This window comes from Periplaneta americana, chromosome 11 (assembly GCF_040183065.1).
Source record: "Periplaneta americana isolate PAMFEO1 chromosome 11, P.americana_PAMFEO1_priV1, whole genome shotgun sequence".
Taxonomy (NCBI): domain Eukaryota; kingdom Metazoa; phylum Arthropoda; class Insecta; order Blattodea; family Blattidae; genus Periplaneta; species Periplaneta americana.
The window spans coordinates 89,701,300-89,989,657 of record NC_091127.1 but is presented as its reverse complement, the minus strand read 5'-3'; the positions used below and the strand labels follow the sequence as shown (position 1 = coordinate 89,989,657).

Here is a 288,358-nt window from a genome sequence, read left to right as displayed (position 1 = left end):
ATCGCCTTGAAGAGGAACAGTCCAGTCTTTTGTTCGTATTCTCTATTCCCCATGAGGTCAAGACATGCAAGCGAACTCCTATTCCGACTTTGCATCGAGGGGGGTAGATATTTTCTCCGGAAATGCTCTGTTTTTTCGCATTGGCCTAAAATGTGTTCCCAAGAATCTTCTTCCATACATAATGGACAGATGCTGTCTCCTTCATTGACAATTTTATTACCTTTCCATGCCCCCGTCGGCCTGAGTAGCGTAGTCGGTATAGCGCTGACTTTCTGTGCTCGAGGTTACGGGTTCAAAATCAGGTTCATTTTTTTGTGTTGTTCCATCAGTATTTATTAATGTTGCATCCATAACCTCACAAACATTAGTGATCCCAGCAGCAGCATAAAAATTCTGTGCTACAGTAAATAACATTTTGGTGATCAAAAACTTGCCTCGAATTTAATTCTTTTAACATCAACTACCCTGTGGGCACTTTTGCACACTGATATCTTAGAAATTCCATGCTTATCTGCTAACGCACGGAACTGACAGCTAGTATGCAACCAATGCAAAACAATAATTCTCGCTTTGAGGTTAGGGCATCACTTTTCCCTTTTTATCCTCAAAGCTGTTGGATGTTATGTCCCATATATTGTAGGAGAGATTCCAGCGAAACGGGACTCGAAACAACTTCACAATACCGCGTAAGTAGTGTCGTTATTGAATTATTTATTTTTGGTGCAGGGAACTTCGGTAATTTGCTAGGAGACGTCGTTGCATATAGACCACTTTTACACTAAACCTAAAATTTGTTTTTGCAAGATATACTAAAAACCTAAACTAACCTAGTGTAAAAGTGGTTTATATGCAACGACGTCTCCTAGCAAATTACAGGAACTTCTCTTTCTTTTAAATGCGAGTATTTATTAAATAAAGTCTTCGTATATAAATACTTACGCGATATTCCGAATTATAGCGCGGGACTCATTCGAAACTTTTCATTAAATTCATACAATGATATGAACGTGTTAATAATTCTTGGCCGAAAATTTTTACGTATACGTCTTTGTTTGATTAGGCCTAAATTCAATATCTTCGTCTGAGTCATTAGAACTACTTAATAACATCAAAACTGCTTTAGTTTAATTCTTAATATTACCCAGTTACTCAAAAAGTAATTTAATAAATATATATTTATTGTATTTATTCATAATTTGTTGCAATATCAAACTTTACACATCTCAGAAGTATTGTAGAAAATGTGCTAATTTTACAAGTAAAGTTTACACGTTTGTAAAATTACCCTTTATTGTGAAACAGAATGCTTGTAAAGTGAGCAAAATTTAATTTGTAAAGATTTGATTTCCTTTGTAAAGTTCAACATTACAAACAAAGATTATGAGACAAGTTTACAATTTACAAGCAAAGTTTACAATTTACAAAGATTGTAAACATTGTGAAACAGGCCCCTGATTTATTATCTTTGCTACAAGAATTTATGTAGTCACCCCTCCCCAATTAAGCATGAAGTCTGATTGTAAATGAAGTGAGGATTTTTCCAAACATTGGAGCTCGATCTCTTGCCTCTCGATATCAATTAAACGCATCTTCACATTACGCCATACATTTCTTCTATCATTTGCTCCTTTTTCCCACACCCAACCCTCCCTATATGATGAAGCTCATTCTACAGTTTAAAAACCCTTCCTTTTCTGTAACAAATCGCCCGTAAAAGCGAGTGGTCCCCAAACATAATTCTTAGCTAGCACTTTACCACCCTGACTTTCATGTGCATTGCTTCGTTTTGAAGCCCAAACTCCTTTAACACCCCGCAATTAACTGTGCTTTTTCCAATGCCAAATATTCGTTTTAGGAAATATATTACTAATATTATGGATACATGATATATATATATATATATATATATATATATATATATATATATATATATATATATATATATACACGAGGAAGTTCTTGTAATCCATCAATTATCAGAACTCTGTTCCCTTTGACGATCCTTCAACTGATTCAGATAAGGCTTTATGTAGTATTAATTAGTGCTTTCCTAATAGATAAGAAATTAAACGTTATTCAGCATAATTGAATTGACTTCTGCAAAAAGGACATATGTTACAGTTTTGTAAAAAAAATGTTTATTGTGAAAATTGGAATTCCTTTGGTAGGCTCATCGATTGCTTCAAAAAGAGTATTTGTTCCATGTTTCGTTTCATTATCATTGGGCAAATAAAGATGTGGTTATCTGCAAAAACGGAACTTGTGCTGTACAACTGTCCTCCTTGTTGATAATGAACAGAATGTTGGCTGCCGAATGAAGTGTTAAGATAAAATATCTGATTATATGCGGTCTAATATTATGTAGCTATTTAACAATATGAATACAAAAGATGAACAGGGTCCATATTTGAGAGGCCTTATAACTAGGAGAAATGTTGTTCGTCGTAGAAATGCTGCAGCAACTACATTACAGACGAGTTATCTCCTAATGTAAAAAGACTCATTCTTTTAGTGACGCATATTCAGGGCAGAATCGTAACCATACGGTGGTGCGCTTTCCAATTAATCTGGTTGATAATGGACGACTGAAGAAAATCAGTCATATCTTTTCTATCAGAGGGCACTCATTTTTGCCCTGCGATAGGAATTTTAGGATTGTTACGAGGCTTATAAGAGCAGACAGAATATACACTTCAGAGCAGTGTGCAGAACTAATCATTCGTTCAAGTGCCAAGAGGAGACTTTATGTAAAATTGGTTACTTCGGCTGACATATTGTGTTTCAAGACCTGGTGGCCAACAAGTTCTAAGAAAACAAACATTTCCAAGGAGTAGGTACACAAACCACGAGTTGAGAGGATGACATTCCAGATTTCCAAATTTAGGCAGTTCGAATATTAAGATGCCAATGAAAGCCAAGTAGTTGCAAAAGAATTTGTTAATGGACTAGTACAACATACTTTCTCATTTGGTCTTTGTTCATCTCTACCGTACCTCCCACACTAAAACAACCCATAAATCAAAAGAAGCTTCAAGCTATAGCTAAACTAAAACGTTATATTCCAGGGAATTCATTTTATGACGATATTTCCCAGTGGCCTTCCACACTCGTTGAGGGCTATGCATCTGATATTGGTAAATGACCCGCTTTAAATTGTGTAGTGACAAAATTTCGACTTTGGTGGCAGGACTAATGTTAAACATATATATTATATTATATTATATTATATTATATTATATTATATTATATTATATTATATTATATTATATTATATTATATTATATTATATTACTCACGACAAAAATTACATGACAATTTTTCATCTTTTTTAAGATAATCCATATTCTACATTGTAATATTTCTTTTTCTTGCACAAAATGCAAAATCTTGTAAGATGTAAGCAATAAAATAAAAATATTCTTCATTTAGTTATTACAAAAAAATGTTTGGTCTGCAAAAAGGACATATGTTACAAAGTATTTTAATTTATTCCAGGTTACGAAATAGTGATTGTTATAAAGTGATATTGTATTTCAGTTATACCTTATTTTATTTCAAGGAGTGCAGTTCGGTGGCTTATTTGAACACCGAACTGCACTCCTTGAAATAAAATAAGGTTCACATTTATGGTTAATTAACTTAGTTATAATTACAGTGTCAAATTTTCATTATGTTTCCTGTTATTCAGTTTTTTGTTTATCTTAAAACTATAGGTTTGTAACATGTGTCCTTTTTGCAGAAATCAATTGAATTATGTTAACGTTATATAACTAATTTTTTTAATAGTGATCACTTCTCTGGGTGACAGCATTATTTTGCCTCTGGACCGAAGGTATGAAAGTTCAACTAAGTCGAGAACGATGGAATTTAGTGGAAAAATTCCTAAACACGGCTTCCGTTGACTATGGAAATAGTATTTGATTTCAAGCAGTAGATTTTCTTCATGTAAATAACTTCTTTGTTCAGATTTCTATATTCAGACTCACTGTTACACCATTCTCAACTTTTGGTAACAGATGTGACCACAATAATAATTGTGGTGTTCTATGGAAGGTAAAAGTGACATGTCGGTTAAAACGTTCACTGGTCCTCTACTTTCTATTGTGTAAAGATTACCGTCGATGAAGAAGTACGAGGTGCAGAAATTGAACTTGGGTATAAATTAAGCAAAATCAGTCCATAATTTCGTCACTATAAACCACAAATCGAAATTAATATTAAATTATAAAGTGTACTTACTTCTTTCCTTTAACTTAATATAAGAAGCAAATGGGGACTTTCGCGTAAACCTACGTGTAATCATTGTTCATAACGAAACCGCGGAAAATGAAAATACAAATAACATGCCAACCGTATCTCTTAAAGTCCTAAACTGCAACAGACATACTCGTACAACGGCAAGGTCTCGTTATCTTACAATACCTGTTGCATTATAGCTTTCAATATATGGCATGTTCTTTTTTACGTAATTTTGTGTTTATTTTGGTAGCAGATAAATACATACGTCATAGTTACTAACTTGAACACACCGTTAGTTGAACTGCTAAAGCTTCGGTTTTCCAGGGCTGACTAATCCGCAGCTAACACAAGACGTGTAATCTGTGCTTGTGTTAAAGCATATTTCTCAGCTCTTTCAGGCTATGATATCGAAACCGTCACTTAAGCTAAAAGTTGAATTAATGATTTACATTAATTAATTAATTACAAATCGGATTTTCACTCAGCGGTAGTTAAAGGATATATATATATATATATATATATATATATATATAATGAACCGTAACTAATGTATTTAATTTCAGGGGATTATTCTTCTTGAGATATTTCAAACAAAACGTTTAATACAATTTTGCTCGTTTTTGCTTCCTTTTCTAGATAAAAATTGTTTTATATGAAACATTTCATAGTATATTTTGAGAAACCTATTCATATAATTCCCAATATGCTCAGTCAATTTAAGAGAGGAGCGTATTATAATAATAAAAATGTTTGAATGAATTTTATTTTTGTCCTTTAAATGTGTAGAAATTTGATCCCAATAAATGTAACATTTTAACAGTCCTTTTCAGAACGAAAAATTACATTTGTTCAGATCAAATTTCTGCACATTTAAAGGAGAAAATTAAAATTCTTTCATTCAATTATCATAATACTCTTCTCTCTTAAATTGACTGAGCATATTGGGAATTAAATCAATGGTTTTCAATGTCTATGAAATGTTTAATATATAGACCTATCTCGAGAAAGAAGCAAAAAGAAGAAAAATTATATTACATATTTTTGTTGAAATATAGCCTATCTCAAAGAATAACTCTCTGAAATTATTCACATTACTTACGGTTCACAATGTATGTATGTGTGTGTGCGTGCGTGCGTGCGTGTATGTATGTATGTAAGTATGTATATACATACATAGGGTAATTCAAAACTTATGTTACATAAGAATATGGTATATAGAAGGTACTAACACAAACATTTTTATTAAGAAATATTTGTCCTATCTTGCACCTTACGACGCTACACTTGTTTCAGTGTTGTGACTAGTAGGCAATCATTCTAGCAAAGGGCCAGTAGCTTGACGCTCTGATACTTGAGCTTTCAATGTAAACAACAGACAATGACGCTTGAAAACTTATCCATTATAGAAGTTCTTCGAACTGATGTCCCTCTTCTTGTAAACAATACTGCCATCGCCGAAGCATTGACTGCCGCATCCACTCAAATATTCCAGGAGGAGTACATATGGTGTTTCAGACGCGAACAATCCGTGGAAGAAAATCATCGACATGGTCTACAGGTGTGTCGTACAATAGTGTCTTTAGGTGCTCCCACAAGAAGAAGTCAAGCGCATGAAGATCTGGGGATCTTGCTGGTCATGGGACGGGACCTTGATAACCAATCCATCTGTCACTACATGTTACCATAAACTATTGCCTCGCCACAAGACTGAAGTATGCAGGATCGCCATCATGCTGAAACCGTGTCCTTGCGCGTAGTGCAAGCGGTACCTCTTCCAACAAAACGGGCAGGGTGTTTTTAAAAAAGTCTCTGTAATTTGTTCCCGTTAAGCGATTTGGCATGACATGTGGACCGAGTAGTGTGTCATTAATGATGCCACACCAAATATTAAAACCAAATCGCACCTGATGAGCTCGGACTGCAATGGCACTTCGGTTTATCTGATGAGAAATGTGCTCGTTATGTGTGTTAAAAATACCATCCCTTGTGAAAGTTGATTCATCAGTGAATAGCACACAGCTTGCGAATTGAGGTATCACTACATTTTGATGAAAAAACCACTCGGAAAACTCGCGTCTTCGTGGGTAATCATCTGGGTTAAGAGGCCGCACACGTTGCGAATGAAACAGGTAGGGTATGGTTGCCTAATTCCGTTACATATTTAATAAAGTCTACATTTATGCCAAAAGTGTAATAAAAATTTTCAAATAACACCTAAATGACGTTATTTGGACCTTTAGCTACAGTTTTTACAACATTCAGTGTCAACAGTTTCACAAGTTTGGTAAATAATATATGATTCTTCATTGTTATACAGTGGCTCCAAAATCCGTGACAGGGATCCAGATTCCGTGATAGTGGTTTCCTAATTCCATGAGTGATATCCTAATTCCGTGATACTAAAATAATCCTAATTAACTGCTCAGAAAACAAACGTGCATTTGGAAAAACACATTAAAGTCATGGTATATTTTTAATATGGATTAAGCAAGAAATTACAACATAGAAGAAGTGACAAATTTCATAGAAAATACTTGTGTAACTACAGGAATATCATATTACATATTAATATATTATAAACAAAATGAATTGAAACTTAAATTCAATACAAAATTAAATTTGAATAAATTTAATTATCACACAATTGAATCGCACTTTTTAGAAAGGAACTAAGTCAAAATTTTCTATTTTTCAGGAGAGCAAAATAACTTACCTTCATGAATAAATGCCAGTGTACCAGTCCCGTAATATAAACATCAACTCGATGTTAGAGATACAGGGAAAGGTTTGTTTAAATTCTTACCTTTGTTTATCTTTGCGTCTTGGAAGTATTAATCATTTCATCACAAGAAATAAAGATGACAAATTTTGACTTAGTTCCTTTCTAAAAAGCGCGATTCAATTATTTCTCATTATTTATTTTCCTAACAACAGCAGTAATTAAGTTAGATATATATATATATATATATATATATATATATATATATATATATATATATATGCCCTATTATTTTATTATAATTATAATTGATGTTTTCTATAACTTATTTCTATTATTTCCACGAACTATTTTCTTTCATAGACATTAATTTTCACAATTTAGCGTTGGCATCACTGGTCGAGTGAGCCAGGAAGGAGAAATATGAAAATAAATCCGAAAATGGGAAAGCTCCTGTAGCATTGTTATTGTTTCATAATGTTTAAATAATCATACATATTGATTCAGCTGACTATAATCTACAGCAGGCATGTCAGAAATCAGACACTGAAAGTGCAGTGTATGTGCGCGGAACGCCGGTCTGTGCAGATTGCGTCATTCACGTGTTGCTCTTACTAGTTCTTAGCGGAAGGGGTGCACAAGAATCTATTCTGCGCTTCTAGTGTTAAATTAAATTGACATTTGGACATTATAAACATACTTAGCAGAAGGAAAAAACGCAATTATTGTCAGTGTCTATATTTGACAATAATTGTAACACAAGAAACAATAGACTTACTCAGTTACAATTCACAATGCAGTCGCTTGTAAAGAATAATTTATTTACATGATTTGTATACAGAATTTGAAGACAATAAAAAAATTTCCAGTAATTTCGAAACAACAAAAAACGAACACAATATTTCATTTTACGTAGTAGGTACTGATTATTTCAAAGTAATACTCTTTCATTGTTCCTCAAGCATTATTGGGACCATTGGTGCACGAATGTTAAAGAAAATATTTTACTCCCAATTACATGCAATAGGACATTGAGAGGCTTTTACACTAGAATCATTTCCTTGCTGTATATTAATATAAATTCACATTATTATTAATAAATTGGATAAATTAAGCTTGAATTTAAATTTATATATAGTTTATTTGGAAAACGTTGAGAGCAAGTATTAGCAAGTTGGGAGCGTTACTGAATTGAGTTAAAAGAGTACTTCACAAGCTGTGAAGCGAGGACATTTTCTTTATGGTAGGTTTAAAGATTTATTAACGTAAGTATATTAAGATAATATAGTAATGTGAAATGGAAAATTCGCCATTATGTATTATTTTTCCAGAAAAATTTCCCTTACAAATAGTTGCTTTCTTCCTTCCCTTACAACCTCAAGATCCTCACATGTATTCCTCAATATTCTCATCACTTATTAGCTTATCAAATAAAAGTTTTAAGTCTTCTAACCATTCATGGCTGTGTTAGTACAGACTCCAAAACAACATCATTGTCATGTTTGTCTTGCCGTAAGAGTACTAATTAAGAAATAAGAGCTGGCGAATATCATATTTTGAGAACTTTACTAATATGATTTAAATTCTCACATCACTATTAGGTCCACATGATATGATGAAAGCCTTTCATTTCAAAATAATTACTGTTGGCTGAGGAAAACATCATAACAGTTATGTTATATGATTCGTGATTTCTCTTCTTCGTTATATCTGTGGACTCCTCACTTTATTTTCCATAACGCATTCACAATTACAGCTCAACGAGCACCCGTACTGATCTGTGTTACTGAAACAAAAGCTGATCTGCTACTATAGGTACTGTACAGCCCTGTCGCGTTCCCCTCCAAGCCGATTCGGTCCCTCCAGATAGGGGAATAGGAACTGCACATTGCACAGAGACCAGTGCACAATGTGCGCGACTGCACAATGTGCAGGGTTTTGGCATGCCTGATCTACAGCAATATACCATTTTTATAGAAGTAATATCAAGTAGGTATTACAAACAGGAGAACGTTGAACAATAAATGAGACAAATAATATGATACGGTAATGTAGATGAGAAAGTAGAAAAAGTTAGTGAATACTAGTCGAGATAAAAAGGTTTTTTAAGATAAACAAAAAATTAGGGTGAATAGTAATGTAAGATGACTATGTTAGTAGAGATGGATGAGTAGATTGTAGCTGAGAATGTTTGTATATAAGAGTAAGGCAGACAGTATTGCATAGTATCCGCGAATGGGATTGAGGGAAGATAGAAAAAGGTGAAGAGTTGAAAATAACTGTACATTTGAAAGTGTGGAGGAAGAAGTAAACAGAAATTGGGTTTAACTTTTTGTAATGGGAAGACATAGGGAGATATAGATAATAGGAGAAATATATTAGGATATGTGATTGAAAGTATGTAGTGGTGGACCGTATGCAGAAATGTGAGGGAAATCATTACCTGGAAGGCGTATGATGATAATAATTATGGAAATATGAAATATCATTTTATAATGCTATATTAATTCTTATCTCAAATATAAAATGTTTCTTCAGGAGCGGTCACAAGAGAAAGAAAAACTTACTGGTCAACCACCTTTCACTGAACAAAAGCTTCTGCAGTCGACTGCTTCTATTCAACAGGCGGATAGTCCATAGAATTGAAAAGAAGACATCTCCTGGCATCTGTTAGTTATTTCAAAAACTTAAAAGTCAGAGACCACAACTCCATGCCAGTCAATTGAAATTTTATCACGGGATTAGGGGTATCACGGAATTAGGCATCTTTACCCTACAACAGTTGCTCGTGAAGAATCTGCCACACCAACCTTTGACTCAACACGACGTGCAATTACACGTGTGCTGATGGAACGTTCATCACTCACTAAATTAAGAATGTCTTCCTCCACATCAGGTGTCACAGAACGAGGTCGGCCTGTTTCGGACACGTTTGGACGCAATGAGTCCGTTTCATGTAGGCTCTGGTCAAGTCGTTTTTTTACTTCGTTATTTAACGACGCTGTATCAAATACGAAGTTATTTAGCGTCAATGGGATTGGTGATAGCGAGATGATATTTGGCGAGATGAGGCCGAGGATTAGCCATAGATTACCTGACATTGGCCTTACAGTTGGGGAAAACCTCGGGGAAAACCCAACCAGGTAATCACCCTAAGCGGGAATCGAACCGAGCGCAAGTCCGGATCTGCAGGCAAGAGCCTTAGCCGACTGAGGTACGCCGCCGTGGCCTTTCAAGTCATTGGAACATGGTGTGTGCGGAATGTCTGCGTTCAGGACCCCGCTCTGCGTTCATTCACGCAGCTATTCTTCGCTATTGAGTCGCAGCACTTTACACCAACAAATGCATGTCGGTTAGTTCACTCAGACTGTAAGGCTCCATTTTTAGATGTTGACTCTGATGACTCAGCTTTCAATGAATCTAATAACAGGTAATGGCAAACAGTCACAACATTGAAAAAAGTGTAGCGCCATACCGGTGCAAAATAGAACAAATATTTCTTAATAAAAATGTTTGTTTTAGTACCTTCTATCGACCATATTCTCTTGTAATATAAATTTTGAATCACCCTGTTTATATACATATAAAGACAAGAGTTATTAAAAGTATCAAGTGAAATAAAATAGAATACTGTTGTATTCGACTTCAATAGTCAATAGAGTAAAACCAGATCATTCATGCTGTTTCTCACGAATTTCACTCATATATTCCTACAATTCAGTCATATTATTTAACTGTTCGTTCATTAAGTTAGCTATTCGTTCATTGTTCCTTCTTTCATTCACTTGTTCTGTTATAATTCATTTATTCGCTGCTCATGTACTTACAGTACATATTCACATTCTGCGTTCATTCACATCACATATTCGTTCATTGTCAATAAATTCATTCAATGTAAGATATCAAATTGTCATTATAATTATCACATCAGCTACATCCTTATCAGCCACATGTTTTCATTTCTCATGGATGTGTTTTAAACTGTCCTCACCAGTATTTCATTGCATTGGGCTACTCTTGACTTTAAGATTATGAATTTACGAGTATACTGATAAAATAATTTGAGATACCGTCTAGGTTTCATTCTTATCACTTGTTCATGCCACTTTAATAAAACTTGTAATCGTCTCTTTCATTTCATACATTATATATCCCGCTTTGATATCTCCGCTCCTTATGTATTCAATTCTACGAATACCAATTAATTTCTCGATGTAATCACTGTTTATGTAACTATGCATAGGTTGCTATTTCCTCAAAGTTAACGAATTTTATAATAATTTATTAATTTGTTTAGTCTCTAAAAACAAATAATACTTCTTAAAGTTGAATTTCATTACATGTAAATTCGTCTTCGTTTTTAATATCGTATTACTTACACAGCAACGGATGCACACCTGAAAACAGGTTTCACTTAGTATGCCGCCGTTGGAACAGGGACATGGGCAACTAACAGCCTGTTTAGCAGTGATTTAGCGTGTTGCCTTTCGACAATAAAATTTCGTGAGTTATATATTACATTACACATTTAATTATTGGCTTACCTTAAAATAACAGCTGGAACTGTCGACAATCCTCTCTAATGCACTTTTCACATTGTTTTATGTTTTAGGCACACGCTGTATTTCGTCTCTATCGATAGAATTTAATTCTAGACCCATGGTCCGTTTCATTCAATTTATGATCGACTGTTGTCTTATAATAAGGCTTTAGTTTTAACAATTTCGTCGTTTTACACACTGATGTCATGGAAACAACTCCCTGTTAAGCTAATTTTCTTAACAATTTTGTGGAAAACTGTTCTATCCTATAGTCTATGAGCCTATGTCATCGATTTTTCTAGCCACCGGCGTAGCTGTCAGCTAAGGCGCTTGCCTACCAATCCGGAGTTGCGCTCGGGCGCGGGTTCGAGTCCCGCTTGGGCTGATTACCTGGTTGGGTTTTTTCCGAGGTTTTCCTCAACCGTAAGGCAAATGTCAGGCAATCTATGGCGAATCCTCGGCCTCATCTCGCCAAATATCATCTCACTATCACCAATCTCATCGACGCTAAATAACCTCGTAGTTGATACAGCGTCGTTAAATAACCAAGTTAAAAAAATCGAGTTTTCTTCAGTTAAAAGACGAATTATGTGCATTCGGTTTTATTTAAAAATAATCCGGTTTGTCACTTTTTCACTAAATATTGGTTGTCGAATCAGATTTTTGTTGATTGTCTGGACATTTACAGAAATATAGCACGACACATCTTGTACGATTTTTTTTCTCATTATATAGTATCACAAAAATGAAAATTCGTTTTTCTAATGTGTGCTACATTGGCACAATTTCCACACACTAAACTGAACTGTACTGAAAGAAAGTCAGCTATATATTAATAATCTAACCTTAATGTCTCTTCAGCCTATGTTGTCTGAGTCCGTACTACGCAACACAAATTCTTTCCGCGCTCGATCCAGGGGAAATTTACAAACTTTTTCGTGACTGTCGCATTCGATATATGAGAGGCTCACAACCAGAGTGAACCAAGTCCACCAGTGGTCAGTTTGTGAATTAATATAATCTTGGATGAAGAAAACTTAGATTTATTCATTGCCATAACAAACCAAGTCCATAACTCATTTGTTACTCCACAGAAGGCAGCATTTCCTATGGAAGATGAAGGTTGCTAAGCGTGAGCCAGGAACTTTAAGACTCAATTTCTCAAACTTATTCCAGAAGGACTTGGTCCACTCTGGTTGTGAACTCCTCATATAACAGTAAAAGGCTAATGGCGTTTACCTGAGCAAAATCTGTTCCTGTAAATGTTACGGAAGAATATTTAATTTTTAATCTGCTTTTCTATTCACATGTATTTGCATTTTATGAAGAGAAAGTATATCTGAAATGCTAATTTGTTAGCAGTGTTATGTATGGAAATAATGTTTTGCCAGTGTACCATCTTTTACGTTGTTACACGTCCCTTTAGCTGTTGCAGTAGTGGGATACATGTTAACAGCGGATGCGATCAATGCAAACTGATAGTTGAAAAAGAGATCTTCATCAACATTGCATTTTATTTATCTATTGTTTTTTAGGAAATGGTAATAAATTATTGTTATCACTTTGTGAGGGTATACAGTAATCTGTTTCATAAGAGACTGTGAAGGAAGATGTCAGTACTTCTTCATTAAAAATACTACTAATTAGTTATTAAGTAAAATATTTTACTCCTTTCGATTTAATCGAGTCTGCCTTATATACAATTCACAAAACTTACTTATCTTATCTGATTGCATAGTAAATAATTTGATTTATGTTAGTATTTTAAATGACAGTTTAAGAAAATAAACAGCAATGCGATTCACAACATCCAAAAGAACTCAATTTTTTTAATTCTTTCATTTTTGAGGTCATTAAAAATAATTTTCTCCGAGTATTATTCATTTTATAGCATTTTTTTATTTTCATTTTATTTTCAGCAAATAATGTGATGAGATTAGATTTTAAGTAGATAGTTAAGAATAGGGTGGGCAGGAGGAGGAAGCAAACAAGATAAGAGTGAATAATTTAAAAAAATAGATACGTTAATTTTTATTTCATCAATTGAAAATGGCCCATCATAAAATTTTATTTATTTCATTTATTTAATCTGATGCTCTAGACACTTGGAATGTGTGCCATTAATCTTCTGGCTTCTCAGTAAAGTTGTCCATCCGATCTTGTCCAGTACGTCTGAAGTGCACCACACTTTCTAAGATGTCCCAGATCATAATGTAGAAACATTAATGTATTACATAATGTGTGGTAATATTAGGCCAATGTTGTACATACATTTATCCAATGCAATTTGTATTCAAAAGGAAATAATTATTGAAACCACCAATGAAGTTATATTATCCCACTGCAAACAGTAACACGCTGTTGTGTAAAATCATTCTCAAACAGGATTTTTTTTACATAATTTCAATCATCACACATGATATAAATGCCAGAGACTAAAAACAAGAACCGTCGGCTTACCAGCAGAACATATTAAGTCAAATACACTCGGGGACAAAAAAAACCGGACACTTCTATATTTGCTTGTATTTTGTTGCCAATTATTTCAAAATGAAACAAAACCCATTTAAACAAAATAATGTTTCATTTAGCACCTTATACGACAACATTTGAAAAAAAAAATCTCTGATGAGAAAATTTACAAAAAATTACAAAGGGCGTATAACTATGGCATCGTTTGGTCTAACTGTTTTTTCATTTTATGGAGCCTTAAACATTAAAAACTCTTTTTAGTAACGGGTATTACTCCCTCTGGCTTGAATAACTGCATCCATACGTCTTGGCATGCTCTCAATTTGGTTAGCAATGTCTTCTTGAGGAATAAGTTCCCATTCTTCGCCAAGTGCTCGCCTCAACTCTTGTAACGATTCTAGTCTCGGTCGTCTATTCTTAACCCGCCGTCCCAGCATGTCTCACACGTGTTCAATTGGGTTCATGTCTGGACTCCTTGCTGGCCATGGAAGAACATGGAATCCCACTTCTTGGAGATAATCTCCGATCGCATGGGCAATATGCGGCCGTGCATTATCATGCATTAAAACAAAATTATCGCCTACAAATTTGCCAAATGGCACAACATGATCAGCCAAACATTCATTTATATACCTATCAGCTGTTAGTCTTCCATTTTCAACAATAACCAACTCTGTACGAGCATCCGTACACACTCCTGCCCAAACCATCACTCCACCACCTCCATACGGCACATTTTCGGAAATGCAACAGTATGAAAATCGTTCTCCCCTCCTTCTCCAAACTCTTTCACGTCCATCAGGTGAGCACAGATTGAAACGGGACTCATCGGTGAACAGAACACAGCTCCACTGTCCATTTCTCCAATCCCTGTGATCATTTGCAAAACGCAGTCATTCAACTCGATGCATCCTGAGAAGTCTGGGACCAGTTGCAGGTCTACTTGATATCAGTCCACTTGCTTTCAACCTCCTTCTAACTGTTTTGGCCGAAATTGGGCGTCTATGCATGTTAACAAATTGCTGGGCTACACTAGTAGCTGGCAGGTTGCGCTCCCTAAGAACTCTCAACACCATATACCTGTCTTCATTTGGATTTGTAGCTCTTGGACGACCCGAACCTGGTCTTCTGGTATATTCTAGGGTCTCTCTATACCGTTTTATGGCATCATGGGTTGTGCTTCTAGCCATATTCATAACATTTGCAATGTAACGTACACTGCGTCCATCATCGTAAAGGGCTACAGCTCGAGCCACATCTTCAGGTCGCATCTTGTTTTAAGACAAATGTTACAACCCCACTTAAACTCAGAAAATGTAAAAATAAAGAAATAACGAATGATAACGATAATGAAGCACAAAATGGTTGAGACAAAATTGTTATAGCTGAGACTCCGAAAGCAAAATTGGAATATTTGGTTGTAATGGCTTGTTTATAAAACAAAAAACAATCAACAATGTATACACGTCTCCATAACAACAAATGGCTACCATAATATTGTATGAGAAGATAATGTTTTGCAAAATACCAGCAAATATTAAAGTGTCCGGTTTTTTTTGTCCCTGAGTGTATATTACCTCTGAGAAGAAGGCGTTTTGAAAGCTCTTGACAAAACTCAATCCTCAAAAATATTATTTTTAGTAAGTTGTTTCTATTTACTTGTATTTAATTTTCAAATTTAAGTTTATACACATACATACGTACATTATATACGTTTTTTCTCAGAAGTTTGCTTTAGTTTAAAAATCATACCTTATTCTGTGCTGAAGTATAAAAGCAATGGTCATCTGTGAATTAGTATTAATTGAAAAATAATTTTAATACTGGGGAAACAGAAAAAAGAGTAATTTTGATTTATTTTAAAAACTATCTGCTCTTTTGTGTTCATTATCAGTCCATACACGGTTCCCGACCTTTAATTTATTCACTGTTAAGGCTATGTATTTAAACTTTTAGGACATTTTTATGTAAATTTAAGGACATTTTATTAGTCACTTTTCAGTTATTTTATGTCAAAAATATCCGCTCAACAACAATTACGTTTCACGGTATTTAACTTACTTGTTAGTAGTAGGCTACTGAGTAAATCTTCTAATATAAGTTGCCCATAAATCAGCCATACCCAAGCATTGTGTAACTTAGCATGTATGAATGTTATTTCAATGTCATCCCAAAAAAACTATGACAACATCTGGGGATTATGACATTCTGAGGATAGAAAGTACCTTGATAGTAAATATTAGAAAAGAAAAGGTTTATGCGCTTGAAGTAGTGGTGTAAAAAATTATCAAATCAGTAATCACACTGTTTTAAAATAATATATCCTTCTAATTTTTTTATAACAGAACGCCAGAAGAGAGTACTGAATTAATAGGAAATAGGTATATTATTCTTTTAAACCCAGTGTCTATGTACTGTTGAACATTTGAATATATACAGCGACCAATCATCAGATTCTGTAATTATTTCTACTTCACGATTTTAGCTGTAGTGATAAGTCTTATAACGATATGAGAAATGTTTTGTGTATGTGCGTAAGTGTAGGCCTATAAAGGGACCTAAAGAATCTCCATTCTCATGTAAACAGTACAGGCAGGTGCAGCGTACAATCACCAGGATTGTAGGTAGAGGAGAGAAAGGTGAGTGACTCTACGGGTTCCTTTTAAGGCCTCCCTACACTGACGCGAAATATTCGCAGCGATAATGAATGTTTCGCTTCGCAAAGTTGTCACTGTCTCAGTGTACATTTCGGTATATGAGTGTGCCCACGCCGACGCGAATGTTTCGCCGGACGTCTGCGAACCTGCAGCGTTGAAATTTAGATTCCCCACCTGCGCGATTTTTTTGCTGCCGCCGCGAATTTTATGACGACGTTCTGTGAGAAATTGTAAGGAAACATCCAGTATTAAACAATTTATTCTAGGGGATTACAAGTAAGTAAGGAAAAAGGGCAATATGAGATGCAATCCAATTGGAATGTAATGAAAGTGTTAAGTTATTCACATCTTTAACATATCTTAAGAGAAAAATTCTAGCCTACATACGGCCTGTCTACAAGGAATAATTCCATATTCGCATCTTTGTTGATTTTTATCAGTCCTTCAGAATATCATAGCATTTCTTAGTACAGAAATGTATTTCTAGAGAACCTACCTATATGAACTTTGCGTCATTTAACATCTTACTAAGGTTTAATAGTTCAAAGTTAATAATTTTCTTAGTTTAGGAAAGGTTTCATTCTTAAAAGCAAATATATAAGCCTATATTTAATAGCAATTTTTTGTCAAAACTAATCTCATTCATATTTTATTCCTATGAAATACTCTAAGAACTTTTATATTAGCTAGTATAGAAGAGTTGTTTCAACAAACATAAACAGGCCCAGGGGCGGCTCGTCCATAAGAGCTGCGGAGCTGCAGCACTCCCTGCTTTGACAGGAAAATAAAAATAATATTTATTTTAATGTTTAGAAGAATGGTTACAGCTTTTATTGGTAAATTGCTTTATATTTAATCAGGCCGGGAATATGTAGCCTACTATTATCTTATGCATAATCTTTTTGCGCGTCGACTGTATTGGAATTGACACTGCATTCAAAGTCGTCCTGAGATCTGCAGGGTGGTCAGCTCATAGAGTGTGTCATGAGCCAGGCCACAAGGGATCTTTCCTCTCCTCCTACACCGCTATTGTAATGCTGCGTCAAATGGATTCTCTATTCCCTTGAAACTTAATGACAAAATTTTTATTTTCTTTTCACATACTTATTGTTGTAGAATCTTATCGAGTTAATATAACGAAATTAATATTCTTTTTTGCCTTATTATTACGTATATATCCAGTCTCCAGCAGAACCTAATATTTGCCTTAACTCAGAATGATTGCACGAGTAGAATCCTTTTGATATAGCACATAAAATACGAAAGAGACTTCTTTCCCAGTTTTAGAAAATTGTTGACCATCAGTATATCTGAGTGTTGCTTTGGTGTGACGTCTTAATACCGTAACTTAACCAGTGCAAATTTGCAAGCATAAGTGTGTGTGAATTACAGAATATTAATTTTATTTTTCTCAAATTTCCCTTGCGAAGAATATTGATGTAATGAAGTGAAATTAAAGGGTCGTCCTTTACCAGACTTAAATCTTACTTAAGCTTCATCCAGCCGAAATAGTGCATATATGTAAGGAAGTATAACAATGAAATTTACGCTAAGCAATTGTGGTTACGTGGATGTGAACAAAAAAAATCTGTATTTTGTTTTCCTTGCCTCCTCTTCGGTGGTGATGCTGTACGGACTAGGTGTGGTGTGACAGATTTAGGACATTTGCCCCTAAAAAGCAAAATGCACGAATTTTCGCAATCTCACCTGAAAAATGTTGTTTCATTGGCTATGTTACGCAACTCAAACTGCTGTGCAATTAAGTGAAACGAACAGAACAAACATTTTCAAACATAATGAAGAAGTGAGAAAAAATCGTGAAATTACAGTATTTTTTAAAAAATATTGATTGTATCAAATTTTGTGGCCAATAAGAACTTCCCCTTAGGGGACATGATGAAAAAACGATTCGAAGAACCCTGATGTGTTTCTTGGGTTGCTACAGTTCGTGAGTAATCTAAACGAGCCTCTCAAAAATCTTTTGGAACATGCCACTGTTTAAGGTTATTCTAAGACAATTCAGAATGAACTGGTAGATTGTACGTTGAGTGTCTGCCGATCTGAAATTCAGACAAATCGATGGTGTTAGATTTTCTTAGGGATTAGCAAATGGGCCCACAGACATCTCCCAACTAAGTCAGGAAGTTTTGGTTTTTCGATATGCAGTGCATTTATTTTTGTCCTACACTTATTAGTAATGGTATCAAGAAGTGAAATTTGTATGTACCAAAATCTACTGCAGCTCTCCCAATCCACAAGTTCACGAGCCGCCACTGAATAGGCCTATTAAGGCCCGATGCAGACCAGCGTCATAAAGACGAGCGTCCAATTATTTGGTTAACGCTGCGTCCCTGTGTCCACCCGTCCACACGTAGCGTCATAATGACGCATTATTCTACGTCGATTTCGCTGTCCATACGGCCCGATGCAGACTAGCGCAGTATCTCCTAACATTAGTACTCGCGTCTGGTGTCACTACAGCTCAATCAATAATAATCAATGTTTTGGGCTTAGGCTAATATTTTATTTTATTATGTGATATTTGTCTACATAATGTTAAAATAACCGACTTGCAATTAATTTTTAAATATAATATTATAGGATTTTTGTTTAGTCAACTTTCCGAAGACAAGTCTGAACCTCACAATGATACCAAGAAGGCACCACTTATCAGGCAAATAGGCCAGGAGATAATGGAGTAGGGTGGCCAGTTCCTTTCCCCTTCCATTGCATACATCGCCGAAAAAAATTAGAAAAAATCTACACCCAGCAGATAATGCTTCACACTTACACTTACATATGAACAGGATTATTTTATTAATTATTAATTAATTAATATCACTACTTGTGAGACAAACCCCTCCCAGATTTTAGACTTGGCATCATCTCTTGTCTTCCTTCTCTTGAAGGACGCATTATAACAAAATCAAAGAAAAGTTAGGAAAGACGAGACGAAGTAGAGTCTCTTCTGTTTTCGAGATTTTGTTACGCACTTAACACATGTATATTGTATACTATTTTTTCACGATCATATATTTAGAACTCCAAATACTGTATGAATTTTATGATACTTTCTGCATTGGGAACATTATAGGCCCTACATTCACGTGAGTATTAGTTTGCTCAAAAGTTTAATAAAAGTCAGTATGGTTTTCTTTTGTATCTAATGATGAAAAAACATTAAAAATATGTTACTGAGGGGGTTTAGACGTATTATATTACAATTTTGGCGCATCGGGCCCCTTCCATCCTGTATATCTCAGCCTATTGACCTAACACTTAACGCTGCTGGAACCAGTTCCGCGTCTCTAAGTATCAGAATATTACAGACCGCTCCGATGAAGTTAACTTAGAAATACAGCCGTCAATTCTCCATCTGTGTATTACATCTACAATACTGTACTAACAGCTTCTTTTCTCTATGGAAAGAAGTCACGCTAAGTATTTTATCGCTCCCAACAACCCATCACCTTCCACGGGATTTCAACTCGTGAATCTCCGATGCAGTGCCATATACACTGTAAGTGAAATAGCCATGCAGATTTCCAGAGCGAATAGCTCATGTTGTATATAACAAAAAACTATAACATCATATTGGTGGGAAGTTCATGTTTTTTTTTTTTTCAGAATTTTTTTTTTTCAAATGTTTTACAATCTCTTATTCGGTAACTATTGTGAGTAGGATCGTGAATTTTGTCCATATCGATAGGAAATCTAATAAATAATAACGTATTCCTCTGGCATATTTCTGCATGCACGGTTTTCGAGTAAATTTAATTTATTTTAAAAACTCTAAATTCAAGCCATTGCACAATTCGAGCTAATGGCAGCGTCTTGGCAGAGAGTACCTACCTAGAAACATCGGGTTCGTTGACCTTTTACATCTGTATCACGGGTAGAGTGTGTTAGCGACGATGTTGCCGAAATACTGAAACTTCAAACTTAATTTTCTAATTAACCGTACATTTAACCACAATTATGTAAAACGATATTAAATATAGGTTTTCTATTCATTTACGTGTACCCTATCGTCCCTTTCAATCTACAAGGTTATTTCACTTCCATCCTGTATACTTGCAGTAATCACTGGACCATAATCTTTGATAAGTTGTAATTTTAAACTTCAAAATTTAAAGTATACCATGATTCGAATAGACGAGAAATAGGTCTATGACTGCACAATAATAATGGTGGTGGTAGTAGTAGTTATAGTGGTGATGATGATGATGATGATGATGATGGTGATGGTGATGATGATGATGATGATGATGATGACGATGATGATGATTAAATAACCCTTTAAAATATTTCGTCTTAAATTTATATTTAATTCTCTGTTTATATACCATTTCCGGGTAACGGATAACAAGCAATGTGATTTAATGAAACAAAAAACAAGAAAGTTACTAAAGAAGCAGGCGGCCTTGTAGGAGAAACCACAGTTGAAGGCAAGAAAATAGGGAATTAAAAACAAATTGTGCAAAATCCGTGCGGTCAAATAGATTACGAAGTATTTTAATACCTGATTAATTATAACGCAAATTAATTTCTATGTGCGTTACTATAATTCTCTAATACTGTATATATCATCACAATTTATATATTATAAGGAGTATTATAGCTCTGCAAAAAAAGACACCTGAACACGTGTAATCGTGAATAATTTTATAAACATTAATTATTTATTGTTAATTAAATTCCCTTTAATATACTATTAACAAATTATCACTGAACAACAAATTTTTACTTTTTGTCTTGCTCCGAAATAAAAATAGGCGAACATTACTAATATGTGTGCCCTAAATCTGAATTTGAAATCCAAATTTCCCCATCACGTACCATTTTCCGGGGAAAATTAATTGCATTTTTTTTATGAAAAAACGTATTTGTTTTTAATTTTTCACTGCTACTGATAAAATTACAACACATTAGGAATTCAAAATTCCTCATAATACTTGAAAAATGTGTACTGGTACAAAAATGATGTTACATGCAGTAGTTTAAAACAGAACAACAATAAAAATATTTCATGCATATGAGAAAAATCCCGAAATTTGAACTTACATTTAAAATAATTTTCTGGATAGCTTCTGTTTATAGCCAGACCCGGGATTGTATTTTACAAGGAGCCAACTGTAGTCTGCGATGATCTTCCTTTATATCGCCTTTCCATTTGAGATATTTCTTGAAGAAATCTTTCCTCATGCTTGTCGCTTACAACTTCAAAGTTAGGAGGAAAGAAGCCTAAATGAGAATATAAAAAGTGTATTTTGAGAGACGTATTACACTCCATTTTGTCATATGCACTTAATATGGTATCCACAACAAGTTCTATGTAGTTCTCTGCCCTAGAATTTTCCGAGGTTTCCCCCACCGAAAAGGCAAATGCCGGGTAATATTTTGGCGAATCCTCGGACCTCATCTCATCTCACCACATCTCGCCAAAATGTAAAAAAAATTGTACAAAATTGTAAAAATTGTAGAAAATTACTAAATTGTAAAACTATAAAAATTTGTAAAAATTGTAATTGTAATATTGTAAAATGTTGACATGTTGCACATCTTAAAGCTTCATTGCTCATGTAAGATCTATGGAATAAAATAAATAAATGAATGAATGAATGGATGAATGAATGAATGAATGAATGAATGAATGAATGAATGAATGAATGAATGAATGAAGGAAATTTGAGTAAACGTCTTTAAAAGCGCGCCATGCCATTCTTTCTGCAACGGAAAGTTTTTCCTCAAACAAAGGGTCAGCCATAACTTTATGAATTTGTGGACTGACGAAAATGCCCTCTTTTAATTTTCCTTCACTCAAACTGGTAAACTTTTCCTTTAAATACTGAAAACCACACCCTTGTTTGTTAATTGCACAGACCTCACTTTGAACTGTTATGAAATTTACTTAATAGAAGGGATCAATATCTGTTTAGTTATTAGAAGCACAAAAGAACATGCCAACAACCATAAGAAATCGGAAATAAGACATAAACTCATAAAATGCATTAGCTTTTGTTTTGGTTTATACCCCCTACCCGCGCCAGATGTTTCCTGGGGGAGGCTTATCTAAAAATGAAATAATAGCATATCTTAAAAACCTTAAGTGATACGAAGAAAAGAAATGCATTTTCGGATTCAGCGCATATCAAACCATAAGGGACACATTGTTTGAAGTCGGAGCAAAGTTCTTGTTGTTCAGTGATTTGTCGTTTAATAACCTTATATTTTTAAATGTGAACTTCTTACTCGTACCACGCTATCATTTTGTAAAATTTTACTCATCGTCTCCTTCGTGGAATGCTTCGTCTTGTTGACCTTGCATATAAGGATTCTTAGTCAACTTCGTCGTGCCTGGAATTTTTTTAATTGTGAAAGCCGTTTGAATTTTAGTATGATGTAAGACTTCATTTACTCTAGAGGTGATAGTGTCTGGCAACGTGAGCTTTTGGTTTCCTTGAATGAGAAGAAGTCAATCCAGCGATGACATCACTACGCATACTTGACGCAGAGATTGAATATTTATGTGACAGGCCATGAAAAACTGCGACCATCTCCTTTTACTACCAGTGTTGTATGTTGTACGACCAGCTTGTAAAAATCTTAAATCGTCAAGTGCAACTAAACAGGCTTCAAAGGAGATACCTGCTATGTTTATGACTTTAAAAGAAGATGTCGTTAAATATATAATTGCTCAAGTTCGATTCTCAAATAAAAATACAAATTTTGTCATCTTTAGCCGAATAAATGAAACATTTAATCCTACATATAATAAAAATCCAGCCGAAGCACATTTACTGGTTTTACATCAATTTTTATTGGGTTATTTTACGACGCTTTATCAACATCTCAGGTTATTTAGCGTCTGAATGATATGAAGGTGATAAATGCCGGCGAAATGAATCCGGGGTCCAGCACCGATGGTTATCCAGCATTTGCACCTATTGGGTTGAGGGAAAACCCCGGAAAAAAACCTCAACCAGGTAACTCGCCCCGACCGGGATTCGAAACCAGGCCCCCTGGTTTCGCGGCCAGACGCACTGAACGTTACTCCACAAGTGTGGACTTTTACATGAAACAACGCACTACAAACGCGATATCTTTTACGAGACATGGGTTCTAATCCCACGAATTGAAATGGCATTTGTTAAAAAGAGAAGAAAGATATAGTAAAATTTTCTCGAATAGCTTTCGTTCTTTCTCTTGTTTAAACGACTATCTGCAATGGGCATAAAATAAGTACGTAAGGATTTCTGTTTTTGGTAAAATAAGTAATTTAGCAGAACTCTTCCCCTAAATACGAATTCCATATAGTGAAAAGCTATTTAAGAAGACTAAGTGTATGGTATTCTTTGGAAAATCAGTCTAAAATAACACAGGCTTAGTCGGTAAAATGACATAGTGAATGTTTTGATTAAACAACTGTGACAGCACCAATTGTATAGGGTGACCAGATTCACATCGATAAAAAAGAGGACACAAAGCTTCAAAAAAGGAGGACATTGTTCGAAAAAATAGGACAGAAAATATGTACTTAGATTTAGGCTTAGGCTTATATTATACTTTAAATTACGTCAATATCTATTTTATTACAAAATATTTACAGTAAAGCTTTAGGCTTATATCATAATTAAAAGTATGTTAATATCTATTTTATTACAAAATAATTATGAAAATACTTAATAATAATGATTTTACAGTTAGCTACATATGAAAGTCAAGGGAACTATAATTATAATTAAAGAGTAATTTGCAATTCATTTTATATTTCAGATGTGTCTAGTAATGTCATAAAATAATGTTATAAATTTCAATCAAAGCACAACTATCTGCAAATGTTTATTTGCTACATAAATATAAGGTATATAAACGTTTTCGCCTTGTGGGGCATCATCAGATATATTAAAATTATGTGATCTGAACTTAGATTAAATTAAATTTATAAAAGCAAATACGAGCAGTGTGTAATACATGGTGATAAAATTTCATGAGTTATATGTATACTAATTGTAACAAGAAATAAGATAAAATGATGAATTTCAATGTAGTGTAAATTCAAATATGATTAAAATTGGAATTGTGTGTACATATAACTCATGTTACATTATAATACATATTTATCAAATAATATTATGCAAATTATGATCATGTTAAAATCAAATGAATAAATGGATAAATCTTGGGTTAAAAGTTATTCAATGTTTAGAAATGACACGTCTTGGAGAACTGTGCATCATACCGAAGTTTGCAGTAACCGATGTTGTAGGTTGATTGTAATGTGCGTATAAATTATCATTCATATACTGTAAACAAAGAAGTATGATTTATTTATACAAATTATTATTTAGTGATCAAATGGGATAGAAGTCAATTTTGGTTTTGGAGATATGAAAAAGTGTTAAGATTACTTACGAATACTTTGCTTGGTTATAATCTAAATGTTGTCTAGTTTCGATGCAAATAGTGGTTATCCTTGATCCTTTAGATCTGAATAATCTATCTTTTCTAATGCATATCGTTGATGAATTACTGTGTTTAATTAAGGAAACTGTGTGTATATGGAAGAATTCTGTAAAAACAAGAAATGTTGCCATTAGTATTTCGATCAATTTGAACTATTTTAAGAGAAAAGTAATGTGAGAATGAATAATTAATTCTATAAAAGCGAATATGGGGATATTAATTTGTATAATATTATATTAATAACGGTTTTCAAATTACTTACGTACAGTTTCCCTGGAAAAGGATGAGACGATTGAATATTCCTAAGTCTCAGATGTAAGACACTGCGCATGATCGGAGACCAGAGCACCGATACACAAGATAACGAATATTGAGTTACTTAAATGCAGGCTATTTGGTTTGTTAATACCATAGTTCCGAAATTCACTTCAAATACTGCAAAAAATATGATAATATTACGTAAATAAAATATAAATATATACGTAAATCGTGTAGTAAAATCGACAATGGACCTTCATGACTAGATCGACACTCCGCACAGAAAGGAAAACTTTCGTGTCGTTTTAATAGCTCAGACGCTAAGACTTCTGCCTGTTGTGTAGAAGAGAGCGAGTTCGATTCTTAGTCTACGTCAACGATTTTTTTTTGTCTAAATAATGTTGAAATAGTTAAGTAACGTTAAAATAGAGTTTTACAAAGTCCTGAAATTAAAACTGATCACAGACAATACAAAATTACAAGTTATAATATTATAAACGTTAATCTAGTGAATGCATTTATATACTCACACATATACAATGTAAATGCATATATATTAATAACTAACAATTAAAATGAAATTAAAAAATATTCCTAAGCCACACAGACAAACTTTTACAAAGGTTTATAGTCCTTAGGCTATGTCATTTGCTGAGTAATTATTACAATATGTTATTAGTAGCTTTCCCATATGTGTAAGAAATGCACTCGCACAAAACACTTTTTGTTAAAAGTGTGGCTTTGGATTATTTCACTCTCACCCCTTCAGTTGATTTTAACTATTTTACCTACGTGTTTCCAATAGTGTGCATTAAATTTTATTCATGTTATGATTGAATGAAAAAGCAATGTTGCAGTTATTGACTAATTACATATATTAATACTAATTATTAAATGCAAATGTTAAGTAACCAATTGCAGTATCTTTTGCAAAATCTTTAATGTTTAAGTTGTCAATAATATTTCTGTACCATATACTATAAGACGTTAAAAGAATTTGCAATAGATTTGGAATCCTCTACTTTATAATCACTTGTTTTAATGAAAAAATATTTTCTTTCTTAGAATATCTATAAGTTTAACTTTAATAATATTCCGAATAGCTTTAATTACATTATCTGAATTTTGTACTTTTCTATTCAAATGTATTCTATTTCCCTCTTTCATTATTTTTGATAAATTACACTATACTTCTTGTAGTATTTAAGAACATGAGGATCATTACATTGCAACTCATTACATATATGTAGATTCTTCTTTTCAATACATGAGATTTTTAAGTCCCTGCGTTATCTACATTTTTTTACTTTTGAATTTTTTTACAACATTGAGTGGAGAACATCCACTGAAGTGATTCTGAAATTAAGTGAAAGATTCAATACATTTACCCTTAATACCAGTAGTACCAGTATCATATACGTTTTTCCAAGATACATATTGTAGACATAAATGTAAATAATCACTAGATACTTGAAATTGCTCAGTGACATTGGAAACACTTGGGATTTGTTTATCATGTTCAGAAAAGCCATTGATTATAGATTCTGTCGAATAGAAATTCAGTCTAATTCTGTGTACAAAACTTTTATCAATGGCTGTGTTACTTCAGCTTGTATGCTGGTAGGAAAATTACGCTACGACTAAGGTTGTCAGTTTCAAGGAGTGAATTTAATTTACTTTTACGGAAAAGTTCCGAGAGATAATCTATGTTTATGTCACTACAGAGTAGCCACCTATGCCCACCGACGCCCTCGAAATCGAGACGAATTGTGGAATCAAGTTGTTAACACCTGGGAAGATCTCGCCGGGGATCAGAACCTATTCCACAATCTCATGACATCCATGCCGGATTGACTTAGAGCTGTAATAGAAGCTGATGGCATGTGGACAAGATTTTGAGTTAACAGGTCTCTTCTTGTTTCTTATGATTATTGTTTGAGGAAGAATACTTTTAACTTCCAAGTAAGATTTTTTTTTTGACGAGGTTCAGCCCACTTGTAAGACCCAGAATTTGGGCATAAATTATTCCACATTTTTCGACAAATTAGACAGTCGAGGAACTGTGAAGAAATTAATTACACCTCAATAAAAAAAAGTTTTACCCGGGATCGAACACGAGACGTTTCGGTTATATAGTAGAACCGACACGCTACTATATGAGCTACCGAGACAAGATAGTGACAGCACCAGTCCAGAATGTAGATCCCATAGCAGGCGTTTGCCATTCGGTACAGAGAAGCAATGATATTTTGTGACTCGAGCTATGTTGTGAAATCGTGGCCTTAAATCGCTATCTTCTTCGTGATTCTTATTCTGGTCCTTGTCCTTGTTGTGGTCCTTGTAACAATTCTTGTTGTTTATGTCATGGTATTTATTGTTACGTCGATATCGAGTGAACCGCGCTGTAGAACTTTAACTTCCGACGACCAAGAGTCGTCTCATTCCTTTTAAGGGTAACTGGACGTATATGTCTCGGTGTATGTGGGAGTGTTGATGGTTTGAAGCAGACTGAAGTTGAGTGATCGTATGTGTTCTGCTGTGTAATGGCGGAGTAATATTGAAGGGAACTATTTGAAAAACAGCGTGTCATGATGTAAATGGATCTACTTTAAATTGTGTAAAGCGGGTTTCTAAAGTTTAGTAAATTTTCATTAATTATATTTTTATCTTTATTGTGGTAGTATGAAATGAAAAATTCTTCAGCTGCATTTATGAAATTATTATTATTGTATATTTTTAAAAATACTTAATGTATCCTGACGTTGACCTAGTTCGTGACCAGTATTGATTAAGTGTGCCGCGTATTTTGATTTTTCTCTATTGTTCTTAAAGTCATAAACATGTTCCTTACATCTATGATATGAATAATTCTATACCGTTCTTAGATCTAAGAATAATAAAGCAAAAATATAAATTAAGTTATGACATCTACAGAAAACCAACACATACAACACATAGTATACCTGCAGATTCAATACATCCCCAAAATAAAAAAACAAAGCATGTTCAACTATCTAACAAATAGATTAACACAAGTACATTTATCCAAAAACAAATACAAAAAAGAAATGCAAAAAATTTTAGACATTGCAAATGAAAATGAATACAGTAAAACCCTTATACGAAAAGTAATTCGGAAAAAAAGAAAATATTACACAAAGACAGACAGCCACAACCTTAGTAAGATCCAACAATAAAAAACCAAAACATTGGTCAATACTTACTTACAACAAATATATATCTAATAAATTAAAAAACTTCTTCAATAAAGAAAATATAAATATAGCATTTAAAACAAATAATAAATTAAATAACAATATCCCTAATACAATAAACACCAGTGATAAATTAAATAGTAAAGGTATATATATGCTTAAATGTTACACATGCGAAAAGAAGTACATAGGCCAGACCAAACGTAACATAAAAACGAGATATAAGGAACATGTTTATGACTTTAAGAACAATAGAGAAAAATCAAAATACGCGGCACACTTAATCAATACTGGACACGAACTAGGTCAACGTCAGGATACATTAAGTATTTTAAAAATATACAATAATAATAATTTCATAAATGCAGCTGGAGAATTTTTCATTTCATATTACCACAATAAAGATAAAAATATAATTAATGAAAATTTACTAAACTTTAGAAACCCGCTTTACACAATTTAAAGTAGATCCATTTACATCATGACACGCTGTTTTTCAAATAGTTCCCTTCAATATTACTCCTCCATTACACAGCAGAACACATACGATCACTCAACTTCAGTCTGCTTCAAACCGGACACTCCCACATACACCGAGACATATACGTACGTAAGTAATTTGAAAACCGTTATTAATATAATATTATACAAATTAATATCCTCATATTCGCTTTTATAGAATTAATTGTTCATTCTCACATTACTTTTCTCTTAAAATAGTTCAAATTGATCGAAATACTAATGGCAACATTTCTTGTTTTTACAGAATTCTTCCATATACACACAGTTTCCTTAATTAAACACAGTAATTCATCAATGATATGCATTAGAAAAGATAGATTATTCAGATCTAAAGGATCAAGGATAACCGCTATTTGCATCGAAACTAGACAACATTTAGATTATAACCAAGCAAAGTATTCGTAAGTAATCTTAACACTTTTTCATATCTCCAAAACCAAAATTGACTTCTATCCCATTTGATCACTAAATAATAATTTGTATAAATAAATCATACTTCTTTGTTTACAGTATATGAATGATAATTTATACGCACATTACAATCAACCTACAACATCGGTTACTGCAAACTTCGGTATGATGCACAGTTCTCCAAGACGTGTCATTTCTAAACATTGAATAACTTTTAACCCAAGATTTATCCATTTATTCATTTGATTTTAACATGATCATAATTTGCATAATATTATTTGATAAATATGTATTATAATGTAACATGAGTTATATGTACACACAATTCCAATTTTAATTATATTTGAATTTACACTACATTGAAATTCATCATTTTATCTTATTTCTTGTTACAATTAGTATACATATAACTCATGAAATTTTATCACCATGTATTACACACTGCTCGTATTTGCTTTTATAAATTTAATTTAATCTAAGTTCAGATCACATAATTTTAATATATCTGATGATGCCCCACAAGGCGAAAACGTTTATATACCTTATATTTATGTAGCAAATAAACATTTTCAGATAGTTGTGTCTTTGATTGAAATTTATAACATTATTTTATAATTAAAGAGGACAAAAAATATCTTTTTAGATTTACATTCGCACCTCGATTTCTCGATTTACTAGCTACCTATGAACAACGACCACAACAAGAATGAGCAAAGAGAGTTATTATGATCATTGGCAAAGAGTATATTCCGTCGATGCTGCTGCCACCTGCAGGCAAGTGCTTGAAAAAGGCATCAAATCAAATAATTTCAAAATATCAAGCATACAAGTTACGAAAATCCGCCCGCACCCCGGACAAAGACCTAAAAAGGAGAACATACATGTGCGGACAAAAGAGGACATCTGGTCATCCTACATTTGTACTATACTATTTAGAAAGGTGAATTGTCAACCATGATCTACATTAATGGCATCAATCAGTCGGTTTTCTTCTTACTGCTAAGAATCGAAAACTAACAGGTAAGCACTCAAGTTTTTTTTTCCTTCCTTGAATATTTATTCGATTGCATTGCTAGAAGTTAATATTTCGTGTAAAATTGTTATTGATCTTGTATTGCACTCTATTAACTTTGTTTAAGGGGTTACATCTTACAGCAGTAATTTTTTTGGAAATATTCAACATTTTTTTCCTCTATTACTGTATCTTGTACAATAATGAAAATTGGTACGTGTAAAATGCTAGCCTTTTGCTATATGAAAAAAATATTTTTACGTTTAAAAAAATATATATTTCTATTTTCTTTCAAAATTCAAAGTTTACTGTGCAGTGATGAAGTGTTTCCATCATAACTCATAAACTTGTTAACTTTTTCATGTTCTCTCTCTTTTATTATATTGCTGAAACTCATGTTTACAATATCATGCTCTTTCAACTACATTCCTTAATAAACAATATTTTTTATTTTGTGTTAGATATAGACCATTTTTTTAAATGAATTTGTTTTTTATCAGACAATCTATAAAAGGTAGAGAAGTAATTTTGCATCATATTGTAGATACGACATGCATAAATACGCACAAAAAATTTCATCACAGAATGCTGGATACTTTTTGAGTTATGAGGGAAACACTTCATCACTGCACAGTGGATTTTGAATTTTGAAAAAAATATAAGCTTATAAAAATAGTTTCTTTTAATCGTAAAAATATGTTTATCATATAGCAGAAGGACAGTGTTTTCACATACATTACTAATTTTCATTATTGTACAAGATAGAGTAATGGAGGGAAAAATGTTGAATATTTCCAAAATTTTACTCATTTAAGGTGTACCTAACCCCTTAAGGAAAATTAAAGCTTTACTAGACCACGCAGTGTTCACAGCATTTTCGAATGAATCATCACACCGATGGCACTGCGGACTGAAGTGACATATATGTTCGGTTAAAATGACACAGATGCCACTAGCAACAATCAACCCTGTTCCTTCCACTTCATACCGTGATAAACTCCAGAGGAATGAAAAGTCAAGACAACTACTATGCTTATTAGTAGTACATACATAAAAGAACTTAAGCAGAAATACCAAGAGAAACATGCAAAAGAAAAACGTATTGCAGCAAAAAAAAAATTGTAGAAGAGGCATTCCATGAAGAAGACATTTTTGATGGCCTAAGTGATGCTGCTGAAGACTCTCCTTGTTTGTACTGCAATGAACTATATTCACAATCAAGACCTGGTGAACGTTGGTTAAAGTGTCAACAGTGCGAGTTACGGGCACACACAGAATGTGCTGGACTGAGCAAAAGAGCAAAAATTTGTTTTGTGATGTTTATGTTTAATACTATTTTTATAGGATACGCCTATTAAACTCATAACATTTACCTGAAATCTTCATTTCTGAACCTTTCCTATGTCATTTTATCCTGACATGTGTCTAAAATGACATATTATATACATTTTAAAATTTGTCTAAATATAATGATTTATATAAACGTAAAACATTAACATGAGGACAGGAGATAAATACCTACATGAGACAAATGTTTCACACACAGTAATTTAATAATCATCATTCAGGCCTTGATTATAGAGCAAAACAAAATGGTATGTCATTTTAGGCTGATTTTAGGCTAAGTTGTGGATAGCAAAGTTTTAGATTCGTGTTAATAGGAAAATAACTCTAGATAATCTTGTAGTACAGAGTGAATCTATGTGATGATCCCAAGTCGATTTGGAATTGTGTATTAAACCAAGCGATTTAACATGAGTCTGAAGTTGAACGATCGTGGTTTACCTATTTTAAATAAAAAAGTATCTTCTGCTTTTAGTTAAATTGAGTCTAAAACCGGTCGCTTTAAACCAAGAAATAGGATTGTTTAATGATTCGGTCCTAGAATTGAGCAAATGCAAATCATTGTTAGAACAATGTAATGAGGTTTCATCACGAAAGAAAACACATTCGTTGTACAAATAATTTTATAGTTGATATTATAATTAGAATAACGTTTTATTTGAAATATTAATTTTGGGAATTAATGAAAAGATGAATTTTATCTGTAGGTTTAAAGGTATAACTTAATTTGGTGTAGAAGACCAATATTTTTATTAAATTATTAAAACTTCGTGATAATTATTTTTTCAACATTATTGGGAAGATTATTCATTGTTTCGGAACCATTTTGTGAGATTCTATGAAATGCGACCTATTAAGGTTATTCGTTGAGCTCAATGCATGGATTTCCTGATTCTTTAGTGTTCTCGTTAGATGTTATAGCATAATGCCACCCTCTCTTTATAAAAAGTTGAAACATTGTTTCACATGAGGGCGTTAGTCTGAGATCAGCTCTCGCTGACATAATGTGCGTGGGCTCAGAACAACCGCGGAATTAATTCTATCATTTTATGAACAGTGCAGTGTAGGCAAATAGACGGGCCCCCTCAAGATTTAAGTTATTGCTTAATAGCATGATTAACAGGCCCATCATTGTTACCCCACAAGTTCCTCGCTGCAGCTTTGCATCGTCGCTCACAACTGGTAACTCTTGCTAAGCTTGAGCCTGTCCTACTTCACTAGTTTCTTCTACGTATTTTATAACTAAAAGGAAATTTATCGACACTGCATCAAGGTTGGTAGGTTATTTTACGACGCTGTATCAACATCTCACGTTATTTAGCGTCTGAATGAGATGAAAGTGGTGATGTCGGTGAAATGAGTCCAGGGTCCAGCACCGAAATTTACCCAGCATTTGCTCAAATTGGGTTAAGGGAAAACCCTCAACCAGGTAACTTGCCCCGAACGGGATTCGAACCCGGGCCACCTGGTTTCGCGGCCAGACGCGCTAACCGTTACTCCACGGTGTGGACGACACTGCATCAATGCGCAGCTATCCAGCGTCGATGAAATTGATATTTGGGGAGATGAGGATTCGCCATGGGATTACCTGATATTCAATTAGGGAATATTTCGGAAAAACTCAACCAGATAATCAGCATAAGGGGTCAGGTATAGTTTACAGCAGTACAATTTTGGAAATATTCAACATTTTTTCCTCCATTACCGTATCTTGTACAATAATGAAAATTAATATGTGTAAAACACTGTCCTTCTTCTATATGAAAAAAATGTTTTCACGATTTAAAAAAATTATTTATATTTTTTCATAATTCAAATTCACTGTGCAGTGATGAAGCTTTTCCCTCGTAACTCAACATTCTGTGATGAAATTTTTTGTATATATTTATACATGTCATATCTACAATATGATGCAAAATCGCTTCTCTACCTTTGATAGATTGTCTGAGAAAAAAGTATGAATTCATTTTTAAAAATGGTCAAATATCAGTATTTTCTTCTAACACAATATATATATATATATATATATATATATATATATATATTATTTATTAAGGAATGTAGTTGAAAGAACATGATATTGTAAACATGAGTTTCAGCAATAAAATAAAATAAAGTGAACATGAAAAAGTTAAAAAATTTATCATTTATGAGGGAAAAGCTTTATCACTGCACAGTGAACTGTCACCATTTTGAAATTTTCAAAAAAATATATAAATATTTTTTTTTAAACAGTAAAAGTAGTTTTTCGTATAGCAGAAGTGCAGTTTTTGCACATGCGAATTTTCATTATTATACAAAATACAGTAACGGAAGAAAAAATGTTGAATATTTACAAAATTTTACTGCTGTAAGCTGTGCCTAACCCCATAAGAAGGACTTGAGTCCTCTCCCCTTCACTACAAAGAGTCAGGAATACACCTGGCTATCGCCGAGCTATTCCTGTGGCTAAATGCAGTGTAATAGCTATTAATTCTGTTCACTCTGATGTTATTTGTAGCCAATGAATTTGTTTCTAATGTTCTTCTCATAAGACAGTGAACCTACTACAATAAACGAAGATAGGAAGAATTGATTAATGGATGAATGTCCAGCTGGATGAAATTATGATTTTTTTACTGTCTGGATATGAAATGATTAGTGAATGCATGACTCATAAATGACTGAAGCGTGCGGTCGAACAACGGAACAAGCGCCAAATTGAGCAAAACTGGAATTTTCAGTGGAACATCGACATTGAGGCCTTTTCTGTCGTGACTCATGGTCTGTTTCTTCGAAAATCCGCAGGCGACTCGCTTCATCTTGTGCAGTGGATAAAGTATGAGCTGAAGTATTTTAAAATTGTCTCTCCTGCTCAATTTGCTCAGTGGCGGTTGTCCCGTTGTTCGGCCCTCACGCTTCGATTGATGAATGCACGCTTGGTAAATGATTGAATTAATGTATGTGGATGGTAAATAAATGAAATGATAGATGGTTAGGTGGATATTTGTATGGTTAAATAAACAGTTCAATCGCTTAAATTATTGGTAGATATCTAGATGGATTTTTTTCGATTCAGTAGAAAAGTACGTAGGTAGATTTGTGCATAGAATGATTGGTTCGTAGTTGAATGGGTGAATAACTAGATGAAAGAATAAGATGGGCTTTAGATGTATTACAGAGTGAATCAATGAATGAATGAGTAGATGGGTTATATATAGTCTATTAATTAATGAATTAATTCATGAGTAGATGGGTTATATGTATTAATTAGTGAATTAATGAATGCATGAATGAGTGGATTGGTTATATATATTAATTAGTGAATTAATGAATGGATGAATGAGTAGATGGGTTATATACAGAATGTTTAAAAAATACGGGGCATAATTTCAGGTATGTATTTTCCACATGTAGACAATCAAAATAGTTCATTACAACATGTGTCCGGAAATGCTTTATTTCCGAGTTATGGCCTTCACAACATTGAAATTCACCGGAACATTTTTCTTTCCGCAGGTCGTTGCCGTCAAAGGTGACATTAAGAGGGCACTCTGACAGTTCATTCCGAGGCGAAGGTTACATTCAGTGTTGTGTAGGCTTTAGACTGTGCGACATGTATTCAAATCAAGAGCTGGCAGAGATACACTTCATGTAGCCTACGGTAAGGCGGACGGCAATGCTGCGCTGGCTCGTCGTTTGTACCAGGAGAGGTACCCACAGCGACAATGTCCAGATCGTACGTCCCCATTACCGTCTATGCGAGTATGGAAAATTTAACTCTCCTGGTTTGGGAAGGGGGCGACCAAGATCTACAACTCCAGAAGTACAGGAGGAGATTCTGGAGGCTGTGAACATGACTCCTTCTATCAGCACACGAAGGGTAGCGTTGCAAGTCAATGTTCCTCATACGACTGTGTGGAGACTGTTGAGTATCAATTGTATCCTTATCATTTGCAACGTGTACAGGCCCTGTCACCAGCAGATTACCCTGCACGAGTTAGGTTCTGTCAGTGGCTCTTGCAGCAGTGTGGTGTAAATCCGAACTTTCCTGCCTTAGTATTATTTACAGATGAAGCACAGTTCACACGAGATGGCATAACAAGTTTCCACAATCAGCATGTATGGGCGTATGAAAACCCACGTGCAACTGTTCCATCTCATCACCAGGTGCGGTTCTCCCTCAACATGTGGGCCGGTATTTTTGGAGATCGATTAGTTGGACCCCATGTACTTGTAAACAGACTTACGGGGCAGGCGTACACAAACTTCCTGGAAAACACCAGAGGCCTACCTCATGTTTTAGAAGACACTCCACTGATCAATCGTCAACACATTCACTTCTTGCATGATGGCGCTCCTGCACACTTCAGTCGTACGGCTCGCCGGTACTTGGATCGAAGGTTTCGTGATCCATGGATAGGTAGAGGTGGCCCAATTGCTTGGCCTCCACGCCCACCTGATCGGAACCCTCTTGATTTCTACTTGTGGGGCCATTTAAAATCATTGGTTTATTCGTCTCCGGTGCCTGGTTTGGAATCCCTTCGGAATCGAATTGTGGCATGTTCTGAGGACATACGCAATACTCCTGGAGTTTGGGATCGTGTTCGCAGGTCAATGGAACATCGATGTGAGGTCTGTATTCAAGCAGGAGGTGGACATTTTGAACATCTTCTGTAATGACAACGACCTGCGGAAAGAAAAACGTTGCGGTGAATTTCAATGTTGTGAAGGCCATAACTCGGAAATGAAGCATTTCCGGACACATGTTGTAATGAACTATTTTGATTGTCTACATGTGGGAAATACATACCTGAAATTATGCCCCGTATTTTGAAACACCCTGTATATTAATTAGTGAATGAATGAATGAATGAATGAATGAATGAGTAGATGGGTTATATATTAATTAGTGAATTAATGAATGTTTGGATGAGTAGATGGGATATATATATATATATTAATTAGTGAATTAATGAATGGATGAATGAGTAGATGGGTTATATATATTAATTAATGAATTAATGAATGGATGAATGAGTAGATGGGTTATACATATTAATTAATGAATTAATGAATGGATGGAAGAGTAGATGGGTTATGTATATTAGTGAATTAATGAATGGATGAATGAATAGGTGGGTTATAGTCCTACATATTAATTCGTGAATTAATGAATGGATGAATGAGTAGGTGGGTTATACATATTAATTAGTTAATTAATGAATGGATGAATGACTAGATGGGTTATATACATATTAATTATTGAATTAATGAATGGATGAATGAGTAGATGGATTATATACATATATTAATTAGTGAATTAATGAATGGATGAATAATTAGATTGGTTATACACATTAATTAGTGAATTAATGAATAGATTAATGAGTATAAGGGTTATGGATATTAATTAGTGGAGTTATGAATGGATGAATGAGTAGATGGGTTATAGGCCTACATATTAATTAGTGAATTAGTGAATGTATGAATGAGTAGATGAGTTATACATATTACTTAGTGAATTAATGAATGGATGAATGATTACATGGGTTATAGTCCTACATATTAATTCGTGATTTAATGAATGGATGAATGAGTAGATAGGTTATAGTCCTACATATTAATTCGTGAATGAATGAATGAATGAATGAATGAATGAATGAATGAATGAATGAATGAATGAATGAATGAATGAGTAGATTGGTTATACATATTAAATCGTGAATTAATGAATGGATGAATAAGAAAATAGGTTATACATATTAATTAGTGAATGAATGAATGAATGAATAGTTGGTTTATATATAGTCTATTAATTAGTGAATTAATGAATGGATGAATAAGTAGATGGGTTTTAGATATAGTATTATTCAGTGATTAAATGAATTGATGAATATGACAATGAGTTGTCTATGCATTAATGAGCGAATAAATGAATGGATTAATGATTATATGGATTTTATACGTATTAATGAGTGAATGGTACGATGGGTAGTAGGTGTTTGAGTTAATGAATCAGTAAATGCATTGTATGTGTACTAGTGAGTGAATAAATGAGTGGATAAATGAGTAGATGGGTTATGGATGTATTAGTGAGTGAATAAATAAGTGGATAGAAAAATAGTTGAGTTATAGACGTATTAATAGTAAATCAATGAATGCATAAATAAGTAGATACTTTGTAGATGTGTAAATGAATGAATAGATGAGTTACATACTGTATGCATGAATGGCTGAATAAGTGAATGGATGAATGAGTATAGGGTTGTAAATGTATGAATGAGTGAATAAATAAGTGGATAAATGGTTAGATAGGTAGGTCTTAATGAGTGAATAAGTAAATTGATAAATGAATAGATTTTTTAGATATTGTGACAGAGCTGGGATACGACCTCACGACCGGCAGAAGGATTACAAGGTCGGTCGTCGTTCGGCGCGGAACTGCGCGCGCATCTGCTCCCTGGGGCATGGGCTGTGGCGTAGAGAGGAGAGAGAGCGACCGCGGCAGAGAGGGGAGAAATCCAGAGAATTCCAGAGTGCCATCTCTGGATATCCGTGGAAATTTCTAGCATCGTATATTCTCGTAGCTATGGTTTGGTTATAAATTACGACACGCGAGTGAACTGGAGCAGTCGTTGTTGTAATCGTTGGACAGCAAGCCAGCCAGTCTTGTGTAGCAGTAAAGCCAGCTTCGAGACCGGAGTTCGACTTGAGTGTGTCCGCAGCTGTGTGAGCATCCGAAGCCCTGAGTTCGAGTGCAGTTGGGGGACCTGAGTTCGAAGTTCAGTGGACTGTCTCTGAAGGTCTGGGGTTCGAGATACTGTGAACTCGAGTGACTGAGCTAGAAGAATTACCCAAGGCAAACGAACTGTGAAATGAGAACTGACAGTTCTGATTTGTAAATAGTGCTCTGTGAACATTAGTTAACATTAACAGTTCATTGTTGTTCTAAATAATCCAAGTAAATAGTCATTGTCGTCTGTGGAGTGCAATAACGAATACTGTGTTACTGTGTGGAGTGGAAATCCCATTGTTGACGGGAGTAGAATTAAATTGTGTGTGTGTGTGTGTCTAATGCTCTGGATTTAACAATGAAGTCATCATCCTTCTTTCTTCCCAATATTTAGAGTTAAATTGTAGAAAGTGACTATTATTGGTGTGAGAATAAAATTACTTTACTGTTTTGTAATAAAAGTTACAATATATAAAGAAATGGTTGATAGAGTAGATGGGTAGCAGAAATATGAATGAGTGGGTAAATGAATTTATGAATGATTAGATGGGTTGTAGATGTATGAATGAATGAATGAGTAGTAGATGTATTGTAGATGTATTAATGAATGAGCAAAGAAATGGATAAATGAGTAGATGGGTTGTAGATGTATGAGTAAGAAATAAATGAATGGATAAATGGGTAGATGTATGAATGAGTGAATAAATTAATGGATGAAGGAGTAGATGGGTTTCGGAAAGGATAGTGAATGGATGAAGAAATATACGGAATTGGTTAAAGTGGCTTGTTGAATGGATGGATTAATACAGATCAGAAATGGGTTCTGTATCAGCTGCATGGATATATAGAAAGTGTAAACGATATAAACGTCCCGCGCCGTGGCGTCGCGGTCCAAGGTATCCCGCCTAGGACTCGCGTTACGGAATGCGCGCTGGTTCGAGTCCTTATGGGGGAAGACATTTTCTCATGAAATTTCGGCCAGTGTATGGGATCGGTGATGCACTTGGGGAGCTACGATAGGTAGCAAAATCCGGTTGCGAATACCAGCTACAACGGCTGCGGGGATCATCGTGCTAATCACACGATACCTCCATTCTGGTTAGATGATCGTCCACCTCTGCTTCGGCATGTGGGCGTGAGGCCAGCAGCCGGCTGGTCGGTCTAGGCCTTTCGTGGGCTGTAGCGCCAAGGATTATTTAAACGATATAAACTATCAAAGTTACACAGACTGTAAGTACATCTCGGTCTACTAAACGTGATGTGTAGTGAAATTTTGTTTTTCTTCTATTTTTGTTTTTAATTCATAAAATATAATATTTTTAGGATTAATATTAGTCTAATATTAGCTGTTCGAGTAAATGTGAACGTCATTTCCAATGACTTTCCGTCCAATACACCCTAACACCACCACAATAGAGAGACAACAGAGTACACTGATTTGTAAACAAGAATATCACCACAGTTGTAATGTACCTACGTGGCGGACTAAAGTAAATAATGACGTCTACCATCATTTCCAAAAACATTAGTCTCACAGGTAACATTTTTTTCTAGGGAAACCACAAAAGTTATAGAAAAATTGTATTAGACTTTTTTGTTCAGTAATATATGCTCTATCACCAGTATTTTTAGCAGTTTATATCGTCTACACCCTGTATATATAGATTGATGTAGGAATAAATTAATAAATTCATAGAAGAGTATATTATGAATAAATAGATAGGTTCATAGGTGGATGAATGGACATATGAACGAATGAATAATTGGATTTTACTTATATGTGGATATACTGATATCAAATCCGGTTTTTTATTTAAAATGACAATATTTATATTGAGTAAATACAAATTTACATTTTGTAAATATATACAAAAATACATATACATACAAAATACAGTTAATTAACAATACAAAATAGAATACAATAGTCCACACTTGTGGAGTAACGGTTAGAGCGTCTAGCCGCGAAACCAGGTGGCCCGGGTTCGATTCCCGGTCGGGGCAAGTTACCTGGTTGAGGTTTTTTCTGGGGTTTTCCCTCAACCCAATATGAGCAAATGCTAGGTAACTTTCGGTGTTGGACCCCGGACTCATTTCACCGGCATTATCACCTTCATCTCATTCAGACGCTAAATAACCTAAGATGTTGATAAAGCGTCGTAAAATAACCTACTAAAATAAAAGAATACAATAATATTACTTAAGTATAAAACTTATATATGATATCAAATGGTTGAATGGACGGATGGATTTGTGGTACCGGCAATAATTTTATTCAATAGCAAAGACGTACCGTAAGTAATTTTATTCTCACTAAATCTGCTACACAATCCTTCGCCTCACTAAATTTGTGATCAGCCGTAGCTGTGTCGACTATCTGACGGTTTCCCTAGTATAGTGATGTCAACTGATGCCCATAGGAGCAAGCGCGCGCTTTGTGGCTCAGGAGAGCCTGAGCGCTTTACAGCGGAAAGGAAAGAGACAGACGAAAGAGGTAGTATATGCCGCTTGGTCGAGCTATATACAGAGATGGCCAGCACTGATTCAATGGATAAAGGGACGAGAACTTATTAAAACTGTATCCATGTTAATTTTTAGATTTGTCTGAGAAGTATAAGTGCATTATAAGAATGTAAGTTTTAATTTTAATGCTCATTTTTCACAAGTTTGCTTTTTTATTCAAAAGGAATATTTTCTCAACTTTTTTACAGAAAAGTGAAAGTTTCAGATATGTTTGTTTAGTAGCCTTACAGGTACTAAAACAATGTTTTCGTAAATCTAATATATCGTAAATACATATTAGCCTACTGAAGATAGTGTATTAAAATGTTTCAAAATATTCACATGGAAAATGTTTGCAAGGAAATGAATTAACAAAGCAAATACTGTTACATCACAAACAAAAAATATGTGCCTATGTGTTGGTAAAACGTCAGCTCTATAGCTTCAGCAGATTTCGAGATAATTTAATATTCAGATAACAGAAAGTTGCGCACCAATATCACCTAATAGCATAATGCGATAAGAGTTTTATTATGTAATATTAGTTACAGTTAAAACATATACCTAGACAACTTTGCTTTGTACTATAATATTGTTTTGATTAATTTTATAAGGCTAAAGTTACCGTCAATATCAATTTCAACTTATCGTGTCATATTCAGGGTCTTTGTTTGGGATAACACTTTCTTTATGAATGATGTGTTTAATTCACTAAGTACAGTATAGTTGTAGTTATTATGGAATTTGTGTGAATATTCCTTCTTTACTCTTTATTATGTTATTAACGTTTAAAACACAACTGCAATATTAGGCTAAGAAATAGGTGTTAGTACTTTTGTTTTACAGACAATTTAGAAAATAACAAACAGAAAGAAGCCATATAAAATAACGACATAAAATTTCACGTTCCGTTTGAAGTTTGTTCAACACTGTTTTCTTAATCCAACAGGCTGCTTATTCCTCCTAGCATACCTAGCGCTTAATGCCCTCGCACGACGTCAAGGTCAGAAAAATGTGCTTGCTTTGACATCACTGCCCTAGTAGATTCGTTACAAAGTTAGAAACTGTGATTGTTTTTCTTCTGACATATTTTTACGATTGCTCATATAACTGTATTGTAAGATCATGTCTGTAAGCAACGTTCAATATGCTAATAAAACATAACAATTTTCACTTTCTTTCGCTGAGATTCGACCTGATTTGTAACTAAGTTTGTCGATATTGTTGTGAGTAATGACTTATTAGACACTCGCTGAAGCGTTATCTTGAACTATATGTTATTCTGTCTCTAGTTCTTACGCAACATAGCAGATTTACAAATGGTATGTAGGAGGAACATATGCATAAAATTGCAGTACCGTTGATAACTGTTTTATTGTCCCCGATTCGCAGCAACGCGACTAGGAAAACATCAATTTGCAAGGAAATTGCGTGCTTCGCGGAAACCATCTGCTGACATACAAGCACCAATTATTTTAAAATCTTATGGGAAACTTCACATTTTGGACGTCAGCGATATTGCTGTAGCTAATGATGTTAGTGAATAAGTTACGTAAAGAGGAAATTACGAAGAAAACTGTACAATTAAAATTAAGTTACTTAACGTAACTTGATCTTACTCAGCTTTAGTTCAATCAGCACAAAAAAGATAACGGAAATTGGATTTCGGACAATTCCTATGAGATTATGCGGGAACAAAGCAATTATGAGGCAAGTTTTCTCCAAGTACAAGGGCTCCCCTTTTTATTGTGAATTTATAATAAATTGTTTCATTGTATACATGTTATTACCTCAAAGATATTGAATGGCCCTGTAGATGAAAAATAATACTAATGAAGAATATGCGAGTAGGCCTATATTGCAATCTAATCTTACCTAATTTAACTTAGTCTAATGTAACGGGACCAGCTTAAATAGATTACGGTTTCTCGGACATAGGAATCAATTTTCGATATCAGGAAAATCATGTGAGATATAATTATATCTACTGAAAAAATTGACTTTGATGTAGAATTTTTTAAGAACTTAAATTTCCTGCGTTATCCTAATTCCATTACAAAGTGAGTCAGAACGCAAATATAAATGGAAAAAATTATAACTCCCCTCCTACATAAAATATTTTTTTATAAAACTTTGTACAGAAGTTACAGGTAGTACATATTTTTTGTACAAACTCTGGTCAAGTTTGTGTGCGCATTTAAACAAAATTAATAACTTTTCTCCTATATAACAGATTTTTATGAAACACAGCAGTTACAGGCAGCACATATTTTTGTGTGTAATAACTTTTCTCCTAACAGAATTTTATGGAACTTTGAAAGTTACATGTAGCATACACATGTAATTAGACTTTGTAAACAAAATATATATGCTACCTGTAACTCCTGTACAAAGCTTCATAGGAATTTGTTGTACAGGAGAAAGGTTAATAATTTTTTCAAGTAAATATGCGTTTTGAACCCGCCCCAATAGGGCTATGATGCGTGATCCTGGAAAAATATATTCTCAAAAAGGGCAAATATGGGCAACATCTGAAATGTGCTCATGGAAGTAGAATATATTTCTCATCATTGTGATAAAATATTTATCATCCTAGCTTGTCACAGTAATTTTGTGAGTTAATTTAATTAAATAAATTTATTCAAAATTCCTTAACTCACATAAACTTACATAGTGACAAACAAATCGCTTTCTTTAAATACTTTTTTAATATTATCGGTGAGATCTGAGATATTTATGTACAGCTGTTAAAAAAAAAGTGGCCGCACTCGTGAACAGCGAATATTTTCTAAGTCCACTTCGGGTCACGACGATGCTGCACGATGCATGTGCTTGTAAAAGAAGTTTCGGAACTATGAAAGTATTTCACATCTGCGTCCCGTAGACCAGCGGTAGAGTGTTTGCTTAATGATTCTAAGGTGGTGGGTTCGGGCCTTCAAGTTTTCATTTTATTTTTAATCGTTCTATAGCAATGTAAAGAATATTCAAATTATCATTTACATTCTGTTATCGTTCTTTATCGATATCAAGTTATTTATATTTCGTTATCGTTCTTTTAGCGATATAAATAATATTCAAGTTATAATTTTTTATATTCTGTTATCGTTCTTAGAGATATAAATAATATTCAAGTCATCATTTGTATTCTGTTATCGTTCTCTAACGATATGAATAATATTCACGTTTTTTTATATTCTGTTATAATCCTTTGTTGATATAAATAATATTCAAATTACCATTTATATTCTGTTTTCGTTCTTTAGCGTTATAAATAATATTCATGTTTTATATATATATATATATATATATATATATATATATATATATATATATATATTCTGTTATTGTTCTTTCGCGATATAAACAAACTGAATTTTATGTAAGTAATTATTATGATACAAATAACCATTTTTCTTAGTAAAATAGGTTATTTTATTTAAATAATTAAATATATATTAGTTAATATATTCATTAAACAAACCAATATTTATCATTTATATACTGTTATCTTTCTTTAGTGATATTGTATAAATAATATTAAAAGTTATTTATATTGTCATCGTTCTTTAGCGACATAAATAATATTCAAATTATAATTTATATTCAGTTTATCGTTCTTTAGGGATATAAAGAACATAAATTGAATATTAGGTTTGGAAAAATACAGTTGCATAATACTGGTTTTAGTTTTTCTTTTTATATTATTACATTATACTATCTTGAACCACAATAAAATGAAAAGGAGTGACGAGGAATTGAACCTGAGACGTTGACATTTAAATTCCGATGTTCTTCCGCTGAGCCATAAGGGCCCAAGTGTGGAAACATTTGCGGAAAAAATGGCCCAATCCCTCGCCAAGATTTTCTGATGATTTATAGAAGCTAGTCCAGGATGCGGGGGGCAAAATCTAATTGGGCTTTCCTGGTCTCTTATCGGGTCAGATATCGTGATAAACTAATATTTAACCCTTGCGGTGAATTTTGGTTGAAGTCCGGAGGGCCAAATTAGTCCAATTCACTCTCCTCATCTCCACGATTGGGCCCCCTGGGATCTAATAAGATGCGAAAGAGACAGTGGTGTGCGGAAAGCAACGGCAAGTTACCACATTTAGGCCTATCCTTCCCAAGAAAAACTGAAAATATGAGCAAAAGAAGTTTTTAATGGAAAAAGGAGCATCTTCTGCGGACATCTGGAAAAAGAACTAAGAAAGAGACTAGTGAAGTGCTTTGTGTATGGGGAAGAAACATGGACATTACAACGAAATGAAGAGAAACGAATAGAAGCATGTGAAATGTGGATGTGGAGAAAAACGGAGCGTGTGAAGTGGACAGACAGAATAAGAAATGAAGTTGTGTTAGAAAAAGTGGGTGAAGAAAGAATGATGTTGAAAATGATTAGAAAGAGAGAAAAGAATTGGTTGGGTCTCTGGTTGAGAAGAATAATAGACGACATTAGGATATGTGGATCATATGCGGCGACAAAGAGGAAGACAGAAAATAGGAAAGATTGGAGAATTCTGGGTTTGCTATGAAAGACCTACCCATAGGCAGAACACTTATGTATGTATGTTCAGAATGCCTGGAATGTTATGTCTAAGAACAGTCGCTATTTGCAAAGACTAGTCGATTCCATGCCCACTCGATTGCAAGATGTGATCGAGATGTGGGGAAGATAGACTCAATTAAATTGAATCGTGGCTTTTTGTTTGTTTGTTTGTTTTTTTTTTTTTTGAACGCTTAATTGTTTGAATGTTCTAAGGCAGACGCCAGTAAGTTTGTTTTGTTTATGCCACGAAAGATATTTTTGTTGAGAATAAAATCTTTTTTCTTTCCATTTGCAGCCACAATGTCATAATGATAAAGTCATGGCGTAATACATTAATGAACCTTGTGTTAATTACTAAAATAATCGTAAAATGGAAAGGAGGAATTATGTATATTTTGTCTTTCTCTCTTAAAAACAAAACAAAAAAGCACGAGGTGGTATTCGAACGCATCACCTCACGAATAAGAGGCCGAAACGTTACCAACACGCTATCGAGTGACACAGAGAATACTTTAATTATAACTATAGATATCAGGCAACGTGGTCCAACAACATGTAACATCGCCTGTCTCCGAATTGTAGCGAAGATACCCGAAGGGAACTTTGCTTCAAGAGAGCGGCCACTTTTTCTTTTGACAACTGTACGTACCTAAATAAACATAATCCATCTTCAGTCACAAAAATATTATTTTAATACAAGAAAACCATCCGATAAATGTCACCACCTAAAACAGACTGGCAGTTGCAAAGCGGGCTATCTCTGTTAAGAGAAATTTTTAGAAGCATGCTGCCAATTGAAAATAAACATAAGATCTTTACAGCATACAGGGGTGTGAAAAGCAACTATTGAAGGATATGATGGCAGAGAAAAATAAAATTTTTGATGTAGTACAGTGGAGCGTCTCGTTTAGGCACAGTGAAAACGTAAACAAAGTGCAGGTAACGTATGGAGGGAGAACGAGCCGTACGATAAAGTCGAGGGATGCACAAGGTTTTACTTACAACATTTATGGCGGAGCATTAATTGAAATTATATTTTCCAAAATGACACAAAACAAAAGAATACAAATTGAGGAGTTGAATCGAAAACGGGCGTAACCCAGAAATTGAAGTTTTGAGAAAAAGGCCTTTGAAATATTTGAGTAGCTGTATAAATAACAGATTTTTAGTTAGAGTAAATAACGGACATTCACGCTGTTATTCAATATTTTATTAATTGAAAAACATTTTAATTGATATAAATGTGTATACAGTCAGGAAGAAATAGTCGTTATAAAATATCGTTGCAATTGCCTTTATTCCATTCAATGGTCTTTCTTCCATTCAATTACCCTATGCATGAAAAAACGACAGAACAAATTTCCTTCTGCGATTTCTTGTTGAGGATTAAATAAAGAGGATTACACAAGGAATATGAACACAGAATTTATACTGTTTTAAGGACAACATTGTGTTTCATCATATTTTAAAATTCGTGGGAAATGATTACAAGTAAAATGCTCTCTTTTTTGTAAACATAACCATATTTTCAGAACAATATTAAAGATTCCACTTGTGTAAAAAAAGAAAAGATGAGGAAATTAAGAAAAGATGTACTAGATACAACAAAAGTCAAGTAAATTGATGAAACTTAGCAAAGACTAATTCAAAGTAACGTAAGTCTTCTGTTTTTCTGACAGGAATATGTACAGACTCCTAACATCATTTTCCTTCCTCGATTTCATAGGGTTTGGTGGGACTGCTGGAACATCTAAATCTGTTAAATGCTGCGTCCTCTTGACAAAAGAATATGGACAGTAACAACCGAGAAAACTCTCTGAAGCAGACACATTAAGGGGTTAGGTACTGCTTACAGCAGTAAAATTTTTGGAAATGTTCAACATTTTTTCCTCCATTACTTTATCTTGTACAATAATGAAAACTGGTATTGTAAAACACTGTCCTTCTGTTATATGAAAATAATATTTTACGCTTTAAAAAATTATATATATATATATATATTATTTTTTCAAAATTAATAATGGTGATAGTTCACTGTGCAGTGATGAAGCGTTTCCCTCATAACTCACAAACTTATTAACTTCTTCATGTTCTCCCTGGTTTACTTTATTCCTGAAACACATGTTTACAATATCATGCTCTTTCAACTATATTCCTTAATAAATAATTTTTTTTTTTTTATTTTGTGTTAGAAGAAATACTGATATTTGACCATTTTTGTTAATGAATTTATTTTTATCAGACAATCTATCGAATATACGGAAGTGATCTTGCACCATATTGTCGATGTGACATGCATAAATACACACAAAAAGTTTAATCAAAGAATGTTGGATAGTTTTTTAGTCATGTGGGAAACGCTTCATCACTGCACAGTGAACTGAATTTTGAAAAAAATGTAAATAATTGTTTTAAATAGTACAAATATACCTATATTCTTTCATATAGCAGAAGGACAGTGTTTTACACGTACTAACTTACATTATTGTACTAGATACAGTAATGGAGGAATAAAAAGTTGAATATTTCCAAAATTTTACTGCTGCAAGCTGTACCTAACCCCTTAAAACAATAATAAATTGAGTTCTCCCTTAAGTCCCAAGTATGTACATAGAAATTAGAAAACACAACCTTCCAACCACCACTTGATAACTGACATTAAACCACAGTCACGAAGCTTGAGTTGATGAGGGTGCTAGGAACAATAGACTGTGCAGGTACTATTTCGCATTGTCTGCAATGAGGCGATAGTAGCGATCCAAGTGGTTAGCAACTATCTATGGATGCATATTTACTACGTATTAAGCTTCGTGACTGTATATACTAGACTGTGATTAAACAGTGAAAACAGCTCAACACTTATACTGCGCCACAGACCACTACAAAAGAGATATCAAATATAAACTTTGCAAGGTGACCAAATACACACTAGAGAATCTAATAATGCATTGAAAGGAAAAAGGGCAAAACATGGATTACGCCCGTATTCGATTCAACTCCTCAATTGCATAATATTATCATATACACATTTTAACAAACAAGCAATTGTAACGTTGAAATAATTCAATATGACAAATCAAAATTTTCCACTTATATGATGTTGCTTTCAAGCAGCATTTTTTACGGTCATGAATTTCATTCTCTGTATCACTAACATAATGTCACCGTCTTCTGTGGCCGAATTAACAAAACTACAGTATATTGGTCTGAAGTGACAACACTATTTCCTAAACATAATTAGCCCTTCTCAAAGTTCAATTTATTCAGGTGCAATAGCAAAATTTGATTTGTTATATTGTATTATTTCAACGTTACAATTACTTAGAATATATTCATATATGAGGCCTCGCCGTCCTCATTGAATAATCAAGACTATATGTAGTCAACTTGTAGCTACCTATTATTAAAGTTACAATTACTTGTTTTTTTAAATGTGTATACTGTATGATAACGTTATGCAATTTGTGTTCTCTTGTTTTCTGTCCTTTTGGAAAATATAATTTCAATTAATACTCAGCCATAAATGTTGTAACTAAACCTTGTACATCCTTCGTGTTTATCGTACGGCTCTTCCTCCCCCCCCCACACGTTACCTGCACTTTGTTTACGTTTTCACTGTGCCTAAACGAGACGCTCTACTCTATAATTCTTAATTTTTTCCATCAGAGTTTGAAATTGACCCACTGTGCATTGTTTTATTATATTCGCATCATTCATCGCCTCTGAGTAGTTGAAGAGAGATATTAAATAAAGAACTTACGTTATGAGAATCCGAGAATCCAAGAATAAAATGTCATGTATTTTAGTAAATTAATTGATTTATAATTGTAGTTCAACTAATCCTACTAAGCAATTCGTACAAAACGAGTGAATAATCCGTGGGATACAAGTTCGTTGAACTTTCCTTCGGGTACTTAGTGTCGGAAATAAACCCAATAGGAACTTGATGACATCCATATTGCGGCGTAGTCTCCACCTATGACAACGCAGAACTCCGCCTTGACGAAAGACAAGCATCCATACCAATGTGGAGTTTGAACCCTCGACTATCATTTGCACACAACGCCAAATAACCTATTAGTACCTCAGTCAGTGCGTATAATGACAATGACATACTTCTGCAACTCAGGGGTTCACGAGTTCCACTTGTATTCCGAGACTGCGCTCGGGCGTGGGTTCGAGTCCTGCTTACACTGATTATCTTGTTTGGTTTTTAAAGTAGAATACATCTTTTCCCCACACCGAGTAGGAGCACCCATTCCGGGATCTTTGCTGAAACAAAATATGACATAATTTCAAATGTTTACTGTAACAAGACAATGACCCACTGCCGATTACTAATGTTGTTAGAATTTATGCGGCGAACTATTGTAACTTATGTGACCACGCCCAATATGGCACATCCCCTTGCTATGGACACGAGGGCGTTAAAAATTGCGTATTAAGTTAGCCATGCTGTTCGGACTCTCTAAAAAATATGAAAGTAGGACAAGCGCCATTTACTAAAACCTTAGAAAACAATGGTTAAAATGAAGTTACCGCCATAATTCAATGGAAACATATAGCAAGTAATATAAAGTATACATATTCAAACTAAATGATATGTCAATCTTCATTAAACTATGGTAAGGTAAAGTACCCAAATAAGAGACAGGTTCCTAATAAGAGATATATTGTTAATTTCTCCGGTATAATTTGCCATCTCTCGACAACTGTGGTAAATCAATGTTTGTGCTTCTAAGACATCGTGTTCTTTGTCTAACCTCAGTTGAAAGTAAGCAACGAAGCTGAGAGCAAGAAAAGTAATTTTTTACATTTTGAACTTTTTGATGGTTTTTGTTGAGGAAGTGAACAGCAGTTAATGTACAACAAATTTATTATTAATTTTATAAAATTGCTGGGAAAATTTTGCATATAATAAGATAGATTTCTAATAAGAAAGATAATAATTTATGACCTTGGGTAGCTATTTCGTTTTTATTTCTTCCGTTCCCTAATAAGAGATATCTAGGAGTCCTATTAAGAGATAATATTTCTTATTTAGAACCCTTATTTGGTTTTATTATGATGCTCACCTTTGAGAGTTTACGAAAGGCGTTAATGCTTCTAGTCGTGTCAATTTGTATACCATAAACTACGTAAGAACCAATGAAAGATTGATTGAATCATTAATTAAAATTAATTACGAATTAGGTCAATTATTAATTATCCATTGTTCTCAATTCATTACAAAAATTACTAATTTAAATGATTAAGCTATCATTATTCATGACTAAAATTAATTATTCATTGAGATTGAAATAATATCAATAGCTAAAATCAATTAAAATTGGCTAGTCTGACAATATTATTTTACTTTACTTAAACATCAAAACACAAGTGCGTAATTCGTGAGATTTTCTCTACATATTTCAAATAAAATTTTTGTGTAATTATTAAAACTATTAAATTTAATTGTGATTCCTGGTTTCGAAAATTTCGTTGGACCTGTGTAAATATCGCCACTGCAGCCAGTGTCGCATTTGTGGCGCTTGTCCTTGAGTAAAAAGCCAGTCAGAGAGCACTTGTTGCCAGTGTATCTGACAAAGGTTACACCCAACACCTCACGAAAGCAATCTGCCAATCAGAGTTGTCAGTCTTATTGGCCACTGACTGCGTCAAAGGCAAGACACTCGCACTTTGCATGTCTGGGATGTGTCCTTGAGGACTCTGTCTAGTCAGTGGCATCTGTTACCACTTCGGCTGAGAGTGGTACCATCTCCTAAACAGATGTGACGTCAACAATTTGACAATCACAGTTGTCAGCTTTCATGCCCACAGACTGTGGCAAAGATAAGTTATTCGCTCTCAACGTTCTCATTACTTATTTCACGTGCCAGAAACGGTGACTTTAGTTATATCACAGTTACAGAAGCAGCAACAACCACCTCAAGAGCCGCAAGCTTCAACCAGTGTAAAGTCGCATGTAAAGTATCCAGGGAGGAAAGGAGCTATCATAATATCAACTCTTTATCAGAAACAAATGAGAAAGAGTTTAGATAAGGAAAAACAAAGAAAAGACGGAGCTCGCAAGAAGTTCGAAAAACAACAAAAACCACAGAAAAAATCAGTCCAAGAAGCACTGCTTGAGTTCGTCCAGTGATGAAGAATCCGATGTGAAAATGCAATTAATTAACTCTAGTGACTCGGAATATGGAGAAAATTATGATGATGGAGAGTGCTTGTTTTGCACTCGATTTTTTTAGAGGACACCAGGGCCCATGGGGGAGAACTCAGTGTTCTAAATGTCGTCGTTGGACACACGAAGACTGCGGCACTGATGAAGAACTTTTTATTTGTCCAACTTGCTCAATACAGCGAAATAAGAATTGTATCAATTAAAAGGGTCGCAAAATAAGTGCAATCAACTTAAATTTAAAATATGGAGATCGAAGTTTAATATTCTATAATTTTCCTTTCTCTAGCAAAATATTAACGTTACCAATAGTAGCCTAAGTAAGATTAGTACATTCATGTCCAATTTGCCCGACTTTGTGTTATTTTCGTAAACCATATTAATTTCACTTGGAAAAATTTCAAGTAAACAACAAAATTGCTGTTGAGAGGAGTCAAAACACTTTTTCACTGACCTCTTCAATTTTAAAATATTCCTGAAATTATTAAAATATCCACATGATTTAACAATGTTATATGTTGCTTCAATTTTCACCCAATTATAATAATTTTTGTCCATGTTAAAAAATAAAGTTAAATAACACACGTATCTCTTATTTGGAACCTCTTTCCAAAACATCATTATTTCCCAGATTTACTTCTTTTTATAATTTAAAATAACAATAAAAACTGACTAAAATTTGTATGTCAATTCTAAGAATAGACGAAATTCTGTGTGTATTCCACTCATTAAAAATTAAAATGTCTATTCTCATCCTCACTTATAAGCAGTTAAAAAAGTGTCTCTTATTTGGGTACCGTACTTTACCTTAGTCACTTAACTTTAACCCTTACTTTTAATAGATGGCACTTGGCCCACTATGCCTCTGAACCCTTCATATATCGGCATAGAGAGCAGCTACAGACATGCGCGAACACTTGTTTGATTTGTAATCGTAAGTTCTATACTATTAAGGTAATAATAGACACACTTCTGAGACAACCATAGTGAACAATTTGTTGTGAGCTGGACTAATTTCGGAATTTCGCTTCATATGTACAGAAAATATATACCATGCCCTTCTACAGTATAATTACTTCTCTTATCATAGACCCATACTCTCCACTTGTAAACCGAAAAAAAAAATACAAGATTCAAACCAACGCAACTGTAATTTCATTCTGAAACTGGGTGACGTATTCTACGTGTCGATGTATCCTTGGTACAGCGCAGAATGTTTTCCTAGGTCCGCCTAACAGCTGAAATCAAGTAATTCCATGGCGAATCCTCGGGCTACTCTTACCAAATAGCATCTCGCTATCATCTACCAACGTTAGGTAACCGCGGAATTGATACATCGTCGTTATATAATCTGTTATTGTTGTTGTTTAGTTAGCTATTCGAAAACAGGTCTGAACCTCACAAGTGATACTAATAAGGCACCACTTATGAAGCAACTAAGCCAGAAGGTATTAGGGTAGGGAGGCCAGTTCCTTTCCTCCTAAATAACTATTAAAATTAAATTTTCATATTTTCAAAATTAGTAATGTGAAAAGCATACAGTTGCCTTAACGACTATAACTTGGTGCATACTCAAATCTTAAGATGTAATTTCTTATTTTTCTCTCAGACATTTTTGCAACGATATCAGTGAATGTTGTTAGAGTACAGTCGTTCCATCTCTTCTGTGGCGTTTCAGAAATTTTGTTTTCGGAATTTCCCCAATCCTCTTCTCTCCATCCTTGAAATGTGTACATTCTATTCTTTAAATTCCTCCTCATGAGTATGATATGATATGATATGATATGATATGATATGATATGATATGATATGATATGATATGATATGATATATTTATTTTATTGGGTTATTTTACGACGCTGTATCAACATCTAGATTATTTAGCGTCTGAATGATATGAAGGTGATAATGCCGGTGAAATGAGTCCGGGGTCCAGCACCGAAAGTTACCCAGTATTTGCTCGTATTGGGTTGAGGGAAAACCCCGGAAAAACCTCAACCAGGTAACTTGCCCCGACCGGGATTCAAACCCAGGCCACCTGGTTTCGGGCCAGACGCGCTGACCGTTACTCCACAGGTGTGGACTATATGATATGATATGATATGATATGATATGATATGATATGATATGATATGATATGATATGATATGATATGATATGATATATTTATTCATCCATCATATAACTGTAAGACAGACCAGTTACAATTTTATATTACCCCAGATCTGCCTTTCTTTACAATTTTCTTAACCTACGCCAAGTCTTACAACTCTTAAAAGAAACACACACACACACACACACACACACACACACACACACACACACACTACAAGATAAATTTAATACTTCATTAATTTTAACTTTCTCTTTCCATTTCAGCTTCACTATCATTAAAAACTTGCCTAATTTATTTAACAGTCATATATTAGTTGTATTACACATTTTCTTATACGCTACATATCTATTCATGCTTAAAAATGTTTTATCGAACCACTTTTTCCTTGTATTGTCTGTTTCTTGACATTGTAATCATATACGGAACGCGTCTTCTCCCTTGCCGCAAAGGGGGCAGATATCCTTCTCTATGGCACACCTGCTGTTTTTCAATTTCCGTATTCCTAGTCTCCACCAAGCTAAGCCTGTCATCACTTCCCTATTATTTATTTTTACATATTCTTCTTGTTCCCATGACCTTTTAATGTCCTTATATTTACTTAATGTTCTTAATTTCTTGACATTTTTATATAATTCTTGTCTCGTAAATTACATCTCTCTTTCACGATTTTACAAATTACATTTAAATTCATTACTCCAATTTCATCCCATAACCATCTTAGGTCTAATCTACTCACCTTGTTCTTTATATCCTCTAGCCAATTGGATTTCAAATTCGTATCCCGAAGAAATTGCGAACACTTCTTTTCAATGGCACTATCCTCCTTCTCCATAATATGATCTAAGAATTTTATTTTCCTTACTAGTATTGTTCCCATAATACTATCTACCCCCATTTCGATTCTCATGAGTATATGTACCTTAATATGACACATTGTTCTGTTGCTAGATTATACGAACTGGTTGGGATCGAAACAGGGTCGCCTGAATGGAAGACAGCGTGCTGGCACTTGAGCAACAGATGCTTCTGGCCGGCACCACGCTCCGACTGTCTTTTGACAGGAGGTAAGGGGCCGTTTTAAAGTTTTGTCAACGAGAAAAATCCTGCCACCAACCGAGATTGAAGTCAGAATTTTCCTGTCCGTAGCCAGTTGCTGTACCAACTTCTTTTAGTATAAAATATATTCTGTTTTCTTTGATGACTGGTCTTTCATCCCTCGCATAACTATCCCAGCACTTGTAGAATTTGCGATGGAATCAAAAAATGTTACCGTGTGTAAACTATACTTTAAGCAAAATATGAAATTGGTTAATATTGAACTTCTAGTAATGACACATGTCGCATTTCGGAAGTTCGAGAACCTCGAGCGAACTTAACAGTATGCTACGTAGGAACTAAATGGAAAGCCAAGTCGTGCGTTGGTTTTCAGAAGCTCTGACAATCTGGCAATAAAGATAAAAAGACTGCGTCTTTAAGAGTGATTTATTTGAGAAGTACAGTTGTGTTTACAGGGCTCAAAACAGATTCAGGAAGCTGGTGTGGCAAGTCATTTTACAACCTTGACGTGAATTGTCTTCCGTTTATGTTGCGTCGTTGTTTCATCCAGAATTGTTTTAATTGTGAAAGTTTTCTCACGCGCCGTAGCTGCGTGGTCTAAGGCGTCATGTCTTGAAGCAGCAACATAGAATGAGCTCTGATTCAAATCTTCATGGGTGAAGAAATTTTCTCATGAAATATCGGCCAGTGTATGGAGCTGGTGTCCACCCAGCATCGCAGTCAATTTGCGGAGGTACACTGAGTAGCGAAATCCGGTTTCATAAGCCAGCTACAACGGCTGAAAGAACCATCGTGTTGTCCATACATTACTCTAATATTGATTTAATTATCGTACATATAATTATGCGCTGCATATGGATAATTACAGAAGGACAAAGAAGACAAGAAAGAAACTAAATGGATTTTTAAGAATAATATCAGGACACCGAAAAATGAAACATAAAACTTAAAGAAAATGAATACATGCATGATGAACCAAAATATTTTATTTAAATAATAAACTAGACTAATACAGAAGAAAGTGGATATCCTACATCGAAAGATACTGCCAGACTACCTCACAAAATAAATAGGCCTAATTGTAAACCAATAAGTTGAGGAAGCATAGGGCACTTTGCATTTATGTTTATTGACCTGACTCCCAACACTTCTTCTAAAAAATATTGGTAAGTTTTTAATTAGTTTTCGTTAAAACTCATAATTAATATGTATATGTTAAGATAGGTTTAATAAATAATCATATATCTAATTATTATTAACAATTAAGACTAAACTTAAATTAAAATAGATCGGTAAATAGGCCTATACATAATTACAGTCCACACCTGTGGAGTAACGGTTAGCTCCCAGCACTGCGACGTGTTGAGGTCTATTGCGCTAACCCTCGATATGGAATGAGTTGCGTGCCACAGATCCCCTACGCGCACCAACCTAACCACATGACTCCCTTAACGACCGGTCCCTTCAGCCTACAGAATCCATATACCATTCCTGCTTCGGCAACTTTCCCCAAGGCCCCCCTGTCGGTCCGAGACGAAGCTCCTCCCCCGAGTAGGTCCGCCTCGAGTGCCATTGCAGGAGCCATCCAACGTCTACATTCTAACTAACTACATCCACGGAGGGCGGTCGAGATAGCCAGCAGCTTCGGGAGGCCGCCTGTAGAGTGATCTGAAAAACCAAAAAGGATGATGAGGGAGGAAAGATGAGTGGGGTTCCAATCGTCTGATAAAGTTACCTGATATTCATCCGTAGGAGTGAGGGGAAAACCCCGAAAAAACCACACCCAGGCAACTCGTCCTAACCGGGAATCGAACCTAGGACCGCTAGGTTCGGAGTTAGATTCGCTAATTCCTCAGCCATAGCGTTGGACTGTTAGGGTTATAAATATAATATTACAATATTTATACAAGCTACTACAAAATATTAGTTAACTGTCCAATTTTGTAAACATAATAATAATGTATACCTCTGATTGAGGTTCTGGCTGATATGTATATCTATTATCAAGCAGTACATCTCACTTGACATGTGTCAGAGGAAGAACAATTGTTTGTATGCATCTGAAGTCTGATTAGTGGAATATGTAACTAATCGACGATGTATACATTGGAGGAGAAAAGGAACTGGCCACCCTACCCCATTATCACTGGCCTATTTGCCTCATGAGTGATGCTTTATTGGTGTTACTTATGAGGTTCAAACTTGTCTTCGGACAGTTGATTAAACGAACAATAATACTTAATGTGATAAACTAAATGACTATTTTTTTTAGATACGAGGCATCACTTCTTAGCCACCGATATCAAATATGTAAAGAAAAGTAAGGAAAGATTCACAATTAAAACCATGGCAGTCCCCTGACTAATGTACAGAAGCGAATGTTGTGTCACAAACAAAAAAGACAAATTAATAACTCGGTTTTTCGAAAGGCAAGATGAAGCTGTAGTCGGGTGGTCCGGCGATAGTAAGATATTTTTTCTCCTATATAAGTTATAGTATAGTTTCAGTTTAGATATTTCTATATTTCTTTGAGATGTTTGTTTAACCTACGCCACGGGGGATCAGTGAAGCGCGTAATAGGCTCTTTATTCACTCAGTCTGACAGGCGCCTAACGCATTTAAAACCAGTAGACGCGAGGTAGGTTACTGAACTTTAGTATAGCATAAAGGGGTTTTTCCTGTCTAGGAACGCGCTGGTAGCGTTGTTTGAATCTCGCAAACAATAGTAGCGTCTGGTGAGCGCGTCACCTTAGTGAGTATTTAAAAGGACGTGAGCCGAGCGTGTGCCCCCCCAGACGATTACCGGCCTGTGAGCCGAGCGTGTATTTTCCCCAGAATATTACCGGCCAGTGAGCCGATCGTGTGTTTGGTCAGAAGACTGCCGGCCAGTGGCGTGTTTACTCACTTATATAGTCTACGGCCTGTGAGCCGATCGCGTGAGTATTATTAATATTTCCGGCACTTGTTCCGATCGTGTATATATTATCATTCTCCGTTTTCCAGCCGATCGAAGTGATAAAGTATAGATTTCGCACTTTTTAGCTTTGTGATTTACTCAAAAAGTGACAGCAGCGATTTTAGACTGGCGTTAGACGAGAAGCCGAAATCACACGGAAGACAACAGCCAGTATTCCGTCGCTTGGACTCAAGCAAGGGAAGTGAGCCGAATAAATACACTTAGTGGAACTCTACTCCTTGGTTTCTTTTCGTGAGAACGACGAACATCACATTACATCCTACGCCCACAAAACCACAAGGTCCCTGAGAAGAGATCTCCTCTACCGGGGGACAAGAACTTCCAGCATCCACCGACGTATGACTCAGCTAGCCGACTCCTCCTCTGCCGGCGGCGCGACAGACAGGAAGATAAACAACAACAACAACGTGTGCCACCAGGTAAAACCCGTCGCAAATGGCGCCCAACGTGGGGCACGAAAATAAAAACAACAACGCGTGGCTACGAGAATAAAAACAACAACGCGTGGCTACGAGAATAAAAACAACAACGCGTGGCTACGAGAATCAACAATACCACCGAGACGGCGAGGCGGCGTGACGAGAACAACAGTAGCAGCAGCAACGTGATTATCGTTAGTACGAGACGACAGCAGAGAGGCTGACGCAGCATCCCCGCCGAGACAACGAGAGCGGCGAATCTTCACGGCCACGCGGGACGAGCAGGGTCGACGCTACATCGAGGAGGAAGACAACGTGGATGGTAATATTTTGGAGGGTTATACATGTATGAATTTTCTTTTTGTGTGTAGATAGAATAAAGTTTATTTACGCGTAATTTTCTGTAGGGTTGTACGTATATTTATATCTGTGTGTATAATATTTTGGAGGGGATTATTATTGTATGATCTGTATATAGGTTATGGCATATCCAGATGTTATTAAGGAATAGGAGAATTGAGACCGAAGGGACGGAGAGTGAGAGGAAAATAATAAGTAGAGAGAATAGAGGGATGGAGAACGTAGGAGACAGCGAAATGGAGGGAAGATTAGAATTGGAGAGCAGTACGGGGGACGACGAGATCATAGGAAATAGCGAAGAAACCCAGCAATGTAGCGAGAAGGAAAAGGGAGAAGAAGGGATGATGCTAGGACCGCTAGGAATTTTAATGAAACATATTACGGAACAAATGAAAAAAATGGATGAAAGATTGGGTGAAAGTACTGAACAAGCGAAGCAAATGTCAGAACAATTTAAGCAAAATTTTGAACAAATGAAACGAGATAACTCAGAACAAATGAAAAAAATGGATGAAAGATTAGGTCAGAGTACAGAACAAATGAAAAAAATGGATGAAAGATTAGGTGAAAGTACTGAGCAAGCGAAGAAAATGTCAGAACAATTTAAGCAAAATTTTGAACAAATGAAGCAGGATAATTCAGAGCAATTGAAACAGAGTTTGAGACAAATGGATGAAAGATTAGGTCAGAGTACGGAACAAATGAAAAGAATGGATGAGAGGTTAGGTCAAAGTACTGAGCAAGCGAAGCAAATTTCAGAACAAATAAAGCAAATAGATGAGAGGCTAGGCCAAAAGACCGAACAGCTGATGAGGCAGATGGACAGCAAACTGTCAGAAATGGAGAATAGGATGGGAGAAAATTCCAGAGAGATTAGGGAACAGGTAAACCAGCTGATAGAGAGTCGAATAGAAAACTTGGAGGGGAAGATAGCAGACAATAATACGGAAATAGAAAGTCAACTAGGCGTCGTAGTAGATAAGATGGCAGAGAACATGAGAGAACTAGAGGAGAAGGTGAGGAACAGCACAATTGCTGAGAACGAAAAGACGAGGTCGGCCATAGAAGGAACGGTAGATGAGAGGTTACAAGGGGTGGATCGAGAGATGGAGGCGATTAGGCGAGTAGTGAGAGACCAGGGAAAGGAAGAGAGAGAACGCCTAGAGAGTTTAGAATCAAGATGGAATTCGATGCAAGATAGGATCCATGGAGTCACTGTCGATAATTCAATTAGCGAACCGAGTGTGAGCGGAACGCCTAGCGGGAGCAGTAGTATGGGGTTAGGAAATATAGTAGGAGGTAGCAACATAAGTAATCATGTGGTTGGAGAGAACCAAGACCCCCGAAATCAGGAACAATGTAATTTAAATATTGTAAACGAGAGGTCATCTTTAGGTCGCCCACAGTATCCCACGCATATCATTAATGAAATTGGTTATCCCGTATTTGATGAGGTGGAATTCTCAAACCCTCACAGCTATATCCGCGAATTGGAAACGTATTTTCACGTGAAAGGGGTACCAGAGGAACTAAAAATGACCGTCGTGAGAAAAAGTCTGAGAGGACGGCCACTTAATTGGGTTCTCGTAGCGTTAGATGCACAGGTTAGTTATGGAGAATTCAAAACAAAGTTCTCTGACCGGTATTGGGGGCAGAGGCAACAGCAGAAAATCAGAAAAGAAATCAATGATAGTAGGTTTGATGCTAAGAAAGGCATATCGATGATTGATTACTTTATGGAGCTTGTCAAAAAGGGAAAGAGTCTAAATCCACCAATGCCAGATTCTGAATTGATACAAACTATCATATCCCATTACCCGGAAAATATTAGGTATAATTTAATTATCGCGGGACCACGAGATTTTGGGGAGACGATTGACCTCCTGACCGCGCTAGACAGTTCTGACATGACACACAATGGAGGCGAAAGTTATGACGCAACTAATTGTGTAGAGAAGAGAACGCAGGGTTATTCCAGCCACTCGAAGGCGGAGAGAGGGGCACATGGCACCCTCTCACCACCTCGAGGAAACATGAATGTAAATAGTTGGGCAGTTGACAGACAACCAGGCTATGGGTATAATAATAATAATAATAATAATAATAATAATAATAATAATAATAATAATAATAATAATAATAGTCGGGGTCAAAGTGGTACTGTCAGTCCAAACCGAAATAGGAGGGATATTCAACCTGTCAGAAATATGTACAACCGCAATAATCCTGGTGTTGACCGCGGTAGTGGAAGTAATGTAAATAGAATGAGGACTAATGGGGGCGGACCAGTCCGCAGAATCAATCACATAAGATGGTATACGGATAGAGAGGCAGATATGCACCCTAGGGACAGCAACCCACCCCACTGGTTAAGAAATAGGAGATACAGGCAAGGATTCTGGCAGCCTAATTTTGGTAGGGGCTGGAATAACAGGAGAGACTGGAGGAGGCAGGAACAAGAAAGAGACCGCAGAAATGCATTGATGGTGGCGGCGCAGCAGGGAAACAATAGAATGCCAGCCACGTGTAGCAACGAGTGTGACAGGCCGGCAAGCCCGGGTAGAGATCCTACGGCAAGGAGGAACGAAATGAGAGATGAGTGTGGAAATGGGTCCGCTTCGGGAAACATAGGACACGTACCGTTTAGCACGGGGGGGGGGGGGCGCATTGACAGAAGGAGATGAGAGATCAAAAGGAGAGAGAGAGCTGCAGGAGGAATTATTCTTTGTAGAACATATCCGAATTTGCAAGAATGCAGTAATCGAGATCAATCCGTGGGAAAATGAGGACCGTAAGAAGGGAACGTGTAATGTAGACTGCGGGAATTGTGATTTGTGCATTGTAGAATTAGCCCGGGTGCAGCCATTACGTAAGAGTCACTTGTACGAAAGTGACGTTGTTAACGCGGTAGGGTCGCGACACTGCGTTGAAGGAATAGCCGCCGCGAACAATAGGATTGACGAGGGTACGTTCGAGGCAGTAAATAGGAAAGTCAGTGAAGCGTACGGGATTAGTGAGAAAGAGAGAAGACAATTAATGGACGTGGTAGTGAAAAATTTAGATGTATTTTCAGATACGCCGGGGCTGTGTAATGTGTACACTCATAAAATTAATGTAGAGGGGTTAGAGATATTTCGGCATAAGTGTAGGCCCATTCCGCTTTCGATACGAGAGCAGGCAGACGAGGTCATCAACAACATGTTGAGGGACGGAATAATTGAAGTATCAGATTCTCCGTATGTAAACGCCTTGTGTTGGGTAAGGAAGCAGAATGGTAGCCTGCGGGTCACGATCGATGCCCGACATGTAAATTCCTTTTCAGTCCGAGACAACTTTCGCACGGAACCCATAGATACACTTTTAAGTAGGATGAGTGATTGTTCCGTGTTCACGAGCTTAGATTTAACGAGCTCATTTTGGCAGATCCCTTTAGACGAGGAATCTAGGAAATATACCGCGTTTTTGCACAACGGACGCGTATATCAATACACGCGCTGCCCTTTTGGCATTGCAAGTTCAGGATCGGCGTTATTAAGAGCACTCGATAGGATTTTCATGGATTCCACAAAAGAGTTTTTAGCGCAGTATGTGGACGACTTTTTGATATATGGGAACAATATACAGAGACACATTCGAGACATTGATTTTGTATTAAGTAAACTCAGGGAAGCTGGCATGACAGTGAAATTAGGGAAGACTGCGTTTTTCAAAATTGAGACCGAATTCCTGGGTTATGTGATTTCAACGGAAGGAGTTAGGCCGAACCGAGAGAGAGTGGAGAGCATTATGAAGATCCCACCTCCTAAGAACAGGAAGCAGGTTCGGAGATATCTGGGTATCCTCCAATACCAAAATAGGTTCCTGGTCAATTTCGCGCGACACGTGCATCCACTGAGGGAACTCCTGAAGAAAGATACACCATTTAGATGGGGAGCAGCGGAACAAGAGGCTTTCGATCGGTCGAAACTATTGTTCGCTGACTCGATTCTGCTGGAAAGGCCTAACGACCGCCTACCTTACCAGATATACACTGATGCATCTTCGTATGGTTATGGCGCAGTACTGTGTCAAACTAGCGAAGACAACGAGCGACACGTGATTGCCACGGCCTCGAGAGGTTTGTCGCGGACGGAAAGTAACGCATCAATTACGGAGTTGGAAATTTCTGCAGTGTACTTCGCACTACAGAAGTTTCGGCAGTACATTTTCAATCGTCAGATTGTAGTGTACACGGATCACGTGAGTTTAGGCTTCCTAAACCGGTGCAAACTGACCAACTCTAGGATATCTAGGTACGTTCATGAAATTCTCGCCTATGATGTAACTATAAAGCATATTCCGGGATCAGCGAATATCTTCGGAGATTGTCTGTCCCGTTTGAATTCAAAATCGGGGTTGCCGGAAACTATTACCGCCCCTAAATATGAGATCGCGGTCATGAAAATTCATTCCACCGGGAATAGTTCACTCGCGGGTAGATTTCGTAGGATTGTACATTTGCAAGATGAGGACCCCGCGATAAGAAATATGAAGAACACGGCTAAAGAGATCTCACAGGCTCAAGGTGAGTCAATTGGTATGCGCTCTGGAGTGTTGTATAAGCTACACGGGAGAGACGTCCAGAAATGGAAGGTGTACATTCCTACTAGCATGGAAGAAGAACTAATTCGTGATTTTCACGTATCTATGAATCACTCAGGGAGCGAGAGAGTTTCGCTAACCCTGGCTGAATCGGTGTATATCAAACAGCTGGCAAGGAAAGTTAGGAAAGTTGTCTCTTGTTGTGTAATTTGTCAGAAGGCAAAACCTATGAATGTAAAGTTCGACACTGTACCACAAGTTATGGTCAGGAGAAGCAAAAACGAGCTTGTAGCTGTAGATGAAAATGGCCCTATGCCGATGTCTGCATTCGGACATAAATATATTTTTGTAACATATGATGTGTTCACTAAATTTGTAAAAATCTACCCTGTGCGATCGTTATCAAGTAAAATTTGTGCAGATAAGATACTTAATGATTATGTACCGAAGTATGGTCCAGTGAATGCATTGTTGTGTGATAACGTTTCTGTACATAAATCGAGGTTGTTTACTGACAGACTAAGAAGCGCAGGTATCAAAATGTATAACTGCTCCGCCTATTTTCCCAGCGGAAACCCATGCGAGAGAGCCCTCAGGGACATATCATTGTATTTTAGAATCTTATGTCATAGGAACCACAAAGACTGGTTTAAACAATGTACTGTAATTGAGAAGGTGATGAACCATTCGGTGAACCCTACTACCGGGATCGCTCCCATAAAACTAATGTTAGGGATAGACCCGGATCCAATAATCGGAAAGCTCCCGGAGGCTATACAGGAGGGTGATTCGATGAACGAGGAACAACTGTGTAGATTGGCTTTGGATAGGATAGAGAAAAAGGCAGAAAAGAGAAGGTCAAAAGTAAAGAGGTATAGACACCGGTGGGAACCGAAGGTTGGAGATCAAGTGTTGTTAAGAGACATAAAGTTGTCGTCGGCTTTAAGAGGCCGGTACTCGAGGATGGAGCTATTGTATAAGGGACCATTCTCTATAGCAAATAAATTTGGAGATCATACCTACGAGTTGAAGGACCTAAACAAAAACAAGGTTCTAGGTAGATACCATAAACAGCTGCTAAGACCATTCAGGCAAGACAATGTAAATATAGATACGTAAGTTGGAATGGTGAGCTAGACTCTATTGTGTAAAGGCAGGATACCAATGTACAGTGCGGCGCAGTGTAACTGCGTACGCAAGGCGGTTGCGTGATTGAATAATGTGTGAAACTGTAAATAAGAATCTTATGAATTTTGTAAATAATGTATGTAAATAGTGTGAGGGATGATTAGCAAGTATGCTTGAATGATGACTGTGTGCACAGAGAGATTGTTTAAAAACATATGTCATGTTTATTTTAGAATTTGTATAGCTGAGCAAGATGGCGTGTATCCTGGCTGATCGCGATAGGGATAACGGTAGAATGGCATTGTCGAAGGCGAGATTTCCCAGCAATGAAAATTCGTTAGGGGAATTTCCATTGTTGAGAAAGGGGCATTTGAAGCTGTAGTCGGGTGGTCCGGCGATAGTAAGATATTTTTTCTCCTATATAAGTTATAGTATAGTTTCAGTTTAGATATTTCTATATTTCTTTGAGATGTTTGTTTAACCTACGCCACGGGGGATCAGTGAAGCGCGTAATAGGCTCTTTATTCACTCAGTCTGACAGGCGCCTAACGCATTTAAAACCAGTAGACGCGAGGTAGGTTACTGAACTTTAGTATAGCATAAAGGGGTTTTTCCTGTCTAGGAACGCGCTGGTAGCGTTGTTTGAATCTCGCAAACAATAGTAGCGTCTGGTGAGCGCGTCACCTTAGTGAGTATTTAAAAGGACGTGAGCCGAGCGTGTGCCCCCCCAGACGATTACCGGCCTGTGAGCCGAGCGTGTATTTTCCCCAGAATATTACCGGCCAGTGAGCCGATCGTGTGTTTGGTCAGAAGACTGCCGGCCAGTGGCGTGTTTACTCACTTATATAGTCTACGGCCTGTGAGCCGATCGCGTGAGTATTATTAATATTTCCGGCACTTGTTCCGATCGTGTATATATTATCATTCTCCGTTTTCCAGCCGATCGAAGTGATAAAGTATAGATTTCGCACTTTTTAGCTTTGTGATTTACTCAAAAAGTGACAGCAGCGATTTTAGACTGGCGTTAGACGAGAAGCCGAAATCACACGGAAGACAACAGCCAGTATTCCGTCGCTTGGACTCAAGCAAGGGAAGTGAGCCGAATAAATACACTTAGTGGAACTCTACTCCTTGGTTTCTTTTCGTGAGAACGACGAACATCACATTACATCCTACGCCCACAAAACCACAAGGTCCCTGAGAAGAGATCTCCTCTACCGGGGGACAAGATCTTCCAGCATCCACCGACGTATGACTCAGCTAGCCGACTCCTCCTCTGCCGGCGGCGCGACAGACAGGAAGATAAACAACAACAACAACGTGTGCCACCAGGTAAAACCCGTCGCAAAGATCATTTTAAAAATGGAGACGTTAGAAAGAAAAAGGGAACAAAACCATCGAACTTCCAAATAAATTAATAGAGGATCAATGGAATTGATATGAAAATAAAATTAAATAGGCTAGTCTCTCTTTTTTTTTTTTTTTTAATACGATTTTGCGTGTCATCCTTGCGCAGGGGCCATGCTAATCTTCTCTGTATCGTTCCAATTTTAGTATATGTACCGCCGAAGCGAGTACCCTGTCTGAATAGGCCTACACGCAAAGACTAGAAAACACGGGATATTCAACATAAACTGATTCTAAGGTCTAGAAACGTAAAGAATATATTGGTGATATATTTAATACTTTTATTTCGTTATTTTAAAATAATATTGAATATTTTATTCTTCTTCCTCATGTCTTTATTTCTCTTATAGTCACACAATATTACTCAAGCTTCATATATTAGAAATTTCTTGTTGCTGAAGTTTTCCCGATACTTATATTGAAATTAACAGCAGTAGTTTCTAGTTTTGGACATCTGACCGACATCTACGGCTGAGTCCACACCTGTGGAATACCGGTCAGCGCGTCTGGCCGCGAAACCAGGTGGCCCGGGTTCGAATCCCGGTCGGGGCAAGTTACCTGGTTGAGGCTTTTTCCGGCTTTTTCCCTCAACCCAATACGAGTAACTTTCGGTGCTGGACCCTGGACTCATGTCACCGGCATTATCACCTTCATTTCATTCAGACGCTAAATAACCGAGATGTTAATACAGCGTCGTAAAATAACCCGATAAAATAAAATCTACGGCTGACCACTAGGATCCAGAATACAAAAGCACAATTTCATTAATATAACATTACAAAGAAGAATATGATGTGTCTTGAAGCTTAGGTTATTTCCTATTGATAAATATCGCCGTTGTTCCTGCAATAACTCCTATGCGACATGTTTATCGATTTTCAGATTTTTGCCCTATTAAATAACTTAAATAGTGATACAGCAAATAATATAGTAATTATATTTCTTTGTTTCTAAAATACAAGAATTCACAGTCTCCTATGAACGACTGCAATAGGATGAATAAATGTGAATAATTTCGAGGGAAGAATTGTTCCGGGGCCGGGTATCGAACCCGGGACCTTTGGTTAAACGTACCAACGCTCTACCGACTGAGCTACCAACCTACCAGACACTGATCCAATTTTTCCCTCTATATCCACAGACCTCAAAGTGGGCTGAAAACCGTCAAACAGCCAACACTGAGTGTCTGGTAGAGTTCCCGGGTAGCTCAGTTGGAAGAGCGTTAGTACGTTTAAGCAAAGGTCTCGGGTTCCATACCCGGCCCGGAACAATTTTTCCCTCGAAATTATTCAGATCAACTTTACAGGGAGTTATACCTGAAAGCTTGATTTGGATGAATAAATGTTTTTTTTTTCTTCCTACTGAAAAATTTTATATTTTGCACACAGGAGTTATTGCAGGACCAACGACGATATGATTTACCCGGTAACGTCGTCAGTAAGTCAATTGAATTGCCAGACCACTTATCCTCCGTGCTTTCGATGTAGGAATTACGTGTAGAGAGATTCGTTGCGTTGACTGTAGATGTCCGTACCATAGCGAATATATTGTAGCTCGCGTACGACGTGTTGCATGCGGTGGCTGTCTTTGACATGACGGTGTAGTAGCAGCAGTAGTAGTAGTAGTTTTTATTCAGAAGGATTGTTATCGTGGGACCCTGCAGTGCCGTGAAGCTAGTTGAGTGCTGGTCAGTGAAGCATTTACATCAAGTTGTGCACCGCTGCAGATTTCGGACTCCGATTTGTTACAGTTATTACTCTTCTGTAATAAAGGTAGGAATATCGTACAAGTATAAGAAAACGTTGGAATGTTATCCTATTAATTGAATGAAGAATATAGAGTAATGTTATGTCACAACGCATAAGTTTTAATGAATTAATATTAACAAACATGCCATTATGTATAGGAACAGTAAGCAAAAGTACGTGATCATAAGTAGTTTCAAAATTGATTTTGAATGAAATAGGAAATGTTAACATGGAATTCAATTGCACTTCTTGTTCTGAAATAATTTGAAATCATTTTCTTTCCACATTAAGAAGGGAAGTAAATACATTCATATTACATTTGAGGAAAGTAGAATTACAACAGGTTGATCTTTATTTTCAATTAAGAGAGATTGACTATGACGTTTATAAACTATTTCTATGAAAGACATTAATGTACCGGTAGTGTTTTATTATGAAGTTCAGTAACTTAAATTTGCCGCTCTCTTGAAATCATATCAAGTAAATTTCCAAATAACAATAGTTATTTTATTTACTTTTAATGTATTGTTTGTTGTCTTGTTACAAAAGCAATTGGAACATCGTTGATGTTTAGTTGAATAGAACCATTCACATTTATCACCACTTCAAAATGAATGGTTGGATATTAAAGCAGTGAAGTACTTTATATTCGTGAGTTGTTACTGAAATAGACAGTGTTTTCTTTGAAGCAGAGAAAGAAAGTGTTTAGTCGACTATTTCTTTTTTGTTACAGTTAATGAAAGATCGGTATTTGTTTTTGTCGCTCTCGTGAGACTGCGAAAATAATTTTAAAATGAGCTTGTTTATTTTGACATTGTTTGTTCAGGTTATGTGAAATACTGGAATATATTGTATGTTTAGTTCGTTATTATGGGATTATTCATTACCACGGCACTTAAAATTTAAATGATTATTCCAAGGAAAGATATTTACATATGAATAACATACAGCAAGGACAAAAAAGTTTACAAAGTGTAATTTCAACTAGTCATTGGCTTATGAAATATAAATATACCTAATACCTACATGAATTTCCAAATTTTAAATTACATAATTTTATACTTTCTGGATATTGTATAAAATTTATTCTGGAAAGTTAAAAATTGCACATACAGTACAGCCCACGCCTGTGGAGTAACGGTCAGCGCGTCTGGCCGCGAAATCAGATCTTTGAATCCCGCTCGGAGCAAGTTACCTGGTTGAGGTTTTTCCGGGGTTTTCCCTCAACCCAATAAAAGCAAATGCTGGTTAACTTTCGGTGACGGATCCCGGACTCATTTCACCGGCATTATCACTTTTTCATTCAGACTCTAAATAACCTGAGATGTTGATACAGCGTCGTAAAATAACCCAATAAAATAAATAAATAAATAAACATACAGTACATTTCGTATCATGATTACATTAAATTTGTTGCCGTATCAGATTTTAATTTCAGGGTTGTTAATGTAATATTTCAGTAGTAACTTGTGACTGATAAGAGATAGGTATGTGTGAAATGCAATATTTCTCATTATATTTAATACATTTTAGACAATTAAATCGTTCGCGAATACGTTGTGATAATAATGTCAATTTGTTACTTTAAATAATTCAAGTAAATCACCAGCTTGGGCGAGACTCTGATAAAATGATTTTGCAACTACTCAGAACCTAAAAGGAAAAAAGTTTTTCTATTTAATTTGTTCTACCTCCATGTCCCCCAAGTGCCTTCATGGCATGTGACGGGGATACCTTTATTAATTTGTTAATTGCTATTTTAAACATATATCAGATTCGACAGTTTTATTAACAGGGATTGGTCACGCAGAGAAATACATGAGTACTGCGAGTGTATGAAATGACCATCTCCAGTGTAGACTTTATGGTAAGAACTTAGAAACATTTCGGTAAGTATATTATTATGATAGTTTGGCTCGCAAGAGCTGCTTTATTTTCGTAATATATTGCAACCAGAATATTCTAGCAGTCATCCAATGGAATATCATACCATCTTGTTAAGGACACGGGGAGTTTGGTGTAAATTGTCTGACGGAGCGCTAGTAGGTTTACATATGAAATGGCCGCATTGCATAAGAAGCTGACAACTGAAATAGGACTAGGGGAAAGAATCTGTTAAAGTGTGACATTTTAACTGTACCCACTATTAACCCTATTTTATTAAGTAACTGATCTTTCCAACATAAATTTAAAACTAATTTTACATACCGAACCTCGTGTATTGGATATGGCGTCAGTCTCTCGCCTATGTGTAGTGATTTCTTTGGTAGACCTAATTGTGTAGATCCACTCCACTATCAATTTCCAATTTTTCTGAAAACCCCTAATTTTTACTCCCTTTTTCAAAAGAATTTAAAAAAATAGCGAGATGACCTAACCTATTCTAACCTAACCTAAATTTCGACTTAGGCATCAGTGCACCAAACTATTAAGGTAAGAGAGATTAATATGTTTGTCAGATTGTTACCCCAAGTCGAAATTTAGGTTAGATTAGGTTATCTCGCTACCTTTTTTTCTAAGTTCTTTTGAAAAAGGCAGTAAAAATTGAGAGTTCTCAGAAAAAAATTAGAAAATAGATTATGGAGACCCACTCTATAATTACCATTTCTCAAACTGCTGGACAGATTTTCTCATATTCAGTATCTATTATCAAATTTAACCTATATTAATGCATGTAAACGTATTAATTTAAAACAACAAATTAATGTGTGTATTGTAAATAAAAACATGTAATATCAATTCAGTCGAATTAATAAATAATTAATTACCTCTTGTAAATTATACCTCCAGTATAATGGTTCTTAAAGTATAAAATTTTGGGCTACAGTTGTAACCAAAATTCTTTGCAAAATTAATGTAGCTTTGTTCGCTTCTGAAATAGAACAAGAAATTAACTTTACTGCCTTATACAGGGACATCACTTTATTTTACTAACATTTTTAACATTAACCTGGCTATACTCGGAAACACTTTTACCCCCCTTCCATTACAGGAGTTTGGAGTTGCTAGTGCAATATGTAAACAAATCATTTTACTAGCTATAGGAGGAGAGAAAAGTAGTGTATCCATTTATGTTACAGGGAAATATAGTATTACGATTTTCAGTTTGGTCATTACTTTACAGTATTTTATCAAAAAACAGTAGAATAGTAACAATTTTTTTTTCACAAACTCAAGTCTTCAGGCGGTTATATACATTATGTAATGTCTCCTTTATTCAGCATATTACTAACCCAATTTATTCCTGAGAATTTTGTGGGCACTTCCTTAAGAAACCCCAATTTCTACAGCTAACTTCTTGACCGACTTGTTACGACCTCGCTGCATCCTTTCTCTAGCATCTTCTACAGCATCTTCTGTCACCTTTGTTGGCCATCTTACACTTTTCTTCCTTTCTGTACACTCTGTTGCTCTAAATTTATTTACCAGATTAATGACATTTCTACGAAAATAGTCCGTAATGATATAATCAGGAAATTCTGAAAAAAAAAAAAAAAACAAGAAAAACTGTTGTTCACATTCGGTTACATTGTAATTCCAATTTACATCATCGTCCTTCATACCTACAAATAGTAAAACAAAATTCTTGTTTAAATAATGCTGTTAAGTACCGTGCCATATTATAGGGTACCGTACTTTCGGTAACTCTAATCTTCACTTGTGCTCAGTCCACACAGATAAATTCAGTTATGCTACACACCATACTTGTGTGAAAATAAACTTCAATAATATAAGCTTTTTCTTCTATAGAAAATGCAACATATTTCTGAAACACACTATACTCTGTACTGTTTATTTCACTGCTAGCAACAGCGGCCGTAAGTTTGTGTGACTGACATTAGCAAGGACATTAGTGAAAGGGATGGGAGTCAAGTACATTTAGAAACGCAGGTACAATAAAAATTGAAGTAAAAATAAGATGATGTCCCTGTACAAATTAATTAATATCTTAAGAATTATACTTCCTATTTAAAACTTCTTTAGAGAAATTTTAGGAAACAGAGATATCTACTGGACATAATTTTCAAAAACTACCGTAACTGATCCATTGCAGAAATTGAGCGACGAAAAAAGGAAGTAAATGAACAATGAAATGAAGAGGAACTGAGGAGTGTTTTAAAGATCGGGCAGAAATAGTGCATTTTTTCCCCTTTCCCATTCTATCTCTCCTTCCTCCATGTAAATAATATAAAAGTCCTGCCAGATCCCAAGTTTAGAGACAAATTGACTAGAAAAGTGGGCTCTAAAATACTTCTTTTTTCGTTTTATTCCTGATCTTTGTAGGTATGGAACAGTCATATACTAAAGTACAAATAATAGGATATTTATTACTATGCCAACATATTTCTTATAATGATAGCAGAAGGAATTATGCATTTCTTGAAATTCATTGAAGTATCGAGTAAGCAAAACGATATCGGACCTGGATGATTAGAACAGATTGGGACGGGATGTAGTTCGGATTATCGAACATATGCAATTACTGTACTTGAACTAAAAAAAACTTCTACAGTAGTATAAAATATACAGGATGTAAGGGGTATAAGTGCCGTCCTTTCCACAGTTGTCGGGAACGGTCTACAGGATCAAAAAATGTCCATACTTGATAGTTTTCCCAGAAAAACTTTTTTTTCTTATTTTAGTTGCGTTATACTGCTTATATCGTTAGTAAAATTAGGAAAACAAATCAGTAGGTATATATAGCAAAAGGTTAATAGGTCTATAGTTTAAATTTGTGTATTCTATTACGTTTTCGTGAAATTAAATAAAAATGCATGCTTAAATTTGTTAATATTCTGACGTGAGAGACGTGGCAACGTGTTCAGCAGGCAGTACTCTGCACAGACGTAAGTACGAGTCAAGCTCCCTGTGCATAGCTCTACTGCAGAGCGGATGACAGTTCAGTACAAGGTATTCAATAAAAAACTTACAATGTTATTTACAGTTTAGGAATATCATAGCCTATGTTATTAATTTATGGAGAAAGTAATCGTAATTAAAGTGAGACAAAAAGTATGTACCGTCAACGTTTTTGTCAAAGAAGGTTCCTAATCGGCAAATTTTGTAGCAGTTTCTCAACGATTTTTAGAAATTAAGAGCCTCTTACTCCGATTTGAAAGTCATACAACCACAAATTTATTTTAAAATGATACTGCTTTACGGAAGCAGGAGAGATTAAAATTTTGCATTAGACAAAAAGTTCTTGTGATTTTGTGCAGAAAACCATTATTGTTTATTTTTAGACGTAGGCTTACAATAAAAATGCAGCAATATTGTTACATAAAATGAAATTTACCATAATGTTCTATTAATGAGATTGAATGTTTGTATTTGCTGCTCGTTTTATGTAAACAACAGTTTTATCATGATACGCTCCTGCATTAGAACAGAGCATCTATTTTGTACCCGTATAGTTGTATCCCCTTGAGTTGTACTGTGTACTTACAGTATAAACCCCCTCCTCCCCATCCAGCAACGTTGCAAAACGTCTAATATTGTAAACTTTAATAACTAGTTAAATATTGCAATTAGAAAAAATTGTAAGGACATTTTTTCTTTCTTATGACATGAATAATCATAGTTAAAATAATGGCACTTATACCCCTTAGACCCTGTATAAAAAGGTGATAGAAATCAACCTCTCCTTTCATTTCCTTCTTTCCTCCCTTCCTCTTCATCCATTTCTCCTTCTTTCTTATGCTCTTTCTTTCTTTCTCACTCTGCTTAACCTCTCCTTTATCCGACATAAACACCACTGCAGATAGGGGAGGTAGATTCATCTGATCGTACGTTAGACATTTCACAAATGGAGGCCCCTCCTGGCTATGGGATCTACATGACGAAAGGCCACCGCTGAGATATCACAGAGTAATCGCAAGGGAATGGACAGACACCCAATCCCGTGAACAGAAATTTTTTTTACATTGCCCATATTGGGAATCGAATCTCGGACCGTTGGTTGGAAAGTGAATGCACATAGCGATAACACCGCACAGAAATCACTCTGTGAAGTTTATTATTCTATCAAGTAGTTAAAATATACAGAAGAGCACGAAAAAAATAACAATACTGTACTTAACTAAAAAAAAAAAAAATACAAAGGCTACAGCCCTAATTACGTACAGTACCTTTAAAACAATTTAACGAAACTAATAGTTTGCACTTTCCGATTCTGTATGAACATTTCGTAGTGTGTTCGGATTATCGAGATTGTCCTGTACTGTAATTCTCTCAATAGTAATTATATTTGTTTGAAGCATATCATTTCGTACTTTTTGTCAGTCATTCTCGGTATATTCTTTCTCTGATGACAAAAAACATTCGTACATTTTTAAAAGCGATAGAACAGTTACATTTTGCTGTTCTTGAATTCATTAATCCATGAAACACGTAGTCCTGTTTGATATTCACCGAAAAGGAATTAACAATGACAACTGTGTATATTTGTTTCCCTTTTACTAAAATGGTCTGTAACTTAGTGCATTTGTCTAAGTCACTCTAAGCTTTGAACAGATACAAATGTTTTACGGACCAGTGTCAGATTTATTGCCCATTAGGGATCTACTACTATTTCATATCTCGTAATATTTTAACATGTGCAATTGACAACATTTTCATGTAGATATGAGAACAATGATATATAGCTCCTAGTCGAGATCTTCAGCGTACACATTATGAAAAGTCTAGAGAACAGGGAGATAATCGTATATTGCAGACCTGCAGAACTGTAGCTCCTCAGAGCGACTGCCTTTTACCCCTCCTACCCCATCCACCTTTTCTACCAGTGAGGTCATGGCGTTCTAGTTGCGCTCAGCTATATCAACATTCATCCTAGCGGCGGTAGGTACACAATACGCGTACTGCAGTTCGAAGGGAACTGAAACATGGCAAAACCTAAATCCATGAAGAAATACTACTTCCAAAGGAAATGGGAATATTATTGTTTTGTTAAAAAATCCGAAAGAATTGTTTGTTTACTGTGTCTCATCCAATTTATTTCTACTCGTCATTTCAATATTAAACGACATTTAAACGAAGTCCATATTAAGAATTATGGAATAGATAAACTTTCGGGTAAGTTCATTATTACGAACTGTATATTGATTACTTACTTACGGCTTTTAAGGAACTCGAAGGTTCTTTGCAGCCCTCACATAAACTCGCCATCGGCCCCTATCCTGAGCAGAGTAATCCAATGTCTACATCATATCCCACCTTCCTTAAATCCATTTTTATATTATCCTCCTCTTGGCTTCCCCAAAGGTCTTTTTCCCTCCGACCTCCTAGCTAACACTCTATATGCATTTCTGGTTTCGCCCATATGTGCTACATACCCTGTCCATCTCAAAAGTCTGGATTTAATGTACCTAATTATTATGTCAGATGAAGACTACAATGCGTGCAGTTTTGCGTTTTTCTCCATTCCCCTGTAACTTCATCCCTCTTAACCCCATATATTTTCCTAAGCACCTAATTCTCAAACACTCTTAATCTCTGTTCCTCTCTCAAAGTGAGAGTCCAAGCTTCACAACCATACAGAACAACCGGTAATATAACTATTTTACAAATTCTAACTTTCAGATTTTTGAGAGGAGACTGGATGACAGAAGCTTCTCAGCCGAATAATAACAGGCATTTACCATATTTATACTACGTTCAATTTGCTCCCAAGTATCGTTTATATTTGTTATTGTTATAATAATAATAATAATAATAATAATAATAGTAATAGTAATAGTAATAATAATTTATTTAACCTGGCAGAGTTAAGGTCATACGGCCTCTCTAACATTCAACCAGAAGTAAAAACTGCGTTACAAAAACGCTAGAAATTTACGAAGTACACTACAATTTTACACACAAAACTGAATAACATAATAATAATAATAATAATAATAATAATAATAATAATAATAATAAAATGTAAACAACAAGAAAGAAGAAATCAGACATAATAATAACATAGAGAAAGAAAAAGAAGCATAATAAAATGTGAACAGCAGGTCAAAAATAAATGAGGCATACAAAGTATAAGAAAATAAGACAATTATTGATAATAATAATAATAATAATAATAATAATAATAATAATAATATTAATAATAATAATGATAATATTAATAATAATAAGAATAGTAATAATAATAACAACAATAATAATAATAATAATAACAGGCCTAATAGTAATAATAATACTAATAGTAGTAATAAAATAGTGCAGTACAAAGCATACAATTAATACAATATTTTTAAGTACACACAGTAAGGAAAATTATGATTATATATAGCTCAACTTATCACATTATAGATATACCAATATCGGAAAATATGAAAACAAAAATATAAAATAAGTTAAATATCACTAGAACATAAAAAAATGTGAATACGTAGAAACATGCAATACAACACTTGTCATAATAGTAAGTTAGTTTGGCAACTCGTCATAAGATAATTTTCTAACTTGGATTTGAAAGATTTCAATGTTCGGCAGCCCTTCACTTCAGGCGGCAGAGAGTTCCAGTGACGAGAGGTAGAAACGGTGAAAGATGAGGAATACAGAGATGATGTGTGAAGTGGAATTTCTAGCGTGTTATCGCGTTGTGATCGAGTATTAATATTATGATAGCGAGAGAGAGTATGAAAACGAGCGAATAAATAATAGGGGGATGAAGTGTGCATAATTCGATATAGGAAAGAAAGTGAGTGCAGATTTCTCCTCTCATGTAACCTAAGCCATGGTAACTTCTCGAAAGAAGGTGAGATATGATCATTGTATCGAACATTACAAATGAAGCGGACGGACGCGTTATGAACACGCTGTAGTTTCTGAGCGGAATCAATCCTGAGATCACTGAACAAAACGTCGCAATAATCGAAGTGAGGTAGAATGAGTGTCTGTACCAGTGTCTGTTTTAATTTAGATGGATAATGATACAATCTTTTTAGTGAATGGAGAATATAGAATGCCTTCTTACATGTATATTTAATATGCGTATCCCAACTGAGATTAGATTCGAAATGCACTCCGAGATTTTTTATGGTAGAGCTAAATAGGATGATTGTTTTATTCAGTTTCACAGGTGGAATATTCAGGTCGTTGACTTCAGGAATTAATCTACGGTTCGCGAACAGAATAGCCCTGTGATTTACATGCGTTTAGGTTAAGCCCAAATTGTTGAGACCAGGAAGAGATGGAATCAAGATCTACATTAAGACTATCAATGCTATCATTTAGTGCGTCAGGACGGGCTGAAATATACAATTGAACGTCGTCTGCATATATTTGATATCTGCAGTGCTTAAATGATTTACAAATTCCATTTATATAAATAGAGATAGCAAGGGGCCTAATACTGATCCCTGAGGAACTCCTGTATCTACAGTACGCCTGGATGAGAAACGATTACTAGATATGACACGCTTCTGGCAGCCAGTAAGGTAGGAGTACATCCAGGTGATAGCACTATCAGAAAGGTGTAGCGTTTGTAGTTTAGTCAATAGTAGATCGAAGTCAACAGAATCAAAGGCTTTGCTATAGTCCAATAAAACTAGTACAGTAGCCTGTCGTTTATCCATGGCTGCGCGTATGTCCTCAGTAACATTCAACAAAGCAGTAGAAGTGCTATGGCCATTTCTGAATCCTGATTGTAAAGGGTCTAAAAGATTAAATTCTATTAGCTAGTCTGACAACTGCTTATGAATGATGCGTTCCAGGGCTTTGGATAAAACGTTAAGAATGGAGATTGGCCTATAGTCTTTTGCAGAAGTAGGTGAATTTACTTTAGGAAGTGGGCGTACCAAAGCTGTTTTCCAGAGTTGCGGATAAACAGACGTGATAACTGAAGAATTGAAAATATGGGTTATTACAGGAAGCACGACATCAAATAACTTATTGATAAAGACTATGCTTATGTTATCAGAGCCTTGTGCTTTAGATTTAATGCTTTTAAGAGCCCTTCTTACTTCAGAATCAGTAATGTGCGAGAAGAAAAATTTTTCGCGAGAAGGAGGAGGATTAGTTAGGAAAAACATTTGCTCAAAGATATTTGAATTTTTCCACCTTTTCAAAGGATAAATTTCCAATTTTATATTTCCGTTTCGTACAATATTCTGGTCACGAGACATCATCATATATTTTATCTTTTCGGGTTTACTTCCAAACCTATCTCTTGCATATTGATTATTTATTTATACAGTGTTAAATTAAGGACATCACTCGTTGTGTTCCTTTTGTATTGAAATGAATAGTGACATATATATTAATTTTAAAGGTTCATTACTTAAATGCTACAAATTTATGTTTTCGTAAGTGATCATAAGAGGAAAGTTTTGGATAATCTAAGCAGGATAGGTGCAAAGAAATTAAAAGAAACTACTGACAGAAAACCTAGCATAATCGTAAAGCTTGAAACGACATTACACATTATAAATACAATGGCTTTATTACAATCTTTATTTTTTTAATTACAGTGCCGCCACTGATATACTTCAAACATGCAAAGAATATCAACATCTCTACGTAGAAGTCAATCATCCCCAATTGAAGTGGAGTGAGCCTGACGTCGTATTTCCCCTAGTTACGGGTTCTGCTGGCCTGGTATATTGACTTAAAAATGAAATTAACTTTTTCTGGATTAAGCAGAAGTGGTAAAACATTTGATGTTCAGTCAGAATATCATAGTTATCATTTAAAATATAGCAGACTTCCGTTTAAAGTTCAGTTCGTATCATATACGAATTACCCTTTCTCACCTCAAAGGTAGTATAATTATACAGGTAGAATACCCCTGGATTTATAGCAACTTACACGATGACTACGGTGTAACTGGTTAAAATATGGAATACTTTTGAATTTACTAAGATATCTGTTATATAAGTAGTTAGGCCTACGTAAAATTCGGTATAGGGTTACATAAAATAACTGTTTTATATTAGAAACATAGTAAAATGCATAATGCGAAAGTACGTGCAACTTGTAACACCGCTGTTTCTTGTATCATTTCTGCGAGTTGTAAAGGAATTCTAATTTTCTTTACAAGAAACTGATCCATCAGGTATCTTATTCAAAATCTTCACAAAATCTAGCCTGAAGTAGACTATACACTTCACGTCTGAGTGTTTCTGTAAGACGTCTATCCTTGTTAGAAATTTTCGGGTTGCAAAATTTCTCTCCATTCAAAATTCAGCATAATAATTTTAAAATGCTCATTAAATGTTATTTATCATTTCAAATTACTACCTACGAGCAATTAAAGACAGACAATTAGTTTACATTTTTCGAATGCTTCAATAACACTGGCACCGAATTATACTGTACGGTATGAATTTGACATTTTAAACTGCTTCCCAATCCTACAATCTTTTGTTCCATTCTATTGAGAGGAAAGAGCATTAGAAGCAAAACCGCAGATTTGTGAAAAAAGCTAAACAAAAACACCCTTCATAAAGAATATCCCACTTCAATGTACCTGAACATTTGTGTGCGTTTACTATTAGAATATGTGTTATATAAGCAACATAGTAATGAAACGTAAGAATTTCTATGTTTGTTGTTTCTAGCATTTTATTACAGCATTCATGGGCTAAATTAATACTTTAGATTTGAGAATTATAACTTACAATTAAAATAGACTAAAATACTAATTAAATTCCACCGCATTTCCGCAGATAATATAGACTCTTGTCTCCTATAATCGTGAGTTCTAATCCCGTCTGGAGTGTGGATGTTTGTCTGTTTCTTAAGGGGTTAGATAAAGCACACAGCAGTAAAATTGTGTAAATATTCAGATACAGTAATGGAGGAAAAAATGTTGAATATCTCCAAAACTTTTACTGCTGTAAGCTGTACCTAAGCCCTTAAATACATTATCCGACGTCCTTCCGACTCCACAGTTGTCTCACCACATGTCTATCAGGAAAACAAAGGTCAGAATCCTTGGAGATTAAAATACTAGTTTCCCATTTTACTAGTTAGCACAATTTTCTCTGTGCTCTATATTAGTCGCTTGTTGTACTAATAAGATTTTAAATCATTTCGCAAGACTAACTTGGAAGTGACGGCATAAACACAGTATAATTATTTATGGAGAATGACTCGACTTTCTTGCCCAGATAAGAAGTCTAGAATAACACGTAACTGTAAAATAATATATTACTAAGTACATACTCTTAAGAACTTGTAGATATAAATATGATTGATAGGCTGACAGGTTTTCCTTTTCTCTGCTTGGCTTCGCTTTTAACTTGAAAGTCATTTTGAGAGTTGATTTCAGATAAGTTGACATTTATATTAAATTATAGTTGTGTAGTTTGTCTACAACTTATAAATCTATATTCATACAGAATTTTCTGTCTTATTGCATTACAAAGTTATATTTCCACAAATATTTTCGAATTATTTAAAAAGTAATCTTCAGGTGGAGACAATTGAACATATGTAGGTGAATACAGTGAGAGAACACGTATACAAATTATAAAATTGAAAATGTATAAAAAGCATTATAAAATTATATGTGAGTACTATAGTACTTTTAAGTCATTTTAGCATGCAATGAATAACATTTAATAAAACTTTTAATATGTTAAAATTAGTCTTATAATGATAACCACAGTTTAATTGAGTCTATACATATTATATAACCAATTTAGGACAAGTTGTATGCACATATTTGAAATTTAAAATATTTAAAGTTTAAAAACAGCAGTGAATACCCGCTAGTGATACTTCTCGTGTTCAGATAAGAACTGTCATTGAAGAGATACAAGCGTAGGCATGATATGTTTGTTTGGTTTTCAATCACTTGTAGCGATGAGTTGTAATAGACATGGTATTTAAGCTCCACATTCTTCATCTCCATTTTTTCCTTGCTCTAACAGTTTTTCCATAAATTTAACATGTATTTTACGGTCTGTTGTCTAAGATCGTTCTATGAAACGCCCGTCAGTTCAGACTATACACGCGTCTTTTGATCAATGTACTCCAGCAAAAAGACAGTCAAGGTCATTAACCTTGCGGGAAGCTCACTTTATGTAATGGAAGGATTCACGATGCTGAATTAGCCGATTTCATTTAATGTAGAAACAAGAAAACAGTCTGTAATCGAGGCATTGGCTATGATTTATACATGTCAGGATTCCAAATAGACTATTTTGTTGCCGTATGCCAGAGACTTTATCTCTTCGTCCGCGGGCTGAGGACCGTGGACCGCAACTTGACGTAATGTGACACAGCGTTTCTAAAAAGAATTGTGCACTAGTTAAGAAAGAGATTATTTTATTTCGTATGTTCCTTTTATTTCAATAACAATTTGTAAATTTACATTTATTTTAATTCTTTCTTCATTGCTTAGAAGTGAAAGCCATATCGTATATAAAACCTTTTCTTACTTTGATAATTTAGATAACCTTACTTTAAATTATTTTGTTTTATTGCACTCTACCATACTTAATGAGACTAAATATACAGGCTGTGTTCGAAATTGGAACGTATTCCAGTACAAAATACATCATGAATATAATGGCATGTGTTAATGTAACAAAGTGATTGTGTGTATATTGTATATACGTTAAATTATTTGGTTACCTGTAAAGGCTGGTTCACAATAAACCGGGAACGGAAACGAGAACGTAAATATTGTTAAAATTAATGTGAGCATCCACATTGTGACGACAGGTAACCCTCACAAGCTTGGACCTTCTCGTAACTAGCCAGACGTTCCTAGAGAAAACAAATCGCCTGGAAATCTTAACTAACCTAAAAAGCATGGTATTTTTCATGTCTAAAAGCAACTACGGAGATTGAGAAATTATTTACGTAATGTGAATCCGAATATTATACCCAATTATCTCTACAAATATTTGCACGTATACCCCTAACACCTTGTATATTTCAAATTCCTTGAAAACTGTAATTTACATGTAGGCTAATTTTATTGTGCTTCTCATTGTGCACGGTGTTCAAATCACAGAATTGAAATTAATTGAAAGTGCTAAAGATAAGATAAACAAGAATAAACCACGTAAGGGGAAGTAAGAGAACTGGAGTAAAATTGAACCGTTGAAACGAACAGTTCGAAGAAGTACAGTGAGGTGCTCGTAACACAACAACGAATACAGATACGTTCAAGATAAACTGTCAGAGAATCGTCGACCACCTGAGAAAGAGGGAAAATTCTGTAAGTTTAAATTATCGTTACAATTAATGTGAAGTAAGGCGATCTATTTGTTGAATGCAATTCTCTTCGTAGAGATAAAACTTTCGGCTCTGGATTCTGGACTTACTTCGCTGGCATTATCACCTATATCTCACTAAGACGCTAGATAACTGCAGCAATTGATAAAACGTCCGTAAAAATAAACGACAAACAAACTATTTCCTACGAAACACACGGCAGATTGAACAGAATTCCTAATAGATTGCAGCAAGTTTCATTATAGCATGAAAGTGCAATTATAAATATTGATAATGACATTACTTTTCAGAATTAATGTGTAATTAATAAAGCTAGGATTGTCATACCTTAAAAATGTACAAAGCATGCACTTACGATCTATATATTTAAAAAAATATGCTATAAAATATGAAAAATATGCCATAACAAATTTAAATATTTTCCTTGTAGTTCACTTCGGAATAAACTATACCTAGAATAACGACCAGAAGAGAAAAAAGTGAAATTTAAGGAATTTCAAGGCATATAAATTTTATCAAAAACAGAAAATGCTAACTTACTTTCAAGAGCTTTCATTGTATGTAGTCTATATGAGACCCGAGTTGCAATGTACAAGTGAATACTTTTTGCAAATTTTCAAATCAAAATGATTGTCTGCTGTCAGCTAACAAAGTTTTGTATATAGAAACACTCATAAAATGGGAGCAAATTTAAAACGAACAATATCACTTGACTCTAATTCTGCCGCTGCCTCTCACACACCCTCCTCTTTTTGAAATTTGGCAACGAAGTGGTTTTTTCTACTTCCACATCCAGTTGCTTCAAGTGAAATACCTAGCCCTCTCTTTCTCTACTTGCGTGAAAACAATAGACAAATATTTGTCGTGACTCGTAACCATTTAGGCTCTAATCTATTTTGCACATTCCACAGAATAGGGGTGAAAGAAAACATTAAAATTTTACCAGAGGAAAATGAAAAAATATAATTCTAAGAAATTTAAAGAACAACGAAAACAAACATTGGATTTAGAGAAATGCATAAAAAGCTTAAAAATGTAAAAATTTACTGAATATGACCAGACCAATAGATCATTAAAATATGCTCTATCGGGATAAAACTGTAAAATACTCGTATGCACAAATATGCTCTAACAAAGTACTTTAATTTAATTAATTTTTCATAAAACGGATTACTGTATACTTTAGCAACTCATTGACCTGATAAAAAAATGCTAAATCATGAAAATCATAGCCCTAATAATTAAGGTACGTACATTTTAACAAGAAATTCTGTCACAGGAATAGCTCTCGCAATTGGTGCGTTTGTCTATTGAGCCTGTGCTGCGCTAGAGCATGGGTTCGATTCCCGCTTGATTATCTGATTGGGTATTTTCCAAGGTTTTCCCAACTGTAAAGCGAGTACCAAGTAATTATAGGACGAATCCTCGACCTCGTGTCGCTAAATAAATCTTGGCACCAATTTCATTGATGCTAAAATGATATAGCGTCATTAAATAACTAAAAATGAAAGGTAATTATTTTAGTTCGTACTAGCCTGCACTGAAATTATAATATTAAACTTAAATACTTTCGACCGCTGAACATAAACTTTACTTTATGTCACCGTTCTTGAGGCGAAAACAGACATAATGTGCTTGTTTACTTATAAACTTTAAAACGTGTAGTAACTGTTGCACAATATTCAGTATGCAAATTCTTCATACTGAATCTTGTTTTACGTTGAGGTCAGCAATCCTATTTCCTTAACTGACAAAGGTCTGTAAGAAAAAACCGATTACAACAATATTTATCACTGATTAACTTTATAACTTCTTTACTGTGTTAACATTAGATAATTACCTGGCTGCCTAGTTTCGAAGTGATATTCTTCATTGTCCGAAGCCTAGTGAAGGTCCCGCGTTACCTTCTGGTTTCTGTTGTGGTGGGGTGTGTTCATGATTGTGTCGAAAACGATGTGTGTGGATGTGTGTTTTGAAGTTCACTTGTGTTGTCAGGATGTGCTGTGGGTATGCTTCTGTAGGTTTGTAAATTTCATATTATTCTAGAGTGTTAAGTTTCTGTTTTTTTTTTTTTTGGCTGTATGTGTACTCTTTTCATGTCAGTATATATATATATATGTATATATATATGTATATATATATATATATATTGCTGTAGTTGTGATTGGAGTTTGTGATGTGTTCTACGTAGGTTGAATTATTGTGTGGTTTGGTTATGTCTGTGATATGTTCCTTGTAACGTGTTTGAAATGATCTTACACTCTATCCAATGTAGAAGTCGTTGCAACTATTGCACGATAGTTTGTATACACCTGTTAAGTTTTATTTATTTGTACAACCCCAAACATAATTAGAAAGACTAAACGCAAACAATAAAACGCAACACAAAACACAAGAACAAAACAAATAAATCACACTAACATACGAAAACAAGAACACATACAAGATTACATCATCTTTCAAGAAACTAAAATACAACATTGCATACAGAACACACTACAAAAACATCTTAACACACAGACAAGACATACAAATAAATACAACTTAAGAGGTGTATACAAACTATGATGCAGTACGAGCAGTTACAACGACTTCTATTTTGGACAGAGTGGAAGATCATTTCAAGCACGTTACAAGGAACATATCCAGACATAACCAAACCACACAATAATTGAACCTAAGCAGGAAACCTCACAAACTCTAATCACAACTACAGCAACATAGACACTGACATGAAAATACTACACATCCAGCCAAAAAATCGGAAACTTAACACTATAAAACAAAATTAAATTTACAAACATACAAAACACACTCACAGCACATCCTGAACACTCAACTGAATTTCAAAACACACACCCTTTTTGATACAATCATGAACACACCCCACCACAAAAGGAAACCAGAAGATAGGCGGGACCTTCACTAGACTTCGGACAATGAAAAATACTACTTCGAATCTAGTCAGCCAGGTAATTATTTTATGTTAACAAGTTAAAAAAGTATAAAGTTAATTAGTGATTATATAATATTAAAAATATATATCCAAAAATGAAGAATATTTATCAATTGTCATACTCTTATATACTAAGTAGTCTGAAAAAGGATTTGGATCATGAATTCCATTTCTAGATTTACGTCCGAGAACGCTGAGGAAAATTTTATGGACTTACTTTATGTCTCTTATATAATAATAATAATAATAATAATAAATTATGAAGAATTACATTAAGTATTAACCTCTCCTTGCTTTACATTTATCTGCTTCTTGGGCATTCTGTGGGTCTGCCATATCTATTGTGTTGAAGGACCAACTTTCTGAAACCTTGGTGCTCTATTCTTAAAAGATGTAATCTCCATTTTTGTAATCGTACTGGTCTTACTTATTATGGAAGTAATTTTACCTTTTCTTATACGTTATGTTCAGTGCATCATTTTTCTGATCCAGGATATCTTTATCCTATGAAACTTGTAATTTCGAATTTCATACATCTTGGAAGTAATTGGCCTTTTGTATAGTACGTTTGTTTGCGTGGTTTTATTATTATTATTATTATTATTATTATTATTATTATTATTATTATTATTATTATTAGTTTCGAATACTTTGGCCCATTCTTACTTTATAGCTGTGAATGTGAATCAATATAAATAATTGCGAGGGACACACACACACACACAGAGGAAATGAACCCCTACTATCTTACAGGGAAATTCCTAACCGACCGTTTCGTGTATTTAATACTAGGCGCATGCGGTGGGAATCCTGTGTCATGAGGTTTGTATGACACTGGAGGTAATCAAATGACAATGACAACGAAAGACATCCATTCTCTAGAATGCATTTGAATCAGTGACCGTGGTTCTCGTGCAGCGTTGAGACATACTCGGTCTGCATGCATACAAGACTAGCAATTTATAGTTCATCACTAAATATAAAATAAAATACAATAAATAATTTTCAGTCTCCAATCAATTCACTGCAAATCATTTCAGCTATTTGTCCTGTTTGCGCTAAGAATACATAAAAATGAATAAAATCAAACGGAATATGGTAATGCAATTGTCTGGGAAAAGTTTCACTTTTCAGCTGATAGTGAAATAAGAACGCATTATTTACCTTTTGCGATATGGAAACATGCGCAGTCCCCCGTCACGCAGTGGTTCAGGTTTAAGTCCATGTCAGAACTCGAATTTTTCATCGATACAGTTGAGGAATTCATTCGTTCATAATATCTGCCCAAGAGCAGGACTTTCACTGCAAACCCGCATTCTCAAACCTTTCCTATCTTCTGCCTTTCTCTTAGTCTCCGCATATGATCCATATATTTTAATATTGTCTATCATCTGATATCTTCTTCTGCCCCGAACTTTCCTCCTATTCACCATTCCTTCCAGTTCATCCTTCAGTAAGCAGTTTCTTCACAGCCAGTGACCAAACCAATTCCTTTTTCTCTTCATGATGAGCAGTTGGGGAATGATTTATTATTTAAATTTAAATATACAGAATATAATTACAACAATAGAAATAAAATACAATCAATATTATACGAGGACGGCGTGGTACGATCATTCACTCCTCCTCTTTATCTTTCTCATATTGGATGCTTTCGCCAGGTGGACGGCACATTGGAAGGATTGGGTGTGCGCAGTAGAAGAATTTTAGAAATGAATAGTGTGAATTTGTAAAACAAATATAATTAACAATAATAAGTAACAATGTACATAAATGGAAAATGAAATAACAATAAATATGAAATAGGTGAATGAAAATAGGACGAACTAATCTGAAATGATATCCCCAGGATATGTAAATCATGTAAGTATCACAAGGCTGAGGCCAACACACTTATTAGTGATAAAACAATCTAATATGGCCGTCTCTCGACAATCAGTGACTAACCTATTAACCATATGTTCATGAACCACTCTCTAAATATATATATTAACTGAGTATGAATCTGAACACCACACCCAGCCAGCACATTAACTTAATACATGATCCATTCGACCATAGATACCACTCAATCTGACTAAGCAAACTAAAAATACATGTAGACTCAATAACAGAGAAACTGTACCAAGCATAAGGCATCACATGACTGATCACTATACATTACCCATTGCACATATTGCTCACATAAACTGTGCAAATTGCATTAACACAAATCTCTGCACTTTACAAAATGAATACTCAACGGAGAGAGAGAGGGATGGAGACAGATACACGTAATAAGTAACGGACGATAATTCCAATCTCAAAGATCATTTAAATAGCAACAAAACTCGACGCACATGATAACAAAAATAGCGGCGAAGGAAACCAACAATCAAAATGGAGCAGGGAAAACACTAAAACAAAATGTGAGACCGTAATCGCTGCTCTATCACTCTAACCGTCTCGGAACGTGAACTCACATTTGAAATCAATCTCATAACATAATTCCCAATACAATTTACCTCAAACACATATATCTCACAAATATGTTACTCCATGCAAATACTAAAACTTGCCCCCAAGACGTATCACTAGCAAGCGATGTTTCAAACAACGATCCACTACAATCCCAAACACACACGACGCAATTTAATTACTCCACTGATCTATCTCAAGCACATACAAAGCCCGAGTCACGTTGTCTATATCTGCCGCGTACAAAAATCCTAAGTCTTGATAAATATTTCTGCCGTGTACGAGAGCCTGAATCTGAGCCAAGTGTAACTGCCGCGTACCGGAACCCGAGTGACGTTCCGTGTATCTCCCGCGTACGAGAGCCTAAGTCTTGTTAAGTTATCTGCCGCGTACCGGAACCCGAGTGACGTTCCGTGTATGTCCGTTATAACAGGTAAACTCTCTCCCCCTCTATCCTCGTGAGACGTAATTGAACCGGCCAATAGGATTATTTGGAAAGGACAAATGAAAGGATTGATATCGCTATCTATACTGTGACGTCTGAGAGCGCTCTGACGGATGAAGTGACGTACTAGATGAACGGCCATGGTAGTGGGCACGGCTCAATATAAAAAGAGGATATATTAATATTAACAAAATTTGAGGACAGAATGAGCAACGCTCGTGTTCGGTTGCAGTTCAGATATATTATTAATATAAGAGATATACCAAATAAAATAAAATAAAATAGAAACTAGAATTAAAATTACAGTTATAGTGAAACTATATAGCATAATAATATATTAATAAAAGAGGAATATAGAAAATAAAATAGAACTAAAATTAAAATTACAGCTACAATGAAATTATATAATATAATATTAACATAGAGAAGAATATATAATGGAATGGAATTTCGGGAGGGCGCACTGCGATCTTTCAAGATCTATTACTCTAACCCTCAAGCTAGACGCATTCCCAAGCCCACACCGGCTGACTACACTAAGGTTCGTTATGTACCCAGATTTCGAACAGGCAACCCCTTTCGACGCCAGACCATTTCCCGCCATGCGTTTCCAGCCGGCGCACAGTATGCAATTTTCCCAGTCTAAGTGAACAAAAATCAAATTTCGACTTGTTTAGTTAGGCATACCTTCACCTTTTACCTTTTTAGTTAGGCATTGGTGAATATGAATTCATGTTCTTTTAACACTTGAAGAATGTTGTGAGAAATAGCGTTACTGTTTTATCAGCGGCAAGCTATATTTAGAAGGGTATGAACAATGAGTTCTTCCTAACACTTCTCGCTCCTGTTCAGTCGTAGACAAAGAGGCTTACTATGTGGATGAAAAAGAGCCAATTGTTAGTGATTTATTGGAATCTATCCAGATAGGTAGGTTCTTACTAATGTAACTTCAATTACAAGTTTGTAAACTATCATTCTTCTTACAGAAGGGCTTAAATATTACAATTGAAAAAAAAAAATATATATATATATATTATTTTAAAGTTTTCCAAATATAATGTGAGTTTTAATATAGCCAGTCACGTCCGGTTACAACAATTATTTTACCATTTAATACAGCATCATTTAGAGTGTTGAATCTCTGTTTTACAGTTTGCGCGTTCTTGCGCATTTATCAGTAATTAATTTTTTTCAATGGTGGGGCGTACGGTAACAGTTCCATATTTGGCTTAACAGCAGAAAATAATCATGGAATAGGGAAGTTTTTAATCACTTGTGAGCATTTTAAGCCTGCAAAATTATTCACATGACATCAAACATCAGGTTAAAAATACATTGGACACATTTTTATCTAACCTTAACAAACGCACAATGAATCAGAACACAAATCACTAGCTGGACAAAATTAATAACTTCTCTGCATTCCAACGGATTGTTATGAAATTTTATACATACCTTACAGGTGGCACACATATTTTGTGTACAAACTCTGATTACGTTTGTACAAGAAAAATTACCTCTTTATTGGTAACATTTAAACAAAATTAATAACTTCTCTCCTATCTAAGAGATTTTTAGAAAATTTTATACAGAAGTTACAGGTGGAATATTTTATTTTTTGTATACGAAGTCTGATTGTGTTTCAAAAGAGGAACTGCCTCTTTATAGTGGTGGATTTAGACAAAATTAATAACTTCTTTCCTATATAATATATTTTTATGAAACTTTGCACAACAATTAGGCCTACAGGTAGCATACAGATGTAATCAGAATTTGTACATAAAATTTTATGCTACCTGTAACTTCTGTACAAAGTTTTATAAAAATCTTTTATGTAGTAGAGAAGCTAATTTTGGGTAAATTCACTCCCTGTAAAGGGGTACTTTCTCTTATGGAACCGTAAATATAGTTCATACACAAAAAATATATTCTTTCTGTAACGTCCGTACACTGTTTCATGACAATCTGTTAGATAGGAGAGAAGTTATTATTTTAGTCTAAAACCACCCCCTATAAAGGGGTAATTCCTCGTACACAAATGTAGTCAGAGTTTGTACACAAAAAATATGTGCTAATTATAAGGTCTGTACAAAGTTTCATAACAACGCATTGGAATGCAGAGAAGTTATTAATTTTGTCCAGCTAGGTTTGCGTTATTGCACACTGTGCGGCGTGCGGCGGGAAATGGTATGGAATGGAGAGATGTTGACGGAATGATGTAGATGCCTAATTTAGGGAAACGGGCGAAGAACCCCAAGAAAACCACAATTGCGATCTTGTCCACCACAAGTGTCACTAAGGATTTTTCGATTAAAAAAAGCCCTTGGCAGACCGGGACTCTAACCCTGCGTGGTAGGCTGAAGGTTGACCACTCAGCCACTGCAGAGGTAGACACAACTCCTGCGTCTGTATTTGTGGGTCTTTATCCTTTTCTGCCTATTTTATTTGCAGTTCTCGAAGATTTTTGTTTTTATGTATAGACTATACAAGCAAACTCGTGATCTGGTACTTCTTTGGAGACGGATGTCAATGAATCAACACAATGTCGCGTATCGACAGAAAATAACAGAAAAATTACATTAATAGCGAATGAACTATCATCCTTAACTTTCACTGTATCATTATTTTAGAAATTGTCGAAGACACATTGATAAAATAAAGTAACACAGCCATTTGTAACTGTGTATTATGCTATGAACTAACCACAGGCATAATAAAGGCCTTTATAGTTAAAGTCGTGACGAAGTTAAAGGGCTATAATCTAGATGAAGATGTGACAGGGCGTTCGAGTGTTTTACCACACACATTTTCAATCCAGCCTATAGGAAAGCGAGCGAAGGATTTTTAGCATACCTTTTGGTCAATATTGGACATGTGACGTTTGCACACACCATGGTGGTCAAGGGTATGATTCCGAACACAACAAGAACGGTCGATGCTGCACGGAGCTTTTCCCTAGTGGAATCTTCTTTGCAAGGATCGTAAATACCGTCAGAAAGACATAAAGCGGACTTCGCTCGGTAATCTGCTCATATGTCTAAAATTTTATGATGCCCTAAACAAAAGTCTGCTGAGAATAACATCTTTTGAGCAGAAAATTTTTGGTGAAGAGAAATTGGAATTTTAGGTACAAGAGCTCGTTGCTGATCGAGAAATTGACAATACTCTGTATTCAGGAATGGCGACTTGAGATATCTCTGTGACGAAATATTTCAAAGATATCTACTATACTTATGTCGGATAAAGGCGAATTTACTTATTCCTTACATTCAGGGTACGGTATTCTACATAACGTACAGTTGGCAATTTTAGCTTCTTAATCATTTTTATACTTCGACAGCAATTATTTACAAATTATTCCGAAACTTCTTGGTACACACATTAAAGATTTCAACTTCACAAATACGAGTAGGTTATTAATTTTACCCTATACCTTTAACAGTGACATAAAATAATTATGATAAATTTATAGGCCTTTAAATGTACAGTAGTGCAAAAAAAACGGGACCGACCCTTGTAGCTGATTTCAGAGTCTTGTTCAGTAACAGCACGATAGACTCGTAACTGAGACTTTCGTGGTTTGAATCCTGCCTGGGAAGGAAACTTTTTTTTTGTTCCTTATTCAAATTTATTCCCAATACTTTTCGATTGTAGCGATATTTTACTACTCAATTAATTTACTATTCCAAGAACATGAATTTTACCAGCTTATTTTCTAATGGCTTTCGAAATGGCTACGTCAGCAGTCGAAACTACAACATTTCAATAGATTACTCGCTATCTTGTGAATGCGGGCGTCGCATGCGCAGTGGCTCATTTCGGGGACTTTGATTATTCCGTCGGTCCGGTTTTTTTTGCCACTACTGTACACATATTTCGCTTATTTTGTAATATTTAATGTTATGTGAAATTATTATTATTATTATTATTATTATTATTATTATTATTATTATCATTATTATTATTATTATCATCATCATCATCATCATCATCATCACTACATATTTCCTAAATCATTTGAATAGAGCAAAATGTGGATAAATAGATAACATAATACACAGTATTTTCAAATGAAAGTCAAAATAATATTTAATAAATACCCAAGTATATTGCTGAAAAATGTATTATTTAAGAAATATTTGAGGCGTTCCGAGCTAAAGTGGATCAAGTCACAAAATTTTCATAAATTGAGTTTATTTCATTTTCTGATTATCTGAAGTTGGATCTTTTCCGAGCAGTAATGGATTAAGTCTTAATTCGAAGCATTCGCCGGTAGGTGACACCAGTCACTTTTGGATCAGATTATTTGTTCACGATATTCTGAGCCATAGTGGATCAAGTCACCAAAACGTTGCATCAATTAATATCACAATTATTTATATTTTATAAATCTAGAATTTGAGAATGGAGCAATAAAATTTTTGCTATTGAAATTAGATTATCCACTAGAGCAAGTTAACTTTAAGTCCTATTATCTTAAAACTACGTCTCATGGTCTTGTTCCACTTCAGCTCTGAACGCCTCATTTGTAGGTTAACAACATATAAATGAGTTGCCTGTGTAAGTATCAACGCATCTTTTATGCTAATCCGAAAAATTGTGTAAATAATAACTTGGTATCCATTAACATGTATATTTTTTTCTTCAAAATTTACAGTGGAAAAATATTTTTGCAGTTTCACAGCAAAACAAGTAATCTTTCATATTTGAAACTTGTTAATATTGATATACTTATGTCATTCAAAATTTTTACTTTACAAATCATTTCTATACAATAGTAGATAAATTGTATGCATGTGTTTTGATTTTCAAACCTCGTATTTGTAAATACATTCCTATAAGCAATTAATAATTAAGATTTATACTCAAACTTCAGCCATAAAGTACGATGAACGACCACATAAATGAAATAGCCTACTACATGAATACACACACAGGGTTTCATGCCATGTGAGGTCTGCGGATTGAAAGCCTAATGCAAATTTTAAGACAGTTTGTAAATACTTGACGGAGATCGCTTTACTGAAAGGTAAAATTATTTCCATATTGAAACATATAAAATAACTACCCACCCAAGGTTGTCATGACCTTGTTGCACATTTGATAACATAATAAAATAGTTTCTCAGTAGTGGTTATAGGTCTAGTACAAAATTTCCCATTTTAATTACATATGAGAAATAAAATATAATAATAATAATAATAATAATAATAATAATAATGGATTTATTTAACCTGGTACAGTTAAGGCCGTAAGGCCTTCTCTTACACTCAACCAGGATTAAAACTTGCTTACATAGTTGAACATTCAACTGGATCAGAATTAAGTAATTACATACAGACACGATTTAGGTACATAATGAGATCAAAAGAAGTAGTTACAAAACAATTTACCTCATAAAATAAAAATAAACATAGTGGAATACATATTAATGTTGTTAGAATCAAATACGACTCACACGAAAACAGAAGCCGATAATTCAATAAAAAATGTACACAGTAAAATTAAAAATAAACACGTTGGAATACAGATTAGCATTAGATTACAAGTAAGTAGGATTCACGTAATTAAACCAGGAACAGACAATTGAATAAAATGTACACAATAAAAAAAAAGGCTAATAATAAAAAAATAACACAGTGGGATACATATTGGTGTTAAGTCATAAATAAACACGATTAACATGATTACACAATAAAAAAATATTTCCTGAAATTTATATTGCCCATAAATTGAAACTTCAACTAAAAAAAAAAAAAAAAAAACATAATGTCATTGAATGGCAGCGTGTGACGTTGTGTTTTCCAATGACATGGAGACTGTGAAATGTCTTCACGTCTTTAATATACTTGCTTGATATCACGCGGTCCTAACGGTGCTGCAATTATTACTGTTACTTTGTATTACGAACGGCGTTGGAATGCAATATTCATAATTTATCTATAGTCCCGTAACACTTGATCATACTACCTAGGTTATTTTTGTCGCTTGTTTAATTAACATTCTGGATACTGAATAAGTCGATTACCATAGGTAACTTTGTTCGGCACAACATTAACAAATTATTTTCAGCATGTGCCATCCGCTCTAACCACTGTAAATTTTTTCATTTCGAATCCGTTAAATTGATTAAAAACTAAGGTGTTCTTACGACTTTAAGATGGAATGTTTTTACTTGTGTCGTGACTAGGCTGAGGTGCATTAAAAACATTATTAAATAATCTCCGTGACTCGCTACGGGAAGGATGTATCATCTTTAAGTAAATTGTCGCTTAGAGTTCTGCTTTAAAATTCTTTGAAATAATGTACAGTATCATTTACACAAAAGAACTCTAAAATTTTCAAAGTAATGAAATTATAAGAGAAAAAAATCGTCTGTTTGAATTAATCAATTTGTGTAAGTGTCCTTCAAACGGATTCTGTAGTTTGGGGGAGGATGAGTGCGTAATAAACTGCTCACAAAATCCTCATTTACCTAATAAATTACGCAAGCGGAAGTTTATTGAAGACGCTAACAATCATTATTCTATTTTTACTCCTTTTGTAACATTTAATAATTCATGTATAATTTATAGGCTATAAGTATTTTAGAGCATTTGAAATTTCAAATAAAAAATCTCTACTTGAGGTAGGCGTATATTTTCTGATTGATTGTAGTTTTAAAAATATATTTTCTAGAAGTAAGGTTGACATTATTACTGCATTAAAACAATACTGAAAGTGTCCACCGTTGTGTAGTAACGGTTAGCATAACTGACCGTGGAACGAGCTGGCTCGGGTTCAAATTCTGATTGGTACAAGTTATTTGGTTGAGATTTTTTACGAGCAAATGCTGGGTAACTTTCGGCATTGGACCCTAGACTCATTTCGCTGGTATTATCACATTCATCTCGTTCAGACGCTATATTATTATAACTATAGCAGTTGATAAAACGTTGTAAATTAACTAATTAAAAACGGCAGGACATCGTAAAATAACCAATTAAAAAAATATTGGGCATAAGTCATAAATAGTCATTTTTCAGTAGAACAAAAGCAAAATTTGAAATGGAGTCCAATATCATTGTGATGGGCTGGAAATCTGACGTTCTACAACATTATGGAAGAGGATAGACATATGCCTTTTATACTATCAGAAGAAGTATATTTTTGTATTCCTATGGAAGTCGTAACTCAAACCACAAATTTCTGCCTTACGCCTTTTTATCTCGCGCCATAGAATTACGCCCTTTTATCTCACACCATAGAATTTTCTCCTTGATGTTGAGCATTTTTGCCTTACATCTAATCATTTTTCTGTTTTTTTTTGTCTCTCTACTTCCTCTTTCTCTTCCTTTTTTCCTTATCTTCTTCTTAAAAATCTTCACATTTCGTATGGCAGTCAGTTGGATCGATGAACTGTATGTCCTTTATAGTAGGAACGTCCAATTAATACCCTGGCGGAAAGCTCTGTGTTGGATATCATTCTTATTTTGCACGCATCAATAGTTGTAATGTCAAGCTGTGTTGTCACATTTCCGTTGCAAACATTTTTCCTGATTAATATTATTTTTATACCGACACCAATTTATTGATTTCTACTATCACCAACTACTATGAATAAATTTTAACCTATAGAATTACTTTTAATTAAAATTTAAATTTAAATTATATATTTTTTGTTGTCATCAATCAACTCCAGATATAACAATAGTGGTTTCTACTTCACGTGAAATAAATATGAGAACGACGATTAAAATTGCTACGCATCACTAGTAGACATGTTACCGCTTCTTATTAGAGCGACATCTGAGAAGATCTAATCAGTACACTCTTATCATTCTTATCTCTTCAAAAGAAAGCGCCCTCTTTGACACTGTCTGGATGTTGTTGTTGTTGTTGTTTAGTCAACTGTCCAATGACAGGTTTGAACCTCATAATTAATACCAACAAGGCATTGCTCATGAGGGAACTAAGCCACGAGATAATGGGGTAGGGGCCTGGGGATTGGACTAAGTCAGTTGTGTTAAAAGATGCCCATAGGCGCAAGCGCGCGCTTTAGAGCTCAGGAAAGCTGAGCGCATTACAGCGAAAAGGAAAGAAACAGACGATAGAGGTAGTATATTTCGCTTGGTCGAGCTGTATACAGGGATGGCCAGCACTGATTCAATGGATAAAGGGAAGAGAACTTATTAAAACTCTATCCATGTTAATTTTTAGATTTGTCTGAGAAGTATAACTGCCTTATAAGAATGTACGTTTTAATTTTAATCTCATTTTTCACAAGTTTGCTCTTTTATTCAAAAGAAACATTTTCTCAGCCTTTTGATAGAAAAGTGAAATTTTTAGATATGTGTATTTATTAGTCTTACAGAACTGAAACAATGTTTTCGTAAATCTAATATATTGTAAATACGTATTACTGAAGATAGTGTATTGAAAATTTTCAAAATATTCGCATGGAAAATGTTTGTAAGGAAATTAATTAATAAGGCAATTACTGTTATATCATAAATAAAATACATGTGCCCATATGTTGTAAAAAAGTGATCACTGCAGCTTTACCAGATTTCGAGAAAATAATTTAATGTTCTGCTGATAGGAAATTGTGCACCAATATCACCTTAAAGGCAAAATGCGATAAGAGTTTTGTTGTGTAATATTAGTTACAGTTAAAACCTAGATAACTTTGCTTTGTACCATAATATTTTTTCGATTAGTTTACGGATTATTTTTATAAGGCTAAAGATACCATCAATATCAATTGCAACTTATCATGTCACACTCAGTCTCTTTCTTTGGGATACCACTTTCTTTATGAATGATGTTTCATTCACTTAGTACAGTATAGTTATACTACTATGTAATTTATGTGAATATTCCTTCTTAACGCTTTATTATGTAATTAACGTTTAAAGCACAACAGCAATATCAAGAAATTGGTGTTAGTACTGTTGTTTTACAGATAATGTAGATAATATCAAACATAAAGAAGCCATATAAAAATAACGACATAAAATTTCACGTTCCGTTTGAAGTTTGCACACCACTGTTTTCTTAATCCTACAGGCTGCTTATTCATATACAGTACATAATCCTTCTTCATTCCATACCTAGCGCTTGATACTCGCGCACGACGTCAAGGTCAGAAAAATGCGCTTGCTTTGACATCATTGGAATAGTGAACGTTCGGACTATACACTACATCCTGATAGTCCACACTGTTGCATAGTTCCATACAGTAATTTCCTGGTCCGAATCAAAACAAAATATATTAATGAGCATACGAATTCTGATTAAGCAACATTGAGATTATACAGGGCCTATATATTGCAAGTTGCTGCTTCTTAACCATTTAACTTCACACAACTTTTCGTTCTTCTCTCTAAAGGATCAATGATGAATTGTAATACACTTTCCGAATAGTATTAGACTCTTGCCAAAAAAAAATTATTGCAGTCTTTACGTACCATGCAGTCAATTTTAAACGAGGCACTCGTAAAAATGTATCTCGTGTGACAAGTTATACAAATGTTTAATTTTATTATATCTCTGCTGGTCAGTGGCCGTTAAATTTCAAGTAGCTTATCTTGATCATGGTCGCCAGCCTATTAAAAATCATTACAACCTAGTCCGAAGAGGTGGCCTGGGTTAGCCATCGTGAATCTAACGTCCAGTTCTAAAGGGCAAGGTTCCATCCCCAGACGAGACCTTCAATCCCAGGTGATGAAGCCCAAAGCCTTTAGTCGTTAGAACTTACTATCTATACTACCTATAAGATTTCACTTCAGCCTGTTTTAAATAACTGCAAATTATTGATAAAAGGCGGGGGAGGTGGAGAATGCTAATGGAATGAAAAATGTAAACGGGATTTTCTGAGAAAGCCTTATCAAACGTCGCCTTTGTACACTACATATTTAATAACGAATTGAACTCTGCTTAGCTGGATCAAAAAATCATGCTAGCGCTAAGCCACAGACGCATCTATATAGAGAGGTAACAGATAATGATACAGGCTTCACCATAGCCTGTGTTAAAAATGAAAACTGCTTTGAAAGTAGGACACACAAGATCACAACACCGTTCTAAAAGAGGATAGAATCTCGTCGCTCTTTCATAATAATAAAGTGAAGCGTTCCAACTTTTTTTTCCCCCTGCGCTAATGCTTGATGTGATGGCAGACATTTTTTTTTTTTTTACTTTAAAGAAAAAACTTGGCTGTGGTCTTCTCTTAAATACTTGCCAAATTGTTCCCTTTGATTACGGCCGACATCATAAGCTAGTAAAGTACTTCTAAGCTTCATACTTCAAATGAAATCATGAAAATCTGAAGCTACAAATTTTAAAGAAAATTTGTTTTCTAAGCAGTCTTTATCATAAAAAGTTATATGACTTTGTTCAGTTTTGAATTGAATATAAGAATTGTATTGGAATATTCACAGCATTTCTTTTTATGTTAGGCCAGTCAGATATTATCAGTAACATTAATTCTCTAGTCACGAATCTAAATACTGATCTTGCCCATAGACTACAGCGTGTTCATAATATCTGCGTTCGTTTAGTTTGTAACATTAGAAAATTCGATCATGTAACACCGTCACTAGAATTGTTGACTGTTGGCTTTAATTTAATTTGTATTATTTTCATCATTGTTTGTATTTCTTTTTTGTATTTATATGTGCTATCTGGTAGCATGGACGAGAAAGCCTTATGACCTTAATCCTGTCAGATTAAATAAATAAATTAATTAATTAGTTTGCAGTTTTTGTGTAATTGTGCTGTCGGCGGAACCAACCATACGTGGATTTCATTTTTGTGGTCGCTTGAAGTTCTTATCGACTACAGACAGCAAACTTGCTGTTTGCCAAGAAAGCGTCTGTCGTTTCCAAGGATACGGTGTCGGCGGCGAGTGGTCGGCGTGTCGCACTGTATGAGTTGCGACAGTGATAATTCTGTGGTTGCTCTGTGAGTGATATCGACCATTCACGACCACAGACGTCGATAATGATATCAGTTCGTGGTTCGTGTGAGTTACAGTCATCTGTTTCCATACTAATTCCTGACCATGCACAAGTGGAGCACAGTTTTGTGGTTGTGGTGTGGTTGTGTTGTGGTCCGTGTGAGTTGAGCCTAAGTAGGCCTACGTGATATGAAATCATTACTTTCTTCAAGAGTATAGAAAAATGCAGAACTATCTTTTCATCGAAAATAACTGAAATGGCATTCAAGAGAGTCATGATTCTTTTCCTTGCAGTAGCATCTGCAACGTTGTCATCATAATCATTATACTTGCATTATTGCCATCGTTATCCTTAAATAATCATTATTATTGGTGTCATTATCTATTATCTTTGTCTTCGCATCACCTCCCTCGTAGTGCTATCGACTTTCGATCAGTTTCGTCATTAATGAACATACGAATACACAACACGCAGTTAGGTACTTCACTATTTCACTTCTTTATGCTCTGTCAGAAGTGTCAAACTCACTTGAGCCTCTGGAAGTTTCCTGTATTAGTGTACCTCATGCGGCCCACACACGACTACAGCCTTTGGCATTGCTAAACCTGAAATAGCGAGAGAGCATTGATCTTTCATCCAGACGGTCCGGATTCGATCCTCGACTAAGTCGTGACTAAATTTGTGGTGGATAAAACAGACGTTGCAAAAGAGACGGGTTTACTCTAGACACCGGCAAATCAGACAAGACTCACGCCCGTAACTGCCTGCCGTCAGGCTTGGGTTCTGGTGAAGCTACAAAGCAAGTTAACTTTTAAGACTGGCCCATTCAGCCCGAGTTTTATAAGTCTAGTCCAGACGGGACCCAAGAAAGCCTGCCTGTTTGCTCTTATTATAAGGTAGAGTGACTTGCATTTATGGAAGCCAGTCTGCGCTGGTTAAGATGAAACAGTACTAGCTTGAAATCAAAGTTGGTTGGTCATTTAGTCACTTCAAAAAAATCTTTATATTCTGGTCTAACACGGCAGAAATTTCTTGATTAAAGATAATTATATAGTTTTACAATTTATTGCACTACAGAATTTCATAAAAAATAAGATAAATATTAGATACATTTCATTTTTCTGCAAAGTCCATGTGGCTCAAGAAATAACGGCAGATAATTCTTGATCAAAGAAACACAGTTTTACAATTTATCGCACTACAGAATTCATAAAATAATAAGACAATACTACACATTTCATATTCCTGCAAAGTGTATCTACTCAACAAAATAGTAACATTTCGTAACTTGTGACTAGTTGGGAGGAGAGGAGAGGAGAGGAGAGGAGAGGAGAGGAGAGGAGAGGAGAGGAGAGGAGAGGAGAGGAGAGGAGAGGAGAGGAGAGGAGAGGAGAGGAGAGGAGAGGAGAGGAGAGGGGATATTGATAACAATTACTATTATTAATACAACTATTATAGGAACACCCATTTTAACTTTTTTCCTTATCAATTAAAAGCCTCATGAAGACCTATAAAATGTAAAAAGTTTTTCGTCCTTCAGAATATTGATTTGCTATTTAACTTCTGAGGGACAGATTTATTTTTCATAAGACAAATTAAGTTTTTCAGTCATTTGTCTATATCTATGCTTCCTATGAGATTTAAATGACTTGGTTAATATTTATCATGCATCTGAAAGCAGCACAGTCTGGGGCAGGTCGGTAAAACACAACAGTCCTTTCGGGTCACTAATAGGACTGTTTGACGTCACGTGCAACGACTCTGCCTGTCTGCTTGTGAGGGAAGTTTGAAGACAGGCGAGCGGTATCCACTAGTGATGGGCGAAGTTGTTCTTTTCCCGGAACAGTTCCGACTGTTCCGGTTCCGAAAAAATACTATGTTCCAAATAACAGTTCCGAAATAACAGTCACCAGTGGTGATGAGTCGGAGTCGTTGAGTCGTTCAAACGAACGGTACAGTACCTTCCCTCTTCACCATGCTGCTCACACTGGAGCACTCATAGGCATGACATAGTACACATTCTTATCTATAGATGGCACTGCAATGCACATTCGAATCGATTTTGGAAAATTGCTGTGCATGCGGACAGAACTCAAAAGCTTAACGTTAGTAATTACACAGCTGTTGACTACAAGGACAGAATACAACACTTTGTTTTCGTACATAAAGTTATAAAGACATGGTAGCCGACTAAAAAAAAAAATAACATAACATTTAAAACATATGGTATGTAATTTCTGTTCTATTACATAATAAAAAAAAAACATTAATTTTTATTTTTACTTTTCTTAATGCACAGTTATAATAATAATAATAATAATAATAATAATAATAATAATAATATATTACAATTTCATAAATAAAAAAGATATATATTGGCAGTACTGAAACCTGGAAACCCCGCAGTGGGTTAGTAAAATGTTGGAATCGCATCTTTACCAAAGTGTAATTTAAACTTCGCATTAAACCTCGCTCTCCAAATCAGTACTTATATGGGTAGTTTCCAACAAATAATGCTACAACATTTTTGTCGTTCTTTGATAACAGAGAAGATAGCACAAAAACTTGTGCTTGTCAGACTTAACCTCAACAAACGACATACAGACATTGTAACTAAACCACTCATTACCATTTACGACTTTAACCTTTGTATAAAATCAGCCGATCAATGAATTAATAATAGTATGCGTACTTTATGACTTTGTAGAATGTTTATAAAACAGAATTAGTCAACTAATGGTGAAATAAACCATAAAGCGGGAATGAATATTACAGATTATTAAATACTTACTATAACATTACAGATGATTGGCCAGTCTTACAAATGTTGATATTAAAGTTCGCGCCACCGCAAGGATTTCAATTTCCATGCGCCCCCCTCCAACCACGTGAGAGTTTCAAGTACCAACTTCATCCAACGAAGTTCCAAGTATAACATAAAGAACAACGAGAACAGTGTAACTGCAGCTGTCGTTGGTTCATCGGAACAAGCTCCGACGTTCCGACTGTTATCTCGGAGTCGGAACATACCTTGTGCAACGCGGTACTGCGAGCCCGCAACAGCTGGGCAAGTGAGCAGCTCGGAGTCGGAACACTGTTATTTCGGAACAGGAGGTTCCGACCTACTGTTCATTTTTGCAACAGTTCCGAGACCGGAACAGTTCCAAAATAACTGTTGTGTTATTTTTTACCCATCTCTAGTATCCACTCACGAAGTAAAACGGATATGAGCAGACTTGAAAGAGGGTTTGCCGGTCTGTGGTTTACTCGGGGTAGGCCCGTTTAACTCTTTCATCCCATAAATTCTCTCCACCTGCTCACTATTATGTCTGCAATTTGCAATTCTACTTAAAATGGGCTGGGTGAATTTTTGGGTTAGTATTTCGAGGTTTTTACCAATGCTGATACAGTATAGTAAGAAACTAAGGCTCCGGGCCCAGAGGCTTGTCAGATACTCGTCTAGAGAGAGAAGCTGGCTCTGTCAAGGATGAAGCAGATAGTTAACCTGTCAGCGTCCAATTCACAAATACAACCAGGGCCACGTAAAAGACTGGAACAATCGTCTCGTATAGTGCGCACAATGGGCCAATGTACGCCAAAATTCGTGAATCCTCTCCGGATTACGCTCTCAAAAAATTAATCGGCCAAGTCTGACACTTTTTAATTGCTGAGTTGTTGCTGATTGGACTCGTAGCTGAAAATGCAGTAATACTTGTAGCTATTGTCAGCGCATTTCGAACTGGTCACGTACGAATAACTCACGAGTCACTGAACTGAAAACTGTGAACTGAAGCACTGGTAATCCCGCTGTCCCAGTAGACTTCAGTTGAGAATTGGATAAGCACACGTGCAAAATGCAGCCTTTTACTTGACCTTGAGCCGCCCTCGAAATGCACTGACAGTAGTTGAATTGGGACAAATTCTCAATAAAAACAAATTGAATGATGAAAAGAAAGTTTATTCAAGATAATGCACTTTTTCAATGTAATGAAGATAAATTTATGACACTAGAGTTTTTCAGTGAGAGAATATAAATGATATTAAGTAATTCAGGCACTTTTGCAAGACATTTGACAGCGTGCGCTTTGCGAGATTAGAATCATATTCTGGAAATATAACCTTCATTGTGGAAAGATTGATTTGTGGACTGTTCTGATGGATTTCATGCGCGACAACAGTTGTTGTTAATAATATTATAAAAGTAACTTGGAATTTGTACGTCACACTTTATCTCTAGTTTTTTTTCCTAAACAAGGTTAGATTTTTTTTGAATTGCAACTTCTGTGTATTTCTCTTAAACTTCAATCTTTCTACAGATCACTTAGTTCCATTTCTGTGTAATGTGAACGCTTTTAACAAAAAACAAAAATACGCGAAAAAAAAAAGCTTATCTTAAATTTGGTGCGCCTTGACATGTTCAGTGTCTCTCAATTTTGTTTCTAATCTTATCTGTTATATCACAATGTTCTGAAGTATAATTTTCACATATTTTTAAATGTTCACAGATACAAAAGTACGTCAGATTACAGTCTTTCAAATGATTTTGCCACAAATCAAATATTTCTTTTTTTAAACTAGCACAATGCATGTGTGATATCAATTTATGTCTTCACTGTAGTATGATATTTAGTAGTTTAATATCTACTAGGGACAGTTTTAAAGCCGCAGTAATAGTCTGCTATTCTGCCAAACGATGGTTTCCAAAGGCAATGGATATATGTACAACGTGCGCAGACACCTTACACTAGACAGCATACACAGCGACACTGATGTAACCAGTTTTTTTTTATTTGAAAATTTTGTTTCCTTAAAACTGCACAATGATAACTAACATATACACAACTTTCATTTGTTGAAAGTAGTTTAGTAGTAGGTGTGTTTTCGAGCATGTAGTAAACGCATCGACACAGGTGTACAGTGACAGTAGCGACATCACAGCGACTTCGACATATCGTCTAGTGGTGGAGTGTGATTTGAAGATTTGTGATTTTGTCGTTATGTCAGGTTTGCCGCTCGTTTCGGCTGTGACTGTAGTTCGAAAATCACAGCTTGAGTGATCGCTATCTCTGACCGATATGTGACTCATAGCGATGGTGACTGATGTACGTATCGTATATGTGACAGCTCTAGACAACTGCAAGTCGGAAGATTCATACTAACTTGAAGAACATAACTGCAACCTAATTAATTGTTATTCCACTCGAAAGATTACCGCCGCACAGTGGTCCTTTTACACTATCTGGTCGCGCAAACTTTGATTCTATATTAAAATGATGTAAAACATTAAAATAGCAATTTGTACTTATGTTAAGCATTTTCCTTATCTATATAGACATGATTCGAATTCAATTTAGGCTTTGTATTAACTATCAATCACAGATATAGGTATTACATAGGCTACAACACTGTAGGACTTCAGGTCTTCATCACTGCATGTATGAAATATACAGGGTGATTCACGAAGATTGTGCAATACTCTAGGTTGTGATTTCTGGCATCATTGTGATGAAAAAAGTACATATAACCATGTCATATTTTTTAAATTGAGTTACGTCCTCTTGAATGTTAAACATAAACGTAGCTATTATGAAGGTTTGAGTATTTAAATGATTTACAACAATGGTGCTGGGTGTATTATAAATTAAAGTTCATTCACGTTATTACTCACCTGAAAAATCTCTATTGAAGCCAGTTTTCAAAGACTCCACCTTCTGCAGCAATACATGTAGCCGCTTGGGTGTGAACTGCGCGCGCCTCATTCACTAACTTCCGTTGTTCGGATGCAAGGTAGATACGTTGTACCGGTGTTCAGTTACCTCTAACAGTGACTCTGATGTCATGAGATTTTGTGTCGCTGCTATCAGCTTTACTGTAACATACAGCTCCAGACGTCCGAGAGAGAGAGAGAGAGAGAGAGAGAGAGAGAGAGAGAGAGCGAGCGAGAGAGAGAGAGAGAGAGAGAGAGAGAAGTTCACAAGAATGCGTGTTACAGAAGAAAGAAACGTGATTTTATCCGAAACTATTAAAAATCGGACACATGTATGTATGACCTTTTTTCATCAGAATAATGAGAGAAATCACATCCTAAAGTACTGCAGTCTTCGTAAATCACTCTGTACAAGGAAAATACATGGAAGAAATCGGTTACATTATAATTTTTATTTTTATTGTACTGTTAAATTCACACATGACATTAATATTTCAGTAAAAACACTATATTATGGTTTCCTTTATGTTAATCGAGTATATACATTCATTACAATCGGTACATTTTCTTTCCATACAGAAAGTAGTGGGTGCGTCAAATTTTTAACACGGTTATCATAAAATACACAATACATTTTAAAACTAGATACACATGTGTGCATTCCTATATATTCTCTATATTTATATCTTCACAGTAATGATTTTAGCTTCACAGTCGCACTCAGGCGCGTGCCATTACTGACAGTTTTGTGCTACTTATCGCGGCTTGCATAAACATTGAAGAGATAAAATAATGTGGTCCTTCCAAAGAGGGAGATATTGTAATCAAACATTCATTTTATGGGTGTACCACACATTTATCACTTAAGTGAGTTCTATTACGACATAGTTTTTTTTATTATAAATTGTGAGGAAAATTTTACAAGTAGGCCTATAAAGTAATGGCGAAGATGATAATTATGACGTACACTAACAATGAACAGTTGTCACTAATTTTTTCTGTAATGTAATGCAGTATTAAAAGTGTTTTCAATAATATATAGTTCTCAGTGCTGCTGTAAGCTTCAGATTAAGTTCCTGACGCGGGCGCGAGGTCTTGGCAAGAAAAGAACCTTATTGAATATAGATCCACTTCTCGTTCGCGTTTTCTTTCTAGGACTGCTTATTACACGATCTGACGACGCCAAAAGCATATTCAGCATTAGATGACAAGCCACTTAAGGAAGCTTTTTCTATATTTTGTTCATATAAAATCAATTTCTCTCTAGCCACTTTTTTGTGACTGGAATTCACTCAGGATTCGGTGACAAGCAAGCGAAATTAACATGTTTCTTCTTAACAGTATCTTTAAAACGGATTATCTGTAAGTTTTCAAATCATTGTTTTCCAGTAAACGGTTAAACAGTTAAATAGTCCATCACCTCTTTCTGATTTGTCATCTGTATGGCGCCAAAAAATGAAAAAGGTCGTTCCGCGTTACCTCTTCTGAGAGTACTAAAACCTGAAAAAGAGACAAAGCTGCAGCTAGTTTTTATATAGGAGAAAGAAAAAGGTATTAGCTTTAGTCTTCTGAAAAAAAAATGACAATTCTAAATTTCCGGGTCTATAAATACACAATACTACAAGTTAAAATAACATAATTTCTCAATTTCAAGTAAATTTCACTTTAAAGTACAAAGTTGTGGGATTTTTAAAATATTACAAACATAACACATATCTTGATCGTCCATATCCACCAGTAACCGATGAAGATCGTCGAAAAAACACGTCCTTTCAAGCACAGTTATCGAACATACATTATGAGCTCGGCTTCAGGCCGGGGATGCGATAAGAAACACCATACTTATGACTTCTTTTGCAGCACAAGGACTGCACAAATAAGCTTAACTATAACAAATCTCGTATCCTTTAATATTATAGTAGGCCTAATTAAAAACTCTGTAAAACATGAAAATGTGATAATTTTTGTATTTTTCGCTGCCAGATAGCGAAAGGAGGCCACTGTGCGTCGGAAACTCTTTGATAATCGAGGCTACGTTCACACATTGTTGAATTCACTCGCTATATACTTCACGAGGATTCACAGAATCATTCGTAAACATTCACATTGTGATAGCACCAGTCAGCACTAATCAGTGTTCTTGTTAATGATAATATTTATGGTACCGGTATATCAATTCGCAGAAGAGGAATAAATATAAACATCTTTCGCCTCGTAGTAAGGAACATTCGCAATCGCGAAAAATCATCCAAACACAAAAAAAAAACCCTCTGACAAACTCGCTATTATCTGTCACAGCGATTTTTCCAGGGCTGTTACAGTTCGGAACTGTGAAAGCTGTCACACGATTGACTGGGTTTTCGTAAAGTAAAGAATCAATTTGTAGCAGTTTTTACTTCCATTCAATTTTTATACTGTTACCTACTATTCTTATGTTTTTATGGAGACGGTCGGCCTGTGTGGCGCAGTAGGTAGAGTGCTGGCCTTCTGTGCCCGAGGTTGCGGGTTCGATCCGGCCTAGGTCGATGGCATTTAAGTGTGTTTAAATGCGACAGGCTCATATCAGTAGACTTACTAGCATATAAAAACTTCTGCGAGACAAAATTCCGCCATATCGGCGATGTTGATTCAACCTCGGCAGTTGCGAGCATCGTTAAATAAAACAATTCATTTTCATGGAGGCGAAACAGGCCTCAAAAAACATTCGCGGGTTGCATGCGGGCCGTCAGTTTGACACACCTGGTCTACATGATGCAAGGCTACGTGACAAGGAGAGGGGCCAAATAAATCCTCCGTACGAGAATTGGAATCGGGTACGAAGTATATACCTAGACAAATTGTCGTAATAAAGGGACTGCATATTGTGCTACAGTTCAGTCGTACGACTTGCACTGTTCATGTCTTTAAGATAGAATATAAAGCGTAAATGAGTCTTACATAACGTGAAGTCTTTCGTGGTGCTAATTTCAAGGAAATTTAATCACACAGGCTATCTCGAACTGGGATGCGATGGAAGGATAACGTGACCCATCGCTAGTTGTTAACGCAAGAGCGAAGAGTTCCAGTGATGTTGTATGCTGCTTGAATTAATTCATACAGGCGGGTGGGTCAGCCAATCAGGGCAGTAACTAATGCTGTTGACCCTTTCGTACTAGAACAGGTACAGTCTGCTCGTATCAGATGCCCCGATCTGGAATGTGTGTGCAAGTATGTCAGAAGTGGTCTTTTATTATGTCTTCTTTTTCCTTTCCTTTCCTTTCCTTTCCTTACTCTTCATTTCTCTCCTTTCCTCTGTCTCACAGTCTCTTCTTCCCCTTTCTGTTTCTTTCTTTGTTCCTAGAGTATTTTTCGTTTCTTTCTTCCGCTTTCCTCTCTCTGGTCTTCATAACGTGCGCGTAAATAGTGAACCTGAGAAAAGTAAGTTCGTCCCTACAGTGTGTGTGTGTTTTTTTTTTTTTTTGCCATAACTAGGGTATTATTAAGGCACGGTCTTCATTGCCCGCGTTCATAAGTTACCTGCGCTTGGATAGTGTGGTGTATGCCTAGCTTGATGCGTGATAGGAGGGGAAGATACGGACGTTCCCTCCGTTGTACAGGTTCAGTGCGGTGAAGGACAAAGTTGCACCTTCTTTACATGACAGCGTTGTTGTAAATAAATGCATTGTAACACATCCTTAGAACTTTAATAACATAATATCATTCATAAAATGCAATACTGTAAAACAGTTTGATTTGTGATTCACCTATTGGTGCGTCCACAGTTCCATTACAATAAAGAACAATACATTTCCGTAAAGTATCGAAAGAAAAACCTCTTCGCCTACCATTTAGAAACATTTTGAACTGAGAAATGTGCGTTCCACATCGCAAGACACGAGTGGTGCGAAACGAAAATATGAGCTGTATACGTATCATCTGAGGGCTCGCCATTAACCGACAAAATATCTCTTATTTCACACATTGCTGAAAATCCACAGTTCTTTTTCAACACGGTCCCAAATTTTGGCTTAATCGGTTCCAAACTTGGATGTGGTTTTGCTTCACACAGACTTTGGTACAAATGTTCTACGAGTCGGAGGCCACTGAACATTTCGAGGGTTGACGATTCTAGTTGTTTTATTGTTGTGAGAACATCTTTGTAAACATCTTTTATGTACAACAGAGACCCATATTTTATTATTTGCGACAGATTTCCTAATGCTGTTGATGACATAATCATAGCACGGGGATAAATATCTTTTGCGTAGGGTTGACTCGCATGGAACGTTTCGCCCAGTATATTTCTGCAGAAATTATTTGAAAGTAGCATTTTGTAGCTTGTGTAACGGAATATTGCAACTTACCACCATATTGCAGAGGTCGTTACAAAACTCTCTCTGAGTAGGCTTATATGAATTTGAACTCGATGTTGTATCATGTCTGCCAAACAGCGTTATACTTTTTCCGACCGACTGCTGTACGTATTGAGAATGCGTCGAGACGCCGTACCCATCGCGAGTGATGTGGACGTGATGTCAGACACTCAGTATAGCCCTTGTGCAGATAACTTTTATCGCGGCAGCAGGCAATGAAAAGACAACGAGGTCAGCTAACTAAAAGTTATTATATCGTGTTTATCATGTTTTTATCCTGAACCACGCGTTTTTAGCCTCGTTTGTACATTAGGCCTTAATCTAAAATTAAAAACAAAAAAAAAAAATCAATTTCTGATTATATAACTAAATTAAAGTAGACGCTTATACAGACTCTTATTATGCCACATTTCGATTATTGTGACGCTTTATTCAGTGATCTCAGGGTGAATTTATCCCAGAAACTGCTACGTGTTCATAATGTGTGTGTTCATTTCATTTGTAATGTACGCTACTACGATCACATTTCGCCTTCTTTAGATACATTATTGTGGTTCAGGTTAAATAAGAGGAGAAAATTACATTCCCTTTCTCTCTTATACCGAATTTTGCACATCTCTGCTCCCTCTTACTTATTTGTCCGATTCTACAATCTTTCTCGCCAACATAACTTAAATACTCGGTCACAATATGATAACACGGTAGAAATACCACTCCACACATAATCTCTTTATTCTTCAGCTTTCATTGTTGTTACTTCTCGTCACTGGAATTCTCTGCCGCCTCAAGTCAAGGACTGCCGAACTTCAATTTCTTTTAAACATAAATTAGAAAAATATCTTATGATGAGTTGCCAGACCTAATGCGTTGCAAATATTTAATGCAATGTATTCCACTGTATTTATTTTTATTTTTTTTTTTTATTTTTATTGTGTAATCATATAAATCAAGTTTATTTATCACTTATTAGCAATATGTACCCCACTGTGTTGTATTTTATTATTTTTATTAGTCTTATTTTTTTATTGTGTACATTTTATTCAATTGTCGGTTTTTGGTTTAATTATGTGAATCCTACTTAATTGTAATCTAATACTAATATGTATTCCAATGTGTTTATTTTTACTTTTACTGTGTACATTTTTTTATTGAATTATCGGCTTCTGTTTTTGTGTGATTCATATTTGATTCTAACAACATTAATATGTATTCCACTTTGTTTATTTTTATTTTATGAGGTAAATTTTTATGTAACTACCTCTTTCGATCTCATTATGTAAATCGTATCAGTATGTAATTACTTAAATCCGATCCAGTTGTATGTTCAACTATGTAAGTAAGTTTTAATCCTGGTTGAGTGCAAGAGAAGGCTTTACGGCCTTAACTCTGCCAGGTTAAATAAAGCCATTATTATTATTATTATTATTATTATTATTATTATTATTATTAATTATGTTAATTTATTTTCAGCGTTAGCACTCGCAGAACAAAATTCCAAGCATTTAGTTTTAGCCATCGAGATTTTTATAATCTTTAGTTAGCCAACTGTCTCACAGCGAGTGGAGTAGGCTACATTCTCAAGTTTGAAACAAAGTGTAGAAACAAATTTCGTTTCCCTAAAAGTAAAATATGTTACCAGTAAATGTGGTAATGAGCATCTGGTTCATGTATTCCAGATTGGCATGCATGCTTTTTACATTTCTTGTTGTGGCCATAATAGCAAGTGATGTCACATTAGTGTTTTGACTGCGTTTCACTAGTTAAATCTGGAAAAAGAGCAAGAATTGCAAGTAGTGGAAAAACATGTGATATTTTTAAGAAAACTTAATACAAGAAACCCTGTTAATATCGACTTCACTATGCAATACAATTATTTTTTCACTTGTCGAAATATTCATGTTTCAGTAAACACTCTATAGTCCACACCTGTGGAGTAACGGTCAGCTCGTCTGGCCGCGAAACCAGGTGGCCCGGGACAAGTTACCTGGTTGAGGTTTTTTCCGGGGTTTTCCCTCAACCCAATACGAGCAAATGCTGGGTAACTTTCGGTGCTGGACTCCGGGCTCATTTCATCGGCATTATCACCTTCATTTCATTCAGACGCTAAATAACCTAGATGTTGATAAAGCGTCTAAAATAACCCAATAAAATAAATAAATTAAACACTCTATAATTCGTACTTCACTAACTCAGACTGGATTTTCCCCCAATTAGTCCGAATTAGTGAAGCTTTACTGCATTATTGGTGATGACCAAAGCTCGGAACTTGGGGACTTGTGTGTCGTGCGCTTGAGTAAGGTTAAAGGTACAGCGTACATAAAGCTCAAGCTGCAAGTGCTCAGGGACAGTCGTATGTACTAAGAAAGTGGTCACATCGAATGGCAAGAAGACGAACGAAGAAACTGTGTCGTGTCGAAGCCAATGACATTAAGAGAATTACAGGTAAATGGTCTGTCTGAGGAATGAGAAAATACGTGTTATTCGAATGGGTGTTATGGAAGTTTGAAAATATATTTCTTAAATTTTAGGTACAGAATTTCGTGGAGGAATTCTGAGGAGATACATTAGTTTCTTCTAATGCAGAGTTTATATTTTGTAAGTTGTGCCACACATAAACTAGAGCTGGAAACGGGCATTCATTGAAAGACATTGCAGTCCTTTAAATTGATGGAAAATTTGACCATTGGCAAGGATCAAGTCGTAGAGGGACACTAATTGAAAACTATTTGCGAGAAAAATTTAGGATATACTTATCTTTCTCAGATACGAGATCTGCTGAAAATCGAACAGGAAACGGTGACAGTGAAAATATTTAGTATTTTATTTAGGCCCAAGTCTTTATAATAAAATTTCAAACCATTTTCCAAATTTGAAATTTTTTAAAATTGAAACTTTTAAAAAAGAAATTTGTAAAATTATCCATGATATATAATTGTAACAAATGCACTTTTTTTACCTTTTATTTCTATCGACTATATTCATGTTTTTATTGAATATCACTGGCTTCTGTCGGATTGTCAGTTTATATTAAATATGTATTTTTCTTTCGTTTTCTCTTTCTTCTTTATTCTTGCTCTTGTGTTGTATTTATTGGTTTGAATTAAGTTACTGTATTTAGTAAACTGTCCTTGTAAATTTTATGTTATATTATTCACTAAGACCACACCGTACACGAGCCTGACTCTTACGGTAGTAGCTAGAAACATTTTTATTTTATAAATGCAATTTGTACTCACTAGGTAGCTAGTTAAAATAAATAAAATAAAAAAAATTAAAGTTTGCTCCCGTCACTTCATGTGACGTGGAAATAAGTTTCATTCGTTTCAAATCATGTTTAACTAACAGACGAAGAATGTATGGGTTCGAAAATCTTCGAATGTATGTAGTCATACACTGTAATAAAATGTACAGAGCAGAACTGTAAATTGGATATATTTTGCATGTTTATTTATATATATGCTATAAAATAGGTGTTTCAACCTACCATAATATTATCATTCAGAATGGCTGAAATTGTAGAGTTACAAGTTTTGTACAACTTGGGACATGTAACATGTAAGATGGCATTGTAGATAAGAAATTCGAGGCAATGGGAAATATGTATATGTGTATGTATGTATGTATGTATGTATGTATGTATGTATGTATGTATGTATTTTAGTGATAATGCCGGTGAAATGAGTCCGGGGTCCAGCACTGATAGTTACCCAGCATTTGCTGATTTTGGGTTGAAGGAAAACCCCGGAGAAAACCTAAAAGAGGTAACTTGCCCCAACCTGGAATCGAATCCGGTCTAACTGGTTTCGTGGCCAGACGCGCTAACCGTTATTCCACAGGTGTGGAATGTATGTATGTAATGTATGTAATGTATGTAATGTATGTATGTATTCATACTGGAAATGGGTAAATACTCGGTGGCAGTGGTAACTAATTACACTCAACAACAATAATAATAATAATAATAATAATAATAAGAATAATAATAATGATGATGATGATAGTATAATAATGTTAACAAGGAGCATTCTAAATTAAATGAAGCACGATCACTTAAAATAACATTTAAAGTAAATCTAATTTGTATCTTAACCCTAAGTTCGAACTTAAACCCACGAGTATTATATGTTCATACATGCACAAGCACCTTTCAGCACTACACTCGTTTCGCTCTCAACTCACTCACTGCACTGGAACTACGACACATTTTACTGACATTAACCTGATTTCACTAACATTTCAAAAGCATTTTACTATTCAAATAATTTGCACTACCGCTATAAACTATAAAACTTCACTGACACAACACACTTCTTCACTGATACAACACTTCAAATAACAAAACATCAATTACACCCTTATTATTCCGTGGAATTGTACTTATATTAACCTCAAAATTGCTAGCCTAGACCCTATTGCAAGCTATTTTAGCACGTTCACTACATCTCACTGTAAATCAATCTCTCTTCTGTGCCACTATAATTTGCTTGAATCTCACTGCACTTTCACTAAATACACTGCACACCCAATATAACAATATAAATTACTTGAGATTCACCTTAATCACTATACTTGTAAAACAGCAAAATAGTGTGCATAATATACTAACCTTATAGTAAAGCCCTTAAGCTATTTTTAAATACATTTTTGGTTATTGGTAAAGCCTTTAGTAAGACTGCAGATAGAGCATTCCAGTCCCTAAGAGCATTCCATTATAGACACTATTACAGGCGTAATAAATAAAACTTGTTCTCAATTCCCTAACTTTTTCAATTCTAAAATATGGCAACCCTAACCACAACAGGTTTCTCCCTGTCAGTTAAGTAGTTCAATCTAAATTTTTTTTGGAGGATACATACACACCAGTTATTACTGTATATTTTAACTCTGTTAATTTTTACTGCGCATTTTAAACTTAGGCTGTGTGCACCATTTGGTACTTATAGTACCTAAGGTTATTTGAACTGGATTGAGTTGAATTTCGGGAGGGGAGCACTACAGCTAGCATTGCGACCTTAGAAGATCTATTGTGCTAGCCCTCGAGCTAGGCGCATTCAAACTCACACCACCTGACTACACTAAGGTTCGATGTATCCAAGTTTCTAGCAGGCAACCCCACTCATCCCTAAACTCTGCCCCTCCGTATGTCGCCAGCCCGCGTTCGGGAAATGCTATATATAGATTACACAAGATGTAAGGCGTTTAAGTGCCGTTCTTTTCACAGTCGTCGGGGACGGTCTACAGGATCAAAAAATGTCCATACAGAATAGGGTCAAGACTTGTTAGTTTTCCCAGAAAGAAAACTTTTTTTCTCTTATTTTATTCGCGTTATACAATCTATATCGTTAGTAAAATTACGAAAACATTTACATCAGTAGGTACATCTAGCAAAGAGTTAATATCAGTTTAAATAAATACTTGTGTGTTCTATTACGTTTTCGTGAAATTAAATAAAATTTCATGCTTAAATTTGTTAATATTCTTGCATGAGACACGTGGCAACGTGTTGAGCAGGCAGTACTCTGCATAGACGTACGTACATGTCAGCTGAGTTCAAGCTCCCTGTCCATAGGTCTACTGCCGAGCGGATTACAGTTCGGTAGCAGGTATTCGGTAAGCAACTTACAATGTCATTCACAGTTTAGGAATATCATATGTTATTAATTTATGGAGAAAGTCGTCGTAATTCAACTAAGGCAAGAAGATGTACAGTCAATGTTTTCCACAATGAAGGTTACCTAATCGGCGAACTTTTGTACCAGTTTCTCAACGATTATTAAAAACTAGGAGTCTCTTACACCGTTTCGAAAATCACACAAACAGAAATTTATTTAAACATGGTACTGCTTTATGGAAGCGGGAGAGATTAAAATGTTGCATTTAAAAAAAGTTCGTATGATTTTGTGCAGTAAACCATTATTGTTTATTTTTTAGACGTACAATAAAAATGGGCCAATATTACCAATATTGTTAAATAAAATGAAAATTTACCATAAAGTCCTATTAATGAGATTGAAAGTTTATTTGCTGTTAGTTTTATGTAAACAACTGTCCGCCCCTGCATTAGAACAGAGCATCTGTTTTGTACCGATATGTCGGTAACCGCTTGAGCTGTACTGTGTACTTGTAAACTTCCTCCTCCCCATCCAGCAACGTTGCCAAACGCCTAATATTGTAAACTTTAATAACTAGTTAAATATTGCAATTAGAAAAAAATTGTGAGGGAATTTTTCTTCCTTGTGACATGAACAACCATTAGTTAAAATAATAGCTCTTATACCCCTTACACTCTGTAGAATGATGACGGAATGAAGATCGAACGGAATGATGTAGATGCGTAGTATGGGGGAACGGAAGAACCCCGAGAGAAAACCCAACTACGCCCTTGTCAGCCAGAAGGGCGACTGTGGATTTCTCAATGAAAATCCCAGGACCGGTCTAATCACTCAGCCACCGCAGCAGGGGTGTGAGAGTAACGTTAAATTTAGCTATTGGTTCTGCGTTAACTAAGATTCTTATCGAATGTTTGCAGTCGTAGTTGAGTCAAGGAGGAACGACGGGAAAATCAGGGCTTGCAGGTTGGATAACTTGTTTCCTTCCTGTTTTGTCAATTTGTTTTGATCCATTATAATGAATAATGAATAACAGAGATGGTGAAATGAGAGCGGTAATATGAGCGTGCGAGGAAAATCTGTCATATTTGTTCACTGCAAGCTCCCAAGTCTGTATCTAGTATTTGAATTTGAGTGGTAATAGAATTCGAAAGGTGTGCTTGTAAACATAGTGCAAGAGATGAAGATAAGCGTCTTGTATCTTGTCCTTATCCAATCTCTATTCATTTAATCAATATACTTAAGTAACAGCTTTGTGATAAGAGCAAATGTGAATGCACTGCAAGGATAACTGTAACTCAACGGAAATAATTCATTAGATTACGTATGTTTGCACGTATCCAAGCATTGAAGCATTTGAAAGCCTTTCTATCCTCATTACGAGAAATCTAGAAATTGTGAATGAAACCATGATCGTTTAGAACAATCATGTCAAATGTTGCACATAGGCGCAAGCGCGCGCTTTAGAGCTCAGGAGAGCCTGAGCGCTTTACGACGGAAAGGAAAGAGACAGTCGAAAGAGGTAATATATGCCGCTTGATCGAACTATATACAGGGATGGCCAGCACTGATTCAATAAATAAAAGGGAAGTGAACTTATTAAAACTGTATCCATGTTAATTTTTAGATATGTCTGAGAAGTATAACTGCATTATAAGAATGCAAGTTTTAATTTCAATGCTCATTTTTCACAAGTTTGTTGTTTTTTTATTCAAAAGGAATATTTTCTCAACTTTTTTTTATAGAAAAGTGAAATTTTCAGATATAGGCCTATTTATTTAGTAGCCTTACAGGTACTGAAACAATGTTTTCGTAAATCTAATATATCGTAAATACGTATTACTGAAGATAGCGTATTACAAATTTTGAAAATATTCGCATGGAAAATATTTATAAGGAAATGAATTAACAAAGCTATTGTTACATCATAAGCAAAAGATACGTGCCCATGTGTTGTAAAAATGTCAGCTCTAGGATAGCTTCAGCACATTTCGAGAAAATAATTTAATATTCTGATGATAGGAAGTTACTCACCAATATCACCTTAAAATTATAATGCGATAAGAGTTTTGTTATGGAATATTAGTTACACTTAAATCATACACAGTATCTAGGTAACTTTGCTTTGTACTATAATATTGTTTTGATTAGTTCATTGATTACTTCCATAACGCTAAAGATACCATCAATTCCAACTTATCATATCATACTCAACCCCTTTTTTGAGATATCACTTTCTTTATGAATGATGTGTTTCATCCACTTAGTACAGTATAGTTTACTACTATGGAATTTATGTGAATATTCCCTCTTAACTCTTTACTATGTTATTAATGTTTAAAACACAACTGCAATATTAAGAAATTGGTGTTAGTACTTTTGTTTTACAGACAATATAGATAATATCAAACTGAAAGAAGCCATATAAAAATAATGACATAAAATTTCACGTTCCGTTTGAAGTTTGTGCACCACTGTTTTCTTAATCCATCAGGCTGCTCATTTCTCCTTCCATACCTAGCGCTTGATGCCCGCGCAAGACGTCAAGGTCAGAAAAATGCGCTTGTTTTGACATCACTGGTTTATAACGCCATTTAATATTTGCGTTATGGTCGGAGTGCTTCTTTCATGACTACTCTTTGAATTAACTTATTCCTATTTGTAGGTAATTACATCTAAGTCTCGCGTTTATATTTTACTCTTATTAAAGCCAGGTATTAGAGTATGCTATAATTTCCTTTTTTAACATTCGTAACCGTCAGCGCTTTTCATTCATTGAAAAAAGGACCTTTGTTAGCCATTACTACTGCATGACAGCAGTCAACATACAGAATTTTCAAATAGACGCTCATCCGTGAGTAGGCTATGTGGTCAAGTGTGATGTGACTGGTAGCAAGCAGTTTGCCGACAGAGTCGGATAGTCATAGCGCCTTAATTCAAGCGCATAAATTGTTAATGCAAATTACAATTACAATAACCACCTATCTTTGTTATAGAAGGTGTTAGAAATGTTGTCCTTGTGCCGCTACACTTCTCTCATAACTTTTAAGAAAATTTGTAATTAACACTCATTAATTCTTCTGAAATTACTGCAATTTCCCTTTTATATTGTCTGCCTTTCTGTTTTTCCAACGTATGCGGGTTATTCCGATACACTTTAAAAATAAAGTTTCCTCGTAAATAGTAGTAGCGTACGATAAGATCTGTCGATCGCGCTGGCCATATTCCCTTAATGATGATCCTATCTTTAAAATTTTCCGCAATTAATGCTAACAAGAGATCATCTGTATGCGCTATAGAGGAGTCTTGTTGAAAAAAAAAGCCTGTGTACACTTGGTCAAAATGAAAGTGGTCGGAGTCTGAGAGACTAAGTTCGAATTGGGTATTTCCGTGAGCGCTCGGGACAGCCTGCCTTTATTCAAAAGATTGCGTATATTCTTCTAGTAGTTATAATGGGGGAACACAACTATTAATCACTAAAATCTTCCGAGAAAATAATTCATATACGAGATTTAAAACAGACAGATCGTTCAGAGTGTTTAAACAGTGAATATTGTAACAAACACTAGGTATACCTGTATGCTGTATAACAGGTTCTCAAGTGAAGTATGACCATTGTTCGTTACAATGCTGTTCTAACTGTAGTAGTAGAGCGATAGCTAAGAATTCGTTAGGTTGCAAGTTCAAATCTTGGTGGAGTTACTAAACTTTTTTTTGTTGCCTTTTAAATGTATTAGTGAAAATATGACAGGTATTCGTCATTTTTTTTATCCTTGGAATACTTTTCGCTTTATTATTTGTTTCGTGTTAATAGAAACTTTTGACGCTAGGTGGAAGTAACACTAAAGACGACAATTAGGGGCTTTCACATTGAAGTGCTGTGTTAATTATTTTATTAATTCCTGCTGCTTTGCATTACATTGCCTAAGTAATACTCGGTACATATGTTGACGGTTAGATAATTGGCAATAATTAATTTGCAAGTTCTGCTACATTGAATATGATTATTATAATAATCTAAATCCGTGATCATCAGGGCCTAAACGTAGTAATTGTAAACAAGAAGAAAAATCATAATTGTGATGACAAAATATATTCAGATTTCTTGGAATTATAACCACAAAGTTTCACAAATTTTGTAATTATCTGTAAGTAACATGAATTAACATAAGCAAAATTATTTGATTATATTACACTAAAAGGAGTTTTAAAAATAAAAGAAAGGGCAAAACAAAAAATTCACTACGGAGATTCGAAGCATGCTGTAGAGGTAGCCCAAATCAGCGCCTTGTATTATGGAGTTAACCAAAGCGACGCACGGAGGTTTACGGTAGTGAACTTCGCGCTCACCCAAAGGGACTTGGAAAATTTTCGCTGCTCAAGAGACCGGCCACTTTCATTTTGACCAATTGTACAATTCAATGTCAGATAACTCTTCTAGAAATAATGTGATTATGATCCCTGTACATCAGCGCATTCACTATATTTAAAAAATATATATATAAGCCCTACAATTCTGTAAGCATTCACTGAGCACCATAAACCAATTTTTTCGTCATACAATGACATTCCGTGTACAACATCGCTTTTCTTTTTTTACACCGGAATATTTGTTGTTTTGTGTCGCTACATGAATAAATAAAACCATGCTTCTTCCTGTGAAAAAAATAAAATGTGGAGCAATAGAGCTAATATTAACACTAACACCCAATTTCAGAAATGTAATTTTCTCACTGTATCACGGGATTGCAATTCTTGAACAAGTAAAGTGGTACATGGCAATTTGTTTATTAGACATATTAATTTCGATATCTTACATTAATATTCTTGCAATGCTGTAATCAATTTATAGAGGAACTTAAAAATAAAGTGTATCGGAATAACCCGTATACATTGGAAGAACTAAAAATCAATATAAGAAGGGAAATTGCAGCAATTTCAGAAGAAGAACTAATGCGCGTTAATGCAAATTGTCTTAAAATGTGTGAGAGATGTGTGGCGGCACAAAGACTAATTTCCAACATCTTCTATTTGGTTATTGTAATAATTGTAACTTATATAAGCAAACTGTGAGCTTGACTTAAAGGGACTATGAATATCAGCCTCCACCGGCAAAGAGTGTAGCCTACTTCCAGCCCCAACGCGGAGCTGCACACTCACGTATGAACGTCTAATTGAAGACTCTGTAGTAGATGTAGTTAGTGTTAGAAATTAGAATTGTGAAAGAAATTGTGAATAAAAGCAAGTTGACATAGGTGAAACTAGGATACAAATAGGCCAGTAATAAATAGGCTATCCATATTAAGTTTTTAAGTTTTTTTTTTATTTATTAATTTTATTATTTAAATTTAAGTATATAGAATACAGAATATAATTACAGCAATAGAAATAAAATAATACAATCGATATAAAAAAGAAGATACAGTAATTTTAACAAAATTTGAAGACCGAATGAGCAGCGCTCGTGTTCGGTCGCAGTTCAGATATATTATTAATAGGCAAATAAGAAAATATACAAAATAAAATAAAATAGGAACTAAAATTAAAATTACAGCTACAGTGAAATTATATAATATAATATATTAATATAAAAGGAATATAGAAAATATATTTGTTTTTTTTTTTTCATTTGTATTTTCACTTGTATTTTGCATTTGTATCTGTTTTACCTCTTTTTTTTTACATATTATCTCCAATTTTACGTTCTAAGCAAATATTTGTACTATCTATTGTAATTGGGACTTTGCCCTGTTATAGACATAAATAAATAATAAAATAAAATAAGAACTAAAATTAAAATTACAGCTGCAATGAAGCTATATAGACTAATATAATATTAACATAGAGAAGAATAATACCGTACGTGAATAAAGTGGGACAATTTATGAAAAAATATATATTCCAAAATTATAGAATACAAATATAATATAGGCCGATTAATTCATACACATAGGATATAAATTTATTTAATCAAATTGAAGACCTTAACACGTTTCTGATTTTCTTGTTATATGTTAGTGGGTTACATGTTAGGAGTTCTGGGTGTAAATTTAGGTAAAGGATTATACAACCGAGGGCCAAAATTAATGCTATGCTTTAGACCAGGAGATGTGGAACATTTAGGTTCTACTAATGTTGAATTATTATTTCGTCTTCTGTCATGATTATGTGTCTGTAATATAAACTTATTACGGTTTTTATGATAAAATTTTAACAGAGTATATTTATAAATTTGTTCAACATTAAATACATTAAATTCAGAATAATTTAGTTGAATAATCAAAACGTTAGTTTCTCTTACTTGAACAACTAACTGATTTACCAATTGTTTCACCAACAAGGCTTTTTTTATTAACTATGATATAAAACGCTTTGGCGTATCTGTTTTGCCTTGCTCTTCCTGGCGAACGAGTCGGCAAGATGTTACTAAACATCGGAGGCAATTCCTTTACATTTACCTAATAGAAACAGAAAAGTTCATACTACAAAGGAAGGTTTGATATCTGATACATCAGTCAACTGTGTGTTTGGGATAAAATATACAGAAAGACATGACAGCCACGCCAATCTAAATAATCACTCATCCGAGTCTAAATAAACTCGAAAAACGATAATGGAATTGAAATTTAACTTTCAAAAGAACGATAAAGTGCAGAAGTTGGTTTCTTTTACGTTGAACTGGAAACAATGTAAAAATCTTAATGTAGGCCTAATATAGCGTATAATTCCGATAACATTAACTTCTTTCTTTAAATATTAAACAGCATTACAACATTAGAAATCATCGAAGACAGCGTACAGTCCACCACTGTGAAGTAACGGTTAGCACGCCTGACCGTGAACGAGCGGGCTCGGGTTCAAATCCTGGTTGGGATAAAATACCTGGTTGAAGTTTTTTCCGGGATTTTTTCTCAACCCCGTTAAGAGCAAATGCTGGATAACTTTCGCCGTTGGACCCTGAAAATTTCACTGGCTCTATCACCTTCATCTCATCAGACGCTAGACAACTGTAGCAGTTGAGAAACGTCGTAAAATAACCAATTAAAAAAAAGAAAACATACACAAAAAAGAATAATCTTCAATTTGATAACGGATAATATCATTACCGTGTATATTGGTAGCATGTTTCGTGCATGTGTGATATGTCGTGAAAGAGCCGCGCTTCCCATCTGCGCCAAGATGTACGCTACAAAAAAATAGATGAGATGCTTAATGTGGCGTGTCGGGAAGCATCGAACCACACGTCTCTATGGGCCTGAACCAATGTGCGACAGTTGTAGCTCCATATTGTGCTGCTCCATCTGTTAGTTCAAAGAGACTTTCATCTCTCAACATTTAGTACTGCGTCATGCGTCAGTCCCTTCTATTGACACCACAAGCTCTTCTCTCCTCAACTACCTTGGAGCAGAAAAACCTGATAAATAAATGGATTGATGAATAATGGATTAATTATTTATTATGAATTAATTAATTATAAATTAATGCATAAACGCGGCGTGATAACTCTGTAATAGCCAGGATCGACTATTCGGCTGCTGGTCTCGCATCCATATGTTTTCGCAGAGGTGAACGATCATCCAGCCAGAACGGAGTTATCGTTGATTAGCACGGTGATCACCCCACCCATTATAGCTTGCTTTCTTAACCTGATTTCACTTCCTATCATAGCTCCCCAACTGCATTACGTTGCTTGGTGGGCACCGGTCCCATTCACATTATCTGTGCATTTCGAACTGGCGACTCAAGTTCAACCAATGGACTGCATTTGCCACATGTGCTTATCCCAATCCTAGACCATTCTCTCAACTAAAGTCGGCTGGAACAGCCAGAATTACCAGTGCTTTAGTTCAGTTTTCATTTCAGTGACTCAGACATGGTTTGTACGTTTGTACGTGACCTTGATCCTCCGCCAGCTCGAAATGCACAGATACAGTTATAGCCGAAATTTCATGACAAAATTCCTTCCCAAGGAGGAATCGAAGCAGCGCGCATTGCGTAACATGAGTCCTACGCAGGATACCTTAGATCACGATGTCACGGTGCGGGACAGAAAATACTAATAATAATAATCGGTGGCGCTACAGCCCGTGAAGAGCCTAGTAGACCGACCAGCCGGCTGCTGGAAAATACTGATACCAGGTGCAATTAAAATCTGTTACAAAAGACAGGAATTTGAATTATACGGTATCTATTTCATTGAATATAAGTCATACATAATATATAATTACATGTATATAAATAGAGAGTATTTCTTAAACACTGCCATGGTTATCACCACTTCCAGGTCAGAGTTTCCACTTTATTTTATCCACAACCATGTAGTCCACCTTTATTTGATACACAAATACATTCGTCCACTCTTTTTTGTCTATAGAAAATCCGTACATCTTTAATGTTGTCCATTAATATCATAGGTCCACAAATAATTTGTCTATTTTGTTTAGTCCATATATTATGTCCATTTTTTCGACGTCATATTATCAACAAATCTTACGTACTTCATTCTTGTTCCTAAGTCTATCACCCCTCTCATGTTCCAAAAACAATTCTTCACCAAATCTTCCAAGTATATAGAGACTTTTAAGAGTGGACAGGATACAATACATATACAAAATTATTGTGGACATAAAGTTCCTGTATACTAAATTCACAACTACACGAAAATGTAATGTGGACGGATAGGTCTAGCAAGCAGGGAATACCGACGGCAGGAATGCGACGAAACAATGAGATAAGGAAGAGCGGATGATAGGAAAGGTCACGAGATAGCTTGAGTGATATTCAAGAGTACAGTAGGAAGAGAAACTACATCGATAGAACCAGTCTTGCGTTGTGATAGTTACATCACTGTTTTAGTTTGTTTCACTGCATGTGAGTATGGGTCTTGTTCCAAGTGCGTTTATTTTATTATATGTGGTGATGGAGCGTTTCCCTCGTAGAGTATCATTTCATTCGTAAACACACTGTATGTTGCGCGTTTAATTCTTTTCGGATTGTTCTCTTGTTACGCTCTTTATTTCCACAGGCGATGTTCCCATCTGTTCATCTTCTTGGAAGAGGCAGTACTTGCATCGAATCGCACCTCTCGCTCCCTCGGTGTGCCTACATACACACGTCAAAACAAACAGTAACGCCACCACTGCTTTTCGGTAATCGTTCCTTGCGCGACCTGTAACACTGTGAACAAAATGTCACTGCACAATGTGTGGGAACCTTAGGCGTATCATCACCAACAATATCACCGTGATCACTCAAACCACAATAATTACCAGTATCTCTATAATCACAAATTATTTCTAGTATTAAAGTGGAGTCTTGAAATTGGTTTTTATGCTTACAATTTGGAAGAAACTAATACACACAGAAAGATTCGTGTTGGAGGAAGCTACGTAGTTCAAAGTTCATTTGAATGTTGACACGCTTGTAAATAATGCGAGCGACGTAACAAACGGGTCGTAAAAGAGAGTCGGGTTGAAAATTTAGTAAAGTTTGAAATGTTGTAATGATACGCAATTAAGGCCTCAGGTGCTGTGACAAGGTATTATAGTCAGTATATTCAGTCCGCTCTCAAAAGAGGGCAGGATCAGGCTCTGTCATGTTCGCTATTCCCACGTCCTCAATTGAAACTTCGTAGCGTAACGAACCAGGGGAGACACTATTTTGGAGTATCGTGAAAGGCTCCGTGTCAACGTTACACAAAGCACTATGTAATATTTAAACTCAGTTGACTGAGCAAGAGCTTCAGTAGAGAGAGCGGGGATAGATTACCTACAGATTTAGAAACGTGTAACGGACAAAGCAGCCGCGGAGCACTCAGAGTACCAAGTTTAACCTACTATTTTTTCGTTCGGCCATTGTTTTATTACCTCACCGCCTTTAAATAACCCCTGTAGTTCAAAGTGCAGATAAGATTAAGAATAAATAAAATTGTACTTATTGAAATAAACTGTTAGTGGTGCATCGTCAGTCTAACAGCTGAAGCGTCGGATTTCCACGCCCGAGATTCAGGATCAAGTACAGACTGATTAAAAGTAGTAACAGCAACAAAAGTAGAATCAGTACCTAATGTCCAGGTATTTCTTTTCATGATAGAATCCACAGTGTTGCGGACGAGACATTTTTTTGTGATCCACAAATAGATAGTTCGTGTAAGTGAGCTAGGCAGTAGTGACCGGAACATCACAACTGCATCATGGCGGGGGAAGCCTGCAACAGTTTGCGTTAGGAGTGTTAGTAATTTGTTCTAACCTACTGAAGATCTTACATATTTAAATGTTAAATGTTATGTTTTATTTAACGACGCTCGCAACAGCAGAGGTTATATCAGCGTCGCCGGATGTGCCGGAATTTTGTCCCGCAGGAGTTCTTTTACATGCCAGTAAATCTACTGACATGAGCCTGTCGCATTTAAGCACACTTAAATGCCATCGACCTGGCCCGGGATCGAACCCGCAACCTTGGGCATAGAAAGCCAGCGCTATACCAACTCGCCAACCAGGTCGACTACATATTTAATCTTGCAGTCTTTGATATATGAAAAATGTATCAAAGCGGTATGATACTTTTTTTTGTTATAATTTGTTGAGATTAAAGAGTGTGTCTCGCCATTTTCTCGAGGTATTCATGTTTCGCGTTCTATACTTGCATCAGTTCTTCATTCATTATCATGTAACTGCTTCTTCAATTTAGATTGTCGGAATATGAGACCAAAGTTTCTCTTCAGTTTTTTAGTCTATCACAAAAATGTTTATCTATTTTTACCTGCGTGTTAGGAATTTCGTCTATATTAGATACCATTTCCGACTTCATTATTTTATCCACAAAAATATCTTGTACATTGCTTTTCTTATTTCGTATTTTTCGTGCAGGATTTTACATTGTCTGTAAAGTTCCTCTTATTTTACCTTGTCAGCCGTCTTCAGCGTAGATCGTCCTGCTCTTAAGAACACTTCATATTATATTCTATAATTAACACTGCTCTGACATTGCGAGGATGCCAAGGTCGTATTCTCGATTTCTGCTAAAGACATTCATGTTTGTCGGTTAATGTGATGTTTAGCGAGACCCGGACCGGCGTCGTCTCGCCCCATGTCACGTGGATCCTACAATTTGTGAACAGCTTAGTATGAGTGTCTATTGAAGTACAATGAATGACCTCGACATGGCAAGATACGAGAAGATGGACAATACTCGTAAACGAATAAAATCATTCACTATAATCCTAAGTGAAATACTGTCTAGAGGCAAAGACATACTGCAAAGCTGTGGTAAATTCGTAGATGTCACAGTCAGGACTGTTAGCAGACGTAATGATTACCCGTGCATGACAAGTACTTATGGATTCTCAGGTGGTTCGAGCGATGATCAGCAACGTATGAAAATGAAAAGTAGAATAAAATACAATATTTAAACTTGTTAATACGTTGTAATTTCGTTATAATGTAGCATAATACATTAAAATAAAATTAACACTAGAACAATATGAAATAGACACACAAAAACACATCCAAATGAAATTCTCAAGATACAACTCAATTCCAGAACACACACACTCTTTGACTCCACATTACACTACACAAACACGCCCCCACAGGAAACAAAAGAAAAGGCCTCTAGACTAGCAACAACCAGTTCTGATGATGGCCAATAGCAGGCTGAAATATCTTAACAAGATAATATAAAATTTAACATAAGAGAGACAAATAATACGTTTTCCGAAATAAAATTAAATTCAAAATGCGATTTTGTCTCAGCAGTAATGACATGAGTAGGCCTACACTCGTAGAGTCAGGAAGAATTACGTCAAGTTAGTGGCTCTGCTATTTGACAAAATTAAAAATATAGTCTATATGTGTATTAGTTATTCGTAGATTTTAAAAAGGCATAAGACTCGGTTAAGAGAGAAGTTTTATATGATGTTCTTATTGAATTTGGTATTCCCAAGAAACTAGTTCGATTAATTAAAATGTGTCTCAGTGAAACGTACAGCAGAGTCCGTATAGGTCAGTTTCTGTCAGATGCGTTTCCAATTTACTGTGGGCTAAAGCAAGGAGATGCACTATCACCTTTACTTTTTAACTTTGCTCTAGAGCAGGTATGGGGACTATCAGCGAAGTAGGGAGGGAACGTGTCCTACTCACCCCACATTCGTTTGATTGAAAGGTGAGGGGTAACGCAGTTGTTTTGCTAAGTCAAGTGCAGTGGTGGATCCGACACACCTTGCGCATCAGTAATTTCTCCGCTGTTATTTCTTGTTTCAAAATGTTTACAGTCGTTTGTTTATATGAAGTACATGTGTCATACAATAATTATTACAGGCACCTACTGTGATTAGGCAAATTATATATTCTTCAATTGTATAACTATTCCTTTATCGTGTGTTCGAAAAATTCTTGAACTGTTTTGTGATCGACATAATAAATTGTTCCTTTTTAAAAACAAGAAAGGAAAACACAAAGCTCTGTTGTCATATATCTGTACAATATTTTAAAAAATATAATGATCAACATAATAAATTGTTTTTTAACCAATAAAGAATGTAACTAAGCTCCATTGTTATTTAACTTGAAAACATATTAAACACAATACATTGATCAACATAATCAATTGTTTCTTTGTAAAAGCACTAAAGAAAGTAACTAAGCTCCATTTTCATTTAACTTTAAAACATATTAAACATAATATGAATCCTATAGATTCAAAATCCCCTATATCCACTTTCACAAATTGAAGGATTTTGACAGTAACTGGTTCCAAATGGAGGGAATTTTCAACCTAACAGTGACTTTTAACAAACCTTTTGCTTTAAATTTAGTGACTTTTTTGAATTCAAACTATATAAATCATTTCAATTGATTCTTAGCTAGCAATATGTGGGCATAACCTAATTATGAACAAATGGTCTTTAGGGGGTTTTGAATCTAGAAGATTCATATATGAGATATGAATGACACGAAATACTACTGTAGGCCTATACTGCTAGTTTTCATTTTGTTGTTGTTGATGGTCCTCGGAGTTTATTAACTAGGAAGGATATATTTGACTCTAAAGTAGAACAACTCAACCGTAATACTGAAACTAAATGCATGTCTGTGATCCTAGACCTGGAGATACTTTTGGTCACATTCATTTTGGAAAAAACTGCTCACAACAGTAAGTTGAGCCAAACATAGATACCATACGCATTGCAAATGTGCGCAGATTAGGGAATTGCTCCTCTGGTAGATATTTAAAGAGATCTAATCCAATTTTTCTTAAACCCTTTACTGGCGTGCTCGCTTGGATCTCTATAGTGGCTCTGCTGCTTGGGTAACATCAAATACAAATGGATTATTGAACAGGCACATCTCCTTATCCATTGCAGTTACTTCTGAAAATCTTTCTTGGAAAGAGAACGCATCAAGTAGGCCTAATATGCACTAAAAGTTGTAAATAAATAAGTTCAGTTCCAGATACTTAATGAAATAATAAGTAACTAAACCCCGAAAATACCATAAACATATCTTGTTTTGTATCTTTTCACAAATATTTCGAAAATAGCTTTCAAAATTGTAAATAAATACCTGTAAGATCATCAAAGTCCGCTTTATGCTTCCGATCAAAGTGGCGTTTAATATTGAAGCGTTTTATATGCGCAATTTTAAACCCGCATATTAAGCAGCAGACTTTCTTCTTCTTGTAAACAACAAAAAATTCTTTCTGCCACTCTTCCTGAAACTGACGTCCCGAGATAGAAGCCATACCCGCCACTGAATGAAGCGTGTCTTTACGAAGCACCAGGCGGAGAGATGGTCGGTGGAGGGGTTGGTCGGTGGAGTGAAGTAAAGAGGCTTTGAGTGCAGTGGCCCTTCGGAGCCATTTTTCCCCATGGTTGCTCTAGAGTATGCCATTAGAAAAGTCCAGAATAACAGAGTGGGTTTAAAATTGAACGGGTTGCATCAGCTGCTTGTCTATGCGGATGACGTGAATATGTTAGGAGAAAATCCACAAACGATTAGGGAAAATGCGGGAATTTTACTTGAAGCAAGTAAAAAAATAGGTTTGGAACTAAATCCCGAAAAGACAAAGTATATGATTATGTCTCGTGACGAGAATGTTGTACGAAATGGAAATATAAAAATTGGAAATTTATCCTTTGAAGAAGTGGAAAAATTCAAATACCTGGGAGCAACAGTAACAAATATATAGGATACTCCGGAGGAAATTAAACACAGAATAAATATGGGAAATGCCTGTTATTATTCGGTTTAGAAGCTTTTATCATCCAGTCTGTTGTCAAAAAATCTGAAAGTTAGAATTTATAAAACAGTTATATGACCGGTTGTTCTTTATGGTTGTGAAACTTGGACTCTCACATTGAGAGAAGAACATAGGTTAAGGGTGTTTGAGAATAAGGTGCTTAGGAAAATAATTGGGGCTAAGAGGGATGAAGTTACAGGAGAATGGAGAAAGTTACACAACACAGAACTGCACGCATTGTATTCTTCATTTGACATAATTAGGAACATTAAGCCAAGACGTTTCAGATGGGCAGGGCATGTAGCACGTATGGGCGAATCCAGAAATGCATGTAGAATGTTAGTTGGGAGGCCGAGACGTAGATGGGAAGATAATATTAAAATGGATTTGAGGGAGGTGGGATATGATGATAGAGACTGGATAGGGACTAATGGCTTGCCTATGTGAGGGCGGCATTGAACCTCCGGGTTCCTGAAAAGCCAGTAAGTAAGTAAGTATGTGTGTATTAGAATCCAATATTTCAGGTTAAATATAAGACAGTAGCCTAAAATAAAATATGCTATATTACATTAACATAAATTTGAAAAAGAAAAATGTGGAGTTTTCGAAGCTGAGAATATGAGATCGGTAATACAGGAGAGTCTAAGTGTGGTCTAAGGCGTCATTGGCGTAGATTAGAAGTTTGCAATGTGAACTGATTCAGCTATTTATACGAAAGAAATTTTGTCATGAAATTTTGACCAGCGTAGCGTATTCGACCGTTTGATGTCCAATGAGTATCGTGATGAATATGGGGAGCTACAGTGGGTTGTGAAATCTAGTTTCGCAAACGAGCTATAAGGGCTGAGAAATTGTCGTGCTAACAGCACGTTTACCCTCAGTACAGGTTTGATGATCGTTCACCTCTCTGAGGCATATGAACTTGAGGCCAGAAGTCGCCTTGTACACTTAACTCCTTATGGGATTTTGCGCAACGGACCTGTTGTCTGAAGTAATTGGGGCCTAGGGTGGAGGTCTGCATTGTACTTTTGCCATGGATTGTAAAATAAAAAGTAAAAAGTTCACTACGTTTCGTCTTTAAGTGACAAATGAAGTTCAGAGAAAAAAATGTTTTCTACTCTTTGGAATTGTTATAAATGGCTAAATCCATGTGACTGACGAACGATGAGGAAGAGGAGAGGTATTATCAATGAACGAACAGAGACAGTTCAAGGCCAGCTGACGTGGGGAAGGGAACTGAAAGGCAAAATGAAACTAAAAACTCCCATGAAATTGGATAAGGGATTACAGGGAAAGTAGAAAAGAAGTATGTTTCATATATTCGTTTCCATTTCACATGAAATGGAGATAATTTGTCTTCTAAAATATACATTCTTCAACTCTTAATGTTGAATGCATAGGTGGTGTTTCATTTCATTGGTGGTATGAATATTCGACATACTATTAGTTTGTGAAATATATAATCATGTCCAATTTAATTATTTCTGTAGGAAATACTGTAATTAGATTTGAGCAGCATAATAGTATACTATATCTAAAGTTCAGCGTGATGCTCTTTACATCGCTCTACTTCTGTGTGGTCAGCCCATTTTATCGCATTGGCTTCCTGCTGCTTATAGTACATCCGTCTCATGAAGTTGTGTGGGCTAGCAAAAACGGACGGTCACGCTTTCCTTAAATCTGCCATTTCCTTTCCGGAGGATGTAAAAAATGGACGGGCCTGGCTCTAGATTGTGCTATGAATTACAGTTGTTCAAATCCACTTATTCTTCAGTGAACACAACGCACTGATGGAAAAGACACTGCTCAGATGTAGCTCAGTCTGTTTGAATCACGGCTTTTCGCCTCCCCTGCCCCGTCTCAAAAAGGACGAGACTGCTGTGTGGCAATTATTTTCTGAGTAAGTAAGATTTTCCCTGTAATTTAATCTACCCCACCATGACTGCCATGTAATTGTAGCTGATGTACTCTGTGATTTAATTTACCGTGTTCATCTCTGGGTCGAAATATAGTGGATTCAGTTCCGGTCGAAGGAGGTGGATTATTTAATGGCCCATAAACATTTCCTTTACTTCTCTTTTTTTCGTAAAGAAAGTAAAACTGTAGGTACGACGTTATAAATTTATGGTTTCTAAAATATTAATGCTATCTCCACAAAGTTACCGGATTCTTCTGGACTGATTTGCAGATGTCTTGTTAGAGGCTGCAAATCTTTATAGAGTAACATCTCACATAATCGCAGAGACCTCGAAAGGACGAAGTAAGAAAGAAATTGAAAAACTGGAACGGAAGAACAGAATAAGCATTGAAAACCGCAGTGTTTGGGATTAAATGGAGTCCATCCACAGCTATAAAATTTCCATTTAGATTTATCGCCTCTAATGTAAGTCTGTGGTTCAACATATCGTCGTTGTTCCTGCAATAACTCCTATGTGACATATTTATCGATTTTCAGATTTTTGCTCTATTAAATAACTCAAATAGTGATACAACAAATAATAATAATCTCCTATATGTAATTATATTCCTTTCTTTCGAAAATTTAAGAATTCAGTCTCCTATGTACTACTGCCATAGAATGAATAAATGTGTTTTTCTTCCTACTGAATAATTTAATATTTTATACATAGGTGTTACTGCAGGAACAAAGACGATATATTTTTAGAAATGGTGCAGAAGCCAGAAGACATAAGACATCGGTTCAATGGTCCAAAGAAAAATGGCAGGATAGAATTTTTTCTCAGAAAAGCTAGTTTACGCGTGCGCGGGAAGGCGTTAGTCGAATTCATTTGAGAATGTTTTTAATCTAGATATGCATTAATTAGGGATAAATAATTTCTTTCGAACATTCTATAATGTAACAAGGCTTAAAAGTGGTTTTAAATATTTATATAAAGGAAACTATCCATTATAGTCGGTTCGAAATCCCCCTCCTGTAGACACACAGCATTTACTCGTACTTGGGCGTCCATAAGACTTCAGAGTGACCCGTAGCCAGAGCTTTGATTTTGTAATAGTTTCGTCATGAGTTCGAATTCTCATCGTGATAGTTGTTGTTTAGTCAACAGGACAAAGACAGGTCTGAACCTCACAAGCGATACCAAGAAGGCACCACTTGTGAGCCAACTAGGCCAGGAGATAATGGGGTAAAGTGGCCAGTTCCTTTCCCCCTCCATTGCATACATTACCGACTAGCTACATATTACACTAGTCAGACTTCAGATGTATACAATTTGTTCTTCCTCGGACACATATCGTCAAGTGAGATGTACTGCCTGATAATAGACATCGTGATAGAATTAATTTCTTGTTTCAGCATATCTATGCAGTATAACCGTATTAATTTAGTGATAATGTTTAGCTTACTTAAGAACACTCTAAACGTGTATTGAAAGACAAAGGATTTGTTCAGCTTCCTGGACAGCTTGACACATACAGTGTTCATAGATTTGATAAGATAATGGGGTAAAGTGGCCAGTTCCTTTCCCCCTCCATTGCATACATCACCGACTAGCTACATATTACACTAGTCAGACTTCAGATGTATACAATTTGTTCTTCCTCGGACACATATCGTCAAGTGAGATGTACTGCCTGATAATAGACATCGTGATAGAATTAATTTCTTGTTTCAGCATATCTATGCAGTATAACCGTATTAATTTAGTGATAATGTTTAGCTTACTTAAGAACACTCTAAACGTGTATTGAAAGACAAAGGATTTGTTCAGCTTCCTGGACAGCTTGACACATGTTAAAGAGAATAGTGTATATTCAAAGATAAACCACACATGTTAGGCAAATTATACAGTGTTCATAGATTTGATAAGAAACGTAAAAAATTATATATTACAGTTATATGAACACTAATTAATATAATTATTAAAGAAATTAGTAATAGTCAGACATGTTTCGGAGATGCTTCTCCATCCTCTCCAGACTCCTTTAAGCCAAGCAACAACGCGGTTCGATCACCTGAACCAGCCGTCGTGGTAAATAGTCACTGAGGATGGAGAAGCATCTCCGAAACATGTCTGACTATTACTAATTTCTTTAATAATTATATTATATTTATTAGTGTTCATATAACTGTAATATATAATTTTTTACGTTTCTTATAGAATAGTGTATGCAGTGAGGGATAAAGGAAGGATTATTTCTGACTCCTTTAAAAGACGTTATTAAAAGAATAGAAAAAAGAGAAGGTATTTTCTTTTATAAAAGTGAGCGGAGTGATGACCAAAGGGTAAATACAAGAAGGATACAGTATAATGGTCCTCAACTCTTCCTCCCGCATCTTTGTAAAAGTGAACCCGGGGAAATTCCAAGGCCGAGTACACAGTAGCATATCTCTAGTGGGAAGAGGTGCGAAATCGGTCAGTGCCTACTAGAGTTGGGCAACACGATTCTTCTTCAGAAGTCGATTCCAACGATTCAATCATACATTACGAATCTATTCTAACGATTCGTTCACGATTCTTCCCAGTCTGCGATTCCAACTATTCTTTTGAATCGTCAACGAACGATTCACAGAACACTTTCCTTTGCAAACCACGGGTAGAACAGAAATATTCTACATCTCTCGCATAGATGACTTAAGAGGCGAGACATTGGATTCTCTCTTTCTCATTGGCTGGAACCATTCATCATGACCTCCATTAGCCTACAAAATTATCCAAGATAGTGTTTCTTAATTATAATTTATCAACTGGACCTTATTATCAAGTACATTTTTTGCATTACATCTCTATTTAACTATGAAAATTTCAGGTTCGTGTTAATTATTTTTCACACTTAACAAAATAATGGAGTAGTTTGATTTCAGTCTCGCTCCGGAGCATTCGGCACGGTTCGGAAATGTCCGCTGACAGGTTACATCTAACCTAGGCTTGTACATCAAACAAGTAAATAGAAAATCTGAGTTACAATACCATGACGATTCGTTACTATTCTTTTGAACGACGACGTAGCTTTGTTAATGATCGCTGGCTGCTGAACAAAGATGACCGGAACTCTATTACTGGAGTTTCTGTTGTGGACAAAGTGGTTACTGTTACTAATGCTATTTCAGAAAATCTTCAGTTCAAAATTCGTGAACTACATGAACTATAATTAGGCCAATAAAGGAAGAACAAAGAATAGATTTGATTCATGTGATTATCTTCTTACCAATCCATGCTTCATCAATCTGAGCATAAAAAAATGTTAACTGTGATCAGTTCGGATGAGTAATGATTTAGGTGTAAAGCGATAGGTTTGGAAGTAAATCCCGAAAGACAAAGTATATGATTATGTCTCGTGATCAGAATATTGCACGGCATGGAAATATAAAAATTGGAGATTTATCCTGGAGCAACAGTAACAAATATAAATAATACTCCAGAGGAAATTAAACACAGAATAAATGTGGGAAATGCCTGTTATTATTTGGTTGAGAAGCTTTTGTCATCTAGTCTGCTGTCAAAAAATGTGAAAGTTAGAATTTATAAGACAGTTATATTACCCGTTGTTCTGTATGGTTGTGAAACTTGGACTCTCACTTTGAGAGAGGAACAGAGATTGTGTGTTTGAGAATAAGGTTCTAAGGAAAATATTTGGGGCTAAGAGGGATGAAGTTACAGGAGAATGGAGAAAGTTACATAACACAGAACGTCATACATTGTATTCTTAACCTGACAATTAGGAACATTAAATCCAGACGTTTGAGATGGGCAGGGCATGTAGCACGTATGGGCGAATCCAGAAATGCATATAGAGTGTTAGTTGGAAGGCCGGATGGAAAAGACCTTTGGGGAGGCAGAGACGTAGCTGGGAGGATAATATTAAAATAGATTTCAGGGAGATGGGATATGATGATAGAGACTGGATTAATCTTGCACAGGATAGGGATCGATGGCGGGCTTATGTGAGAGCGGCAATGAACCTATGGGTTTCTTAAAAGCCATTTGTAAGTAAGTTGTAAAATGATTTAGGTAACTACACAACAATATCACAGTCTACTATATACAGTCGCGAAGCTTGGGGTGTTTTTTTGCAAATCTCGTGATAAAGCGCTCCAAGCGGTTAGAAACTAGAAACAATAGACTGTCCATGGTCGACTTTGGACTGTGTCGTATTTCTATCGAGTGCTAGCTCGTTGCGTATTTCACATTGATGCTTGTGAAGTGTTCATTATTGGTTATAATGAAAATGTTAATGGCTAAAATATAATAATTGGAATAATAATAATAATAATAATAATAATAATAATATGGGACAAGGAGGAGACGTTTGTAGTGCTATAAATTGTAGCAACAGTAAGAGAAAGAGGCCAGAGTTATTCTTTTTCCGATTTCCGAAAGATTCAGAAAGGTTCCTGGGTTTCCACAAGAATGCTGTGCAGAAACAAAACTGTTAATTTAAAGTTCTTTGTGACTGTTAGAATACATTATATCCTTAAATTTCACAATGAAATGTTTCAGTCTAACTGAAAGGACATTAGGTACCGGTTAAAGTTCTGTCACTTAGGCTGGTAAATTTCCAGAGAAATAAAGGTTAGGTCTACTTTTTTTTTTTCAGAGGATATATTTTTAATTGTAGCTATTAATTTTGCTATTATTTTTATGTGTTATTTTACTAAAGACGTAGAAATATTAAGTTTGTTTTAATGAAATTTATTGATCACGTTTTATTTTCAATTCTGGTGGGATTATTATTGCTTAGGCCTACTCTTTTCTTCAAAGGATATGTTTTTAATTATAGCTGTTAATTTTGTTGTTATTTTTATTTGTTGCTTTACTAGAGACGTAGAAAAAGTCTGTTACAATAAAATTTATTGATCACGTTTTATTTCCAATTCTGGTGTGATTATTATTGCTTAACCTCATCCCACTTTGTTAACTACATAAGCCTACATTACAAGTACCGGTACACGTAAGTTACTCCACTAATTCATATTTCCATTGTTATTGTTGTAAAGAGAAATGCAAATTAATATTTATTGGTTTCATAGTTAATTATCGCTATAATCTTGAATGAGTGAAGCTATTATAGTAAATTTCAGTTCGTTTTACACAAACAAAAATTATATTAACTTATTTCTTGCAGGTATCTTCGAGTTTATGTTGGAATTTAATATACTTCATTAAAATAATTAATTAACTTTATGCATTTAATATTTCAATAATGGAAGGAAGATGTTAATTTTTCCAAAAGAACACAACGAAAGTGTAACATATTTTGTCGGCTGCTAGGAGAGAGATCTGCGATAATGAGGCGATAGTAGCGATCCTAGTGGTGGGCAACTACCCATGTTTGCAATTTTACTACATATTGAGCTTCGCGACTGTATATACAGTAGTAGACTGTGACAATATGTCGTAGTTAAAGAAAATCATAAAACTATTTATTGAACGTCGCATTCCATCAATCGTTGAGGCGGGGCTACAATCAGTCCTCTACTAGATTCATTTTTCTCAATTTGGTCCGCAAAGATTTACATCTGGTAGTGACGGGTGAAGTTCTGGCACGCATCGCAGATACAGAAAAACATGACTATTCGCAAGCACACACACGTAACTGCTGTCGCAGGATAATGAAGAGATTTTAATGGGAAAATTTTAATTACATATTGAATGCATCACGACGTCCATATACTGTAATTAGATAATGCATTCTCATTATGCAAATTGGTTTCCATAATTAATGTACGTACTTACCTTGAATCTAATGTTTCTGCAGTTACAAATGCCGTATCATTTATTCTGACCGGAGTCCGGTGATCTCCAATTGTCAAGGAATTTAGAATAGAGTTGGACATGCTTGTAACAGACATGTTAAAATCTAGTCTTCATTCGACAGTGTTTTCATTCAATTTGTTAAAAAATATAACATACAAAGACAATATGATTATTATAGTATTAAAAACACACGTTGGAAATCATGTTTAAACCATACATGTTTCAGGATCCTATCTTTAGTGGTCATCTGTAAGGAGAATAATATCACGATATAATGTTACTTAAAAATTACAATGTTGAAATTGAAGTTTAAAATTGAAAACGGCCATAGTACAGAATTAATACTTACGACAAATCAGCTGGTGTTCGCTGAGATGTGGCGCCCGTCCGGTGTGGGTAGGTGACTGAATGTGGCGTGTGTTATGACTACGCTGGTCAAATTGAAAGGCAATACACAGATCAATGAGAACGTTATTGTCAATTGGAGCTTTATCATTTAAAATTTAGAACAGCATTATGAAGTTTAAAATAACATAAAACTAAAAACAGTAATCTGAGCTTTGACGGGAAATCCTATTTTTCTTTGTCATGCAGAGAGCGTCTCGTTTAGCCACATTGAAAACGTAAACAAAGTGCACATAACGTGTGGAGGAAGGACAAGCCGTACGATAATCACGAGGGATGCACAAGATTTTTGTTACAACATTTATGGCGGAGCATTAATTGAAATTATATTTTCCAAAAAAAATAAAACACACACAACAAAAGAACAAAAATTGCATAACGTTATCATATACACATTTTACCCAACAAGCAATTGTAATATTAAAATGATTCAATATAACTAATCAAATTTTGCTACTTATATGATGTTGCTTTCAGTATTTTTTACGGTCATGAATTTCATTCTCTGTATGACGAACATAATATCACCGTCTTCTGTGGCCGAATTAACAAAAAATGCTGCTTGAAAGCAACATCATATAAGTAGCAAAATCTGATTTGTTATATTTAATTATTTCAACGTTACAATTGCTTGTTTGTTAAAATGTGTATATGATAGCGTTATGCAATTTGTGTTATTTTGTTTTTATGTGTTGTAACTAAAACCTTGTGTATCCCTCGTGTTTGTCGTACGGCTCGTCCTCCCTCACACGGTACCTGCACTTTGTTTACTTTTTCACTGTGCCTAAACGAGACGCTCTACTGTAGTACTTTTTTACATTGTTCACGTGATCTGTAAACATTCTATAAAATTATCGCACAGGCCTATATTAAAATGAAAATATGAAAGGAAAGATACACGGATACTATAATATTAGATAGACATTCAAATTATTTCACTTATATTTAATTCAATTTTCATGTAAAGCAATAGTATTCATGTCTTCAATAAATATTGCTAATGTCAGGGGTGCATAAATTACTGAAAATCTTTAAATATCGACTGGGAAAACACCTCTAAAATATTATAACAAATTATTATAAAGTTACTGAATAGTGCTAAAAAGCGAGAAAGAATATTTAAATTCAAAAATTATAATTGAAATAGATTTTTGAGTATTCCACCGTGTATTGGAATTACATATTTAAAACGTTGAGGACCCACATACAAGCTCCATCAGAGCGGTCAGATATGATCCGAATTGTTAGGCCTATCTACTCTGTTGGACTCGTTATCACTAGCTACTCCAGGCAACTGACAAGCAAACATTCTGATGGGGCAGATAAAGTTTTTTTTCTTCCACCATGTTAATAATGTGTCAAAATAAGTCCTTTTACAAATTTTGGCCACTCGACCGCAATTACGAGGACCGTAAAAAATACAGTAAGTTCGCTAGGGGCCGTTACCAGAAAGAAAACACAATTTCATTGGAAAAATTTATTGGAGCAGACAAAGCAATTGTTGAGCTATTTTTCAATATATTCCCCTCCGGAATTGAGATAATTGTCATATCATGGGATCGACAGAGGTGCAGACGGCTCATTCATTGGTTCCGATTCCAAGCGGCAGACTTCTACGTCACAAGGATACAAAAATTGATCCCATGGTATGACAAATGTCTCAATTCCAGTGGGGGTATGTTGGCAAATAGCGAAACAATTTCTGTATTTGTTTCAATAAATCTTTCCTTGTAATTGTGTTTTTTCAGTGAACAGTCCCAGGGAAATCACTTTCTGGACGGCCTCGTAATTGCGGTCGAGTGGCTAAATTTGTATAAGCACTTTTTTGACATTATTAACATGGTGGAAGAAAAAATTTAACTTTTTTATCTGCCCCCATCAGAATGTTTGTTTGTGAGCAATTTATTACGAGTCTTGGTTATTGTTTATTATTAGGTCGTCTCATAACGTGGGATTTTTTAGTTTGGTATTTTGCTAGATGTTAATCATTTTCTTCAGTTCGACAGTGCAATTTACAGGACGATATTGTTATTAATGCCTATTGTTAGCATGTAATTTACTTACAAATGGCTTTTAAAAAACCAGGAGATTCATTGCCGCCCTCACATACAATAAGCTCGCCATCTGTCCCTATCCTGAGCAAGATTAAACATATCTCACCTCCCTCAAATCCATTTTAATATTATCTTCCCAACTACGTCTCGGCCTCCCCAAAGGTCTTTCTTCCCTCTGGCCTCCAATTAATACAAGGAATACAAAATAGAAGTGATAAAGTTTTAGAGTGGAGTCCTTCTAAAGCACTATTGGACGAAAAAATTGCAAAGCTGTTCACGCGGCTCGAAGGTTATGTGAAGTCGAGGGTGAAAAGTCTTTACTGAACGATGATTTCACAGTTTCAATAATGGAGAAGGAATCAAAGATTTACAACGTCCTGGAAGACCTAGGTATAGAATATTGAGAATACACGCAGAGGTTTGGAAGAAAATCCACAGAAAATACTTGTAGGTTATAAGAAGAACTTGCTGCTTCAAAGAGTATAATACATCGCCACATTAAGATGCATAAAGATCATACAGAAGTTGTAGGTCTGCACCTCATAAATTTACGCTCCACGCAGAGTGGATATGTCTCGTCTTATCGCTAATCCTACTGATGATAGATTTATCTGTGATGAAAAATGGGTATATTACCGCAACTCTAACACTTCAAAACAGTCGGTCGATTCACGTCATCTTGCCAAAGTTATCATTAAACAAAATCGGTTCGGGCCAAAGTAATGTTATATGTTTGGTGGATTTTAAAGGTCTGATTCACTGGGAGTTTGTTCCAAACGAACTTGCAGTCGATGTGGATCTTTATTCTCAATAGCTAGAACACGCTCATGAAGTTCCGAGAGAGGTACCCAGTGTTAGTTAATTGTAGAGGTGAGAATGATATAGTTCTAAGCCACAGAGACAAAATTTTACAGGAAAGCGTGTTAAATAGCTGTTCATAGACATTTTGCTAGCCCGCGCTACGAGCGTGCTAAACTAGCCCCGGCTATCGACTGATTACTTGTACAGAATTCATATCATATCATATCGCTAACACTGGTTTATGAATACGAAAAACGTTAGTTCGCTGATCATCCACCGGAAGCCCGCGCTAAGAATATCTATGAATATGGCCCATAGAGTCCAATGCTACAAGTATTAAGTGCGGTACATAATTCCTTCGGTGTATACTTACGTCATTTGTCGAATAATTTTTGTAATAATTTAATAGTAGCTTCCTCACATGTGTAAGAAATGAACTAGCACAAAAAATAAATTTTGTTAAAAGTGTGGCTTTGGACTATCTCATTCTCGCCTCTTCAATAAAAAAAAATTCTCTTGCAACAGGACAATACGAGAGACTGTACCGCTCTAACGATATGGAAAAAATCCAGGAATTGGGAGGATTCGAACTGCTACCACACCCAGCGTTTAACCCTGATCTTGCGCTTTCAGATTACTTACCATCTGTTTCGATCCGTGGCCCACTCGATGAGACGACGAGCTGCGTCCTGTATTCAGGCAGGAGGTGTACATTTTGAACAGTTAATTTAAGGAAATGTAAACAGAATGCATCATAATAATTCCAGCAAACAAACGTAAGTCCTACTCAGACACCAAGTATTTCCGGACCCATCTTTCACCACATCTTTTTTCTTCTACGAGTATACATATGAGATATCTATACCTGAAGTTTTGCCCACTTTTTTCGTTACACCCTGTGCAAAAATTTCGAACAATCATAATTGCTCAGTTGCCTGGAGTACCTACGCTATAAATAATAATAATAATAATAATAATAATAATAATAATAATAATAATAATAATTTATTTATTTAATCTGGCAAATCTAAGGCCAGTAGGCCTTCTCTTCCGCCCAGCCAGACTCTAATTCTAATTGAATACAATTGCTTACATAGTTATTACATTAAAATCTAGACCATAAAACAACATGAAAGTAAATAATGAAAGTTGGATAAGTAATGTTAGTGCGACAATAATAAACATTGGTAAGAAGAATCTAACAGAATAGACGACTATTGGGATTGTATCTATGTGCTCTGTATTAGTTCCGGAACGTTGAAAATTAAATAATTTTTTTTATTTAACGACGCTCGCAACTGCCGAGGTTATTTCAGCGTCGCCGGTGTGCCGGAATTTTGTCCAGCAGGAGTTCTTTTACATGCCACTAAATCTAGTGACATGAGCCTGTTGCATTTAAGCACACTTAAATGCCATCGACATAGGCCGGGATCGAACCCGCAACCTCGGGCACAGAAGCCAAGCGCTATACCACCTGCGCCACCCAGAGCGATGGGAACGTTGAAAATATTAAGTTTCAGTACAAGGTTGAATACCCAAAAATATATTTCTTATCAATTTCATCATGAAAGTATAAAACTGCGTAAAATGACTAATTACTAATTGTATTTTTCTACAATCGTGGGACAATGAGCAGAGTTCCGTACACAAGCATTATATGTAATGTATCGACAAAAAGATAGTATAGCATCAGACTAGTCCTAATCCTAACCAAGCCTAGAGGGCAAATCCAATAAGTAATAAAATTAGGCCTAACTATACAGTAATAGCAATGAAGTCTTCAACTGTAGCTTAGGTAACAGCGTTTTAGGATACAATTATGCAACACCATGTCTGATATCCGTTAAGAAAATTGATATTATAGGTATCCTACAAGCAAAACTCAGCTCGAACTCCTCGCGGCGCGCATGCTATACCTCTCTTACCTCATGCAGTAGACGTGAGAGCATGCTAGGAAAGGGAGCATACTGTACGTCATCTGAGCGAGACAGTCACGCCCGCTGGTTTCTGCGCACTGAATTTTCCTTGTTGAATGTCATATACTGTAGCTACTTTGGATTGATATTGGACATGTTCTTCGTGTGGTTTGTGGAACATCCACAATGCGCCATGATTGTCACACGACCAGAAAGTTCCATTACTTGTGGATGTACAGTACTGGTTCAAGTTACTTAAAATAATAGGGACTAAACGTTCAAGTTTTATTATGATCAAAGCTCGGAACTTGGGGACTTGTGTCTTTGAGCGTGGCTAAGCGACCGGACTTCAATGTCAACAAACTCCCGCTTCCAGCACAGAGGTACTGTCAGGTCTGCTGTAAAAGTGGTTCCTGGTTAGAACAACATATTGATAATATTATGGTAGGTTGAAACACGTAATTTTATAGCATATATATATATATATATATATATATATATAATAAACATGCAAGATACATCAAATTTACAGTTCTGCTCTGTACATTTCATTACAGTGTATGACTACATGCATTCGAAGATTTTCGAACCCATAAATTCTTTGTCTGTTAGTTAAACATGATTTGAAAGGAAGGAAACTTATTTCCACGTCACATGAAGTGACGGGAGCAAACTTAATTTTTTTTATTTTATTTATTTTAACTAGCTACCTAGTGAGTACAAACTGTATTTATAAAATAAAAATGTTTCTAGCCACTACCGTAAGAGCCAGGCTCGTGTACGGTGTGGTCTTAGTGAATAATATAACATAAAATTTACAAGGACAGTTTACTAAATACGGTAAGTAACTTAATTCAAACCAATAAATACAACACAAGAGCAAGAATGAAGAAGAAAGAGAAAACGAGAGAAAAATACACATTTAATATAAATTGACAATCCGACAGAAGCTAGTGATATTCAATAAAAACATGAATATAGTCGATAGAAATAAAAGGTAAAAAAGTACATTTGTTACAATTATATATCATGGATAATTTTACAAATTTCCTTTTTAAAAGTTTCAATTTTAAAAAATTTCAAATTTGGAAAATGGTTTGAAATTTTATTATAAAGTCTTGAGCCTAAATAAAATGCTGAATATTTTCACTGTCACTGTTTCCTGTTCGATTTTCAGCAGATCTTGTATCTGAGAAAGATAAGTATATCCTAAATTTGTCTCGCAAATAGTTTTCAATTAGTGTATCACTACTAGGGAAGGTCCCTGTACGACTTGATCCATGGCTATGGACAAATTTTCCATCAATTTAAAGGGCTGCAATGTCTTTCAATGAATGCCCGTTTCCAGCTCTAGTTTATGTGTGGCACAACTTACAAAATATAAACTCTGCATTAGAAGAAACTAATGTATCTCCTCAGAATTCCTCCACGAAATTCTGTACCTAAAATTTAAGAAATGTATTTTCAAACTTCCATAACACCCATTCGAATAACACGTATTTTCTCATTCCTCAGACAGACCATTTACCTGTAATTCTCTTAATGTCATTGGCTTCGACACGACACAGTTTCTTCGTTCGTCTTCTTGCCATTCGATGTGACCACTTTCTTAGTACATACGACTGTCCCTGAGCACTTGCAGCTTGAGCTTTGTGTACGCTGTACCTGTAACCTTACTCAAGCGCACGACACATAAGTCCCCAAGTTCCGAGCTTTGATTATGATCATAGGTTAGAATATGTGCGTGATCGGATATGATAGATCAGCATTCAGCACTGCAGTCCCAATGTATCAGTCACAGTAAAATAGTCCTGAAACGTTAATGAATTTCAGAAAGATTTTATTGATCTCCATTATTGAATTGATTCCAAACCACTCGTATTAGGTTGGTGCATAATTCCATAGCAGTTTTTCGTAAGTTTATTAAACACATCAGATACACATAAAAGATAAGTTGATCATTAACAATATATTCTCCTCCACTATTTACAACAGTCTGTCAACGCTAGAGTAGTTTTTTGATTCCACGTCTGTAGAAATCGAGTGGTTTTGAGTTAAAAGACGTCATCAAGCCATGTTCGGAGCGCATTTTCATCCGAAAAGGAAGTTCCTTGAAGGTTGTTCGATAGAGAGCGGAAAAGGTGAAAATCTGAGGGTGCAAGATCAGGTGAATAAGGTGGGTGCGGAATGACTTCCGAATCCAACTCCTGGATAGTGTTTTGTGTCAAGTTAGCAGAGTGTTAGCGGTCGTTGTCGTGGAGTAGCATCACTTCACGCAGTCTTGTTGGTCGTTTTTCTTGGATTGCGTATGCAAGACGTCTCAGTTGGTGGCAATAAATGTCGCACGATGGTGGAATGGTCACAGTTCATCACATTTGCCAGTTCTCGGGTACACTGATGAGGATCATTATGCATTAATGTGTTTAAACGGTCATCAAACCCCGAAGGTCTTCCTGAACGTGGAGTGTCACTAATGTCAAAACGAACCTACTTAAAACGAGAAAACTATTTTCTTGCCGTGCTCTCCCCGATAGCATTGCCCATACTTACTTACTGGCTTTTAAGGAACCCGGATGTTCATTGTCGCCCTCACATAAGCCCGCCATTGGTCCCTATCCTGAGCAAGATTAATCCAGTCTCTACCATCATATCCCACCTCCCTCAAATCCATTTTAATATTATCTACCCATCTACGTCTCAGCCTCCCCAAAGGTCTTTTTCCCTCCGGCCTCCCAATTAACATAGCATTGCCCTTACACGACGCAAATTTTTCTGGCTGCCTCCGCTGCTTTCGCCCCTCTATTGAACTCAAAAAGAAGACTATGTCAGAAATGTTTCACTTTCTCCACTTGACACTCTATTTTATACCGTCCACGGCTCCACTCACTATCTGCAAAAATGAAAACTTCAATATGTAAGCTCAAGCACAACAATTGAACTTCAAATAAAAAATAATAATCGATAAATGAACCCATAGCAACCGGAGTACCAACACGCGAAACAAAAACGCTACGAACTTGTGCACCAACCCAATACATTTTAAATGAATAATCATAGTAATTTTTTATATCCACGTGCTTTCTTATGCACTGTAAGACCTGCACTTAGTTATACAAGTTATACTTTCATTCCGGACATGTTTGTAATGGTAAAAATTCTCATTGTCCTTCATACTCGTCAAGGTGATCTAAAGTTTAGTAGGTCTGTAGGTTCAAAATTTAAGCGATAACAATTGTATCAGTAAGTGGTAGTGGTGGTGGTGGTGGTGGTGATAAATGTGTTTCAATAATTAGATACTTTCGTCAGTATCATTCTCGTTGCAGTGAGAGTTCTGAAGAAACACTGAACTATCACCTTATCATGTCTTGGCTCTGTAGTGAATAGCTACTGCGCAAACTCCAGCGCTTAAGACAACATAAACACAACAAAAAAGATAATCAGTCCCAATTGAAGTGAGCTAAAAATATTTTGCATTCCACAAATAGATAGGGATGTTATTGAATGATGATATACGTAGGCTACTATGATATCGAAACTGAATGAGTGTCTCTTCTCATGTTAACGATAGCGTGCAACCGTGTTATTGATGTCAGTCTTTCTCATATTAGGTCTCTGGACAATATTTCGAGAATCAGGATTATTTACCTTATTGAAATATATCCTATTAATTTTTATTTGTTATTGAACGATGCTGCAACAACTACTAGGCTATTAACTTCGATGAAATCGGTGATAGTGACATAGTATTTGGCAAAATGAGACGGAGAACTCGCTATGTGATGGCAAAATGGGACGGATAACTGACTATATGATTTACCTGACATTCTGCTTACAGTTAGGAAAGTTCTCGGAAAAAACCCAACTAGGTAATCGACCCAAGCGGGAATCGAACCTACACTCGAACACAACTTTGGATCAGTAAGCAAACGCGCTACCGCTTGACCTACGCCGAATGTGAAATTTACCAAATCTTACATCGAAATATTTGACATCGCAATCTGAACATCATATTTGCATTTAATAATACATTTTTACTGGTATGTTTTGTACGTATTGTTGTATACTGAAAATTAAAATACTGTGGCTGAATATTTCCTACCATTCATGTACAATATTTCAGACTGTGAATTTGTTGTGGAATTTACACGTACAGATCTGTATGTAAGCAGGAAGTTTCACTCAAAACACGCAGTCCAGTGTAATTTACCGTGGTTCATAAAAACATGGACATTAGCGTATGCGTTTTTACTAACCTCAAACTGTATTTTGTAGCGACTATTATTTATTTTTCAACAAACTTGTGACAGTACCAGGAATTACTTTGGAATTGTATGCATATCTCCAATTCTGAATACACAGCTGTGGTCTTATGAACACACACACTGCAATAACGATTTGCATTCCCGGAAAAGAGATTTGCAGATATTTCTTCTCTTGTGTGGACTGTGTGATTTTTATCCTTCACGGCGAGAATGCTTCGCACAGTGCTGACCCCACAAACAAAGGGAGTCCGTAGGATTGCGAACCTCGCTAAAAGAGGGTTGTAACATACATTTAAATGTGTAATCCTTGAATCTAAATTATGTCATGTAGCTGAAAATCCAAGTTAACTTAATTACCAGAGATTGTTTATATAGGTAGCTCGAGATTAACTTCTGTATTTCTTTATTTCAATAGTTCAATATATTTTACTGAGAAACTTTCGTTAAGTCGTTAAAAAAGATGTGTGGAGAGGCTACATTCAGAAGCACAGGTCCAGTATATGTCGGTTGAGCTTAGCAATTATTATTATTATTATTATTATTATTATTATTATTATTATTATTATTATTATTTATTACAATGATAATGGTAGTAATGACAAGAATACATACTAGTAACAATAGTAATAATAATACAGTTTACAATTTAAAAAGAATTCTGCCCTTCAATTTTCGTTATCGCTTGTACATAGTTTTGTTATGAACCAACAAGAGACATTCGCAAGTAGAAAGACACTCTGATCAGGCGGTCATCGTAGCGCAATGTCGCCGTTCAAGTCTATGAATACCTGTACGCCCATTCCAATGATTGGTAGATCGATCTCAAATTTTTTACCAGGAACTGAACGTGCTTCCATTTCATTTGTAACAAGAAGCGCTACCGTATTATTACAGAATAAAACTAATAACGTTAAACGGTTATTTAATTTTTTCCTATAAGTAACATTTGGATGATCGTCCATTTCTGCTTCGGCATGTTGCCGTGAGGCCAGCAGCTGGCTAGTCGATGTAGGGCCTTACAGGATTGTAGCACCACGGATTATTATTTAAGTAATTTTTTACTTAATCTGATTGCTAAATTCCAGCTTAGAACAATGGCTTGAGAAGACCTTAAATTTCTAGTCCTTTACTAATACTCTAGTGTCAACAATTGAAGCTTCGGCTGGAACAACGTTGTAAGTTACAAAATTTTCATTCGGTGTGTTTTCGTGTGTATGTCATGTTACCTTGCTATACTCCTTGGCTTGCAACTGTCCATCAATGCAATACGTGACATTTCTCCACCCAAAAGTTTGCTGCCCTGGAGCAACGTTGTACGTGTACACATTTTTTCAGCTCCTGTAAATTTTACCAAATGTAACTTATAACGTTATTCCAGCCGACGCTTCAATTGTTTCTATGTTCGGCTATAATTTTCTTTCCGACAGAGAAATGTAATTATATGTTATGATATGTTCTACATTGCGGCCTTCTTACCAAATTACCAGGGTGATTATATTTTGAATATCTGGCGCAGGTTCAAAATAAGTAAGTAAGTAAATTAAATAAGTAAGTAAATATTTGAATAAATAAATAGAAGAATGCATTGCGTCAAAGAGTTCAGTAATAATTAATGACATATTAATGCATTTTCGAACTTGAGATAAACGTTCATCATTTTAGTTGTAGACTAAATCACTCTTAGCTGCATTCAAAGAGCTGTATATATTTTACAAGACAGAATGTAGGAGAAGGGAAATAGGGGAAAGGAAGTAAGAAAGAGAAAAGGCGAACGAGAAGATGTGACGTGGTCAGATTACTATAATCTCGAAAGATCTACGAATAATAACCATAGATTCAGTAACCTTTACGACAACATGTACAAGAAATTGTCCTCGGAACCAGCGAGCGATGTCACAGCTGAGTAACCGATTGAAGAAACAAAAAATATTTTGTAAACAAACGAAGCGTGATTTCCTATATATTTCTTTCTAATATCCTATTGGCACAGCTCGTTTGTTTCCCTCACGATCAAACCTCGAGGTAAGACCTCTGTTCAGGTCCACCGCATTAGCGTTCTTGAAGCTTAGAAAATGTCTCGAAGCGGAAGTAGCGGAGTCCAATGACCTACAAAGTTATAATTATCCTTGTCAATAGAAAGGAAAACCGTAAATTAATGTTAATTAATAACTGAAGTTAAGAAAAGACATTGTCAACTTTGTTTTATAAATTCAGTTGTAAGTCATGCGGCTACGATGTACCGTATTTCGTCAGTATTAGTGTTAGTACTGGTGGGTTACTACGTCAAGGATATTTAGTTCAAATTTGCGTTGAATGCGAAAAATATTTCTGAACGTCAGCATTAGATAGTAATTCTAAACGTCTTAATAACTCCTTTGTCTCATTTTTTGTAGTAGAATATAAAACTCGTTAATTTATAACGCAGTTTCCATGTACCAGTAGGCTACTAGTGTCGTGCAATGTTCGAACATGTGAGGGGATATCAAGATACTACAAACTTCTCCGTACTCCATAAGCATCCCAACAATACATGGAAGTGAAGCATGTATACTAAAATAAGAGGGTGCTATGCATAGACATTTCGCTAGCCCGCGCTACGAGCGTGCTAAACTAGCCCCGACTATCGAGTGATTACTTGTACAGGATTCATATCTTATCATATCGCTAACACTGGTTTATGAATACGAAACACGTTAGTTCGCTGACCATCCACCGGAAGCCCGCGCTAAGAATGTCTATGAATATGGCCCACAGAGTCCATTGAAAACCGGTAGGAGACGTATGTTCGGTCCATGTTTGCCGAGTCTCTGTAGAAGCGAAGCTCCCTTTGCGTTTGTTCAATCTTCCTCTTTTTTTTTACATATGTTCGGTGCCTTTTTCCTTGGTTCCTCTTCTCTCTTCGCATTTATGCTTTAGCTGCATAAGGATATCAGTACATATCTTGCTAATTTACGCATAGTAGTGAGTATAGGTAACTTTTCTTCTCATTAATATGAATATTCACAAAAATATACGTATATTATTTTATTGACTAAGACTAAGAATATTTGGGGCTAAGCGGGATGAAGTTACAGGAGAATGGAAAAAGTTACACAACACAGAACTGCACGCATTGTATTCTTCACCTGACATAATTAGGAACATTAAATCCAGACGTTTGAGATGGGCAGGGCATGTAGCACGTATGGGCGAATCCAGAAATGCATATAGAGTGTTAGTTGGGAGACCGGAGGGAAAAAGACCTTTAGGGAGGCCGAGACGTAGATGGGAGGATAATATTAAAATGGATTTGAGGGAGGTGGGATATGATGATAGAGACTGGATTAATCTTGCACAGGATAGGGACCGCTGGCGGGCTTATGTGAGGGCGGCAATGAACCTTCGGGTTCCTTAAAAGCCATTTGTAAGTAAGTAAGACCACACCGTACACGAGCCTGGCTCTTACGGTAGTGGCTAGAAATATTTTTGTTTTATAATTTGAATTTGTACTTGCTCGGTAGCTAGTTAAATAAATTAAAATAAAATAAATTAAACGAAATATATATATATATAAACGCATATGTTCAAAGTACCGACTAATATTGTGCAATGTTCAAACATGAGAGAGGAAACCAAGACATTGCAAACTTTGTTTTATTCCGTATGAAAAACTAATTGCAAGATATGTGCTCAAATCCTTAAGCGGTTTAAAATAGTGTCCTGCAGTGTTCGAACATGAGAAAGACAATCAAGACATTGCAAACTTCGTCTTACATCGTATTTAATATTAAAAAAAAACTAATAGCAAGATCTGTGCTAAAACTTGAAGAGGTGGGAGTGGAGGACGCGAATAGTTTTATAACAAGGTGGAACAAACACGACAGGCCTTCTTTTGCAGAACGAAAATCGACGAATGTCGAATTTCTTCATACTCGACTAATTTGAATTGAACATAGTGCTTGTAATACACGTCGCTAAAACTTTTATCATCCGTATAGTTACACAAATATTGTGTCCGAGCAACTGTGATTAATTTGAATATTATGTTAAATTACCTGCCTTTACATTTAAATAAAATTTCACAAGAATTGTTCTAAAATTTTTACTCAGCTAAAAGCATGATGAGTTGGGAGGGGAGGGTAGGAGAAGCCAGTGAACTTCAAAGGCACAGATCATACAAAGCGCGAGCTTTGACAGACCCGCTTCTTCAAAGCAGACTTCGGTTCTTGTCACGCTCGACAAACTTGAACCGAACACAGAGCTTGAAATGCACGACAGTAACCGGTACCTAACTCTTTAATTTCATTCGTGTTACAGAATGATATTTTAAATTGTAAATATAAGCACTTAAATTTGAAACTTTGGACTTACAATTCTGTAGAACTGGATTTGATCCACGGCGTACCCTCCATTTATAACTTGTGTTGGGCAAGCCCGTGGTCCAGGTAACATAGGGGTTTTCTCCGGGAGCTCCGGTTCTCCTGTGGCATCCCAACAAATCCCCATCTCCATCATTATCTCAGTTCATTGCGGTGTAGTGTAGACCAGCCTCCGTTGGCACACCTAGGCAACGACTTTGTCTATTGGTCCACACAACTGGCTTCATACGGGTGACTGACGAAGAGTTAAATACTCGCCATTAGTAAAAAAAAATAAAATAAAAAATATGAACGTCGACAATGGCTAGATTTTGGTGTAAGCCTATATTTTAGTCATTCCGATTGACCAAATGAACTACAGAACTCGTGTTAAATTATGGAGTGTCATGTTAAATAGGTGACAGTAATTAAATTTCTCCGTTTTTTTCTTACGTCAGTTATAATTATCTCGCCTCATTACATGTTGTACAATTCCAGAAAAAAATGGCTCCCGTAGTTCCAGACACAACGCATTACGCACGTGCAGTAAACTAGAGCGCATGTAGGTAGGCCTATAATGTGGTACCGGTACTTGTGAACAGTCGTGCGAAACTTGTTGCCTACATGCAGGTGGACTCCCATGAAGATTCGTGTCATTTTTTTTTTTCTGGGACATAAAACGTTCTAGTATGAATGCAGCTTTATTTGAGTGCATCCGAGGTCTGCCGATCGTCACTTAGTTTCTCGAGCCTTCCTTTCTTTTTTTTTAAGGATGTAAATCGAAGACTAACTTAAAGCAATACTTTTCCTAACTCCACTTAGGAGACATGGACGCTCACAATAAAGGCTGGTTCACAATAAACCGGGATCAGAAACAACGAGAACGGAAATGTTAAAATAAATGTATTTAAATCTGAGCAATCACAATTAACTATTGTGAATGCTAACATTTAAATATATTTATTTTAACATTATTTCCGTTCTAGTTCTCGTTTCTGTTCCCGGTTTATTGTGAACCACCCTTAACAGATGACAATAAACTGAAAACTTTTTAAGAAAAAAATTGAGGAAAAATAATGGAAGCACAATAAAGAAGTATATGAGTTTTACGATGAGCCTGATATTGTAGCCAGAATTAAAGCAAGAAGACTGCGATAGATTGGACATAGGCTAAAAACTTCAGAACAAAGAAGAGTAGAAAAGAGTTCACAGAAACTACTTTAGGGGAAAAAACCACTTGGAAAACATAGGCGTCCACACATGCGGAGTAACGGTTAGGGCATCTGACCGCGAAATCAGGTGGTCCGGGTTGGAGCAAGTTACCTAGTTGAGGTTTCCCCCCCCCCCCGGGGTTTTCCATCAACCAAATGTAAACAAATGTTGGATAACTATCGGTACTGAACTCATTTCACCTTCATTATCGCCTTCATTTCATTCAGACGCTAAATAACTTGAGCTGTTGATACAACGTCGTAAAGTAACCCATTAAAAAAAGACCTAGGCTTAGATAATTATTTGCACAATGTGAAGGACGACCTAAAATACTTATAAAATTATGATAACTGTAAAATCGCTAGTCAGGACAGGTTGCTGTGGTATTTTTTATGGTAACTTCAAATGCCAAGAGCTTTCAGAGCTCTAGTGGTGGTGGTAAATATAATTTAAAAGCATTCATTCATTGATGGAAATTTTTTCAAGAGCAGGTGTTTCACTGGAAACCCAGCATTTCCCAGTCTTTCCTATTTTCTGCCTTCCTCTTAGTCTGCGCTTATTTCCATGTATCTTAATGTCGTCTATTATTTGATACCTTCTTCTGCCCGGATCTCTTCTCCAGTTCACCATTCCTTCCAATGCATTCTTCAGTAGGCAGTTTCTTCTCAAACAGTGACTCAACCAATTCCTTTTTCTCTTCCTTATCAGTTTCAGCATTATTCTTTCTTCACCAACTCTTTCCAACACAGCTTCGTTTCTTATTCTGTCTGTCCATTTTACACGCTCCATTCTTGTCCATATCCACATTTCAAATGCTTCTCTTCACTTCTTCGTGATGTCCATGTTTCTGCCCCACACAATGCTACACTCCACTAGTCTCTTTCTTAGTTATTTTTCTAGAGGTCCGCAGAAGATGCTACCTTTTCTATTAAAGTTTCCTTTGCCATTGCTTTTCTCCTTTTGACCTCCTGTCAGCAGCTCATGTTACTGCTTATAGTACATCCCAAGTATTTGAAGCTGTGCACTTGCTATACGTAAGGTGACCACCTAATCATACTATAAGGAATTCTGACGACACTGGAATAGGGCATAGGAGAAGTAGTAATGACAGAAAGAATGGAAAGGGAGTTGGAGGAAGGGCGCAAGTGGAGAAGCAGCAATAAGACAGAAAAGAGTAGAATTAATTGAGGAAAGAAGAGAATGGAGGGATGAGTTAGTGGAATAATTTTAATAAAAGTTACTTTAGAAATGTCCACAATATTTAATCTTCTCGGATCTTCGTATTCTCCGTTAATTTATACAAATTACATTAATATGACTAATGTAACTAACCATCAAAGTGTGCTTCCTCGTAGCTATCAAGTATGTGCAACCGTCTCAGTGCGTGGCCCTCAGGTCTGAGGTGCGTGTTGCTAATGATACCTGTGGCAGCCAAGTTCCACTCTGATGGATGGCTGGCTGTCTGCTGTCTCGCGGCACCTGTGCAAACTGTCGCAACAGTTCCTCTTTTGTTCCCGCACTCTTTTCTACATCAGAATAATTTATAGATATAAATGATAGTAAATCTAGTAGGGTAATGACGTATAACTACGTCACGATTGTTAGTTTTTCACAGCTTTCATATTTGCTCCTCCTTGTTGAGATTTAAATCCTTTTTTCCATGCTTGTCATGTACCTATATTGTCGTTACGAGGTATTTAAGGGAGGACTTGGGTGAAATTTGAATTTTATAAACCAATAAATACAGACCAATTTTGAAAGCAGTCAATCTAAAACTCTAGAAGTAATGACGTTTTTCCTTAAAAAAAAACGTTATAAAAATCTATGTTCTCTGGAAATTGATTTTTTTCTTGCTTTTCCACAGGTTCAGTTAACACCGAAATAGAGATATATATGAATTTGATTAACTACCACGTAAAAAAGAAAGCTTCAGTTCGAAAAAGAAGAAAGTGCCAAAATTTCTGCAATTTGTTAATTGCAATTAAATTGTTGAAGTCCTACTATACAAATTTTTGTTTAGTGCTAACCACAATTTAGTTACCATGCACAAAAATGGTTTTTCTAGGACATTATTTGTGGAAGAATATATATTTCAAAGACGGAACATTTACCAAAAGATTAAAGCCCAGAAAATAATATTTAATATTTTGACAGGCCATTTAAATTATGGGAATATTTAAATTTTTTTTTATTAAAAATAGCTGATTGTAGAGGCGGAAATGGCAAGTTTCGTGCATATATTAAGTCGACACCTTACTTACTTACAAATGGCTTTTAAGGAACCCGAAGTTTCATTGCCGCCCTCACATAAGCCCGCCATCGGTCCCTATTAAGTCGACACCAGGGATTAATATTAAAAAGCAAAGAAAAATCGATTTATTTTTTATGAAATTAAAGAAATTTCACTTCAGTCCTTAAACTATAACTCTGTAGTGCTCGGGAAAAGTGGCACAAGTCAAAAATGTTAATTTTACAGGACAACGAATAAAACTGTCTTCATACTGGTTTATGCCGATTTGATTTTCTTCGTATGAATTATTGTAATGGGACAAATACTTACGTCTCTTTTCCCAGGCGAGCAGATGTTCCGTAAGTTATCAATAAATTAATAAAAAATATGTGGAAACTGACTTATGCCACTATTTTCAAACATCGCAGAACTCTTAACTAACGTTTTCTTACCAGAGACTAAGGTCACTAAGTAACCGGGGTGCTAACTTCGATATCATATGGAACTGATAGCACACTGACTGTGTAGCAGACAGATTTTCTTAGAATTTTTCTAATTTTCCTGTAATTTTCATTTTATCCTTGCGTCATTGTTATCGCATGAAGTCACTGAACATCTTTGGTAGTTGAAACAGGATGTTAAATGTAACAATTATAATTCATAAGACTTGCCTAGCTCAATTTGGAGCGACCAGCTTGAAGGTGATTCATTATTAAAATTGATGAAAATATACATCAAGGTTCAGTGAGTAAGAAAAAGAAATAAGAAGGAAATGGTACCCACACACGTAAGTAAACTACAACGGAATATATTAAATTGTCATTGAACTACATCCCATAAGCATGAAATAACAGGGAGCTGCCAGTTAGATAGGGTCCCGCAGCAAGCCTGAGGACATCCTAACGACAATTGAAAAAGAGAGGGTTCATAATATTAGCATATCAATGGGAGAACTAAAAGTGGCAAGAATGAAAATAACCTTTGATTGATGTTCACGTAGAATGAATGCATATATACTTATTGCCCCTTTGTGATGTTCTCTACGTCACATATGAAAGCAGCAATTCTTCGACCTTACACTTTCGCCAAGTGATCGTATTCTACGTGATGCATGTTCCGAATATTCTTCCTTACCTATAAGTTGAAAGAAATATCTAGCTCTCGGCAGTACACATTTTTTCTATACATGATCCAGCGTATACATTACGTCTACAGTCTATACAAAAACTAGAAAGGTATTGACAATCCAGCGGCTTCAAGGCTTCACCATGGTAACTAGAGACCATGGTGACAGGTCGGCGTTGCCGACTTTTTCAGAGCGAGCACGTGGTTGCCAGCTGCTTTGTTCGGAAGATTTTGATCTCCGTTACTGTGTCACAGACATGGTGAGTCACAGAAAGTATTAGTGTTCTGTCGTGGCTGTTGTTTTCATATTTAATCCGACGACATGTGTATTTATATTACCACTATGCTAAAAAAAAGATGCGAATGTCGCTACGAGATACGGAAGCTTACACTGCAGTATACATCAATGACTGCAAGATGTTAATGTTATTTCTCATCATTCCCCGTAGTTCTGTAAAACAACTTTTATTTAAATATATTTCGGAAAGTCAATATATCGCCTGCGTGAATTTTTAAAAACACTGTCCATATTTTGAGTAACGTAACTTCATTTAGCGATATGATTGCGAGGGGGTTAATTTATCATCTATCTTCTAGTATCGTCAGAAATAGGATCACTATCATCTATCGCCCTAATTAAGTCATCGGGATAAAATGACGTCCGCGTCATTATTACTGATACGAATATCTGAAACGCCTGGCTCAGATAAACCACACGCCCTATTATTTTCTTTACTGTTGCCACATTATTACACTTAGATTTATGTAGGCTTGTCACTTATCCACGGGACATTGTTGGCTGATGTAACTTAATGTAGCCCATGGTGCTAAAAACGATATCTCTCCTTCATAACTTGAAATTTATAGCATGAAATCTTTATGCGCTTTATACTACATATGGTCTGCACACTGTATCATATTCACATTCATTCACTCTTTACTGCCTGTGTATTATTATTATTATTATTATTATTATTATTATTTTATTTTTTTATTTCTTTTATTTCTTTTATTTTTATATATTTTTATAGTCAAAATGTCCGTATGGTGCAAATTCATGAGTTCGTGCCAGCTGCTCAGTTCCGACACTGCAGGTAGGCGGTGCAATCAGCCGTACAGCACTATCCTAGATCATATATACTATGCTGCCATCTAGTTATTACATAAGGAGTCACGTCATAACTCCCATTTGAATTGCATTAGCGACTGTACTGCTGTCTCGTGTTCGTTTACGGCGGACGGGTGGCGATCCTGGCGGTTGTTCTCTTCAAAGTGCAACCGATTATAACATAGGGATGAGCAATCTATATCTGATCTGGGGCACTACCGTAGAACTTCACAACGTCGCTCCCTTCCCGCGTGTGAAAGAGAGACCTGTCGTTACTTTTCTATAGTTTTGTATAGACTGTAGGAGTCCATTACTTTCTCAATAGACAGAAGATTTTTCCTAAGTTGTTCCCGTCTTGGTTTACGGGTATAATTTAACATTTGTTTAAATCAGGTATGGGCGCTCTGCGTGCAAGACATTAGGGGAGGTGGGACGCACTGAGACTTACCTTTCCCCTCTGTCCGATGAAGCAGAAGCAATAGAGTATACCGTAATAAGAGTTAGGTTTAAATACCTAGAAGTACTACTTAAAATGCGGGATTTGTATTGCGTGAAAGGGAATAATTGTTTTAAATCGACATATGTGTGTAAGTCAGTAAATAAAATCCTGGAATGAAAAAAAAAATATATATATATATATATATATATATATATATATATATATATATATATTAGAAATATTAATAGAAAAAATGAACGTTAAGTCACACAGTTCATGCACTTGCTGTAGAAATAAAAACGTTTTGGAGTCAAATTTGACATTCTCAACCGGAGAAATACAAAAATGATCTTAGGCCTACATCAATACTTATTCACCACTGTTTTCAGTAGTGTTAACATTTCTTTTAGCAAGGAAAGAAATTCTTGCTTTAAAACTGGACACACTCAGCCGGAGCATTGAGGCTAAATTTGGTTTTGACAATGTGGAATGGTGAAATGATTTTGTAAATTACATATGAGAAAATAAAAATTGTTCTTATATACATATGTTGACTCATAATATTAGTCTTCGTTCCAAAGGGACGCAGTTAGGCATATTTATAGCTAGAAATATTCCCTGCCTCTGTGATAATATTCCTCAATGAGCTCTGAGTTACAATGAAGCTTCAATAACTCCATCTGCAACTCTGGTGACACTTCATTCGCAGGAACAATGAATGGATTTCGAAAAACCTTCAAGACTGCCTATGTAAAATATTATTATTGTTATTGTTGTTATTGTTCAGTCAACTGCCCGAAGGCAAGTCGGAACCTTGTAAATGAAATCAATAAAGCATCACTCATGAGGCAACGAAGCCAGGAAATAACGGGATAGGGTGGCCAGTTACTTTCCCCCTGCATTGCATATGTCGCTGACTAGTAACATATTATTTGACTAACTAGGCTTGAGATGTATACAAACAATAAATTGTTCTTCCTCTGACACGTATCGTGAAGTGAGATGTACTTTCTGATAAAGGATTATAGCCTACGTATCAGTCAGAATATCAATCAGAGGTTTATTATTATTATTATTATTGTTATTGTTAATGTTATTATTATTACTATTATTATTATCGTCATTATTAATGTTAAACAATTTTATAATAATAATGTTAAATGAATGGACAGTGTTTTTGTGCGTAATGTAATACCAGTATTTAACTTTCAAAGAACACAGTAACAATGTGAGTGACGTTACAATGATGACGCTTGGCGTTGTAAATAGAAATATGTTGTGTGTGTGTGTATATATATATATATATATATATATATATATATATATATATATATATATATATTTTGCAAAGCACACTGCATTATCTTTGTAACCCACAAAATATGAATGCGTCCATTTCTCTTTAAATGTTCGATGTGGGGTAAATCGCGTATCTATAATGTGCTTATATCTGTAGTCCGCCACAGGCTGGGAGTATGTCTACTTGGTTTCTTGATTCCAGGTAATTTAACATCAAAGAATATTTTTAAATCCATTACAAACAAAACTATACTTAATTTAATGAATTGAAAAATGAGGCGCTCGGCGCACAAATGGCCCAACCCACAAAATTATATTTCCACTTTACCTCTTTGTAACAATGCGCGAAATGCGACACACAAACGAAAATTGTGCTGAAATCTCATGGAAAACTGGAAATGATGATTAGGTCGATTTACACTTTGAAGACGACAATATGAGGAGCTCTTTAAAGCAATAAGCTCAATATGCAAATGTTGTGGGTTGAGCTATTTGTGCGCTGAGCGCCTCAAATATAATAGATTATTTACATAAAATTCTGTAGTTTCTTTCATTCTTGACTTTAAATTTCTTCCGAAATTTCTTGAAATATCTTCTCCAATCTATGTCTGATTTTAGTTGACGAAAAGTAAGAAAGCTCGATTAAATAATAATGGTCTTGTAAAATCAACAACCGCGTCTCACTTGGAGTCGGCAAAATACCCTTGAAACGTTTATACCTTAAGAAAAACCAAAGCGTCATCATAATTGACACAGTACAAATTAACACATACGGATGTCTTTTAAACAATACGGGAATAAGTAAATGGAATTTCGCACAGGATAATAGTTCGAGTGACGTTCAGTCATTGATAGCCAATTGGAATTTAACACTACATCGTGTTAAATTCTAATTGGCTATAAATGACTGAACGTGACTGTGGCCAGTCTTACTTTGATTTGGCGTGAATGAATACACTTGTTGAAGAATGTGATATTATATTCACGTGCCAGGGATCAAGGCGATCCGGCATCGGAATTGGAATCCGTTGTGGCTTAGTGGATAAAGCGTCAGCACGTAGAGCTGAAAACCCGGGTTCGAGTCCCGGTGCCGGAGAGAATTTTTCTGTTCTATCCATCCTTTATCGTACGGTAACGCAGAATTCCTGCACGGAAATATCGTAACTACTTCGGTAGATCATAATAATAAGAAGGGGCGGAGCCAAAGTGAAATTATAATAGCAGGCAGAGTATTCTCATGCCTCCATGTAAATTAGTGTACCAGTGCACTTCATTAGAACCAAGTACCCAGCTTTGAAGCTGTTAGCCTGTGAATTAGCAGAATGTTTATTTCCCCTGTTAACAATTTACATTTTATTACCAATAAAAGCAAATAGAATTTAGATCAGCGAATTCTTCCTGCTAGGATATAGATTTCGTTCAACTGAATAATTTCCTTCCTGACACTTTCATAACGCGTAACAATATTTCTAAAATATATTCTAAGGTTATAGATTATAGATCAATATAAAAAATGCTACAGGGTAATTATATCTTCCATAGGGCACAATAAATACCTACATTCTCATTTCTTTGCTAGTAATCGAGTCCAGTTTTTCTAGATTATGTGCTATTACTCGTAATACAAGACTGAATCTATAGAAAGCCTAGGTTTATAGTTTGTCATACTGAAGCATTAGAAGGAAGTTTCTTGCAATAGTTAAGACACAGTTTTGAAACATACTACCAAGCCGTGATTAAGTCTATGAAGATATTACTGGAATTAAATTGAATTAACGCATTTGAATTGCAGCTGTTAAACGGAATTATTAGCGAAAATAAACGCATTTTAAGTGTCAGTTAAAATGTTGACAGAAATCGTGACCTTAGCGACAGATCCATTTAACTCTTGTAATAAATACAGTCGGCCGAATGAGTGACAATAAAAGTCATTGGTCATGACATGACCTCTCTTGTTGACTCAACTCTATGGTTGGTGTAAAGCTTGTCACGACTAGGGAAGGAAATAAAATGCCACAATATATTTGAGAGATGCGCGAGAAACTCTGCAAAGCAAACTATTGCCTACGTTATGTCAGAAGATAGAAATTACAAGGGAATGTCACCAGTCCATTGCTGTGCAGTACTTGTTTCAGCTCCCATCAGTTCGTTTTTCGTGTACGTTATCTTCGCGAAAAAAAAATGAATTACAACTAGTGTTCTTTTCCTGTCCGTAATGTTGATGGATTTATTTCAATGAATGCTAAGATAAAAAAGAAAAGAATAATAAATAAATGGCGTGACGTCGAGGAATAAGTTTTAATATACATAACTACTGTGAAAGTGTGGGAATAGTGAACATTTATATTGTTCTATAAATTCAGAAAAGTAGAATGTTATAAAGGTGTTTCCAATGGGTCCACATTAGAGATGAATAAAACTACCTGCCGCTCTCGCTCGCTGTTTTCGTCGCATTTGTCTTTCGAGTCTCGCTCATCATTCTCGAAATAGCATTTGGTCGGCGTGGAAAGATTTCGTAATTTTGAATAACATATATCATTGAAATAAATAACATTATAAATGTTTAAATGAGACAAAAAGACAAAACAGAACAGTATCTTAGTTATCAAAAATTTTCTGGTTCTATTATATGATATTACCTATGGTTATATAAATAGAAAAAAAATTCTCAAATAAATTTGCATTTATAAGAAACACAAAACATGACGTTAATATCTTTTTACTTGAGATTGCACACTTGATCTCAAACATATGAAAAGAAAATTCCTAGCCTTTTAATAAGGGCCTAGTAATTAAATAAAGACTGAGGAACGGATTATTATACACTGAAAGGTATAGATGATGTTTCAAACAGGCTACTTGATTGTTTATATACATGTAACAGTTACCAAAGTAGATAAAAGTTCGGTCAGGTATAAACAACTGTGGCGATTCAAAGCTGTTTGAAGTTCGGGACTTCGGGAGTGATCAATCTCGACGTCTCGAAACACTCACAAGCAGTCGTCTTTACGTCAACGACGCGACGTACACAACATTGTCGTGCGGGTTTTCGGCTTTGCGGGCGCTGTTAGTCTTGCTTTCTCGATCGTTGTTCATCCCTTGTCCACATGAATTGTCCTTTATTGTCTTGGAGCTCCGCCGCGTCTTACTGTGAACCTATGTTAGAAGGGTTCAGTTGTGTCCGTCTAATGTTTAAATCAAGTGAAATGTGGAAACCTCGCAAAAATGATGACAAACTATAAAATAATCATCAGTATCATTATTATTGTTATTAGTTATTACCGTTATTTATTTTAGTCGGTTATTTTACTACACTGTATCAACATCTCAGGTTATTTAGCGTCTGAATGAAATGAAGATGATAATGCCGGTGAAATGAGTCCGGGTTCCAACAGCGATAGTTACCCAACATTTGCTCATATTGGGTTGAGGGAAAAATTCCGGATAAAACCTCAACCAAGTAACCTGTCCCGACCGGGAATCGAACCCGGGCCATCAGGTTTCGCGGCCAGATGCGCTAACCGTAATACTGTTGTTGTTGTTGTTGTTGTTGTTGTTGTTGTTGTTGTTGTTGTTGTTATTATTATTATTATTATTATTATTATTATTATTATTATTATTATTATTATTATTATTATTATTATTATTATTATTGCTGTCCCTTTTCCTCACAGTTCGCTTTCTGCTTATTATCTGTGTAGTCAGAACTGGAAGTATTTTATATTAGACTTGCATTCCACATGGCAGATGTGTCTCTGTGTTGCGTGACTTCCGGTTAGACCGTACGCAAGTCTCACTGGCACCGAGTTCCCCCAACTATAGATTTCCATTTCCAATCTCTGCTGTTGTAAACAGAGTCCTATGAAGTAATTTAAGAAGTAAATACTCGTAGATTACTCATGGAAAGCGAAATTTGTTAAAAAAGAATTTCGGCTGTTTTATGACATCACAAGCAGCTGTTGCAGTGGAGAGAGAGAGAGAGAGAGAGTGTGTGTGTGTGTTCAGAATTTGAGAAAAGAGGCGAGTGACCTTCATAAACCCGTCAAGTATGGAACTATACGGTACCTACAATGTCGAGAGGACGGAGGGAGTAACTGAACTCGTACTGATGTTGATTTGTTTGTTTTTTTTTTTTTTTTCATGCTGTAGTCACACGCACTCTGCGGGAGACTTTAAATTTTAAACAGCGATATCTCAACCAGGGCTATCGTCGGTGGTAAAGTGGTTTCTGTGTTCACCATTGGGTCTAAGATTCGCTGGCTGAAACTCGGCCGAGTGCAATAGGAGTAGAGATAATAAATATCCCTCTCACTGCCTTCTTTGGTAGGGAAGCAACGCATAAATTTAATTATGTTCCTTTTTTATTGTCGATTTCACGTTTGTAAAGACTTAGGTCTGAATGAGATGCCTCCAGGCGAATTCATCGGGCATTTCTCGTCCACTTCAAATGTAGTCTTCTAGTCATTCTCGACTTCGCCTTTTGCCATAGGTCGTAGAGTGTTACTCCCTAGACTTCTCAGCTTGAAAATGAACTTTTTTATATTACTAGACTAGCAATTCATGAAATTATTAGTAATGCTGCATCAAATTTTTCTTCCATTTCAATACTTTACAAGAAAATTTGTCAAAGACTTATCAATAGAGATCGGATTTCCATGCGCTAATGGATGGTTGAATATAGTTTTCGATATTCGAAGGAAGTAAGTAACAAAGTTGTATGAAAATTCTGTTGATTGTTGGCAAAAGGAAGCAAGGTAGATGTATTTAAAGTAAGTTGCTGTCATTTAAGTTACATAAAATTAATACTACGTTTTATAGCACTTTCGTATTGGGTCCTATTGTTTAGAAAAGGGAACATTTAGAAAGAGTACCATACCTCAAAATGGAGATTTTGGACTCGTTTTCCTCTGGCTTCTGGGGCAAGAACTAGCATTACCACCACCACCACCACCACCACTACTGCAATCGTCACTTCAATGCTTACGAGAATCTTCTGTCCTAAAGTTGCATCACATCCTATCTTCTTCTCGGTCTTCCTGTCTCCTTCTAATGTGTCGATATTAAGAACGAGTATTTTTTTAACCTTTGCTATATTGCATTGTACAGTATTGCCATTAATTAATAAAAAAATATTTATTGTGAAAAATAAATTGCTAATCATAAAAAATAACGAAAATATTTTATTGCTTTTAACCATCATTATCATCATCATCATCATGTTCTTCATGTGTTAGATCCTAGTGGATCCGTTATGGTCTCATGCCAGCGTTTTCTTGGTCTTTCCAAATTTCTCCTTCCTCTTGGTATACAGGCAAGAAATTTGTCTAGGCCACAGGATCTAGGCCATCTAGTGCGATCCATTCTTTCGACATGTTTCTTCCACTGAAGTCTATATTGTTGAACAAAATTAACTTTTAGGATTTATTTTTAGTTCTTTCAGTATGTCTTCATTTTTACGATGTTCGAGCAATGAGCATCCCGCTGTCCGTCTCATAAACCTCATTTCAGCTACTATTAGCACAGTCTAGTATATACAGTCATGAAGCTTGAGTTGAAAGTGTGCTAGGAACAATAGACTGTGTCGGTACTATTTCGCATTGTCTGTAATGAGGCGATATTAGCGATCCTAGTGGTTAGCAACTACATATGGATGCATATTTACTACGTATTGAGCTTCTTGACTGTACATACTAGACTGTGCTATTAGTCTATTCCCATCAGCTTTTCTGATTGTCCATGCCTCACTGCCGTAAATCAGAACTGGTCGAGCTAGTTTTTATAAACTTTTTGCCTCGTATGTTTTTCAACTTGAGAGGGTTTGAAGACTGTATTGATTACTCCAGTGATTTTTTGTAAATTTAGATATTTTGCTTGCCATATCTTCATCAGTAATATAAGATAAATTATGGGCGAAATAGTTGAATGAATTGACACGTTCATTAGTTTATTATTTATCATGATTTTACTTGGAATTGGGTCCACGTAAAATCATGATAAATAGTTGAACGAGTTGCCTATAATTTACCTTATATAATTGATGAACATATGGCAAGCAAAATATCTAAATTAATTTTAATAGATGTATGTTATGTCACGTTATAGGCCCTATCGACATTTATTTGTTCCACTCTTGTACCTGTTCCGACTATTTCTATAATCTGTTCAGCGAAAGAATAGTGATATAAACCACAGAACACCATTTACAAACCTAAATACTTCACTCCTCAGTTGTTAAATATTCATGATATATGATCAATATCAATAGAACTGTTCATATGGCAACAAGTAAAAGAAAAAGTTTTCTGTAGTATTACATTTATTAAAACTATCATTGAAAACGTGTAATAAAATAAAATGGTAGTATTTCGCCAGGACTGTTTTATGGAAGAAAACTTGTGATGCGTCCAAGAGTCAATCAGAGATCTTAAGATCACGTGCATGTGTTTACATCACGTTTTTCTTTCGTTGGACAGAGTTTAGATATTTCATCTTCGGTGATCGTATTTTGTTATTTTTCTTCATTGGTCGTGCTTTAAATCCGTATAGATTACAGCTTAGGTGACAGCGATTGCCTTTAAACATTTAGATATATTTAATTTATTTTCACTTCTAAGTTAGAGATGAGCCCCATCACAATGTTTGTAACATGAACATAATGAAATTTCATATTACTGAAATAATTAACGAAAATATCCTGAACAGTAATGACCAGACATCGGATTCTAGGGCAAATGCCTATTTTGTTTCTTTAGGAGAAAAGTAAAAATAATTATTAATATTTGTGTTTCATGGAAATTGAAAGGTATTCAAAGAGTTTTATAGTGCCCTAAAATGCCCTAAAACGGTTATTAGAGCCTAATTTGTTAATATTCGCCTAAAAATGCCTAACTCACTGTAAAGTTTCGCATTTTACTCTTACTTTTTATAATTTATACATGCATTCACTGCGAAATTTAAGGCATTTAAAAAGTGGAAAGTTTGCTTCACACCGGCCATGAAACCATTGATAAAGGGAACAAAATGTTTTGAATCTCACGACACTCGCAATAGATTTCACCGAATTTAACATGTTTGGAGGCATAAATGCCGACAAAGAACCAACCTTAGTTTTGAAGCAGGCAACAATCACAACATGTGCTGCTACCGATTCAGAGATATACTATCTATAAAAATGACTGTTTTCGGTCTGAAACCGATTAGCTGTACTGCCCTTCAGAGTGTCATAAAATCACAATTTTTGGAGAAGGAGTGTTTTTGAGATATTTATGAAAAGTCGTAAAACTGCGAATTAGTAGGGTAAACCGTTACAAAATATTTAAAAGAATGGCCCTCCTAGTGTTAACACTACCAGGAAATGCAACAATAAGTGGAACTTTGTATTTTTGTCCAATTGAATCTCAATAACAACGGTTCATTTGAATGCTCGTTAACAGTTGCTCTTTCCCTCACCTTATTTGTGTTGAGAAGTTTTGAGCGGTAGGACGTTTTCCTGTGAAGTTTAACGCGATAATGCCGAAAAATATAAGTGCAAAATCTACATTGATCCGGCAATGGCTAACAGAATATTCAGAATTCACTTATGATGGAAAAATAATATTCTGCAAGATTTGTAGCAAACAGGTATGTAACAATAGTTGAAATATATAAATTCTATTAATTTTAATGAGTAGGCCTATAATATTTATACATTGACTGAGGTATAATTCTTTTTAAGACCACTACACTTTAACCTTTTAAATTCCGATAGTTAAAGTATTTGCAGGTCATTAAAATTTTGATTGTTCGAACCCACTAACTTTGTGATAGAAATACGGCAATACAACAATTAGGATTTTATTTTAATTCAGTTTACTTTACATTTTTAGATTTCGCAAGAAAAGAAGTGCCACCTAAAGCAGCATGTGCAAGGAGCGGCTCATAAGGCTAAAGCTCAGCAGAAAAATCAACTGCAACAAACTTTACTAACACAGCCTACTTCATCCAATCTCAGCAGCAATTTCTATGCTGATTTAACCAGAGCGTTTGTTGCTGCTAACATTCCCTGGAATGCAATTGAAAATCCGGTTTTAAGACAGTTTTTACAAAAATACTGCAAACAAAATATCCCATCTGAGTCGACCCTAAGAAAAAATTACTTAGAATATACAATGAAACTTTAGCTTCCATTCGGGAGGATATAGGTGATTCTTACATATGGGTCTCTGTGGATGAAACCTCAGATCCTATGAATAGGTATATAGCAAATATGGTAGTAGGAAAACTTAGTCCTGATGGACCTTCGATTCCACACCTCGTATGTGTTAAGGAACTTTCGAAAGTGAATAGCCAAGCCATTGCTTATTTTGTAAATAAAGGCCTACAGTCTTTATACTCAGGTAATATAGACGTTTCTAAAGTTCTGTTGTTTTGTACTGATGCTGCCTCATACATGGTTGCTGCAGCTCCACTTCTTAAAACATTTTATCCTAACCTCACGCATGTAACCTGTCTAGCACATGGCCTTCACAGGGTTTCTGAAACAATCCGGAATGAATTTCCTCTTGTCAATTCGTTTATTTATAACACAAAAAAATGTTTTTGTAAAGCCCCATCCAGGATTTCAATATTCAGAGAGAACTTTCCAGATATCCCACTCCCACCTCAGCCGGTTGTTACACGATGGGGAACCTGGATTCAGTCAGTGGTGTATTATTCTAAGTATTTTAAAGAAGTGGTCACAGTTATTGATAAATTACCTGAAACTGATAGTGCAGAGTGTGTGAAAGCAGTGAAAGATTGTCTGAATGACTCACGAGTGAAAAACGATATTGCCTACATAACATCAAACTTTTCTTTCATACCTGCAAGCATTGAACAATTAGAACGTGAAAAACAATCTCTTTGTAGCCAAATAGCAATAGTAAAGGAAGCTCAAGTGAACATACATTCTGCTTTGGGCGAAACTGGGAAAAAAAGTTAAAAATAAGTGGGACAACGTATTAAATAAGAATGTAGGATTTTCATTGTTGGAAAAAGTATCAAGAGTGATATCAGGTGAAAGTGTAAATGTTCCAGTAAGTATTGATGTTTCTATTGTACCTAATTTAAAATTTGCGCCTCTCACATCAGTTTCAGTTGAAAGAAGTTTTTCTGCTTTCAAAATGATTCTCAGTGACAAAAGGCAAAGGTTAACTGTGGAGAATTTAGAAAAAATTCTGGTGGTGTACTGTGCAGATAATTATAATAAAGTCTGAGCATGGAACTGAATTTCAATAACTTAAAATGAGTAATCTTGATATCAATAATCATTATTTCATTAGTTTCAATATATTAAATTTGTGCAGCTCTGTTTATAAATACAATATAGTATTCTTTTTTAATGTTTAAATATACTTTTTTGTGCGTATTTTAGTGTATAACTAAAAATTTCAGTGAAAGAAATAAGTATGATACCTTGATGTGCCTAAAATGCCTATTTTCATTAAAATAGAGCCTAATTTTACAAATTTTGAGCTTATTTTAGGCGCCTAAAACTGCAATTTTTAGTGCCTAAAAATCCGATGTCTAGTAATGACGCAGAACGAACAAGTCAATCATGAACTAGACCTATTAATTTTATACGTAAATTTTGACACAAAATGGTTCTTTGCATTGCATTCTACTCTCTGACTCTCTGTTTATATCACTTCTAGGAGTCTTAGTTTGTATTCTTTTACATAATATTTTTCGAAAATAGTCCTAACTTTTAATCACAAACCATCGTAAATTTAGCTTAATTAGGTTTTTATTTGCATAATTAAAGAAAAGTTGAAAGGTTAATCGCGCTTACGGAGGCCATTAGATAACTACAGAATGTATGACGCACTGCGACATAGATCGGATTTCTGTCACTAATTTCCCTACATTAAGCCTGTAGGGAAAGGTCAGAAAATCCATTTATTTCCCCCTTGTGTCGTTTATAAGAAAGTGCAAATATTAAAGAATCAGCTGTCTTCACTCTACTTATTTCGACAGTATCTCGCTCGTTCACATTTGAAGCTATAAATTTACTTTGTAGTTATAAACAATGTTTGTGTTATCACTAAACCTCAATAAACTCCCTAATAAATATTCAAGATTTTTTTAGTTTTGAAATTAATCAAAAGTCTGTACATAGTCATTGGAATTGCAGCCATATTTATATCAATAGCAGAAGAGCAGAACTAAAATTATGGACACATACATGGTAAGGGTGCTGACAACATACTTATTTAGAATAGAAGGTAATCATAAATAAAAGAGAACTTGGAATGTACTTAAATATCTAATTTATTTACTTGCCATGGGCTCTTACATTCATTACGATGTTTCACCTCGGCTCAGTTCAGGATTTTTGAACGTGCAGCTATCTAAATAAACAGTCCGAAATATGGATTCAGAATTTTAATAAACATTGTCTACGTTTATTGTAGCATTATCTTACATTTCTTTAAGCATTCTTGTCTCGATACATAGCTTGCATAGGAACAGAATGTATGTTACAATATATAACTATCGCATAAAAGTTTCAATTGCAGAAAACTTGAACTTTCAATAGGAAATGTTATTTAGAATATACTCAGTTAACTAAATAGGCTAAGTATAATTGATGCAAAACAGAAACGAGTGTGCTGCACTCTGTATCCGTAATTTTAACTTATTATTATATGGCGCTTAAAATAGAAATATCTTTGTAGAAGGCATTGCAGTCACTCTATAGTAGGCCTATATAACTCATTGATCATTAGGGATATCCTGAATTAGCACAAACAGCGCGCGTGTACTTTGAGGGATACGCTTTGCGTGTGCATTTGTTTTCCAGTATATGAACATTGAAGATTACGTATAGTCCTAGATCATATATTATGTAACAGATAAGTTATCGCTATGTTAAAATCGTTTGGACTTTGAAGAGAACAACCGCCAGGATCGCTACCCGTCCGCCGTAAACGAACACGAGATGGCAGTACAGTCTCTAATGCAATTCAAATGGGAATTATGACGTGACTCCTTGTGTAACAACTAGATGGCAGCGTAGTAAACCTGGCAAAAGTTGTTAACTTCAAAGCTATAAGGCCGACCTATCTGGAGTATATGATCTAGGGTATAGCCTAGAATATCAGTATATTAAATATATTCTTAAAAACAACTCAAAATACCAAATTTTTGTCGTGTTCTATTATTTCTTTTTGCAATCGACTTCTAACGTCGGAAAAAAAAATTGAAAAAGTTATTCTATTCTCAGGACTTCGAAAATGCACTTTATTGTATGTTTCATTTGATGTCTCTGCTGTCCATCTCCGTTAAACGATTTTTATGAAATGTTTTTCAAGCTGAATTTTACTGTATGTACAAAATCATTAAGAAATTAATGCAAATCTTTATTTGTAACTTGAATTGATAGAACATTAAAATGAACAGAAAACTGTTAACGCTATTGCCATAAAGGTAAATTAATCATAGGGTTTTTTCCCCGCTTTCATATAATTTTATAGGATTTGTGTGTAGGATTATTAATTTTGAATAATATTAAATAGTTGTGCAATTAAAATAGCAGGTATAAGCCATTTGGTATCTATGAAACCTACCTGCGCATCAGGAGAAGAAGAAAGTAGACTGAGAAGCTTCCCTTCCTCGCTATGCTTCTACTCGCAGCAAGCGAGCTCACTTACCCCCACCATAAGGTTCTTACTTTATGCTACGGCGCACAGTGGTCCAGAATGCAAATTTAGCGGGGCAAACTAATAACTTTTCAGCTACCTAACAGATTTTTATGAAATTTTACACAGCAGTTGCAAGTAGCTTGTATACAAGCTCTGATTACGTTGGTATAAAGGAACTACTCCCTTATAGGGGCGCAATTAGACAAAATTAGTAATTTTTCTCCTTTCTAACATATTTTTATGAAATTTTACACAGTAGTTACAGGTATCATACATGTTTTGTATACAAGCTCTGATTACGTTGGTATAAGGGGAACTACCCCTTAAAGGGGGCGCAATTAGACAAAATCATTAACTTTTCTTCTATCTAATACAGTGGTTACAGGTAGTGTATTTGTTTTATATACAAACTCTGATAACGTTGGTATAAGAGGAACTATCTCTTATAGGGGAGTTAAATTAGACAAAATTAGCAGGGCTACGTTTTCTCTAAATTTTCATTACTATCACGATGAGAACCTAATTTAATAAGTAGTTAACTAAGCCAATGTTCATTTCGTTAAAAAATATATATTCTTTATCCTCCTGCTCTCCAACGATAAATTATCTTATGGGGGGAAAATGTAACATTTCAGGTACTATTGCACTTTTTGGGCACTCGGGAAGTTTATTTGATACATAATTAACAATCTCTCACCTTGAATTCTCTGAATTGTACTTCGAAAGCAGATTCGGTTCACAGATATTTAAATAACTGCAATCGAGAAAAATTGCACTACTGCACCTCGAAAGAATAGTGCACATAATTTATTACTTCCGCAAATCTGCGCACCTTAAGACTTCATTTAAAATAGAAGTAAAATACTCGAAGTGAAAAAAAATTATTCTGGGACGGAGCAGAGGGTGTTTTTTTTCTCTACCTTAGCCAAGTCTGCACTCAGTGGTTATATTCATATTTTGTCCCTTGTCCATTCATGCTAATTTGACGTGCCATAATAACATTAAATGTAACAAAAACAAACAGTGTCACATACCTAAAGAACTACTTGACATGATGATACCAAATATGAATGAAATAGACAACTTACAACAGAGTTACAGCACAAAGAAAACGGCAGACTCGCGGCACTTGCTGAGTAAGAATGCTGGGTGGCGAAATGTTGCATATTACCGGCTTCTTATCTCGCTCTGCAGCCACCTCCGCTGATTAAGATAATCAATTGAGTGTTACTCAGTTATATAGAAAAAATAATTTAAGAGTTTCATTTCATTTTTTAGATGTCATTTTTATACTTTTGTCCTCCTAAATATTGACTTTGGACCACTATGCGGCGCACGCAAGGATTTTGTTTCACGAGATAATGAATGACGTATACACTGAATTATTGCAAGGAATCTGTACAACAGTCGATCTTCTACAATCACGTTAAGCAAAATTGCTGGAACTTCAACATCTGTTCCCTTAGGAAGGAGTTTTAATAGACTGACCTGCAGCGCTAGCAATAAGTGATGAAGAATAACGAGGAAAAGAAGTACTCTGTGGAAGCCTGCTCAACGAGTGTTTTTCACAAAATATTTATGGAAACTTTTCGGTATCGTTCACCCACTCCTTTGGCGAGGAGACGTCAGTCGACTGAGCTACTCTTGGATCAGTCTGTATGCCATGGGGTTGCATTAACACGCAATTACAGAGAATTATCGCGATGTAGAAAGCCTCTTCTATGAAATGAGCTGAATTGCAAGTGACGCGGTCACGAAGTGTTTGCAGGGTTAATGTGGCTAGTAAAAACTCATGAATGAGTCGGTATCTTCATTCGCTGCTGTGTTACTGTTCTTTCTCGGACAAACGTTTATCTCCACGAGCGGAAAGTTGGAATGTCTTCATTCATCAAGCAACACGACTTTTAATCCTTTTGCTCGTAAAAGTGTTGTAATCAGGACAGTTAAGATATTGCACTGTTTGTGCGGTTCTTGTTTTTCACACATTATGAATGACGTATGTGATAAAAAATTATATATCATTTCTCGCTTAACAAAATTGCAGTCGTTATTTATAAAAGACAGTCATTGCTTTTAATAATTCACTTTACTCAAAATGTTGATCTGGTAATTTTCCAAACATTTATACCACCTTTTCCTCAAGTTCCTCATGTAATGCAGAAACTGCGTGAAGTTGCTATGTAGGACTGCAAAAAGCACTATGTGCAAAAGCAATGTATGTAATGTAATGTAATGTATGTATGTGTGTATGTATCTAATGCCTATCCACTTCACTTTACGTGATTCGATTTCCGCATATTGCGGATAGATGGCAGGACTGTGATCTATTTTCTAGTTGTACACCACTTCGGCGGGCCACACTGTATATGACGTGTATCTGTGGAGAGTTATGTCGTGTACTAGGGTGAGTGTGTGTGTAAGTGTTCGTGTAAGTGTAGTGTCTGGAATGAGTGATAATGATGATGATGATGATGATGATGATGATGATGATGACGATGAAGGGAGAAGGGGAAACCCGGTGCCGGAACGTAGTCTAATCCTGTCGAATATCACCAAAAGGGCCGCCAGGCTTAACGTCCTCGTCCGAAAGCCGAATCACTATCAGCAGTGACATAATATGCCTTCTCTTCATATGCACTGCAGAAAGATTTGGGATTTAACCCAGGCATATTGGTGCACAATCTAGTGATTAGAAGCTGCGCACCACCATCTCTCTTAATCCCCGGCCGACTAGTCTGGAGGCAGACACGCTACCACAGAGCTAACTCGGCGGACCTGTGTGCAAAAGGTTCGTCGGGAATTCTTACCTGTATTCATGTTCGTCTTCTTGTTCTAAAAATATTATTTATCCATCCGCTTCCTTCTGTAAGTAAACGGAGACTGCGGTATATTTGATAGGCCTATGTTCAAAACCCTTGTCTCTGAATTTGAGAGTTTCAGACAAGATTCACCTGTCATTTCTCTCCCACGTTCAAATATATGTCATCCGCGTCATCGCAACTAGTCAGTTCAGTCTCACAGGTATCCCCAACTAACAAATAAAATTATTTACACTGTTAGACTTGAAGAACGCAGGAAATTAATACATTGATTTAAGAGGAATAGGAGATATTATGAGATGATAGTATTTTCTGCAGACCTCTAGAAAAAGAACTAAGGAATAGACTATTGAAGTGCTTTGTATGGCGTGTGGCATTGTATGGGGCAGAAACATGGGCATTGCGACGAAGTGAAGAGAAACGACTAGAAGCATTTGAAATGTGGATATGGAGAAGAATGGAACGTGTGAAGTGGACAGACAGAATAAGAAATGAAGCTGTGTTGAAAAGAATGGGTGAAGAAAGAATGATGCTGAAACTGATCAGGAAGAGGAAAAGGAATTGGTTGGGTCACTGGCTGAGAAGAAACTGCCTACTGAAGGATGCATTGGGAGGAATGGTGAACGGGAGAAGAGTTCGGGGTAGAAGAAGATATCAGATGATAGACGACATTAAGAAATATGGATCATATTAGGAAACGAAGAGGAAGGCACAAAATAGGAAAGATGGGTTTGCAGTGAAAGACCTGCCTTTGGGCAGAACACTAAATGAATGAATGTGTATGGACTAGTCTAAGGAAACAAAAATATATATATATATATATATATATATATATATATATATATATCGTATAAACGTGTGTCCAATTTTCAATGGGTATGAAGATACAGCTGTTTGAATGCCACGCAAAACAAGCCTTACAAATGGTACAAAGTAACGACAATAGACTACGTACTATTGACTGCGTACAAAAGAACCGTTTGTACTTGTCGCTCTTCTGAGATCGTGTGAAGTTAGCACTGTTCATAACATGTGTAGAAAAACAGCAGTTTGTTCCCTTGGCTATAAGAATGAGCATGTTCTTCCAGCATGACGGAGCCCCTATTAGGCGACACATTATCTAATCTCACATTTCCCGAACGATGGATAGGTCGCGATGGTCACATGCATTGGCCACCAATGTCTCCAGATCTTCTGTTGATTTTTGTATGTTGGGGGTGAAAAGTGAAGTGTGCAAAAACGAAGTAAACATAAGGTACGAACTGGTTGGTCGCATTTCATGAATAGTTCTGCCTTCATAAAAGAACAAAATTATAAGACAACCTCAGAAAAGCAATACTTTCTGTCGTAAACAAAGCGGAAAGGTGCATTGAACTGTTGAAATGTTATGATATGTAAATAGGCAATAATAATTGTAAACATTAAGCCGTCTTTCTTTCTTGTCACTTGAAACACTTGTTAATGCGTAACATCAAACAGCTGTATCTCCACAGCCATTTAAAAAGTTTATATGAACTTTTTTACTGAATATAGGCCATACTACCACTCTGAAATGTTTACTATTCCTCTTAAATCACTCTGTTATCAATATTTCTAGATATAAATCAACCAGAAACATATTGCAAGATTAGGAATCTTCATCTGCTGCATTCCTGTCTGAACAAATCTTCAAGTAGTGAAATTTCGCTATTATTGTTATATTATCAATTTTATTATGCCTATATTGTACCGGTACTTTATTATTGTATTGTTATTTAATTATTATTCTACTGAATATTACTGTAACACAGTTGCCTTACAAAGCCAATTTTAAGCTTTTTTTATCTTTCCTTTTTTCCATTGACGGGTACTTGACTTAGCACCATTCACTACGCCAGACATAGGGTAAGATTACTAGTTGTGGATCGGGCACTAGTTGAGGATCAAACTGCCTGTACTGTCTGTTTCTCAAGTTAGCGGAAGGTATCTCTTGTTATACGTTGGGTAGCCATGGCAGCGCGGTTTCTTGGAAGTTTGGAATGAGAGAAGCCAAACGTTATAACGAAGTAGTGTGTTTTCCAATTACTAGCAGAAATTTGAAGAGAAAAATAAGATGAACAGATTTGAAAATCTGTAATTACTTGTGTATTTAATTCAGAACCTCCAAAGTTTCTCAAAAGATGGTCATAGGTGTTATTTTGGAGAGAAAAATGACTTCACTTGAAGCTTTCAGTCTCACGTTGCGGATAAGTTTTTTATACCCTTGCAACGAGATAATTAGCAGGCTGGGGTGCGCGCCAAATTTAAATGCACTTCTAGTTTATATTCGTTTCGAAATAAAATGTTGGACTTTTAAGTGTACAGAAATGTCTCAATACGTTTTGAATATCATGCATCTCATTTGTCTGGAGAAACTTTAGTTTTAGCAACAGAAAGTGATATCTATTTTCTAATGTTTCTTCACGACACAACGCACATATTCCAGCACTTTAATACTTGCTGCCGGTAATCATAGATACATTACAAATTTTTCTTTCGCTACACCTCCAGTAAATTTTTGTTCTAACTCTGTTGTAGCCATAATGGTGGTACAAGTATCCAAAATAATTTAGGAAAAGCTTGTCCTTTTGTGAATTCAAGATTTCAGCTGGTCTATCCATTGCACTTGACAATTTTACATAGGTTACTATAACTACTGTGAACAATGGATATAGTGGACATTATAGGGTGTAGTAGACATTTTGATTCTGGATATCAGAATGAAGTGGACATTATAGAACTATGCACATTTTGACTCTGGACAATTTATTATGGACAGTTTCGACATGGACATTATTTCATGGTCATTTAGACGCATGGATATTCTAATCCTGGACTTTGACTGGTTCAATTTGTAATTTCTGTTGCAGCATCACCTCTTATTCCACCATTGTGTACGTTGCAATCCCATGAGACATTGCGAAATTGTATTGTAAAAGCATTTTTTTCTTTTTGCCTTAACGCAAGTTTTTTAATTACTATCACTTGATATGAAATGCTTAAAGTCTTTAATCATTTGCTACCAAATATTAACGTCTTGAAGTTAATTTGTTGTAATATGTTGCATATACAAGATGTATGCAAATTGGTGTCAAATATTTTGGGGACATATTCCTAATAGCAAAACGTTGAAAAACTTTCATATAGACATGGTCTTGGAAATGATTAGTTTCAGAGTTACACTACTTTATTGTTGACAAACAAGCTTATAGTGTAAATGATACTTTTAAGCAACTTATTACAAAAATTGTCCGACGTGGCTTCCTCCTGCGTTGATGCATTGTCTGGGCCTGCGTTTCATTCTTTGGCGTACTCTGTTGAAAAAACCTGGAGGGTTTCATATTTGTTCAAATTCATTTAGCGTACGCTCTCTCAGAACGTCAACATTAGATACTGGAGTTGCATAAAGTATAGATTTCAAATGACCCCAGAGATAAAAATCCATTGTATTTAAATCTGGCAATTGGGTAGGTCATTCAGTGGATCTCAATCGACCTGTTCATCTTTGTGGTAAACGGCGGTTGAGAAGATCTTTAAGACTAAAGTGAGCTGGTGCGCAAACATGCAGGTACAATATTTGGTGAATAACGTCTAAAGGTACATTAACCTGGTGCAATTCGTTTCTGGGAAACCGCCGATATCTGTTACTTCGCTCACTGAATACATTTTTGTTACTATGGAAACAACCACACAAACCATAGACAAAGTAAAACAAATCTCATGGCCTATTCTATAATGTTTTCGCTGTAAGAAAAATCCTAATGTAAACAAAAGCACGTGGCTGTCATACCTGTGATTGGTTCAGTCGAAACACTCACACGACGCAGGAAAATATAGTCCGTGTTTGGAAACTATCATCTTGTATTATTTGAAAATAAAAAATTGAATTCTAGTTGTTAAATACAATGAAACATATAACTTCACTCACATGTAAAACGATATGTAAAAGAAAAGCTACTTTTATATTTTGTTATGTACTATGAACGCGGATGAATACAAACAGTAATACTGAAGTAGTCTGTTCTTGTAACAAGCTGGCGACACTTGAGCTCGTAGTTGTTCACGTAAGCACGTGGTACTGAAGTATCGCTTCTGCATCCTCGGTGTGTTTGGTTATTAAACATAAGAGTAGAAACCCTCTCAAAAGCGGAGAAAAACAAATAGTCTTAAGTGTATGTAATAAGTTATGTGAGTTTTAATTAGAGTAATTATAAAGTAAATGTTTCCTAAGCAAATGAATGCATAGTAGTGAGGTTAGACCTACTTGACGAGTAACGGGAAATGTTTAATATGAAACAGAATATACAACAGTAGGCGGGAACACGTACTGAGAATCTATGGCGCCAAGCAGCGCCCAATGAAGCCTCACTTCAGTCACGTGCTATTGTTTACATTAGGATTTTACTTACAGCGAAAAGATTATAGGGTAAAGTTACAAAATGAAAGCAAGTTTTAGTCAATTATCTTCAGGATTAATTTTAAGGTGAAACTGATTATTAACGCTGAAGCTAAGCATTTTCAGGATCATGAAAGTTCTTCAATGTTTTGTTGTTTTAGGATTACGTCCTGAAATACTTGACACAAATTTTGTATAGTCTACTCTCTGTATAAAATTAATATTTTAAGGAACCTTCCTGACACTCTGTGCTAATGGTGGTTATAATAGTGCATATTTATTCTGCTATCTTATGAATGTTCGTTGGTTTGGGTAAGGTTCTTTCACATTTCCTTTGCATTAGTCTGCAATAATTGTCTATAGATGAGAACGTCCCTGCTATAAAAGCACGCACGGATTTCCCAGCTTTAAAGGATGCTAGTAAGCACGCCAATAGTTTCCTGCTTTTCCCTGCATTTAAGTGTTGATGACACGACTCCACCCAGCCCACTAGGAACCTCAATTCAATTACATTGAGGGGAGTGGCAGCCGCAGCGTTCAACACGCGAATTGCCCTTGGCCGTGCGGGTTTGTTGTTCGCTGAAACGACCTGCATCACTTCGCTGTCTATAGGGTTGCAGATTCATTTAGGAGCATGAACATTTTCCCTCCTGATTGAAAATTATGCAAAGTGCTCACTAGAAAATATATAATTAAAGCAGTTTATTCATATAAATCCATTCCACCACGTATATTTGTATACAAACTATTATATATACAGAGTGATTCACGAGGATTTACTGTCCTTTACGTAGCTTATTTCTGAAGACATTTTGAGCAAAAAAAGTCATATAAACATAGTTCCTATCTCAATATTTTCAGAGTTACACTAATGTAAATTTGTTTGAAAATATGTTTTTTTCATTAGTTTGAAGATAAAAGAATAATACAAATAGAGAATGAACCATTCAGAAATGTCATTTCTTTAATTGGCAAGTATTATGAAGCTAAAAATATGCTGTGAACTCCTTAGTTGCTTCGTACAGACATCTTTTTCTATTTTTAACTAGAAAATTACATTATTCTTACGCACTTAACACAACAATTATTATAAATCACACCACTTCCACCGACTTAATTATTATCAGTTCAATTTTGCATCCTAATTTACAGTCTTGGAGAGTTTAGAACACATTTTTAAAAATGTCGCCGTCCGCTTGAGTACATTTGGCCGCACGCTTGTGAACGGCACTCGTCGCTCTATGTAACTGCATACGGCTGTCTTTGATTTCCATAGCTCTCGCTGGCTGCCGACTGCACGCTGACAAAGATCACGCGTTCACAGCAATGCGTTCCAATAACGAAACGTAACTCTGTAAATATTGAGAATAGGACCCATGTTTATATGACATTTTTGCTCAGAATGTCTTCGGAAATAAGCTCCATAAAGGACGGTAAATCCTCGTGAATCACTCTGTACTTATACTGACTCTACATACATATACATACATACATACATACACGATCAAAGAAATGGACTACATAACTTGCTTTCGCTGTGTCATGAAGTTAAAGTACAGTCGAACGCAAGGACTGTTTTCTATTCGATCGGAATTTCTGTTGGAAAGATATTTATTCCTTACTTCTCATCACCACTTCCTCTATCATCGGCCTGTAGGTAGGCTACGGATCATATTCTTTCTGATTGAAATGTTCTCTTATCCCTGGGCTATGCTGATAATAATTTAACTTCTTATAGTAACGACAACACTTACTACAAACTTAATTTCAGTTCATTGTTACTTAGAGAAAGCATTCATTCCTTCATATTTTTCTGCTCAAAGGCAGGTCTTTCACTGCAGGCCCAGCATTCTCCAATCTTCCATATTTTTCCGCCTTCCTCTTAGTCTCTATCACATATCTTAAATGTGTCTGTCATCCGATATGTTGTTCTGCTTCGAATTTTTCTCCCGTTCACAATTTTTTCCAATGCATCCTTCTGTAGACAGTTTCTTCTTAGCCAGAGAACCAGCCAATTTCTTTTTCTCTTTCTAATCAGTTGCAGCATTATTCTTTCTTCACCCACTCTTTCTAGCACAGCTTCACTTCTTATTTTGTCTATTTCGCACGATCCATTCTTCTCCATATCCACATTTCAAATGCTTCTAGTCGTTTCTAAACCTGGGTGCAACTTTCCATTCAGAGATCGTAACTCGTGTGTTAAATTTATCATCATCAGACAGGACTGAAAAACAATCGTCCTCAGACTAGTGATGCGTGCGCAGACGCCACTTGATTTCGTTGGCCTCTTCGAAATTATTACTTCTGGCAGACTAGTATAAGAACTGTGCGCTTTCGTGTAATAGTGACACAAGGAGTCCTCCTTCAAATAGATTTATTTAAAAATGTATTGTATTTTCATATGATTGATCATGAAAGGTGTACAGCATACTTCAGTCACCTTAGTAGCTCAATTGGTAGAAGCATTGGCTTTCAACACCCACGGATCGGAGCTCAAATTCCGGTGATGACGAAGTTTTACTTGTAGTAGATAAAGACAAGGCTGTGAGGATTTTTTTCTGAGTTCTCCTATGTTTTCCCTACTTTCCGCCAACATTCTTTACAATTTCCCTTTCATTATAATTTCCGTTCTGAAAAGTATCTCATCTATTGTGTTTTTGTGACGTCACATCCTCCGTCCATCGCAGTAGATGTTTCCGTGGTTTGTTCAGAGATGAGTAGATAGCACTGATGGCGAGTTATGCAAAACTCATAATTCTGTAGAAGGGGCAACGAACCCCCCCTCCCAGATTCTTACTTGTCTGATGGGGATAAGTCTATGAGGAATGAAAAATTGCCATCAGAAGTATGGTATATTGATACGCAGGGTGGAGAGGAATGTAGGAATGTATTTGGTGGTAGACGGTGGGGCCATCTTACCTGGGTACCACAGTGAGCACACAACTCATCCCGTCATAGATGCAAAAAATCTTTTTGAGCTGAAGTGGATGATCATTGTCCAAGTCAATAAACGCCTCTATACCTCGATGCCATACTTAGGTACTGTATGGTGCTCAAAATATTGAAGGTACTGAAATCTGCTATATGAAAATATTTCACGTAATTTAAAATAGGTAATTGTGTTGAAATATAATCATTATTGTCGTACATATGTCATCTTGAAACTCCTTAGTAGTTCACCTGATGATAGTAATAAATACTGTATCATATTTCAGATTTCCTCCAATAATGCCTTGTGACGTAGAATGAACATTTTCAAAGTACAAAATATTGTTTTTATTTTTTTTTATCATAAAAGGTGTATTTCTTTTGTTAAAATGAAAATGTTCATTGTTATTTATCACGAGGTTAAAATCATAATTGTATACCTTGTATGTTATTTTTATATGAATGGGTAAATTATTTTAGATTGGTAGTTACGAAGTTTATAATTACCAATTATTGTTTTTTGTATTATTCGCTTATTATTTTCTTTTTCTAAGGCTGTGGACAATTGAAGCACATGTTTGGTTACCACCCGGTTGTACATGTTTGTCGTTCTCGTTCATTGACATTGAGAGTTGCGTTAATACTTAATACTTAACAGTTTTGGTACCAACTTCCTAGCTCTGGTTATGATTATGATATCTTATGCATTGAGGTCATGTTAAAAGCATCTGCTTCTGTTTCGAACACGTTGACCCGTGTCAACATTACTAGTTACATGGTTCTCCTGTGATGTGGTAGCTTAAGACGGCATTTCTCGAAATGGAGGTCGCGATTTCGGGAGAGGTAATGATGCCATGTGAATGGTACTGTGGAGTAAAAATAACATGTCTATGAAAGGAATACATAATTTTCTGATAAAAACTAACACACATTAAAAACATGTTAATTAGATACACATGTTTTAAAACACATTTATTAAAAACTACATTTCAAAATGCAATCTGTAAGTACGTGGATTCACGTTAGAAACTTAATAGCAAATTGTTTCCAAGCGGTAACAGAGTTTCCTGTTAGTATTCTATGATAACCATAGTCAAAAACACCTTTTTACATAGATAAGACGTGGCAAAAGGAATTAATGTTGTCAAGGCTTTTATGACTAAATTTTTGCATTCACTTCTATGGGTAAGCCAAAACATATCTAAATCTTTAATGCAGGATGTCCCATTTATCTTGTGCACCTATTATAACTTCTTTTGTTTGGATAGGTATTGGAATTTTTCTTTTTGGGAGTTATGTTAGAACGAGGAGCTAACATGAGTGTAGAGATTTGGTGCATGTAACTACATTATGGTACAAGATACACGTGACGTCATAAATTTTTCAAATAGCACTACATACTTTAATTATGTTACATTGATTACACACATTAAGACGAGTTCAAAAATGTATCACAATGTCACCTTCCAATCAATAACAACAAAATGCAAAATGAATGACATAAGAATGTGCCGTTTCCTGTAGTGCCCCATTCATCTTGTGATTAACTTATGCAAAACGAAAGACGACTGACGTCCGTACACGTCGTGTGTTGTATGTCTGCTGTCTTAACATATAAACAAACCACAAATGTCGACCCACAATCCACGTACAGTGGCCTGCACGTTCTCCGGACCTGTTGCTACTCGACTTCTTCCTGTGGGGAACTGTAAAGGACAGTATGTACCAGAACATTCTGACACCACCAGGCGACATGCAACAACGCATGCGACAGGCTTGTATGTCCATTCAGCCAGCAACGTGCAGGGCAGTCATACGGTCTTTCGGGGAACGCCTTCGAATGTGCATTAATGTGAATGGTCACCATTTGGAACATCTTCTGTGATTCTCAAAGCATAACATTATCACAATGGAAGTACGTTTTTGTTTTGTTTTGTTATTGATTAGGAAGGTGACATTGTGATACATTTTTGAACTCGTCTTAATGTGTGTAATCAATGTAACATAATTAAAGTATGTAGTGCTAGTTGAAAAATTGATATCACGTATATCTTGTACCATAATGTAGGTACATGCATCAAATTTCCACACTCATCTTAGCCCCTCGTTCTAATATAACGCTCAAAAACAAAAATTCCAATACCTATCTAAACAAAAAAGTTATAATAGGTGCACAAGATAAATGGGACACCTGTATAAATTTCAGTTGTAATGTTTTCTTAGCTGATATTTCGATAAGTTTGTTGTGGGCCTCAGGTAGTATTTGCGACTGCAACGTTTTCATGAAACGGATTTATTATCCATCTCTTCGAAAAATCGTCGTTATTCTCCGGGAATAAACAGATAAATGAATTTTCAGCTGAAGTAAACGAGTCTTCGTGCTATCAGACAAGCTATAAATAAGTCTCTTTTTGGTCCATTGTCTTCTCCTTATAATTATGAGTATAAACATGTCGAAATTTCTTCTTTTAAGACAAATAATCCTAGTACAAAGCATTTAAATAAAAACATTGAATTTGTCATTGACTATTTTATCTTCACGCCCTTGTAAATTTAAATGAATTTCACTTAGGGTCGTATTATAAACGAGACTATGAATGAAGACTTCTAAGGTTGACTTTCGTAGTAAAGTTTAACTTTATCCAAAGTCATATTGAGAATACTTCTGAGACTTCGACTTTGGCAAGTCGAGATTTGACGATATTGTTCTAATGTTGGCAATTAGTCATGCCTTCTAAAGGAATTAAATTAAGTTGAAATGAAGTAATCATAGGCACGAGAATGCTTTACGAACAGAAGGAACATAAACGCACTATAGAAAGTGAGAGGGTAATTTCATATCCACTTAACGCAAAGAACTGGGACTTAGACTGTATTTCCTAATTATATAGACTAACCCTGTCCAAACAGTGCTCATTGAAGGCGAGCACTCAGCTGAAGGAGGAGAGTCGAAGAAATAACTCGCGAGAGCAGAGTAGATATCGTTGCGGTGGAGAAGGAGTAGGGTGCTCTAGTTAACTGTTCAGAATTATTTAATATTTGCTTGTCTCTTGAGTTGTTAATTACCTGTAATGCATAATGGACATAGCGAAACGAAAGAAACATGTTCACCAACCATATTCTTTCCATATGTTATGGGAAAGCTGTTATTTTTTGTAGCAGCTGGAGAACATTCTCATTGCCTTATGTGTCAGAAAATTATAAAAGGAAGACGAAAACATAATATAATACACCACTACGACACCATATATAAAGCTGTGTATCATGATTTTGTTGACGAAATTCGCAAGAGAAAAGTTGACAAGTTAAAACTATCTCTATATCCTGAGGTAGGTTATGAAATAATGTTGAGTGGTTTTAAGCATTTAAAATATATTTTTTTAGTTTTATATATAAAATTCTACAAAGTTAAAAGCACACATTTCATTATATTTAGTAATTCTGTATTACAATTAAATTTTAAAATATTGTAATATTTATTAATTTCTGTGTAGTATGTTTCTACAGTTCATAAAAATTATTTAAATCAGAAATGCAGACAACACTAAATAAATAATAATGATGATAATGATAATGATGATGATGATAATAATAATAATAATAATAATAATAATAATAATAATAATAAACAGGATCGCGGTATTATACATAAAATACATAGCAAAAATATTTTTGCTCGCGAGTCGCTAGTCTGCTCAGTGAGTAAAAATCGTGTACAGTCCTGATATAGATTATTCAACTTATACGATGAATTTGCGATATTGGCCAATAACGTTTCAGAACTACTTAAAATCAACCAATCATAGTTTTGTTTCTTGATAAGACGCTTTGTAAGAAAGCGTTTTATCTGATAAGACGCTTCGTACAATACTGGACATGTACTTTCATTAGTATGCAGAGATTACGTCATCACCAGGCTTCGAGACTTTGGACCCGATACAACAAGTTTACTGTGCATGCACTATAGGTTGTTGACTCGCTGCAGTAGTGGAAGGTGAAGATGTGTTGAGGTAACAACGTTGCTATTTAGAGTAGAGTACGGTAGTATGGGGAAACACACATATGTATATTCTGAAAGTAAATATACATTACACAATGATAATGTTAAAAGAATGTGAAAAGCAATTATTCTCCTGTCTTTTATAAGCATTTCTGTTTAATTATACACAGTGTTAATGGTGGAAATAAGCATGTAGCAATTTTAATTTTTTCATTTATCCTATTTGTCGTCTTTAGGAAGTGCAGTTACAGTATCAAATTGCAATGTACCTACTACAAGATACATTCTCAGTGTCTCGAACGTAAATCTTTTTCGGTTATCTGCCAAAGTTTGTACTGTAGAAAGCTGCGCTCTACGTTGCATGACGTGATAGGAGCAAAACGAAAAAACCTAACATCATTGCAGTCTCTAAGAGACAGTTCTTTATTCTCTAGTGACTCTATGTCCATTAATTTGCTGTTTATGTTACACAATGTTCCATATCCGTTATTTTTACATAAAATTGATTTCCACTTCTGTTTTACACGTTCAGTAACCGGTGTACTTGGTGTCTCATTAATTCTCTGCATCATTTTCTAAATTAATTTGAGGGCTTCCGGCATCTCTTGCTCTGACTTCTCTAACCGTGTAATAGTTTCAGACACAGTTTGTATGAAAACCAAATTATTCGTCAGAACCTTCAAATCCAGAGCGTTTTCCTTTGCGTATTTGTTGGCATTCAGTCTACAGTACCCCCACCCACTGTACGCTTTACCACTATACTCAGTACGCCGTTATGCGGATTTCGCACTGAACTGCTCTATTGGGTCCGAAGTCTCGAAGCCTGGTCATCACTATCTGTTAGCGGCAAATTCATACATGGCGAGTTCACGATTCGGTCAAGCGTCGTTGCAAGACATTGATGAGCTGTAAAAAAAAAACACACACAGGAAGGAATAGAAGATATGTGGAGAATCAGTTGTGTTAAAATCCTTTGAACGTGACGTCTGAACTCGTTCAAGAGAAATATTTCAAGGAACACAGTAGAAATTTTAATTCATTTTCAGACCAGGGCTGCAAGGGATGCAAAACGAAAGCAACTACAAAACATTATGGAGAAAAAAAAAGGTGAGTGCTAATGCATAGCAAGCAAATCAATATCAGAAAATGATTTGTGTGACGAAAGAATACCTGTCGGATAGCAGATAGTTTTTCTTATTACATCAGTAGAGTGGCATGGCGTGGAGGAGAAGGTGTAAAATGCCATATGTATCACTTTCAAGAAGAAGTACGCAACGATGGGAAACCAACAGGACGTATCACATATAATCCTGTTTTCTCTAAAACTTGCCAAGGAGGTAACAAAAAGCTCGCTGATACTAATTGCCTTGCAGCAAATGTGGGAAACACAAGTAAGTGTCCAGTCAGGATATATAAACTCTTAATTTGAAAAACACACTGGGAAAATTAAAATTGATTGGTTTTTCATTACCCTAATCCACTCTGAGACAACAGGTGTGAGATACAAAAACTGACCATCGGTCAGAATGAGATATCAAAATGGACAAAAATGTACGCTCAGAAAGCTGGTTAAGACACACAAAAGTCACAAATCATTCTGGCCGATCAAAATCAGTATCAAATATGGTAGGGACATAGGAACAAGAATTAATAAAAATTACAGGTCACGCCAATGCAGCATCACTGAAGCCCTATCTGCAGATAATTAACAGCATCATTCATCGATCGCAGAGAAATTACGAAATTCTACCCATTCTATTGCTACTCCCTCTACCTCCAGCTCAGTCCAGTCCACTTCAGTGTCAATCACAGAAAATCAAGAAATGCCAACAAAGTTTAACTTTGAAAATTGCATTTTATTAACTGCAAATTCAAGTAATAAAATGTATGTAAAAAAACCTTTCGTGTTTTTACTATGTTAATGTAACATTGCAGCTTATCTTACGTTTGAGTTTAAGTATTATTGTTTCGTATTTTAGCTCTGAGTAGTTGGCAGTAGTATTTAGCACTGCCTACTGGATCGCATCTTATGGCAGGCAGTGGTCATTGTGCATTCTTTAGTAACTTAGTTACCAACGTATTATTTATGTCTCATGCGATCTTGTTAAACAGAAACCATACCTTCGCCTATCCTTTTGAATTTCAAGTGACTTTAACTGTTTAACATTCATATTTCGTGCTGGGTACAGCAGTGGTCTGGCATTGATATCTGTGAAAATAAAAGCCGAGTTGTATGAATTCCTTTTCTATTATGAATCACTATGCCAATTTTAACATGTGTAGAAAGTGATAATACTGCTTTATACGTGGTTATCACATTGATTTGGTTAAGTGAAACTTTTGTTCTAGTTATAACTAAATGGTACGAGCATATTTCTTTCCAGTGTTTTATATTATGACACTTTATTTAAAATGCGTTGCGAAATTTAAATTCACATAATTCATAAAAGAACAAAGTTTTCTGTGGAGAAATTTACATGATTCCATAAACTTTCGTCATATAGAGACTGCCATCCATTCTAATTCTTTAGAAATTTCTCCTGTATTGCGTTGCACATACTTCATATAAAGCTCTCTCGGTCTTCTTCTTTGTCCAGCCATATAAACATAAAAGCATCGACCGATTACATTGTGTGCTCAAGCAGTGTTTGAATTCACTCTTGCACTCCGAGCGCGAAGTAATGTCCTCATTACTGGGAGGTAAACTGTACAAAATATTAAGTGTGAAGCAGCACAACGTCTCCTATCGCAATGAAAGTTACAATTGGAAGTAATTGGGTGTAATGAAGTAAAAACTGGGCAGAGGCGTTGATCTCTGAAGGCGTTCATTGTGGCGCTTCACCCCAACTCTTTGTCTCTTGCTTGAATCCTTCTATAATTAAATGGTTTAATATTAAGTTTAATGGTCTAATATTGGAGATTTATCCTTTGAAGAGGTGAAAAAATTCAAATATCTTGGAGCAACAGTAACAAATATAGATGACACTCGGGAGGAAATCAAACCCAGAATAAATATGGGAAGTGCTGTTATTATTCGGTTGAGAAGCTTTTGTCATCTAGTCTGATGTCAAAAAAATCTGAGAGTTAGAATTTATAAAACATTTATATTACCGATTGTTCTGTATGGTTGTGAAACTTGGACTCTCACTTTGAGAGAGGAACAGAGGTTAAGGGTGTTTGAGAATAAGGTTTTTAGGAAAATATTTGGAGCTAAGAAGGATGAAGTTACAGAAGAATGAAAAAAGTTACACAACGCAGAACTACACACATTGTATTCTTCCTCTGACATAATTAGGAACATTAAATCCAGACGTTTGGGATGGACATGGCATGTAGCACGTATACGCGAATCCAGAAATTCATATAAAGTGTTAGTTTGAGAAGCCGGAGGAAGAAGACCTCTGGGGAGGTCGGGACGTAGCTGAAAAGATAATTTTAAAATGGATTTGAGGGAGAAGGAATATGATGATAAAAATTGGATTAATCTTGCACAGGATAGGGACCGATGGTGGGCTTATGTGAGGGCGGCAATGAACCTGCGGGTTCCTTAAAAGCCCTTTGTAAATAAGTAATATTAAGTCGCAGAAGTCTTCTCCAGAGAAGGTCTTCTTTTTTAATTCAGTGCATTGACTACCGTGGACTTCTGTAAGGCTGCTATTACACTATCAAAGTTCTTTGACAAATACGAGTATCTTTTATAAAATATGACAGTGCAATGGGTTTTCTTTTATAAAAGTTTCTTTGATAAAAGATATTTTATAAAATGTAAGTGCATCTTGTTATCTTTGATTAAAGATTTCTATACCTTGAAACAAATATGACGGAACGTAAATATAACTGGACTGTTGCTATCACAAAAATTCTGATACTGAGTATGAAAGAAATTAAACGTCGTAAATAAATAATGTGTATAAATAATAATAATAATAATAATAATAATAATAATAATTTGTATAACTTTTGAAGTCCTCGCATTGTAGCCCTTGCAATAAGTTCTGATGGATACCGCTCTTATGACGTTTTGCAATCCACGGTTTAATCCACAGGCGTTTCTTTTTCAGTAACATGCATATTGTAATAATTGAACTAATTGTAGCTAAACAAGCATAATACTGTACTTCATTCATGGTGTTATAAACTGAACGCGTAAATATTAGTATCAACATATCCTCGGAACACGTGTTAACTGTTGTGGAACGGGTGTGAGGAGAGCTTTTGATTTTATGTTATTTTTGAAAAAAATCTTTATAAAAGATTTTATGTAGTGTAATATACCCCAAATCCTATCTTCTGTTATCAAAGATTTTTGATAAAATATTTTATCATATGCTTTGTGAAAGAATTTTGATAATATAATAGTAGCCTATGACAACCTGAAACGTCTTCTATGTTCTCTTGATTTCCAAACACTGCCAACTTTAACAGATGGACATCTTCATAAAAAGATTAACGAATAACCTACGAGTACATTATTTTATGCTGAGAAAATGCTATGATTGGCTGCTGTTCTTTCAAAGATGGAGAAATATTGGCAAATCTCTAAGTAGAGATACATTTTTAAAACTGCTGACATATTCCAATCGTAATCTAAGAGTACTTCTTTCCTGAAAACAAGAATTTCTAATATAAAATTAAATTTAACAACTATAGATCTTGTTCCTGATTGGTCTTGTGGATACAAAATACTTCGTATTAGAGATGAACAAAACTAACTGCCGCTCTCGCTCGCTGTGTTCGTTGCACTTGTCTTTCGAGTCTCGTCTCGTAACTCTCGTGCTCTTCGAGTGTAGCTCATCATTCTCGAAATAGCATTTGGTCGACGTGGAAAGATTTCGTAACTTTGAATAACACACATAATTGAAATAAATCTGCAGTGCTTGGGAAAAGTGACATAAGCCAGTTTTCACAAACCTTTTTTGATAATTTATTGACAACTTACACTGGTTTATATCGCCTTGATTTTTTTCTGTATGAGTTATTGTAATGGGAGGAATACCTATGTATTTTTTTCCAAGCGAACAGATGTTCCGTAAGTTGTCAATAAATTATCAAAAAAGGTTTGTGGACACTGACTTGTGTCACTTTTCCCTAGCACTACAGAAATAACATTAGAGTAGAGAAGTTTAATTTATACAAAAAACAAAAGAAAACGGTATCACAGTTATCAAAATGTCCTGGTTCTTCTATCAGATATTACCTATGGTTATAGCTATAAATAAATAAAAAAAATTCTCAAATAAATTTGAACTTCTAAGAAACATAAAACAGCGTTAAATAAAACGTTTTTTTTTTTTACTTGAGATTGTATACTTTATCTCAAAGTAATACTTGAATAGATTTTTTTTGTCTTTCTACTTACCTAGCTATACCAAATTGTCCTTTCTACATTCTTCATAACACTCATATCGTCGGCTTATCCATAATTTTAGCATACGCTAGAATTTCGAGTTCTACTTGTTCGATCTCACAAGGAGCTCGGTTCCTATGGCCATTAATTTGTCCTTTGCAGTCTGTGAAATTTTTTAGACTTGAGAGCAATAAGTGTGATTTTGATTTTGAATTGTAAATGTTTAGTTTTTATAATAAATATGGCACTAGTTATGATTGTAATAAAATATTCTGCTCATTGTGATAGTATTCAGTTATATACCTAATATAGGTCTATAGAATTCAGGTCACTAGCTTGTATTTTTGTCAGGTTTGCGGTTCTCAAATTAGCCCACTTATTTTACAAAAAGTGATTAATATGTAGGCTGCTTCTAATTGTGGGTACTCGGAATAAATAGTCTTGTAATGAATGCTTAGCGTAATGGCTGTTCTGATGGTTTGACATTGCTATTTCCCTTAAAAGTCCTCATTTTTCCCGGATTGTAAATGTGTTATCAAAACTATATTTCCTCTCACGATAGCTATTTAGGAACTTCCTTGATAAAAGTGACGTTGAATCTACGCAATATTGCATTACTTCACAACGAACCTTTCCTGTTTACTGGTTTTGACATTGTCGATGTCGATATTTAATTTTATTGATGTAGCCTACTGTACGGATTCTCTACTATGGCTCCGTAGATAGCGCGTGAGTTTCCAGACCACTCAGTTCTTGGTTCGATTCCCGGTGGTTGCTTGTCCCTTATCTTGTACTTGTTCTGTGACGTTTCATTGATGTCGATGTAGCCTATCATGCTGACCACATGGTTGGAGAGGTCTTCATTGAGAATATGTCTAATACAAAAATATACCCTCCCCTGCACCGCATTGGAATGTAATGTGATGTGACTATGGTATTAACCAGTTACAGGAAGTATCTCAGACTATAAGATCTTTTGTACGCTTTATGATTTCTGTTTTAGAGACTAGTTCTACATTTTTAGTAAATTGTAGGGCTTTCTGGTTGCAAAGAAGGTCCTAAGATTGAATATATTTTTGTTCCAAGAAATTTGAAAGAATGAAACAAGTACAGAGGGTTGTTTCCGATCTCTGGAAACGATTTTGAATGACGTCATGTGCGTCAGAAGTCACACGACATCTGAGGTGACAGATCAGTATTGAGTGATTTCATAGGCTGTGCACGGTGTCTCACAGCAGCAATGCCCAAGAAAATCTAGCCTTTTTGGGAGAGGTACATTACGACCCTTTCCGATGCCAAGTGCAGTTAACTGAAAATAATAGAAGGCTAAAAAAAACGTGGTTCCGTTATTTCCAAGAAAGACATCTTCTGTGTACTTAATAAGACTGGTAAAGCTCAGATGGGATTAATTTGTATCATCTCGATGGGTGCGGCTTGTGGCAAGGGATGGATTTTCTTGCTTTTTCCCCTCTGGAATTAATCCCATCCGAGCTTTGCCAGTTTTATTAAGTACCGTACACAGAAAGTGCCTTTCTTGGAATTAACGAAACCACGTTTTTTGCAAGCTCCTATGATTTTAACGTAACTGTGCTTAGCATCAGAAAGGGTCGCAATGTACCCCTCCCAAAAAGGCTCAATTTTCTTGGACATTGCTGCTGGTGAGAAACCGTGCACTCTATGAAATCATTCACTACTGGTCTGTCACCTCTCGCCACAGTTCAGCTGTCCTGACGCACATGGACGTCATTCAAAGTTGTTTCCAGAGACCGGAAACAATCCTTCGTAGAAAGAGGATAGTGAACATCCGTGCGTTATTATCCGATTGTAGATGTGCATAAAAAGTCAAATTGAATACAACACAAAAGAGAACAAATAAATTGAATGAAACATTGAATTCAGTACGGGCCAATCTCTTAATTGAAAAAGTTTTGATGTTGGCGCTGGTAATGCTAATTATGGCATTGAATATCATGGTGGAATAAATGATTTCACTGATATAACCAATAATGATGGGATCAATGTAACAATTGTAATATTAAATTAAATAGTTGACGATGTGATCTTCGTGACGGCGATGGTCGTAGAAACTTGTTAACAAGCGATTGACGAGAAAGATGTTTTGCTTTGTAAAAATTAGTTTTATGTCCATGGAGCTTTGCAATGTGAAATGAAACTGGGATGTTTGCAGCTGATTAAATACGCTTACAATTGAGGTGCTAATTTCCACCTGCCGCTCATGAACACCTCTGTGTTAACAAAGAGCATTATACCGTTGTCAACTCTCTCATGTTCCACATTCGGTTCTTAATTTATGCTGTAACTGTTTCAGCGACAGCCCTGATCTTCCGTAGTAACAGAAGACTGGATGTTTACGGACATCCTTTAGAATAAGACGGTTTTTGAACTGTTGATGATAGAGTCAAATTTAATGTTAAATCCATGATCATGTCTGTGTTAAACACGTTTTGTTAATGAGGCAAATATCTAATATTTAGTTCCTCTTTTAAGTCTTGCATCATCATTTCATAACTAAGCCACAGTCATTGTAGCAAAGTTTAATGTCTAGATTCGAATAATTATTGGTCAGTAAATGTTCTTTCACACTCTGGCATCTTCATCAGAGAACAAAGTTTATTATTATTATTATTATTATTATTATTATTATTATTATTATTATTGTTCTTCTTCTTCTTCTTCGAATATGACTTTACTTCATTGTTATTTCATTGCTTTTTTATATAAGAAATGTTTTTTTGCTCGTTTTCAAATTGTATGCAAAAATGTTTTAATATCCGGCTTTATAACTGTCGCAGTTTCTTTCCTCCAAACAATGCAATAAGTTAATCTTCAATCAACGCTATTAAATAATTTTTATCTGCATGATTAAAAAACTATCATATTTTTATCAGCAGTGACTTAATGCAGTTCAATAAAACACCTTACAGTACAGAGTTCATTATTAGTTTTGGAGACGATACATGACGATGATGCAGCAGTGGTTGAATTACATGAGGAAAATCGTAATTACTCTGAGAAAAAGTGCTATGCAAGCATTTCGATAATCATTTTTATTACACAGAACATGCCATGAATGAATGAATGAATGAATGAATGAATGAATGAATGAAGTGCATTTATTGATACACAATTATACAAATTCATGTACACGAGCCTTTACGGTCATTCGTGCTATAACTATGCACAGTTTCAGTTTTCAAAGAAAACAAAAAGAATACTACTAATAATAAAATAGTAAAACAACTATAATTATTATTACTATCATTATCATTAATTATTGCAATTACAACTAATGTTATAAAAATAAAATAAATGTAAGATATTAAAAAAACACAGTGAAACATATACAGTATATAAACAATTAAATTCAATTCCTTATTAAAATTGAAGGGTTCAGAGCCATAATGGGCCAAGCGCCATTTATTTAAAACGGAGAAAGTAAGGGTTAAAGTTAAGTTTAATGAAGATTGACATATCATTTAGTGTTAATGTGTATACTTTATATTACTTGCTATACGTTTCCATTGAATTATGGTAATAACTTCATTTTAACGCTTGTTTTCTACAGTTTTAGTAAATGGCGCTTGGACTGCTATGGTTCTGAACCCTTCAATTGTAGTAAATAATCAAAAAAACATATGTACACGCAATAAAAAAAACAAATAGAAAAAACACACAATAAATACAAAAAGAATATTATCCCCTAATTACCTTATTCGCCCAGTGTTAATACTACTCATTGCAACACTAATAAATAACTTCCCTTTATTTCCTCGGGCCCCTCCACCTCGGCCAATTCCACCCTCAGCTGCCGGACTTTTGCCATAAATTTTCCCACACTCTTACAGAATTTAGCGTTATTTAATATGTCGTATGTTGCCAAAATCCCTGTACGTTTGGTGAGAATCGCTCAACAGGCTGTAATATATTAGGTAAAAAACTCCCCCTATTTATATCTTCAAATATAATAATAATAATAATAATAATAATAATAATAATAATAATAATAATAATAATAGTCTATGTAAAATGCAATAGAGGAAGTGTTAAGGATTCCATTAAGCAATACAAAGTAATTTGTTCTGTTAGATTGGCCGTGCCTTTAAGCGAAAACACGAATTACCTCAATGACCTTCAGACGACGTGCAAGATGGCATCTCTGTCTGCACACCTGGGTTCTCTGTTCGGCAATTTGTTTCTCTGAAGGTCTGTCCACAAGTGTAAAACTCTAATTACAATAATATTCGATTCTCTGAACACATTCTTAGTTGATGACATTCATTCATATTTAGAAGCGACTCTCCTAGGTTCACTTGTAGGCAAGCCAGATGGCCTCCGGAATTACATAGTATCCTGTGAGATCCTTCGAAGTTTATGGAAGAACGAACTGCTCTGAGGCAAACTCTCTCATATTACTTCGAGTTTCTGTTCATGTTTTTTCGTCTTCAAGTTACTTGTAATTTTTATACTCCATTGAGGCTTAAGAGAGGTGTATTTCAGTAGGAAACTTAATTGGCCCACTTCAGTAGTGGTACTTCCGCGTTACCATCGAGCAATAATAAACAAATAACATTGTTTAATTATATAAACTATGATATATCATACGATCACAAAAAAATGTTCTCCAGGAAGTCTAAATTCACACGAACGCAAAAAAATCTAAAAATACGAATTCATCTTCTACAGTAACTATAACATATACTGTTTCCTGACACTCCTGCGTGAAAGTGAAGTTTGAACCCTTAAAGAGATAAAAATAGACTGAAGGGAGCTAATATATAACCCTTAATTGAAGAAAAGTATTTTGACACGGAAAAAACCTAAAAATAATATTGGGACAATTTTAAATAGAAAAGTCATTGACAAATGAAAAAATACAAAAGCAATTGTTTAAAGTATTTAAATAATAAATAACCATTACTCCTAGGGTAGTAATAATTATAGACACAAACCTACAGGCAAATACAGTAGAATGAATTAACACAAGTAAGGACAAATTCAACAGTGTTCATAAATGAGATATTAAGTATACAGAGAAATAATTTATTACAGTTGTATGAACAAGTGTTCATACAACTGTAATAAATTATTTCTCTGCATACAGTATAATGACTTTTAAACTACCGTTAAATGAAAACTAGAGAGTTAACAGAATCACGGCTCCTAGAATAGCAATAATAAATTACAAACCTATAATAGTTTTAAGGAGGGAAAAGGAGGAATCTGAAGAGACGATTAAATTAATTCGAGAGAGTTAACAGCATTGACTCCTACAACAACAATAGTTACAAACATAGAGGTTACAGACAAAATTTAAGGAAATTTAAGAAAATTCCAATGATTTCGTGAGACATCTACATTTCAATTGAAGTAATGAAATACAATATGCACTTTATTTAACATTATATTAAGTTGGTGCATAATTCCGTAGCGATTTTTCATAAATGTATTTATTAAACATATCAGATACACGTAAGAGACAAGTTAATCATCAACAATATATTCTCCTTCACTATCAGCCTGCTAACACTGGAGTAGTTTTTCGATTCCACGCCTGTAGAAATCGCGTGGTTTTGAGTTAAAGAAGTCGGAGCGCATTTTCATCCAGAAAGGAAGTTTCTTGAAGATTGTTCGATAGAGAGCGGAAAAGGTGAAAATCTGAGGGCGCAAGATCAGGTGAATAAGGTGGGTGCGAAATGACTTCCCAACCCAACTCCTGGATAGTGTTTTGTGTCAGGGTATCAGAGTGCGGACGGGCGTTACCGTAGTGTAGCATCACTTTACACAGTCTTGTTGGTCGTTTTTCTTGGATGCGTGTGCAAGACGTCTCAGTTGGTGGCAATAAATGTCGGCAGTGATGGTTACACCTCGGGGAAGCAATTCGTAGTACAGCACACCCTCGCAGTTCCACTAGATACACAATATTATCCTTTGTGGATGCACGCTGGGGTTTGTACGGAGAGTTGCTTGTTTGTTCGGGCTGAAACATTCCTTTCTTTTCCATATGTTAGCATAAAGACACCATTTCTCGTCACCAATAACTATATTGGATAGAAATGTTCGATGCTGTTCACGAGCCAATCGATGACGAGCAAGCAAAGATGCACATATGGCCACCCATTTATTTTTGTAGTTTTGGCTTAGAGCATGCGGTACCCATACACCTGATTATACTTTCATCTGCGGTTTCTTCAATTTCAATGTAGATTTTTAAATAAAAGAGTTGAAGCGAAATGTAGCCAGCAATAAATGAATGATTTCTGCACTTTCGACATGGAACAGCTGTAGGCTGGAAACACTAAGTCATTATATAGTGACGTCAAACACAAAGTTCATTTGCTTTTTACCTACATTTGACTTTGTTAAGGAAAAAATAAGTGTTGTCTCCTAATATCGATCAGGCACTTTACTTCATATGACCTAACTTCTGACTTAAGAAAGTCAAGATGAAGTGAAGCTGAAGTGACGTTCATAATACGTACGGCCCTATATCCCCTTCAAGAAAATAGAATAATTTCTGAGTGTTGTGGGTTAAGTCTGCTTATAGCACTGAACGAAATATTTTTATCATTCTAACTTGCGTAGTAAAAGAAAATATTGTACTAGAACTCTTCCACACCCTCATAAAATGTTGCTCTGGATTTTTTCTGTGTCGATACAATGATTTGTCCTTGCAAGACTATTAGCCACTTCTGCTTCGAGCTGAATGTAAACCCGTTCGCATAAGAACGGGTTTCACCTGGTTTCACTTGCTTATCTCAACTGATAGTAAACGTGAAACGAATTTTGTTATTTAACCAGAAAATAGGCGTAATAGTGATCGAATGGTGAACGCAGTCTATTCTGTCGAGTTTTGTTATGACTTACGAGGCACGAATATATACGGGATGTTTTCACGTCTAATTATATCATTTCCTAGGTTTGATGGGAGAGGTAATAAAATAAACATATCACAAATTCCTGTCCCGTAGGACCTGTTACAAATTGTCATTACAAAGAAGGATAGTCCCTTGAATAATTTGAACTCCTTTTTTCATCACGGTACTTGATACATTTAATTGTAACTTTACGTTTCTAATTAACATTCACATTGGTGTCGTGAGTGTGGCTATCTTCAGCTTGAACAAGGCATATGGAGTCGTAATATGGATTTGACATATTTATCTAATGTTCTTTGTGCCGTTCGGATATTGCCTCGGATGTGGCTAAAGCGCTAGCGCTCTGGTCTTCAATCAAGGTGAACCTGGTTCGATCCCCGTCCAGTTAGTGATGGAATTTGGAATTTATAGTTAGCGTTTCGAAGGGTTATTGTGAAAGTACTCCTTTTTACGTCATAATTTTATTAACATACTCCACTTCCCGTTTGTTTCATTTGTCATCAGCTAAAGCACTTGAAAATTGTGAAGTGAAGTCTTGTGATCGTACGGGTTTTCGATGTTGTATAGCAGTCATGTCAACTGGTGCCCATAGGCGCAAGCGCGCGTTTTAGAGCTCAGAAGAGCCTGAGCGCTTTACAGCAGAAAGGAAAGAGAGACGAGAGAGGTAACATATGCCGCTTGGTCGAGCTACATGCAGGGATGGCCAGCATCGATTCAATTGTTAAAGAGAAGAGAACTTATTAAAACTGTATCCATGTTAATTTTTAGATTTGTCTGAGAAGTATAAATGCATTATAAGAATGTAAGTTTTAATTTTAATGCTCATTTTTTACAAACTTTCTTTTTAATTCAAAAGGAATAATTTCTCAACTTTTTTTTACACAAAAGTGAAATTTTCAGATACATTTCGTATATCTAATGTATCGTAAATACATATTACTGAAGATAGTATATTGAGAAATGCTATGTTCAAAATTCTTCCAGTGATCATTGACTTTTATTTATTATCATACTGAAGGTAGTGTATTAAATTTTTTTTAAATATTTGTATGGAAAATGAATTAACAAAGCAACTACTGTTACATCATAAACAAAAGATATGTGCCTATGTGTTGTAAAAACGTCAGCTCTATAGTTTCAGTAGATTTCGAGAAAATAATTTAATATTCTGATGATTGGAAGTTGCGCACCAATATCACCTTAAAAGCATAATGTGATAAGAATTTTGTTATGTAATATTACAGTTAAAACATATACCTAGATAACTTATCTTTGTACTATAATATTGTTTTGACTAGTTTATTGATTACTTTTATAAGACCAAAGATACCATCAATATCAATTCCAACTTATCATGTTGTACTCAATCACTCCCTTTGGAATATCACTTTCTTTATGAATGATGTGTTTCATTCACTTAGTATAGTATAGTTGTACTACTATGGAATTTATGTGAATATTCCTTCTTAACTCTGTATTATGTTGTTAACGTTTACAATAAAACTGCAATATTAAGAAATTGGTGTTACTACTTTTGTTTTACAGACAATATAGAAAATATCAAACAGAAAGAAGCCATATAAAAATAACGACATAAAATTTCACGTTCCGTTTGAAGTTTGTACACCACTATTTTCTTCAACTAACAGGCTGCTTATTCAAATACACCAGTGATGTCGGTGATGACCTTGACGTCGTGCGCGGGCATCAAGCGCTAGGCATATAAGGAGGAGTAAGCAGCCTGTTGGATTAAGAAAACAGTGCAAACTTCAAACGGAACGTATGGCTTCTTTCTGTTTGACATTATCTATATTGTCTGTAAAGAAAAGTACTAACATCAATTTCTTAATATGTCAGTTGTGTTTTAAACGCTAATAATATAATAAAGAGTTAAGAAGAAATATTCACATAAATTCCATAGTAGTACATCATTCATAAAGAAAGTGATATCCCAAAAAAAAAGAAGAGAGAGAGAGAGAGAGAGAGAGAGAGAGAGAGAGAGGGAGATTGAGTATGACATAAGTTGGAATTGATATTGATGGTTTCTTTAGCTTTATAAAAGTAATCAATGAACGAATCAAAACAATATTATAGTACAAAGCAAAGTTACCTAGGTACTGTATATGTTTTAAGTGTAACTAATATTCCATGACAAAACTCTTATCGTATTACCTATGTTTTTAAGGTGATATTGGCGAGCAACTCCTATCATCAGAATATTAAATTATTTTCTCGAAACCTGCTGAAGCTATAGAGCTGACATTTTTATAACACATGGGTACATATCTTTTGCTTATGATGTAACAGTAGTTGCTTTCTTAATTCATTTCCTTACTAACATTTCCCATACTAATATTTTCAAAATTTGTAATACACTATCTTCAGTAATACGTATTTACGATATATTAAATTTACGAAAACATTGTTTCAGTACCTGTAAGGCTACTAAATAAATGGCCCTTTATTTGAAAATTTCACTTTTCTATAAAAAGAAGTTGAGAAAATATTCCTTTTGAGTATAAAAAAACAAACTTGTGAAAAATGAGCATTAAAATTAAAACTTGCATTCTTATAATGCACTTATACTTCTCAGACAAATCTAAAAATTAACATGGATACAGTTTTAATAAGTTCTCTTTCCTTTATCTATTGAATCAGTGCTGGCCATCCCTGTATATACCTCGACCAAGCGGCATAAACTACCTCTTTCGTCTGTCTCTTTCCTTTCCGCTGTAAAGCGCTCAGGTTCTCTTGAGCTCTAAAGCGCGCGCTCGCGTCTTTGGGCATCAATTGACATGACTGATATACACAATTCTTTTTCCTTCCATACCTAGCGCTTAATGCCCGCGAACGATGTCAATCTCAGAAAAATGCGCTTGCTTTGACATCACTGTTGTATAGGAACGGCTTGGGGTTCGGATCCACGAATGTCATCAGGGCCACTTGTCGGACTTGGATGATAACCGCATGTATAGGGCTCACAATGGATCAATGCAAGACTGAGTGCAGAAATCCGACCCGGGTCTGGTCTACGAAAAGCCAGGCGAAGCTATTCGGATATTATGCCCACATAGAATTATTATCGGAATTTATTTTCTATGAGTACTGCTGTTTTGCAGAAATTACTTTATTTATCCGTGAGAAACACAAAGAACAGTACCAGAGTTTGTTACGAAAAGAATGTATCCTTAACTTTTAACAGGAAAGTAACTAGACATGAATTCCCAATTTCATATCACATATTGCTTTCTTAGATACTTTATCAAACGTCATTATAATAGTGCTAGAAACTACTCATACAATAAATATATTTAAAATAATTTACATTTCTCACTTCACTGAATTTTACAATATTTGAAATATTTATAAAGTTAACTCCATAAGCTATTTTATTTGTTGCACAAACAATTCAGAAAGACGGAGGTTATAACTTATGTACACAATATTATGGCGATATAATTGTTACCGTATGGATGGGACTCAAATTTCAATTGCACCAAAATACGGGGAACAAAATCCATAAATACGACCGTAAAGAATTCTGAATTTTAACAAAGACCTGAATTAAATGAACTGGACGACAGAACTACAGTCGCGCTCAAACCTCCAGACGTTTCGCGAAAGCCCGTAACATGCGAGCGCGACGTTGTCACAACTACTCTCTCCGTCTCTCAGCGAGAGTAGTTTTAAAACTGTGGAGAGCGACCCCTTACCTGAGATTGATTTGATAGGGAGATGCAGAAGGCTTGTTAATAATGATAATGATAATAATAATAATATCAGATTGCATCGAATGAAATTAAAAGTCAGAAAATATAGAAAAATTACTTGAGTTAGACGTAAATAAACATACTCGCTGAGTTTACATCAGTTTTTGTAATAGTTTTACTTTTATTAGGGTTAATAAAGATGTCGAATAACACAAAGGCGCAGTGTGATAGAATAAATTGAATGATGGGCTAAATTTGAAATAGTAATTTTGAGTACAAATGAATTGACAAAGCCCTAAATAGCATTATGTCCGTGCTGTCAAAGAATATTCTTACAAAAATAGCGGTTATTATAATTATGTCTGCACATTTGATATATAACGTCTTTATAAAATACGCCGTTTGCTGCGCTCAAGTACAGTACATATTGTAAATGTCTTTGACGTACAGTGCAGTAATTACATAATTGAGTAATACTGTATTACCTTTCATGAATCATGTACAATAAATAAATATAAATGCTAATAGATACTGTATATAAGTCAAAATCGGTTCACCCGTCTAATACGCGATCCCGGTTAATACGCGGTTTACACGTGGTCTCTTAAACGTGTCTTATCGGGGTTTTACTGCATTAACCCATAAAATAGGAATCACTAGGAGTAGAAATGTGATTTTTGTTTCTGTGTGTTCAGAAGACATTAAACATTCATCATATATACATGCAGGGTCCCTACAACATACCAATTTTCCGAGCGCACTTATTTGATCTGGAGATTTTTTGAGCGGCGAGTCTGCGTGCCCATATGTTGCAACGCAGCACTGCCGCTATTGGCTATCGTCGATAAGCGGACACATCTGCAAACGTCAGGAGGTTTGAGCGCGACTGTAATTTCATCTGAAATGGAGGGAGCATTCAGTATTCAAATTGTAACATTAATGCGAGTTGCATGACAATACTTATTCTTGTACAGTATATATGTATGCAAATGAAGACACAAGTGCTGCGGAAACTCTTGAAGCCACAGTCGACAATCTTCAGGAATAGGAATTCGATCTTCGATAATCTGAGGTTTCTTAGTGGACAAATGAACTTCAAAGGAGGTTTTGTTCAAATAATTCGGTTTCATTTACAATTTTTATTTTATCACTAACCTACATTTGGTGGAATGGGCAGAACTCTGTTACTGATGGCGGGTACTTCTTGACTGTTCAACATTCGCCCATATGAAGCAAGTTATGTACACCAATTTACCGACGGAATCTTTACCCAGAGTGCGCCATAGGAGGCTGGTCTACGCTACACAAGCGTTGAGATGATGAGATGGTGAGATGAGATGATTTGTTGGGATGCGAGAGGGGAATCGGAGCTCCCGGAGAAAATTCCTGCGTTATCTGGACGATGGGTTGTCCAACACAAGTTATAAATCAGAGGTATGTTGTGGATAGAAGTAGGAGATAGTTCAGGGAGCAGTGATGAAGGAATAGGGGAAAACAAGGTGAAAAAACAGTATGACTTAAATGGCATGGAGGGGAAATAAATCGTGAGAAAAGAAAATTAAGACCTAAAATAAAGTACCAATGTGGAAAAGTTAGCAATGAAAATTGCAAATAGAGAGTAAAGTGAAGAGAAATGTGTTATAGAGGAGGGGGGGTGGTCGAAATTTAGAAGTATAGTATTTTTGGCATAATAATGGGTTAGGAGTAAAATAGTGGAAGAATTGATGACAGACAAGTAAAGACTAAAGGAAGAATTTGCAGTAATAAATTTAAAATAAGTAATGGCCTAAATGACTTGTACGAGAGGCGTTGTAAAACGGGGAGACGGCACTGTATAGTAATAATGTGAAGTGCCACCTCACCAAAAGGTATATTGCTTAAAGACAAATATATTCACTCATGTATATTGTGGATTGGACCCGGATCCACAGGATTAGAAGTCCAGCACTAGCCTATAGACCACCGTGGCGGCTGGGCAGAACCATAAATCTTTGAAAGAATAAGAATAAGAGTGGAGTGGAGTAGAGTGGAGTAGAGTGGAGTGGAGTGGAGGAAGAAGAAATGTTCACATTTAGTAACGATGGATATTCTGTAGTAAAATCTGAACACCATATTTTCAAGCAAGATTTAAACCATAACTGAAATGATTCTACGTAAGCTGAAATCATACCGCGGAGTTAACTTTATCTTAAATATCACACACTGAGTTTAAGCAGCAGTGACACAATCCTAATTAAGCTTGTATGTCAAGTGGTGTTCATGGCGTGAATTAAATAATAAAGAACGTTTTGTTTAACCGAGTGGGTACTGAGAAGCGTGTGTGTGTTATTTTTATGAGCATCGGAATAGAACACACTCTCCCTCGTCTCGTTGTGGTTGACTGAGAGACGTGCTCGTGCCATGTCACGGGAAATGACCAATGAAACTACTTGATCGCTGGACGACACAGTTGATTCTATAGACATGTTAGCATGACAGAGGATGTGGCAGTAATCTACTCTGATAAATGGCTTTCCGGGCAATGATAGTCTTCCTTCGCGAGCTGTGCTAGCCCATGACAGGTGCGGCACATCTATCCATATAATTGCGATGTACCGAAGTACATATGATATCTCGTGCAGGAATTCTGCGTTATCATATGATAAAGAATCTGTGGAGCGGAGAAAAATTCTCTCCGGCACCGGGCTTCGAACTCGGGTTTTCAGCTCTACGTGCTGACGCTCTATCAACTAAGCCACATCAGATTCCAATTCCGATGCCGGATTGAATCCTCTCAGTTTAAGCTCCACCTCTTAGTTTCCCTTTTTCTCTTTTTGTGGCCAACCCTCATGCATAATGTCACAGATGTGTGACAATGGCACAATGTCCAACACACTAATGTGCAGAGGTGCACTCATTACGAGTGACTAAGTGGCCGGAATCCGACGGAATGAGCGCCGTCTTAAGTTCCTGTTATCGAAAAGTGTATACCAACACAGGTAACATTTAGATAATTTGAACCTGTTTTAATGTCCATAATTTTAATTTTTTATGTGTTAATAGTTGTTTTTATTATTGTTATAAATTGAAATAGATATGAATATTGATTTGGTTTTACTCATCACACAAATAAATTAATTAAAAACAATAATTAACTCAACTGTTATTTATTATTTTATTTAACATATATATATATGGTTTTTAATATGTTTATTTTAAGATTGCTTATGTATATATGTAATGGTTATTCCAATCACAGTAAAATTAATGTACCACATGAGATAATTCGAATATATGCCTGAAGATGCCAAATAGGCGGAAACATTAATATTAAATCATTTTAACTTCAATGAATTATTTGTATTTATAAATATTTATTGTTTTTAAATTTTGAAAAGTCATTTTGACTGAACAAATAAAGTAAATATTATTATATTATATTATATTATATTATATTATATTATATTATATTATATTATATTATATTATATTATATTATATTTTGGCTTATCTGAATGCTATCACAATGTTTCCTAAGATCCTTATGGTATGCCTTCAGTTCAGTTCCGCACACACTTTCAGACTCCACGTCAAGGACGTGTTCCTAGCCACAAGACCATAAAAATGTGGATTACGTCATTTCGGAATAAGGCTTCAGCACTAAAATAGAAACCACCATTTTCACTTTCAAAAGGTATGGGCCAATAATCCCGAACTGTGCGACACCACACCAGACAGTGACGCGTTCACTATGAAGCGGTCGCATGTTGATCTCTTTCGATTTTCCTCTGCCCAGAATGCTTGATGCACAATTGCAATGTTTTGTGGAGATCGCACTGATCTTGGTCGCCCTGGTGGATTGTTACAGTGCTGAAGCCGTATTCCATGACGCAATCCACAAATTCATGGTCTTGCGGATAGGAACACGTCTTTGACGTGGAATCTGAAACTGTGTGCAGAATTGAACTGAAGGATAAAATAGCATACCATAAGTAATAAATTTATATTACTGTTTGATATTTGACTTTAATATTTTTCATTTTATGTGCAGTTGAAAATGGGGAGATATTTCTGCCTCACCGTATATAATCTCGCTAAACCATATTTCAACACACTCTCAGAAGTGAAAGAAATTATTTAAAAATGAAACTATTTGGAAATATATTCAGAAGGAAGAAAATTGACAAAAGTGGCAAGATTATTTTCATGTTTACACACATTAATCAGAAATTAAAGAACAATTTGTCAAGATTTAGATGTGGACAACTTAAATTAGTAGAAAATATGTGCCGGCATAGATTTTTCACAATCAATACTAAATTCTACAGTGAAAATGTAGTATGTAAACATATTACGAAAAAATAGTATTACATCAAAATACCAAACATTAAATTCCGATATTGAAAATGTAACGAGTAAAAACCGTATTGATTAGGATATCAAATATTAAATCTGCTATAAGATATGAGGCAAACAGATTATGAACCCATTTTATATTATTATTGGCGATGTTGTTATTGTTGTTCGTTGTTTAGTAAACTATCCGGAGACAGGTTTGAACCTCAAAAGTGACAACAATTAGGCTTCTCATGAGGTAACTAGGCCAGGAGATAATGGGGTTGGGTGGCCAGTTCCTTTCCCCCTTTGTTACTGTTAATGTGTGTAAATTTCTTATTTTCAGAGTAATAAAAGCTTAAATTTATTTTCTTAACCTAACTCCTTGCGTTACTCTTCGCTAATGTTGAAGACAAAGGACACACGAGCGACTTTTAGCCGCCAAGGTCGACTGCAAAAAGCAGTCGACCTTAGCGGCTTGTCGCGGGGATGCAGTCGGTAATGTATTTAAATGGAAAATGCCGGTTGCTTTACACACGAGCGCTGACACCGACGGCAGACCGACTGCAGCCGCTGTCATGCAGTCGGTCCCCGCGACCGGCGGCTGCGTTTTCTGCTTACACACGGACGACTTTTAGCCGCCAAGGTCGGCGACATGCAGTAGTCCAAAACGTAAATGTAGCTGGATATAATTAATATCTTTTCTCCTATTTAACAGATTATCATGTAACTTTGTACAGTAGTTATAAGTAGTACATTTTTTGTATACAAACTCTGATTACGTTTGTATAAACGAAACTACCGGCTATAGGAGGTGCGTTTAGAGAAAATTAATAACTTTTCTCCTATTTAACAGATATTCATGAAACTTTGTACAGTAGTTACAGGTAGTATATTTGTTTTGTATACAAACTTTGATAGCGTTTTTATAAGGGAAACTATCCCTTACGGAGTACATCTAGAGAAAATTAAATTAAGAACGTTTCTCCAATATTACAGATTTTCATAAAACTTTGTGCAACAGTTTCGGGTAGTAGGCCTATATTTGTATTATACACAAACTCTGATTACATTGGTTCAAGGGAACTACCCCTTACAGAGGGTGTATTTAGAGAAAAATTAATAACTTTTTTCCTATTTAACAGATTTTTATAAAACTTTGTGCAATAGTTTGGGATAGTATATTTGTTTTGTATACAAACTGATTACGTTGGTACAAGGGGAACTATTTCAAAAAAATAATAACTTATCTCCCATCTAACAGATTTTCATAAAACGTTGTACAGTAGTTATAGCTTGTATATTTGTTTTGTATACAAACTCCGATTACGTTCGTATAAAGGAAACTACCCCTTATAGGAGATGAATTTAAAGAAAAATGTCTACACCTGTGGAGTAACGGTCAGCGCATCTGGCCGCAAAACCAGGTGGCCCGGGTTCGAATCCCGGTCGGTGCAAGTTACCTGGTTGAGGTTTTTTCCGGGATTTTCCCTCAACCCAATGCGAACAATTAATGCTGGGTAACTTTCGGTGCTGGACCCCGGACTCAGTTCACCGGCATTATCACCTTCATTTCATTCAGACGCTAAATAACCTAGATGTTGATACAGCGTCGTAAATTAACCCAATAAAATAAAAAAATAAAGAAAAATTGATCATTATTATTAACTTTTCTTCTATTTAACAGATTTAACAGATTCTAATTACACTTGTGTAAAAGAAATGTAGGGGTGAATTTAGGTAAAATTATAGCTTTTCTCATACTAAACAGATCTTCACCAAATTGTACAGTAGTTGAAGGTAACATACATATTTGGTTTGTATACAAGCTCTAGGTAATTATATTTGTTTAAAGAAAACTACCCCATTGTAGGCGAATTTAGACAAATTTAATAAGTTTTCTTCTATCTAACAGATTTTGATCAAACTTTGTACAGTAGTTAGAGGTAACATATTTATTTTTAATAAGAGGCAAAGCTTTCTCAGGATTAAGTGGAATAGGCTTTATGGCTGCTGACATGTACGCTCTTCGTATTTTGTGGTAAGTCTTGATGTAGTAATTGAAATTTCCTTGACAAAATTAGCAGCATCTCTCTTTCCCTGATCTATCAAGCTTATCTGTGTAAGAAAGGGAAGTTACTCGTTGTTTTGAGACTGCAATGCGCTTTTAGTTAGTTATTTAACGACGCTGTATCAACTACTACGTCATTTAGCGTCGATGAGATTGGTGATGGCAAGATGAGACCGAGGATTCGCTATAGATTACCTGACATTCGCCTTAGGGTTGAGGAAAACCTCGGAAAAAATCCAACCAGGTAATCAGTCCAAGCGGGAATCGAACCCGCGCACGCGCGCAACTCCGGATCGACAGGCGAGCACCTCAGCCGACTGACGCCGGTGGCCTGCAGTATGTTCCTAGCTTTCCTTCTCTCAGACTTTCAGAAGATTCAGAAAAACGTTTCCTTGGTCTGCACTGTCTGTCACTTTTTCCAACAGGTAATCGAATGATAACCTTGACATTCTAAAGTAACAAAAAAAAATACTATCTTCATGGGCTCGAAGCTCGTGAAAAAGGCAATGAAATTTCCCATACTGTGCTCATTGAATAAGAATCCGATGTATAGAATATTTTATATGTTTAACACGCCTTTTCTAGGACGGGGAAGAAACAATAGTTGTACCTCGACGTGCATCATTATAATAGAGTGAAAAATGACACAAATGACGCATCTTTTGCAGTTCGACTATAGCCGGAACCGACGATACAGAACGCTCGTATCGAATGCAGAGTCGCTCATGTCGACTGCTTCTGCCGTTGAAGAACCGCTGTCTGCGGCATACCGACTGCTTTTTGCAGTCGACCTTGGCGGCTAAAAGTCGCTCGTGTGTAAGGGCCCAAATAAAAAAAGCATATTCATGACGAAATTTAGAACCCGCAACTACAGATTTCAGAGAGATTTAAAATTACATTTCAAATTACAGTCATTCACTCCAGAACATGTCGGTAGTTTTTATAGTTAAATAGGACATGCAATTTAAAATTAAAACTTTTTTTTATAATTATGGACAACAAGCAATTTGTATCTCAATATAGAAGTCTTTTGCTTAGTCGTTAGTGGTACATATCAAATAAAAATAAATTCAATACGTATTAGATCGTTAACTCGCTGTCAGACTACTGATCGTAATCACCATCAAGACAAAGTAGAACTAATTTGTCTCGTGCGCGCGAGAGTGGGTGTCCCGCCTTCTCAGATGGGGTGCATGCTTTTGCAGTTAAACATGTCAGCAGATTAATTCCAATTTAAAAAGAGGACAAACTGATTAGCAGCTTCGTTTTGCGTTTATGATCTCTGTCTGGTGTCCCATGATTTTTATTGTTTTCCTCCCAAATTCTATAAATACGAGTTTTAAACAAGTCATTCAATTTTTTGTGGGCACTCAGTATACGAAAATACGAAAAAAAATTGCTTGGAACACACCTCTAATGTAAATACATAAGGAAGTCGAGTTAAGCAAATAAATTAAATTAAAAATTTTGCGGGAATTAATGACTAGATTAATGAATAATTGCTAAGAGTCATTAATGGAAACATTTTAGTAATTGTTGAAGCTCATTCATCCCTGATTACACACTTTTAACACTAGTATATCACAAATGATATAGTTTGTAAATTATTAAATTAACAACAGTTTATAACTTCACTATGTTAAATAATGAAAATGGTTTGGTACTTTACCCATACTCAGCGCATTTCGAACTGGCGGATCAAGGTCACGCACAAACCACGCATGAGTTACTGAACTGAACTGTGAACTGAAGCACTGATAATCCCGGCTGTCCCAGCTATCTTCAGTTGAGGAGAATGGTCCAGGATTGGGGTAATCACACGTGGCAAATGCAGTCCATTGCTTGACCTTGATCCACCAATTCGAAATGCGCTGGTAATACTAACTTGTTTCGGCAGAAACTTTATGCCATTATCAAGCCTGTAGTGAGGTCTTGCGCTTTCTTGTAGTTTCTTCTTGCTTGATGTCTTGCTTGGGAAATGTGTAGGTAGAGGTGGAGCTGTGTTTGCCTTCGGTAGTGTTGTGTCGAAAAGTGTGTGTTCTGAAATTCAGTTCAGCGTTGAGGATGTGTTGTGCATGTGCTTTATGAATATAAATGTTTTTCATATTGTTCTAATATGTTTAGCTTTTTTGCTTTTCGGTTCAATATGTAGAAATTTCCATGTCTGACTCTACAGTGCTGTAGCTGTGGCTGGAGTTGGTGATGCGTTGTGCATAGGTGAATGTATTGTGTGATTCGATTGTGGCTGTGATGTATTCGTTGTAGCGTGTTTAAAACGATCTCCCAGTTTGTCCAATGTAGAAGTCCTTAAAACTATTGCATTTTCATTTGTAAAGGCTTATCAGGTTTTATTCGTTTGTCGTGCTTGTGTTGAGATTTTTTGTAGTGTGTGTGTTTTGTGTTCCATATTCAATGTTGTATTTTAATTTCCTGAAAGAAGATGCAGTCTTGTATGTTTTATGTTCATATGTTACTGTGATGTAGTTAATAAGTTTAACTATACAATTAATGAATCATTGCATTTTTATTCAATTTATATTTATTTGACTTTCAACCTATCATTAATGAATAAATATTTATTTATTCAATTTATATTTGGCTAATTTTTGTATTGAATAATGTCGTAAAATATATTGAGTAAATAAGTAGTTCAGTGAATTTATCCAACAAATTCAATTGAAGAGAAGCTATACCAAAGGCACTAAGTGCCAAAAATATTACATTTTAATATTTGCTTAAAATAGTTCTAGAAGTATACCATTGCCAATATCTCTACAAAGATTGTAAGTTCTATCTGCATTGTAAGGTTGTGTAGTGACGACAACAAATGGCGCCGCGTTCTAAGTTCCAGTAGCCGACCCGGGTGGCGCAAGCCGTAGAGGCACGCAATGACTCTACGGCTTGGTCCGAAGGGTTGTGGGTTCGAGTCCCGCCTCGGGCATGGGTGTTGTGTTAGTGTTAGTTAGTAAACAGAAACAGAAAACTGAAAACCTGAAATACAGAAATATTTCGGAAAATGGCCTCTGGCCGGATGTAGAAAAAAAAAAAAAAAAAAGTAGGTTTTAGTTAGAAAGGTTATAAGTGCCAGTTGTTGTTCGTTGTTTATTACCTTGTAAATATGGAAGTTAAGTAAAAAATAAAGTGCAGAAAGCTATAGAACATATTATGATAAAATGAAATCACTAATTCCCAACTTCCTGGTAGTGGCAAATGCTGCATGTCTTTTGAGTTACAAAAAAAAAAGACCTGTTTGTACCAACACCTTACCCATAACGACATGATCTACTACATCTTGCAATTATTATGCTATAATCTAGGGACATATGTATCTGATAGCAATCGTGTTTTATGTGCATTTGGCATGAAGAAGTCAGCGGGCGTGGAGGTAACGAGGTGGCATCTAACCTTCTTAAAGCTTTAAATGTCGATGTTACACACAAAAGGCATTTGGTACTATGGACCGATAACTGTTAGGGACAGAGAAAGACTAGGATGGTAATATTTGTTTCGATGTTTCTTGTCTTTCATTGGGTTTTCGACACAATAGATTGTAATTTCTTATCTGTGGTTACAGCTTTATGGTTTTCGATAGAGACTTTGCGCTCATCGAAAAAAGAAAGCGCCTGATGAAGGCAATGGTTTCAAATAACTTGCACAATGTGATAACTTCCACAAAAATGATTCTCCTTTCGAAGTTGTTGACATGGCAGTTCATGGATTTTGGGGTTTAAACGAAACTCCCGATATATTTTTCAACACTAAAGATTTAAATATTAGCAAAGCTGTAAGATAAAGGTTGAATATGCAAATCTAACTGTTCTCCTGTTAAATGAAAATTTATCTCATATGGGGACATGGAAAAAAATAAACATCTTGGAAAAAAAAATGGAAAACCATCAGGGATCTAACATATGCAACAATAAAACTGTTGGCCCCTGAAAACAAGATATCAGTTTTAAAAAAGTCTGTTTTCTCTACGATTTCTTATTTGGAAAATTGTGAGCGAAATGTTTTCTACGGAGAACTTTTAGGTCTCAATGAGGAAAACTTAGGGTCACGTAGCAGCACATCCCACCCGTAATTGGCACTTATAACTTGTGAATTGTGTGGCACTTAAACTTAAATTGGTGTTATCACTTACAATCTTTCAATGGCACATGATTTGGTACTTGCGTTTTTTCAATTTCAGTTAAACATACTATTAAAAATATTGTTGTTTGAATTAGTTTTATTGATTTAAATGCACTGGATAGTATTCGCAGTAATAAGAATTTGTAATAATATTTTGTTTCAGTTAAGAATTTTAAAAAATATGCATTTTAAAATATTTTATTTACTTTTCTTGAATATGTAACTTTGGCACTTAGTGCCTTTGTTACAGCTACTGTTCAATTTTTCGGTGAAATAATAAGTTTGTGGATTATTTAACTATTAAAAGATGATGAATTGTTGAAATAATAAATGAATGAATTGGGGAATTGTTCAGTGAGTGGTTGGCTGAATTAATTTAACACATTAATATTCGAATTAGTTTCTTTTAGGAGGGAGGGAGGAAACATCACACGCACTACGACCTCAGGTCTATTGTACACCCTCTATATGGGATGATATGCGTGCTCACCGATCCTCTACGCGCACCGACCTAACCATTTGACCCCTTAACGACTGGTCCCTACAGCCAACAGAGTCCACGTACCACTCCTACTTCGGCAAACCCCCCCCCCCAAGGCTCCCTTAACGGTCCAAGGCGTAAGTCCTCCCCCGAGAATGTCTGCCCCTGGTTCCGTTATAGAAGCTATCCATCATCACATGACTACAATCCACGGAGGCCGGTCGAGAGAGCCAGCAGCTTCGGAGGGCCGCCTGTAGAGAGATCTGAAAACCAGAAAAAGTAACGGGATGATTAATGAAAGGATGATAGGGGAAGAAAGTAAGTGGCGAAGATGAATGGGGTTTCAATCGCCTGATAAAGTTACCTAATATTCGTCCATAGAGTGAGGGGGGGGAAACCCCGAAAGAACCTCACTCAGGCAACTCGTCCCGACCGGGGTTCGAACCCGGGCTCGCTGGGTTCGGAAGTAGACTCGTTAATCCCTCAGCCACAACGGTGGACCAATATTCCAGTTAGTAAATAATTAAAGTAATCAATTACTTAGTTATTGAGAATTTAATTAAACACGTTAAATTGTCTCTGAATAACTTTTATAGCTGAAAATTACCGTATGTTATATTTCCTATAATTTGTACTCTATTTTCATTAAAGCTAATTCAATAGCCGTGGTTGTCTTTATTAATGACAAATGAAACTGTATCGTTTCAGGTAGACAATGGCTGGCGGTGGCTTCAAGGAGAGATTGGGCGTGGACGAGATCTCGAAAGGGATCTGGAAGGTGTTGCTCGCCGAATTCATAGGCAACCTGCTGCTCAACTTCTACGGCTGCGCTACCTGCACCACAGTCAGCGGGATGCCCAACTCTCACGTGCTCATCGCCTTGGGATTCGGTCTCGTCATCATGGCGATCGTTCAGGTGGGAATATCGCGTTAATATTCTTTACAAATTGAGAACATCCACTGTATATCACGTTAACATTTCATACAAATTGAGAACGTCTCTCCGAAAACTGAAGAGTCGGTGTTTTGATGTAGTTAAATATAAAAATAATACAAATTATTTAATTTAATGGTGATATCTATGCTTTTCACTTATCAGTTCCAACGTTAAAAATGATGTTTTGTTATAATTGAATTCCAATAAAAACGTCTAATGTTTAATACAGTAACACTCGTCAAACTGTCCTAGTATGAAATGTAGACACGTCTGTATGTATACAGAGTGATTCACGAAGATTGTGCAATATTCTAGGATGTGATTTCTGGGATCATTGTGGGGAAAAAAGTTCATATAAACATGTCATATTTTTTGAATTGTGTTACGCCCTCCTGAATGTTAAACATAAACGTAGATATTATTAAGGTTTAAGCATTTAAATTATTTACAACAATGGTACCGAGTATATTATAAATTCATTAAAGAACATTCACGTTATTATTGGCCTGAAAAATCTGTATTAAACCCGGTTTTCAAAGACCCCACCCTCTGCAGCAATACACGTAGCCGCCCGAGTGTGAACTGCGCGAGCCGCATTCCCTAACTTCAGTTGTTCGGATGCTAGGTAGATTGTACCGGTGTTGAGTTATCTCTAACCTTGACCCTGATGTCACGAGACTTTGTGTCGCTGCTATCAGCTGTACTGTAACACATAAAGCTCCAAACATTCAACGAGAGAGAGACTTCACAAGAATGCGTGTTACGGAAGAAAGAAACGTGTTTTTATCCGAAACTATTCAAAATCGGACACGTGTATATGAACTTTTTTCATCAGAATAAGGTCAGAAATCACATCCTAGAGTATTCCACAATCTTCGTGAATCACCCTCCATATGGCAGAAGCTACTGAATGCATGTAATAGCTGTGTTAAAAAATTTAGTGCTTGTAAGAATTGTGGCCAGTTTCTTCAAGTAATGTTTAATTTAGCTTAACAAATGTTAAATTAACAGCTGGTTTATTTTTAACGTTTTGTTAATGTTTTCCATTTCTTCAACATAATTTCGTTTAAAATAACTAACCCTTTAACTGTCGTTAATACTATTCTAACTACTCAACAGCAGTTGGTAATGATTTTGCACATGTAAGACATTTTCTTATTGGCTGAAAGTATTATTTAAATTCTGTACTGTAATGTGTGTCATGAAACATGTTTAAAATCATAATCTGTTACAGTAGGCCATGATCCATATAGTACAAAGTGTTGATAAATGAAAATTGTATTGACTACTATTGAATAATAACTATTATGAGTGAGGTTATAGTTGTAATGCTAAATATGAATTTCTGTTTAGAAACATCTCAGCATTATGACCACCAGGTGACAATAATTACAGGAATGTGTGTGTAGTCAACTGTACACAAAACCCCAAGGAGAATTCCGTTGACCTATCATATAAAATTCTCTAATCACTCTCTCTGCTTCAGGTTCATGTAGAAATTACATGTAATTTCGTCTTAAAGAAGCAATTGCTGCTGAAACATTTTATTATTTACTCATTGCGTATTTTGAAGCACTATTGACATCGGCTATAGTTGAAAAGAGCAAGTAGCATAGAATCTAGGGTTAATAGTAGCTGGCGAATTGAAGCAAGTGGTCTATTTCTGTTTGTACGATATTCAGATCTGACTTCAATTTCTTGTCACGTTGATATCCCACATTTTCTAAGCGTTTTCTGAAATAAGCGTTAGTATGATAATCAGTTGACATAAAGATTATCTCCCGTCTATTAATATTCCAAAATATCATTTTAAATGATACGTTATCAGTCTTACTCTAAACATTCCTTAAAGAGAGACATAACATGTTACTGTATTTTAACAACTTTTGTCTAAACAGCTGTGGTGTCATCCGCCATGTTTAACTGTTTGTTAAATGAGTTAATTACCTGAATCTGTAGGCCAAACTAGTGTTGAAAACATGAAACAACTGTATTTAACAAACTGTTCAGGGTTTAACAGTCGTTAAGTATTCTATTAGTACTTGAAGAACCCGGCCATTAGGCCTCGGATTTTAGGATTGATTCCTTTTTTATAGGGATAAACGAATGGCCAGTTTTTCCAAGTAATGTTTAATTTGGCTTAACAAATGTTAAATTAACAGCTGGTTTATTTTTAACGTTTTGTTAAGATATTTTCCATTTTTCCAACATAATTTTGTTTAAAACAACCAACACTTAACTTTAACTGTCGTTAATACTATTCTAACTACTCAACAGCAGTTGGTAATGATTTTGCATATATAAGACAACTTCTTATTGGCTGATATTATTATTTAAATTCTGTACTATGGAGTAAGTCATGAAACATGTGTAAAATCGTAACCTATTACAGTAGCCATGATTCATACAGTACAGAGAATTGATAAATGAAAGTTGCATTGACTGCTATTGAATAATAATAATTATTATGTATGGTTACATTTTATAATGCTAAATATGAATTTCTGTTTAGAAAAATCTCAGCATTATGACCACCAGGTGACAATAATTACACGAATGTGTGTGTAGTCAACCGTACAGAAAACCCCGAGGAGAATTCCGTATCATATAAAATTCTCTAATTTAGGTTCATGTATAAATTATATGTAATTTCGTCCTAAAGAAGCAATTGCTGCTGAAATATTTTATTATTTACTCACTACGTATTTTGAAGCACTATTGACATCGGCTATAGTTGAAGAGCTAGTAACATAGAATCTAGAGTTAATAGTAGCTAGTGAATTGAAACAAGTGGCCTATTTCAACTAGGTAACATACAAGTGAGTTTTATTTTAAGACATGAAAGTGATTATTATAACTACATACCGGTACCTAAGAAATATTAGTAAATTAATACATAATGTGCATTCAAACATAACAAAACTTAATTGGTATATTAACTTTCATTTATTAGAATTATATTATAGCTAGCGATAAGATATGTTTGCACTGGTTTTAAAACAGAAGCGAAAGAGCTGGATTCTTGGAATTTATAATCGTTTTCTTTCCGATGGAAATTTAATTTTCCAGCAGGATAATCACCCCGCGCACTCCGCCATAAACGTTCAAAGACGGTTCACGGAAAAGCATGAAAAAGAGGATTGACAAATATCGAGACATCCCACCTCAAAATCCAGATCAGTTCTGGTATCAAGTTCTGGTTACCTGGGAAGATTTCGCTAAGGACCAGAACTATTTCCGCGATCTGGTGGACTCAATGCCCCGAAAATGCCAGGCAGTGATAGACGCCGATGGCATGTGGACAATGTATTAGATCCACATGTGTATTTCTTTTATTTTTCTTTAATTTGTTTGTTTATCTTTGTTTTATTTCGGGAAGAAAATTGATCTCCCAAGAGTTTTTTAAATTCTCCTAGTGGAGCCAGAGTTGCTAAATAATAAGTTCCACTACACAAAATTATAAAAATGAAGAAAGGTAACATGTATAAAAATTAGTTACGTTAAAAAAAAAAGTTATCGCCGAGAACCGAACACGGGCCCCTGAGATAGCAAGCCAACATGCTACTGACTACTCCATGTGGGCACTATGAAGTAACCAGCGCGACGAGGCACATATAGCTGCTAGGCTTGAAGTCTACGGACACAGCTCACATACAAACGTAATCGTGTAAATATTTCAATGTTCAGTACTAGTTAATGTTTCATTTGGACTGATTTACTGAAGCTTGGTGAAACCGTCCCTTACTCTAAACATTCCTCAAAGAGAAACATAACATGTTACTTTCACAACTTTTGTCTGAACAGCTGTGGTGTTATCCGCCATGTTTAACTGTTTGTTAAATGAGTTAAGGGCCTGAAATCCTACATTTAAAGTTAACAAACGGTTAAGAATCTGTTAAGCCAAACTGGTGTTGAACAAATGGAAAAACTGTATTTAACAAACTGTTGAAGGTTTAACAGTCGTTAAGTCTTCTAACAATACTTGGACAAACCGGCCATAAATCTAGTTAAATAACTTAACGTTTTACACTGAATATGAACGTTTGTAAGGAGTTTAATAGTTTCTGAAATGTGTACATTATCCATTGTGACCTATTGTAAGGTTTTAGAGCCTAAAAACTATTTATGGTTTAATGTATTTTTAATTTTTTCGCGTGCAACAATGAAAGAGAAGATTTTAAAATCATGGGATGGGTTTAGCTCGAATACCTTGCAATAATTTGATTGTAGAAATGAAGAAATGCCTGGAAAGTGATTTGTTAAACACTTGAGCAGGTAGACTAGTAGAAATACAAAAGAGCAGTGTCCTTCTGACCTTGGATTTTCCGAAATACGCGTGGTGAGGTGAAAGAAAGCGCAGAAGTCGAACACTGTAATACACGTATCAAGGGAGTAGTAGAATTTTTTCAAGTGTTGCTAATTTGTGTGATTTATTAAATTCAAAATAAGCTTATGATAAATTGTGTAATGCCGAAGGAAGCATTTAGAAGAACTCTGGTTGAGCAATGTCCGGGATTGACATAAATATGATCGGAAATTTATATTGTTCCGGTATTGTAGCGAAGAGATAAGTAAATATTAAAACAAGACGAAACAAACAAGTATGATATAACGACCATTACATCATAATATAGTTATTAGTGTTCTTTTCTAGTGTTCAGGTGTCACAAGAGAAAAAATCTCACATCAACCAGCATCTTAATGGTGTCGATACTGACAAATTAATTAATTGTTATAGTTAATGTAGTTTTAATTGGTAGAAACACATTTTTGGTGTGTAAAATCGTATTTTTAGTTGCTAGAAATTGTATTTTTAGGCGTCCAAAAACTATTTTAGTGTTTATATTATGTTTTAGGTGCCTAAAAGTTGGTTTTTAAGGGCTAAATATCAGAAACCTAGTTTTAATAATAAAATAAAGTGTACATATCCATTACTAACAAGAAGCAAGAATGATAAAAGAAAATATGGAAGGTGTATGGAAGAAAGGGAAAGAATGGGCGATATGAGGAAGGAAATGAACGAAGAAAATTGTAAAATTAAGGAAATAATGCGCAGACAAATCTAAGAAACCAACAAACGAATAAACTACTTCTTCTTCTTCTTCACTTCAAGGATTAGGTTCATGTTGAACCTGTTCCGGCGCCCATTTCGCTCTTGGTCTTCCTACATCTCGTCTTCCTTTTGGTTTATATTCCATTGCTAAAGCTGGCAGTCTGTAATTCGGCATCCTTTGTAGATGTTCACACCACCTTCTGTTATTTCTCTTTAATTTCTCCAGCAATGGTTCCACCTCTAATTTCTTCCGTATATCTATGTTCTTCTTTTTATCTTGTATTGTACATCCTAGTGTACTTCTCATAAATTTCATTTCTGCTACCTGGACTTTTGATTTATCTTTTTCTGTCATTATTCTGGCTTCACTTCCATAAGTTAGCATAGGTACTGCGATTGTATTGAAAAATTTTATCCGTGTATCTTTTCTTGTTTTGTTTTTTAAAGATCTATGGATTGTTCCACAGACATTTCGAAAGTTATTAAGTTTTTTATCCAGGTCTATATCTCTTTCATATGAAATGTAGCATCCTAGGTACTTAAAATATTTAACCTGTTCTATAATTATTTCATCGATTACTATTTTTGTCCTTATTGGGTATTTTCCTTTAAATGCCATTGTTTTGGTTTTTTGAGCTGCAATTTTAAAATTATATTCTTTTGTTATTTTATTTAAAACATAAATTGATTTCTGTAATTTATCCTCACTGTCTTGGATAATTACTTTATCATCAGCATATAAAAGGGAGTTCAAGAAAGTGTTGTTCTTTAAATATATTCCTGGAGTAACATAAGATTTCCATGTTCTAAACATGTCGTCAATGTAAATATTAAAAAGTGTCGGCGAGATACTACAGCCCTGTCTTACTCCTTTATTAGTGGGAATCGCTTCTGTCAAGTTTCCTCCTATCACTAAGCATATGCTGGTTTCTTTATAGAGAGATTTAATTGCTTCCACAAGGTGTTTCGGGTATCCCCTTCTTATAAGTATATTCCATAGTAGTTCTCTATCTATATTATCGAAGGCCTTTTCCAGATCTATGAAGGCTAAATGTGTTTCACAATTAAACTCTCTTCTTTCTTCTATTATTCTTTTGAGTGTGAAAACTGCATCCATGCAAGATCTTCCTTTCCTGAATCCTACTTGTTCTTCTGATATCAAGTGGTCGGCTATTTTCTTTAGTCTTTCATTTAGCATTCTTGCATATATCTTGTAAGTGGTATCTAGCAGGCTTATCCCTCTGTAATTATTCGGATTTGTTCTGTCGCCTTTCTTGTAAAGTGAGATGACTTTCGCCTGGTACCATTCTTTTGGGATTTGTCCGAGTTTCCAACACATGTTGTACAGATGAAGAAGGCGGAGATGAAATAATATTCCTGCATATTTTAGTAATTCTGTATTTATACCATTAAGACCAGTTGCTTTCCGATTTTTTGATCGTTTTAAAGCTTCCAATAATTCTTCTATGGTGAGACTGTCCACTTCTTTGCAAGCGTAGTTATCTGTTGATCCTGATTCTTCCTCGTTATACCACAATTTTTTGTAGTGTTCTATCCAAGATTGTTTATCAATAGCATTTATTTGTATATTTTCTCTTTCATTCTTATTGAGTGTTTTTATTACTTTGTAGGCTAATGACTGCCTACCATGCAAATCATGTTCAATGCATCCAATAAACCTTTCCCAAGACTCTGTGTGTGCTTTCTTTATAATTGTCTTTGCTACATTCCTGGCTTTTTTATATTCTTCCCGATTGTCTTCTGTGGGACTGTTTAAATATGTTTCATACTTTTTCTGTTTATCTTTTATACAACTTTCTATTTCTTCTGTCCAAATCTTTAATCCTTTTCTCTTTCTATACTTTTTCCTGTGTCCCAAAGATTCACTTGCTGCCTTTGTTATTATTTTCTTTATGTTTTGCCACTCTTCTTCTATGTTATCACTTGTGGTATGATCTTGGAGATATGTGTTAATTCTATTTTGATATAGATTTCTTATGCTTTCAGTTTCTAAAAGATATACTTTATATACTTCTTCGTTCTTATTCCTTGCTTGTGTTATTCTTTCTTTCTTCCATCTTGTTAGAAGTTTTATGCGGGAAATAACCAGGAAGTGATCTGATCCTATATCGCTACCTCTTTTAACCGTTGTATCTTCTATATGTTTTGCTATTTTTTTGTTTCCAATCACATAATCAATTACAGATCTACAGCCTCTGGCTGCCCAAGTAAATTTATGTATATCTTTCTTTTTCTTGAATGTGTTGGAAATACTTAATTCATTAAAAGCTGCAAACTCTATCAGCTTTTCTCCATTAGAGTTTTTTACTCCTTCTCCACATGTTCCCATTACATTCGGTATACCTATATTTCCTACTCTTGCATTCATGTCTCCCATTAGCAAAACTTCATATCTTGAATTATATTTATCGAATATTATTTGAAGAGTTTTATAAAATTCATCTGTTTCCTCCTTTTTTCCTTCTTCTGGAGCATAAGCACCTATTACTACAAGGTAGCCTCTATCATGTTTTAATTTTATTGTAATAATTCTTTCATTGATGTATTGACATTCTTTTATTCTCGATTCCCATTTTTTATCCACCAATATTGAAACTCCCTTTGCTGCTCTACAGTCTTTATTCACACCACTATAAAACATGGCATAATTTCCTATATATTTTGATCCTTTTAATTTCTTCTTCGTTTCTGTCAGCACAGCTACATTTATATGTTTATCTTCTAAGATTTTGGTCAGTTCAGATTCTTTATTTGCTATTCCTCTTACATTCCAGGTAGCAACTTTGAGATAATCCAATATCCACTTGCATTTTCCAGGTTTCTTTGCTATGGTCGTCATATTTTGATTCAATCCATTTCCGAGGCTAATATGGGCACTACAAGTAGCTTCATTTTTACGTGGGTGGGTTACTGGCCCTCTCCGCACAACCTCCATCCGGAGGGGGGGATATTATTTTGGACTTTCCTTGTCCTAGGGAGATTGCCTTCTCAACGGCTTTGAAGTCCCCCTCTCCATATCCCTCTTTAGGGTTCATTTCCTAACCCAAGGTGAGAGATTGAGCCTACCATTGTCTGCTCCTCCGCCAAATGCCGTTGGCAGACAATGGGGGACCACTTAAACTATTGAAGAAAATAACTAGAGAAGGCGACGACTATGAAAGAGATGAATGGTAGAAGAAAATGAAGAGGCGATGAAAAAGCAGACGGGGCAATGGAAAGGGAAACTGTTTGAGCCAAGGAAGGAAAGAGAAAACGTGGGAGTTGAGAAGGGACGGTAGAGAAGGGAAAATTAAGAAGGCTCTCACATTCCCACTCTTTCATGTGAGTTGTTGTGAATAAAATGATAAATTCAAAGTTGTAGGCCTATAGGCCATCATCTCATGTATTTTAAGAGATTTAAACTTTAAACATGAGGATTTAATTAAGTCTTATAACTACTAAGTCCAGTGATACGTATACAACTTTTCCCCCAAAAAATTGATAACAAAATCAGACTGGCTGACAATATTTTGATCTTGTAAGTACAGTATACATCGATGGTTTCTGTACCTCTGTCGACCTTCTATGCTTGGTCCATTCTTGGAGATATATACACACACAGAGTAAATTGTAGTGAGTATGAAACTTTACCACATGTGCTTGGGAGTTGCCCACAGGGAGAAGGACTCAGAATAAAACGTCACAACATCATACGTTCTATGATCGCAGATGTACTTCGATCCAAAAATCTAGACGTTCACGAGGAAGTTCATTGTATTGCTGATGGTGGGTACAATCGTAGGATCGATATCATAGCTATAAATAGGAATAAACAGACAGCCGAAATAATTGATCCTACGATCAGATTTGAAATCTCAGCCACTCAACCATCTGAAATGAACGAAGAGAAAAAGAAAATCTACGAGTCCACGATTCAATACTTATCAGCGAAATACAACATTGAAAAAATCACAGTTACCGGTCTCTTCTTCGGAGCGAGAGAAACCATTCCGAAAGCCTTTGTAAAGTGGAGGGAAAAATACAAGCTGACGAGAGATCTTCAAGATGCCATCGTCACCACCATTATAAAATTTTCTGTAGGCCTAGCGATATTTCGTCAGCATCTTTATGGCATACATTCGATTTAAATTATACTTGGTTCTATTTTTTTATGTCTTAATCACTTTTGTCTGAAACCTGTTTATATAATTTTTCATTTTAAATTTTATTGTGAGCTATTCTGTGTCGCAGGGCAAACCCAAAATATTGGGTCAGACCACTAAATTAAATTAAATGGCATTAATTTCAGGAGGTTATTCTTAGATATTTCAAACAAAAAAGTATCATACAATTTTGCTCGTTTTTGCTTTCTTTTCGAGATAAAAATTGTTTTATATTAAATATTTCATAACGCGTTTTGGGAAAGCCATTGATATAATTCCAAATATGATCAGTCAATTTAAGAGAGCAGTGTATTATAATAAATTATTGCGAAGATTTTAGTTTCTTTCCTTTAAATGTGCAGAAATTCGATCGAAACAAATGTTACATTGTAAAATTTTGTAAAATTTCTTTGCAGAACGAAAAGTTAAATTTGTTAGAATCAAATTTTTGCATATTTAAAGGAGAAAACTAACGCCCTTTCAATCATTTATTATAATGCACTGCTCTCTTATATTGACTGAGTATATTAGCAATTAAATCAATGGCTTTCCCAAAGCATGATATGAAATATTTCATATAAAGCACTTTTTATATCTAAAAAGAAGCAAAAACGAGCAAAATTGTATTAAACTTTTTGTTTGAAACACCTCTAAGAATAACCCCTGAAATTAATTACATTACTTACAATTCACTCTTTATGTGTATAGGCCTACATAGATATTTTGAACAATATTAAACTAAACGGAGATCTTGTGACATGAAATCAGCGCAATACCGGTACTCGATTAAGGATAGCAGAAAACATCGCATTGATAACAGCCATTTTGTCCTCGCCGATATTAGAAACTATAACTGTGGATTTGACGCAATGTTAAAACTGTACGTATCAGTCATTGCGGACACCGCGATCGACAGTATTCTTATCTTAACTTGAAGTAAATAATCAGAAAACTAGCAAATTGTCGAGATAAACAGTATTATTCAAACTAGACACAAGACTGAAGCATATCTGAGGGAGTTCCTCTATATGTGTGACCGAGTTGTGTGGGAGAATATAATCAGGAATCCTGAGATAGGAAACTCAAGGTCATAAACGTGTACTCGACTCATAGTAGGCCTAGCAATTGCCGCGCCTGCAATTAGACGTCACTTCTTACATCTCCATTCAGCGTACTGTCAATCGAACTTCGTAATTGTTCATTATTTTCTGTAAAACATAATCATATCTCCATCAAACTGGCATTATGTTGTCATTCGATATAAACACCAACTGTACTACAAGTAAAAGGCACAAAATTAGTAGCCTTCTTATTGTTTGAGGTAAGAAAGGCAACATGTCTTGTACGCTGAAAAATCCCGCGCATAATATTGAGAAAAAATAATGCCTTCCATACATTCCATAACAATTATAGGCCTATAAGATGAATAGAAGCATGGACATTACGATAAAGTGAAAAGAAGCGAATAGAAGCATTTGAAATGTGGACAGGGAGAAGAATGGAACGTGTGAAGTGCACAGACATGATAAGAAATGAAGCTGTGTTGGAAAGAGTGGACGAAGAAACTGATCAGGAAGAGAAAAAGGAATTGGTTGGGTCACTGGTTGAGAAGAAACTGCCTACTCAAGGATGCACTGGAAGGAATGGTGAACGGGAGAAGAGTTCGGGGTAGAAAAAGATTTCAGATCATAGACGACATTAAAATATATAGATCATATGAGGAAACAAAGAGGAAGGTAGAAAATAGGGAAGATTGGATAATGCTGGGTTTGCAGTGAAAGACCTGCCCTTGGGCAGAACACTAAATGAAATGAAGATAAATATTTATTTTAGCTAACTGCGCGTTTTCTCCGCAAAATTTATTTAGAATTCCATGATTTGACTTGGAGAATACATACAAATTGAGCAGAAAACATTGCTTTTTTATGTACAAAGAATCGCAAACCTGCTACGTATGACGCTGAGGATAGAAATTTCCAACAGCAGAGAAGAAATATAGTATAGTCGATCTCTATAATGAGGGGGAATGCACTCGATACTTGTTTAATTTAGGGGTACAAAATTACCTATCCCCTCACCTAAACCCACTGTAACCTTGTCCGAGGCCCCACGTCACTTAGCTATCTCCTCATCTAACCCACTTTAACCTTGACATACTCTTCGGCTTCATGTCACTTAGCTATTCCCTTATCAAACGTAAACTAACCTAACCTAACATAACTTTTAATTCCCAATATTTACGGAAATACTAGTATACGTCGCCGGCCTCCACGATCAGGCACTACCACTAATATGTTCCGTTAAGTTAAATTCTGAAAATGTCCACTGTACGCTTGGTCAAAATGAAAGTGGCTGGTCTCTTGAGCAGTGAAAATTTTCCAAGTTCCTTCGGGTGAGCGCGCAGTTCACTACCGTAAACTCCGTGCGCCGTTTTAGTTAACTCCATAATACAAGGCGCTGATTTGGGCTATCTCCACAGCATGCTTCGAATCTAAGTGGAGAATTTTGTTTTGTCCTTTCTTTTATTTTTTACAACTTCTTTTAGTGTAATGTAATCAAATAATTTTGCTTATGTTAATTCATGTTACTTACAGATAATTACAAAATTGGTGAAAATTTGTGGTTATAATTCCAGGAAATCAGGATATATTTTGTCATCAGAATTGTGGTTTTTCTTGTTGTTTACAATTACTACGTTTAGGACCTGATAATCACGGATTTAGGTTAGTATAATAATCTTATTCCCTTTAGCACAACTTGCAAATTAATTATTGCCAAGTACTTAACCGTCAACATATTTACTGAATGTTGCTTAGGCAATAGAGTGCAAAGCAGCAGGGATTAATAAAATAATTAACACAGCATTTTAATATGAAAGACCCTAATTGTCGTCTTTAGTGTTACTTCTATCTAGCGTGAAAAGTTTCTATTAACACGAAAAAAATAATAAAGCGAAAAGTATTCTGAGGATAAAAAAAAGAGGAAAACCTGTTATATTTTCACTGATGCATTTAAAAGGCAACAGGAAAAGTGTTTAGTAACTCCACGAAAATTTGAACTTGCAATCTCACGAACTTTTAGCTAACACTCTACCAACTAGGCCAAGAGTTTTACTGCATTCAGAATGGCATTGTAAAGAGCAGTGGGCATACTCCACTTGAGAACCTGTTATGCAGTATATAGTGTTTATGTTACAATATTCACTTTTTAAACATTCTGAACGATCTGTCAGTTTTAAATCTCGTATATGAATTATTTTCTCGGAAGATTTTAGTGATCAATAGTTGTGTTCCCCATTATAACTACTAGAAGAATATAGTCTACGCAATCTTTTGAACAAAGCCAGGCTGTCCCGAGCGCTCACGGAAATACTCGATTCGAACTCAGTCTCTCAGACGCCGACCATTTTCATTTTGACCAAGTGCATTGTAGTGTGTGTATAAAACATATTTTATCGCCTGCTTTCTCACATTATTAACTTTACGACAACGAAATGACTTTAAATTCCAATTGTTTCCAATTATGCCATCACAATTCGGACAGTACATGTTTCACACAGAGCTCCATGAGGATACTAGTCTTACATAATTCTCCAAATACAATAATACCTACAAATAGTTATAAACTCTACCTCTCCGCTTCTGCAACCATCACACGACTAGCGTTATAGAATGCACCTGCCTCCATAAGGCAAAGTTACAGATCAACTCAACACATCAGAACGCCCTCTGTCATATAAGGAACATCAAAATAGACACACGAAGTTCAATCACACCCTGTCAACTATACCGTACATTGAAATCTACCCAAGAATACATAGTTACAGGTACCTAAAGTCGTAAGTACTAACTAACTAGAAGAACTGGAAAATTATTGCTTTCCGCTCAATTTTAGTTGTTTCCGTATTCCGCAAGTCAAATCAAGGACTTATGAATCAATTTTGTCGAGAAAACTCATCGTCAACTAGTAAATAATGACCTTATAAGCTATTTAAAATATGGGGATGTTTCGAGACTTTCGCAATGATGAACGATGGTATTTGCACCATGTCCTCCATACAGAGATATCCAGTGTTACGGAGCTACATGTCTGCTACATCATAGAAGAAAGGGAAACCATCTGTTGGATCTGTATCATCCCTGGAGAGTACTTTGTAACGGATCCAGCAGATTCTTTTCTGATGTTTTAGGTATACAATGGGGGATGCTAAAGTGTTTGCCTGCCGCGTTCGTACGCGGATTCGATCCCCACTTGGGCTGATTACCTGGTTGTGTTTTTTCCGAGGTTTTTTCCAACCGTAAATGTTAATAATAATAATAATAATGTTTTATTTTCGCTGGCAGAGTTAAGGCCATAAGGCCTTCTCTTCCACTCGGTAATCTATGGCGAATCCTCGCCCTCGTCTCGCAAATATCATCTTGCTATCACCACCCATCGATGTTCAATAACCTAGTAGTTGATATAGCGTCGTTAAATAACAAAGTAATAAAAGGTAAAAGAAGCTATAGTTCTTCTTGCTGCCATAGGAGTTATCCTCGGTGCACTATGGGAGGCCAACTGTATAGCAGCACATGATGGTGATTAATGAAGCAATAGTGGAATTCCAGTAGGAGAAACGGGAGTACCCCGCGAAAACCTACCACTAAGCGTACTTTTTTTACAATCACAAATTCCACTTGGACTCTCCAGAAAATCGGATCCGAGTTACCAGCGTGAAAAGCGGACACACTAACCTTTCGGCTAATGACACGCCACCGTCCCTGATATGGAGCTCTGAAACATTGAATGTGTGTACAACAGCGGTGACCAAAGCGGGCGTCGTGATTACATAGTGCAATCAAGCAGTGGCGATATCATGTCGCACTACATACTCTGTCTCAACAAGCAGTAAGAAGTGGTTTCGTAAAGAATGAGAAGGAGAACTTTTTCGTTATTCTGTCGGACAAAATGTAATATGTTTACTTTGTTCAACGGTTCAATAATTAGGAGTATATAGAAACATTAATTGCCACGCTGAATAATGTATTATTATTATTATTATTATTATTATTATTATTATTATTGTGCTTATAAAAATAGTGTTTATTTTTAATTGTCGTTATTGAGTGTAATTAGTTATCACTGCCACCGGGTATATACCCATTTGCAGTGTAAATAAATACATACACATACACATTACTGACACACTAAGTATATCTTTCTGTAATTCTTCTGTGAATATTGATATGTTTAGATCTTCTCCCTAGAAGGATAAAATTATTAGGTTTTAGCTCAATTTTAATCTTCTTAATCTTTAGATGAGGGTAACTATTTACTAGTTATTCATTTAATAATAATAATGTAGAAAAACTGATTCAATATTAGCCTATGTGCCAACGAACTGTTAAACGTCAGGAATTGACATGTTTTAAATCATAGCCAGGAAGAGAAAGATGAGATAAATAAATGTAAGGAAGTCAGCTACCTAATAGTGTTTGAAATATCTCGTGCTCTAAAGCCTTTTAATAGAACAGAATTCCTCAAAAGAGTAATGATTAAAATAGCTTAAATAACTTGTCCATAAGAAGTTCTTAATTTTGAAAAACTACGAATTTCTCGACCAAGTATCGAGAGAAGAATTTAGAAAATTCCTGATTATATTCAACAGGAAGGTTAAAAAATAAGCAAGAAAAATCGTATATTATTCACTGGCTCATGATGACAGTAGTGACATTACTGATACAGCAAAGCTTGAGATTTTTATCCGCGGGATTGATCTAGATGTTAGTACAGGAACCACCACTGGTAGTAGTTTTCATGCCAAGTACCTTTCCTCCGTCTCCTTACTTTATAGGCTGTCTATCGCATGTAATCACTGTAGCTCGAGTTTTGGTTACCGCTGCTGTACAACTATAACACGGTGAAAGTACCACAAAACCTCGCGAAACCTTGTGGTATTATTCTTCGGATATGGGCTTTGTATCTCAAAATCACTCTCCTTTAGCAATTAAACCGTAACCAGTTTCGTAGATACGTAACCAAACTATGTTATAATATGTGTAAGTATGGATATTCCTTACTGAAGATGTTAAATGCTATTATAATCGTTAAGTAAGTAATTGTTTTTGGTTCATTTTGTTACGCTTTTTCAACTGGAATGGTTATATAGCGTCTGAGTGAGATGAAGGCTGTAATGCCAAGCGCCAGGGTTCAGCGCCTAAAGTTACCCAGCATTTGATCTTAATGGGATGAGAGAAATCCCGAAAAAAAAAAACCACAACCAGGTAACTTGTTCCAACCAGGATTTTAACCCGGGCCCTCTCGTATCATGGTCAGACATTCAGACACGTTAACAGTTACGCCACAGCGGTGGACAATTAATTCTTTTTTCTTTAATACTTGTTTACTATTCTCTAGAATAAAATTAGAGTCGTAAGAACAGTCTAATAGTAGAATGTTTACAATAATTCCTGTGTATAATTATAATGTGGAACTCGTTAACTGCCAAGAATAAATTAACGTTTAAAATGTTAACTGTGCCAAACTGTGTTGGCAGTGCTGTGGACCACGTGTAGCTTCCCCATTTCCAAGATACCAACACGATTTTAACTAGAAGTTCAGGTCGAAACGTACAAAGTCGTTCCCACTTAATATGCCAGCCAAGCAGTCTCACCTAATGGTAAACAAACAGAACCCATGCTCTACTAAATAAAAGTAGTTAAATTAAAACTCTGGAAGGAAAGTAATTTTTACACGATAGTGCATAAAGTTGCATTTTATCCACTGTTATCAGTGCGGAAAGTGAACCTTTAAAACACAGTAGTGCGTAAAGAAGTAAGTAATCACTTTAATAATAATAATAATAATAATAATAATAATAATAATAATGACTTTATTTAACCTGGCAGAGTTAAGGCCATAAGGCCTTTTCTTACACTCAGCCAGGATTAAAACTTGCTTACATAGTTGAACATACAACTGGATCGGAATTAAGTAATTACATACTGATACGATTTACATAATGGGATCAAAAGAGGTAGTTACATAAAAATTTACCTCATAAAATAAAAATAAACATAGTGGAATATATATTAATGTTGTTAGAATAAAATACGAATCACACAAAAACAGAAACCGATAATTCAATTAAAAATGTACACAGTAAAAATAAAAACAAACACATGGAATACATATTAGTATTAGATTGCAAGTAAGTAGGATTCACTTAATTAAACCAGAAATCGACAATTGAATAAAATGTACACAATAAAAAAGACTAATAAAATAATTAAAAAAAACAACACAGTGGGATACATATTGGTGTTAAGTGATAAATAAACATAATTTACATGATTATATAATAAAAATAAGAAACAAATAAATAAATACAGTGGAATACTTGCATTAAATATTTGCAACGCGTTAGGTCTGGCAAATCATCATAAGATATTTTTCTAATTTACATTTAAAAGAAATTAAATTTCGGCAGCCCTTGACTTCAGGCGACAGAGAATTCCAGTGACAAGAAGTAGCAACAGTGAAAGATGAAGAATAAGGAGATGATGTGTGGAGTGGTATTTCTAGCGTGTTATATTGTGACCGAGTATTTAAGTTATGATAGCGAGAAAGATTATGAAATCGGACAAATAAGTAAGAGGGAGCAGAGGTGTGCAAAATTCGGTATAAGAGAGAAAGGGAATGTAACTTTCCCCTCTCATTTAACCCGAGCCACAATACACATTGCCAAAGAAAATTTAGCAAGAAAGTAATGCATTACATCGTCTTTCATGACTTAAATATTACACGTAATTCAAATAAGTAACAAATTTAGTATTCATATTTACATTATTATCCCTATTATTCTGAGCTACATATGTAGTATTAAATACTTGTATTCTTTCAAGAATCTGAAGTAATTTCACTTTTCATCAGTGTAATAGCCTACGATTCAATGGTTACTTGCTTCTTAACGTTTTCTAATCGCTTTGTTGATTATAACCAGTTTAGACGGCCATGAAATCGTGATCATAAATAAAACAGACTATTCCAAATATACTTACTTCTTAATGGTTGTCATTTTAGACGGTCATGAAATCGTGAGCTCATAACCTCTCCAACTTGAACTTTTTCTTTAATGTAAATTTGTACTATCGTAGAAAAAACATTGTATGCTACACAATCGTAAAGTTATTTTTGTACGAGTTTCACAAATTTTACATTCGTGACAACTCGTGTCAAAAAGAGAACCTTGATGAAGTTACAGCATTAATAACTATTATAAGAATATGGCTGAAACATTTAAAACAAAATCAAATGCTGAAATACTTATAAAATTAAAAAGTGATCAATGTTAACTGATAAGGTATTGAAGTATAAGTCTACACCTGTGGAGTAACAGCTAGCGCGTCTGGCCGTGAAACCAGTTGGCCCGGGTTCGATTCCCGATCGGGGCAAGTTACCTGGTTGAGGTTTTTCCGGGGTTTCCCCTCAACCCAATATGAGCAAATACTAGGAAACTATCGGTGCTGGACCGCGGACTCATTTCACCGGCATAATCACCTTCATTTCATTCAGACGCTAAATAACCTGAGATGTTGTAGAGCGTCGTAAAAGAACTACTAAAAACAAAGAATTATAAACGAAGAGAAGTACAATACAGCCTTTATTGTTTTATCATTACCTGCTAACATACTGAAATATAATTAGTCTATATCTAGTCATGCAAATGTAATAGGATAATTTCAGTCATAAAATATTTATCAATGCTTGACTGCAGTGGTACTTATATAAAACAAGCTTTATGAAGTCATAGATATTGGAATTGCTACCAAAATATTTTTTATGATAGTGCATAAAGTTACATTTTACCCAATGTTATCAGTGCGTAAATTGAACCTTTAACACACTAGTGCGTAAAAAAGTAAATAATCACTTCAGGCACTGCTACTCATCTTACGCACTGCCAAAGATGATGCAATATTCAATGTACAAATTCAGTAAGGAATTAATACATTAACTCGAGCTTTCATGACGTAAATAGTACACGAAACACAAATAAGAAACAAATTTAACATTCATATTTACAGTTTAGCCCGTATTATTTGGAGGCTACAAAATGTGCTACCTTGCCATTACTTGCATTGTTCCAAGTATCTAAAGCAACTTCTCTTTTCATTAGTCTAATAGGCTATGATTCTATGATCACTTATTTCGTTAGGGTTCTCACTTCAGAAATGTAATTCAGGAACGTCCAGAATGCTATGTTAATATCAGTAACTTACTGATAAACATTTCTGGAAAGAACTAGGCTCATTCAAATGAAAACGTTAACATTAAAGCGAGAACGTAAACGTTACAGTAAAGGTAAGCAGCTGAGTCATCATTCACAATGGAAATTTGACGTTACCACAAGGCCATGAAATACAGGTTGATTCATGAGTATTTACCATCATTTACGGAGATTATTTCCGAAGACATTCTGAGCAAAAAAATGTCATATAAACATGAGTCCTATTCTCAATATTTACAGAGTTACGTTTCGTTATTGGAACGTATTGCTGTGAACAACGCGTGATCTTGGTCAGCGAGCAGTCATCAGCCAGCGCGAGCGCTACGGAAATCAAAGATAGCCTTATGCAGGTTACGTAGAGCGACGAGTGTCGTTCACAAGAGTGCGGCCAAGTGTATTGAAGCGGACGGCGACATTTTTTAAAATGTGTTGTAAACTCTCCAAGACTATAAATTAGGATGCATAATTGAACTGCAAATCATTAAGTCCGTGGAAGTGGTGTGATTTGTAATAATTGTTGTGATAAGTGCGTAAGAATAATGTAATTTTCTAGTTAAAATAGAAAAAGATATCTGTACGAAGCAACTAAGGAGTTCACAGCACTTATTTAGCTTCATAATACTTGCCAATACTTCTGAATGGTTCATTCTCTACTTGTATTATTCTTTTACCATCAAACTAAAGAAAAAACGTATTTTACAAACAACTTTAAATTAGTGTAACTCTGAAAATATTGAGAATAAGAACTATGTTTATATGACATTTTTTTCTCAAAATATCTTCAGAAATAAGCTCCGTTAAGGACGGTAAATTCTCGTGAATCACCCTGTATATCCGTATACCTACAGATCAATCATAGAGAAGAATAACATGAAAGTGCAGTCGAATATTTATGTTCGTATAAAATAATTGCAAATGTGAAATATTTGTTTCATGTAGCAGGACATACGGCTGACCATTACAAATTAGTATTTAACCTAGATAATGATTAATATTATAGGTTGGCTATAATGTTGTGATATGATGAAATAGGTCGGCCTGGCTAGGCCTTCTGTGCTCGAGGTTGCGGGTTCGATCCCGGCCTAGATCGCAATGGCATTTAAGTGTGCTTAAATGCTACAGGCTCATGTCAGTAGATTTACCGGCATGTAAAAGAACTCCTCCGGGACAAAATTCCGGCATACCGGCGACGCTGATATCACATCGACAGTTGCGAGCGTCGTTAAATAAATCATAATTTTTTATGATCAAACAAATTAACAAAATACATACATTTTCACTTCGCCTCAATTCACAAACTTTATACTCTTGCCAAAAAGAGAATATTTACGAACTTTTCTCATAGATTCCTAACTCATAGATACCTACTTGAATATAACCTATTTATCAAAATATTAATATGAAAGTAACAAGGTTATCCGAAACATGCAAATTATGATTACATGAAATATTCCTATATTATATAAATTTGTTTGTTATTTTGAATCGTGAAGATTGTTTAACAGAGGTGCATCTATGTAAGTTAAGTACAACTTAACGGGCTAGCACCTTTTATTTTACACTTGACGGGCTACACAACCGTTTCATTTAACATCTCACTCACCGCCTTCTTTTTTCGCTATTCATTTTAATAGTGACAGTTCCTTACAATATCGATCTCGCGAATTTCTACCAATATGTCGTTAGGAATTTCAATGCAATCCATTTCTACAAATTAATCTCAATCCATTAAAGTAAATACTTTTGTTTTATTTTTCTACCATAGTAACTGATTGTGACGTTTTTCTTGTCATAGTAACTGATTAAGACGTTTCCCAATTTGTTATTTTATCTACAAATTCTCAATAATTTCTGTTCCAACAACATGCAAAATACAATTATTATTAATTTATTTTCTCTTAAGATATAAGATTCAAAATACCACAAAACGTTGTACAATACACGACCAGACCGTTATAAGAACTCAACATGCTCACATAGATAACTGAATTCGCTGTCGTTCGTTTAGTTAAATTTCATGCTCGCATGTTAAGTTCTACATAAGTCTTTTTTTTTTTTTTTTTTTTTTTTTTTTTTTTTTTTTTTTTTTTTTTTTTTTCATCTGTACTATCATTTGTGGTTAAATAATTAACATTCCAACAATATGAGACTTGTGGAGAGGATGATGTCCATTAACGTTCCTCAAAGCATCAACAAATCAGTGTCTTTTCCTCTTGAGGCGACAATCAGGTCGTGCAGGGGGCAAGTTCCGAGGAATCTGGTTGATTAAGCTGTTAGAATGTGTTGGCAATGTTGCATATAACCGTGTGTAGGAAGAATGAATTACAGTCTCTAGTTTGGCTATATCTAGATCTGAATGAAGTGTTTCATTTCTCATGTACAGTACGATTATTTAGTCCTGACAGTCGCCGACAATGTGCACCTGGGTCAGGTGAGTCTATGAAATTATGCCAAGGGGTGTTCGGGTTAGTCAGTCGCTTGCATTCAAAGCGATCGGATGTTAGGCCTACACGTGCGGTATAGCAGTGTTTTTCCAGTACAGTTAAGCTGTATTGCATTTCTTTACTGACCGCTCGCTCTTATCTCTACTCCGAAGCTCTCCCCACTACTCCTATTGCTTCCCCTCTTTCGCGTCGCCGAGCTGTCAGGACTAAATAATCGGTCTGTACCATGGTGCTCCAGTGATTATCCTTAGTGCCCGATTTTGGAATGTTTGAATACGCTTGATTTGGCTTATAGAAGCCGATCCCCATAATGAACATCCATAGAGCCAAATAGGTTTAAGAAACATGACATATAGTATATTAATCTTTTGTTGGAAAGGGAAAGACAAGAGCTGGAAAGTGTTGCTTTCAATCGATGAAGTCTGTATCTTAATCTCTGAAGGGTGTAAGTGAGGTGTTTATTCCAGGTCAAACGACTGTCTAGGATGAGTCCTAACAGTCTTGTAATGTAAATAACTATAATGGATACTGTATGTTTTAGATAGTACTATCATATTCAAATATTTATAAATATATATCAATATTTAATACTTAATATCTTAAGTATTTTTCATACATAAAGTAATCGAGCAATCTGCAAAATTTATTGAATAATAAGTTTAATGCTGAACAGTCTGAAGAACGGATATTAAATTTATCTACATGTGAATGTATTAAACTATTTTGTGAAAAAAAAAATGCTTTACTACATATTATGTAAAACTAGCAACACAATCCATAACATTCAGAGTTTTGAAGGGAATGCAATTAAAATTTAATGATGAGATTTTGGGCAAAATCTCATACACGGCAAACCTAAGACTATTGTGCGAGTTGTGACGTCATCGAGAACATTTTAAAATGACATCCTATGCTTTTTTAATATTATCTTCTGAAAGAGCATATTTTTTGTATCGCTATGCAATATTTAATTTGTTATATACAGAAGCACTATAGTAGTTGTTGTTACTATGGTAACAATTTAATTGTTGATATAGTTTGTTAGTCATTGTGTTACGAAAGAAGTTTCATTGCGAAATCAACATAAAACAGCAGAAAATTATAGAGAATTTAAATCTAGTCTACTCGCTGTCGACTGAGAAATTAGTGGCCTATTTATACGATTTCCTTTAAAAAGTGTGCATTCTTCTTGATGTGTAAGTTTTCTGTCACGTGATCTTATCATAATCAGGATCTCAATTTCCTTACTTTCTGTTTAGGACATCTTTTTTATGTTGATTCAATCATTAAAACTGCTTTCATAACACAAAGACTTAAAATAGTGGGTATATTACGATACAAGTGTGGTAAGTGCATTATAACAGAATTGAGAAAAAGTTAGAGAAGACGAGACGAAATCGAGTTTTCTTTATTTCCGAGATTCTGTTACGCACTTAACACATATATTGCATACTATTTTTTAGCCGATCTTATTAAAAAATTAAATGATTATTAATCACTGTTTAATTTAAATAAATAGTTCCTTTTTGAACGCTAACATTTTCATGTGTGATTACCGTTTGTTGTCGATAGGTGTCATTCATTTGTTATTATTCGTATTTGTCGATAGGTTTTATCCATTTGTTATTATTCGACGGCAATTGCAAAAATGTTGTAATAAAATAAATGATAGAAAGTTTAGTTTTGTCTTCAAAGAAGTAGGTAAATGACACATTAATTATACACTGACTATAGAGCAATATAAATAAATAGCATATATAAAATGTTTGTACGTGACACATTAATTATACACCAGTATAAATAAATTGCATACAGATATAGGTTAATGCTTGAATACGTATTTTACTCCATGGATATTTTCGCGTTCAGCCAGGACTCCACGAGTGGTTCTCGGAACAACCACCGGAAATCGTCAAAAATGGTTTTCACGCTTACGTCTTATCTATACTAATTCCTGTTTTCTTATCTCCACTCCAATAAATTAATTTATAAAGAGTACAGGTAGGCCTATACCTAAGACATTTAGTTATTTCCTCATAGCACATAGTGGTGCGCGACACTGTTAGTTCGTTACTTTTAAGTAAATAGAAGTTGATTTGATTTATTTGCTTACCGCACGTGTGTTGTAAGTTTAACTTACAAGGCCTATCTACCAACAACATCGGTAAGGTTGTTAAAAAACACGATCGGCCAAAATAGTATATTTCGATACAAGTGTGGTAAGTGAGATTTACGGGAACGAGGAAAAGTTTGAAAAGACAAGACGAAGTCGAGTATTTTCAATTTCCGAGTTTCTGTAATACACTTAACACACATGTATTGCATACTATTTTCGAACGATCGTCATTTAAATGAAAGAAGATATGAAAATATGTATTTTTCTAAGTAAAGGCTCCATTTGTTTCTACTTACTGCACTAGTGCGGTAAGTAATTATAACTGCAATTATTTCATTTGTTTCTATAGCAACCAGAGATTGTCACCTTACAAAGCATTTAAAAATCATTCGTAAGTAGGGGAAAAACAGGCTACGGCATGACGTCACATTCTTAATCCTAACAGGCCAACATTGAACAAATTTATATATAAATGCACATTTAACATGAGTTTATTATATCAATGGCTTTGTTTTTTTTTTTTTTTTTTTTTTTAAGAACTTTGAAAATGTATTTATATTAGGCGATTATCAAGATGGCCATGACTAGACCATGATAACCATATGACTTCGATTCGTGACGAAGCTTAACACTTAAGCACTCGCGTGGTGGTCAAAGTAATCCCCAAGCAAAAATACGAATTAAAATATAAAATTCATAGTTCCACGTAAACTTTCTTGCTCATATGGGTCATTACTTGCCAGAATATTCTTAAGTAATAATTTGCATGTAATATACACCACAAAAGTAACACTGTAATACTTGTGGACTGATTTGTAACATTAGTAGTCGCGTGGGGGTTAGAGTGACCCCCAATTAGAAAAACAAATTAAAATATGAAATATCCTGGTTCTATGTAAATCGTCTAGCTCATAAGCATCATTACTTGCCATAATCTTCTAGAGTAAGAGATTTCACATATAGAATCACAAAAATAATACTATACTACTTGTGGACTAATTTATGACATTGGTAGTCGCGTGGGGGTCAACAGAACCCCCAGCCTAGAAAATTTAAATTAACGCAACAAATGACAGTGATAAACTGGAAGTTATCATGTAGTCGTATTGCCGACACTCTTTCAGGAAGGTACTGATAAGCTGGACAATGGAGGCAAAAGCCTAAAAATAATACAAACCAGCATATAACACTGGGGATCAACGTGACCCCCACGCGACTGCTTAAATGCTAAGGGATGATCGTCCAAAAATATAATAATTTTAAATTGTTACCATAGTTACCATAACCACAACTACAGTACTTCTGTATAATACAAGATATATTGCATCACGAAACAAAAAATAATATGCTCTTTTAGATGATATTAAAAGAAACTATATGATGTCATTCCAAAATGTTTTGATGACGTCATAAGTCGCACAACAATATTCACTCAATGCATTTTGTTTCCTTAAATATATTCCTTCCTCAATACAAGGTTGGACTATCTTAATATTTTTTAATATTAAATTTAGTACAGTATGTTGATAAATGTATACTTTCCGTGAAGTTAATATTACGCTTCACAGTGAAATATAAATAAAGCAGTCTTTAATACGAAGCTCCTCTCATTCATATCATAGTATGCCAAAAAGTAATGTAGGTTATATTTTCTTACAGTCTATAGGTCACGTGAGTGGAGCACATGTGAATCCTGCAGTGACGTGCGCCATGCTCGTAACCGGCAGAATAACCATTCTCAAGGCATTTTTCTACATCGTAGTTCAGTGTCTGGGAGCGCTCGCCGGTACTGGAATTCTCAAGGTAAGAACTTAGTGTTAAATTTGTATTGCTTTATAAAGTCATTAGTTTGGTCCGTAGGTTTTAAGTTGTTACTTTTCCTTTGTCCGTGCAATGCAGAGTTCACGGCGTAGGCTAAGGTTCCCTGACATATTGGAAAAAAAAATACGGGACACTCATCAGTTATCACTGAGTAAGTTTAGTATGCACACCCATAAAATATGCCAATCTTTCAATGTGTGTGTGTAGTAAAGTTGTTAGGGAGCAATATTTGCGTTAAGTTTAGGCTTCTTTATATAAGTTGCTTTTAAATTATTTTCACTAAGTTATTACAGAAATAGCTACAAAATACACTAAGTTACTCACGGGACAATATTCTTATAAATCAATCCATCTTGGCCTTGCAATACTTTTCTAAAGAATGAATTTCACTTAACAATTGTTTGAGTGAATGACGATATACGTGAAGCCACGGATGAACGAAAATTAACATTACTGACATTACTTGACTTCAGTAAGGCATTTGATACAGTTGACACGGACCTTCCATTATGTAAATTAAGACTTCTGAATCTTTCTGAAAGTTCTTTTACTTGGTTTGAATCCTACCTTCGCGAACGTCAACAATGTGTCATTGTATGCGATTATTCTTCAAAATGGTGTGTCGTGAAATCTGGAATTCAACAAGGATCAGTTTTCGGACCTTTACTCTTCATGATCTATATTAATGACGTGACTAATATGATAAAACACTGCAGATACCATATGTATGCTGACGACTTGCAAATTTATTTGCATTTCCACCCTGACGAGACTAGTGACGCAGTAAACAAAATAAACGAAGACTTGGGCACATAAATTTGGATTAAGGTTAAATCCAGAGAAATCGCAAGCAATCGTAATGGGACATAATCGTCTACGAAGCACTCTTGATAGTAGTACTATACCACATATAATATTGAATGGGATTATTGTTAAATATAGTGAAACAGTTAAAAATCTTGGCATTTTTATGGATAGCGATCTAAATTGGAAAACTCAAGTAACACACATTTGCAAAAAAAATATTTTCTCAACTTCACTCCTTGTTCCACTTAGTCTAAAAAAAATCTTATTCAGACGCTTGTAATGCCCCATTTTGATTATTGCGATTCCTTACTAACTAATGTAAGTTCACTCTTAGCTGAGAGACTACAACGTGTTCATAATGTGTGCATACGATTCATCTGCAATACTCGTAAATATGACCATATAACACCTTCCCTCCAGTTAGTTTCATGGGTGCGTCTGAAAGAACGAAGAACAATACATTCACTGTCTCTTCTGTTTAGAATCATGCATACTTCTACTCCGAATTATCTGTTATCGCGCTTTCAATTTCTTTCAACTCTTCGAAACAGACATCAAGCACTTCTTTCTATCACTCATCATAGAACGTCTTTATACTCATCTTCCTATACTGTACAAATACCTAGCCTCTGGAATTCGTTACCTAATGACGTCAGGGACTGCCGGACTTTATCACAATTCAAAATTAAATTGGAAAATTTTCTCTTAGTTAATGTTTTTAGGTATTGCTAGAAGTATTGATTTGTGTTTTTTTTCTTTTTCTTTTTTTAATCTACATTAAAATTGCAAGTTTCTTGTTTATGTTAGTTAATTAGTTAGGATACAATTAATTATGATACTTAATCACTCATTTAAAGTCTGTGTGACTGCATCCTGTGTATATTTTTGTGTGGCTTTACTTTGTTTATAGTGTTTTTTCTCTCTATATGTTTTGTGTAGCCTGATGGCCTTAACTACACCAGAATAAATAAATAAATATATAGATAAATAAATAAATAAGTAAATAAATAAATAAATATTTTGAAGAATCATGTCATGAAAAGCAACACAGTCCTCACTGAAGAAAGATTTTACAACAAGCATTGGTTTTACTGTTTTTAGAGAGAATTTATTTTTCTCATCAGTCCATAGAGCGTTCATGCGAGAAAATAATCTTTCGACACACGCATTTGTTCCAGGGATACACATAATGAACTCCACAACTCTCTTCAAATTTGAGAGTTCTCCTTCAGTACTTTTAAAAAGATCCACCCAGACTACATCTAAACGTTTGGTGTTGCCATCACTCGCCTTGAGAAATTAATAACTCATAATAAGGCAGTAATAGATATTCTGGGTGAACCAGCCAGGGCTAGATTCCTAACCGCACTCACAGCGGCTGATTCATATGTAACAACGCTATCATATGCGGAGGATTCGTTCAGCGCTTTTGCGGTTAATAGGCCTATTGCGTAATGATGTACTTACCGAATTCAAAATTCATGTTCAAAATTACGTCCTTGTGATATCTGGCAAGCTGCACGTCTCCTGAAGACATGTCCAGCAACTCGCCGCAGTTCGTTCTCCGAAATGGCTCAAATTTGTCATGTAGCGGTTGTTCGTGAAAACTATGTTGATTTTCACTGTCCCAGTAACTATTGTTTTGAGTGTTCACGTAACCACTGAGGTGGAACTATGCTTCCACACTATAAAAAATTAAGGTGGGGTCAATTAGTTCATCATACACTGACTGTTGAAAGCACATGCAAAAACCTAAGTCCGCTCTGATAATCGGGTTCCGTTAACCTCTGAACTACACGAATTTTGTAAGGTTTTGATTTTAATTGTTTCATACCTTTTATCACTGAAGACTGTAACACTCCTACCTGCTGAGCTACACGGCGAGATGTCGTAGGACTTCTCTTTAGTCGGTGGCCAATTTCATCTAACATCTCCTCAGTGAGAACACGCTTCACACGTGTTCGTTTCTTATCAATACTTATCCAGTTGTACGAAATTTCTTCACTAATTGTAAATCATTGCTATAGAAGACTCTGGCGAATCACGGTATGACTGACGGAAGTTTGTTACAACTTTTCTTCAAGATTCGTATTTCACAAAGTTGTTGTAAATAAACACTCGTTGTTCAAGGCTATATTTCATAATGGACACACTACTGCACTCTAAATGTACGGTATACAGTTGCACATCACAGGTCTGATAACTGCGATGGTGCAGCAGTTACTATGCTTACGACTTTCCGCTGATCCTGGCTGACTCACTCTCTATACTACCAGACTACTGCGTTAAATTTGAAGAAGCTGAAGTTTGTTTGAACCTTTCCAATGTTACGAAAATAAGTTACAATGAACACTTATTAACAGGAAGCAGATTTTTATGTGCAAAAAATTGTAAGTATATTTATTATTTATGTGATAAAAATACTAAAATATTTATTGTAATGAAATAAAAAATATTTTGTTTAAATATGGCAAAACTGGCCTACTTAGTTTCACCGAATTTACCTCTCAAATTCTCATATGACATAATGTAGTTTTCACTTTTCACAGACCACAGAAATCTGATTTTTTTCTTTAGCAAACTAAACACACAAGCTTCATCTACAAATTCAGTAAAGAAACTACAACAGTGCAGCGGTCAAAGCAACAGACTACTGGCCCCTACTGTAATCGGGTTACAAAATTTTAGAAAGAGAAGTTACTCTCTCACTTGCACAGAGTGTATCCATGGCTAAGGGATAAGGGGTGCGAATCGTGAAAAATATGCATTTCATGTGTTAGGAAGACGAGATGACAACAAGGAAAACCATAAAACTTAATAAGGGTTTCGCATTGTGTTTTAACTTTCAATAAGGGTAGATCAGGTCACTATCCTCATATCTCCATCTCTTTTTTTAAGTATTTGTGCAAAGATTTGTTCTATGCTACCTGCCAGCTTCTTTGTGGTTTCAAAATAACGGTATTATCACAGTCTACTCTATACAATCACGAACCTTGAGTTTAGAGGGTGCTAGAAACAATAGACTGTGACGGTACTATTTTGCATTGCCTGTAATGAGGAGATATTAGCGACCCTAGTGGTGAGCAACTATCTAATGTTTGCATATTTACTACGTATTGACCTTCGCGACTGTATATACTAGACTGTGGTATTATTGTGCTTTGAAGTACCTAAACAATTTCTGAGAAACTAATATTGTCGGACTTTTTAGTCTGTTTGCATGAACAAAATAATTAATAACAAGTACAACTGATTAATTTTAATCGGCTCGTTTATTCCATAAGAATATTTTGATCGATTAATCTTACAACAGAAATTGATCGATTAATCGAACAGATTGATAGAGGTAATTATTTCAATGAAAGACGGGGAGCAAGTCGTACACTTAAAGATGAAAAGAGAGATTACTAACTGAATGAGATAGAGACAAATATTAGGAATAAAAGCATTAGAGATTTATATAAGGGCATAAAGGAATTTAAGAAAGGATATTAGGAAAGGGTAAACGTGATCAAGGATGAGAATGGTGGCTTCCTTGCAGACTCTCATTTCTGAACAGATGGAAAAACTATTTTGAGCAAATACTGAATGTACATATGGCAAAGCGAAATGATTAGGACGAAATTCAAATACAAACTGCTGAGCCATTTATACTCGAACCCACACTTTCTGAAGTCGAAATTGCGATAGAATAGCTGAAAAAGTAAAAGTCTCCAGGTGTTGATCAAATTCCAGCGGAATTAATACAAGCGCATTATCTAGCGAAATTTATAAGCTTGTACTTGCTATTTGGGAAATGGAAGTTGTACCAGAACCATGAAATTAGTTCATAATTTTATTGTACCTATCTTTAAGAAAGGGGAAAAGACAAACTATAGTAACTTTCGAGGAATATCCCTTTTATTGACGTACAAAATTTTGTCCAATATTGTATTGAGAAGATTAACTCCATATTATGCAGATGAAATTATTGAGGATCATCAATGTGGTTTTAGACGTATTAGGTAGACTATTGATACGATCTTTTGTATTCGACAGATATTGGAGAAAAAAATGGGAGTATAAAGGCATAGTATATCAGTTATTCGTAGATTTGAAAAAGGCTCGGTTAAGAGAGAAGTTTTATATAATATTCTTATTGAATTTTATATTTCCAAGAAACCAGTTTTATTAAATTAAAATGTGCTTCAGTCAAACAAATAGCAGAGTCCGTGTAGGCCAGTTTCTGTCGGATGCTTTTCCTATTCACTGCGGGCTAAAACAAGGAGATGCACTATCACCTTTACTTTTTAACTTTGCTCTAGAGAGAATATATCATTAGGAACGTCCAGGATAACACAGAGGGTTTGGAGTTGAACGGGTTAAATCAGCTGCTTGTTTATGCGGATAACGTGAATATGTTAGGATAAAATCCACAAACTATTAGGGAAATCACGGGAATTTTAAGTGAAGCAAGGAAGGAAATATGTTTTTGAAAGTAAATCCTGAAAAAGCAATAGACATTGTTGCTTGCTGCAGCGTAACAATTCTTTCCAAAACATTGCCGATTTCCTTTGTTCTTTCTTCATTCCTCAGCTCTTTCTCCTTTATGAAAAGCGACTCTTGGCTGTTTTATTAACATTTTTTACATTCTTTCTAGGCAAGTTTATATGCATTTCTTAAATATACTTAATATATTATCATTAGGAATTTGATGCAGTATGTATGTATGATTATTATTATTATTATTATTATTATTATTATTATTATTATTATTATTATTATTATTAGAAAAACGTTTTGTCGCACAGATACTCTTAAGTCCCAGAAAGGAGGCAGTGTGTATGATCAGAAGACGAGTGATCTGGTTCACAAGAGTACGACTAGTTGAGGTAATAAAATTAATTTTGTTTCGTTGTATGTCTGATCATGAGCACTACCTCCTTTCTGGGACTTAAGAGTATATACGTGGTGTGTCTAAAAAGTTCGGTGAATGATTTCATATCTGAACGGCAACTTGGCGCATGTGCTTGCGCATGCTCATGGTTCTTCAGAGACTTGGGGAGAATCGATACACAGCATGCAATGCATGTGACTGGCAGTGTAAACAGACTGCGACCAGTTGAACGTAGTCAGTGTGAGAGGAAGTGTCACAGCGCAATGGAGCAACGTGTAAACATCAAGTTCAGCTACAAATTGGGTAAGACTGCAACGGAGACACATGGAATGTTGGTGCAGCTGTACGGGAGGGAAGCCGTGAGCAGAAAATGTGTTTACAAATGGTTTAAACGCTTCCGTGAAGGGAAGGAAACAATTGAGGATGAGCCACGTTCAGGTCGGCCATCGGCAAGGAGAACCCCAGAAATGACCGAGAAAGTGCGACAAATGCTGGCACAAGATCGGCGACTGACTCTAAGATCGATTGCGGAGGAATTGGACATTAGCAAGGACACGGTGCACACCATCGTCCGCGATGATTTGGGTAAGCGGAAGATCTGCTCCCGATTTGTGCCGCACAAGCTCACAGACGAGCAGAAAGCAAAACGGATGGAAACTTCTGGTGATTTCATTTCCATGTGTGACCAGGATCCATTGCTTCTGAAAACCATCGTCATGGGAGATGAGACCTGGTGCTACCATTTCGATCCGGAATCAAAACGGCAATCGATGTCATGGTATTCACCGACTTCCCCGCGACCAAAAAAAAAAAGCCGTATGCAAAAATCCAAGGTGAAAACACTGTTGATCGCCGTCTTCGACAACAACGGTATCATCCAGAAGGAATTTGTTCCTGCAGGTCAAACCATTAATGCTGCATTTTACCAGTCCGTTTTGAACCGATTGTAGTAGTAGTATTTAGTAGTAGTATTTATTTATTTAACCTGGTAGAGATAAGGCCGTCAGGCCTTCTCTGCCCCTCTACCAGGAGATTCCAACTACAATATCAACAATAAAATTACAATTAGTATTAAATTTACATTTACAATTACAAATAATATTACAGTTAGTATTAAATTTACAATTACAATAAAATCAAAGTACGAAAAGATTACCTGAATAATTAAAACTAGATAATTTATCATAGAGAAACAAAGAATATTTTATATTTACTGAATTACAAATTAAATCTAGAATAACAAAATTGCATAGTGATGAAATTACTGAATATTGAAATATTTTGTGATAGATTAAAGAAACTATTTACAAGTAATCAATTACTGACCAAGTGCCTAGTAAGTTTTCGTTTGAATTCAATTTTATTTCGACAGTCCCTGATGCTAGCAGGTAGCGAATTCCAGAGTCTTGGCAGGGCTATTGTGAAAGAAGATGAGTATGAGGAGGTGCGACAGCGTACCCGGCGGGTTCGGCCTGAGTTGCACAGGACTGGCAAATGGATGCTGCTCCATGACAATGACCCTCCGTACTCCCCTGATCTGGCTCCTGCGGACTTCTTCCTGTTTCCCCGCTTGAAGGCGGCCATGAAAAGTGAAAGTTTTGCAGATGTGAATGCCATCAAAGATCGTGTGACAGCCGTTCTGCGATCGATTCCACAGGAGGCTTTTGCTGATAGTTTCCAGAAGCTGTACGAACGTTGTCAAAAGTGTGTTGTAGCGGGTGGCGACTGTTTTGAAGGGCAATAAAGAAAATTTGTTTGTATCTTTGTTTTTTTTTTTTGCTTTCTGATACCATTCACCGAACTTTTCCAATTCCTGGCTCAGAAGATAACTGTTCTTGAACATCCTCCGTACTCCCCTGATCTGGATCCTGCGGACTTTTTCCTGTTTCCCCGCTTGAAGGCGGCGAGATCAGAGGAGTACGGAGGGTGTTCAAGAACAGTTACCATCTTCTGAGCCAGGAATTGGCGCACACGGATCGCACAGTGTGCAGGGGCATTGTCATGGAGCAGCATCCATTTTACAGTCTTGTGCAACTCTGGCCGAACCCGCCGGGTACGCTGTAGCAATCGGTTCAAAACGGACTGGTAAAACTCAGCATTAATGGTTTGACCTGCAGGAACAAATTCCTTCTGGATGATACCGTTGTTGTCGAAGACGGCGATCAACAGTGTTTTCACCTTGGATTTTTGCAGACGGCTTTTTTTTTTTGGTCGCGGGGAAGTCTGTGAACACCATGACATCGATTGCCGTTTTGATTCCGGATCGAAATGGTAGCACCAGGTCTCATCTCCCATGACGATGGTTTTCAGAAGCAATGGATCCTGGTCACACATGGAAATGAAATCACCAGAAGTTTCCATCCGTTTTGCTTTCTGCTCGTCTGTGAGCTTGTGCGGCACAAATCGGGAGCAGATCTTCCGCTTACCCAAATCATCGCGGACGATGGTGTGCACCGTGTCCTTGCTAATGTCCAATTCCTCCGCAATCAATTTTAGAGTCAGTCGCCGATCTTGTGCCAGCATTTGTTGCACTTTCTCGATCATTTCTGGGGTTCTGCTTGCCGATGGCCGACCTGAACGTGGCTCATCCTCAATTGTTTCCTTCCCTTCACGGAAGCGTTTAAACCATTTGTAAACACATTTTCTGCTCACGGCTTCCCTCCCGTACAGCTGCACCAACATTCCATGTGTCTCCGTTGCAGTCTTACCCAATTTGTAGCTGAACTTGATGTTGCTCCATTGCGCTGTGACACTTCCTCTCACTCTGACTACGTTCAACTGGTCGCAGTCTGTTTACACTGCCAGCCACATGCATTGCATGCTGTGTATCGATTCTCCCCAAGTCTCTGAAGAACCATGCGCATGTGCAAGCACGTGCACCAAGTTGCAGTTCAGATATGAAATCATTCACCGAACTTTTTAGACACACCACGTATGCGACAAAACTTTTTTTAAGACTGTACGTCAATTTACATGGTAAAGGAATTTAATTTCTGCAGTTTGCATTTTCTGCAGTCTCATTTACAAATAGTTCAGTTCTCACTTCCATGTGTGTCATTCTGACCACTACTTCATAAAACATTAAATACTTTGTTTCATTTGTGTCCCGCTCTGTGGCGTCGTGATCTAAGGCATCCTGCCTAGGACTCGAGTTAAAGTATGCGCGCTGGTTCGATTCCTCTCGGGGGGAGAAATTTTCTCATGAAATTTCGGCCAGTGTATGGGACCAATGCTTACCAGCATCGTGATGTACTTGAGGAGCTACGATAAGTAGCGAAATCCTGTTGTGAAAGCCAGCTGTAACGGCTGAGGGAGCTCATCGTGCTAACTACACGATACCTCCATTCTGGTTGGATGATCGTCCACCTCTGCTTCGGCATGTGGACGTGAGGTCAGCAGCCGGCTGGTCGGTCATGGTCCTTCGTGGGCTGTCGTGCCTCGAATTATTATTATTATTATTATTATTATTATTATTATTATTATTATTATTATTTAGTTTCATTTGTAATATTTTATTGAATAGTACCGTATGTAATGTTGCCGCTGTACATTTCTTAACTGTAAAAATATTTATCGTTTGTTGCAGGCTCTTACACCTTTGGAGAAACAAGCATTACTGGGTGCAACTTTACCTAATAAAGTATTGACGTCTGTCCAAGGATTTGGAATTGAATATTTTCTAGGATTTGCTCTTATACTTGTGGTATTTGGAGTCTGTGATCCTAACCGTCCTGAATCCAAAGCAGTAGCCCCTCTTGTCATTGGTCTTACAGTTTCTATGGGCCACCTTGCTGCTGTAAGTATAACGGCGTTTTTATGTACCGGTACCTAACACTGATGGATTTATATAATCAACTCGATTATATATTTTGGCGTAGACATATTATATGTTACATAATATATCGTATATCATATTATTATGTATTCTAGCATTAATTAGTATTTCTGCATTTGCAGACTTGTGCGTTTGTGGCAGCCATTCCTAACATATGCACAGTGAAAATGAAATCTGTATTAAACTATGCAATTATTTCTGCTGTGCCATTAATATTCCACTTGTTTTGGATTTCCACATTTCTTCTATGGTCAAATAATGTGACCTTCTCGTGGTCGAAACAGTTTAGAGTCTGCTGCACCTATTTGTTATCAGTAGAACCCGGATACTTGGCAAAATGCCTTTTTTTACTGGGTGGAAATAAATCATTTTTTATAGATATAAATGTGATTTGGGGTAAATCAAAATGATAGGGCCAATATTTATTTTTTCTATTTTGCCTTTTTAAGGTTTTTCTTACTAATTCAATAATAAATGCCTATCTTTGTCATATTAAAGCAATATTTCTTGTTTATTTGCAACTTTCTAATTAATTGTAATATAATGTGTATGAAATTTAAATATATGAAACAATGACTCACTTTACTAATAATAGTAAATAAAAATACCGTAATTTATTTCGGTGCTTAATCTGCTAATAATCGTGCTTTAATACTATTGGTGGTGAATAATGATCGACAATCCACAGTTACAAATGTAATGTCATGTCTTCACGATACCAACAATCAGCTTTATAATTTTGAATATTAAGGCCGTTCTCATAGAAGTTGTCACGTTGCATTTTAAATTGTTTGCATTCATATTTTCAAATCTTACTGTTACAATTTTGTGCTACAAGTGTTCATTATTGTAGAAGAAAGAAATTTGGTGAGGAACAATCGGTTATTGTCGGGTGACAGAAAGTATAAAATCCGTTAGCTAGAATGCCTAAATTTAGTAAACCACTGCAAAGTAAACTTCATGCTTACGTTAGTGAATTTGGTGTTCATGTGTTTTCAACCGATGGAACAGCTTTGTTATGTAAGATTTGCAAAAAGATAGTTAATCACGGAAAAAAAAGTATTTTATAAGTCAACATGTGTCATATGTGAGTTATGTTGATATAATTTAAATTTATTGCTAAAATATATTATGCCTTTTTAAAATTTATAATGCCTTTTTCAAAATTTATTGTATCTTTTTTTACGTTTTATTGCCTTTTTTGCCTGCCTATTTTAACTGTTATAAATGCCTAAACATCTGGGCTTTAGTTATCATTATTTGTGAAGTCCAAATTTTTGTGACGTAGAGCAACAGAGAATTATGTTTTATGAATTGTTCTACCTATCCCTCTCCTTGTTTTAATAAAGTCAAACTTAAAAATCGTTACTATAATTGAGGCCATAAGCGAAAAAGTTGCATAATTTTAGTTCTAAATTAATCCCATAAAATTATAGATATATTAATTTGTCCTACAGAATTTATCCGTAATATTGACACTTGCCATTTTAGGAGAAAAATTCGCTCCGGCACCGGGGATCGAACCCGGGTCCTTGGTTCTACGTACCAAGCGCTGTGACCACTGAGCTACGCCGAATTCAATCCACAGCACCAGATCGAACCTTCCTCCTTCGATGTTTCCCTTTGTGGCCTGACTCCAAGTTAGGCTGAGTGCAATCCTAATATAATGGCAGTTGACATTGGATACACGTCAACATATAGGCCTATATGCCTAACTTGGAGTCGGGCCACAAAGGGAAACATGGAAGGAGGAAGGTTCGATCCGGTGCTGTGGATTGAATTCGGCGTAGCTCAGTGGTCAGAGCACTTGGTATGTAGAATCAAAGACCCGGGTTCGACCCCCGGTGCCGGAGCGAATTTTTTTCCTAAAATGTTAATCCAATAATGTTGAAATTGTTAATTGTTCAATCCATATCTTCTTTCGTATTCCAACAATCTTAAATTCATTCCATTTAGGATTAAGAGACACCGGCGTAGCTCAGACAGTAGCGCCTTTGCCTGCTGATACGGAGTTGCTCTCGAGCGTGGGTTCGATTCCCGCTTGGGCTGATTACCTGGTTGGATATTTTCAGAGGTTCTCTCAACCATAAGGCGAATGTCGGGTAGTCTATGCGAATTCTCTGCCTTATCTCGCCAAATACCATCTCGTTATTAGGATTACTAATTCTACCGACGCTAAATAACCCAGTAGTTTAGTTGATACAGCGTCATTAAATAGCTAAGTAAAACAAATTTAGAATTAAGATCTTGAGTAATTCTTTAAACGTAAGTTTAATTCTTCATTAGGTTACGTCCATTTTCGGTTTTCCCCTTCAAAATTCTCCAATTGTTCCTTCAATGGTAAGGCGAAAATGCGAGTGAGACAAGTGACCAACAGGCTTAGAATCCACATAGACTACATTTTTTCTCAGCCCAAATTTCTCTTGCCAAGAACGCATTTTTACATAGGCCTACTTTTTAATGTTTCTCCTCCCATTTCCCCATTGACATTGGCTTAGGCACTTGACTTGGAGTTCAGTTGTTCCTATATTCCGTTATTTAGTATAATTATTAGTTTTATTCTAATACTTGGGATGTACTATAAGCAGTAACATGAGCTACAGTCAGGAAGTCAAAAGGAGGATAGCAATGGCAAAGGAAGCTTTTAATAGAAAAAGGAGTATCTTCTGCGACCTCTGGAAAAAGAATAAAGGATGAGACTAGTGAAGTGCTTTGTATGGGGTATGGCATTTTATGGGGCAGAAACATGGACATTACGACGAAATGAAGAGAAACGAATAGAAGCATTGGAAATGTGGGTATGGAGAAGAATGGAGCATGTGAAGTGGTCAGACAGAATGAGAAGTGAAGCTATGTTGGAAAGAGTGGATGAAGAAAGAATGATGCTGAAACTGATCAGAAAGAGAAAAAGGAACTGGTTGGGTCACTGGCTGAGAAGAAAGTGCCTATTGAAGGATGCACTGGAAGGAATGGTGAACGGAAGAAGAGTTCAGAGCAGAAGAAGTTATCAGATGATAGACGACATTAAGATATATGGACCATATGCAGAGAATAAGAGGAATGCAGAAAATAGAAAAGATTGGAGAATGCTGAGTTTGCAGTGAAAGACCTGCTCATGGGCAGAACACGTATGTCTGTATGTATGTATGTATATTGAGTATCATACAGTCAGTGAACACAAATTTGTGCAATTGACAAGTCAAGTAATACATATAAAATAAACAACAGAGACATAAAAAATAATAAAATTGCATCAGAAACACTCAACAATATTAACATTAAAAAACTCATTAATATCATAAAAGGGTTTGCTGATTAACCAACCAGAGACAAATCTGTTAAAAGACTTCCTTTCCAGATTGAAAACATGTGTCGAAAATTTATTTGCAATTTTTAAAGACATAATAAAATATAGGATGTATGTATGTATGTGTTGTTATGTCTGATTTAATTTAAGCCAATCGGCTTGACTATCACTTCCCACACTGGTAATTCTGGTTGGAATTGCAGTAGGTCCAAGTGTAATTTGTGGTGGACCAAGATTGTACTCTGCAGTAGATTTTAGGTACCATCTTTTCCCTGCCCGTGTTCTACTATTACTTTAATCATGCGGTGATATGTATTTCGCTTACATCGTATGCCGAGGGGAACACCTACATCAGCAAAAAAGAATTACACCTTTGACGCGTCACTCAGAAAGGAGGACGCTTGGGTGAATAATTCAGGCAAAGACCCGCCATTGGATAAAAAAAAATATTTTCTTCTGTTATCCAAAGTACTGTTCATTTACTATTTCTTATAAATTTCACTTTTCCTCGTTCATCTTTTCAGAATTTAGATAATGATAATGGTAACACACAACAGTACTTAGGCTACATTTCTATAAATAGAATTCTTGTATATTCTGCAAAACATTTAAGCAATCTAATTAATGTTTAAAATATTATTATTAGGATACATATCACGCGTAATATTGAAAATAAAATTGAGAATTCTATTTAATATAGAAACAAAATCCTTTTGCTCTAATTGCATAATCTTAATAGTATAGCTTCAGATGTAAATAAATATACATTATATACTGGTACATGTATCTATACAGTATGATATAATTTACATTGAATATTCCATTTGTATTAACTTCAGCAATTTCATATACTATAGGCCTATTACATAATTATCAGACAAAAAGAAACTCATAAGTAGACTAGACCTATTAAAATGAAAAACTTGGACAGACAGGTGGAATAGCGATGCAGCAGGTCTGAGAGAGCTTAATGTACTGTTGTTTATTACGATAATAATATATTAAATTCACTGTCGGTATGAAATAGGACGAGATTGCTGTTGCTTAAATGAATGAGACTATGACTATTTCATAAACTACCTAGTTTTTAAATAAACACCCACTTTTAGTTGTGTACAATTCTTCTATTAAAGCAATGATTGCCGTGCATTTTTGTAATGGTTCATGAGTATTGTACTGATTTTCTTCATACAGTAAAAATTGTGCTTTTCTCTGCTAGTGACATGTTTAGTATACCGACAATTCATACCGGTAAATTCGTATAACGACAATTCTTTTCAAAAAACATTTCTATTCCACTACAATTTGCCCGAAGGACCATGGCAATGCATCTCGTCACAATATCATTTATACCAAGAAGGCAGAAATTATTTGGAAAAAAACTTGAAATCATCCCGCAACAAATTTTCGCCATTGCTTAACAAGTCATGAATTTAGAAGTTCTTTTGAAATAATTTCAAATTATTGTACAAAAATTTTTGGCCGTTTCATAACAGTCATGAATTTAGAAGACTAAATAATTTTGAAATGATTTCAAATTATTGCACAACAATTTTTTTTTTTGCGGTTGCTTAACAACAGTAGTGAATTTAGAACAAGACTGAAATCGTTTGTAAGATAAGGCAGAAATACGAAATAAAAATTTAGGTAACACTGTGGAATGCTCACACCTCACGACATCTGAGAAAGACAGACCCAAATTAATTTAAAAAGGACACCTATTTACAAAGCAGAGAGAAAGAAAATAGACTTGAGATATGAAAGCAGAGGAGACTGTTCTTCAGGTAGGTACAAATCATGTTATAAAAGAAAATAATCATACACAGCTCCTGATTGGAGAAGGTGCAGAGCTATGGAAGTAAAAAGTCAGTGCAGTCAACCAGCAAACCAACATTTCATCGTTGTTCCTGCAATAACTCCTAAATGACATATTTATTGATTTTCAGATTTTTACTCTATTAAATAACTTAAATAGTGATACAGCAAATAATAAAATCTCCAATATGTAAATATATTCCTTTGTTTCGAAAATGTAAGAATTCACAGTCTCCTATGTACGGCTGCCATAGGATGAATAAATGTGTTTTTTCTTCCTACTGAAAACTTTTATATTTTGCACATAGGAGTTATTGCAGGAACAACGACGATTTGCAATATTGAATCGCCATGTCAGTGCATGAGATTTATGTACTTAAAACTTCCGAAAATGAAAACCATAAATCATTTGGTGCAAAGAATTCAGAAAGAAAATAGAGGATGAGCTAATACTAAGAATTGGACTGTCAAGTGGAAATAATTATTTCTTGCTACTAGGAGTACAGGGACAATGGAGATCTTCAGCAACACCTTCGAGCCTCATCATCTCAGGGAATCTTTTTTTTTTTTTTTTAATTAACTAGCACACAATAGTAATATGCGTTACAAGAGTGGTATGTTGAAGTTTTCATGTTCGAGGAAAAGTTTGAAAAAGTGAAGCGTAGTTGAGCTTTTTTAATTTCCGAGAATTGAAACAAAACATACCGCTCGTGTATCATACATTATTTTGTGCGACGATCGTTTATTACATACCTGAAAGAGGAATTTCTAATTAGTTGCAATGAAATCTCCATCTTGATTTCTGTTCAATGACTGCAAATTTGCAAAACAAAAATATCTATCATCAACATTGTTGCTTTAAAATGTTTTCTGTGTTTACTATACTCCAGCAGGCTGTGATATACGTCTGTGTTTTTTTTCCCCCAGTCTATAAATGCGAACTTAAACAAACGGTAAGGTTATGTAATGATTTATTTTTCATTTTAATATTTTAACAATATTATTTATATAACATATTGCAGTAATAACATCGGCATCTGGAATCTTGTTGATTTTTTCACGGCTTCCTTAATGTTACTTGCATCACGAATACAGTAACTTTAGTGGAGTTGTAGAGTTTACTTAATTTTTGCAAATATTTAAAAACAATAATTAACAGTGCAATTTAGGTGAAATTGCAGTGGTAAGTTTCCAATTTATAATTATTACTATATTGAACGTCTCTTAAAAATAATATGTTAAAAGCCTAAAGCAGTAACATCAATATGTCACTTAAGCAGTAAGAAGAGGGAAATTGTTATGTGTGTTAGGTTGGGAATACTGAATGTGGAATTTTACACTTTCCGCGGATTGGTTTTGTGCGGAAACCAAGCAAATACGCATGATCTCACACAAAATAATATACATACATACTGTAGGTCTAGTATTATTTAATGTTGGCTTTTACTTAATGTAATATACAGTAAAACTACTTAATGGTGTACGCCCTTAAAATGTGCGATCTAAAACGTTTCTCCAAAACCTGGGACTGATTTTATAACGGTACCAATTCATGTTGTGACAAATGATTTGGGTCGAATTGTCGTGGTACAAACCATCCGGGACAAATTGTCGTACATTCGACATGTTTTACATACGAATGTAATAAAGTAGTTTATAGTGTTGTAAGTGTAATACTTACTTGCAATTATTATATTCCAACTATAAATATCCTTAATCTTTGAAGTCTAATTAGGCCTAAATGTAAAGTGACTATTTGGGGGCACTTTAATTTAAAGTCTCCTCCCCCAGAGGACTTGTTTCCTGAACTAGATTGTTAGTATTGAACTAAAATTATATGCATCTAATTGTAAATTTAATATAATTTATTTCTGCCATATATATATATATATATATATATATATATATATATCTTAAGATTTATTTTGTGAAATTCTAATATGATAAACCTACTTGTTACAGCTGGGTTACACTGGTGCTAGCATGAATCCTGCTCGTAGTCTTGGTTCTGCAATTCTTTCAGGAGAGTGGCGGGACCATTGGGTGAGTTAACATTGCAAATAAAATCAATTCTAAGTGAGATATAAGAAAACCTTCCAGAACTCTAGTTTAGTATCGTAAAGAATTATTCCATCTGCAAGGCATATTAAGGCGGAATTCACTTCTTTCCAAGACATAAGCATAGATGAGTTCACTATCACAGCTGAATTTGCTGTGGAAATAGTGATGTGGAAAAACAAAATTTTCCGTCTGAATAAATTGCTGTCTTCTTTGTTGTCTTCATTACAGTATCGGGAGCTACGTGTAAATTACGTAATATATAATAAATTACAGTCCGATTATTTAGTTCAGACAGTCGCCGATAAGGTGTGCCTGGCTCAGGCGAGTCCATGAAGTTACGTCAAGGGATGTTCAGGTTGGTCTGTTGCCTGCAGTCAGAGCGATCGGATGTCACTCTTGCTGTATAGCATTGTTTTTCCAGTACAGTTAAGCTGTACTGCATTCCTTTATCCATCTCTCTCCCTTATCTCTACTCCGGAACTCTCCCCACTACTCCTGTTACTTCCCCTCTTTCGCGTTGCTGAGCTATCAGGACGAAATAATCAGTCTGTACATGTACTGTTGTCACGCCAGGAGAAGGCGGCTGAAGTACTTAGACGGGGCGGAGGGGAAACAGTCGCGCATGCGCACCGCGCTGTTCACTGCAATATTCCTGTTTCACGAACATCTACTGCACGTGTCTATGAGTCTTTGCGACTTTGTAAAAATAATAGTGGGGTTTTTACTGTAGTGTTTTATTAGTTTCAACAAGACAATTGTTTTCAGTATACCACAAATCTTGTATTGCTTTAGTTATCCTTTGCTTTTCGTGTTAATAGTGTTGATAATAATATAGTTAATAGAATTTATGTTATTGTATACTGTTATTTAGGTTTATAGCAGTTTTTTGTTTGTTGTAAATATGTCGACAAAGAGGAAACAAGGATTGACAATCTATAGCGAAGAAAGGAATATTATTAGAAGTGCAAAATAATTCTGTGATGAAGAAAAAGAACAACAGTGCCTTTGCATTCCTCTTACGAAACCTACAGCAAAGGTAGAAAAGTACTCTAATCTATCCACAAGAACAATACAGCGTATAAGGGATGAAATGAAAGACTGCACAGAAGAAAGTGCGTTGTCGACACCTGAGGGAGAAAAAAAATGTAAACGTCCAGACTACCGAAACGCAAATGTAGATGACTTCGACGGGAGATTGACAAAATAAGATATAATTGAGAATTTTTATTTGAAAAAGAAAGAGGGCCACCGGCGTAGCTCAGGAGGTAGCGCGTTTGCCTGCTGATCTGCAGTTGTGCTCGAGAGTGAGTTCGATTCCCGTTTGCGCTGACTACCTGGTTGGGTTTTTTCCGAGGTTTTCCCAAGCGGAAGGCGAATGTCAGGTAATCTATGTCGAATCCTTGGTTTCATTTCGCCAAATACCATCTCGCCATCATCAATTCAATCGACACTGAAGAAGCTAGTAGTTATTACAGTGTCGTTAAATAATAAGTAAAAAAATAGTACCAAGCTGCAACAAACGTCTTTTACAAGAGAAAATTGATTTGAAATGAAAGACAACATTAAGACGAATACTGAAGAAAAAGGATTTCAGGTGGAAGAAGTGTGCAGCAAAAAAAAATTGAGGAAAACACTGTAAATTAGAATACGTGAAGATATCTACAGCAAATAAGAAAGCTTAGGAAAGTGGAAAAATCGATTTTGTATCTGGACGAAATGCGGATAGATAGGCCTACCAATTTAACGTTTCCCAAGTTCTGGCACGATAAAAATGTTACGGGAGTTTTGACTACCGTAAATGTGTCCAGAACACTCATTGTTGATCATCAGGATGGGGGCGGTGGAGCTAATGGCTTTGTTGAGAGATTCGAATTAATATACACGGCTGGAACATAAACAGACGATTATCATGGACAGATCATACTCCAGAAATTTTGAAAAATGTGATAATGATAGTCATAGCGACAGCACCGAAGATGCGGAATCTTTTATGTCTGACTCCGTTCCCATGTAGCCAAGTAAGTGGACTGAAGTTTTCAGGTCAGAGTGTAGCGTGAAGTTCCTCCATCCCGCCTATCTACTCCCCGCGCCAACTCGTAGCGCGAAGACAGTAGGTTTAATATTTGTCACGCAGAAAACCTAATTTGATATAATTTGATATGATTTTCTACGCAGCATAATAAATTATTTTCAAAGAAGTACCATTAACTAATAAAAAGCCATGACAATGTAATTGTTAAGCATTTGCTTTAGTTTCATTTATAATCACAGAAAAGGAAATAATTTGAGTGGTGAAATGTAATGTACAAATATGTAATATGAATTATAAGATTCCCCCCCCCCCCCCAACTCAAAAGAGTACCGTATCATGTGCTTTAATTTTTACTTTTACTTCAATCATGTAATCTGGAAATGTGTAGTAAAAGTCTAAGATGCCACTTCTAGGAAAGAGTCCAAAGAGAGTTCTCAAAACGAAAACAAATGTTTTTTTTTTCTCTCTTTTAATACTGTTTGTCAACAGCACGGCTTCGATCAGCAGATAACGAAAATTAAAGAAAGGTGGCATTATCCACAAAGACATTATCCATTACTACAGTGCTATTCATATGAGTTCGAAAAAAAAATATGAAGACCAAAGATGCCAGTGAGAACTGTGAAAAACAAAAATACACATGATAAAAACTGTTGGGAGCTTTTGATGACTAGCAAACTTTGGAATATGTATCGTCGCAGCGAATAATAATAATAATAATAATAATAATAATAATAATAATAATAATAATAATAATAGTAATAATAATAGTAATAATAATAGTTATTATTATTATTATTATTATTTTTGTTTGTTTGTTTGTTTGTTTGTTTGTTTGTTTGTTCGTTCGTTTGTCAGAAACCAATGTACAAGGCCTGGATATGACACATTCAGGTTTAATAATATACACAGGCACATACACTAACACATGCACAAACGTATAAACTTAAGCACAAATATAGACAAATAAACAAATAAACATACATAGGCAAATAGACAAACACTGAGAAATAAACAGAGTATGATGTATGTTAACACATTTATATAAGGACAAAAGGAATAATTTAAAATATAAAGAGAAAAATTTAAATATAAAAGAAAGAGTTACATTTCTAAAATACAATATTTACATCACACTCCATGAATTCATTCACTGAATAGAAAGATCTGTTCAGCAACCATCTGTGTGTGTGTGCAGGACTTCAACCTATTTATTGGTATCTTTTTCGCCTCCAATGGTAGCTTATTAAATATATTTATGCCTCAAAATTTTCTCGGGCTTCCAGCCAGGTCATAAGTTGGTGATCCACCGACGTTTCGAGGATGTTCATCTTCAGGGTTAAATGATAACTAAGGGTACCCAGCTCCTTAATTTATAGCGCCAGAGGGAGGAGTCAGCCGAGAAGCTGTGCGCTGATAGGCTCTTATTAGTGCAGACCGCGGTGTGAACGAGGCCAATGTGTCGACTTGCTTTGTGCTGTTCAGCTAGTTGACCGCAGGTCTCACGATGGGCTCGGCAGACGAGTTCTTATGTGTCCTCCGCTGATGACAGTCCATTGTCTGGGCGTTGAGAAATTTAATAGCCAGTGCCCATGCCGCACTTAGTTGGAGACCCGAGTCCTGATTCAGGTTACTGCGTTCCGCCGCTATGGCCAGGGTTTCCTTTACTCTTCTATCCCAGTAGCCCGAACACTTTGCTAGGACCTCGGTGTTATTAAAATTAGCCCTATGGCTTTTTTCAATACAGTGTTCAGCCAATCCGGATTTTTCGGGCTGCATTAATCTGATGCTTCTTTGATGTTCCGAAAGACGCGTAGTTATTGTGCGTCCCGTCTGGCCAATGTAAGCCACCTCACATTCACAAGAAATGCGGTAGATCCCTGGTACTGATCTGACCTTATTCCTAATTTTCGGCGGAGGTTTGTGGATTGTTTTTATTCCATGTTTGTAGAGCAGTCTGCTTATCTTTCCCGACAACTTCCCTGTGAATGGTAGACAGGCTATGGCTGGTTTTTCCGCTTCTTGTGAGTCTGTGATGGGCTGCTACTGCTTCTTCTTGTGTCTTGCCCTATTCAAAGAGGCCGTAATGTCTTTAGCCTCTGTACGGCCTCTTTATTGACTGAGAACCAGTCACATATTTTGAAGAGAATTTCCTCTGTTGAAGATTGGAATGTGTTGGAGTTATTGACTGTAATTACTATACTTGTCATCTGTAAATAATATGGAATGACCTACATCTTGTATTGGGGGGGGGGGGGGGGCAAGATCATTTATGAACACTAGAAAAAAAGTAGGGGACCTAATATTGATCTTTGAGGAATTCCATTATTAATAGTTTCCCATGTCGAGGTAGATTTCATAGTTGTATTGATTTCGACTTTCTGTTTTCTATCGATGAGATATTATGAGTGAAACCATTGGTGTGCAACGCCTTTAATTCCATAATAATCTAATTTGTCTAGCAGCATTTAATGATTTATACAGTCAAATGCTTTGGATAAATCACAGAAAATCCCTCAAACTTGTAATTTTTAGAATGTAGAATCCAGATTTGAGAAAATAGTTTCTGAAAAACAGACACATTTATCGCATTAATTATTTTTTTACTTTGTAAACACTGGAATATTTGTTTATATTTATGTCCAACGTTTGTTATATTTATGTTTCTAAATTCAAAACAAATGCATGTTAATAAGGATTTTTTTATTGTATAAATCACCTCATGACCTCTTCACTTGGTTTAATGTTTTAGTTAACACAAGAAACAGGGAGTAATATACTATTAGGTTTCCAATACATTAAACATTAAAATATATATATATATATATATATATATATATATATATATATATATATATATATATATATATATTACGTGCAGTATAAGCTCATGAACTTTCAAACTTACATGTTAATAAGGAGTTTCTATTGTTTTCAGGATATAAATAACTGATATATGTCGTATTTATTGTTGTACAGGTGTACTGGCTGGGTCCTATTCTAGGTGGAATCTCTTCTGGACTGATCTACAAGCATGCTTTTTCTGCGCCATCTGTTGAAGTCACCACAGAATACACTCCAGTTGAGGTACAGGTTCAGGAGAAAGAGGTGAAACGCAAGGCTTAACTATTAACACCACTTCTGCAGCATGCTTCAGTTTCTGCTCACTGCATGCTTCCAAGAGCTTCTACTAATATTTGCAGCTACTGTTTGTGGAATGTGAATAAAATGCAAATTACCTGCGGTATGACACGTTAAGTTAATGAAAATGTTTTCTTTTGGTGTAAATGCAGACATTTCCATGTCTCCTATTTTACATTCTGTATGATGCTGGCAGATAACACAAATGAAATGTAGAACGATCCCATTACTTTTCATTGGTATAGTTCTAATATGTTAATTGTATATGAGATGTAATAAATTGGCATGAAGGTATATACAGTAAAACCCCGATAAGACTCTGTTCAAGAGACGGCGTGTGAACCGCGTATTAACCAGGACTGCATATTAGGCGAGTATACTAATTTTGACTTATGTACAGTATCTATTAGCATTTTTCTTTATTGAATACATGCTTCATGAAAGGTAATACAGTATTACTCCATTATGTAATTGCTGTACTGTACGTTAAAGACATTTACGATACTGTATGTATGTTCTGTACTTAATTCTTTCGAAAAGAGTCATTTATAGTTGTTTGCCATGTGCGTGTTCTTCAAGTCCTCATGTTTACCACACTTCACTCTCTTGCGCTTACACCCTCCCGACACCGCAGCTGCAATGATTGAGTCGCGATTTTTAATTATCGTTCTTAATGTCGATGATAGGATTCCTAATGAATCAGACAGTTGTTTCTGATTAAGAGCACTGTTTTCATCGTACTTTCGTAAGATTTTCAATTTTTCCGACACAGAAAGTGCTTTTTGTTTAACACTCATTGTAATCACACTCACAGAAACATCAATACACTAAGGACAACAAACTGATAAGCAAAAATTTCCAGAATTTTATTACGGTTGAGTGAGGAATGTTGTTTGAGAGAGAGAGGGTTAGCAAGAGGATGGATTATTGTAACTGTATGTAAGCTTTAAGCGCTCAGGTAAAGGGTCGAATAAAAAGAGCGTAACAAGAGGGTGGGGTATTGTATAGTATGAAGGTTTAAATGCGCAAGTAAAGGGTCGAATACCAATACTTTTCAGGTTAATGGCATCAGTAAGTTCAATGGCCAAAATGTTTCTTTGCTCTTACAGTACATTGCTGAAAATTACATAGAAAATATTCCACAAAAATACGAGTAGTGTATTATACGGGACTTGAGCGCAACAAACAGGGAATTTTATAAAGGCGTTATGTATGAAATGTTCAGGGACTGGACAAAAAAAGTGTATTACAAGAGATAGCGTAATAAGCGGGCGCATCGTATCGAGGTTTTACTGTAATTTACCATATGAGCAGTGTCTTGTAAGTAATACCTGTTTAAATTTAGAGCTGAAAATGTAATTTCCCTTATTTTTATCAAAAGATTGATATTCAAATATACTGTTTTAGTTTTCTAAAATAAAATGTTTGTTCTCTGAAATAAAGTGTCTACAAGATCCTTACAACAAAAATGATTTGTATACAATAGATTAATACAGTGAAACCTAGGTAAGACAATCTTCAAGGAACCGCATAAAAATAGTGTATTAAACAAGACCGCGTATTAGTGAGAGTGGATCATTTTTTAATTGTTTAAAATTTTAACACAAAGATATGAATCAGCATAAACATTTGTTGAAGAAATTTAAGGATTAACTACTGTAATTATGCAGGATAAAAGGTTATTTTATTTTATTTCCTTTCTGAAATACTGTCTTACAATTAAAGTGCCCCTTTATTAAAACAGTCAGAAATTGTTTTCTGTCTTGTACTTGATCCAGTACTATGAATAATTGTATTTTTCACACGATTTAAATCGGAAGTGACATCAGTACTTTGACTACTAGAAACATTAATGAATCTACGAATCACAGACACCGCAGCAAGGGCTTTGTTGCGAAAATGATTTGGAATGCCTACAGCTTCCACTTCCTCTTCGTCAAGTCTTCACTGACAATGCAATTTAAAACTGCCAGTAAGGACAGGCTCTGAATTTCTGAATACGGTAGTCTTGCTGGTACTCAAGGATCTCATTCCATTCTATTCTATTTACCAAATAAAGACATTCACAAATCCTTGAATATGCAGGAGCTAGCAGTTAATGTAGAAGTCCAGGAAAATTTTCTCAGTATCTCTTAAAGTACAATATTTTAGAATTTTCAGCAGATGAAATTGTGTATTAAATGGGATGTTGAGTGTATTAAGCGTTAGATTTTACATGGTTTTATGTAGGGATGTCAAGGGACAGGATGAAAAAAGTGTATAATGTGGGATAGCATAATAAATGGGTGTGTATTATCGGGGTTTCACTGTATTGCAATTCTAACAATCACAAACAGAAAAACTGATCTGGTAATTACTTATCGAATGTAAATGGAACTTAGTTATAAATTCTAGCCAAATTAACATTCATTATTTAGTGTTCTGTCCAAGGGCAGGTCTTTCTCTTTGTCTCCTCATATAAGGGCTGGGCACAAAGAACGGATTCTACTCTCTCACGGGGAGCCATATGACTTCTCAACCCCTTTCTTCCCTGCCAAACACCACGCAGCGTTGATTCTGTGACAGATGAATATTAAGGGTCCCCATTTAGAGTCTGGATTTGCTCCCAGTGCCCAGCCCTGCCTCATATGATCCATATATCTTAATGTCATATATCATCTGATATCTTCTTCTGCCCCGAACTCTTCTCCCATTCACCATTCCTTCCAGTGCATTCTTCAGTAGGGAGTTTCTTCTCAGCCAGTGACCCAACCAATACCTTTTCCTCTTCCTGATCAGTTTCAACATCGTTCTTTCTTCACCTACTCTTTTCAACACAGCTTCATTTCTTATTCTATCTGTCCACTTCACACGTTCCATTCTTCTCCATATCCGCATTTCAAATGACATAAACGACGCGCACTCATGTCCTACTAGAAAACTGTGAGAAGGATGCGAGATTGTTTGTTTGTGTCAGTCTATTCCTCCTTTACTGCAATTAACACACATAGACAACAGCGCGGTAGCGGCCAAAGAAAGAAGCAGAGTTTTAAAGCAAGTAAATGAACAGATAGGGAGGAGATCCTCCTCTGAATCAGCGCATGGGCGGGAAATAGAAACCAACTGGTCTTGCAGCAAGCTCGCTACCGCTGCCATCTAACGATGCTGGATTCAACCAGAATATAACACATCTAGGAGGAGACACAATAAAAACAGTTTTAACACAAAGCTAAGAAAGACACTATATAAACTTTTTTTTTTTAATTATAGATCAAAATATATTATTCATTGCACTTTATAAAAGCTACTATTAATGGTTTGAAACTTTCGAGGATATCTGAAAGTTGAAGTTGGATTTATATAAAACAAAGAGGAAGTAGTTCTACGTTAGTATCGCAGATCTTTTTGGCCCCTGAAGTTCACTTCCATTCATTATCTACTATACAGGACAACAGCCAAGTTGTCAGTTTTGCACTAATAAATTTGAAATTGAAAGTACTGCAAACTACATTATTTTTAACATAAAAAAATTAATCGGCCACTGGCAGCTTTGAACAATAATGGTAGTATGACTTTACGAGAACTGGTATTCTTCAAAAGCATGTGATACTGAACTTGTAAAATGTACATGTGACAACACAGACCACATGAGTGGGTGCAGTTTTCTTGCTTTCCTAACATATTATTTCTCATTCCCATTTCCGTAAAATGGTTCCAGTTACGTGTTAGTAGCTGGTCTCTTCCAACACATGTGATGCTGTAGTGTGCGTGAAAAATGCTGCGAGGTTGTGAATTTCCTTGTAATTGTTAATTTGTGCAATTATTCAATAATGAATGGAAGTGAAAACATATTATATTTTGGACAATTTAGGAAACTCAGTTTACAAAAAGAGATTATTGCTATACAAAAGGGAGGAAGGCCAACCCTAACACTACCTGGTCTTACATGTATGCATGTGGGCTAATTTGTAGCATGTTTCTCTCAGGAAGGTGTCATTTTGCGCTGTTAACTTCTTTCCTCCTCTTAAGAAATATGCAGGAGCCGCCACTGAAGCAAGGATTCATTAACAGTTAAATTCATGTTCTCTTACTGTATATGATCACAAACACAGTTTCTAACATAAAAAGAACTACTACGAAATTGCGAATGTAAAATGGGGAGATTTTTTTTTTACACCTGTATATCTTGAAACAAGTACTGAGCAGATTGGAGATCAGAAACAGAACAAAGTTAAGGATGCTGCTGACTTTGCCAGAAACATAAAATTGATATTGGTTGTGCATATTATACGACTTTATTCTGACACTATGCATTTACCGATTAATTCATGAGATCAACAATAGATTAAAGAAATGTGGAAAACAAACGCAATGAGATGATAGTCTGAAGAAGAATTTTGACAGTTAATAGCCAAGAATAGCTAAAGATTGTGAGAAATAGTAAATAGTCACAAAAGAGGGATTATAGAATAAATAAATCTCTTCCCCACGACTCTCTGGAAATTGTATTTGTGAGTCGCCCTGCTGCTATAAAAAAATAAACCTTATCCGTGGTCGCAAGAAATTCATAAAATAATTACTTATGTCATTAAGAGATTATAGAACAGTGTGCCTCCATTGTTTTAAATGTATAAATATAAGTTGTTTGTATACCTTCGTATAACTAAAATATTTACATTAATCATTAAAATTATTTTAAAAAATACATAAACAGCAGTTGTCTGTAACACATTCAGTTAAAAAACAATTTAAATCTTAATTTTCTATACAGGTTTAAAAACAATCAAGGCAGTATCAGAGACACAACTTTCGTCTCAACACCACATCAACATAACTCCGTGACTAGTTTACAACTGAGGATGAGGCTACAATTACCTCGAAACAATATAGAAACTGAAGGTTTTATTTTTACTGAATGTTGCTTATGTATTTTTATATTTTTAATCATTAATGTAAATTTAGATGTGAAAACTGTATGGAATAAATTTGCACTTAGTATCTGTCTATCTCTAAGACACGAATCCCTTCGGCAGAACACTAAATGAATGAAATGGATGAATCTCTTGGTAAAATAAAGGTTATTTTGAATAGATATACAATGATTATGATGAAGATGATGATAGCGATGATGATGATGATGATGATGATGATAATCGATCCACGGCTGAAAAATAGCGATTAGCATGCCTGACCATGAAACGAGCAGACCCGGGTTCAAATCCTGATTGGGACAAATTAGGCCTACCGGTACCCGATTGAGGTTTTTCCGGGGTTTTCCCTTAACCCATTAAGAGCAGATGTTGGATAACTCTCGGCGCTGTATCCTAGACTCATTTCGCTGGGATTATTACCTTCATCTCAGTCAGACACTAGATAACCATAGCAATTGATGAAGCGTCGTAAAATAACCAATAAAAAATAATACTCGGGGAAGTCAGTCAAATTTAAACTTCTCCAGACTGGACAATTGGCTGGTATTCCACAAATTGTGTAGAGACCCTTAAAAAAAAAAAAAAACAAAAAAAAAGGCAGACTGTCTTTATAATGAGGGGGGGGGGGGGAACAAAAGTTTTATTTTGACCAGAGGCACCAGTTTAACTTTTTCCAATATTTTAAAGAATGAAATTCCCAAAATTAAGGATGAGTGAGAAAAATGTATAAATTAAATTACATTTAATAACATCTGAAATAGTATTTAAAGACTATAATGAGGAGAAGAAGTTAAGTCAATTTAGTAGAATTTTCACAACAGAAATTTAGAACTTCACAATGAACCCATATTCGACCCTATAACACATTCCAACTAAGACTTCCAAAATCTAAGTGGAATTCAAAGAAAAATTATATTAAAAACATAGTAAAGTTATTCATACGTATTTCGGTTCCATAATGAAAAATACAAAAAATAGATGCCGGAATGCCATTCACCAGAAAGAAAGCACTGGTAACAACTTGATGTAGTGTCGGACATTCAAGGTTGTAGATAGGTCGATGTTAACACAATCAAAAATTCTAAAAATACAAGCAGCAACTTGAGTTGCATTAGAAAAGAACAAAGGTATGTGTAAAAAATCCAACCTATCTATACTGCATGTCAGTTAAAAGATTTTTATTATCGTTTTTGAAAACTCACCTATTTACTCGTAAATTAGTGTGCAGTCTATGCTTGGTGGGTTGCACAGAGTTTCTCTTATGGTTGACAGGCCAACACGTTAAACCATCATCAAGATGTAGCAGTCTGTTCTATTTTCTATTTTCATGGTGTAAAATGCTGATTCACACAAACGGCAGCAAATTGTTTATTGTCCTCTTTTCAAATGTGGGATACTGACATCGCACTAAATCCAAAAAGACTGCACTGAATTGTCTAGAAATTGTGTTTTCATAGTCGAATCGCATGACAAACCTAGCAACTCATTTCTCTCGTTGACAGTTATGTTGATGACATTTTTAATGTTGATCTCACCAGAAGTACCAAAAGAATAAATTACCCATTCTAACTCTAAAACGGACAGGCTAGGAACGTATTTTGTTACTGAAGTTTGTAACGCATTTAGGTGTTCTGCTATTAACTGTTTCATTTTCAGCAAGTCGATTTTCAAAACTCTCAACTAAAGAAAAGGGAAATAATTTAGCTATTATAACCGAAGACTCCCAAAACTTCAGTTTTTTTTTTTTTTTTTAATCCTTGAATTTTGTTTGTGGCTGAAATAGTAGTTTCTGTTTTGTGTTGGATGCTTGCATTTAAAATTCGGCAAGATATCCTAGATTGGCACACCAAAAATTATCTTTCAAAAGTTTAGCACACTCTGGCTTTTTGTCCTCAAAAATAAATAAATAAGAAGCTCGTCTTGAAGCTCTACCACTCACATCAATGATTTACCCCTAGAAAGCCTACAAGTTTCAGTGTGCAACAATAAATTGGTATGCTGGCCCCCATAGACACACTCTAGACTTAACTGGTCTTGTTTTTATCATTTTAATAGTCGTACTTAACACAGATTCTAAAAGTCCCCCTTCAATAGTTCTCGTAATTAATGCCTCCCTGTGCAAGAAACAATGAGTTATCATTATAGTCCGGTTCACTACTCTCACGAAACTTATAAAACCATTAATTATGGCGCTGCTCCGTCTATATAAAGAGAGATGCAATTTTCCCAGGAAATAGTATGTTTAACAAAATAATTATTAACACAACCATAAATATCTTTGCCTGTAGTAGTGGTTTTAAATTCTTGACAAAATAAAAATTGTTCAGTAATATCTAAATCATATTCGAATCTAGGTAAAAATGCTAATTAATTGGCATTTACCTCTTGTGTCACCGCTTTCGTCCAACTGTAGAGCAAACACAGTATCCCCCACTAATTTAATATTCTCCTTAATTTCAATGTCATGAGACATTTGAGTCGCCCATTTCCAGAAACCGATAAGTCCACAAAAATTCAAATTTTAGTTTTGTACATCTGATAGATGACATTGTCTTACACCTTTTAAGCCATATTTACAGGTACTATATGCGTTATTTCTTATTCAAATTTACGACTGAATGTTGGCTGCATTTCCAGAACCCATTAAGTCCTTGACTGTTACAGGTCCATATAACGTCATGTCCATAAGAGTATAAGGGAACAAAGCCTGTTAAGTCCAGTAGAAAAGAAAGCATTACAGACGACACAGTTTCAAACAACTTTATATTCACACTTTTCTCAATCAGTAATTTCTTCGGAATATGTATGATATGAACTTTCTTGTGTATTAATTTCTGCTAAATTAATAAATAAAAACCACATTATATTAGGCATGTTATGCTCGTGAATAGCCAAAGAATCTTCAACAACTGTAAAGAATATTATTCTACTGTTCCTCATTGGCTACTCATTCATACCTTCTGATAGTGTTTGTCCATATAAAGAAGCAAGTTAAAGCAAGAAGCCTTATCTTGAAACCTACTGTCTATGAACTAATTATAATTGAGTTTGAGACAATATTAAACAGATGTTAGGTATCTGAGTGGAAATCGGTTGTCAAGCATATAGCAAAGCCTCCTTCAGCTTGACATTTCCAGTTCAAGACTTAAACAAGGTTCATTATCAAGAAGAAAAGCAACACGGTCTCAGTAACAGCTCAAGGTGAGCAAAGCTACAACCTTGGTGTTGGAGTAGGAAAACGTATCTGCAGAAGAGGGAAGACATTCATGGAAACTCAGCCCACAGAAACTGAAAAGGGTATGAAGCTAAACAAAGATGTCACAACCGTCTTAAATAATTACTATGGGCCTGAATGGGAGAGTTACAAGGATCTTATATTTTACAAAAACCTAACACAACAATAGATAGGAGTTGAACAGCCAGAAGAAGAGTGACGTAGGTGAACTATCAAATCAAGGTGATATGTATGAAAAAGCCTTTAAGTGAAAAGTGGGAAACAATTAGTCTTCATTAGAAAAGCCGAATCATAAAAATATTTATTTTCTTAGCTTTCATCCAAGTTATCGTATTAAGCTTAATTGTGTTTTTAAAAATATGCTCTTAAAAAGTTTGTTTAACTTACTCACATAGTGTGGTACTCATGAATCATACTACTTGTATAAACATTATGTTCCATCTGCATTTTTTGCTAGTGATAAACTGATAGTGGTATACTATAATAACAGACTGATTCTACTCGATATTTTTTATTAATAATAAATCAGTAAATAAGTACTTTTCATTTGAAATATCTTTATGTATTCTCTCTTGTGTGCCATTTTTGTATAATCAAATACAGTTCAAAGTCCGTTATGTCCCAGTTACAGAACCTAACACTGTTAAGTCCAACCTAAAATATTTAATTAAAAACAAACCATTACAGTATGATTTCAGCACTGCATATAGCTCAAATGGGAATAAATCGCCGTATAAAATTAAACAAAGAAAATACAGAAAAGCAAATTTAGAAACAAATGACAGTTTTTCCTGATTTCTGTAAAATTTTGTTCGAAGGACTTAACAGGTATTGGAAATGGACGACTCATGTATTTTATTCTGCGACTAACACTGTTATCCTATAACGAAATTTTGGATGTAATATTAATTCCTCGCCAATATTATGAGGTTTTTTCTGTTGGCCTATTAACTCAGAAACTATACATGACTTATGCAACGCTTTATCAGAAACAGAAATGTGTTTTACCCCTGATCGCATTTATTTAATGCCCTAGACAATTTTTCTTGTGACTTCAAAAGACGTTCAAAATATTCTCTTGGTTTTGAAGCTTACATGAGAATGTAACTTTCTAAATGTCTTTTTCGTTTATTCGGCACCATCGACTGATTTTACAAAACATTTCTCCATATAAGAAACTCGGAATTTTGTTTATATTCATCTCCATGCCATGTAAAACTATATTGCAAATATTCATCACTATATTTATGAAACGCAGTAAGTTTCAGTGAACACTGAAGGGAATTTTCGCTCATATTATTTGAATTAGCACTGTTAATCCACAACTTGATTCAGATTGTCTTTTTTTAATTAAAAATTTGTCCCTGATAAAATCTAAGTAAAGCACTTTTGATAAAATAGTCGCACTATCACCCACTCACATGTATGTACTGAAACTGACCAATATTTTCTGACGATTCTAAACTCTGTTTATTATTAAGTGGGAAGGGTAAAATGAATTACTAAGCATTGTTGCAGGGGTAAAGTCTGTCTCAAAATAAAATGTACCATATTAAAAAATTCGTTGTAAATAAAAAAAATGCATTGTAGAGAGACTTTCTGGATGGCATAAAATTCATTTTTCAATTCCAGAATTTCGCGACACACTGGTTGGGAACCCCTGGGTTACCAGGTCGATGTTAATGAGCTCTTCAATTGTCAAAAATAATGTACAGTACCGTATGACGTTTAGTTCAGTATTTCTCCCAACTACTGAATGTTGGTCGCATTATACTCAGCATGGAGAATACTAATTTTATTATGTCAGTCAAAATTTGCACCTAGCCAAAGTTAAAAATTATCGCTACACACATTATCACAGGCACACACAAAAGAAAATGTCTTGCACTTCCTTTAAAAAAAAAAAGATTTTATCACTACATACTGTAAATTATTTCGAAGAGAAATCAAATACAATGAAGCTAAGAATAACCCTTCATGAAACTTCTAGAAATGCTTTAAAAAATTAGCTGCATGTTAATAGAACTGTTGAGACTCTCCATACAATAAACCAGTATATTTTCCTCCTCATACTTTTTCTTAAACAATCTTTAAAACCTACTATAGTATCAGTTTCTTAATTTTCTTTGTCCTTTCCATGAATCATCTATTTATGTTTTTCTAGAGCTTTAATTGTTTATTTTGTACAGTAATAATTATATTCAGTTTCCTGAACATCGTGAATCTTCCGATTTTTAATAAAAACAAAGTCTCAGGTTTTATCTAATGAAATTGAACTGAGAAGTTATGACAACATACCATTAGACTATACAAAGTAATAGAGCTACAAGAGCATTACATAATATTAATGTGATACATTTCCTTTATGCATTTCCTTCTTTTGCCTTTCATTTCAGGCAAATGATTTTTTTCATATTTCATTATTACGATAATGAATCTGTGGCTGTTGCTTGTCTCAATTAATTGCTTTGCTTTCTGCATTAAATATGTGTAATTTAACATGGTAAAGTCACTCTCAATTTTCATAAAAAGTTAATGTTTTTTTAACATTAAGTGAAAAAGAGGTTAGATATACGTACATATTGATTACGGTATCAATAATTACTTGTAGGTAGAGTATTTTGTTACACAAACAACTTTACTATGTTCAATTGAAACTAATTATTTATTTTACCTTGATTAATGGCAAGTTTCGGCTTACATCCTCCATATGCAAGAAGAGAGCCTGAAACATGCGCAAGATCTCACTAGAAATCTAAATATGCCTGATATAACCCGAAACTAGTCATTAATTCCGGTAAAATATCACATTAGTTTCAATTTAGCACAGTAAGTTATTTGTTTAACAAAGTACGAATCATTAGAGAAGTTAGAGTGAACATAATTTACTTTTATATTCATATTTATTTCATATCTGAATTTGTAAGTACCGGTACCAGTACCAGTATGTAATAGTAAGCTTAATAGTAATTTATTCACCATAAAGATCTTTACAAATCATGGCTTCATCAATCTTATTTCTGTCTTAATCTAGTTTCTGATTATACTATAGATATATTTATGAATTTGTAGCTTTGTTATTGCAGGACATCTGCTGACATGATTTAAGAACTGTATCTAAGATAGTACAAAAAAAAAATAATAATAATAATAATAATAACAACAGCAATAACGACCTATATGCCTTCACAATTAGACATTAGTGGGCACTTTCATGCAAGGTCTAAAGACATAAATTCCTCTACAGTATATGGCATATGATGCAGCAGCAACCTGTTGACCATGTTTTTAAACTTCTTTTGTTTACTACTTATTATGATATAATGTCACAAGATAATTTTAAATTCTAGCTTTCTTTAAAAAAAAAAAATCTTACCCTTTTATAATATGCCACCTTTTTTGTAGAAAAAAGCTGTGTAAACGCAATTACACATTACACCAGTCATTTTTACAATATATATAAGACTACAGCGTAATATTGTAGAACTTACAAAAAGGCTTAACAGCCATTGCTTACGTATTATATTATGTAAGCAACAATAACAGCTGCTTAGAGGTGTGACTTGTGGTAAAAGAAAGAAACGGTAGAAGAGAAAATTTTCAGAATTCTACAATGCTACTTAGATGTTTCAGGATAAAATGGCTGGAGGTTGTGTTTACACTGATATACCACGACAGTAACTAAATAGCTTTACCAGTGTGCAACAATGTTGGCATCAGAACAGACGTGTGTGATAATTCTGTTAAATTATGATACTCTCTTCAAAATATCAGAGTGTGCTGAATTGAAAGAAGAGTTCTAAGTTGAACTGAATATGTTTTGCGAAAACTGACAGAATTCTTTAGGGAGAAAAAAAACTTGTACAAAACCACATGTGTTCGAGGTTAGCCAGGAGGTTAAGAATGAAAAGTAGCCATCACTGCAGAGAGAAAACGAACCTCGCCTTAGGGTACGAACACGTTGACGATGGTAGACTAGCTGGTAGAGTAGCTGGTAGCGGTAGTGGGAGAAATGAATCGCTAGAATCATATGACACCGCACACGTTGACTCATGGATGGTCGCTTTACTGCTAGCTTTCCAGCACGCTGTAAGCTCCAAGAATGGTTTCAGTCATTCTTTCAATCTTGCAGCGCAAGTCTCGGCGTGGAGCAGAGAAGCATTGGAGAGGTGATCTGTGGACCAGATGTCAATGATGACTTGTGTAATTAGTAGAGACGACTTTTATCAATTATTTGTGTAATTCGTGCTTTTTAATTTACACAAATTTGTATTCTATTTTAAACTATGCGCGTGTGATTTACTTTTGACGTTAATTGGCCGTAACTCGGTAACCAGTAAATATTTTGAGGAGCGGTAACTTTTAAAACGAATTTCCATTCTTACTCAACATTTTTCTCGCTTTGACCCCCCATCTAACGTGAAAAACAAAAAAGTTTACCGCTTACCGCAAATTTTTTTCTGTGAGCAGATCACTTCGAATTGTTTTCTATGCTTCCCTTGGACATTGACCTATCAATACAAAAAATTGCAGCGCGATTGTTTGAATATCATAAATGCTACGACGTGATAAGTTAAACGGAGCGGGAAATGTCATTCTTGGTTACTCCGACTATCAGCCAGCGGCCTGTCAAGCTCCGCCTTGAGCATACCGCTTGCTTCACTCGTGGCGGGAATCCTGTGTCAGTAGTGGTTGTAAAGTTTTAAAACACTGCACACATTGGATGTAGAAAAACGTATTGCTCGTGTGTTCGAAAGACCTGCCACAACATTAACTTTTCGTATAGATTCAAAACTGGAGGTAGAATTTAATTAATTTTTTAATTACAAACTACTAATGAATTCGGATGAATGGACATCGTCGTTCACCAATAGGCCTGATTTGCAGTCTTCGACCTCATTTCAAGAGTTTAATCGCTTTCTTCTGTATGTGCCTTAATGCCACGAAAAATAAAAAAATAAACAAATAAATAATAACTAATATCAATCAAATTATTGAGAATGTTCACTAGGCACTATTTTGTAAGAATTGTACAGTTTACCTCAGTGTGAGTATAAGCCGTTCTTCCTGCAAAATAGGATTCCCTGGCAATTTTTCCGAGCCTTCTGTATGAAATCTTTGGTTAAATAGAGAAGATAATCGAAAGTTTCGATTTCCACTCTCGGGTAGCTAATGCATTTTTCTGGAAAGTTCCGCAGATATTTAAAAAGATAATATTCACCAAACGCAACCCTTTATTATTTATAGGATGAAGGGAACACTCTCGAGAAAAGAATTCTTGTAATAATAATCACTTTGATTCTGCACTGTCTAATAAATCAAATTCGTCCTCACTACTTGAATCCCTTGCGATATCAAGTCTACACAGAGATTCCAAGGAGATGACCTAATCAGCTGTGAGTCAGCTGAGAGATTAAAGCGACCTGCAAACAAGCTCCAATTTGTGCACACCAAGCTTCCTTGTCTTTCATAAACACTGCTAGCGGAGCCTGCTAGCTTTAAAGCTAGGCGCCAACGTGTTCGTACCCTTAGTCATGTAAGGAATTAATGGATTTGTGGCCTGAGTGCAGAAGATCTAGTCATTCTGAAGCACAAGGGAACATTGAGAGGAGCAACGAGGATGTAGAAAACATGACTTCATTGTTGGATGGAGGACAATAACTCCAGGAAATAGTCCTTTGGTTGTTTTATAAATTGGTTATTCTACGACGCTTTAACAACTGCTATGGTTTTCTAGCATCTGGGAGAGGTGAAGGTGATAATGCCAGTGAAATGAATCTAGGATCCAGCGCTGAAAGTTACCCAGCATTTGCTTTAATAGATTCAAGGAAAACTCTGGAAAAAACCTCAATCAGGTAACTTGTCTCAATAAAATATAATAAAATAAATATATATAAATTTCAGTCATAAGACACATCTGTTTGCAAATGTTTATTTGCTATATGAATATGGAATATATTAACTTTTTCGCCTTATTGGGCATCATCAGATATAATAAAATATGTAATCTGAACCTTGATCAAATTGAGCAAATAACAAATGAGCAATGTATTGTACATGGTGTTGGATCTTCATGAGCTTTATGAATAAAACTATAAATAAAATTGGAGGATAATTAGTTTCAATGTGATGCAAAAAAAAATTGCATCACATTGAAACTAATTATCCTCCAATTTTATTTATAGTAGTTTTATACATAAAGCTCATGAAGATCCAACACCATGTATAATACATTACTCATTTGTTATTTGCTCAATTTGGTCAAGGTTCAGATTACATATTTTATTATATCTGATGATGCCCAATAAGGCGAAAACGTTAATATATTCCATATTCATATAGCAAATAAACATTTGCAAACAGTTGTGTATTATGATAATTTATATATATTTATTTTATTATATTACTAGACATATCTGAAAATATAAAATGAATTGTAAACTTGTCTCAAGCAGGACCTTTGGTTGTCACTTAGTCTAAAGGCAAAAGAATTTATTTCACCATATTATTGGGAAATCCCCATGTTGCGCTCTTTGCGGGTATGAATTGAATGTTGAACTCTAAAATATTTACAAAGAAGAATAATTTGAAAAGTTCTGTAAACTAGCAGGCAGGAGTATCAAGGGGAGAAAATGGTATCACGCTACAAAATGAATAACCAGCACTTCCCATGATCTACATCGTCCTACATAATATGAAGAGGAGAGACAATTGAAATAACTCGATAAAATTGTTCTGGGTGCCAAAAAAAAAAAAAAAAAAAAACGACAGATGCCCACACTTCCAGAAGTGGACGATCATTCAGCCAGTATGGAGATAACGTGTGGTTAGCACAATGATTTCCCCCCCTCCCAGTTGCTACAGCTGGTTTTAGAAAAACAAATTTCGCTTCCCAAATTCATCACGATGCAGAGTGGGCACAGACCCTATATATTGGCCGAAAATTGATGACAAAATTCCTTCCCCATGAGGATTCGAGCCAGTGGTCATTCTGTAATACCGGTACAAGTCCAGTCCAGTCCAGTCTTAGACCACAATAGTATGGCGTGGGACACAATAAAAAAAATAGTCTAGAAGGCTAATATTAATATTAGGCCCTAAAATTTAAAATAATGGGAAAATACAACGATTGTAATATGCAGGTATGCATAATCAGTAGAATATAGCGAAGAAAGTTTGCTCTATGAATGTTTGCTCATTAAGATCTGTTAAAATTTGATTCATTCGCAAAATAAGAAATGGTTTAGGGTAAAATAATAATTCGTTGAAGATTGTCGGTAATGTGACAGATATGGTCCAAGTCGTTAATTTTTAAGAGGAACTATTCACTATTTAACTTCGTTTCTCCACCTCAAGAAAGTGACAGGTATGTTGAAACATAGCTTGTTAACGTCGCATCTTTAGATGTTATCTGCATGGTACTATTTACTTCTTTGGTGGAAATTGAAGTTTTAATTGGTATGTAAGGTGGTGATGGTGGTAATTGAAGTACTGAATGTTCTATTGTCTAACTTCATAAACAGCGAAAGAACATTACCATATCGGACATGGAGTATGCCAAGATGCTGCACATCTATCAGCCTGCACAAGAAAAGAAGGTAACTTAGTAGGAACTTCTGTCTGTGTGATTCTTCTCTTAGTTTCACTCGAACAATATTTTTATGCCTGAGTTTCTTCTTGAATAATATAATATCTAATGATTTCTTGATTACACTCATTAATATAACAAGTGTTCAGTTTTTCCCCTTATGGTAAGTAATGCAAATCCGGCAAAAAGATGAGTAATCAAAAACTTCTCTTAACACGAAAAAGCGAAAGATTGATCTGGCTGTGTATTACTTTAAAAAGCTAGACCTGAAGCTATATTAATTGATCTGTTTGTTGATACCTCTTAAGGCCTACTGATACTCAATACCAGTTTCAAATATAAAGTGATTATACCTAAGAGTTGAGACATGTAGATCAAAATTAAGTGAAGCTATAGGGCTAATCAGTTTCACTTAGTTACATCAAATAATACTTACTTTAATTCTATAATACTTAATCTTCAGATCAATCTACCTCGGCCCTTAGCTGGATACACCTTTTTTGATCACAAAATAAGTGAAGAAATTAAACAAACCTCTAATTTAGAAAATATTTGCAACTGAAATTATAACGTACAGAACAAATTTGTTTAAACATATAGGATCCCAAACAAAATGCTTAATTATAAGCCAATAGGCAGACGATCCAGAGGACGTCCTGAGATGCACTGGAAAGACCAACCTATACTTCAAGGATCTAGCTTATCGGCTCTGTTATTTAGAATATACATGAATCATATCATCAAGGAATGAAGATTGAAACTAGATGACACTATATGACTCAATTGACTGTATCACACAGACACCTTATTATTTGCAGATGACTAGGGTTACCATGAGAAGAAATTCTATAGGAGAACATGGAATCTAAAATAAGAGGACATTGCTGGAAAAAGGGGAGGATTTTTTAAAAATTGGTATGAACAAAATTATAGATAAAAGCAATGGTTCACCTTAGTCAGTTTTCTCACTACAAAGTTGCTGGATCAGTATTACATCTGTACCCTACTTATCAATGGAGCCCACTTTGTGCACAAGAACCTGAAGAGTCAAACTTAGTATATTTTGTAACAAATAACTATGGAACTGTTCACAGGACATGTCCTTGAAATTATATTTCACCATGATGATACCTCTGACTGTCTCTGTTAGCATTCGATTTCGTTCTTTTGTCCATTGAGCAGATATTAGGGAAAATATTTTCTCAGCACTTCCATTGTGACTGGGATAAATAAATAGAATTGACATATTTTTAAGAGTTCTGAGAAAGTTTCAGTGCTCGCAGAAGTATTGGAATTGAAGAATTTGCACCATTGTTTATCTACACTTAAATCTTTGTCAGAATGAGCTTGATTGGCATATCTTTGTACATTGCAGAATAAAATTGATAAAATAGCTTAGAATCATGAATAGTGACATTTTTAGAGTGTAAGAATTCAATGCATGTCAATAGGTCATCATATTTTATGTTTTTTTTTTTTTATGTGCTCCAGCTTTAACCATTGTAAGCAGTTAAATTCTTTCATAGGTTTTCACCATTTGTTTAGATATTCTATGCATAATATTGCACATTGTTCAATATTCATATTAATTGTAGTTTAAACGCGAAATGCCGGACATTTCAATTTTTTTTTTAAATGCCTGCCAGACAGGATAAAATTACAGTCTACTATATACAGTCGCGAAGCTTGAGGTGATTTTTTGCAAATCTCGTGATAAAGAGCTCCAAGCGGTTAGCAACTAGAAACAATAGACTGTCCACGGTCGACTTTCGACAGTGTCGTATTTCCATTGAGTGCTAGCTCGTTGCATATTTCACATTGATGCTTGTGAAATGTTCGTTATTGGTTGTAATGAAAATGTTAATGGCTAAAATACAATAATTGGAATAATAATATTTTACTAGAGACGTAGAAAAATTAAGTTTGTTTAATGAAATTTATTGATCACGTTTTATTTTCAATTCTGGTGGGATTATTATTGCTTAGGCCTACTTTTTTTTTTTCAAAGGATATGTTTTTAATTATAGCTGTTAATTTTGTTGTTATTTTTATTTGTTACTTTACTAGAGACGTAGAAAAAGTCTGTTACAATAAAATTTATTGATCACGTTTTATTTCCAATTCTGGTGTGATTATTATTGCTTAACCTCATCCCACTTTGTTAACTACGTAAGCCTACATTACAAGTACCGGTACACGTAAGTTACTCCATTAATTCATATTTCCATTATTATTGTTGTAAAGGGAAATAAAAATTAATATTTATTGGTTTCATAGTTAATTATTGCTATAATCTTGAATGAGTGAAGCGATTATAGTAAATTTCAGTTCGTTTTGCACAAACAAAAATAATATTAACCTATTTCTTGCAGGTATCTTCGAGTTTATGGTGGAATTTAATATACTTCATTAAAATAATTAATTAACTTTATGCATTTAATATTTCAATAATGGAAGGAAGGTGTTAATTTTTCCAAAAGAACACAACGAAAGTGTAACATATTTTGTCGTCTACTAGGAGAGAGATCTGCGATGATGAGGCGATAGTAGCGATCCTAGTGGTGGGCAACTACCCATGTTTGCATTTTTTCTATATTGAGCTTCGCGACTGTATATAGTAGACTGTGATAAAATGATTAAAAAAAGAGGACATGTTCTCCTTTTGCCGGACAGATGGTACCGTAACCCTACAGATGACATTGTTTATACCAACTTCAGAGGATGATTCAACATGTTTGGTTCACCATTTCCTTCAAACTACAGAAAATTTCAATATGCAAATTTCAATTGGACTTTTTTTTAGCAAAAGGACGAGTCAGTAGCAAATATTTGCATTAATACTAAATTATGGAAGCAAGTACAACAATTTAATTACATCTAGATTACCAAATCACATTATGAAGAAAAAGACCTCACTACAAAAATTGTGAAATTTAAATAGAGCAATGGGGATAATATTAATGGGATTTTAAACCAACCTTGGTACAAAACCACACACGCACTAGGATTTACAGAACATTGACCACATCTATGCCAGTGAAGTCTGGACAATTCCTAGTACTGATATACAGAGATTAACTGTGGCAGAAATGAAATATATGAGACATACATTGGGATACACAAGAATGAACCACATGAGAAATTGTGACATTATGAAGGCACTAAGATTGAACCATTCGTAGATTACATAAGAATACAAAATTACAGGCAAAATTCAAAATCACACGTAAACAGAATGCCTAGATCTAGAATTCCACGCCAAATGTTGAATTATCGCCCTATGAGCAGCCCATTAAAACATTGGCAAGAGACCATAATGGGCCACTAGGTCCAATACATGGAAGGATGATGATGATGATGATTATTACTACTACTACTACTACTACTACTACTACTACTACTACTACTACTACTACTACTACTACCGCCACCGCCACCGCCGCCGCCGCCGCCGCCGCCGCCACCGCCACCGCCACCGCCACCGCCACCGCCACCGCCACCGCCACCGCCACCGCCACTACCACTACCACTACCACTACCACTACCACTACCACTACCACTACTAGAGAGTTTTTGCACCCTCGTTGCCCGCTAAATGGCTAATGCTACGTTGTCATATTTGGTGACATATGATCATGTTTGTAAAACTTTGGAAAGAAGTGTTAGGGATCGGTGCATGTATTCCTTTAATGTAAGACTCTATTATACATTATTTCTCACTCCATTAAACATTTATCATGGCATACCTCCTATGATAGTCAGTCAATCGCACTGTAATTTTTTTAATTGATAGCTCAATGCCTAAGGAAAACATAGAAAAAATTCTAAATGAAAATATTTTTTAAAAAGTGAGAAAAAATATTAACTTCAGTCTTATTTGTTCAGAATAGACATTTACAAAGTGCGAGAAATGTTGAAAAAAATGGAAATTACTTTTAAAAGTGATCGCTACTCAGAATCTTTACTGGTTTCCAAGCTACAGCGAGTTAAACAAAGTACGTTTTTGCTTGGCAGAGTACTCACGACTCAGCCTTTTGTCTGTTAAAATTTCAACGAAAAATAATTATTATTTCCTGAGTCTTCTTGTATTTCTGCCTGAATAATTTATCTATCTTGAGTTGTTTTAAATAGATGAATAGCATCCACAGTGGTAAATCTCAAACGAGATGCCATACTTTAACACTGAATTAGGCCTATGGCAAACTTCGTTCACTTCCACGTTACATGTCTAGGGATAGCAGATCCGCTATTGAAGTAACGTGAGGTGAATGGCTCTGATTGGCTCTTTCATCAATGACGTCAACATAGTGTTAGCTGTTTAGCGGGATGTGAAAACTCTCTATTACCATTATGTTAATTATCGTTAACATTATTTGCTATGATGTTGCAATAATCTAGGAATCAGAACTTCTATTAATGAAAGGTAGTGATAATGGCAATGAAGATAAGATTAAACTAGCACACAATTAGTTCTGGTGATTTCGGAATTGAAAATCTACCATTATACTACCTTGTCACAGATCAGTACCGGTATTGACAGAAAACAAAAAATCACCAGTCTTTGGCCAGTGCTTAAAAATCCTGCATAGATTTGTATATGGATGGCCTAAACCAGGCTTGCATAAACAGAGTTCATTGAGTGCGAGCCATCTTAACAGCTCGCCGGAAAGGTACGTCGGAATAACGTAGACTTGCTATAGGTAGAGGATGGTCCACGCAGCTATCTGGTGTAGTGTGTATTATCAGTAGCTATTTCACTTTGCCTATCTACTGCTACATAATGGACGAATCTAAAAGACGGAAAAGTGATCATCAGGCAAATTCTTTCAATATTGCATGGGAAAATGCTTATTTTTTCACAGCAGCTGGAGTCAATACTTACCTTCCACAAAAGTTTGAAAGAAAGAGGAAAACATAATATAATGCGTCATTACTAGTCCACACACGTAGAGATACGATGGTTTTGTTGGTGAAGATCGCAGTAAAATGGTTGAGGAGTTGAAAAGTTGTATTATTACATGAGGTAGGGTACGTTAGAATTTATTAATCTTCAACAATTTAAATAGCTCTCTTCAGGGAATAGGCCAGCTCATTGTTGATAAATTGAATCAATTACGGGATTTCAGTCGTAAACTTACACTTTACGTAAGTCAGTTTCGGGAAGGTAATATGGCTCACTTACCAACGATAGAAACTGTTCGTGATGAAGCCTTGTTAAACGATTATGTGCAAATATTAATTTAAAATCAAAATGAATTTGATTCTAGGTTCCAAGATCTTGTCTTAATTGGAAAGAAGTTTAAAGTTATCATAATAAATTCCTTCAACACCAGTTGAAACAGTGTCATACGATTTACAGCTTGAACTTATTGATCTTCAATGTGTCCTAAGGGCTAAAGACCGTTTGAATGTCTGGTTGAGTTTTACAAGACTAAACCTCAGCAATAATATCCACGACTACACAAGCTGACTGTGAAAGTGATTGCTATGTTTGACTCAACATTTATATTTGTGAGCAACTGTTTTCTATTATCAACTTTAATAAAGGCAGACATCGAACATCTTTAACGGATGTTTCATTACGAGCAGTAAGTACTGTTCCTTTCAGCTGCTAACAGCATAAAACCCTGTTTTGATGTACCGATACTGATAAATAAAAATATAACAAAATGATATTGTATATTTAAGTAACTATAGGGTTTCTATTATTTTCATAAAATAAATATTTCTTTATTAATTAATAATAGTCCAAGATAGTTTTGTAAACACTGAGCGGGAATTAATTTCGTGAACACTCGTACTAGTACTTTTGTGTAGTCGACCTGGTTGGCGAGTTGGTATAGCGCTGGCCTTCTAGGCCCAAGGTTGCGGGTTCGATCCCGGGCCAGATCGATGCCATTTAAGTGTGCTTAAATGCGACAGGCTCATGTCAGTAGATTTACTGGCATGTAAAAGAACTCCTGCGGGACAAAATTCTGGCGATGCTGATATAACCTCTGCAGTTGCGAGCGTCGTTAAATAAAACATAACATTTATCTTTTGTGTACATTTTGTACGAGAACATCCCTTCTTCCAGTCCACCCTTATACAGAGCGCAGCCAATATCTGTATTCCGCTCTGGAGCTGTGAGTCGACTTGGAGAGCACAAACCTTGTGCAGGCCTGGCCTAAACTAACCTAATTTGTCACAGATTCATATATGTAAGACATAACAAAAGCCTAACCTAAACTAACCTATCGCAAATTCGTATATGCAAGGCATAGTGTGAGTGAAAATTTCGTAATATCACCAAAGTTATGTTTGTATGACTGAGGGGAGAGCTCTCAACACTTGAAGGTGTATAAGCAGAGTACGTCAATACCTACGAAGGGAACTAAGTGCTAGTCTAGCCAATTATAATGATGATAATAAAAATAAAATGAAAGTAAAGTATAACAAGTCCAAAAATATTTCGAAACATGGGACGTATTAAATTGCAGAATTGTTGATGTTATACCGAACAACTGACAGCTATTACTAGGTATAACATACAAATTCATGGGAACTAACGATAAAGTTAAACTGGGATATGATATGAAGGGTTCAGAACCATAGTGGGCCAAGCGCCATTTACTAAAACCATAGAAAACGAGGGTTAAAATGAAGTTATTACCATAATTCAATGGAAACATATAGCAAGTAATATGAAGTATACACATTTAAACTAAATCTTCATTAAACTATGGTATTCACTTAACTTTAACCATTGCTTTCTCTGTTTTTAATAAATGGCTCTTGGCCCACTATGGCTCTGAACCCTTCATATACTGTCTACTTATTGAATATAGGCTAATATGAAATTTTGTCTTTCCTTAGTTGAAGCGGTTGGATAAGAAGAAAGATGAAGATGGAATGGCTTGAGAGGTACCGAACAGCCTGCTTTAAAGTTTCTACGAAACTATTCAGGGAAGGAGTCATTGACATCGTCAGATGACCAGCAATCAACACACAGAAATTATATACCAATACTTCTTCATGTAAATATAACTTAAATTAAAGCTTTTTTTCAGGAATGTGCTGGTAAATAGTTTTATAATGTATGTTGTTTGGATACATATATCTTGCTGGGATAACCAAGCAGTGTAAATGCATTTATTGACATTTGATATGCTGAATCTAGAGATCTTATTGTGGACATGCAAGTAAAAATGAACCAATGTGTAGCACAGGTGAACCTGTATGCTGCCTGAATGTAGTGTAAATGTGGGGAGTGAAAGTTTTCATGTCATTGCAGCAGTTGTTAAACTTTTAAGTTTACAACTAGTTGCATAAAATTAAATATCCTGAGTGGTAATATGTTAGAGTAATATTTATAATAATAATAATAATAATAATAATAATAATAATAATAATAATAATAATAATAACTCAAATCAAAGCAGTGGATTTCGATAAGTATATTGTCCTATTTTAGTACGTCTTTAATACCGGTACACATATGTATAAGAAATTAAAGGCCTTAATCTAACATATCATAGTACAGTCAAATAACATCCGGATAATTCAGTTTGTTAATGTGCAAGGGATTTCTATATTACAATAAAAATATTTTTTGTACATCAGCATTATAAACAGTCTTTATCGTTAGTCAAAATCATGTACGATACGTCACATTATTAAACTAGTATCGTAAAAATATTACCGTGGCAACTATGTCAAAGTTAACATTATAAAATGATTTGCCCTGCTATAATATTTAATACATCATTGTTGTCATAGCAACTATTTCTCCATAGACCATGATAACAAACTACCCAACATTACAAATCTGATATTATTTCTTTATTAATTTTATATAATGCTGTCATACAAAAAAAAAACAATGTATGAAACACGTTTATAATATTATACAGTTATTGCATTCGTCAAAATTAGGAAACTTGCTTCACTCTTTTCCTAAAAATTGACTCGTGCCATAAAGTATAACATTATAAAATTGTTTCATAATATACTATTATAGAATGCAATTCCTCTTGTACTTATTTAATTACGGTATGTTAGGCATACAAAATTCTATATTTTATTGTAAAAGTACAACACACAAATTTAGAACAACAAGTCTAAAATATATTCCTACTAATGATACTGAAATGGATACTGTATGACAGACCATTCCAACACAGTGTTTGAGGGCTAGGGCATCCGGATGCTGCCCTGTGTCTGCCCAGGGCAGACCCCCACTCCTCTCTGTCGCTGCGGCTGTGGTGGTGTACGAATGCATACGATCATCAACTCTTCTCGTTTTTTCGATGATATTCTGCAGGCATTGCTGGATTATGCGTTTCATCAGTCATTCATTCATCCATATGGTGTAACTTATATTATCGTTTGTGCTTAACTGTTTCGGATACGAATGAAGAGAAGTGCGTCGACAGTCAGTTCAGGATTTAACCCTTCTTAGGAGAGCTTGTATCTTGTCTAATCTGACGACAACAATGTTTAATATGCCATATCAATGTACGAGCAAAAACATACAACGTTAAGCGTCTCTTTGAAGTTAAACATTCTGATATCCACGTTCATATTATCGGCAAAGAGAGGAAGGCATTAATAACGAAACTGAAGGTCGAAATGCAGTCTTCTTGCGATGAAATAAATATCATTTCAACTAATTAAGTACTCTAAGGGCAATATAATTAAATTAATGGTTAGGTTGTAGTAAGTTTATTTTGAACAGTTGTCGACAATGTATGGGAATTATTATAAAAACGTTTGTTAAACTGTTAAAGGATTTTCTGTCCGTTTAACTATGTATGTATTTTTTGTATTATGACAATGTCATTAAAATTCATTTTCCCTTTCTTTCGTAGCATCATTGAGCCAAGTTCCGAAAGAGCTGTCCATGCAAGTTATATTGTTGCCCTCAATATCACCAAAAGTAGCCGGCCTTTTATGGAAGAAATGTTTGTGAAGGAGTGCATGATTTCAACTTCAGAGATATTGTGTCCTTTCCTGGTGACGTTATTTGAGTCAATTAGTCTCTCTCCACGATCTGTCGCCTCATGTAGGAACTTTGTGACCATTTTTATGACGCTCTTTTCTGTAAATGTTGAGCAGGCTCCAGTCAAATTCCAAAGAGAATTGATAAGGCTTCAGTGTCACACAATTTTTAAATATAGATATTACAGTACCGGTATTCCAGGCGGCCTCATTGTGTTTTATAAGAACTTGGAACAAAAGAGTTTCCGCCTATCCATGCATTGACATGCAAGTTAATAGTTATGTTTGGCTGTACATATCTTTGGGAACACATATTCTCAGTCATGAACTGAATAAGAGTAAAACTAGGTCATGTTTGTTCGATGTTGCGTTGGAAGCAGTGTTACGCATTCATTCTGCTCAAACAATTTTCTCTGATATAGCTGAAAGGAAAAAAAATCAAAGAAATGTAATTTGTCTTCCTAACTACAGAAAAGGACAATTTTATTTTGTTGTATTACTGGTATTTTGTAATGGCCAATTGTTGTAATTCTTAAATTCTTCCGATGTGTCATAAAATGTGCCATCCATATATGTATTTCACTGGTTCACTCTGCTCCTAGCATGCGTGCAACCCTCTCAGCGATCGGTATTCTGTCTCTTTTCCACTCACTTGCTGTCTCTCTCTAAGGCTCGGCACAGCTCCTCCAAACCCAGGGCAGCCACGCGGCATCACGGGGCTGCCCACTTGGAATGGTCTACTGTATGATACATAATTATTACTCTTAGCATTAAAACATAGCAAATTGCAAAATACCTCCAGCAACACTGCTCTGCAAAATCTAAAACATATTTATTTTCTCGGATCTTAATTTTGACAAAAACAAGTACTAAACTCAATTCATACAGTATATGTTGTGCAGTACTAAACGAAATGTAAAATTTTACAATTCGATGTAACTGATCTTAATTATTGTAGTTTATACCATTTTATGAAATCTAAATTATTTATGTAATTTAAATGTCTTTTTAATTATACTGGTAAAAATATTTTATAATAAGTTTATGAGTAATTGAGTAAATATTGGATTTACTAAAAAAAAAAAAGATGCATATATATATATATATATATATATATAATATACATACATTTATATACAGTGCTAATATTGTAAAATCATACCATCATTGTACCAACAGCTGTGTATTCGTAAATAAGTAAACTTGTGTCTGTGTGTACGAATGTGTATTTGAGTGTTATATAACATCTTGTAATTGCAGTGCATGAAGATAAACACATCTCAAGAAAACAATTATGAAGATTTTATATTAAAAGTTAAAGAAAGTGCCTAATAGTCTTTTGTAATACTACGTACATTTTGACAACTAACTGTAATCATACGTTCTAACATTTTCATTAGATACATGTAAGACGCATCATCTTTGAAGTCAATTGTACCGTAGCTAAATATATGTGTTTATTCAGGTTTATAAACAAAATGTTCAGTCACATCACAATGATTAATTTGAAAATTACCATGATCATTCTAAAATTTTTAAATCTCTCTATAAATTTTAGCATAACACAAAACACAAATTCCTGTACCAATTGTTTTTTCTCAAAATCATAGATTTCATTATGTTTCTAATGAAATCTTATCCTCATGAAGAATCATAAACCATAATATTGTACCATAACCATTTTCCACTGTACAGATTTTTCAATCTATGCTTGCCGACTTCTAGCTTTGTCAAAAGCAAATGCTATAAACAGCACTGCATTCATCTAGCTGAATTATAGTGTACTGTAATGTTCATTATGCACTCATATTTATGTAAATGGAGTTTTAATTTTGTACATGTAGTCAATTAAAGTTCGTATTTGTAAAACTTTAAAATTAATGCAATATAAGTAAAGTGATCATTTCTTTGTATTGGCTACACAATTATAATAAAATCTAAAAGTAAAACCTGTCTCCATTATGATTTTATAGATTGACAATCTCCTTACTGGATATTTACTGCCCGTATCTCGTTTTCTGAGCTGTTTCTTTGTTTGGCGAGATGCAGAGAGGGAGAGTGGGAGGTCCTGTGCAGTTAGTAGTCTACTACCAGTACTCTACGTTCAACACATCGGCCTTTTCAGGATTGCTTTCGTCAGCTATGGAGCAAGAACAGCCATGGACAAGCGAAAGGATAGACTGTCCCCTTATAAAACAAATTATGTCCTCATCAATTCCTGTAACTAAACACTAATACCAGTGGTAGACTATAGTCTCTACTCGAGATTATCGACCTAATCGCGATCACAGTTGTCACACAGTCTACTATATACAGTCGCGAAGCTCAATATGTAGTAAAAATGCAAACATGGGTAGTTGCCCACCACTAGGATCGCTACTATCGCCTCATCATCGGAGATCTCTCTCCTAGTAGACGACAAAATATGTTACACTTTCGTTGTCGTGTTCTTTTGGAAAAATTAATACCTTCCTTCCATTATTGAAATATTAAATGCATAAAGTTAATTTATTATTTTAATGAAGTATATTAAATTCCACCATAAACTCGAAGATAACTGCAAGAAATAAGTTAATGTAATTTTTGTTTGTGCAAAACGAACTGAAATTTACTATAATAGCTTCACTCATTCAAGATTATAGCGATAATTAACTATGAAACCAATAAATATTAATTTGCATTTCCCTTTACAACAATAATAATGGAAATATGAATTAATGGGAGTAACTTACGTGTACCGGTACTTGTAGTGTAGGCTTACGTAGTTAATAAAGTGGGATGAGGTTAAGCAATAATAATCACACCAGAATTGGAAATAAAACGTGATCAATAAATTTCATTAAAACAAACTTAATTTTTCTACGTCTTTAGTAAAATAACACATAAAAATAATAACAAAATTAATAGCTACAATTAAAAATATATCATATGAAAAAAAAAAAAAAGTAGACCTAACCTTTATTTCTCTGCAAAATTAGCAGCCTAAGTGACAGAACTTTAACCGGTATCTAATGTCCTTTCGGTTAGACTGAAACATTTCATTGTGAAATTTAAGGATATAATGTATTCTAACAGTCACAAAGAACTTCAAAATTAACAGTTTTGTTTCTGCACAGCATTCTTGTGGAAACCCAAGAACCTTTCTGAATCTTTCGGAAATCGGAAAAAGGATAACTCTGGCCTCTTTCTCTTACTGTTGCTACAATTTATAGCACTACAAACGTCTCCTCCTCGTCCCATATTATTATTCCAATTATTATATTTTAGCCATTAACATTTTCGTTACAACCAATAACGAACATTTCACAAGCATCAATGTGAAATACGCAACGAGCTAGCACGCGATAGAAATACGACACAGTCCAAAGTCGACCATGGACAGTCTATTGTTTCTAGTTGCTAACTGCTTGGAGCGCTTTATCACGAGATTTGCAAAAAAACACCTCAAGCTTCGCGACTGTATATAGTAGACTGTGGTTGTCATGTATACACATCCGTAAACTCTTTCCTCTATGGCAGTGTTTCTCAGACTTTTTTCCGATGATACAGTTCTCTTTTATTCTCATAGTCACCTAAATACTGCAATCAGCACTCTTCAGACATCCTTACAGGAGCTGTCTAAATGATTCTCCGACTGGAGATTACTACTCAACATTACCAAGACAGAAGCTAAAATCTTCTCTTTAAGGCCTATTCATAATCCACCTCCTTTGATTCTTCTAAATGAACAAGTTACATGGCTCTCTAGTCAAGAAGCTGTAAAATATTTGGGACTATTATTAGACACGAAACTTATATGGAATGCCCATATAACTCGCATTGTTACACTAGTCTCTTCCAGAATTAGAAAATTATACCCCTTGGTTAATAGACGTTCACAAATTGGATTGGATTGTTCAATGCTACTCTACATCTCGCTTGAACGACCTCTTTTAACTTATGCAGTGCCAGTGTGGGGGACAGCAAATAAGACTCACATGCATCACCTACAAGTTCTCCAGAACAAGTTCCTGCGAACAGCAACAAATGCCCCCTGGTTTGTAAGAAATCAACAACTGCATCAAGAATTGGGAATTCTTCCACTAGAACGATACATCCACTCAATATCAAAATCCTTCTTCAACAAACTTCCTGGCGTTCCTGGAGCTGTGACATATAACATTGGAGCAAGATCTTGTCAGCCATCTAGACTTAAAAGGAAACTTCCTCAAGACATCTTTCTCAGCGATACTGACGTCTCTTCATAAATTTAACAAGGAAATCATTATCATATTTTTATTCGCATAACTCACAAAATGATTAATTAACTAATTTAAATTACTTAGAGGAGCCTTTAGAGCCAACCTCAGCATGATATTCTGTATGTGATATTCCATAATTTAACAGTGGTCTGTTTAGCAAGTTTGCTGGTCGACCAATAAATAAATAAAAAAAAAAATACTTTTTTCCACCCGAAACCCCTTTTAATCTAAAGTGTAACTGCAGAATCCTTGTAATATTTTATTAGTATTTAATAATTAACATACAAGTGAAAGCTAGTATCTCAATAATTCTGTTCAGTGGGACGATTGTATTTGCTTTTTTAAGCCTGCAATCTGGTTTTATGGCGGAAAGTTGTAGTCTCATTTCTACTTCTGCATTTTGTCTCTTTCGATATTTTGTTTTAGTGAATATATACGCAGAGAATCTAGTGATGAAAGTGATAAGCATTATTTTCCGTTTTAGATGTTCATTAAACAAATTATTACGCATATTATTGGGATATTATTATTATTATTATTATTATTATTATTATTATTATTATTATTATTATTATTATTATTATTATTATTGGTGGTGGTTTCGTGCTATTATTGATTCATATTTTCGTAACATTTATATATTTTTATAGTATCCACTAAATATAAAATAGTCAGAGTTAAAAGTCGGCTAAGGCACTTGCCTACCAATCCAAAGTTGCGCTCAGGCGCGGGTTCGATTCCCGCTTGGTCTGATTACCTGGTTTGGTTTTTTCCGAGGTTTCCCCCAACTGTAAGGCGAATGTCAGGTAATATATGGCGAATCCCCCACTACATCGTTTAGAATCTCACTATAGAAATTGCAGAGGTGGTGATTTATTTGGTGGTTTTTTTTTCATATTTTTATTAACTTTTTTAACTTCTACTTTCAGGAAGAAGTGATAAAGATTAAAAAAACAGAAGTACGACACGAGAAAAGCAAATGGTTTACAAAGGAACTGGAATATTTTAAAAATAGGATGATACTACTGTCGTCCATATATAAATTTTCTGGGAAGGAAGAAGACAAAGTTGAATATAAGAAAGCAAGGAAAACTTACGAAGATTCATTAATAAAAACAAAAACACAGAGAAATGCTATTTCATTGAATCATCCAACAACAAATGTAGAGCTGCATGGAACTTGATAAAGACAGAATGTAACAAAGGTACCAAAAATAAAAATATACCAATTGAACCCAATGAAATGAACAGGTATTTTCTTGAATCTGTGGAGCATATCATTTCAGAGATCAGTTCTTCACATATAACAGCAGAAGTTCTTCTAACAAGCACACCTGTGCAAGTGCCAGAGATGGGTTTCAAATGGCAATATACATCATGTGAGGATATAGTTAATATTGTGAACAAAATGAAAGCATCAAACAGCAAAGATATTTATGGAATATCCAATAATTTCCTGAAGCAAGTGATTAATTATATAGTATATCCATTGACAGTGTGCATCAACGATTGTCTGGAAATGGGGATATTTTCAAATAGTCAAAAATACTCGAGGATTTGCCCAATATACAA

At 35.3% G+C, this 288,358-nt stretch overlaps 1 protein-coding gene and 1 non-coding gene across 5 annotated transcripts; one reads left to right on the top strand and one right to left on the bottom strand.

Moving 5' to 3' along the window:
* Positions 1–65,902: 65,902 nt before the first annotated feature.
* On the bottom strand, positions 65,903–66,009 carry LOC138709674 (U6 spliceosomal RNA). The gene has a single exon (XR_011334993.1). It is a non-coding gene; the product is annotated as a U6 spliceosomal RNA (small nuclear RNA).
* A 1,381-nt stretch (positions 66,010–67,390) lies between these two features.
* On the top strand, positions 67,391–284,494 carry Prip (prip). 4 transcript variants are annotated; one of them, XM_069839750.1, is made up of 7 exons: positions 67,391–67,610; positions 210,866–211,073; positions 235,798–235,941; positions 245,229–245,438; positions 252,562–252,642; positions 257,672–257,779; positions 280,422–284,494. In XM_069839750.1, exons 2-7 carry the CDS (start codon positions 210,873–210,875, stop codon positions 280,464–280,466), a joined length of 789 nt encoding a protein of 262 aa, XP_069695851.1. In that variant the 5' UTR covers positions 67,391–67,610; positions 210,866–210,872; the 3' UTR covers positions 280,467–284,494. The 4 variants fall into 4 exon arrangements, with proteins under 4 accessions (XP_069695851.1, XP_069695848.1, XP_069695849.1 ...); XM_069839747.1 differs by having other exon boundaries at positions 257,672–257,800; XM_069839748.1 differs by having other exon boundaries at positions 67,402–67,610; positions 210,870–211,073; positions 257,672–257,800.
* Positions 284,495–288,358: the final 3,864 nt, after the last annotated feature.

Coding starts and splice junctions, on each gene's coding strand:
- Prip (XM_069839747.1), top strand. CDS start 210,873: ATGGCTGGCGGTGGCTTCAAGGAGAGATTGGGCGTGGACGAGATCTCG. Junction 245,439..252,561: donor CTATGGGCCACCTTGCTGCT/GTAAGTATAACG, acceptor TACTTGTTACAG/CTGGGTTACACTGGTGCTAG. Junction 257,801..280,421: donor TACAGGTTCAGGAGAAAGAG/GTGAAACGCAAG, acceptor GTCTTTCCTTAG/TTGAAGCGGTTGGATAAGAA.